We start from the raw sequence: 280489 nt of genomic DNA on the forward strand, positions 1-280489 counted from the left end.
ATTAAATTCCGTACAGACTTCTTGGTGATAAGTTTTGACACTTTTTTCTAATCATTTTCGAACTGTTGAATGGTTTCGGCTGCCGAGACATGTGCCTTCGTTAATGCCCAAAATTCCTGGATTGGTCGAAGTTGTGGGCAATTTGGTGGATTCATGTCTTTTGGGACGAAAGTGACATTTTTGCTAGTATACCATTCTACCGTTGTTTTCGAGTAGTGGCAAGAAGCATGATCTGGCCAGAAGACAACAGGATCCTTGTGGCTTCGAATCATGGGTAGAAGTCGTTTTTGTAAACATTCCTTGATGTATATTTCGCTGTTCATTGAAGCAGTGGTGAAGAAGGGTTTCAAAATCTTACCGCAGCTACAAATTGCTGGTATTTCTTTTTAATTGTGTAAATTTAATCAAAGTAAACAAAATAAAACGCTTTGCTTGATCGAGTTCTCTCTGACAGCTGCCTTAAGTACGATTCAGATGGTCCGTCATCGTCACTGTCAAAATTAGTTGAACGCATTTTTATGAAGACAAAAGACGTTCCGGTAAAGAGAGTATTAAACTATTTTTGACGGACGCTAACGTTCCGGTGACGGCGACGGAAGGAGCCGGGCCATCTGAATCGTACATTAGTCTTATTAAATGAGAAATTCCTGATTGACGGAATCTAATGCAACAAACGAAATTGGATTTCTCTATGTCTCGTGTCATATTCTGAATAGCGTCAATGATTTCTCGTATGTAAATGCGGGATCACACGTGATTTCATTTGCCGTCATGCGGTACTTATGCAAATGGTCCATAAATTTGCATATCAAAAATTGAATACGATGAAAACGATTTTACCTGTCACCTGGGTTTGTTCTCCATAAGTTTCCCCATCTTGCTCGGCTAACCGGGTTCAGCAGAATATGCATTATTAATGATAAAGTTACAACAAAACTGGAATAAAATCCTGCCAAGTACATTTTCTTCGCTTGCTTACCTCGGTGAAGCGGGTGTTAACGTTTGCACAACCATAAATAGGGGAGACCGGTGGTGACATGGTAAGCATAAACAAACTTTATCAAGAGCTGTCAAGAAACTGTTAATGCGAAAAAACAGACTACTAGATTATTTCATGAATCAATGCATTTTGCATTTGTTTAAACTGCTTGAAATCTTGTGAAAATACACACTATCGCCCATGGTAACCACAGTTCCCCTAGCCTGTAACCTGTAGAGTACACTCCAACAGAACCATTTTCAATCTCCACTGTTCACAGTTTACTGCTTTCTACAACAAAGTAGTCTCAAGATGCCGGCCAGAACTTTTCCAATTTATATGACAATTTATGTTTGTCGTTGTGCGCACAGAACCGTCAAGCATGTGATTATTACTGTCATGTCATCGGTGGAGCTTCGCATTGCTAGAATGTTACTTGTGCATTGTTGAACCAGCTGATTGGTTTTCACAGGACGAGTTTTGAATCGGATTGAGACCGGACGGTTGTGAGGACTCTCGGGACTACGAGTTAAAATGAATAATATCAAATTCTAATGCCAGTTGAAATAATGATTTGTGTCTGTTTAGCCTACTTCAGTTGTATTTCACGAATTAAAAAAAATGCTAGAGAGAAATGGCATTTGTTCGTTTCCACACGTTTCCGCGAAACCGAAAAACACGAGTCTAAAATCCGTCGAAGTAATTTAATATTCCCGTCAAGAGCAGCTAAATTTCTATCGAAACAAAGCTACTTTCATTTCCCAACCAACGGCCACGGGAATTTCGTCAGCTGGGTAGAAACATTTTCGTTCATTTTGGGTAAAACTCAACAGCACTTGACGTTTCCGATGAATCCCAGTCACCATCGCCGGGATGCTTCTGCAGGAAGATAACTCAGTAGTCTGGGAGGTTCGTTTGGGTTTTTCCCCATCCAACTGCCGTCGACGGTTGTCCTTTCCGGGGCAGACATCAAAACCCGGACAGATAATTATTGTTGCATACTTCTCCTTCTTCTTCTTCTGTACAGCGTTTTGACGTTTGAATGTTTTCACTCGCCACCAAATTGCGATTGTTTTTGACATGGCATTGCGATTCTACGTTTGCTCTGCGTCGTTCCAGTTGTTTCCGTTCGATTGTGTCTGGAGTGAGATGTTCGTTGAGTGGAAAATCCTCCGTCAGTTTCACATTCAAACAAGACTCTAGCTCATTTCCATGACAAATAGTCACGGCTGAAAAGAAACATGAAAAATACTACAGCGATTTTTTACTATTCGAAAGGAAAAGTTTATCGCTTTATCTGTACAGGATCACAGCCTTATTATACTACGGTTTCATTCATGAAATCCGCCGTAAATGAGAGAAAGAAATGAAAAGCGAGAGAAAGAGAGCCCTATAACGTCTGCTGAGTTCAGATGATAGTGATATAAAAGATGACGATGATGATGATACTAATGACCGATGGCATGAAGCAGAGAAAATCTCTCTGCTGTTAACACGAAGGTTAGATGATGGGCTGGAAAGTTTGACATCGGACTGCGTTTTTCCTAATCAAACTAACAAAGGTTGATTTTCAGACGATGGTTCTTAATGGTTTACTGTCGAATATTATTGTCAATAAAATGTTAATTACGTAAGTACTAACAACGTAAGTATATTACACTTATTTTTAGCTTATTCAGCCTATAAATTCAATCATTGGCCGTTGGATCCTCGGAGATAGCTGAACCGATTTCACAAGTTCTGATTCGTATGAAAGTAAAGACGGGTATTGGTTCTTCTAAATTTCGTTATTCTAAACTGACTCAATTTGCACTATTTATATTTAATTGTGCATTATTTACTTATTTAGGCAGCATAATTAAACTACGAGCGTTTTAGTTTACACCAGCTGTTAGGGTCTGTGCAGACTTCTCTGTAACCTACCTGGTCCGAGATTTTCGAAATTTTTCTCTAGCCGTAGGTTGATGTTTATATTGAGATGGATTCGCCTCTTTCGATAGAACATTGACACCATTCGTATTATACAATTCCAAAACATCTTTGGTGGAGTGGCAAGATGCCAAATTAGACCAGAATAGCGAGGGAGTGACATGGCTGCGTAGGAATGGTAACAATCGCCTCTATAGGCATCTTTTATGAAATATTTCCTTGCTTACTGTTCTGGTAGTGATGAAGCTTTGGCTTGTTCGATCACAGCTGCATATTGCCTGCCAAACCAAATATGGTTTGGGAAACTTTGCCTTTTTATTCTTGGCAGTATGGAAAGACAATCCGGGAAGCTGCCTAAAGTCACGTGGATCAGTGTATAACGCAGGAAAACTTCGTCAAGTATTCGCGATACAACTTGCGAGTCCGGGTTTACCTTTATAGTTTTTACCTTGAAAGACTTCATACTTTGCCGGTGCTGGAAAGTATGCACGAAAATTGTAGATATTTTAATTTGATTAGCCCCAATACGTACCGAACAATTAGGTCTCTTCTGCAATATTTGCTTCACCTTCGCGTTCTTCTGGTGGTTCCTGTAATCCATTTTTGATCCGTTCCCAGCTTTCCTGGCTGTTATCAAACGTGTATCGAAAGATTTAAAAATGTAATGGACAGTGCTAGCAAGAAAATCAAGTTTTCTTACTTACAGATTTGGATTTTCATGGCGACCGCACACACTCACTTTTCGCCCTTGCTCTGCTTTCGACGCCTACGATCTAAAAGCTTGTAGTAACACCAAAAATTGATTTAACGTTCATCAGTCTGCGATTTACGCGATTTATGCGAAGTATTTGCGCTTTGATGAAGTATTTCCAGAGATATACGTATTTAGGGGTGTCCAGATTTTGTCGCGAACAAGCCTTACGAGCACATACCGCACTCAAAAGTCACCAGATACGAGTTTATGTACTGATTTCTTTTTTTTCAGAGAAGTTTTCGATGTCCACAATCGTCACAAGATTCAAAGAAACTAAGCAATTCAGTAATTTGTATTTCATGTATATGTGTAAATAAAAAATTTATCGCTTCGCGTTTTTTTTTAAAAGAAGGTAAAAAAGTCGCGTAAATTAAGGTTTTAGTGTACCAGAAATAGTGGTCAAAACTCTGAAATGAAACTCACTTTATTTTCTCAGGGATGCCCGAACCGATTTTCACTAGCTTTGGCTCAAATGACAGGTCTTACGGTCTCATAGGCTACCATTGAATTTCATCCGGATACGACTTCCGGTGCCAAAGCTACAGGGTGATGTGTGTTTAAAAATTAAACTGTACCTAGAGCGACGATGTCAAAAAAAAAAAAACGTTGAAATTTTTCTAAATTCGGCTCAAATATGGTTACAAATTGAAAAAGTCATGCTAGTTTCTGCCCAAACAAAACTCATCGAACTCAGCATAGCAAACTACAATTTTCAGTTTAGGTGGTGCAGGATTTTAGCTGCTAATTTATTTCATTTAATATAATGTTTCAACAGGTTCATTTATAACTTACAATTTCCAGTTACCTTATTGTTTGGATCAATAATAGTAGTTATGAGCTACTAAGTTATGCTAAGATATATTTAATTGTGTTTTTGCCATATTTAAGGAAAAATAAGTATCTATGTGTCATCTTCATAACACAACTTTGAACTGAATCCATTTGACGTATCACTTGTAATGCCGTTTTTCATTGATAAACACTGGTGGCGTGGATTGCTCTGGTTTTGCACTTTCGAGCAGAAATGCAACATTCTGACGGTGTTTCATTGCCATTTCTGCTCGAAAGTGCTAAACCAGAGCAATCCACGCCACCAGTGTTTATCAATGAAAAACGCCATTTGCCATTTCTGCTCGAAAGTGCAAAACCAGAGCAATCCACGCCACCGGTGTTTTTCAATGAAAAACACCATAAGTGAAGATTCACACAGAGTGCACACGACCTCGTCGACTAATGAATCCATTTTTAAGCGTACAATATGGAAGTAACGTTTTCGAAGCAAGTTGAATGTGGAAAATTCATAAATTCATCACCGATATACAAGCGCTCCGAATTCGGCCCAAAAAATCTATCGCCGAAAGTTTTAAATTGATATGTTAGTCACCGGAACATCAGAATTTATTGAATAATCCAGTCAACTCTTCTGCGATCGCACGTTCTGTAGTTTGATAACGGGGAGGAATTAATGATTCAATGTGAGGTACCAAAAATATTGTTTGCTCACTTTTTGAGAAAAAAATTTCAACGCGTTTTTCTGAAAACCAATTTTGTGAAGTCCGTGAATACGATCCTGTATAATCTAGTGAACCGATTCCTTTTAAACTTGGAACACAAAAAAAATTTGATGTATTCGAAATGACCCTTTCGGCGAAATGACTCTTTCGACGAAACGACTTTCGGCGAAATGACCTATTCTGCGAAACAATCTTCGGCGAAATGGCATTCGGCGAAACGACTTTCGGCGAAATGACCCGCTGTCGGCTGGACGAGCTATCTGCTTTGTTCACATGTAAGCACTTAATGAGCAAAAAAATGTTACACATCATGTATTAATAGATTTCTCTTTGTGCAAAAATTCATACTGTGCAAAACGATGCGATATTTTTTATGTATAACACGAAGCCTACCTACGCCGACCGAAAAATAACAGCTGCTGAACGAAATATGTGGTGTGAAGCTACGTCAAAATTGTCGGCCGTGCGAGAGAAATCAAACGGATGACATCATGACATGCTGTGATTGAAATAATGAAGCGACGTTGCTATACACATTATTCAAACCAATTCTCAAGCTCGGTGAAGTAAAATCGACGACACGACCTGCCATTCGCTCTTTAAAACTGTATCACAAATCTAACTACCCCTCAGTAACTCGTAATGTCAAAATGAAATAATTTCAAAAATATTTAAAACTAGCAACGCAATTTTTTTGGAAGTGTCAGGTCGTGTTTTCGGTAAAATTCCGAGACAGATCGGTAACACACAATTTTGCTGATTGCTCAGTAATCAATATTGTGTTTTCTGAGATTCGTTTAGTAAATGTATTGATTTTTCAGCAAAGTGCATCTTTTTGCCGAAATTTATCAAAATCTTGTGCTGAACGCATCGGTGATTAACAATTATCCCGAAATCAGCAAATGCGTTTGCCGCAATTTGGATAGACAACTGTCATTTACGTTCTACATTTTCGCTTGGCACTACGCAGTTATTTTCTGACGAAATATTTCGGAGAAAATTTCCAATGGTCATTAGAAAAAATGGAATTAGTCCAAAAGGAAGCCGTAAGTATAATAACTACAGATTATTGTTGATTATTTAACGAAATCTCCTTTCAGATCTTGTTTTCACTGTCGGGAAGTTATCATAGATTATCTCGTAGAACTTCAAGGACATATTAACCAATTTGCATATCTTGCAATCAGAGATGGCATTTCACCAGAGTTATACACGCTGGAGTCAGATTCTTGTCCACACCGAGGATGCAAAAAACGAAGCACCGCACAAAGAGGAAAGCGCACTTCTTCTCAGTGTCGAATAGACAGCATTTGAGTGTGTGCTTGTGGTTGAAGCAGCTGGCGCGAGTGAAACACATTCTCTTCGCATGAATCGCTCACACGCGCTCTCGTCTAAATACACCCAAGTGACCACTGGCGTGTGATGGTGAGCGAACACTTCTGTGAACTTCAATTAATAGAGAGTAGATCTGGCCTTGCTATGAAAAATTTGCAAGGAAAACCGAAAATTTTACGATAAATTGTTTTATTTTGCTGATTTTGCGTGTCCACGCTACGAAAACCATACAACAGAGTGCTCACCGGCGTGTACACCTCTGTGAAAGTATCTGCATCCTCCTCAGAGAATTTATTAGCTAATGCTCTAGCACTTTGGTGCGATTCAGTGGAAGAGGTAAAAGGAAATAAACAAACGCACTCATGATGCGTGCACACTTACACAACAGTGGTGTATAAATGTGAAAGAGAAGAGCTCTCGTTGAAGTTGTTAGTGCGAGGGGAGAAATTTTGCTTGCTCTTCGTCACACAGAGGAGATAGACATCTCTGCTTGCAATTGTAAGTCCCCGAAACATAAGTAATGTAATGTATACTTTTTGTGTATATATGTAAATAAAATGAAATCTTGATTTGAATATGTAGAATTAAAAAAAAAATAATTACTTAAGGCTCAGTAATTCATTGTTGCTTTTGCCGAAAATTCAGTAAAGGTTAGGTCGAACAGACAGTAAACTGTATGGTGACAATTTCGGTAATAAACACTGTCCCAGAAAGTATGGATGCACTTTGATTTCACTGTAAATAATACACAAGTGTTAGATATTCAAATTTTATTCGATATACTGATATTAATAGACTACAACAACAGAATATTATTCTAAACATTTGCTACTTAGCCATTGTAGACTAGTTGGCGCACCTTCTTGCGAACGTTTCTCATTGAATTCCGTACAGACTTCTTGGCGACAAGTTTTGACACTTTTTGCCTTTCTCATATAGAAAGGTTATGCAATCACTGTGAAAACCGACTTTTGAACCGAGGCCCGGAGGGCCGAGAGTCATATACAATTCGACTCAGTTCGTCGAATACGCAAAATGTCTGTGTGTGTATGTGCGTATGTGTGTATGTAACGTTTTTTTGCACTAACTTTTCTCGGAGATGGCTGAACCGATTTTCACAAACTTAGATTCAAATGAAAGGTCTTGTGGTCCCATACAAAATTCCTGAATTTCATTTGGATCCGACTTCCGGTTCCGGAGTTATGGGGTAAAATGTGCAAAAAAATTTGAAAATAAGTACACTAACCGAATTTCACAAACTTAGATTCAAATTAAAGGTCTTGTAGTCCCATACAAAATTCCTGAATATTATTTGGATCCGACTACCGGTTCTGGAGTTATGGGGTAAAATGTGCAACAAAATGAAAATATGTGTTCCAACTTTTCTCGTAGATTTTCACAAATTTAGGTTCAAATGAAAGGTCTTGTGGTCTCATACGTAATTCCTGAATTTCATCCGGATCCGACTTCCGGTTTCAGAAATATAGGGTAAAGTGTGTTAAAAATTGTATACCATCACTGAAATGGGCGAAAAACCATAAAAAATTTTCTACATCGACGACCTCAAAACTTCCCCAATTGATAGTTTTTATCAGTAGACGGTCAAACAACCCGATTTCGGTTATTGTTTTAATAATCGAAGAAATGTATTTTGAAGAATACCACAGTATTATATAGGATAGTATGATTGATATGAGAAAGGCATCATTACACCACTAGATGGATTAAAACAGGTTTTGCCAATCTTTTTCGAACTGTTGAATGGTTTCGGCTGCCGAGACATGTTTCCTAAGGTGTGCTTCCGTTAATGCCCAAAATTCCTCAATTGGTCGAAGTTGTGGGCAATTTAGTGGATTCATGTCTTTTGGGACGAAAGTGACATTTTTGGTAGTATACCATTCTACCGTTGATTTCGAGTAGTGGCAAGAAGCAAGATCTAGTCAGAAGACAACAGGATCCCTGTGGCTTCGAATCATGGGTAGAAGTCGTTTTTGTTTCCTTGATGTATATTTCGCTGCTTCAATAGTGGTGATGACGGGTTTCGAAATCTTACCGCAGCTACAAATTGCTTGCCAGACCATAGCTTTCTTACCAAAATTTTCGACTTCAATCGATGTCTCGGACTTGCCCTTTTCGCATCGTATAATATTGTGGTCCCGGCAAGGGTTTGTAATCGAGTTTCACGTAGGTTTCGTCGTCCATGATTATGCAGTTCAAATTTCCAGCAAGAATCGTATTGTGCAGCTTTCGAACCCTCGGCCTGATCGATGCTTCTTGTTCCGGACTACGTTTTGGTTGTTTCTGCTTCTTATAGGTTCGAAGATTCAAACGTTCTTTAGCATGAAGAACATTTGACTTCGAAGTGCCCACTTTTCTGGCCACATTCCAAATTGAATCCTCCTTCATTAGCTCGAACGCCTCCAGTATACGTATATTCAACTGAGGGTTAGCAGGACCTTTTTTTCGACCCGTTTTCGGTTTATCCTCAAAGGTTATACTCACCGAACTTCCTAATTGTATTTCGCACGGCTTTTTCACTTACTCCTTCCATTTTTGCTATCTTTTTCATTAACAGTCCGCGTTCTGTGCACCATTTGTACACAATCTTCGACGTAGTTCTGCTGAAAGTTCACGCATTTCGAAACAAACTAATGAAAACGAATAAACAAATGCACAAGTGGTTAGAGAAGAGTTTAAACAACAGGACGCAGCCATAAAAATTGACAGATTCTGAACCATTGTGTAATGGCAGCGGTTTTTGGTTGCGTACATACTTTCTGGGACAGTCTTCAACTGACGTTTGTTAAATTTGAGATTGCCGAAACCCCGAAGTTTTATCTTTTTCCGAGATGGTTACTGAGTATTTGGCGGTGCAAATTTCGACAATTTTTTTGCCGATATTCAGCGAAAAATAAAGTGCCCATGTTTAAGTTAAAAATTTCCGAATCGATTGTTTGTCAGTTATATAAATCCTTCAACAAGTGATTGAGTTATTACATTTCAAATTATGACAAGAAAAGGTTACGCGGCTAGTTTTGACACTTTTTATTGACACCCAGCCACGTATAGTGAAGAATAGGACAATTTTAAACACCCCCTCCCCCTCTCACAGTTTTGACTACGGCTTGTCCCACTCTCCCACTTCCCGCCATGACCGACTGATGTTCTTGTTTCCTCATCATCTCCCCAAACCACTTAAATCTTTTGGTCAGGGTTAGCAAATATTCTAGAATCCACCTCTCGTTATTGAAATCACCGAATAGATCGGTAAAAAATTCTGCGAAATTTTCTAAGTGTGTATTGGTAGAATATTCGCCAGCTATCAAATATCAATTCCCTAGAGGTGTTTGAGTGAATTCCTGTTAGAAAGTTGAACAGTGGATACCATCCCGAATTACTCTCATTTTTTCTCCCTCCCAAAATCGCTCCATCATTTTTCCCGCCGAAAGATTTTCCTCTCCGTAGAAAACTCAACTTTTTCCCGCGCAGACCCGTCCGAATGATGATGCCGATGACTGTTGATGGTAGGGTGTCATGCAGCCGATGATTGCCTTTGACATCCAAACAGAACAGAACTCACCGATCATCGTCTCGGTTGGCGCGCGTTCGTTGGTTCGTCCGGTCGTTCGCTCGCTCGCTCGTTTTGGGCGGTTGGTCCGTCAGCAGGCCGGCATGTGCATTTACTGTGAATGTGGTCCGTATCACCACATTCAAGCGTCACGGTCTGTGCAAGAGGATGAAATCCTACCTCAACAGCACTCTGGCAGAGATACTACACGGAAACGTCCTCCGCGTAGTGGCAGGCAGCTGTCGTCGTCGGTTGACGCCAGTTCTTGCAGTCGATTGCCGACGTTCGTGGTAAGCGGTTTGCAAACTGTCGATTGTCTCGGCGCGGGTTTCGATCTCTACCACGGGTTGAACAACGGCTGAGCTTTCCGTCGAATCGGATTCGGGCAAGGATTAGCTCCGATAAACTAGTGGCACTTGTGGTGGTTTTTCACGCGTGTGGATTATTTTCCGGCTTGTTGCTGCGGCAACGGCGACGGCGACGACAAGCTGTCGTATCAGTGCGCTAATTAGTACGTGGTTAGATTTCTGCGTTTCGGAAAATTGGTTTTGGTTTTGCAATCTCGGCAAGAATGCGGCGTAATGAAGTGTGACAATCTGCATCTGCGGTTGGTTGATTGAGGCCTGCTCCGTTGGCTAGAAACGTGAGTTTCGTGTGTTTCGTAGCGGAAATCGCTGCCTACTGCGTCAGTAGTTAAATTTTCCGGTTGCGAAAGTGAAAGTGTGAAGTGGATTTAAACGGTTTAGAATATTTGAGTTCCAGTTAGTAGGGTAGATTCGGGTGATTGTCTGAATAGTCGGTGTCATCCGAAGAGAGCTCTGCTGTACGTGACACTTCGGAAGAAACGGAATTTGTCAAAGTAATGACAGGAAATCCTGGCTGATGATAGCGAGAAGTTACACGGAACTTATTTTAAGTGCTGCAATCCGGATTAAGCGACGGGTAAAAAGTGTAATCAAATCTGGTGCTGTAGGATGTGATATAAAGTGTTTTATCGCTCAAGTTTGTTAGCTGACAGGAACGCAAAGTATTACTGACTGCACGGAGGTTGAGTTGAGCTGTGTGAGGTAAGCTAGTTTTGCATATCTAGCGCTGTGTTTGATTACATCTTAAATGGAAACTTTCGCGATTTGCATTCCTAATTGAAAAACTTTGATATGAGAGTTCTGTTTTAGACCAGGTTCGTGTAGCTTTCATAATTTTGGAGTTATTTTCAGCTTAATAGTTTTTTAAAAGTCTAAAATATTGTCTAAGTTGCAGAATTCTTCGAATTATAGCTAAAAATCTGCAGTAGTTATTTTATTCAATTTGTATTAAATCCTGAATGTCACTCTTCGAACCGACCTACAGTAGCATGTTTTTCGGTCTCTGAATTATATTATACTGAACACTCCGAAGATACTGTACCCAACGGTGATGAACAAAAGCTACTTTAACGAGTTCAAATATAATTTATTTTCCAAGGTTTAAATTTATCCTTATGTGAGACAGGTCTTTTCTTCGATACACGCGCCAAGGTTGGTTCCCAAAAGCATATGGTAAATAATAAGACAAGCATGTCGAAAGTAATTACTGCAGTACACAAAAGCAAATATTAGCATTTTCGATTTTTATTGTTGCAGCAGGACATTGAGTGCTTTTGTTTTTTTTTCGAATAATGGTAGTTTGGTTGGTATAGTAAAATTACATCACCTCTGATGGAGGCTTGTTCCAAATAGATGACTCGGTTTTGTTGAATGAAAAATATAATCAATGATTCAGGTGATACTTTTGAGATGTCGTAAATTTTTAACTAAATTATGGCTGAAAATCTGTTATAGTACTCCTAGTGGTGTGTTGATGTCTTTCTCATACTACTTATGTTCTTTTATATTAAAAACGTGATTAATCCACCTAGCAGTGAGATGATACCTTTTTTTATCAATCCGCATGTGTTTTTTTGCATGGATATTCTTAGGTGTTTTAGTTCTCATGACATTATTTTAATTATCGTCGTTTCAAACGGCAAATTGAGATTTTAATCACTCATTACCCTGTAATTTTGTTTTTGAAGTTCGATTTGGCCTTTTTGAAAAAATGATTAAACTTTGAGAAACGATTCGAAACTGGATCCGAAGTTCTAAGATCGGTGTAGCCGAAATCAGATAAATTCACCTGAGGAGTGTGTAGACATCTTTGAGAAATTGTAGTGCGAATTAAAATTTGGGGGTACATTCCGAATCCAAAAAAGAATACCGCTTAAACTGAAATAAATTTATTTGGTAATCGACTATCCAAATTTGCAAACCCGATAAACCTGATTAATTTATGTGAAATGGACATTTTTATACTAATCACCCTGTATCTCCTAAACCAGAAATCAGATCTGACTAATTTTTATAGGATTTTAAGACCTCTCATTTGAATCATAGATGATTCTTAGATTTCATTTGAATCTTAGATCGGTTAAGCCATCTACGAGAAAAATGAATTGCATTATTTTAATTTCGTTTCACATGTCATCCTGTGGTTCCGAAATCAGAAGTCGGATCCAAATTTGGAAGTATATTATTTTTCATATGAATCTGAGTTTGTAGAAAACGGTTTAGCCATCTCCGAAAAAATTGAGTAAAATTATTTGTCACACACGCATTTGCTGATCTCGACGAACTGAGTCGTATGGTATATGGAAATTATGTTCATCCAGCTTTTATTGCTGTAAGTAGTTTAAATCAATATAATTATGGAATTACTTTCAACTCGAAAATGCTGATATCATCTGGTTTATAAATGCCATATTCGAACGATTATGTTGCCAAAAACGAACCGTGCTAAAATCGGTCCAAGGCAAATTGTCATGAAAAAGGATGCTGTACACAGTCTTTTGGGCACTTAGAAACAATTGTATGTCACAGAATAAAAATCGTGTTTTCCGTTGCTCCCAAGCATTTCTTTGTCATACAGTGCTCAAAACTTCTACTGCTGGAATAAGGGGAAAAGTCGTTTACACAAAAATATTGATATCTTCATTAAAAATGGACGGATTTTAACAAACTATGGCTTGTTGGATAGCTATTACCGTGCGGAATCTAAGTCTAAAAACATATTCTGTTTTGAAGGTCAATTGTGACAGATACTGTCAAAAAACTGAAAATTTTGACATAAAACTCCGTATAACTCAAAAAGTAAACATCCGATCTCAAAACCATTCAATAGCGTTTTGGGTGACGGGGAGACCTTTCATTTGCGACTAGTTTGATCAAAATCGGTCCAGCCATCTCTGAGATCTCGACCTCTTAGTTGACAACACACATACATACACACACACACAGACAGACATTTGCTCAGTTCGTCGAGCTGAATCGATTGGTATATGACATTCGGCATTCCGGGTCTCGGAAAAATTTTCTAAAGTTTGAGCGAATTCTATACCTATTTTTTATATATATGAAAAAAGGTAAAAAATAAATTCATTAAAAAATAAATAAAAACAAAAACTAACACCGTCTAAATGACGGTTGGGTTCATGAAATTTTCGAAATCGAATTTTTTTTCGATGTCAAATGTCTTAGAATTGCGTGAAACGTCGCGATCTAGTGTGTTTGGAATATTTCTTCTTCAAATCAAAAAAAAAAAATTGTTGAAACTATCGACCTGGGAATATTTAAAAAAGAAACGAATCTGGAAGTTGAAATCTGAGATTTTCGAAATCGAATTGTTTTGTTCCCAAACGTTTTTGAATTACGTGATACATCGAGATTTATTTTTCTTAAACTTTAACAAATTTTGAGACTTCCGAAATCGAAAACTTTTGTATGTGAAAAATGTCTTAGAATTTCATAAAATGTCGATATCTAGTGTCATCTCGATTTTTTTAATGAACTCTGGGATTTTTTTTGAAAAAAAATAGATTCTGGGGGACTTAAATTTTAGATTTCCAAAATCGATTTTTTTTTATAACAAATATCTTAGAATTACATGAAACGTCGAGATTTGGTGTTAACACGAAAAAAATTTTTTATTCAACTCGACTCTGGGACTTGAAATTTGAGATTTACTAAAACGAAAGTTTTTTTTGATGCCAAGTGTTTATTTTTGTTGAACAAAAATCGACCCTGGGATGTTTTTTGCCTTTCTCATATAGAAAGGTTATGCAATCACTTGAAAAACCGACTAGTGAAAATTGGCCCGGAGGGCCAAGTGTCATATACCATTCGACTCAGTTCATCGAGCTGAGCAATGTCTGTGTGTGTGTGTGTATGTATGTGTGTGTGTATGTGTCAAATAATCTCACTAGGTTTTCTCGGAGATGGCTGAACCGATTTTGACAAACTAAGATTCAAATGAAAGGTCTCGTGGTCCCATACGGAATTCCTGAATTTCATCCGGATCCGACTTCCGGTTCCGGAGTTATAGGGTAAAGTGTGTTACATATTGTACACCGTCACTTAAACAGGCGAAACAAAAAACGTAAAAAATTTTCTAAACTGGTCTCAAAACTACACAAATCGATAGTAATTATCAGTAGGCAACTAAACAAACCGATTTCGGCTATCCTGGTTCCCGGTATTCGGTTCCGGAAGTACCGGAAATAGTGGTCATATATACCAGAATGGATCTCACTCACTTTTCTCAGCGATGGTTTAACCGATTTCCACAAACTTAGATTCAAATGAAAGGACTCGTAGTCCCATGCGGAATTCCTGAATTTAATCCAGATTCGACTCCCGGTTCCGGAGTCATAGGGTAAAGTGTGTTACATATTGTACACCGTCACTTAAACAGGCGAAACAAAAAACGTAAAAAATTTTCTAAACTGGTCTCAAAACTACACAAATCGATAGTAATTATCAGTAGGCAACTAAACAAACCGATTTCGGCTATCCTGGTTCCCGGTATCCGGTTCCGGAAGTACCGGAAATAGTGGTCATATATTCCAAAATGGATCTCACTCACTTTTCTCAGCGATGGTTTGACCGATTTCCACAAACTTAGATTAAAATGAAAGGTCTCGTGGTCCCATACGGAATTCCTGAATTTCACCCGGATCCGACTTTCGGTTCCCTAATTATAGGGTAAACTGTGTTCAATATAGTACACCGTCACCTAAAATATTTTCGGATGCAACAAACATTTAAATCGTAATCTAGAGTGCGTACTAGAAGAGTTTGTACGTCATTTTAGTTGGTGGCCGTACGAACCGACTTTGTTAAAACCGGTTCTCGGGTTCCAGTGCCGGAGGTGCATATAATAGTGAACCCATTTCGTTTTCTTAAGGATGACTTACTCAATCAAAGCACTGTTCTATTCTGTATGAGAAATTCTGAATAGAATGCCACAATATTATATACATGAGAAAGGCATCATTACACCACTAGGTGGATTAAAACAGGTTTTTTCAAAATATCGACTCTGGGACTTGAAAAATTTTGAGATTTCTAAAATCGAGAATTTGTTTTTGAAGCCGCATGTCTTAGAATTACATAGAACGTCGAGATTTGATGTTATCTCGAAACAATTTTTTTTTGAAAATATCAACCCTGGGAGTTTTTTTTAAGAAAAAATCGATTCTGAGAATTAAATTTTAGACTACCGAAATATTTTTTTTTCCGTAATCGAAATTTTTTTTATGCCGCATTTTGATGATGATACGTCGAGATTTTGTGTTATCTCGAAATAATTTTGTTTTGTAAATCGACCCTGAGATTTTTTTTTTAATTATGGGCTCTCTGGGACTTGAAATTTGAGATTCCCGAAATCGGGTTTATCTCGAGTCGATATCGGTTGGGATTTCTTTTTTTGAAAAAATCGACTCTCTGGAACTTGAAATTTGACTATCTTTATCCGACGTCGAAAAATATTTTTTGATGCCAAACGTCTTTAAATTACTTGAAACGTCAAGATTTGATGTTATCTCGACAATTTTTTTAAATATATCGACTCTGGGACTTGAGATTTCTGAAATCGAAAAAAATTTTTTTTGGTGCCCAGAGTCTCAGAGTCGATTTTTTTTTCAAAATTTTTATTCTTCGAGATGAAACTAGATCTCGACATTTAATGAAATTCCGTGACATTTGGCACTAAACTTTTTTTTCGATTTAGGAAATTTCATGTGCGAAGCGAGCCAAGAGTAGATCCATTGGGTTCCTGCTTCCATGTCGTAAAAGGCCACAATTTCAGAAGTTTTTATTTTCCTACTTTCAGTTACCAGAACACATTTTTACTTCACTATCACTTCGTTAAACAAAGTGCTTTGGTTTCTTTTATATTTCTATTCCTTCGAGCTTTTAACAATAGTCCAATTCTTTCGTTTTTACCTTTTTTTATATATATAAAAAATAGGTATAGAATTCGCTCAAACTTTCGAAAAATTGTCCGAGGCCCGGAGGGCCGAATTTCATATACCAATCGATTCAGCTCGACGAACTGAGCAAATGTCTGTCTGTGTGTGTGTATGTGTGTGTGTCTGTATGTGTGTTGTCAACTAAGAGGTCGAGATCTCAGAGATGGCTGGACCGATTTTGATCAAACTAGTCGCAAATGAAAGGTCTCCCCGTCACCCAAAACGCTATTGAATGGTTTTGAGATAGGATGTATACTTTTTGAGTTATACGGAGTTTTATGTCAAAATTTTCAGTTTTTTGACAGTATCTGTCACAATTGGCCTTGAAAACAGAATATGTTTTTAGACTTAGATTCCGCACGGTAATAGCTATCCAACAAGCCATAGTTTGTTAAAATCCGTCCATTTTTAACGGAGATATCAATATTTTTGTGTAAACGACTTTTCCCCTTATTCCAGCAGTAGAAGTTTTGAGCACTGTAAGACAAAGAAATGCTTGGGAGCTACGGAAAACACGATTTTTATACTGTGACATACAATTGTTTCTAATTGCCCAAAAGACTGTGTACAGCATCCTTTTTCATGACAATTTGCTTTGGACCGATTTTAGCACGGTTCGTTTTTGGCAACATAATCGTTCGAATATGGCATTTATAAACCAGATGATATCAGCATTTTCGAGTTGAAAGTAATTCCATAATTATATTGATTCAAACTACTTACAGCAATAAAAGCTGGAAGAACATAATTTCCATATACCATACGACTCAGTTCGTCGAGATCAGCAAATGCGTGTGTGACAAATAATTTTACTCAATTTTTTCGGAGATGGCTAAACCGTTTTCTACAAACTCAGATTCATATGAAAAATAATATACTTCCAAATTTGGATCCGACTTCTGATTTCGGAACCACAGGATGACATGTGAAACGAAATTAAAATAATGCAATTCATTTTTCTCGTAGATGGCTGAACCGATCTAAGATTCAAATGAAATCTAAGAATCATCTATGATTCAAATGAGAGGTCTTAAAATCCTATAAAAATTAGTCAGATCCGATTTCTGGTTTAGGAGATACAGGGTGATTAGTTCGAAAATGTCCATTTCACATAAATTAATCAGGTTTATCGGGTTTGCAAATTTGGATAGTCGATTACCAAATAAATTTATTTCAGTTTAAGCGGTATTCTTTTTTGGATTCGGAATGAACCCCCAAATTTTAATTCGCACTACAATTTCTCAAAGATGTCTACACACTCCTCAGGTGAATTTATCTGATTTAGACTACACCGATCTTTGAACTCCGGATCCAGTTTCGAATCGTTTCTCAAAGTTTAATCATTTTTTCAAAAAGGCCAAATCGAACTTCAAAAACAAAAATTCAAATTAAAGGACTTAAGGTCCCATACAAAATTGGTGAATTTTATCCGATTCTGGAATTACAGATGATTACAGATGATGATTTTTAAAATTCATACCGATATAGAAGATGTAAATTGTTTGGCGTATTAATTTATGGCCATTCGAATCATTTTGGGTTATGCTAGTTCCTGAATACCAGCTCTGGAAGTACCATAAATAATGACGAAAAACTCTAAAGTGGAACTTACTTCGACATCTCATGGAATGTTCAATCGAATGTCACACGTTAGGATTGAAATTCGATACGATTTGCAGATTCGAAATTACAGGGTAATGAGTGATTAAAATCTCAAATTGTCGCTTAAAACGACGGTCATTAGAATAATGTCATGAAAACTTAAACACCGAAGAATATCCATGCAAAAAAACACATGCGGATTGATAAAAAAAAGGTATCATCTCACTGCTAGGTGGATTAATCACATTTTTTTTCTATAGGTTGTGGTGAGCTCAATTCATACGTGTTCCTCATCGCTTATTCTGATTTGGTGATTCGTTGGCGAAACTTTCATTGAAAGTGTTTCGCTTATTTTGCTTGTAGTTTTCTTTATTTCACACGCTCCTCTTACTAACTTAAATTTCAATACTAAGCCGTTGTAAGCCGTCGAGATAGTGGTGTGCCAAAATTGTTCGCGTCCTTTGTCTCTTTGTCTTCGAATATAGCGATTCGTCAGCAATAAAATTGTTCCACTAGAACAATTTTATTGATCTAGCACACATACCTTCTTACTAAACATGCTGTTTTAATTCTTCGTTTGACCAACTAAGAATCAATCCAGGAGAAAGACGAATTATATAGTCTTGGATCCTTCGAGTCAAGTCAAGTCAAGTCTGAATTCTTCTTGATTCAGACGTCTTGATAGTTTTAGTTGAACTGTCAAGGTATCTATTGTGATGAGATAGGAAATTAGGACATGACAAGGGTTCAGGGCATAATTAAATGTGAAAATAATCAAGTGTAAATTCAAATAAGCTAACTATAGTTTTATTTTATCATTATCATTGCACCTCAGCTTAGGGCTAATTGATTTTCAATTGAATTAACTACATATTTCTCTCGGTAGCCGGCTGCCTAGCTATTGAGGAAATACAACTATAAGTTTAAGAATTAACATTTTGTAAGAAATTTTCTAATGCATTTCGATTATTTCAAATCAGATGCTGTTTCCATTTCCATTTTTGTACATTGTTCTCATAAAATAATTGTCCTTGGTATCGCGGGATTCGGTTGATTTCAAATCGATTGACTACCGTCCTGAGAATTTAAACTGTATCTGACGTATATCACTTCTACATAGAAAGATTACAGCATAAAAATATTGTGGAGTTAGGCGTCGTCGTGAGTCGGTATTTTCATGATTGCAGTGTTTTTATGAATTTAAATCTCAAATATTTGTATTAAATCTGTATTCTGTACGAAATCTGTATGTGTGAATACAAAACTGTACGTTACGGATAAATCTGAGTAAATGATAGCTCTGTTGATAAATAAAAAAAGCGCTTGAGTAATGTCACAGACATAACTGGAGGACGTGAATACGAATAAATATGATAATCGTTCGTATTAGTTGAATGTGTGAATTTCACAACTTTTACTGCTTCGCTTCCAGAATTGTAACGTTGTATTTATACTAAAAATTGACTTATCGGCGACAAATATTTTCTACCACACAATTAAATAACGTGGAACAAATAAGAGTAAAAATAAAAGCAACGTTCCGAATTTTGATGTCGATTGTTTCATTTCGGATTTGCATTTTTAAGTGAGAGAAATTATCAAAATGCTGTACGGAGTTAATTTTTGGCTTCAGATGGGCAAAACTGTGGAATTCTTTACGATATTAAACACTGCTCGGAGCATTCCTCTCGAACGCGAAGCAGTCAAATGCTGGCTTTATTCGCACTCGATTGGCACGAATTTTGCACTGCGAATCAAGCTATTCTAACTATTCAAACAGACGAACTTATTTTGATTTCTTTTAAATAAGAACTGCATAACATAACGCTTATTATTATAAAAGTCTTCCAGGTTAAAGGTCATACATTATAATCGCCTTATAGAGTAATTCAATTTTGACACAGTTAAATTCGCAGTAAACTAGAGTATTATGTAAAGAAGAGAAAATAAATTACCACAGTAAGCACTGTGAAGATTGTGAAAGAACAATTCTTATCGAACTCAAATTTTAAACGCTATTGATGCGGCTACTGAGCTTCTTTTGCGTGCGTTTGAACTACTCTTGTTACAAAAAGAGTCCCATATTTTTCAAGCTGGATTCTTATACAAATGAAAAAGAACAAGTAAACGAATAAATATGTTATATTTATAATAAAGTCGATTTTTGAAAAAATAGTTTGATTTAAGCATTTTGTCATTGTTTTTCATTTTTCAAAATATTTTTATCAACAAACTGAGACATTTTTACATAGACATATGTATGTAGCAAGATTATTGCATTCCATTTCATAATCGAAAAAAATCGAAATTAAAGAGTTATTTTTCTTTGGATCAAAATTTTTATCGCGGGTCAAAAATCAGTGCAGTTACTCTACCCAATAAAAAGTAAACCAATCATCTTATTTTGTTTAGGATTATCATTTTCTGAAGATTCATCGAATTCGAAGATGCACGGGTACAAAAGTATGTTGGCAAATGATGGAATGACCAATATTACGTCGTTTTTGTTTGAAGGCAAAACCGATCCAATTTCAACCCCAACTGCTATCAAATCCATACACATTTGACAGCTGTTAAAGTCTAGTGCCGTTTTCCATTGAAAAACACTGGCGTGGATTGCTCTGATTTGCACTTTCGAGCAGAAATGCAACATTCTGATTCGAAAATCTGATGCAATCTGATTCGAAAATCATTTTGCCTTTCTCATATAGAAAGGCTATGCAATCACTGCAAAAACCGACTTTTGAACCGAGGCCAGGAGGGCCGAATGTCAAATACCATTCGACTCAGCACGACAAACTGAGCAGAATTACAGGGTGATATGCACCAAAAATGTTGAAATAATGCATTAATTAAAATTAATTATTAAAATCTCACTCACTTTTCTCGGAGATGGCAAAACCGATATTCACAAACTTAGATTCAAATTAAAGGTCTTATGATCCCATACAAAGTTACACAATTTCATTTGGATCCAACTTCCGGTTTCGGAATTACAGGTTGATATGCACCAAAAATGTGGAAATTATGCATTAACAATGTGAAAAATTCATCACTCACTTTTCTCGGAGAAATCGATTTTCACAAACTTAGATTCAAATAAAAGGCTTTATGATCTCATACAAAATTCCGGAATTTCGTTTGGATCCAACTTCCAGGTCCGGAATTACAGGGTGTTATGCACCGAAAATGTGAAAATAATGTCACTCACTTTTCTCGGAGATGGCTGAACCGATTTTCACAAATTTATATTCAAATGAAGGGCCTTACTTACCTACATAAAGTTACGGACTTTTATTTTAATCCGATTTCTGGTTCCAGAATTACAGGGTGATATGCAACAAAAATGTGAAAATAGTGCACCGAAACTGTGAAAATAATTTTATTCATTTTTCTCAGAGAAGGCATTACCGAATTTCACTAACGTCCAATGATCCTATACAAAGTTCCTGAATTTCACATGGATCCGACTCCCGGTTCCGGAATTACAGGGTGTTATGCATCAAATATGTGAAAATAATATCATTCACTTTTTTGGAAATGACTGAACCGATTTTGACTCACTTAGATTCAAATGAAAGGTCCTAAGATATCATAAGAATATTCCAATTTTCATTCGGCTTAAACCCCTGCTTCTGGAGGTAGAGTGCTTAGTGTAAAAATGTCAGTTTCAAGAATTTTTTTTATAAGCTACCGCTTTATATTTGCTAGGGTAAGGGCTCCCTATTTCATCTGAGCTCCTATTTCCATCTCATCCCTTCACCTCATTACTTTGAACATGAATAATATTTTAAAACCTACCTGAACCAAACTGGGAAATGTTTTAAAATGATTATAAAAGCTATTGTCACACTTTCCCATTGAAAGAAATGGTTTTAATTTCTTCGGTTATCGTTTTTTTCATTTCAAATAAACTCACTTTTCAATTTAGGACACATTTTCGTCTCAAGATTTACAGTTCGTCATGTTTCTGATTATCTACTAATCGATTCGTCTCAAAACATGATCACTTTTTCGCACAATTACACTACCATTGAATGCTGGATGACTTCATAATTAATAATGTTCACTTGCTACTTGTTTAATTAACGATTTAATACTTCAAAAACTACCCGACAAACAATAAAAGTCTTTAAAAATATGAGATGAAAGTTTTTCACTTAGTTCACTTGATTGCGCTTTGTTTTCATCTCATTTGGTTTCGCAAAGTTGCCAAGTTATCTCATAATGTTACAAAACAAAAATTGTTTTTCTTCTTCAAAATCTCATCAAAAAGTATGTTTTTTGGTATCCGTGACATTAGTTTAATTATATTATTGATATTAATATTTTAATAAAACTGTTTTGGCTTCGAATTTTACCAGGAAGAGCATGTTAAAAACTAATGAAATAACCATTGTGGCAAATCTAGTAGCACTGGTTTCATTCCGCTATACGTCAACATAACGCTGTGAAGTGTGTGTGTTTCATCGGCTGTGCACAGAGATGCCAGATATTTTCATAGAAAATATGTATTACGTTGCATAGAAACTCTATATCTGGTCTATCTATTTTCACTAATAAAATGATGTTAAATCTGTTTTCACTAATAAAATCTGTTAACATCATTTTATTAGTGAAAACAGATAGACCAGATATAGACTTTCTATGCAACGTAATACATATTCTATGAAAATATCTGGCTTCAAATAGTTCAAATTGGTTCCAAATTTTAATATAAATGTTTGTCAGTGTTCATAATCAATTATCTACATAAAAGATTTCCACTTTAACATGTGATTTGTCCGTTGATTAATAAACTTTTAAAGAATCACTGCAATCAAATACTAATAGATACTCAGAGAGCAAAGTCTAATTTTTTACTTCTTTCTTTCTATGAATCTGTACAAATCTGTATTAAATTTAGGAAATCTTTACACAATCGGTACTTTGATTTAAACCAGTATGCGAACGCAAAAATCTATACAATACATATAAATCTGTATAAATGGCATCTCTGGCTCTACACTTTGTTTTAAGAAGGGCTAATGAATAAATAATAACAATCACAGTTTTGTTTTTATTTAAAGTTCACCAAATTAACTTTTCAGTAAAATTTTAAATTTAAAGCGAAAGGTAACGGAAACGACTGAAAAATTTTTAAACGTTGAAATGATTTCAAACTGGTTCTAAAAATATCGTATATTGTCTCATAGTTGACATTAGGCCGTTTTTAAGAAGAATTCTGACATTTTGAACCTGAGAGTGTGATAGTGGAATATTTCGTTTTGATTGCTGTCGCCATTGCTAATTTATAGGATGAATAAAGGATCAACGATAGGATGGATAAAAATCCATTGAGATGAAATTAGGAGCAGAGTAGTGAACATTTCATAAGTGTTTTTTGCTGTTTTATGAACATTATTTTAATTTCCAAGGAATGTGAATCAAATCTCAATGTGGAGCAAGGCGAATGAAGCAGTAATATGAAATAGTTATAGTGATTTTAGTGGCTAGATCGAGGTTTGAAGGCGACGTCCTTACAAATGAGATGAAATAGGGAGCCCTTACCCTAGTTAATTTTTCTAGTTTGCCGATCATGAGAGTCTGTAACCAAATAAACCAACCATTGATAATCACATAAAAGATCTGTTGAATTTCATTCAAGTCAGACTACTGGTACATTTATTTTCCAAAATTCAAATATTCATAGAGAATCGTAAATAAATTTGTAGGTCATATTAGTGTATGGTTGAATTTAATCGATGTTAAGTAACCCATGCTGCATCAGTTTGAAGTTATTCACATTAAATTACCTATTGCGGAAGAGTTTTTCGAAGGTATTACAACCTTTGATGTATATTTTTACAAAGTGGGACAAAATAAAATTAATCCTAAAGTGGGCCAAAATACCTCTGTTACCCTAAAATGTAGCTCACCTCACTTTCTCAAATATGATTGAATAGTTTTTCACTAACTTGAATTCAAATGTAGTATATGAATGTAGCAGTATTATGCAACAGAAATCTTCAAAACTATTTTCTAAACTTTTTTTAAATTGTAGTATTCCGCTGTAATATACAGGAGAAAATGAAAATGAGAAAGGCATTATTACACCACTAGAAGCATTAAAACAGGTTTTCTGTTTTATCTTCGTGAATGATTATTACCACATGGTAAAATGAGAAAAAAAACCCTGTACTATAACTTACACACTTTATGTAATCAAGACGTGTGGCGCTGACAGATGAAAAAAAATGTCTGCAGTGTTACCAGAAGTACTGCATGATTCAAATCCACAAAAAAAACAGTTCAATAGTCGAGTCGTTTCAGTTGAATAGGTGAAATAATTCAACCAAGGCGACAAATCCCAACCCAGTTAGTCAATGTGGTATGCCACCGTGTCCGGCAACTGACCGGAAAAACGAAAATATTTCAATTGCAAACCAAGTGTGTTTTTGCACACACTGAGTAGAGGAATAACGAACGAGCCAATGTAGTTGACGTTTTTCTTGTGCGAAGCATGGAATTCAAACGGTGGAAACATTTTACAGGAGACTACAGATGTCCAGATAAGTTCTACAGTCTTCAGCTGCTCTGCCAAAAGTTTTGTCAATGAAAAAGCAGTACTATGATCAATGATGCTGTTTATTTTCATACATCGATTGAGAAATTATCTTGTCGGATGCATCGCCGTGAAATGATTTGTGCATGCAAATTATCACAGAAAGAAAACATTTTCTTGTAAAAGAATTTTAGAAGCGTTCGTTTCGTTATATTACTAGAATCATTCGCATACTATTTGGATTTCTCTTAACAACAGAAATGATATTGATCTTTGACACAGCTTTAAACAACTCAGTTGGTTAGGTTGCATCGGATAGTCAACGGCGTAATGTAAAAACAACATTTCACCTTCATAAATCCGAAAGATAAATTTCCTGTCTCACCTGGCGGATTGAATAATTAATCGTTTTACTTCAAGAGATAGTGCCGTTTTGGGATCTACCAATCTTCCTAAAATAGCATTCCACCGAAATCCGGACTTATTCAACAAAACTCTCACGTTTCGCGGGTTTTAGTCCAGTAGTCAGCATTCTGGTAAGCGGCAACCGAATTTGATCGAGTCCGTTTTCTGTTCAAAGGTTCGAACGGCATCAGTAACGGGTTGTGGACGTTCATTTGCATGGAACACACGGCACACGGTCTGATAGCGGACCATGCAGACCATGTGTCATGTCTTTTAATGGCGGGTTCCGTTGCCAAACAGTATGCAACAGATTCAGAGGCCGGAAGGCTTGAACTTCCCCTTCGGTGTTCTTCGTTTTATGGGACATGTGATAAATGATCCTTTAAATGTGGCTTTTTCGAAGATTTTCACTGCTTTGAGCATGCAGTGGAGCACTTACTTATGCTCACAACATTGAGAAATTCAAGTGTTTTTCGAGGCTTCATGTTATTTAGTAATTCCGAACGATTTTCTCGATAACGTTGTAGTTATTTAATAAAATTTGGTTCTCAATAGTTTTATCTTGTATTTTTTTTCCTATATGATCAGAAATACAAGTTAAAATTGTCAAATATCTTCGGACAGGATTCAAAAAGTCTGTGAATAAAATAAATTCAGTGAGCAAAAGAAAAAGACTACTCCAATCTGAAAAATACCCACTTCACCGAAGTCACCTTCATTTAAATGGACATTCAAAAGGATTCGAGTCTGCAACTTATACCTTACCGTGCAGATGCTCTATCATCGTAATATTTTTCAAGTAATTATAGACATTTTTGCAATGACTGAGTGGAAACATATATTGGAGAAGCCAAATAAATGAAAAACTTAACAGAATAGATGATTTTTGCCTTTCTCATATAGAAAGACTATGCAATCACTGTGAAAACCGACTTTTTAATCGAGGCCCGGAGGGCCGAATGTCATATACCATTCGACTCAGCTCGACGAACTGAGTAAATGTCTGTGTGTGTATGTGTGTTTGTCCGAACCTATTCGGACCACGCGCACCTCTCATTCAATATCTTGGCCCACGCACACGAAAGCAGTCAGCTAGGGTACAGACGAGAGTGACAGTTTAACCGACGACACGACCTGACACTCTGAAGAGAAGTCGGCATTAAAAGTGTTCGTAAACGATTTACCACCGGTTACCATAAATTGAGTGACCCCTTACTAATGTAAAAAAATGATCTTTTGAGCAACACTGTTCTAGTTGCTACGAACTAGTTACCAACAGGGATGCCAGGTTCACAGATTAATCTGTGTTTCACAGATTTTGAATTTTCTGCACAGATTTTGAAAATGATCACAGATTTTCACAGATTCTTGAATAAATCACAGATTTTGGAAATCGAGCAGAGTTTAGCACCAAAAAGTACAGATAGGTTGAGGAAAAAGGTTCAGAGCGTGTTGGTAGTGAGACCTTTTTTTGCTCACTAAACTGAATTCGATCTGCTATAATAGTACAGAAAATGGGTAGTTTTTTTTTTGCTCACCAAATTGATTTTGAACTGCTATTGTGGTACGGAAAACGGTCACAGATTTTCACAGACAGGTTTTGGGTTTGATCACAGATTTTTGAAAAAATGACCTGGCATCCCTGGTTACCAAGTGACCAGTGTTAAAATAAACAAACAGTCTTTAAATGTATCGGAATCGTGATTTTGAATGTCTGACCTTTTCACAATTTCAGAGTTAAGAAAAAGAAGTAAATCCAGAGAACATTGTGAGAGTTCCTAATGAAAAGACTGTTATTTCTAATCAGGAATATGTCATCACTGTAAAGCACACCCAGGCATCAATAATGACGTACTTTCAATAATGTATTGAGTAAGGTGGGTCATCCTAAAACCCCATTTATTGAGTTGTAGTATCAAGCCAATTTCAGAGTCTGTGAAGCAACAGGCTAGACTTCAAGAGCACTCATTGACTCTTAGCGTGAAATCGGATTGTCTACGAACATTTACAGCTTAAGGACAATTTGATGCTATAAAATCATTTGCGAATATGTTTATTTTGTACAGTATATTTTAATTATACATAGGAATAACTCATTTCAAATTTTTGTACTCAAATTAGTCTCTTGTTAGTTGGTGGCCAACTCGGTTTCCGGTTCCGAAAGCATTGGAAGTATTGTTCGAAGCAAGAAATCGGTGTAATGGATATGATTTGTTTAGTTTTTGTTTTTTTTATATAATTAACTCATTTTACTGTGCTAATATTTGTCTGGTAATAACATTCGATAGTAGGCTTTCTGTTTTTATTCTCTCAGAGAATTTTCGGAATCTTCCATCATGGATAGGAGAGCTTTATTCCAGATGTTTAAATCGCTCGGGCTTGCTCTTTGCTAGTCATGAACTGTTGTAGAGTTAATTCAACACTCTAGCTATAGTGAAATAGATCGGATTTTTATATCGACATATATATTGTTTTTTTTTGTTTTTCTTTAGACTTAATTGACTAAGACCAGAATTCATCCATCTCAGTTCGGTTTATACGACAGCTGATAAAAATTGTGCTGGTAGGAAAATTCCAAGACACGGTGACACAAGATTTTCCACTACAATTGAAACAAGCCTCTGGCAGCGGCCAAAATCGTCCTCGATCAAATGTTCGGCTTGTGGAATGGCATCAACATTTGTTTTGTTTATATTCTAAATTCTGTTTAAAACCAGTAACCAATGTTATGGTAACTGTTATTCAAAATCAATAATTTATCAACTTGTGCTGCCAGGTCGTGTCGTAGGAATTAAACAAATAAAACACAGTTTCACCGACGACACGACCAGACACTTCGAAGAAAAATTGCAATAAAAAGTGTTCGTGAGTGATTCACTACCAGTTACCACAGTATTGAGCGTCCCCTTGTTTATTATAAAAATAGTCTTCTCAAGCAACACTGTTCTGGTTGCTACGGACTGGTTACCAAGAAATTCCAGCGAAGTAAATAAACAAAAAAATTGACTTTCCTTTGCAGAGAAAATCAGAATTCATTCCTTTAGCGATTTCACAGTGAAAATGAAGTTCCAGTGCATAAATGTGACATGCGGGCGATGCATACGAGGAGCTCTTGAAGTAAACTACCTACTTAAGCGAAAGTATGAGCAAAATAAATAGCATTCATTTCAGGTTTGTTGAAAACAAATAGGTTATAACACCTACAACGACCGTTGTAATAACAAATCTTCGTGTTAAATGGGGCATAACCTTGGGATTACCTTTCTTTTTATTTATTATTAAAATTCACAATTGTTGGTACGGTTCTACAAATAAAATGTCAGTTGTGTGTTTGTATTAATGATAGAACGATTTCATTTGTACACTAAAATATATCACAGATTTTCTAATAGTTAATATATTTATCTAGTCTGGATTAGTTCTGATAAATAAACTGAATGTAATCCGAAATTATTATTATTCTGCATGTAGATCAAATTAGAATATTTCGGCTGAATGTAAAAATTTTCATTCTGCATTTCGATTGAGTGATGTTTTTTTATGGAAAATTCGAACTCGATAGAGAATACAAAATTTGGACCGAATAGGATTGTTACACAATCTTTAGTCCAGTTTGATTTCTAATAATCGAACCTAGTTTTGGTATATCTGCTTTTGGCATATAAACATATGTCATTAGAGAGCTAACGCAGGCTAGGAGATTGAGCCTGGAACTTAGTTGGAACCAAATTGTGGAAGCCAATCCAATGCGCAGTGGAAATAAGATGATGTATTCTTCCATTGCGACATTTTCCATCAATGATTGGAAATTCAGTATTTTTTCGCTGTTCACCGGTCTTCATAACTTTACATTATTGTGTATTAAACCAGAGAGCTGGGTGCCAATTATCACATTTATAAGATTTTTGAGTACTGGCTGTATGCGTTCCTACATGTTAATTTGATAGACATACACAAAATCAAATATAGGTCGAGTTTAACACGTTGACTGCCAAACTACGAGATAACTCGTATATTCCGTTCGGAAACGAATGGTCGTGGCAGTCAACGTGTTAAAGCACGGAAACTGATAAAAGGAATCAAACTCCAACTCTTCTACAATGATCACACTTCCGTATACTCTTAATGTAGCTATCAAAAACAAGGTTCAGCAGCTATCGAGAAGGATTTGCGCTCAATCCGACGGTACAAGACATGTAAACAACACGTTAATCGAATCGTTGCTAGGATATTGGTAACTATTAGTCCAAAATAACAATTTATCGACCAAGGTTGCCAGTTTAAAAAAAAATCATGCGAACTCATTTTGACATTACGAGTTACTGAGGGGTAGTTAAATTTACGATACAGTTTTGATAGACGAGTGGCAGGTCGTGTCGTCGGTTTCACAGTGCGTATCAAATAAACATTATCAAAACTATACCCTTTAAATAGCTGCCATAAAACGAACTATTCTAGTGCTCATTATCTTATAAATATCTACCTTAGATTGGTACGAAGGTAACTAGAGTTTAATAATAGAATGTATCTTAAAAACAACTTTCAATACTAGGTCAGTAATCAGCTCACCCGCAAGCGGGAATCCTTTACTAGAGCCGATATCGCCTACAGGAACCCGAACCCCACTATATCGCAATAGAATTGTGCATTTTAAGCGTAAATCGAAAACAGAATAAGAACTAAACGTACGTAAACACGGAATTGAACCTAAAACATATATTTCAATATTAATGATTATGAGAGCTAAAGTACACGTCGTTCAAGTAGAAGTAACTGGAATTGAATTGAATTGTGAATGTAATATTGTATCATTTTTCTCATTAGGAAGGTTATAATCTCCCGTTAAGGAACACCTGCGTTTTATTGGAGATTAAATTTCCGGAAACATCCTGTCAAACCGTTGACCCATTGCTGTCACCAACCGTTGACCAAAGGCAACAATGTGTGTATGTATGTAACAAAAATATGCACTCACTTTTCTTAGACATGGCTGAACCGATTTTCACAAACTAAGATTCAAATGAAAGGTCTCGTAGTCCCATAGACTGCTATTGAATTTCATTCCGATCCGATTTCCGGATCCGAAGTTACATGGTACTATGTGAAAATTATAGAAAAAATGGGCACTCGATTTTCTGAAACGGCTAAAATGAAAGGTCTTATAGTTTCCTACAAATTTGTGGAATATTTTATCCGGATCCGACTTCCGGTTTCGGAACTAAAGCGTGATAAGTGGAAAATTGCCAATTTCATTAGTATTTTTTCACGAATGATGGTCAAAAATAGGTACAAATCCCATGAAACTGTCTGGTAAATTCTTCTAGCTTGCAGAGCTTGTTAGTTTGAGGGCATAATAATTTAATTCGGCACTACTGGTCCCCCTTTTTCCTGTTCCGGAAGCACCGAAAGTGGTGGAGAAAGACTCCAAAAATGGAATTCACTTCGATTTCTCTGCGATGCTCTTAAATTTTGATTTGAATTAAAGCTCTTATTATCTTTAAAGCTACTGTGAAATTTCATCCGGATTCGACTTCCAGTTCCGCAGTTACAGGGCGATGAGTGTCAAAGTTTTCAAATCGCCATATAGAATGACAATATGTACCACATTGAAAGAAGAAGAAAACACTAAACGAACGATGCGTGCTTTGGTCTATTTTGTACACGCTATTGAGAAAACGAAACGGTTACGGATGTCTGCTACTAGTGTGTGATAGTGGTAAAAAACGGTGCTGTGGTAGATAAAAAATGTAGCTATTTAATTCAATTTTTAGGTCATATTTGTTGCTGGAAACAAACCAACTTCGGCTATACCGGTCATCTGAATACGGTTTCGGAAGAATTGGAAATGGTGATTAAAAACTGCAAAAGGGTCTCACTCACTTTCCATCAAGATGGTTCAAAGGAAAAGTCTTACAGTTTCATACGGAATTCCTAAATTTGTTGTGGATACTACTTCCGGTTCCAGAGCTACAGTGTAAAAAGAGTTTTTAGAGTTTGTGTGTTTGTGTGTGTGTGTGTGTGTAGGTAACAAAAATATGCACTCACTTTTCTCAGAGGTGGCTGAACCGATTTTCACACACTAAGATTCAAATGAAAGGTCTCATGGTCCCATAGCCTGCTATTGAATTTCATTTGAATCGGACTTCCGGTTCCGGAGTTATATGGTAATTCGTGAAAAAGTTTGCACTCAATTATTTCTGAAACAGCTAAACCGATTTTCGGAAACTAAGATTCAAATGAAAGGTCTTATAGTTTTCTAAAACTTTAAAAAATATTTCATCTGAATCCGAATTCCGGTTCCGGAACTAAAGAGTGATAAGTGGAAAATTACCAATTACATGAGTATGTTTTTACGAACGATGGTTGAAAACAGGTACAAATCCCATAAAACTATCTGATAATTTTTTCTAGTTTACAAAGCTTGTTAGTTTGTTTGCATAAAAGCTTAATTCGTTACTACTGGTCCCTCCTTTTCCAGTTCCGGAAGCACCGAAAGATGTGATGAAAAAACTTCAAAAATAGAACTCACTTCGATTTCTCTGCGACGCTTGAACCGATTTTCACCAATCTGGATTTGAATATCAAGCTCATATTAACAGTTCGGCTGAAAAGTTCGTATCGTTTAATAGAAACACACATTTTTTTTTGCCAAAATTCGTTTTTATTATTCAACATAATTGCCATCAGAGGCGATACAGCGATTATAGCGATCTTCCAACTTTTCGATACAATTTTTGTAGTACGATTTGCCCTTTGCCTCAAATAGGCCTCAGTTTCAGCGATTACCTCTTCATTGCTTCTAAATTTTTTACCAGCGAGCATTCTCTTGAGGTCTGCGAACAGGAAAAAGTCACTGGGGGCCAAATCTGGAGAATACGGTGGATGAGGGAGCAATTCGAAGCCCAATTCTTCTTCAAATGAGGCCGTTTTTTTAAATTTCGTCCTTAAACGCTCTAATAACGCTATATAATAGTCACTGTTGATGGGTTTTTCCTTTTCAAGGTAGTCGATGAAAATTATACCATGCGAATCCCAAAGTACAGACGCCATAACCTTACCGGCCGATTGTTGAGTCTTTCTATGCTTTGGGTTCGGTTCATCGCGTGCAGTCCACTCAGCTGACTGTCGATTGGACTCCGGAGTGAAGTGATGGAGCCATGTTTCGTCCATTGTTATATATCGACGAAAAAAATCGGTTTTATTTCGATATAACAGCTCCAAACACTGCTCAGAAACATCAATTCGTTGTTGTTTTTGATCGATTGTGAGCTCACGCTGCACCCATTTTGCACAAAGCTCTCTCATATCCAAATATTCGTGAATAATATGTCCAACACGTTCCTTCGATATATTTAGGGTGTGAGCTATCTCGATCAACTTCACTTTACGGTCATTGAAAATCATTTTGTGGATTTTTTTCACGTTTTCATCGGTAACAGCCTCTTTTGGACGTCCACTGCGTTCATCGTCTTCGGTGCTCATATGACCAGTACGAAATTTTGCAAACCACTTACGATTTGTTGCTTCGCCCGGTGCAGAGTCTGGATAACACTCATCAAGCCATTTTTTGGTGTCGGCGGCACTTTTTTTCATCAAAAAGTAGTGTTTCATCAACACAAGAAATTCCTTTTTTTCCATTTTTTTCACAATAACAAAAGTAGCTACACTCAAAATGCAATATTTCACAAACTAATAATCAGACAGCTGTCAAATTTATACACGTATCTTTTGAAGGTTGGTACTAACTGAAAATGGTATGGATTTAATTCTAGTGGCGGCTACTCATAGAAACGATACGAACTTTTCAGCCGATCTGTTATCTTTGAAACTAATGTGAACTTTCATCCGGATCCGACTACCGGTTTCGGAGTTATAGGGTAAAGTGTGTTCAATATTGTACACCGTCACTTAAACCGGCGAAACAAAACACGTAAAAAAATAATCTAAACTGATCTCAAAACTACACAAATCGATAGCCATTATCAGTAGGCAACTAAACAAACCGATTCCGGCTATCCTGGCTCCCGGTCTCCGGTTCCGGAATCACCGGAAATAGTGGTCATATATTCCAAAAAGGATCTCACTCACCTTTCTCAGCGATGGTTTGACCGATCTCCACAAACCGGCGAAACAAAAACCGTAAAAAATTTTTAAACTGGACTCAAAACCTTTATTCCCAATCTTAGGGTCAAATGAAAGGTCTTGAGGTCCTACCAAAAATTATTGCATTCGAATACAAAAAAAAAATTAAATTGTCGTTTAAAGTACGATGACGAAATCGTATAGAAACTTTAAAATTTGAATATAAACTAATAGAGTTTGTAAGTCATGTTAGCCGTACGAACCGACTTCGATTATACCGGTTCTCGGGTTCCGGTGCTGGAAGTACATTTTGAATAGAATACCACAATATTATATATGAGAAAGGCATCATTACACCACTAGGTGAATTGAAACAGGTTTTTATTTTGAAGACCCCTCCCTAAACGGAATCCGCTTAATATCTGGCAAGCTATTCTCAGCTACGATCAAAGCAACCAAGTTTTCATAACAGCATCAGTTCTATCCAGAGACATCTCTTGAAATAAAAGACCCCGCATTGTTAAGGGAGGGGTAGGGTCTAAACGATGAAAAAAATAATCATTTTTGCGATTTTTTTTTCAGAATTGTTGTTCAACAAAATAAATTCAAATAATTTGCCTGATAAAACGCATCATCCGAACAAAATTTTGTAATTTTTTCGTTGGAAATTATTGAAAAATAAGTCGGTAAAGAGGTTTTTTTTGAGGACGCTTCATAAAAATCATGATTTGCGGTGTCCACTGTATCTCAGCGCAGACTAATCAGAAGTGAACAAATCAAAGCAGCATAGTGAGAGTAGAAGTTTTTCTAGATCGCAACGTTTCTGTTTGATTTTTTTTTAATTTCTGATGGTTTTTCAAAGTGAAAACTACGATTCTTCACGAAAAAATCCACCATTTTGCAGCTGTGAAACCTTCCCAAAGTAACAAACAACGAAAAGGAAAACGTTGGGGTCTGGTTTTTTATATGTAGAAAGTGTGTGCAAAATTTGAAAAAAATTGGTGCAGTAGTTTTTGAATGACGATGGACACGGACTTTCAAAACCTGCTTTCGAGAAAAACGCGTTTAAAGTTTTTTGTTTATAAATTCAATGGAAAAAATTTATTACTTTATGGAGCCCGTAGGGTCTAACATTTTCAAAAAATAGTATTTTTTCTTTTATTATTTGTTATAATCAGGCCCGTACCCAGGATTTCTTTTCGGGAGGGGCCCAAAGATGAAAAAATAATGTTACTGAAGATTGCTTATGTACCTAATTTTCGGTGTGCCTTTTACGGGTCACTTTAAACTTTTCCACTGGAACTGTTACTGTATTACATTTCTATACGTTTACTGTCTTATTATTTCAGTAACACATGTCTGAGATCTTCTATATAATTATATATCTGTATTTGATTTCGGAAGGGGCCATGGCCCCTCAGGCCCCCCCTCTGGGTACGTGACTGGTTATAATGAAAGATTTCAAGAATGTTTTGTAAAGTTTTTAAGTCAATAGAAGCAGAAATCTTGGGCCTGTGCGCCGAGCTCTTACTTCTTCGCAGCAAAGATAAAAACCCATAACTTACTGAGTTATGTTTCGTTAGGCTTGAAAATTTCACAGAATATTTTAGAAATGTTTAACTATAAGAAAATACAAAGAAATAAATAAATGGTTTTTCAAAAGTGTTAGACTCTACCCGCCCCTTAACTGGCACATCTAGTAGGCTGAGGAAAACTTCACGAAATACCATGCGTTTCCGCTGAAAATCTCAACAATGGAACTACCTATTTATTTGTGACGAAAATTCCTTCCGGTCAAACAGCAAATAACCATTACTCATTCTCTCTGTTCTACTCACAAAGTACTATATTTGTCCGGTAATTCGTTCATCACTTGCGACGAAAAGTTGTGACATTAAGAGCGGACATGTTCAAAACCCCTGAACAAAATGTACATTTCAACTCTGCAAGGACCGTTCAAATAAGCAGTCAGTTTATTATGTGCGACTCGGTTGAACACAAAGGCTAGCTACCTTATATTTATGATGAAGCTATTTGTCATGCTGAAATTTTATATTCAAGTAGGACATCATGTGCAAACTCAACGTTCGCATTTTGAGTAGACACGAATTCGAGAAGTGCATGACGGTGTTAACTTTTTCGAGTCCAGTCCAGTCTAGTCTAGTCTAGTTTAGTGCCCCGAGCAGAAGTTGATTTGAAAGATAAACAACCGCTTGAATACCGATGCGGACATGACATGCAAATTGAATACTCGCTAAATGTCCGAAATTAATTATACATAAAGATATGTTCTTCTTGGTGTCAAGTCCGGAACGGCGTCCTGCACCTCCACTGGACATTGTGTGCAGGCGCCAGGACGGAATGAAAAATATTATTATGGTCATGAAAATTCTAGGGCGGATTTCGGACCGAAGAAATGTCTGGTATGTAGAGACAAGTAAATTGGTTCTGCTGACACCAACGTCGAAAAGTTTTCCCTTGAACCGACCCACACGCCTCCCACCGGCATAGCACCAAACGTAACAACGCGCCACTCTGACGGGGAACTTTTTTCTGCACATTCCTGGTCCTTGTTTGCATACGAAGTATGTAGTAGTACAGCAGCAAGCGGTGGTCTGCCGAAACAACAAGCTCCCTGTCATATTGGTGAAAGTTGACAAGTCTTTTCGTAAAATGTAAAACACCTAACAAACATTCGTTTACAAGCGTTGCTATGGAAACGTTGTTGTTGCGGTGTTGGCTTTCAATGTTTAGCACCATTGAAAACCCCAAAAACCGAGTGAGCAATTATAAATTTCATTACGTCGTCTCTATCCGAACACTGGAATCTTATCAAAACATTCACACTCAGTTCATCATGCTGCCGCCTAAGCCGTAATAAAACAATCCTTATAGCCTCAGGAGCTGCCAGCACAGACAAACAGATGTAGTTCTAGAATCCTATTCAACTTCATGTCCCTCACCGCATTACAAACGTTAATTCTGTTACGAAACCTCCAAAAAAACGAGTTTCACATCCGGTTTATCAGTGGCACCATTCCAATCGTTTCTTCGCCGACTTTAATCCGATTATTTTACACCTACCGGATGCCACATGAGCACACTCTCCGACTCGACATTTGCCTGCTGTGGATCTATCCCACATTGTACGTACATATTTATTCAGTAACATCCAAAGGTCAATTAGAAGAAAACACCGGAGAAATAAGATCTATTGTTTATAAGATTGCCGTGACGAGCGTGTAGACTAGCTACATAGCAACCCACGGCTGTCACGGTCGTTTCCGTGTAATTGATATACCATGGATACGCTCCAAAGCGGCCGTTGGCACGCGTTGCATAGCTAAACTTTCGGGTGTTATTGCAGCTTCACGAGAACCCTTTCCAGGTGGGTAAAAATTTCATACCGTGATAATTATCGCAATGATCCTTAGACAGTGATCAATGGCATCCATGTTAGTAGGACTAGGACACGCAAAACGCAGTTGATGCGTTGTGGGTTCCTGGAACGCGATTCAAGGTTAAATTTCTTTGCCAAGTTTAGCACATGCGAAAGGCAAGCAAGTACTAGTTTGACGTTGCTATGGAAATGTGTTTGTTATTAATTTTCGTTACTGACGATGGACGAATGAAAAAAAAGATATATGATTGTAAGTTTTGAAGAATCATTTCAAATCAATTTCCTGTGTAAATAGAACTAAGAGGCTAAGGCTTTGAAAGGTAGCTAAAATTTCGTAGCCCGAAAACACGCACAAAATGTGCTCTTACAAGTCGTTGACATTTCCTTCTGCTTTGTAAATCCATGAAACATGCAAGTGTTGAATGAAGCACACTTTTGAGTGCTTGTAGGGAGAATCCCGCACTAAACACACAGGAATTTGATTCGGAATTCGATATGATGTTCAAATGCAGTTTTTGCACGAAAAATTTCAAAATCATATTCAAGCGAAGCGTTTACAAAACTATTGACGTGAAAACGTTTTACTTCACTAAGGACCGCCTTTACAAAATTCGTCATTTGGAAGAATGGGTTGAAATTAATCGTGGATATCTCGAGTTGTACCAAACGCAACGACATAATTCTCTCTTCATACTCTCAGGAATATAGTCAGCAATTTTTTCTTTTTTTTTTTCCTTTATAGGCTGCTCTGGCCGAGGGGGGTGGTTACAACGATCCACACTTTCCATACCAGACGAACTAGGCTATGGTGCCCAAATGAACACTAGTAACGAAGGAGGAAATCCTCCAGCATGTAACCCATGCGACAGATTCCTTTACGGCTATCAATTTGCATCAAAAGATACGAATATCTTCTATTGCAAGTTCGCCAGAGAATTTGTCACTTGAGCAGGAAGTGTGTGCCTCACCCTGTAACCAGTCAATCATTGAGTCGTGCGTCTGTATCGTATTGGTATTTTGTCATCCTACCAGCTGCTTCTGTGTCTTAAATGTTCTCGTCGATGAAACTTTAGAAAATTTCGCATTGTATCCGCTTCGGTCTTGGCCCTGCTTTCCTATATAGTCTTTTATGTCTGAAGCGGTACTTACGATTATTACTTTAAAGATCCTAAATCAATGTAGATATGTTTGGTCTACTAACACTATCCAATCTAATATATTCTGATTGTTTCTAACTTTGTCGATGTTACGTTACGTTTCCTTTTGCCCCATTGCATTGCTTTTTACTATACCGGAAGAACCTGTTAATATCATAAGCTAATAGATTATCAAGAATAAAGGAATAATAATAAGATTGACAATAATAATAATAATAATAATAATAATAATAATAATAATAATAATAATAATAATAATAATAATAATAATAAAAGTGATTTAAAAAAATAGTGTTGCACTCACCTTTCTCCTTCAGCACACCACAACTTACCGAAAGTTAGGTTGTTACCTAACATATTCATCCTTTATCACTATCGTGGTACATTCTATGGGTCTTCCTTCTCACATCTTCTTGGCCTTGATTCCTCGATGACAATCCTCTGCTTCAGCAGTCTCATTTAATTTAGTTTTCATGATGCACATAAAATAAAATAAAATCAGATGTTAGTGATTTTGTTAAATTATATAATGTAAGGGTGCGCATTTAACACTAGATTGCCCAAGAAAGTCACACTATGTACACAATGGACGGATTGCTTAAAATTCTGTGATCTTTATTTAACTCTTAATTTAACGCTATAAGCACTAAGACGCTCTGCACTAGCTTTTAGTTAGTCTGTCAATGACTTTCTTTCTTTCAATCATTTTGACTGCTTTTGAGCAATTTAGGTCTATACTAAGTTTTGGGCTTTCTAGCACGCATCCAGGGAACAAGAACTACACGCTATTTCGCAAAGAAATACTAGGTGTGTCCGTATGAAATGGTCCACGTGAACCGCTCTCCACCAGAAACACACATCTCACACTCTCAGTTAGAAGGTGACATCTGTGTCCAAGTTGGAGAAATTTAGGTACATTCAAACCTTTCCCGATTTGAGCGTGTATTTACACCTGATCAAACAGTTTCGCCGTCATTGCAACTTGTAAACATTAGTACCGATACCGAAACGGATCAGAAAGGTTTGAGAGTTCCTTAACGGTTCATAAGATGTCAATTTACTCCTATTCCTGATAACACTAGTCCTCCTTTTTGAATAAAATTCACCAAGTTCAGGACGAATATGATATATTAATATTCATCCCAACTGGATCAAAATAATTCAAATTAGTGACCAATTCCAGGCATAAGAATGCTCGAAACCACCTAATGACCTATTGTCAATTTCAAGCACTATTAGTCCTGTCCACTCCGTGATCGATCCAGACTACATAATAATTTTCATTTTTTTTACATTTATAAGCGAACGATCGATCTCGGTATGGTCCGACTTTGTCAATACGCGAAGTGTAAATTGACTCCCACCCCCATCTGCCAAGCGGGGGTACGCGCCCTGTAGCTCATCAACCAAAGCCCAGGGATAATTCTCTCTTCATACTATCAGGAATATAGTCTGCAATTTATGATTAAATTTTCAATAGTCTGAGATAGCCACACGCTTAGAAAAAAACGTGTTTAATCCACCTAACAGTGAGATGATACCTTTTTTTAAACAATTCGTATATTATTTTTACGTTTCGTCTTTGACTCATCAGTGCAGAGCAGTTCAAATTGAACTGCTTAGTGCTAAACTCGACAGTTCAATTTGAACCGCTAAGCAGACGTAAAGTTTCTGTTACTTAAAGAACACTTTTTGTTTTGCAACGAAGTGCAATGTCTTTTCTGACGTGCCGAACGAAAACGTGTTTTCGACTATTTCTGGCCGATGCAGGTTTGGTCATTGAGGAGTTAGCCAAAATTTTGTGCTAGGGCACATAACCGTTTTTATTATTTTAACGTTAAGTTAAGAACTAAGACGCGCAATATTCAAGCGAAGCGTTTACAAAACTATTGACGTGAAAACGTTTTACTTCACTAAGAACCGCTCTTACAAAATTCGCCATTTGGAAGAATGGGCAGAAATTAATCGTGAATATCTCGAGTTGTACAAAACGCAACGACATAATTCTTTCTCCATACCATCAGAAATATAGTCAGCAATTTATGATTAAATTTTCATTAGTGTGAGAAAACCACACGCTTAGAAAAAAACGTGTTTAATCCACCTAACAGTGAGATGATACCTTTTTTTAAACAATTCGTATATGTTTTTTGCATGAATATTCTTCGGTGTTTTAGTTCTCATGACATTATTTTAACTATCGTGTTGTTTTAAACGGCAAATTGAGATTTTAATCGCTCATTACCCTGTAATATCGAAACTGCAAATCGTATTGATTTTAAACTTAAAGTGTGACCATCAATTAAACATTCCATGAGATGTCGAAGTAAGTTCCACTTTAGAGTTTTTCGTCATTATATATGGTACTTTCAGAGCCGGTATTCAGGAACTAGCACAACCCAAAATGATTCGTATGGCCATGAATTAATACTCCAAACGATTTACATCTTCTATATCGGTATGAATTTTAATAACTCATCATCCTGTAATTCCAGAATCGGACAAAATTCACCAATTTTGAATGGGATTATAAGTCTTTAAATTTGAAGTTTTATTTTTGAATTTCGATTTGGATTTTTTCAGGAACTGATTGAGTTATGAGAAACGATTCGATACTGGAACCGGAATTCTAAAATCGGTGTAGCCGAAATCAGTTAAATTCTCCTGAGGAGTGTATAGACATCTTTGAGAAATTGCAGTGCGAATTAAATTTTTGGCTACCTTCCGAATCAAAAACCGAATACCGCTTAAACTGAAATAAACTTATTTGGTAATCGACTATCCAAATCTTAAGTTTACGTTTCGTCTTCGACTCATCAGTGCGTCAGCAGATTATGCTGACGCAAACCCCCGGATCAACATAATCCGCTGAGCAGACGTAAAGTTAATGCTATTTGCAAGACACTTTTTTTTTTGTACACATGAAGTGTAACGTCTAACCTGACGTCTCGAACGAAAAAATCTGCCAGCCCGATAAACCTGATTAATTTATGTGAAATGGACATTTTTGAACTAATCACCCTGTATGTCCTAAGCCGGAGGTCGGATCTGACTAAAAAGAAAAATATTTTATAGGATTTTAAGACCTTTCATTTGAATCTTGTATGGTTCTTAAATCGAATTTTAGATCGGTTCAGCCTTCGTCGAGAAAAAATGAGTTACATTATTTTAATTTCGTTTAACATATCATCCCTGTAGTTCAGGAACCAGAAGTCGAATCCAAATGTAATTCAGGAACCTTGTTTGGAAGCATATATATATACTTTTCATATGAATCTGAATTAGTAGAACACGGTTGAGTCATCTCCGAGAAAATTCAGTGAAATTATTTGTCACACACGCATTTGCTGATCTCGACGAACTGATTCGAATGGTGTATGGGTGTTATGTTCTTCCAGCATTTATTGCTGTAAGTAGTTTAAATCAATATAATTATGGAATTACTTTAAACTTGAAAATGCTGCCATCATCTGGATTACGTATGTCGTATTCGAACGATTATGTTGCCAAAAATGAACCTTGCTAAAATCGGTCCGAGGCAAAAAGTCACGAAAAAATACTGTACACAGTCTTTTTGGTACTTAGAAACAATTGTATGTTACAGTATAAAAAATCGTGTTTCACGTTGCTCCCAAGCATTGCTCTTTCATACAGCGCTCAAAACTCCTACTAGTGAAATAAGGGGAAAAGTCGCTTACACAAAAATATCGATATCTTCGTTAAAAATGGACGGATTTGAACAATCTATGGCTTGTTGGATAGCTATTACCGTGCGAAATCTAAATGAGGAAACATATTCTGTTTTCAAGGTCAAATGTGACAGAAAATTTTGACATAAAACTTCGTATAACTCAAAAAGTAAACATCCGATCTCAAAACCATTCATTAGCGTTCTGGGTGACGGAGATACCTTTCAATTGCGACTAGTTTGATTAAAATCGGTCCAGCCATCTTTGAGATCTCGACGTCTTAGTTGACAACACACATACAGACACACACACACACGGACATTTGCTCAGTTCGACGAGCTGAATCGATTGGTATATGACATTCGGCCCTCGGAAAATGTTTCTTAAGTTTTTCGTCCTAGAAAATTTTTTCTCAAGTTTGAGCGAAATCTATATCTCTTTTATATATATATATATATATATATATATATATATATATATATATATATATATATATATATATATATATATATATATATATATATATATATATATATATATTTATTATTTTAAAGCTCACATTATTTGGGAATCAGTTCGTAATAAATGTTAAATTGGAGTGTGGGTTTTTCTTCTTAAAAAAGAATGATGATGATATTTGATGAGTTTATACCGAGAAATGACATTCAAAGTCGTTTCAAAGTACAGCAAATACTCATATTGCAAATGTTTTTGAGGAATATCGATAAACTGGAAAACTTTATTTTCAGATTCTAAATTGAGTTCAAGCTTAGTTGTTCTGAAACTATTCAACAAATCTGTGATAAAAATACAAACTACTAATATTGTCATAGCCAGGGCCGGTGAAAGAGGTGGGTACGGTGGGTAGTGCTACCCACCCGAAAATTTCAAAGGTGGGTAATTACCCACCTGGAGTTTCCAGCGAAAAGCAATGGCAATAATAGTATTATTCATACCAAACAGAATATTTTTATTATACCTTGGAATAATAAATAAAATCAAAATTATAAAATACGAGTACTCAAGGTAGAGTAAGGATTTGAAGATATACGAGGTCTGTTCAAAAAGTTCCCGGAATTTTTTAATTGCGCGCGTCTGGAGAGTCCGGTGGTCAAAATTTTTTTTTATTGTGTTGGTACATATGTCTCTAATTTATGGTGAAATTTTCAGCTGTATTCATTGTTTACATTCTGTCTTGTAGCGGCTGGTGTAGACGTGTTTTTTTTTAGCTCGGCGATTTTTGTTAGTTTAAACAATGGAAGAATTGAAGAGTCAAAGAATTTGTATTAAATTTTGCGTGAAAAATGAAATAAAGTGTAACCAAGTGTGCGAAATGTTACAGAGAGCCTACGGCGAGTCTGCTATGAAAAAAACAAGTGTTTACGAGTGGTATAAGCGTTTCCAAGATGGCCGCGAAGACGTTGAAGACGACGAACGCTCCGGTCGACCCAGCACGTCAATAATCGATGAAAATGTGGGCAAAGTGGAAAAAATGATTATGGATTATCGCCGAATCACTATTAGAGAAGTTGCTGATGAAGTTGGCATATCAGTTGGCTCATGCCATCATATTTTTTCAAATGTTTTGGGCATGAAACGAGTGGCAGCAAAATTCGTTCCAAAACTGCTGAATTTTGATCAAAAAAACAAACGCAAAACAGACTTTAATCATGCCCCAACCTCCTTATTCACCAGATATCGCTCCGTGTGATTTTTTCCTGTTCCCAAAGTTGAAGAGACCCATTAAAGGACAGCGTTTTTCATCGATTGAAGAGATAAAGGCAGAATCGCTGAGAGTGCTACAGAGCATTACAAAAAGTGACTATCAGGGGTGTTTCGAAGACTGGACATAAGTGTATTATATCTAGGGGGGATTACTTTGAAGGGGACCATATAGATGTAGACGAATAAATAAATATTTTTTTAGAAAAATGAGAATTCCGGGTACTTTTTGAACAGACCTCGTATATCAGGTGTACAACTTTGCTTCCGCGGTTTTTTTTTCCAAAATTAGAAGCTTTATTGCGAATAAGTGCTTACAGATTTATTATTCAAAGTATTGTCCGTCGCTAGCGACAACTTTCTTCCATCTTTCCGGCAATTTTCGGATCCCGGCTCGAAAAAAGGAGTCCTCTTTTGACGCTATCCATGAAGCAATCCATTTTTCTAACTCTTCGAAGGATTGAAAATGTTTATCTGCCAGGCCGTGTGCCATCGAACGGAATAGGTGGAAGTCAGAAGGGGCGACATCTGGGGAATACGGTGGGTGGGGTAAAACTTCCCATTTCAGCGTTTCCAGGTACTTTTTGACCACTTTTGCGACGTGAGGCCGAGCATTGTCGTGTTGGAGGATGACTTTGTCATGTCGCTCTTGATATTGTGGCCGCTTTTCTTTTAGCGAAACGTTTTGAAATGGCTAGATGACTCACTCCCAACGTTTCGGCAAGCTCTTCTTGGGTTTGGCACGAATATTCATCAAACAATGCTTCTAGTTGTTCATCTTTGAAGGTTTTTTCTCTTCCACCACCATGTTTGTCTTCGACATCGAAATCACCATTTCTAAAACGTTGAAATAACTCCCGACACGTTCTTTTACTCAGAGCAGCATCAACGTAAGTTTCTGAGAGCATGCGCTTCAGCTACATTTTTTTTACATTGTAACAGAAAAGTAAAACTTCCAGCAAATGGCGAGAATGGGGCTCATAAACAGACATTTTCGAGCGTGAATAATACGAAAACAAGAGCAACTGTGATTGAAACGCCGATGACAATTCGTTAGACACTGTAAACACTCACTTTAAAGGCATTATCATCTATGTATTTTGACCAGCCGTCAGCCGGTACAGCCACCTATCGGAAAACGGCGGAAGCAAAGTTGTACACCTGATAACAGTAAGGTAAGAAGTGACAAGCAAACAGAAGTCTTTTAGTAACTTAACATTCACCTTCTAGTACAGAAGTTTAGCTTAAGTATCTAATCAATGCAAATAAAACAGTACTCAACCGTCGACTTACTCTCATTCGAGCCAACCATTTTTCTTTGGAGTATCTTTTTGAGATCAGTAAAGGACAAGTAGTCGCTGGGACTAGGTTATTGAGAATATGGTGGATGAAGAAACAGATCGGAGCCCAATTCGTTCAATTTGGCCATTGTTTCCATTGACTTGTAGCACGGTGCATTGTCTTGGTTAAATACAATGGATTCTTCCTCGTGTGAGACTGTTTATTCGATTTCGCTCTTTAAACGCATCAATAATTCAATAAAATGATCACTTTTGATGGTACTTTCCATTCTAAAATAGTCGATGTTAATTATCCTCGACCATCTAAAAACTGACGCTATGATTGTTCCGGCTACCTGTTGCGTTTTTGGATGGCTTTCTCCGTCTGAATGCGGATATGACCACGGAGAAAAATGTTGGATCCATGTTTCGTCCATTGTTTCATACCAACGCAACACAACGCAAGAAATCCTTTTTATTGTGACTAAACAGTGCCAAACAGCTCTTTGGATCGTTGATCCATTGTTGCTTTTGTTTTATTGTATTTGGAAAAGACCAAATTCATGCTGAGATTTTCGCGTAAGATCGTAAAAGCATATCTAGTTGATGTGCTAACCATCTCAGCACATCTAATCTCACGAGCTTTGATTTTGCGTTAATTCAACACTGTTGCCTAATTTTTTTCCGTCTGGATAACGAAATACCAGAAATCTTTGTTTTTAATGGATCTGACTGCGAGTAACATTTCTCGACCCATTGCTGAGTGCTGAGCTAGCGCCTTTTAAGAAGCAATGTTTTATCACTTATATGTCGGTAGGTTTAGTGTGTATCACAAACACGATTGACGTGAAAACTTAACACATGACATCTGAAGGTTGGTACTTTCGAAAAATAAGGTTTGTTTGACATCATAAACGCCATCTTTGGGTCATTCCCGGAACTTTTTGAACAATGTGTTACGCACTTCAGCGGCTGAATTGTTTATGGATTACTTTTGTGTGCCGTTCGATACCCGTGCGATACACATTTGGATCGAAAATCAGCTGTTTCTTCGTATTCGAGAAAATTCTTGATGACCTCGATCATGAGTTGGCGGTTCAATGCATAGGGCGCTGGTCTTATGAGCCAGTTGTCGTACGTTCGAGTCCCGATCTGAAAGGATTCATAGTGTCAGTAGGATCGTAGCACAAGTCATGCAATGGTTCGGTTCGCTATGAGTCGGGTGCGAAGTCTGTTGAAAAAAAAACGTCAAATAGTTATTCAAAAGGAATGTAATACCAAGGCATTGGTTTCCGATTATGGAGAACTGGATGAACGAGTCCAGCACCTTCTATCAGTGATTTTAAAACTAGTTTTATGATCTATTCGTTGTTTAAATGCGCAATTTTGTTTCAAAACAACATACCGAAAATACTTTACAAAATTTTGTTTAAAAATGGACCGAAACAAAATTTTGTTAAAGAAATGAGAAATTCTACTTATACATAATTTCTTCGAAATGATGGGTCGTACTCCTCGTACGAAAAATTACCCACCTGGGCTTAACATGTTTCACCGGCCCTGGTCATAGCATATATTTTATTATGCCCAAACCTCTTTTCAACAAAGTAGGCCCGTTAAAAAAGAGTTCGTCATTTGGAATTTATGTTGTAAAAGGAATTATGTAAATTGCACGCTTCTTAAATGGAGGATTTTATTTCTAAAAATTTTCAACCTTCTACTGATACGATTTCAAATTAAAAAAATTTAAACCCCTATACCAAAAACCATCCTATCTGCTTTAAGGAACTGCGAAACAATATAGGAGCCATTTAACTTCAATTTCTCAGCCCACCCAATCATGGTGCTTCTCATCTTCGAATGCCACCCCGACCATCTCGAGCCGTTTCTTTTTACCGGGAAAAAGTGATCTGCCAAGCCGTTGTTTTTGTATACCATTACCGCTATATTTGACCCGGTGTTTAAGCCTGTTTTAAGAGAGAGAGAGAGAGACCGGCCGTTTAGAAATGAAAGCTGATATGGTTCGGGAAAACGAACGGAAAAACATTGCGGAACCCACAGTTTATTGATTCGACAAGATCCTCATCGTTGGCACGTGACGACGGTTTCGACACCTTGAGGGGTGTCAATAGACCGGGGACCGGGATGGCGAATTAATTCGATGTGCGTGTCGCACGTGCTCTATCCCAAAAAGTGTGTGTGTGTGAAGGGGGGGGAGTGGTTAAGGCTATGACAAACTGACATGAACGAAGAACCCGAGGCTGTGGAGAAGAATTTTACTGGGCGCACACTGGTTTAGCGTACGTACAGAATTTGTATTCAGACTGGGTATTGCGAAAGATTAGGTACCGCGATGAAAGATAAAAGCTCACTCAATTTTTTTTATCTGTTTTCTCGAAATTTGTATTACCGTACATCAATATGGATTTCTTCGTGTTAACATAATTTCTGCACAAAAATCATCGATCTTGTATAATCAGTATTGATGAAACATTTCGACGCGGATTATATATCATATCTGATGAATCGCACGCGATCCATGATGTAGCTGAGTTTATCCAGCATAAAGACAAAATTGTGTTGAAAACTGAAGCCGCCTCGGTTATAATTTGGCACCTCTTCCTATTTAGGAAAAAACACTTCCTTTTCCGGAGTGTAATTTTTACAAAAAGGGTTACTATCAACAATTGATGAACATTAGCTTGATGCTCTTTTTCCTTCGTATATTGAATAAACGGGTACACCGCTTATTTTGAAGATGTTTTTGTGTAGCATCTTGCCAACTGTATGTTTTCGATATTTGCTCTTCGGGTGGAAAAACGGTGTCGAAAAGGAAGAGCAGCAATTCGGCAAAATTTTGCTCGCGTACCGTGCAAATCCGAACTACTCGCATTGTTGACTGTGGTCAAATCACATTTCAATTACGTAATAAATGTTTGTCGACAGCCAGGAAGACTGGATGAGAGGAAATCCAATGCCGTAAGCGTACAAAACGACGAAAAGTGTGGCGAGTTATTTCAAACCGTGTGGCCAGTTATTTCAAACCGTTTGACCAGTTATTCGCAAACAATCTGGAAACTATGAAACGAACTGGTGCGTTGACTTCCAAGAAGATGGTAACTCAAAATCGTGACGATAAGCAATACAAGTGAGCCAGAGTACGAAGCTGTACATGAAAATGCTCGTGGAATTTGATTTCGTGGTTTAAAACCAAGGTCAAGACAGGTTACCGAAAGCTTCCTGCACAAAAAATATTTATACGACAACTCAAAGAAGACAGATGACAACGATTTATAAAAATATATTAAACTGTGGAAGATATCTGGTGAAAAATATCATCAGTTGCTGCATATTACAAAGCGACAGACAACACGCGAATCAATTGGCAAGTCTCGGGACTAACTAAGAAAAGCACATTTTTTATTGATTAACATAGTCTGCTTCAAGAGCAACACAACCAGTCCAGCGCTTCTCTAATATTTCAATACTCTTTTGTAGAACGATTTCTCTTCTGCCTCGAAATGAGTGTTCGTTTCGGCGATGACTTCCTCGTTGGAGTAGAATCTCCTTTCTTGAGGCAGTTTTTAAAGCCAGCAAACAGGTAGTAGTTGCATGGGGCCATTCCCTGTGAGTAGTGTGGATTCCACAGCAACTCGAAGCCTAATTCAACACACGACATTGTTTCGAATCTATTGTTTTGAGAATATCAAGCCAAACTAGTGTTACTTAAATCACTGTAACTCATGATGTCATTATGTGAACATCAGAATGTTGTACGTATCTATAGGAGCTTTGGTTTCGAAAGAGTTCTGAAAATGTTCTGCGGTGTACTAACTTTAAATTATGATATTTTAGACACTCTAGAGCCAAAATTCAAAGATTTCCACTATGTGAAAAGAAGATTGAAAATTGAAATTTGACTAAATTAACCTACCGATGAAATTTTGGTTTCATCTTGCCATAGGAAAACGAGTGACGTTGGCATTGATACTCTCTTTTGTTGAAGTGAAAGACAAAACTGTTTCGTCTCTTTTAGTTTGCTTTGAATGCGAGCATTTACAAATGAGATAGTAGACAAGATGGGAGGCACCGGAAGGAGTGGTCAAAACCCACAAGGAAATGAAACTACATTGCCTTGTTTTATTTCTCAGAAAAAGTTGTACTGATTTCCACAAATTTAGATACAAATGGAAGCTATGGTATGGTCTGATAGTTATAGTTACCCAATCAGGCTGCACGAAGAAACTATGAACACTTGAACTCATGTGTCGACGAGTATTTGTTAGCAAGTTCAGACGATTGTTTTGACATTATCGCTCTTACCGAAACTTGGCTCCGAGAAAACACGCTGTCTGTCCAGGGGTTTGGTGCCAGTTACGAAGTTTTTCGAACCGATCGCAGTACTCTTAACAGTCCCAAATCTACCGGAGGCGGGGTGCTCGTTGCGGTACATAGACGTTTCGAAGCGCAGTTGATCGAATCAACGCCTGGTAGTCGTGTCGAGCAATTGTGGATCAGTGTCAAGCTAGCCGAGTTCACACTCTTCCTCTGCGTGGTCTATCTTCCACCTGATCGATGTCGCGATCTTGCTCTAATCAATGCTCACTTAGAGTCCCTTCATGAAATTTTTTCAACTCACGCGCGTCCAATCGACGAAATTTTAATTGTTGGAGACTTCAATTTTCCCGGAATCAAATGGCAAGGAACTTCCGGTGGATTCTTTTTCGCTGATCCGACGCTTTCAACATTCCATGTTGGCATTACGACCTTGCTCGACGGTTATAGTGTGAACTTACTTCGCCAATCGAATCCTGTTGCCAACGAAAACGACCGAATGCTGGATCTATGCTTCTCGAGCAGAGCAGATGTTGCACCTATAATTAGTGCCTCACCGTTTCCTTTGGTCAAATCTGTTCGACATCACCCGCCACTTCATATTGTGCTCAACTCTAATCTTCCACCAGATGGCTACAACACGACCGACATCATCAGCTATAATTTTAATAAAGCTGACTACACTAAAATGACCGACTTTCTAATACATATTGACTGGGAGGAAATTCTCGACAATGATGATGTCAACGCTGCTGTACAAACGTTCTCTAACGTAATGAGCTACGCGATTGACTTCTTTGTACCAAAACGATCCAAACGGCTGTCCCTGCATCCACCATGGCAGACCACCGTAGTGAGACAACTGAAAACGACTAAAAGAGCCGTCCTAAAACGGTATTCAAAACATGGCGGATACACACTGCGTAATCAATATGTCCAGATCAATCAATTATATAAGAAAACTGTCAAGCGTTGTCATGTCAGCTACTTGAAAAATGTACAACGGAAATTGAAATCCAATCCGAAGTCTTTTTGGAAACACGTGAACGAGCAAAGGAAGGAGTCTGAGTTACCTTCTATAATGAAGTTTGGAGAGTTTACTGGTTCGTGTAAGCGGGAAATCTGCCAGCTTTTTTCGGAAAAATTATCTCGTGTCTTTACAAACGAAACTTTAAGCCCGCAACAAATTACACACGCCGCGCTCAACGTTCCAGAATCTAATAATTCTTTAAATCTCATTCATATTGACGAGGATTCGATTCGGACGGCAATCGCTTGCATGAAGTCGTCTACCTCCTCTGGCCCTGACGGTTTACCGGCAGTTATATTGAAAAATTGCTCGACTGGTGTAATTGCTCCCCTTTGTCGACTATTTCGGATGTCACTCTCTAAAGAAGTTTTTCCCAACTTATGGAAATCTTCTTTTATGTTCCCAGTGTATAAGAAAGGTGACAAAAAAGACGTGAACAATTACCGTGGCATCACATCGCTTAGTGCAGTTCCTAAACTGTTTGAAAAGGTTATTCTGGCACCGATTTTCAACCACTGCAAGCAATATATTGTTGACACTCAACATGGTTTTATGCCCAAGCGCTCCACAACCACCAACCTATTGTCATTCATGTGCTACGTGGCTGATGGTATGTCAAAAGGCTTACAAACAGACGCTATTTACACCGATCTCTCTGCTGCCTTTGATATAATAAATCACAATATAACAATTGCTAAATTGGAAAGACTTGGATTCGGCTCTAGCATCCTTCGGTGGCTGCAGTCATATCTTGTAGATCGTCGTTTAGCAGTGAAAATCGGCGATCACGTTTCCAATGAGTTTATCGCTTCGTCCGGAATTCCGCAGGGTAGTCATCTCGGGCCTTTAATATTTTTACTGTATTTCAACGACGTCAACTTTACTCTAGAGGGCCCTCGTCTATCGTTTGCCGATGACGTTAAGATCTACTATTACATTCGAAGCCCAGAAGATGCAGGTTTTCTTCAACGACAGTTGTTGAGCTTCGCCGAGTGGTGTAAAGTAAACCGTATGAAATTGAATCCTGACAAATGCTCGACCATCACATTCTCGAAGAAGAAAGAGCCATTTCATTTTGATTACTTTCTGGAAGGATCCCCGATAGTCAGAACGACGTGTGTTAAAGACCTTGGTGTCTTTCTCGATGAGCAACTGACATTCAAGCAACACATCAGCTATATCGTTTCTAAAGCTTCTCGCAACCTAGGATTTGTTATGAGGATGGCTAAACATTTTACAGACGTGCACTGTTTAAAATCTCTGTTTTGCTCGCTTGTTCGTTCATCCTTGGAGTACTGTTCTGTCGTTTGGAACCCTCACTACATAAACGGAGCTCATAGAATCGAATCGATACAACGCAGATTCATTCGCTTCGCCCTACGGCGCTTACCGTGGAACAATCCTCACCAACTACCAAGCTACGAAAGTCGCGGGTTATTAATCGGTCTCGATACACTACAAGTTCGTCGAGATGTGGCACGTGCTTCACTGATAGCGGATGTTTTGACCGATAGGATTGACTGCCCTGCTTTGCTCCGCGAAATTAATATCAACGTCCGACCCCGGGCTCTTCGCAACAGTGCATTTCTTCGACTTCCTTTACGACGAACTAACTACGGTGCTAACAATGCTATTATTGGCTTGCAGAGATCATTCAACCGCGTTTCATCAGGATTTGACTTCAATCTATCACGCAGTAGGATACTTGGAAATTTTTTATATATTACTAGAAATTATCATTAGGACCATATTGTGTCTGTTGATTATACCTAAATAAATAAATAAATAAATAAAAAACTTTTGAGTTTACTCCAGTCATTAGGGTCTGTGCAGATTTCTCTGCAATCGATTTAGTAGCTTTTGTCCAAGATTTTCGAAGTTTCTGCGTAGTTGTAGCTTGTTGTTTCTATTGAGAGAGTTCTCTCTGCATGAGAGCCAAACACCACCCGATAGGTCGCAACTCCGGTCAGTTAGGTTGATTCGTTTCGATCGGTACAACATGGACTCCATTCGCTTTATACCATTCCAAAACATTTTTAGTGTATTGACAAGAAGCCAAAGCATACCAGAATAGCGAGGAAGTTTCATGGCTACGTAAAAATGGTAGTAATCGCTTCTTTAGGCATTCTTCACAGTATATTACATTGTTTACCGTTCTGGTAGTGATGGAACTTTGATTTGTTCGACCACAGCTGCGTATTGCCTTCCGAACCAAATATTTTTTTGACAAACTTGGCCTTTTTCTTCGTCCTGAAATTCTTCTCTACGCCATTTCGTTGCATGGCAGTATAAACAGGCAATCCGGGAAGTTGCTTGAAATTTTCGAGCATATAAGTTCCAACGTCCATTATCACGCAGGAAAACTTCGCGTCAAATTTTCGCAATTCATCTTGCGAGCCAGGTTTCAATCGTCAAATTCTGTGTATCATTTCGATTCGGCACAGTTTTCACCTTGCCGGTGCTGGGAAGTATGCACGAAAGTTGGAGACATTTTAATCAGTACGTTCCGAAAGATGGTCTTTTCTGCAAGATTTTCATCATCTTCGTGCTCTCATTGTGGTTCTTGAAATGCGTTCCTGGTTGTTGTCAAACGTGCTTACAAGAAAACCAAACTTCCGCACAGTTGCTCTTCGCATTTACCTTTCTTTCGTCGCCATCTTTGATCTTATAGCTTGGAGTATGACCAAAAATTGATTCTACTCAATGAACTGATTTACGTTCATCAGTCTGCGAAATATTTCACGCGTTGATGAGGTTATTCCAGAGATATACACACTTAAAACTAATTTTGCGAACTTGGTAAAGTTTTACTTTACCGATACGCAACACACAATTTTGATGATTGCTCAGTTTTCAATATTCTGAAAACAATTTCACTATTGAAACTTCCCGCTCTAGTTCTGGAACCGGAAGTCGGATCCGGACAAAATTAAATAGTTGCTTGTAATACCATAAGAAACTTTTCTAGCCATCTCTGCGAAAATGAAGTAAGTTCCGTTTTGAAACAGATTTAGGCCTAATTCAGAAATAAATTTCCGTTGTTTGCATTGTCGCTCTGAATGTTTGCAATTTTTAACACACTTCACCCTATAGTTCCGAAACCGGAAGTGTGCGCATAATGGAATCCAATAGCAACCTATGGGACCTGTCAATTGAGCCTAAATTTGTATAAATCGGGTTTGTAATCTCAGAGAAAATCAAGTAAGTTCTATTTTGGACTTTTTGGCTACTATTTCCAGTTTCTGCCGAAACCGAGAATTGGGAACCGGAACTGTCGAAAAAAGCGTGTTCATCCACAAGCAATGCTAAAGCTTTATTTGCCACAAATAAATACCACAAAAAAGCATCAATCACGAGCCAAACACCCCGAATTAATACTAGCTGTAAATCAAACTCTTCAACAACTACAACCAAAAAAGATTCTGCTCGTATTCATTGAATAACAAAGCCACTAACTAAATATGATCTAAGCAACCCAAGAAACGGAAGCAAACTGGAGAGCAAAAAGTTCCTTTAACTTGTCATGGGTGAGTTAGAAGCTGATTAGAAGTGGAAGATACTATCAGCAGGCTTTACGGAAAACTTTGTCGTCCACTTCGTTTGACAGGGCAACTTTTATGAACTCTCCTTCCTCACCCTCTACCTGCTCCGGGTTTTCGTATGGGCTTTTTTAATGGTCTGTATGATGTCATCAGTCTACTACTACGAGGGGACTACACGATTTAAGTTTGTTTCCATAATTCTTAACAAAGAAGGCGTCGTTCCGAATCGGCATTATGAAAAGATGTATATATCTACTGTGAGATCTAATTGCCAGCTAATTTTTGTTCCGACCCAGAGACATAAAACTGGACGATAAGTTTCGGCTGGTGAAATAAGATTCAATAGTAGCAAGATTTATTTGCTCTGTCGATCGCAATATAACGATAAATGTAATTTGTTACGAGTTCGAAAGTGGGTCAGTTTGTAATTCCAGATTTCGTATCATCAGTGAATTATCGGTATTCTAGGAGCACAAATCTGTATTGCGGTATGATGTAAATACCGATAAAAATGTTGATGTGACGTACCGTGCAATTAATAATGATGAAGAACTGCAGTGAACATTACTGACTACTTTGGTAAGAATCATATCTGTCAAATTGATTTATTTTCGGAAGTGAAAAAGTGAAAACTTAATCTGGCCTAAAGAAAATTGTACGAAAAACACTCATTTCTTCATAACTCCTGTAATTTCCTGATGGTAAGCAAGATATTCAGTATATACACTTTTAATGCAACCTAAAGTCCGTATTTCAACTCTATCGTCAAACTATTATCAAACGCCCCTAAGCAGTGTGCCTTCAAACTAACTTTATTAATGATATTGAATCGCAATTATAATATTAGTGTCAATCATGATTGAATCTAGCAATAATAAAAACCTATTTTAATCCACCTAGTGGTGTAATGATGCCTTTCTCATATTACTCATAACAAAAAACATATTACTGTGGAATTCACAAAAACAACTGTTCATTGAATAGAAATATGAAAGTTTGTTTGGACTTAATCTAACAAACTCTACAAATCCTGTTTATCATGTAGTTCCGGAACCGAAAGTAGTATCCACAACAAATTAAGGAATTCCGTATGAAACTGTAAGACTTTTTTTAAGTTAGTAAAAATCGATTTGGCCATCTTGAAGGAAAGTGAGTGAGACCCTTTTGCAGTTTTTAATCACCATTTCCAATTCTTCCGAAACCGGATTCAGATGACCGAAATAGCCGAAGTTGGTTCGTTTACTACCAACAAATATGACCTACAAATTGGAACAGTTTTGAACGTAGTTAAACCTATACCTACTATCTCATGCTCTATTTCGATTAAACCAATTAAACAAAAAAACGAAACGAACCTGCGTTTTTTGTTACTTCTGCATATGTAAGTCAAGCTTAACAGCATAAAACATGTAATAGGATTATTATTATTTTTTTATTATTATTATTATTATTATTATTTATTATTATTATTATTATTATTATTATTATTATTATTATTATTATTATTATTATTATATTATTACAACGTGTACGAAATAGAACAAAGCACGCCTTGTTCGTTTTGTGTTTTCTTCTTCTTTCGGTGTTGTACATATTGTCACTCTACATGGCGATTTGAAAACTTTGACACTCATCGCCCTGCAACTGCGGAACCGGAAGTCGGATCCGGATGAAATTTCACAGTAGGTTTAAAGACAGTATGAACGTTAATTCAAATCAATATTTGTGAAAATCGGTTCAAGCATCGCAGAGAAATCGAAATGAATTTAGTTTTAGGAGTTTTTCTTCTCCACTTTCGGTGCTCTTGGAACAGGAAAAGAGGGGACCAGCAGTGCCGAATTAAGTTTTCATGCCCACAAACTAACAAGCTCTGCAAACTAGAAGAATTTATCAGACAGTTTCATGGGATATGTACTTATTTTTAACAATCGTTCGTGGAAAAATACTAATAAAATTGGTAATTTTCCACTTATCACGCTTTAGTTCCGAATCGGAAGTCGGATCCTGATAAAATTTTTAGGATATTATAAGACTTTTCATTTGAATCTTAGTTTACAAAAATCGGTTGTTCCAGAGATAATTGAGTGTAAACTTTTTCTCAAATTTTCACATATTACCATATAACTCCGGAAGTCACATTTAAATGAAATTCAATAGCAAGCTATGGGACCATAATACCTTTTATTTGAATCTTAGTTTGTGAAAATCGATTCAGCCATCTCTGAAAAAAGTGAGTGCATATTTTTTCCCTTTTTTGGTACATATCATCCTATATCTCCGGAACCGAAAGTCGGATCGGATTGAAATTCAATAGCGGGCTATGGGACTATTAGACCTTTCATTTGAATCTTTGTTTGTGAAAGTCGGTTTAGCAATCTCTGAGAAAAGTGAGTGCATATTTTTGTTACATACACACACATACACACACGGACACTCACACACACACGCACACTCACACACACACGCACACACACACACACACACACAATGGTATATAACATTCGGCCCTCCTGGCCTCGGTTAAAAAGTCGATTTTCACAGTGATTGAATAGCCTTTCTATATGAGAAAGGCAAAAATTAACATGTTGGACGAAAATTTTACATGACCTTTTTTTTAATTTAATTGATGTGTCCCTTAATTTAACGAGTCTCAGTGAAATTTACCGAAAACAGTAACAGTCTACAAAGTTCGTTTATTTATGGAAACTTAGAAAATCCGCGTAAAAAACTGCAAAACTATAGCAAAAAATTGTTGTTGCCCTTTTGTCCTAAAAAATTTATAAAACATTAAGATCTGGTGTAATTTCGACGAATTTGATTGTACAAAATGGATGTTGGGACTTAAACATTGAAAAAAAAAAATTCTTTGCCAAATGTCTTTGAAATGCATGAAACGAGATCTAGTTAGACAGCTACTATTGGGCTATTGATCAAGTTCGAAAACCAAATAGCTGTCCCTTCCGGTTCTGGAGATATAATCGTATAAGTGACGTAATCGATAAAACGCGTTGTTTTTCACCGCTCAATTGTCTCAGATATACCTTAACCGATTTTAATACGCTTAAGCTTTTTGAAAGCTACTATTGGGCCATCTATGAAGTTCGAATATCAAATGGCTGTGACTTCTGGTTCCTGAGATATGAGGGTATAAGTAACGTAATCGACAAAACGCGTTGTTTTTGCCTTGCTCTATTGAAAGATATTAGAATTTCTGGATAAGCCGACTTTCGAACGGAACCTCGAAGACTCATACCATTCGACTGAGCTCGACGGGATCAATAAACGTCTGTGTATGTATGTGTGTGCACTTTTCAAACATATTTTTACCGCTCAATTTTTTCAGAGATGGCTGAGCCGATTTCACCATGCTATTGGGCTATTGATCAAGTTCGAAAATTAAATAGCTGTCACTCCCGGTTCCGAAGATATAATGGTATAAGTGACGTAAGCGCCAAATGCGTTGTTCTTTACCCCAAAATTTTCTCAGTTGGCCGAACCGATTTCAACACACTTAATTTCGTTTGAAAGCCACTATTGAATTGTGGGTCGAGTTTGTAGATCGAATGGCTGACACTTCCGGTTCCGAAGATATAATGGTATAAATAACGTAACCGACAAAACACGTTGTTTTTTACCGCGCAATTTTCTCAGAGATATCTTAACCGATTTAACAAGCTTAAGTTTTTTGAAAGCTACTATTGGGCCATTGATCAAGTTCAAAGATCAAGTGACTGGCACTTCCGGTTCCAGACATATACTGGTATAAGTGACGTGAACGAGTTACCGCACATTTTTCATCGGCTGAATTTTCTCGAAGATGATTCAACAACATTTCCGTTTCGAGAGATGCAGTGTTATATGTGACGTTACCGACAAATCCCCGTGTTTTATCAATGCAAACAAAATTTCTTGGAGATAAAAGAGTCGATTTCGAAAGAAAAAAGAGTCGATTTCGAGTCTTATGCCGTTTTTCATTGAGAAACACTGGTGGCGTGGATTGCTCTGATTTTGCACTTTCGAGCAGAAATGCAACATTTTGACGGTGTTTCATTGCCATTTCTGCTCGAAAGTGCAAAACCAGAGCAATCCACGCCACCAGTGTTTTTCAATGAAAAACGCCATTAGACTCGTTTGATTAGCTACTAAAGACTGTCTCAGAAAGTATGGACGCAACCAAAAACCGCTGCCATTTCGCAATGGCTCAGAATCTGTCAATTTTTATGGCTGCGTCCTGTTGTTTACGCTCTTCTCTAACCACTTGTACAGTTTTTTATTCGTTTTCATTAGTTTGTTTCGAAATGAGTGGACTTTCAGCAGAACAACGTCGAAAAATTGTAGCACTTCGAAGTTAAATGATCTTCGTGCGAAAGAATGTTTGAATCTTCGAACCTATAATAATCAGAAACAACCAAAACGTAGTCCGAAACAAGAAGCATCGATCAGACCGAGGGTTCGAAAGCTGGATCAGGGCCATGTCGCCGAAAGACATTTCGCCGAAAGTCATTTCGCCGAAAGGGTCATTTCGCCGAATGTCTTTTCGCCGAATGTCATTTCGCCGAATGGGCCACTTCGCCGAATGTCATTTCGCCTCAGAACGGAGTTCCCAAAGAAACTTGTTGACTATTACCCACTAATCATCAAAGCAATTCCATAGGTATCTACCAAGCAAATGTATGTGGTATTTTCCGATCACTAAATAAAAAAATATCTAATTCGCCACATCGATTTGATTCGTGTGCTGTCCGACCTCGCTACCGCTCGTTCGGACCTAACTAAAGCAAACAAACCTAGCTTTGAGCAGACCGGGCAAACGAGGCGGTTACAGGTTTGTATGCAAAAGGCCGCCGCTTCCGACGGCGGGTCGGCGGCCAACTCAGCCGGCGTAGCCTCGGCGGCTTTATGCCGCCGAGCCATCTTGGCTTCGTTTACGTGGCTGCGCCACATCAGTTATATAGGAGGAATAATAACACAAAAAAAATATTTGATGTATTCAAAATTTCCCTTTCGGCGAAATGACCCTTTCAGCGAAATGACCCTTTCGGCGAAACGACTTTCGGCGAAATGACCTATTCGGCGAAACGACTTTCGGCGAAATGGCATTCGGCGAAACGACTTTCGGCGAAATGGCTTTCGGCGCAATGACCCGCTCCCCGAAAGCTGTACAATATGATTCTTGCTGGAAATTTGAACTGCATAAGCATGGACGACGAAACCTACGTGAAACTCGATTACAAATCCTTGCCGGGACCACAAAATTACACGGTGCGAGAAGGGCAAGTGTTAAACCAGTCCGAGACTTCGATTGAAGTCGAAAAAATTGGTAAGAAATCTATAGTCTGGCAAGCAAATTGTAGCTGCGGTAAGATTTAGAAACCCTTCATCACCACTGCTTCAATGAACAGCGAAATATATAAATCAAGGAATGTTTACAAAAACACTTCTACCCATGATTCGAAGCCACAAGGATCCTGTTGTCTTCTGGCTAGATCTTGCTTCTTGCCACTACTCGTAATCAACGGTAGAATAGTATACTACCAAAAATGTCACTTTCGTCCCAGAAGACATGAATCCACCAAATTGCCCACAACTTCGACCAATTGAGGAATTTTGGGCATTAACGAAGGCACATCTTAGGAAACATGTCTCGGCAGCCGAAACCATTCAACAGTTCGAAAAAGATTGGAAAAAAGTGTCAAAACTTGTCACCATGAAGTTTGTATGGAATGTTCGCAAGAAGGTGCGCCAGCTAGTTTTCAATGGCTAAGTAGCAAATATTGAGAATAATATTCTGTTGTTGTAGTCTAATATTATCAGTATATCGAATAAAATTTGAATATCTAACACTGGTGAATTATTTTCAGCGAAATCAAAGTGCGTCCATACTTTCTGGGACAGTTATTTATTAGGTTATTTGATAAGATCACAATATCCAATTATACTATCCTAGTTTTAAGTTAGTCATTAATAAAATTAGAAAAAGTCCTTGGCACCTTAGAGCTTAAGCAGTGTGTCTTAAAAATAATTATATTATTGAATATAAAAAAAAAGCTCACAATACTTATGGTCGAGGATAAAATTTTGTAAATGTTTTAATGAGACTATTTAATGGCAAGCGAAAAGCATTAGAAAGGTCTGCTTATGTCTATTTCCAGTACTCATGGGGTCCGGTAAAACCTAAGTCAACCAGCAGTTAAAAAGACCTACAAATTGAAATAGTTTTGAGCTCCGTTTGTTTTTGAACGCTACTTTTCGTTTATTGCAGCATCACTTTTAATGACGGTTTGAAATTTTTAACATTTATCACTCAGTATTCTCGGAAACGACAAAATCAGATCCCGATGAAGTTGAACAATTCAAGCATTCATTTGGAGCTGATGAAAATCATTTTCTAGGAAAATTGCAGAATTCAACGAAATGAGTCTAATGATGTATCACTTATCCCTTCCGGGCCAATTTTTATTAGTCGTGTTTTAAAGCTATTGCATAATCTTTTTTTATTCGATAGAGAAAAAGCGCAAAATCATCGATCATATTTGATTGGTCACTTTGTTATTCGATGAACAAGAGCAAAATCTTCTTGGGTTGTAGTTGTTGAAGAGTTCGATTTATACCAGTCATTTATTCGGGGGGCTTGGATCGTGATTGGTGGTTTTTTGTGGTTCTGATTTGCAGAAATGTTGTATTCACCCCCATTTCCGAAATTTCTCGTGTTTTTGTGCGGTAGCTGAGTAAAGAGACTTCAAAATGTTTTTGGTTCAACAGATTCAAGCAGAAAATATAGGGCAAGACGGGGTGGGTGGGTGGTAGTGTGTGTAGTTCAATTTTCTCAGAAATGGATTCGGTTTCCGGTTCCAGAATTACAAGGAAATATGTGCAAACTTATTAAAAAATGCGCACTCAATTTTCTCGGAAATTTCTTAACCGATTTTCACAAACTAAGAAGCAAGTAATAGGTCTTAAAATTATTTAAAAAGTCTCCGAAAATTTCATCCAGATCCGACCTTCGGTTCTGGTATTACAGTGCGATTAGTGAACATTTTCAATTTCATTAGTATTTTCATAAGCGATAGCGAAACGAGGTGCACATTTTTATGAAACTTACTGGTAAATTCATTTAGTTGGCAGTTCATGTTAGTTAGTGAATATATAAATCTACTTTAGGAATACTAGTACTCGGTTTCCACTTCCGAAAGCACCGAAATCTCGAAAAACGGTACTCACTTCGATTTCTCAGCAACGGTTAGGCCGATATTCACGAATCATGATTCAAATTAAAGCTCTCATTGGCTTCAAATATACTGTGCAATTTCATCTGACTTCCGGTTCCGAAATTATACAAACATGAGTGTCAAAACATTCGAAATGACGACGCAAAACTAGTACGCGACGGTACGTGCGGCTTTGCTCCGTTCGCAGCACGCTTGATTCAATTTCGTATAGCGTGCAGGGTTGCCACATTAAAATTTCTATTTTTCAGTGATTAAAAAGTTTAAACGAGACCCACTCAATTTTCTTAGAGATGATTTGATCGATTTCCACAAACAGGCTCAAATAAAAGTTGCTATAGTTTCATAGGTTGCTGTTTAATTTAATCCGAATCCGACTTCCGGTTCCAGCATTATAGGGTAAAGCGTGTTTAATCTTTTAGTGCGACAATGCAAAATAAAGTAAAATTCTTATTAACTTGACATAACTGTTTGAATTGAAAAGGTTATGTTAGTTTATAAGGAGTGTATCGAAAATAAGCTATCCACAAATATCTCTTTCCAATTATGATAAAAAACGATATTTTATTCAAACTAAAAATTGATCCTTTATTGTACGAGGTTAAACTTGAGCATAATGAAAACCGGATGAAATTTAAGTTATTCCTTCACGAATTTTCGAACTTTTGATCGAACGCTCTTCATCAAGTTCCGGACAAGTGTTGCATCGCATTTTTTGGACGCTTGACCCCAATTTTTTTAAACTCCTGCATGTTCCCAGCTGCCTTACCAGTCTTCTTGAAGTCCTTCTTCATGATTGGCCAATAACGTTCGATGGGTCTGATGGCAATTTGGTGGACTGATATTTTTCTCAACGAAATTTATACCCTATTCCGTAAGTCAATTGAGAGTGGCTTAGGCATAGTGAGCCGACGCTAAAGCTGGCCGAAACAGTGGAGGTGTACTATGCTTCTTCTATAAAGACAGCAATCTCTTCTGGAGACACTCAGATCGATATATTTCTGCATTTATAGTTCCGGTAGTGTAAAAAATGGTTAACTTCAAACCACAGGAACATATAGCTTGCCATACCAGAACCTTTCGACCGAATTTCTCCACTTGAATCGACCTGTCCGCATCGAACACAATCTCCCCAACGACGACAGTAAAATATTGTGGACCTGGTAGGGTTTTTGAGTCCTCCTTTACATAAGTCTCATCGTCCATCCAAACCCATGCATCCGGACACTGCAAAAGACACGAATACAATTTCCGGGCCTTTGTTGCTGCTCGTTTCTTCTGTTCTACATATTGTTTCGAGATTTTCTGTTTCTTGTAGGTCTTCAGGTGATTTTGCCTCATGATACGCTGGATCATTCCGACGCTCGTTCCTGCTTTTTTGGCCAAATCACGTATTGACATTGATTTGTTCTTCATGATTAGAGATACCAAACGAAAGCTGACAGCGAAACGCACAGCATGCTGTAATCTGAGCATAAAAAACCATCACAAATACATGCGTACAATACAAATGTATGTGGATAGCTTATTTTCGATACACTCCTTACGCAAGAAAATTTCTTATTTTATTCAAGATTGAAAAAAAATTCTTCGCAGAATCTTGTAGTTAAAGTTTTGAAAATATAAGAAAGGCATCATTACACCACTAGGTGGATTAAAAAAGGTTTTTTAAATTAATCTGAGTTCTCCATCCCAAATTTATTATTTTCGTAATCCTCATGAAATTTAAAATAAATTATTTTTTGACATCAAGACGATGCTAGCATTGACTTCAATACAATTATTGACTATCATCAAATATATTATATATCAATATGGATCACTTTAACGAATCCAATACAAATCGAAAAAAACATCACAGTAACACCATCTCGTGACGGAAAAGACTATTAGTTCAGTCATGTTTAGCAGTTTGCGTTTAGCGTGCATCCAGAAGTGAAATGTCAAAAATAATGGAGCATGATGCCAACATAGAGGTGTTAACATTTTCATATTCACATGTGTTTTTTTCTGATGTAGAATTACACTCTTTTGGACCTATCGTCATTACTTTCAAGAGTTATGAAGTAGTATTTAACTTTGTTCGTGAATGTTATGAATAGTGCTGAAAAGACGAAACCTATAGGCTGTGAAGGCAATGTTTGGCAGATCACTTCTGATATATAGAACAAAATTAAAATGAAATAACCGGTGTATTACAAGTTACTATGATTGCGATATTTTTTTCATTGCGTTCATGACATTGAAGTTAGAATGTAAAAGAATATGGTCATTTTTATAAATTGTTTTGCAAATATTCTAAACTTCTAGTCAAAAATTGAAATTTCGATACTTATTTTCTAAAAAGTAATTGAGTTTCATTCAACAGACGAACCATTCTAAAATTCGACAAAAAAAATAGAAAGTTTGTTTAGCACTGAACAAATGTTAATAAATAGTATGATAAGTGCAATACAGTAAGCAAAAGAACAAGTTATACTTATTACTTCTACTTCAATTGATAGTTCTCGTTGAGTCGAATTACGGTTTATTCCTATACTAAATTGTTTTGTTTTGAAGCATTTATTTATTTATGAAACAACCTGATATTGTATATTTTTATCATTGAACTTCGAATTGCTCCCACATCCACCGTATTCGTCAGATTTAGCTCCCAGCGACTACTGACTGTTCGTACACCTGGAAAAATGCTCGCCGGTAAGAAATTTCGCGTGGTATTAAAATGTTAGAGCGGCGCTGGAATGATTGCGTTACTCCGGATGGAGATAACATTGATGAATAAAGTTAATTTTGAACCAGAAAAAACGTGTTCTCTTTACAGCCTTTACAGTATTATTAAATGAAAAAACGTGATTAATCCACCTAGCAGTGAGATGATACCTTTTTTTTATCAATTCGCATGTGGTTTTTGCATGAATATTCTTCGGTGTTTAAGTTTTCATTACATTATTTTAATGACCGTCGTTTTAAGCGACAATTTGAGATTGTAATCACTCATTACTCTGTAATGTCGAAACTGCAAATACAATCGAATTTAAATCTAGAAGTGTGATAATCAATTAAACATGCCCTGATATGTAAGTTCCACTTTAGAGCTTACGGTAATTTAAGGTACTTCCAGAGCCGGTATTCAGGAACCAGCAAAACCCAAACCGATTCGTATGGCCATATGACGAATAAATTACAACAGTTTTAAGTCCAACTTTGAAGCTTAATTGAATAAAATTCATTAATTTTTGTATGTATGTATAAAACTAATTAATTTTGTATATAAGTTTAATTCAATTTGAATTTTTGTTTCTGAAATTTGATTAGGCTTTTTTGAGAAAACGATTGAGCTTTGAGAAACGATTTTATACTGGAACCGGAATTCTAAAATCGGTATGGCCGAAGTCAGATAAATTCACCTGAATAGCTGTACAGTTTACATTTGTTTCAAAATATTTGAAAATCAGTGAAGACATCTTTGAAAAATTATAGCATGAATTAAATTTTTAGGTGCCTTCTGAATCGACAACTGAATACCACTAAAACTGAAAAAAGTTAATTTTTTTTATCGACTATCTAAATCTGCTAACCCGATAAACCTGATTAATTTATGTGGAATATACATTTTTATACTAATCACCCTGTATCCCCGAAACCGGAAGTTGGATCTGACTAAAGAGTAAGATGTTTTAAAGAATCTTGAAACTTTTCATTTGCATCTTAGATGATTCTTAGATTTCATTTGAATCTTAGATCGGTTCAGCCATCTACGAGAAGAATGAGTTACACAATTTTGATTTCGTTTCATATATCATCCTGTAGTTCCGGAACCAGAGGTCGGAACCAAACATAATTCAGGAACTTTGTTTGAGAGCATACGAATTTTCGTATGAATCTGAATTTGTAGAAAAGAAATTTTCAGAGAAAATTGAGTGAAATTATTTGTCACACACGCATTTGCTGATCTCGACGAACTGATTCGAATGGAATATGGATGTTATGTTCTTTCAGCATTTATTGCTGTAAGTAGTTTAAAACAATATAATTAAAAAAAAATCTGCCATCATCTGGTTTATATATGTCATATTCGAACGATTATGTTGCCAAAAACGAACCGTGCTAAAATCGGTCCGAAGCAAAATATCATGCTGTACACAGTCTGGACGGATTTTAACAATCTATGGCTTGTTAAATAGGTATTATCGTGCGGAATCTAAGTCTGAAAACATATTCTGTTTTCAAGGTCAATTGTGACAGATACTGTCAAAAAACTGAAAATTTTGACATAAAACTTCGAATAACTCAAAAAGTAAACATTCGATCTCAAAACCATTCAATAGCGTTTTGGATGACGGGGAGACCTTTCATTTGCGACTAGTTTGATCAAATTCGGTCCAGCCATCTCTGAGATCTCGACCTCTTAGTTGACAACACACATACAGACACACACACAGACATTTGCTCAGTTCGTCGAGCTGAATCGATTGGTATATGTCATTCGGCCCTCCGGGCCTCGGAAAAATTTTCGAAAGTTTGAGCGAATTCTATACCTATTATTTATATATATAAAAAAAAGGTAAAAAAAAACAATTTATTTACAATTTTGAAAGCTTAGCTTTTGCATTTAAATTTTCTTTAATTCAATACGATTACGTGTCTGTTGAAAATAATTCCCAAGCAATCTTATGTGCAGTTACTGGAATGAAGCAATGATATAGAAAACCCGCAAAGAAATCGGGAACCTTGGAAAAGGCAACAAACAATAGTCTTTCTTATGTAAAAATCCCTTCTTAATCCACCTAGTGGTGTGATAATGCCTTTCTCCTATTTCATAACAGTCTCATGAAAATATATTTCATACTTTTATGAAATAATTTCGGACACTAATTTTGACACCAATTGATTCAGATTGATTAGAGTAGTTCACAAAAGCATGCTTCAGTGTTTATGTCACACAGTCAGCATCATTTTTCCAAACTAGTGCTTGACATTTGCGTTGCCTATTTGTATGAGAACAGTGATGCTAATCTAAAAAACGAGTGACATTATTTTCACATTTCTGGTATATATCACCCTGTAATTACTGAACCGGAAGTCGGATCCGCATGATATTTCGGAACTTTGTATGGGACCATAAGACCTTTCATTTGAATCTAAGTTTGTTAAAATCGGTTTAACCTTCCCAGAGTAATGTGAGTGACATTATTATCACATTTTTGATGTATTACTGTCATATTTTTTATGCATATCACTCTGTATTTCCGGAATCAGAATTTGGATCTAAATGATATTCAGGAACTTCGTATAGGACCGTGAGACCTTTCATTTAAATCTGAGTTTGAGAAAATCGGTTTAGCCATCTCCGAGAAAAGTGAGGGACGTTATTTTCACATTCTTAATGCATTATTTTCCCATTTTTGGTGCATATCACCCTGCAATTCCGGAAGCGAAAGTCGGATCCAAATCATATTCAGGAATTTTGTATGCGACTATGAGACCTTTCATTCAAATCTAAGATTGTGAAAATCGGTTTAATAATCTCCGAGAAAAAAAGGTTGACATTATTTTCACATATTTGGTGCATATCACCCTGTAATTCCGGAACCGGAAGTCGGATTCAAATTAAATTTAGGAACTATGTATGGGACCATGAAACCTTTAATTTGAATCTAAGTTTGTGAAACTACGAGAAAAGTGAGTGACATTATTTTTACATTTTTATTGCATTATTTTCACATTTTTTATGCACATCACCCTGTAATTCCGGAACCGGAAGCCGGATCCAAATAGAATTCAGGAACTTTGTATGGGACCGTAGGGCCTTTCATTTGAATCTAAGTTTGTGAAAATCGGTTCTGCCGAGAAAAGTGAGTGACATTTTTTTCACAATTTTTGTATATATCACACTGTAGCTCCGGAACCGGAAGTCGGATCCAGAAAAAATTCAGGAACTTTGTATGGGGCTGTGAGACCTTTTATTTGAATCTAAGTTTGTGAAAATCGATTGAGCCATCTCCGAGAAAAGTGAGTGACATTTTTTTCACATTTTTAATGCATTATTTCCCCCTTCTTGGTGCATGTCACCCTGTGATTCCGGAACCGGAAGTCGGATGCTAATGAAATTCAGGAACTTTGTATGGGACCATGAGACCTTTCATTTGAATCTAAATTTGTGAACATCGGTTCAGCCATCTCGGTGAAAAGTGAGTGAGATTTTTTTTCACAATTTTTGTACATAGCACCCTGTAGCTCCGGAACCGGAAGTCGAATCCAAATGAAATTCAGGAACTTTGATGGGGCTGTGAGACCTTTCATTTGAATCTAAGTTTGTGAAAATCGGTTAATCCATCTCCGAGAAAAGTGAGTGACAATATTCGTCACACACACACACACACACACACACACACACACACACACACACACACACACACACACACACACACATACACACAGACATTTGCTCAGTTCGTCGAGCTAAGTCGAATGGTATATGACATTCGGCCCTCCGGGCCTCGGTTCAAAAGTCGGTTTTTGCAGTGATTGTATAGCCTTTCTATATGAGAAAGGCAAAAATCCAAGCAATTCAATGGAATGGTTTTTAATAGCCGCACGAATCGCCATCCAGCTTGTTTTACCCCAAATGCCCAGCAGTTTTAGGATTTTCTGTAATATTTTTTTTGTAACTTGAAAAGAAATCGAGTGCGGTCTATTGAAATAGCTTGATTTTATGTAAAAATGTCTGATTTAGATAAATATTTCACATATTGGAGGAATTGGGGTAATATAAACTTGCAAACTGAATTTGTTCTGGAAACTATTTTTGTCTGTATTCAATTTCGATCAAGATATTATGCGGACTTAGATCTCACATTTCGAGAGCTTAATATCTTCCCTTATTAGAACATCGAATGAAAAATTGTTACAAAGACCCGAAACAGTCAACTTAGACAAAACCATGCGCATCTCCTGTGCATCGTAGTGCGAATAATATGGTGTAATGAATACTCAAGTTCGTCTCCAATATTTATATTGCATCACGATTTTTTTATGTTTGCGGCGTAGCAAGAAAAGTTGAAAAAGCAACTTCCTTCGAATGCATGCTCCGAGGTGGTAACCTTATGAAGAGAAGTACTTTACATGGATGGGGTGAAATGTAAATCGATTGAAAATTGATCAAAAGTGGGATCACGGCTGGTTCTGGACTTCAACAAAAATATACAAATCGGGGAAGGTTAGAAAGATTTTCTCTATCTTGAGAAGACGAATGATCTCAAGGTTAAAATATTCACCTCGTCTTTCATCGGTTTCGAATGCTCCAGGCCGGAGTTTCCAATAATGTCACCGAAGTTCCCAACTACAGACCGGTAACAACGGATCGTTCTGTATTCTGACGTAATTAGACGAATGATGCAATCTGGCACATATCGTTAATGAAATGAAAATTCAATCGACATTCCGTCGGAAGGCAATCCGCCACGAGGCGGAAAATTGAAGGCAAGAAAACCCCCAAAACACACAAGCCGCAAGAGTATAAATTGTCTAAAAATATCAACATATGCTGTATGTAAACAAGTTAACAAGTGGGTCTGCTCTGTTTTGGTGCTGTTGAGCGATAATCAGTAGACGAAATGAGTGATCTATTGGCTTGTGGGGCACAGTGAAAAAGAAATTATAAATATTTTAAGGCGGGTAATTTTTTTTTGTGTTTTAGTCCTTGAATAAAAATCAATGCATCCACGTGAAAAGCATTAAATTGAACAAAAAAAAAAACGATTTTAAAGAGTGCACATCACCACTTTCGGCAGTAATTTATGATGACGGCTATTTTTCCTGGCTTTCAACTTCTCAATCATCTATCGCGCCTGAAGCGTGGTTCTGGCGGAAAACCAAAATCGATGAAGATAAGTAGTTCAACAGGCAACCCCAACCCCAAATGCCGTGTGCTTCGGATGCTTCCAATTGATACTCATTTTTGTCGATTACTGGCGGGCGTGAAAAACCCGAAACCCTAGATTAACCCATTCACGGATTTTCATCCGTTATGTAGATGTACGTATTTATTTATGCAAGCATTTCCTTTTGCAAACCATTTAAATTGGTTCGGCAGGGCGCTTTGCTGATGGGGAATGGAGAGCGAAGGAGAAAAAAAAACATCGGCTCGGATTATGTCCGGGATTGAATTAAGTGAAATCATGAGGATGATTGGATTGAAAATGGAAATTTTTACGGCATGGGAGACTGGATGGAAATTTGATTCTATTTTGAAAGCGCATATTTCGAAACCATGTTGCTCTGAACGTTAATCATTATTGAATTGCGGTTAATAGATTTTTGATTTGCAACTTATTTAATGTTATTGCTAGTGATTTTAATTGACCACTTTATGCGACGGTGTCAAAAATAAAACTCATTTTGACCTAGTCCAGTTTCCTCGTTACACAATTCTGATATGGTTTTTGCGGCGTGTACAGTTTCGCAGATTCCGAGTAAACACCAACAACCCGACCCGGCAACGGTGTTGGTTTTATTTCAAAACTTCATCCGCCGGCGGAAGCTGTAACTCTAACCAATGATGTATGGAGTGAAACCAGATTTGCCGGAATAGGTTGGTCTACCATCTGTACACATAATAATTTTCCACGGACATCCATGCATGCATAAATGAAAACGGAGGACGTAAACAAAGCATTTAAATGTTTCCTCCTGTACGGTTGACCTCTTGTTTTTCCGGTCTTCTCTGCGGGAAGCGAATACTTGAGTAATTCGAAAAAAAACACGAAACTCACCTGCTATTTTTACGGTTCAGTTGTACGATGAAGTGAAAAAATACACTACAAAGATTTCTGCTATTTATTAATGAGGCACGACGCTAAATCCTACCAGTATTGCGTCGGACCATTGTGTGATCTTAGAAGTGGAAGTAGAAGCTTTTGAAGGCATTCCCGTCTGCTCGTTTATTGCACCGGTTATCACCAATTGAATGCTCCGTTGATTGCCAAATCATTTATTTTTTGGTAAACGTTGATATTTTCCATTTTCTTGTCTTCTGAGACATCAAACCTAAAGCAATGCAAAACAGGAGTCTCGGAAGTTGGTTTTCACGTACATTCTATCATCCATAATGAGACAATGCTGTTTTGTCAACATCTGTGAGAGTGTCGGTGCAGGTGATTTTCTTACTTTATTCTGTCGTTCCTTGTTATTCGGTGCCTTTTGAACTTTGTACCTAAGGAGTGTATCGAAAATAAGCTATCCACATACATTTGTGTTGTATGTATTTGTGATGGTGCTCAGATCACAGCTTAGCTGTCAGCTTTCGTTTGTTTACTTGTTTGTGCGGTTTAAATGTTGCGTTTTCAAAATATCGCGTATTGAAAAGGAAGTGAAAATTGATGTTCTGGGCACATGGCTAAGTGAGATGGGTATTACTATGCAAAGGTAGAAAATCCGGTTCTTCCAACCCGAAACTGGACCAGAAAGAGGTATCTCTAATCATGAAGAACAAACCAATGTCAATACGTGATTTGGCCAAAAAAGCAGAAACGAGTGTCGGAATGATCCAGCGTATCAAGAGCGAAACCACCTGAAGACCTACAAGAAGCAGAAAATCTCGAAACAAAGTGTAGAACAGAAGAAGCGCGCAGCAACAAGGGCCCGGAAATTGTATTCGCGTCTTTTGCAGTGTTCGGATGCATGCGTTTTGAAGGACGATGAGACTTATGTAAAGGAGGACTCAAAAACATTTCCATATCCACAATACTTAGCTGTCATCGTTAGGGAGGATGTGAGCTATGCGGACAGGTCGATTCAAGTGGAGAAATTCGGTCGAAAGGTAATGGTATGGCAAGCAATATGTTCCTGTGGTTTGAAGTAAACCATAATACACCTCCACTGTTTTGGACGGAGTTAGCGTCGGCTCACTATGCCAAAACCACTCTCAATTGGCTTGCGGAAAAGGGTATAAATTTTGTTGAGAAAAATATCAATCCACCAATCTGCCCACAGCTTCGATTCATCGATCATTACTGGGCAATCGTGAAGAGGGGCTTCAAGAAGACTTGTAATCCCAGTTGGGAACATGCAGGAGTTCAAAAAACTTAGGTTGAAGCGTCCAAAAAATGCGATGCAACACTTGTCCGGAACTTGATGAAGAGAGTTCGATTAGAAGTTCGAAAATTCGTGAAGCTTAAACTTAAATTTCATCCTGTGTTCATTATGTTCAAGTTTAACCTCGAACAATAAAGGATCAATTTTTATTTTGAATAAAATATCGTTTTTTATCATAATTTGAAAGAAAAATTTGTGGAAAGCTTATTTTCGATACACTGCTTTAAATTACATCTTCTAAACCTGAAAAGTTCGCCATAATTCGTCCGAACTTGATCAATGACATAGTAGCAATTGTAAAACAATTCTAAGTTTGATGAAATCTTCGAGGAAATTGAGCTATAAACAAAAAGGCGGATGGGTAATGTCAGAGACTTAACTGGATGTCGTGAATACGTAAACAACTGACATATTCCTTAACACTTCGGAATATCAATTATTTGATCAATTGTATGAATTATGCAAGCATTCCCCATTTTTATTACTAGAATTTGAAACAATGCACCTGAACTAAAGTACAGATTAGTTACATTAAACATTCTGAAACACAAATATTATGAAATAACCAGTATAGTTCTTTATAATAAAAATCGCCGCATACAAAATTTTAATGTCGATAATTTCATTTCGGATTTGCATAATTTATTGAAAGAAACTATCAATATGCTGCAGGGATTCGTTTCTAGCATTCAGAAGGGTCAAATTGCGTAATTCTCTACGACATTAAACTCTGGAACATTTTTCGCAAAAACAAAGAAGGCTTCATTTGATCTCGATTACTGTGAATTTCACACAGCGAAAAGTGCACAAATCTAACCAAGCTGTTCTAGATTTGCAATAAACTGAGGATATTAACCTTCGATTTACGAACAACAAATCCTAATAGTTCTTTAGAAAACCTTTAGAGCCATTAGAACGGCTGATTTTGTGTAATGCTATCCACCGTTGTTTTTTCACCAATGCAAACGACTAGCAGCTGTGACGTAATCGCTCTTGTCGGAAGCGAAACTAGTTTTGCAAACGACACAAAACACATCTGCTCGCAGTGGCGATAGAATCCAAACTGATCCAATTTTTGTTAACAGGTTTCTTTTTACGTGATTTCGTTTGTAGCTTTTTCACTAATGGGCGGTCCTAACGGCTATAAAAATAGCAGCATATAGGATTTTAATTTCGATTATATCATTTCGGATTTGCATTTCATTGAAAGAAACTATCTGGATGCTGTACGGGATTCATTCCTGCCTTTCAGAAGGACCAAATTGTGAAACTCACTACGATATTAAGCACTGTTCGGAATATTTTTCTCGAACGATTTGTTGTACAGCAGCAGATATTTTGTTCTCTTGCTCAGAACGCGTTCTGATTGTTGGTGTTGACATGGGTCAAATGAGACAGGGTTTGCAATAGTGTACTATTAAAAAACTTAAATGTTGTTGCAAAACACGTTCAAGGTGAAAAATTTCAATTCTATTGGTAGTTAGATTATATAAATCCTTCCACAAATCACTGAGCTATGAGCTTTAAAAATACGAGAAAGGCATACGCGCCTTATGAATTATCCTCTTTGATACTTTAATTTAATTTTGAATTATTTGAGATTATGTCACACAACTGAAAATTTTATCATAAAATTGTGATCATATTTCCGATTGCATGTAGCAAAAATAATGTTGATTCGTTAGATACAACAAGAGATATTCACGATCAAAAACTTGTCACTCTCTCAGAGGACAAATTTTGAAAAGGCACCACATAGTAAAGTAAATCGTATTCACGACAAAACAATTTGATAGATATCAGTGATTATATATTTATTTGAAAGGCGTGATACATGAAATTTATTTATGAAAACTGTTTGGTTTTAACAGGACGGTGCTACGTGCCACACAGCACGAAACGATCGAAGTTCTGCGATCAATCTTTGAAAATTGAATTATCAGCAGAAATGGTGATGTAAATTGGCCTCCGAGAAGCTGCTATTTGACGCCGTTGGATTATTTTCTTTGGGGAGCGGTTAAAGATAAATGTTATGTTAACCATCCAGAAACAATTGATGACCTTAACAACGAAGTTGCTATTGATGACATAAGGCTAGAAACAATTGAAAATGTATTCGAAAATTGGGTGGATCGGATTGACTACTGTCAAGCCAGCCGCGGGGATCACTTGAACGAAATTATTTTTCATGATAAATTTTATGAACCAACCTTTCAAATAAATGTATAATTATTAAAATCTATCAAATCGTTTTTGCCTTTCTCATATAGAAAGGTTATGCAATCACTGTGAAAACCGACTTTTGAACCGAGGACCGGAGGGCCGAGTGTCATATACCATTCGACTCAGTTCGTTGAGTAAGCAAAATGTCTGTGTGTGTATGTGCGTATGTGTGTATGTAATGTTTTTTTGCACTAACTTTTCTTGGAGATGGCTGATTTTCACAAACCTAGATTCAAATAAAAGGTCTTGTGGTCCCATAAAAAAATCCTGAATATTATTTGGATCCGACTTCCGGTTCCGGAGATATGGGGTAAAATGCAAAAAATAATGAAAATATGTGTTCTAACTTTTCTCATAGTTGGCGCGACCGATTTTCACAACTTAGGTTCAAATGAAAGGTCCTGTGGTCCCATACGTAATTCCTAAATTTTATCCGGATCCGGAAATATAGGGTAAAGTGTGTTAAAAATTTTATACAATCACTGAAAAAGACGAAAAACTGTGAAAAGTTTTCTAAATTGGTTGGTTTGTTTGCTTGTTACGGGCACGGTTTGCTTGTTTGTTACGGGCAACTTGATCTATGCTGCGTTCCCACAGCGGCAGTTTGTAAAGCTTTGATTGCAAAAACCGGATAAATACATTTGTTTGGGAGGAACCGGTTAAGTTTTTGTCCGGTTTTTGCATGCAAAGTTTTTCTGTTCGGTTCTTGCAAAAAAGATAACTTCAAGCGATTCTTGCATTGCAAAATCCATGTCCGGTTTTTACTCTCAATGTTTTTATCCGGTTTTTGCATTCAAAAATATTTAAACGGGTTTTCCAAACTAAATTATCGGATTTTTGCTTTCAGCCGTTCATTTGTTTTCCTTACTTGTTCCACAACAACTTACTAAAAAAATCTTTTTTAATCCACCTAGTGGTGTAGTGATGCCTTTCTCATATTACTTATTTTTTCAAAAACATCACTGGAAGATTCCGCCAAGAATTTTTTTTCAAATTTGAATAAAATCAAAAACTTTCTTTGGGTATAAACTACCATATCCTTTTCAATTTGTAAACAGTTATGTCAAGTTAATATAGATTTAAAAGTGGCAACCCTGCACGCTATACTAAATTGAACAAAGCATGCTGTGTGCTAGGCGGTTGTGTTTTCTTTTTCCGTAGCAGCTCGATTCCAATGTGTACCAGTTTCGCACCGGAAGTCGGATTTGGATGAAATCAGAGTATCTTTTGAGACAATTTGAATTATGATTTGTGAAAATCGGTTTTACCGTTACTAAGAAATCGGAGTGATTTCTGGTTCTGGAGCTTATCGTCACAATTTCCGGTGCTTTCGGAAGCGGAAACCGGGGACTAGTAGTCACAAAGTAGATTTATATATTCACTAACTAACAAGGTCTGCCAAATAGGAGAATTTAGCACTAAGTTTAAAAAAAATTGCACCTCGTTTCGCCATCACTAGTGAAAAAATACTCATGAGAGTGAAAATTTTCCACTTATCGCGGTGTAATATTGGAACCGAAAGTCGGATCTTGATAATTATTTCCGGGAGTTTTTAAAGATTTTCAAAACCATTTATTTGTATTTTAGTTTGTCAAAATCGGTGAGAAATTTCCAAGAAAATTTAGTGCACATTTTCTCATAGATTTGCACATATTACCTTGTGATTCCGGAAGCGGAAGTCGGATAAAGATAAAATTTATTAGCAAGCTATAGGACCATAAGACCTTTCATTTGAATCGCATTTTGTGATATCGATGAACTGAGTCGAATGGTATATGACACTCGGCCAAAAGTCGGTTTTCACAGTGATTGCATAGCCTTTCTAAATGAGAAAGGTGAAAATTTAACTAACAATTTTAAATATAAATTTTTATTAAAATAAATTATCTTGAAGGCAGCTAAAGAGACAAAAACAAATTTTCCAAATCAGTGGCTGGCGGTAAAGCAAAATAGCGAGGATAGACTTGTGACGCGGTGTGTGTTTATTTTCTGATCTGTTGTGTTTCCATAGATAATAATTGAATAACAGTTCGGCTGAAAAGTTCGTATCGTTTAATAGAAACACACATTTTTTTGCCAAAATTCGTTTTTATTATTCAACATAATTGCCATCAGAGGCGATACAGCGATTATAGCGATCTTCCAACTTTTCGACACCATTTTTGTAGTACGATTTGTCCTTTGCCTCAAAATAGGCCTCAGTTTCAGCGATTACCTCTTCATTGCTTCTAAATTTTTTACCAGCGAGCATTCTATTGAGGTCTGATAACAGGAAAAAGTCACTGGGGGCCAAATCTGGAGAATACGGTGGATGAGGGAGCAATTCGAAGCCCAATTCGTTCAATTTCAGCATAGTTTTCATCGTCTTGTGACACGGTGCATTGTCTTGATGAAACAAAACTTTTTTCTTCTTCAAATGAGGCCGTTTTTTGAAATTTCGTCCTTCAAACGCTCTAATAACGCTATATAATAGTCACTGTTAATGGTTTTTCCCTTTTCAAGGTAGTCGATGAAAATTATACCATGCGAATCCCAAAATACAGACGCCACAACCTTACCGGCCGATTGTTGAGTCTTTCCACGCTTTGGGTTCGGTTCATCGCGTGCAGTCCACTCAGCTGACTGTCGATTGGACTCTGGAGTGAAGTGATGGAGCCATGTTTATATATTGTTATATATCGACAAAAAAAATCGGTTTTATTTCGATATAACAGCTCCAAACACTGCTCAGAATCATCAATTCGTTGTTGTTTTTGATCGATTGTGATCTCACGCGGCACCCATTTTGCACAAAGCTTTCTCATATCCAAATATTCGTGAATAATATCTCCAACACGTTCCTTTGATATCTTTAGGGTGTCAGCTATCTCGATCAACTTCACTTTACGGTCATTGAAAATCATTTTGTGGATTTTTTTCACGTTTTCATCGGCAACAGCCTCTTTTGGACGTCCACTGCGTTCATCGTCTTCGGTGCTCATATGACCAGTACGAAATTTTGCAAACCACTTACGAATTGTTGCTTCGCCCGGTGCAGAGTCTGGATAACACTCATCAAGCCATTTTTTGGTATCGGCGGCACTTTTTTTCATCAAAAAGTAGTGTTTCATCAACACACGAAATTCCTTTTTTTTTTTTCATTTTTTCACAATAACAAAAGTAGCTTCACTCAAAATGCAATATCTCACAAACTAATAATCAGACAGCTGTCAAATTCATACACGTATCTTTTGAAGGTTGGTACTAACTGAAAATGGTATGGATTTAATTCTAGTGGCGCCCTCTCATAGAAATGATACGAACTTTTCAGCCGATCTGTTAACTGTGGCTATAATTGAATGCTGTGGTGGCCAAGAAAAGCGAAGCACGCTTGGTTCTCCTAGTCAGTTAAGCTTTCTCTTCATGTGTTTTCATAAGCATGGTGTTTAATTGGAAAACACAATTTCGCCGGTTAGGAGTTAGCTATGGGTTCGAGTCCCGTATTCATTACATAGTTGCATTCACGTGTCATTTTTCCAATCTGTTTTCCTCGTTAGATTGTGATCAAATTTAAAATTAGTTCAAGACGGCTCTACTTCTTAACAAGACTAAAATAAATCGTTGAAAGCCAAAGTAAACGTACTTTGATCGATCTAAAAAGGGCGTCTTCTAACGACGTCTTTTTCACTCTAACAACTTTTGACCGGTAGTTTGTATCTTCGGAACTAGAAATGACAGCCATTTGAACTTTACCACAATGAGGTAGCTTTCAAAAGAACATAGACACGTAGAAACCGGCTCTGCCATCTCTGAGAAAATTGAGTTGTAAAAAAAACAAAGCGTTTTTAAATGATAACGTCTAATGTAAAAGATCCTGTTTACTACGAGCCAAATCATCTACGAACAATGATCAACGATTGGAACTGACGTTTCGAACCCAATTTAGACATTATTTTCTGCTTCGCCGCAATTTATTACTCGTCCCTGTAATTCCGGTTCCGGAAGTCGGATGAATTTCAGTCATCTCCGAGGAAAGACATTTTGCGTACTTAGCGAACTGTATAAGACAAACGGGTATAAAGATCAATTCGACGAAATTTGTCTATTCTTTTGATCATTACTTACTGTAAAAAAGCTAAAGAAATTTCTTAACTGCAGCACCGAGTTTTACCAACAGCACACACCAGTAGCAGACATTCGTAGTCGCACCGGGATTCTAGTTTATTCAACTCGATTGAATACTCCTGGTCACATACTGATGGACTCAGTTGTGTTTTCAAACCCAAGCTTCGATGTTGGTGTTCGTTTTCTTCATAGCGTGTATGAAATTGAACAAAGCACGCTACGTGCATCGTTAGTAAAGGCGTGTTGTGTTTTTTTTTCTTCCGTACCAGCACGTACCGGTTTTGTGTCGTCATTTTATATGACGGTTTGAACGATTTATCGCCCTTTAATTGCGGAATCGAAAGTCGGATCCGGATGTAAATTCAAAGTAACTTTGAAGACAAGGTGAGTTTTAATTTAAACTAAGACTTGTGAAATCGATTTAAGCCTTGCTGAGAAATCGAAGTGAGTTCTACTTTAGAAGTTTTTTTCCACTGCTTTCAGTTATTCCGGAACAGGAAACGGAAAACCAGCAGTGCCAAATTAAGTTCATATAACTACAAAATTCTGCGAAGTAGAAGAATTTATCAGTCAGTGTTATGGATATTTTTTATTTAAAAGGTATTTTTATTCAGGCCTATTTGCGTACATGCTTTACGTGGCCGAATTAACCGATTTTTTAAATAGTGTATTTTTTGAAGTGGATCTCGTTGTCACTCTTTTTCTAGGAGGAGAGGAGCTTCCATTTCCCTCCTGCGAGGGTTGAGGGGCACTTTGTTCGTGACTCGTCTCGTCATCCATTGCCGCATCGGTGGTTTTGTTGTTGATTTCCGTCTTCTTTTCGTTTTCCTTGGTGATCGCAGTCTTGAGCTCGTTGCTAGTTGCTGTAGATGTAGTTGAGGAGTACTGCGCTCACTAGTTTCCATTGTTGAACGGTTGACCTTGTCTTTGGTTGAAGATGTCCTTTTCGCAGTTTCGGTGCAAGGTTTACCGTAGTGTGCAGGTTGTTCACAAAACTGGCATGTAACCAGCTGATTTTCATAGGTAATCAGCGTTTTACACGGATGTGTCCCACCTTGACCACAAATGATGTATGATGGAATTGCCTTACGTAGATGCATACGTACCACTCGCACGCCATTCCGGATACCGGGGAAAAAATTCCGCCATACTTCCCTTTCGATGGAAAGGATTTCACCGTACCGCGACATATTCTCCCGAACGTACTGATCGGTGACCTGCGTGGGGAGGTCATTCACGCGTACTTCTATGGCATTGTCCACCATGTGCACAGGGATTTTGTATTCAATGTTATCACACTCAACACTGTGCACCTCGTTGTTAACCGAAGCGAATGCAATTGCATCGCTTTCACGTTTAAACATAATGTACACACAGTTAGACGCCTTGTTGAATTGAATCTCAGTTACTTTATTAGCGTCTAGATGCATTCGTTCTTTAAGTAAGATTTCAATTTCATTTGCTGCTGGTCTAACTTTGCTACGCTTGAAATCTATACAAATTGAATTTGGTCTTGTAGGCCAAGATTCCGACTTTGTTAAATCGTATTTGACCATTCCGTACACTCAATTGTTCACTGTACTATATTGTCTTTGTTTCTGTTGTTTCGACCGTAAATGATTTGCGACTGCGTCGTGTGAGATGCGAGCACGAACTGAGGTGTGTTATGGAATTTGTACCTGTTATTGACGATCGTTTACGAAAAAATGCTCGTGAAATTGAAAATTTTGCACTTATCGTGCTTTAGTTCCGGAACCGGAAGTCGGATTTAGATTAAATGTTCTAGAAATTTTTAAAGAGAGGTTTTCATTTGAATCGTAGTTTGTGGTAATCGGTGAAGCCGGTCCCGAGAAAAATGAGTGCACATTTTTCCCTTTAATTTTACATATTACCATGTAGCAGACTATGTGATTGTAAGATCTTTCATTTTAAATCAATTATAAAATGAAAACTTTCATCCAACTACTTTATTCCAAAGAATTTCGGATTAAGGGCTGAGGCCAGTGTGTTTTAGGACAATTTTAACACTTCAAATCTGATTTTCTCAGAAACGGTGACGAATATCCAAAAACCCAACTGACAATCTTTTAGAAAATTAGTTCAGATTATTCTGTAAAAATTTCAGTATGATTCATTGACTTTAGCGGTCGGGAAAGTCTTTTTTCTGAAGGAAGAATTGCATAGCTGAAAACGTCGTCTTTCAACTTGTTCATTGAATATCTCGCCTTCAAAAGCAAAATCTATCCTGACAATGTCTAGATAATTTAATTTAGATGCGATTAGTGTATAAAAACATACATGTTGTCGCGATAAAAATGAAGTGAATGTTATTTTTTGTGAAGGTAAGTCGATTTCTATAGTGGCGCCATTTTTTTCTGCTCCAGTTTCCTGGTAACGTAACGAAACATGAGAGAGAAACAAAATCGTCTCAGCAAGGCTGCCAAACAAGCGGTAGCTTTATCGGATGCAGAGTCATTTTCCACATATACGAGAGAGTCGCGTATAACCATGTGCCTCGCTCTGCATATTACATTTCTCTCCATGCTCTCTCGCATATGTACAAAATGACTCTCGATGGGCCGGGCGACCAGAAAAGTTTCAATATTTTCGGTTACAAGTTTGCATAAAATGTGTCTATGTTTGTATGCACTAAACGCATCTAAATTAAATTATCTAGACATTGTCAAGATAGATTTTGGATCCATGTTTTTGAAGGTGAGATATTCAATGAACAAGTTGAAAGACGGCGTTTTCAACTATGCAATACTTCCTTCAGAAAAAAAGACTTTCTCGACCGCTAAAGTTAATGAACCATTATCAAATTTTCCCAGAATAATCTAAACTAATATTCTAAGAGATTGTCAGTTGGTTTTTTTTATATTTGTCACCGTTTCTGAGAAAATCAGATTTGAAGCGTGAAAATAGCCCTCTACAACACCCTAAAACACATTGGCCTCAGACCTTAATTGTATATATTTCCATAGGTATGGAAATGAATCAAGATGTTTTGAAACCCTCCCAATTTTTTTTCTTAACACGCGCCTGATTCTTATGCAACAAGCGTAAAGCTTCAGATTGAATGATGAGCGAAATTTCGTCATGCACAAGTTTGCATTCTGACGGCAGGACCAATCAGATGTCATTTTAGAACAGCTAGAATAGCATAGGCCCGAGGTTACTACCCTGGGTCATACCCTTAAAATTGAAGTAATTACCAGGTTTAACAGAATGTAAACAACCAATTGGATAATTTATGAGTTTCTTCCAATGGTATCAGGTATGCCAGTTGACTTTATATAAATTTTCGCAAAAAATGAGGAAGTATGAATTCAACAAATCAAAACCTGAGATCAATCGGGAAGAAATCATTTTTTTTCGAATAACTCTCAAGTTGTACTAAACCAGAGCCAACCCGTTACATTTGAAAGAAAATTTCACTTCCAGATCAGTTACGTGTCAAGCTGCACCATACAACTACTCTGCTGCACGATTTCATTTAAAACTAATTCAACGGGAGCGCATAGTACTTTGTTACCTCGCATTCCGTCAACTGAGATGCTTCTTTGAATCATTCTTCTACTTCGGAAAATTGGCACTTCGAGCGAGAGCGATGGCGGAAACTGATATTTCTGTACTTACATTTCATCATCGCGACAAGCTGTAAAATGGATATGTGCTACGTGTGCTGTACTGTTTGCAATGTAATATTCTCACGTCGATGTTGTGATCTGTTGTTCCATGAACTCGTGTACATAAGCAGCTATTCCTGATCATTTGGCTTGGTTTAATTAACAACAAATATGTTCTGTCGATTTGGTTTCGAGAAACATTATCTAAATTTTCGAATAAACATCAGAAGAGATGACACAATAACACGAACATCGTGATGTTCGGAATATGTTACCAATGCCGGAGGTACAATAGCATTCGGCAAAGATGAATTTAATACCCGTTAGAGAGCACATACCAGCAGGGTTGCTCACAGCGACAATACAATCTCCTTTTAGAAGCTGTGCTATCTTCGGGATGGTATCCAATTTTGCAGATGCTGTAATGGAATGGAAGTTGTTTTTGTCACGTTACAATCAAATATAATACCCTGTAAGTATCGAGATACGATTCAGCAGTATTGAACACTCACAAGCAGATTGTTGTATTGACATTAGAATAAAAACGATACGAATGCGTAGGCAATCTTCCTACAGCTTTGCACCAAGTACAGTATCAGTGTTTACAGGCCGTGAAACAAGTCTATCACGAAATAAGAGTCAAATCGCAATTATATAATGAAACGAAGAAATAGCTCCCATCATTCCAACTTACATTTGATGTTTCCTGTTATCTGATTGTTCAACGAGTTAGAAACGTCACTTCACCCTTCCCTCTAGCTGACAAACATACCGGGAATGCAGGTCGAAGAAATTCACAACACAAACAGGGTTAAATCCCTTCGACATTTTCACTCTGGAGTATACTTTGGAAAAAAACAAACATACACAACCGGGTTACTGCGTTCGGCTTCAAAGTCGTTGGCACTCGGTGAAAAGCTGAAGAGAGCTCTCCAACGTTAACGCGAGGAGCTGTCATCCGACAAGGTTTTAGGTGGCTTCCGTATGTTGCTGTTTTGATTGATCTTTCCTCCGGATGGTCCGGGGTGTAGGAGGGCAGATAACGGAATAATGTTATTGTATGAATTGTCATCGGTATTCCAGCAGTTCCCGAGCGGTTCGAATTGAATTTCGACTGGAATCGCTTGGCAGACTTGTTATAGGTACTTAGGTACCAATAATATAGTGTAGTTTGACAGACAATTAGTTGAGAACTGCTCCGCCAGAGGTGCTTTGAAAAGAGCATGAAATAATTCATAAGTTTACAATAGAAAAACGTGCTTAATCCACCTAGCAGTGAGATGATACCTTTTTTGTATCATCCGCATGTGTTTTTTGCATGAATATTCTTCGGTGTTTTAACAAATACAAATAATAATACCCCTAAGTCCCATACAAACGAACCGCCAATGTTTGGTTCACAGCTTGAACAAGTAAGCCTAGCAAATTACTCCCTATCATTGCGATAGTTTGAAAATGTGGAAGGAGATCGTTTCTGGCAACACTTTATGCTAGTTGCTACGGTGCTAAACAAACTTGTTTGTTTATGTTTATCGTTGCTGTATTAAACTGCAACAATCAGTCTAAATATCACCGGCACTAGCACAAAAGATGAAAAATGAACACAAACACCCACGAATCTACAAATATCAATACAGCTAGTAGTAGGGTAAGGGCTCCCTATTTCATCTCATTTGTAAGGACGTCGCCTTCAAACCCCGATTTAGCCACTAAAATCACTGTAACTATTTCATATTACTGCTTCATTCGACTTGCTCCACGTAGAAAATTGATTCACATTTCTTGAAAATTCAACTAATATTTATAAAACAGCTAAAAACACTAATGATGTTTTCACTACTCTGCTCCTAATTTCATCTCAATGGATTTTTATCCATCCTATCGTTGATCTTTTATTCATTCTATAAATTAGCAATGGCGACAGCAATCAAAACAAAATATTCCACTATTACACTCTAACCCGCATTCGCATGGCTGCCAGATGGCTGACTAAACGCTGCCAGCTGGAAAAATATGGCTTGCAGACATTCTGGTGACCGACTGCCTTACCGCTGCCAGATATACAACTCAAACGATACAACCGTACCCACCAGGATTTTTCCACATTATATTGGTGAAAAATTTACTCGGTGAATTATCTAATTAATGGGGCAATGACTTACGGAGATCTAAAGAACTATCTTTTAACATCATTTTATTAGTGAAAACAGATAGAACAGATATAGATATTCTATGCAAAGTAATACATATTTGCTATGAAATCATCTGGCATCTCTGTGCACAGCCGATGAAACACACACACTTCACAGCGTTATGTTGGCGTATAGCGGAATGAAACCAGTGCTACTAGATTTGCCACAATGGTTATTTCAATAGTATTTAACACGCTCTTTCTGGTAATATTCGAAGCCGAAACAGTTTTATTGAAATATTAACATCAATAATATAATTAAACTAATGTCACGGATACCAAAAACATACTTTTTGATGATAATTTGAAGAAGATAAACAATTTTTGTTTTGTAACATTATGAAATAACTTGGCAACTTTGCGAAACCAAATGAGATGAAAACAAAGCGCAATCGAGTGAACTAAGTGAAAAACTTTCATCTCATATTTTTTACTTTTATTGCTTGTCGGGTGAATTTTGAAGTTTTTAATCGTTAACTAAACAAGTGGCAAGTGAACATAATTATTTATGAAGTCATCCAGCATTCAATGGTAGTGTAATTGTGCGAAATAGTGATCATGTTTTGAGAGGAATCGATTAGTAGATACTCAGAAACATGACGAACTGTAAATCTTGAGACGAAAATGTGTCCTAAATTGAAAAGTGAGTTTATTTTATATGAAAAAACGTGATTAATCCACCTAGCAGTGAGATGATACCTTTTTTTTATCAATACGCATGTGTTTTTGCATGGATATTCTTAGGTGTTTTAGTTCTCATGACATTATTTTAATTATCGTCGTTTTAAACGGCAAATTGAGATTTTAATCACTCATTACCCTGTAATGCCGAAACTGCAAAACATATCGAATTTCAATCTTAGCGTGCGACAATCGATTGAACATTCCATGAGATGTCGAAGTAAGTTCCACTTTAGAGTTTTTCGTCATTATTTATGGTACTTCCAGAGCCGGTATTCAGGTATTAGCATAGCCCAAATTGATTCGAATGGCCATAAATTATTACGCCAAACAATTTACATGAAATTTATAAACTCATCATCTGTAATTCCAGAATCGGATAAAATTCACCAATTTTGTATGGGACCTTAAGTCCTGTAATATTTGTTTTTGAAGTTCGATTTGGTCTTTTTTGAGAAAATGATTGAGCTTTGAGAATCGATTCGATACTGGAACCGGAATTCTAAAATCGGTGTAGCCGAAATCAGTTAAATTCACCTGAGCAGTGTGTAGACATCTTTGAGAAATTGTAGTGCGAATTAAAATTTGGGGGTACATTCCGAATCCAAAAACGAATACCGCTCAAACTGAAATAAATTTATTTGGTAATCGACTATCCAAATCTGCAAACCCGATAAACCTGATTAATTTATGTGAAATGGACATTTTTATACTAATCACCCTGCATTTTCTAAACCAGAAGTCGGATCTGACTAAAAAGTAAGAGGTTTTATAGGATTTTAAGACCTCTCATTTGAATCATAGATGATTCTTAGATTTCATTTGAATCTTAGATCGGTTCAGCCATCTACGAGAAAAATTAATTGCATTATTTTAATTTCGTTTCACATATCATCCTGTGGTTCCGCAATCAGAAGTCGGATCCAAACGTAATTCAGGAACCATGTTTGGGAGTATACGACTTTTCAAATGAATCTGAGTTTGTAGAAAACGGTTTAACCATCTCCGAGAAAATTGAGTGAAATTATTTGTCACACACGCATTTGCTGATCTCGACGAACTGAGTCGTATGGTGTATGGAAGTCATGTTCTTCCAGCATTTATTGCTGTAAATAGTTTAAATCAATATAATTATGGAATTACTTCCAACTCGATAATGCTGGTATCATCTGGTTTACATATGCCATATTCGAAAGATTATGTTGCCAAAAATGAACCGTGCTAAAATTGGCCCGAGGCAAATTGTCATGAAAAAGGATGCTGTACACAGTCTTTTTTGGACTTAGAAACAATTATATGTAACAGTATAAAAAATCGTGTTTCATGTTGCTCCCAAGCATTGCTTTTTCATACAGCGCTCAAAATTCCTTCTACTGGAATAAGGCTTACACGAAAATATCTATATCTCCGTTAAAAATGGACGGATTTTAACAATCTATGGCTTGTTGGATAGGTATTACCGAGCGAAATCTAAGTCTGGAAACATATTCTGTTTTCAAGGTCAAATGCGACAGATACTGTCAAAATACTGAAAATTTTGACATAAAACTTCGTATAACTCAAAAAGTAAACATCCGATCTCAAAACCATTCAATAGCGTTTTGGGTGACGGGGAGACCTTTCATTTGCGACTAGTTTGATCAAAATCGGTCCAGCCATCTCTGAGATCTCGACCTCTTAGTTGACAACACACATACAGACACACACACATACACACACACACACACACACACAGACATTTGCTCAGTTCGTCGAGCTGAATGGATTGGTATATGACATTCGGCCCTCCGGGCCTCGGAAAATTTTTCGAAAGTTTGAGCGAATTCTATACCTATTTTTTATATATAAAAGGTGATTTTTTTGAGGTTAGGATTTTCATGCATTAGTATTTGCTCAGATTTTTTGAGGTTATGATTTTCATGCATTATTATTTGCTCAGTATGCTCTGACATTTCATCATGAATAGACTTACTAACGAGCAACGCTTGCAAATCAGTGAATGGGCCCTAGAAAAGTTGGCAGAAAATCCGCTTTTTTATCGACAAATTTTGTTCAGCGATGAGGCTCATTTCTGGTTGAATGGCTACGTAAATAAGCAAAATTGCCGCATTTGGAGTGAAGAGCAACCAGAAGCCGTTCAAGAACTGCCCATGCATCCCGAAAAATGCACTGTTTGGTGTGGTTTGTACGCTGGTGGAATCATTGGACCGTATTTTTTTAAAGATGCTGTTGGACGCAACGTTACAGTGAATGGCGATCGCTATCGTTCGATGCTAACAAACTTTTTGTTGCCAAAAATGGAAGATTTGAACTTGGTTGACATGTGGTTTCAACAAGATGGCGCTACATGCCACACAGCTCGCGATTCTATGGCCATTTTGAGGGAAAACTTCGGAGAACAATTCATCTCAAGAAATGGACCGGTAAGTTGGCCACCAAGATCATGCGATTTGACGCCTTTAGACTATTTTTTGTGGGGCTACGTCAAGTCTAAAGTCTACAGAAATAAGCCAGTAACTATTCCAGCTTTGGAAGACAACATTTCCGAAGAAATTCGGGCTATTCCGGCCGAAATGCTCGAAAAAGTTGCCCAAAATTGGACTTTCCGAATGGACCACCTAAGACGCAGCCGCGGTCAACATTTAAATGAAATTATCTTCAAAAAGTAAATGTCATGTACCAATCTAACGTTTAAAATAAAGAACCGATGAGATTTTGCAAATTTTATGCGTTTTATTGTTTAAAAAAGTTCTCAAGCTCTTAAAAAATCACCCTGTATAAAAAAAGGTAAAAACGATCACCGAAGAATTTCAAACCATTTCTTTCAATAGGAAAGTGTGACAATAGCTTTTCAAATCATTTTAAAACATTTCACAGTTTGCTTCCGGTAGGTTGTAAAATATTATTCATGTTCAAAGTTATGAGGTGAAGGGATGAGATGGAAATAGGAGCTCAGATGAAATAGGGAGCCGTTGCTCTATATTCATGGTGGCTTAATCATTCTAGATTATTGTTTAACTTACATTTCGCTTGTGATCTTGATTATCAGATAAAAACTGTTTGTTTATTTATTTTTCACTATAATAAACAGTCACTATGGTGAACTTGTTGTTACCCTTCAGTGTTGCTAGTTTTATAGAAAACTCGTTAAAGTACATTGTCACTCTGACAGTGTATCATGACAGTGTACCGCACGATGCAAAATGTGTCCTTGAAAATTTGTCGTATTCCGTATTATAATTTGTATGTGGTTTTAGTTCGCATGACATTATTTTAATGATATTCAAGCGACAATTTAAAGTAATAATCGATTGAACCTTTCATGAGATGTCGAAATAAATTCCATTTTAGAGCTTACGGTTATTCACGGTACTACCAGAACCAGTATTCAAGAACCAGCATAACCGAAAACAATTCGTATGCCATAAATTAATATGACATATAAATTGCAATAGATTTGAGTCCAACTTTGAAGCTTTTTTGGAGTGTCATCTTCTATATCGGTATGAATTTTAAAAACTCATCACCTTGTAATTCCAGAATCGGATAAAATTCATTAATTTTGTATGGGACCATAAATCCATTAATTTGAATTTTTGTAGTTGAAATTTGCTTTGGACTTTTTTGAGAATAAGTTGACAGCAGACTGTTGCTTTGAACACAAGCGTTTTTGCAACAGATAAATTTGTTCGTTATAAACAAAAGTTACGGACTCTGTCCGTTAAATTTTTTTCAAGTAAATTAAATTTCCATCAACGGAACTAGCACTTGCCGAAATGGCATCAACGATCGACAGAACTTTTGTGATAAACTTTCAAGTAGTACCCATCAAACTAAACTTCTCGGTTATCGCCGATTTCATCACAAAAAATCTTGGAATTGAAACATCTCAGATACAGCACTCACAAGTTAGCAATGGACGCGTATTCGTGGGAACCGAATCGCCACAAATAGCGCAAGACATCGTACAGGAGCACAACATGAAATACCAGCTCGAACACGACGGAAAAGCATACTACATACCATTGTCAATGGAAGACGGCTCAATTGAGGTTAGAGTACATGACCTTCGCTCAAGCACTGGAAATAGACAGCTAGCAAAACGAATGCGTGAGTATGGAGAAATCACCGCCATCCGTGAAGAAGTATGGAAGGATTTTTTTCCCGGAGTTCCCAACGGAGTGCGAGTCCTACGTATGAAACTTATCAAACCGATACCATCGTATGTGATGGTAGGTACAACAATGACCTTGGTCACCTACAAAGGTCAAGTTCCAACATGTAAACATTGCAACAAACGAGTTCATTATGCACAAAAATGCTCTGAATATGCCAAATCACTAAAAACGAGTGTCAATAATAGACTTACACTAGCAGATATTGTTAAAAACGGTGACAACCGATCAAGCACACAACAAACTTCCCGGATGCTAAATACTTTCCAAGCTTTGAGAAAAAGTGCTTCTCATCACGGATCTAACATCTCGTTATCTGAATGTGACACACCAAAAGATACAGGCGAAACATCGCAAATTACAACCGAAAACAGAAACCAGCAACAAACAGGACAAGCAGTAAGCAACGACCTGATCTCCGACGAAATCCAAATAGTAAACACCACCAATCCACTCGCCGGGCATGACAGCACCGCTATCTTCAATGATAAAAACAAAACTACATCGGCAAACTCTAAAAGACCCGCATCACCATTGGACACCGATAGAAAAAACAGTGAAAAAAGACAAACCAGATCAGACACACGTACAGAGCCGAGTACCACACGAACGTCGTCCCGCCACAAACAATAGCGAAATTTCTCTTCAGTTATCGGACCCACAAAATCGAAGATAAAGTAAATTTGATAGCGCTGTTTTAGTTTCCTAAAATGAATGAGATGACTAGCTACAAGATCGCCACAATCAACACAAACGCAGTGACCAACGAGACGAAATTATTGGCAATAACATCCTTCATCCGAGCAGCAGAACTGGATATATTTTTTTTAACAAGAAGTAGCATTCACTAAATAAATTTTCCAGGTTACAATATCGTTTACAACGTTGACGAACGCCGAAGAGGAACTGCAATAGTAATTCGAAATTATTACTCCATCAGCCACACAGAAAGGAGCATAGATTCGAGAATCGTCAGTATACGTATCAACGGCGTTACGTTGATCAATGTTTATGCACCTTCCGGCACTAATAAAAGAAATGAACGAGAACAATTCTTTAACACAGTCTTACCGTACTACTTCTACAACGCCACTAGCACCGTGATTATCGGGGGCGATTTTAATTCAGTAGTAAACCAAAACGACGCTACAGGTTCAAACGCACACAGTCCAATGCTCAAACGGTTCATGTCTGCTTCCGGTCTTGTTGACAGTTGGAAAATCTTGCATAACCAACACGTCGAGTTTTCCTTCATCAGGTCAGATTCTGCCTCAAGGATCGATCGTATACTCGTCACACCGAATGCGAGTCAGTGGTTAAGAACAGCAGATTTTGTTGCAACAGCTTTTTCGGATCACAAAGCATTCATAATAAGAACAATTCTTCCCACCCTTGGAACACCCCCTGGCAGAGGAGTATGGCGCATGCATCCAAACCTGATTGATGATCCTACAATAATACAGGAACTTCAAGTCAAATGGGGATTTTGGACGAGGCATCAACGAAATTTCCGCACTTGGATTGAATGGTGGATAGAATTTGTTAAACCAAAACTGATCTCCTTCTTAAAGTGGAAATCATCGGTACTACGGCACTCTTTTCATAACACAATGGCTCTGTACTACAATCTGCTTCGTTCAGTATATGACAGATATTATGGTGATCCCCAACAGCTACAAGCAATAAACCATATCAAAGGACAGATGCTCTCTTTGCAACGGAACTATGCACATCAAACACGATATTGGAATGAAGTTTACATTGGTGGAGAAAACACATCTATCTTTCACGTATCAAATCAGAAGAATCGACGTGCTGAAACCGCGATCAGAACATTGCAGCAAGGAACTGACACCATAACAGAGCCAAACGATATTCATCAGAATGTACATGCCTATTTCGAGACCATGTACACTTCCACACGCACACTAGACAACGATGATTTCAGGCCGATAAATCGTATTCCGAATGATAATAAAGACAATCGCAGCATAATGAATGAAATTTCATCAAATGAAATATTACAAGCCATCAAGTCAAGCCAATCACGAAAATCCCCCGGCAGCGATGGGTTACCGAAAGAGTTTTATTTAAGAGCGTGGGAAGTAATAGAAAGAGAATTTACGTTCGTGATCAATGAAGCAATGTCCTCCCAAGCGCCACAAAAGTTTTTCGATGGAGTCGTAGTGTTAGTAAAGAAGAAAAAGTGTGACAACAGTATACAAGCATACCGACCGATTTCGTTACTGAACGTGGACTACAAAATATTTGCTCGAATAATTAAAAAAAGAATGAGCCCCTTACTTCCACTGATTTTAACGAAAAATCAAAAATGTTCTAATGGGGAACGAAACATATTCGAAGCCACAGCCCGAATACTTGATCGCATATGTGAACTAAAAATGCAGCATGGAAACACACTTCTGATAGCTTTTGATTTGGATCATGCATTTGACAGAGTGGAACATGGTTTTCTTACTCGCACGATGCAGAAAATGAATTTCAATCCTGATCTGATAAATCTATGCACGTACTGTATGAACAATAGCTTTTCAAGGGTGCTGATCAATGGTAAGCTGGGAAACAGAATAAAAATTCAAAAATCCGTCCGTCAAGGGGACCCCCTATCAATGTTGCTGTTTGTTATTTACTTGCAACCTCTACTTGATAAATTACAAAGTGTCTTTCCACAAGCAATATTAAATGCTTACGCTGACGACATCTCGATGTTCGTCAACAATGAAAATGAGTTGAATGCAGTAATTCAAGTTTTTACCGATTTTTCTGCTATTTCTGGAGCAAAATTAAACATGCGAAAAACTGTTGCCCACAAGATTGGAGACATTAATCTCACACCACGCAGTAGCTGGCTACAGCTGCAAGACACCGTGAAGATCCTAGGAATCTACTTCGCTGCAGATTTTCATAATATCGTAGAGCAAAACTGGCTCACCGTCCTACAAGGCATCCAAAAATACATGTGGATTAACAACTCGAGAAGATTGAACTTAATACAAAAAATCATTTTGGTCAACACCTTCATTACTTCCAAAATGTGGTACACAGCATCAGTGATTCCTCTCTCGAACAAATATAGCGAGAAAATTATCTCGCGAATTGGTTCCTTTTCATGGCATGGAAAAACATGGACCAGGATCGCGTTTGAAACCCTAATACTACCTAAACATCTCGGAGGGCTAAACCTGCATTCGCCTCCAATTAAAGCTAAAGCCCTATTAACAAATCATATGCTGCGAATAGCTTCGGACCTTCCATATTTGTGGAGTTTTCTAGAGCACAACGCGAGTCCTCCAAACATAGCTGCCATCCCCCGTAAATACGAACACATTCGTACAGTGATAAAAGAGACTGCCTTTCTAACCAATGAAATAGTGAGAGCATCTAGTTCTAGTGAGATATACCATTGCTTTCTGCAGCAATTAAAAATCCCAAAAATAATCAGAGAAAATCCACAACGTGACTGGACACAAATATTCAAAAATTTGCACTCAAAAAAACTAAGTTCTCTTCAGAGGTCTACATGGTTTTCAGTCTTACATCGTAAAGTCGTCACTTCATTTTATGAATTTCTTCATAAAATGAACAGAAGAGCTGACTCAAAATGTGATAACTGTCCTGGTGAAATAGACACCATTGAGCACCATCTCTTCCAGTGTGGAGAAAACAAACTCATCTGGACTTTTCAACGAAGCATCTTTATAACATCAGATCGGCGGTTAAGAGATCTACAAATTGATGAGTGGATCTACCCAACCCTCAAGCGACATTCCAGACTTACCCGACTGAATATACTTAAAACTTCCTCTTGGTTCTTATGCTATGTGATAAGTGTACCAACACACGAAAAAAATATTGATAATTATAAATTTTATTTGAAATGTAACAAGTAGATATTAGGGCAACGGAAACTAGTGAATGCAGTGTTCCTGTTTCAAAAGCACCTTCACCATCTAACCAACTATCAACGGCAATCAATGTACAAAGCGCATCTACAGCAACTGCAAATGAACCCAAGACTGCGATCAACAATGAAAACAAGGAAACGGAAACCACTCACAATTCCAACGATGTAGCAATGGATGATATGAGCAACGGACAAAATGACGAACAATCTTCGCTAGAAGGAAATGAAAGCTCCTCTCCCCCTAGAAGAAGGGTGACAACGAGATCCAACAATAAAAAAATAATTTTATGTAACAAAAACATGGGTAAATCGGCCACGTAAAGCTATACGCAAATTGGCCTGAATAAAAAATTGTTATAAATAAAAAAAAAGTAGATATTAGAAAACTGGACAATAAACATATATATATAAAAAAAAAAAAAGAAAACGACTGAGCTTTGAGAAACGATTCGATCGACGACACGACCTGCCACTCCTCCATCAAAACTGTATCGCAAATTTAAGTACCCCTCAGTAACTCGTAATGTCAAAACGAAATCACTTATAAAAATGTTGAAACTGGCATCACATACTGATAAATTATTGATTTTTAATAATAGCTACCATGGTTACGATTTATGGAAGACATGTAGAATGTAAATAAATGTAGAAATGATTTGGGTAATGTTTGCATAGAATGAATTCGAAGTATTTCCGTCCGACCGAAATTAGTTTTCTATTAAGGGATGCTGTGTGTGTGTGTGCGTGCGTGCGCGTTGGGCTCGTTTGAAAGCTACTGTCGGGCCATTGATCAAGTTCGAAGATCAAATGGCTGTGACTTTTGGTTCCAGATATATGATGGTATATGTGACGTAACCGACAAAACACGTTGATTTTTACCGCTCTTATTTCTATATAATGGTGCCAAAATTTTGGGATCACCTCTATTTTCGTTAAGCTCTAGTGCTCAAAAGTTTAAGCACCTCGAAAATAGCCTTCATGCAAAATTTGAGCTAAATCGGACATGCGTAAGGGGTGCTGCCCGGTGGTAAAGGTTTGACAATTTTCGATCTTGAAAAAGCACCATAGGGGGGAGTACATGAAATTTCCAAAATCGAACATTTGTTTTGATGCCGAAACTCTTAAAACTGCATGAAACATCGAAATTTAGTGTCATCTAAAAAAAAAATTTTTTTGAATAAATCAACTTTCTGGGACTTTGATTTTTTCAAAAAAAAATGTTTTTCGAGATGACACTAAATCTCGACGTTTCTTGCAATTCTAAGCCTTTTGGCATCAAAAATTTTATTCGATTCGAAAATTTCATGTACTTCCCCCTATGGTGATTTTTCAATATACATCAAAAATTCCACTAAGTGGATTGAGACTTCCACTGTTCTCATACAAATAGGCAACGCAAATGTCAAGCACTAGTTTTTAAAAATGATGCTGGCTGTGTGACATAAACACTGAAGCATGCTTTTGTGAACTACTCGAATCAATCTGAATCATTTGGTGTCAAAATTAGTATCCGAACATAATTAATAAAAGTAATAAAATATAATAAAAGTAATAAAAATAGCACTAAAAATAGTAATAAAAATTAATAAAAGAAATATATTTTCATGAGACTGTTATGAAAGAAGAGAAAGGCATTATTACACCACTAGGTGGATTAAGAAGGGTTTTTTCTGAATTTGATTGGTTAAGATTTTGTACAACTAATCGATTGTTGTTTTGACTAAGCTGTCATTTTTTATTTATCGTGCTGGCAATTTAGCAATGACAAGCGCCACGAACGAGTAATGAAACGTTACAGTTGAGCAATGACATACACTCTAAGGGGAAAATGAAAAGTTTCGATGAGGTGTTACTCGTGCAACTGAGTAATGACATAATCCCAGCAGTTGTTTCCTGTACGAATGAAAGCAAAAAATGTCTCAGTCGTTTTAACCAATTATTCCGTTATTTGAACTTAAGACGCCTATTGCAATAAATATTTTTTACTACTAGTCTCTTCGGGGAACAGCAAATCGTTCACCGGTTGAACAACGAAATTTTGCTTAAGTAGCTGCTTATAGCTTTATTACTAAACTCACAGAAATGCAACCATTGTCGTTTTTTTGACCAGTGGAAATTTGACGCCCGGGGTAAAATAAGATTTGCCGCGTCCATCGTTGGTTTAGTTAGCAAAAAAAAAAAACTGAACTCCATCTCCGGAAAGAAGACTTGGACGAGCAAAAAAAAAATTCTCAAGGATTGGTTTGCCGCCACCTATAAACGGAACGTTGAGAATGCTTTAAGAATTTTGTTCTAAGCCGCTACAATCTGATTTTGAAAGACTATCGGCAATGTTGTTAAACCCTAACCGATGTGTTACTCCTAGTTTTTTCTCGGATTCAACTTTAACGCTGAATAACTGTGTTCGAGTCTTGATATGGATCAAAACAGAGTATGCGATGCGATACGAATTTGACAAGCCGCACGCGGATGCAGAAGCAAGGTACGAACATTCGTTTCAAGCAAGCGTTGCATTCGCTCTCGAGCGTTCGTTTGAATTAACTCTAGTTGTCAAAATCTTATCGCATTCTACAGGCTGTCTCGCTCACTCTGTTTTACCCTCTGGAATCGGAAGTGATGGATGTTGAAAGAACATCAGTAGCCGTTGTTTGTTTATGCCGAAGGCATTTATTATTTATCATAGTCTCCTCAATCAACTGGACTGAGCATTTCCCCTCCTTCGATAATCAATATTGTCGGATTGCCTTCCAGCTCAGGATCCTTACGAGGGTGAAAGAGCAATTCTCTCAATAAAGGATATTTACAAACCTATTGAAAATCCAAACGTTTTTCTGATGGCTTTCCGACAAAATTGATTGTTCAATATTATGATTAATAATTTTATTTGTTTGATCCCCTTAGAGTGTACGTTTTGCGCCTTTGTCCTTTTTTCTCACTGATTCAGTTTCCACTCCGACACGTCGGATCAAATTCACTATCATTACAGTATACAGAAAATAATTTCAATTTACGCAAAATAGAACTTGATTGCCATTGTTGGTTTTCGATTACATCCATGACAAAAGGGCAGCATTTATCTAGGATTTTCAATCGACGGTTCTGCTTTCAGTGTGGCACTCAAAAGTGTTCAATTCATTAAATTTCAAAAGGGAAAAAAAATCCGCCCATAGAAAGGCGTTTAATTTACCACGAAAACCGATCCCATGAGATGATTCGAGAGCAAAAAAAAATTTCCATATGAGCTACCATCGATCATGTTTCCTACAGGAAGCTTGATGTGCGTAGGACGAAACACAAAATTTCATCGAACAGCTTTTTTTTCGGGGGTTCTCAGAATCGGTATCGCGGAGCCCCGTAGCGGAATCAAATTAATTCTGGAGTGTTTGGAAATATTTGAATGGGCGTAGACAAAAATAGCTACATGAAATTTTGCGCTCTGTTGCGTACAGGAAAAAAAAGAAAATTCACATTTCGTTGCGGTGGGCTTCAAATTCAGTAGAAACCAGAAAGTTTTCCGGAGAAAATTGACTGCAAACTGCTGCTTCTCGACTTGCATGTCTGCGGGCACTGATGAAGTTAAGAAAGAATGTTACGCTGGAACAAGAATGATCTTTTGGAACAAATCCAGTAAAACCGACAGTTGCTTTGTTGATTGAATTAGTCCAAACTATTCCACTGTACTTGAAAATTGCTTACTGGAGAGAGGTTTAACATGGTTAAGTGAATTTCGAGTGCGGTTGGAGATGGATTTTTAACACATCAAGTTGTGTTTCGTGTGAACTGAGCGAAAGAAAGGAAAAATAGACAGATAAAGAAACAGAAAAAATATGGAAAATAACAGAAAAAAATCAGAAAAAGGCAGAAAAGAACGTAATCGAAACAGAAACAAGACAGAAAAAAAGACAGAATAAATTGGCAAAAAAAGACAGAGAAGAGGCAGATACACCCAAATAAAAACAGATGAAGACATATAAAGTCAGAAAAAGACAGCAAAATGGGCGGAAAGAAACAGAAAAAGAGATAAAGACACAAATAAAGAAAGAACAAAGACGGAAAAATTGAAGAAAAAAACACAAAATAAAAGACAACAGATGACAGAAAAATTACAAAAACGAGCCAAAAAAGACAAGACAGGAACTGAATATTAGGTTGAAAAAGACAGAAAAGGAGCAAAGCAAAGACTTAAGAATGCGAAAAAAGACAGAAATTGTTAAAAAAGGACAGAAAAAAGAGAGCAAACAGTTCAAAAAGCATAAAAAAGACAGAAAGACAGAAAAAATAGGCAGATAAATAGTCAGAAGAAAAGACAGAAAAAATGATGAAAAAATGAAAAAATGACAAGAATAAAACAGAGAAAAGACAGAAAAATGACAGAAATTAATCAGGAAAAACAACAGAAGACAGAAACTCAGAAAAAAAGCAGAAAAAAGGAATAAAGGTAGAATAAAGACAACAAAAAAGAAAAAAGTCAGAATAATCACCAACGGTAAGAAAAAAAGAGCAGACAAAAGTAGAAATTGGACAGGAAGAGAACAGAAGAAAGACAGAAACTAGACAGAATGACAGAAAAAATGACAAAATAAACTCTTTTTTCTGTTTTTGGCATTAAAAAAGACAAAAAAAAAATACAGAATCAAAGACCGGAAAATAGACATGAAAAAGTCACTCAAAAGACAGAATTAAGGAAGAAATAAATACATGAAAAAATTCTTCAAAAAATTAGAAAAATTGTATTAATAAAGAGATAAAAGAGGACACAAAAGAAAGGGAACGGACAGGAAGGACTCTGTATACCGAGTTGACCGACAGACAAAATACTGAAGGAGACAGAAAAAGGCAGGAAAAAAACCAAAAAAATGTAGAAAAATGACATAAATTAGACAGAATAAAGACAGAAAAAACTGAAGAAAGACAAAAAATAGTTGAAAGGGGCAGAAACGAAACACAAGAACAAAGAAGATGGAAAGACAAAACAGAGACATGAAAGACAAAAAATACGGAATAAAAGACAGAAAAAAGTCAGAAAAAGGCAGGACAAAAAGACGGATAAAGACAGAAGAAAAAGAACAAATAAAGACAGAAAATAACTATAAAAAACGATAGAAACAAGTAAAAAAATAGAAGAAATGAACAAAAAAAAATAGAAGAAATGACAGAAAAAGGCAGACAAAAGACAAAAAAGAAACAGAAAAAAGACGGAATAAAAATAGAAAACTGGGTATAGTCAGGGGTTAGCCAAGTTTTGTGCTAGGGCACATAACCGTTTTTATTAGTTTTACGTTTCGTCTTTGACTCATCAGTGCAGAGCAGTTCAAATTGAACTGCTTAGTGCTAAACTCGGCAGTTCAATTTGAACCGGCTAACCCCTAAATGACCATACCTGCATCGGCCAGAAATAGTCGAAAACACGTTTTCGTTCGGCACGTCAGAAAAGACATTGCACTCCGTTGCAAAACAAAAAGTGTTCTGTAAGTAGCAGAAACTTTACGTCTGCTTAGCGGTTCAAATTGAACTGCCGAGTTTAGCACTAAGCAGTTCAATTTGAACTGCTCTGCACTGATGAGTCAAAGACGAAACGTAAAACTAATAAAAACTGGGTATAGAAAATATAGAAAAAGGCACAAAGAGAAAAAAACAATACAGGAAAAGACTGATAAAGAAGAAAAAGACAGAAAAAAACAGAAAAAGAGCCAGAAAAAAGAAAGAAATATAGACAGAAAAATAGTCAGAAGGAAAGACAGTAAAATGATATAAAAAAACGGCATGAATAAAACAGAGAAATGGCAGAAAGAGTTTATGAAAAACACGAAAAGATTGAAAAAAGATAGAAAAATGACAGGGAAAAAATGGCAGAAACATGATACAAAAATAGGTGAATTAGAAAAAAGAACACAAAATAGATAGAAAAAGAACAGAAGAAAGTAGGAAAGTATACAAAAAAAAAAACAAAATAAAGACAGAAACAATGACAAACTAATACAAAAAAGACAACAAAAATAATGTAATAAAATACAGAAAAAATTGACGGAAAAAGACAAAATAAAGTAAGTAAAAAAGACAAGATGAAACACAAAATAAAAAGCAGACAGAGATTGAGAAAAAACCAGAAAAAATCAGACATTAAATGACAGAAAAAACAGAGAAAAATTAGAAAAAAGAGAGAATACACAAAAACGGACAGAAAAGACCGAGCATACCGCATGGACCGACAGGAAATCGCAGAAAAAAGACAGGAAAATGATAGAAAAATAGACAGAAAAAAAAGAAAAGACAAAACAGGTAGGAAAATGACCGAAAAAAAACAGAAAAAATGGAATAAAAAAACAGTATAATAAGAAAAAAACAGAAGGAAGACAGCAAGAAGACTAAATGAAAAAGACAGAAAAAAGACTTGAAAAAACAAAAAAGACCGAGTGGACTGAATAGCAAATGTCGTATGGGAACCTTGGATGGAAATGATGATAAAATATTCATTCTGTTATAGAATGGAGGCACCATCATAGTCAACTCGAGTTTACATTCGTACCAAAAATTGGTTAGCTGGCAAAGAATAGACAGTTCTTAATGTAATACCTAGGTTCTTATTTTCTACAAAAGATTGAACTCAATTCTGAATCATAAAGAATTCCTGATGAAAGAAAACGTTGCGTTCCACAAAAAACTGATGATCAGGCAAAGAATTTGCTGTTGTAGATTAAGAAACTTTAAAAAGATTGATTTAAAGTTTTATAAGAAAGATTGCAAGGATAAGCTCGCATCAAGTTATTATAAATACACACACTGCTTCGGTGCAGTCTGGCCATTTGATTGTAGAATATGCGATTTTGTTTTTAATTCCAAATACGTTTAGCTTGGCATGACATTCTTTAGCGAACTATTAGACCAGTTCTGCAGTTTGCTAGGTGCTACCGAAAGTCGAAAGATAACTTTCTGGATGTTGGTTTTGTTCGAATGAAAACTTTCACATGCTTTCGATAGTGTCGAGCAAAAGGCAAAAACTATAATTAATTACAAGGAGAAATTAGTTCGGCTACCGGAGGTTTGCATTCAACTGTACGTCAAAGTTTCTGGAGTTTCACAGACTGCTAAATAGTTCTCGAGCTTCTGAACATAAATAAATGCTATGTGCTACCAACTGGGTTGAAAACTGGAGTCGGCTTAAATGGAGAGCTTCAAAAAAAAATGCTACTAGATTAGAGTTTGAATACATGATGATTGCTTTTTTAACCAATCCGAAATCCCAACTTTGAAATTCTAAATTGCTTAGAAATTACAATTTTGTGCTATATTTTTTTCATACCTACCCAGTATGCTGGATTCTGGGTAAATACTGCTAGCACACGGTAGTAACAAGGGGTCTAAAAACCCCTTGCCATCAACAGCAGAAACTTGCTGGTTGCTGTGGGAAAAACTCATTATTCAGCTGTTGCTCATGCACCGGATGTTTTCTTGATACGCGAGCCGTTCAGAAATAATAATTCCACATCATTCGTTGTTCACATAATGACGGACCAACATGAGAACTAATAGTCTGAATAGTGGCAGTACACTGAACGAAATTGACCATCACGAACTGAATGAATTTTATCTTTTATTTTATTTGACTCAAAGCTTACGTCATATATGAGTATCAGCAATTATAAATTTGAGCTGTAATTGACCCTCGCCAAATCTAAAATAAATGTGCGCATTGAAAAAAAGCTATATGTCGGTTACGTCACTTATACGATTATAACTCCAGAACCGAAAATGTCAGCCTTATGAATTCCGAACTTGATCTACAACTGAATAGTAGCTTCTAAACGAGCTTAGGCGTTTAATAATCTTCGATAGAATGGAGCGTATAGAAAAAAATGAGGCCAATCGGTTACGACACTTCTACGATCATATCTCCGGAACTGAAAATGTCCACGATCCTAAGTTTTGGGTCAAAGCTTTATAAATTATTAAGGGAGTGCGGGCACAGGTCTAACCGGACAGCTTGAATATCTTATAAACCTTCAATAATTTCAATCCATGGATTGACTTTGTGAACGCGCTCTCATGTGACAGACAGATGTCAGTTAGCTGAAAGTTGAGACGTCAGTCTCACGAAAGGTTGAAATCCAGGTATCTCCAGATGTATTCGTTCTTAATTTTTGTTCGAAGCTCTACAGTGTGGTTCTGCCCCATAACGTGTCCAGTTTAGCTCCGCGGTTCCAGAAATATTGGATTTCGGATTGGTCACTTCTGCGCGACTTGGTACGAAAACCAATGCATAACTTGAGTAAAAACCTAGTTGTAATTAACGTTGTTTTCCTTCAATTTCCGAAAAGTGTTCGGTTTAGCCCCGGTTTCCCCTATATTATGAAGACTCTTTCGTTTAGATATTTAAGTCAATTATAACATGTAGACTTGACTCAAATATCTAAATTGGAAATTGGCGAATTTTTTCATAAAAAATCGGAGTTTCGACTTAAAAAAACCTCCAGAAATTCAAAAAATAAAAAAATCAAAACCGTAGGGATCTAAAAAAACATTTACTATAACTAATTTTCGACTTCTGTCAATTTTGCGCCGAGATACAGTGGACACCGCAAATAACGATTTCGAAATTTCACGTTCTTGAAAATACTTCTTCACTGACTTATTCTTCAATACTTTTTCCACAAAAAATTAAAAAATGCTGCTCGAATGATGCTTTGTATTATGCAAAACATTTGAATTTATTTTTTGAACGATAGCTTTAAACAAAAAAAATCATCGAAAGAATTGTGTTTATTTCATCCTTTTCCTGTTGAAATGAAAGAAGTAATCTTTTTTTAATAAAATTTTCAATAGAAATCGTCTTTTTATCAAATTTTCAATAGAAATGGAATGTGAAATGGCTTTCCAAAAGTATGATGTGGGACGATTTGCGTTGTGCTAGAAGGAAATACATACAATTCTATATGAAAAAGGACGGATGGGTAATATCAGAGACATAACTGGATAGCGTGAATACTAGAAAAAACGGACCCTGTACTGAAAATTCTTCATATATTGCTGACCATATTTCTGATGGTATGGATATGGTATGCCTATGTTTGCGTGTGAAATACAATTGCTATTGACGATTGAGTTCTACCAATTTTTGTACCGCAACCTTTTTGAAAAGGCGCCTCTTTTTAAAGTAAGACGTATTCACGTCAGAACGCATTAACCATCCTAAGTTAGAGCACTACGAATGTTTGAAAATATTTTTACAAAAAATATTTAATATTTAATTGCATTGATTACAAAGCGTTCTCAATATTTCGTCAATCTTTCAAAAGCTACCGAACTGACTCACAGAGCTGGCGTTTAACATGTGTTATAGCATAGCAAAAAACTATATCTTGCTTAAAAAGTCAATAAAATACTTAGTAAATACAACTTAATAAGTGCTCTGATCACCTAAGCAATCTTTACTCTCTACAACTGACTCTCTCAAATTTCACACATTACATTCAATATACAAAGTGGTCGCAGTTTAACAGTTGTTTGTCATAGGCTTGGCAATTGTGAGTTGATTATGCATTACATGTTGTATTTTTGAAAGCACTTGTATTTTTTTCAAATTTCTTTAGACTAACTTTCGGTGAAATCATATATAATTTATGTAAAACAAAAAGATTTTTTATTATGTTTACCGCAAGAACTTTTATAAGAATTCAATTTTTTTTTGTTTGATAAACCTAGGACTATCCCAGGGTAGTTTTATCGAACGACCGATTTCAGTAAACGAATTTGAGTTCATATTTAACAATGGAGGTATAACCAAACCCAACATAAGAATTAGGTTCAATACAAACACATAACATTGAAACTAGATAAAGTTTGGTATTGAAAAGGTCATCAGACTTTAGATACTTCGATTAAAATGAAACATAGTACAGGTCTTCAGTATAACAAACTAATAGTTTTCACGAACGGAACTTGAATACTCTGAAAAAAACACACTTTTTCGAGAACCTAAAAAATGAACCGAAAAATACAAATTATATAAACAAGTCCCTTTTTTCTTTAAATAAAAAATGTGGTATTAAAGTTCAACTCAAGTTCACATTTGGTGCTAGTTTGACTTGTGAGAATTTAGAAGTAGATAAGTTAAAGTTGAAAGATTTTTTTCTTTGACACTTTTTACCTTTCTCATATCGAAAGGCTATACAATCACTGTGAAAACCGACTTTTGAACCGGAGGGCCGAATGCCATATACCATTCGACTCAGCTCGACGAACTGAGCAAATGTCTGTGTGTGTGTGTGTGATATGACAAATAATGTCACTCCATTTTCTCAGAAATGGCTGAACCAATTTTCACAAATTCAGATTCAAATGAAAGGTCTTACGGTCCCATAGACCGCTATTGAATTTTATCGCGATCCGACTTCCGGTTCCGGAACTACAGCTTGATATGCACCAAAACATGAAAAAAATTGTCACTCACTTTTCTCAGTGATGGCGTGACCGATTTTCACTAACTTAGATTCAAATGAAAGTCCGTATGGTCTTATAGATCGCTAATGATTTTTTTTATTCGACTTCCGGTTCCGGAATTACTAGGAATTATGTGAAAATCTATGAGGAAATCCGCATTCAATTTTCTCGGAAATTTCTCAACCGGTTTTTACAAACTAAGATGCAAATGAAAGGTCTTGAAATTTTTTAAAAAGTCCTCGAAAAGTTGATCCAGATCTGACTTTTTGTTCCGGTATTACAGAGCGATTAGTGAAAACTTTCAATTTCATGAATACTTTTCACAAGTGAGGGCGAAACGAGGGGCACATTTTTATAAAACTTGATGCTAAATTCATCTAGTTGGCGGATTTGTTAGTTAGTGGATATATAAATCTACTTTGGGACTACTAGTCCCCGGTTTCCGCTCCCGAAAGCATCGATAATAGTGAAGAAAAGCTCTAAAACAAGAACTTACTTCGATTTCTCAGCAACGGTCAACCCAATTTTCACAAATCATGATTACTATTTAAGCTCTCTTTTCTCAAAAGATACTGTGCAATTTCATCCAGATCCGACTTTCGGTTTCGAAATTATAGGGTAATGAGTATCAAAACTTTCAAACTGCCATATAAAATATGATGCAAAATCGTGCTTGCTTCAATTTTGTATAACGTGCAGGATTAAATCAATATTACCGTAACATAACTGTTTACAAATTGAAATGGTGATGGGAGTTTGTATCAAAGAAAGTTTCTGCCTCTTTGTGGTAGCTCATCCAAAGAATAGTGTTCCCCAAACTTATTAATGATGGTTTTAACACTGACATGATGAATTCCAAACCGCTTTGCCAATTTTCGCACAGTAATACCCTTCTCACTTAGCCATGGGTCCAGAACCTTAATTTCCACTTCCTTTTCAATACGCGACATTTTGAAAACACAGAATTTCAACCGCACAAACAAGTAAACAAACGGAAGCTGACAGCCAAACGCACAGCATGCTGTGATCTGAGCATGAAAAACGTGATTAATCCACCTAGCAGTGAGATGATACCTTTTTTTATCAATCCGCATGTGTTTTTGGCATGAATATTCTTCGGTTTTTCAGTTTTCATGACATTATTTTAATGACCGTCGTTTTAAGCGACAATTTGAGATTTTAATCACTCTTTACTCAGTAATGTCGAAACTGCAAATCGGATCGAATTTGAATCTAAAAGTGTAACAATCCATGATATGTCGAAGTAAGTTCCACTTCAGAGTTTACGGTAATTTAAGGTACTTCCAGAGCCGGTATTCAGGAAGCAGCATTACCCAAACCGATTCCTATGGCCATATGACGAATAAATTACAGTTTTGAGTACAACTTTGAAGCTTGGATAAAATTCATTAATTTTTGTATGTATGTATAAAACTAATTAATTTTGTATATAAGTTTAATTCAATTTGAATTTTTGTTTCTGATTAGATTAGAGATTTTGATTAGGCTTTTTTGAGAAAACGATTGAGCTTTGAGAAACGATTTTATACTGGAACCGGAATTCTAAAATCGGTATGGCCGAAGTCAGATAAATTCACCTGAATAGCTGTATAGTTTACATTTGTTTCAAAATGTTTGAAAATCAGTGTAAATATCTTTGAGAAATCGTAGTACGAATTAAATTTTTGGGTGTCTTCCGAATCGAAAACTGAATATCACTAAAACTGAAATAAGTTTATTTGATTATCGACTATCCAAATCTGCTAATCCGATAAACCGGATTAATTTATGTGAAATAGACATTTTTATACTAATCACCCTATATCTCCAAAATCGGAAGTTGGATCTGACTGAAAAGCAAGATGTTTCATAGAATATTAAAACTTTTCATTTAAATCTTGGATGATTCTTAGATTTCATTTGAAACTTAGATCGGTAATTTCGTTTCACATATCATCCTGTAGTTCCGGAACCAGAGATTGGAACCAAACATAATTCAGGAACCTTGTTTAGAAGCATACGACTTTTCATATGGATCTGAGTTTGAAGAAAACGGTTGAATCATCTCCGAAAAAAATTGAGTGAAATTATTTATTTTGAAATTATTATCACACGCGCAGCTGATCTCGACGAACTGATTCGAATGGTATATTGGTGTTATGTTCTTCCAGCATTTATTGCTCTAAGTAGTTTAAAACAATATAATTATGGAATTGCTTTCAACTCGAAAATGCTGATATCATCTGATTTATATATGTCATATTCGAACGATTATGTTGCCAAAAACGAACCGTGCTAAAATCGGTCCGAGGTAAAATGTCATGAAAAAGGATGCTGTACACATTTTTTTGGTACTTAGAAACTATTGTATGTAACAGTATGAAAATCGTGTTTTACGTTGCTCCCAAGCATTTATTTGTCATACAGTGCTCAAAATTTCTACTGCTGGAATAAGGGGAAAAGTCGTTTACACAAAAATATTGATATCTCCGTTAAAAATGAACGGATTTTAACAATCTATGGCTTGTTGGATAAGTATTGCCGTGCGGAATCTAAGTCTGAAAACATATTCTGTTTTCAAGGTCATATGTGTCAGATACTGTCAAAAAACTGAAAATTTTGACATAAAACTTTGTATAACTCAAAAAGTAAACATCCGATCTCAAAACCATTCAATAGCGTTCTGGGTGACGGGAAGACCTTTCATTTGCGACTAGTTTGATCAAAATCGGTCCAGCCATCTCTGAGATCTCGACCTCTTAGTTGACAACACACATACAGACACACACACACACACACACACACACACACACACACACACACACAGACATTTGCTCAGTTCGTCGAGCTGAATCGATTGGTATATAACATTCGGCCCTCCGGGCCTCGGAAAATTTTTCGAAAGTTTGAGCGAATTCTATACCTATTTTTTATATTTATAAAAAAAGGTAAAACCATCACAAATACATGCGTACAACAGAAATGTATATGGATAGCTTATTTTAGATACACTCCCTTGCACCTCGATTCGCCATCACTTTTGAAAAATACTCATGAAATTGAAAATTTTTCACTTCTTGCGCTGTAGTTCCGAAACCAAAAGTCGGATCTGGATCATTTTTTGCCTTTCTCATATAGAAAGGTTATGCAATCACTGTGAAAACCGACTTTTGAATCGAGGCCCGGAGGGCCGATTGTCATATACCATTCGACTCAGTTCGTCGAGTACGCAAAATGTCTGTGTGTGTGTTTGTGTGTGTGTGTGTGCGTATGTGTATGTAACGTTTTTTGCACTAACTTTATGGGGTAAAATGTGCAAAAAAATGAAAATATGTGTTCTAACTTTTCTCATAGATGGCGCGGCCGATTTTCACCAGCTTAGGTTCAAATGAAAGGTTCTGTGGTCCCATACGTAATTCCTGAATTTCATCCGGATCCGACTTCCGGATCCGGAAATATAGGGTAAAGTGTGTTAAACATTTTATACCATCACTGAAAAGAGCGAAAAACCGTAAAAAGTTTTCTAAATCGACCTCAAATCTTTTCCAATTGATAGTTTTTATCAGTAGACGATCAAACAAATCTATTTCGATTATTCTTTTAAGAATCGAAGAAAAATAATTTTGAAGAATACCACAGTATTGTATATGATAGTTTGATTGATATGAGAAAGGCATCATTACACCACTAGGTGGATTAAAACAGGTTTTTTTGAACTTTTTTAGGAACTTCAAGACCTTTTATTTGAATCTTAGATTGTATAAATTGGTTGAGAGATTTTCCCATTGATTTGCACATATTGCCTTGTCATTCCGGAACCGGAAGTCAGATCGGGATAAATTTCAATAGCGATCTATGGAACCATAAGACCTTTCGTTTGAATCTAAGTTTGTGAAAATCGGTTCAGCCATCTCTGAGAAAATCGAGTGATATTATTTGTCACATACACACTCACACACATACATACAAACATACACACAGACAATTTGTGATCTTGACGAACTGAGTCGAATGGTATATGACACTCGGTCCTCCGGTACGTTCAAAAATCCGTTTTCACAGTGATTACATAGCCTTTCTAAATAAGAAAAGAAAAATACGAAGAGTTCCTGTAAATTTGGGTTAAAATTGATAAAAAACTGCAAAGATTATGATTAAGATAATTTATACAAATATATATTTTTGCTCAGTCATCAATTTGTACCTCAATATTTTCTCTATAAATATCGACATTTATACATCCGCACTTCTGAAAATTATGTATTGATTGTATTGGTTACCATCAATACAATCAATACATCAATTTTTTTTTCACTTATTTTCGATAAATTTGCTGAAATTGGTACAATTTACGCTGAGTTCGACAAAGTAATGACATTTAAAAGTTTACAGAACGTGTCAGTAAATGTTTCATAATATAGGACTTGCCGATAGTCAGTAGTTTGTAACCGAAAAAGTAAATGCCGAACACCAAGAAAAGCAGTTTGATGTGAAGAAAGTGTTTATTTACAATTCTTCATAGAGTATTTGCAGCGAGCAAGATGGCAGCAGGCCACGAGTGTGTCGGAGATATTTCGTCAAAAGCGCCGAGATGAGCAAAAAATACTCAGTGTTTGATATTACAATAATAGGGTAAAGTGCTATAATATGACCCCCTTAAGCAAACATTAAGATATTTCTAAGTGTATTAATATATTTTCCTGGATAATTTGAGTATTTCATTTCAATACGTCTGAGGTACATAATTTTCAAAAACTCCAAGGGAAAAGATGAGAATTGATTGATATAAACACATTTTCCAAAACGACCATCATTTTAAGTTTTTTCGCTTGCCTAAGACATGATGCCCCAGCAGCCGTAAGATATGTCTCACAACAAATCAGTGGCATGACACACAACAAGAGACAGTTTACCTCACAACAATGATGCATTATGATTCTTGAAATGTCCATAGAGTGCCTCTTTTGAGATAATCAGTATGTCAAAGAAATGGCAGATAAAACACTTAATTAGTTTTCTACGAAAAGATAGTGTTAGTGATGAAATTTTTGTTCAGAAAAGTGTTGAATGCTTAAGAAAGAAAGGGGGGCATTTTGGTTAGTAGGGACACTTTATTAGACTTTCCCCTACATGATTCTGTCCTTCTGACGCAATGACTTTCAGCGGAACAGATCTCGACCGAGTTACTTTTCTCTGAAACTTATTTCGGCGAAATGACCCTGTCCACCTAATATACCTGATATGGGACGAAACGAAAAGAAAATGAATATACAATCTCAGGAATCTTAATTTTTCCTTAAAATTGAATTAAGGTCCCATGCAGTAAGACGGGGCGGGCATTTTCGTGCAGTGTAAAAAGCTTTCCAGCGATAAATTGCACGGGGGTTGAAAAACCACTTTCAGTTAGCAGATTTACAGCAGTGGCTGCCGATATGTGGAAAAGATGGAAAGTTTCGCCCCCTGCCCCAAAGGGAAGATTTGTTCGTCTGTCCGATGATGGAAACTAGCTTATGCTGGTCGGTAGATGATGAAATTGCAAATGAAAAATTTCCCCATGCACATACTTTGAAGTGTACGATGTTGCTAACTCGGTATTTCCGTTGTTCATTCTCTCAATTCGATTCAAACATTGTTTTGAAACAATAGCTATTTGAAATGGTGCATTTTTCAACAATGAAAAATTTGCTTAACTTTTGCAATGATCAGTGGTAGTGCGCCAAGGAATGTTGTTTGTTTCTAGTTAGCTTGGATGGTGGAAAACCCAAACCGGCCTTTGCCTGAGTCAATGATGATGATGATGATACCAACAGACCGTTCAAATTTTCTAGACGGCGCAGATGTTTATGCATCATCAGTTTTGGAAATCATGATCAACACAAATTGCGGTTATTTTTATCAGTTATCTCACCAAAAGCTCCCCAATGAAAGCGTTGCTATTTGCGTTTCAGGAGAGTAAGGGAGTCTACTAGTTCACTACGGCCACTGATAACAGGGTTGGAAATTTTTTTTTTCAAAAAAACCGAATTGTAAATTTCGAATTGGCCTAACGTTGGTAAGAAGTAGCTCACTACTGCCACCTACCCGACTATTCGCCGCAAGTGTTCCAAACGTTCCGGAACGATAACCAAGCTCTATTACAAATTACAACAAATTGAACAGATCCCATCGTCACATCGTCACATGAATCGAATTCTCTCAAGCCACCCTATCGCAGCTGGTTAAACCCAAATTTCTCGACATTGCCATCAATTGTAACGTTATACTCATTATAGCTGTGAAATCGCACCTTACTCAACAAACAAAAATGAAGGCGCCACCTACCTAACAGTTCGGCTGAAAAGTTCGTATCGTTTAATAGAAACACACATTTTTTTGCCAAAATTCGTTTTTATTATTCAACATAATTGCCATCAGAGGCGATACAGCGATTATAGCGATCTTCCAACTTTTCGATACCATTTTTGTAGTACGATTTGTCCTTTGCCTCAAAATAGGCCTCAGTTTCAGCGATTACCTCTTCATTGCTTCTAAATTTTTTACCAGCGAGCATTCTCTTGAGGTCTGAGAACAGGAAAAAGTCACTGGGGGCCAAATCTGGAGAATACGGTGGATGAGGGAGCGATTCGAAGCCCAATTCGTTCAGTTTCAGCATGGTTTTCATCGACTTGTGACACGGTGCATTGTCTTGATGAAACAAAACTTTTTTCTTCTTCAAATGAGGCCGTTTTTTTTTAAATTTCGTCCTTCAAACGCTCTAATAACGCTATATAATAGTCACTGTTGATGGTTTTTCCCTTTTCAAAGTAGTCGATGAAAATTATACCGTGCGAATCCCAAAATACAGACGCCATAACCTTACCGGCCGATTGTTGAGTCTTTCCACGCTTTGGGTTCGGTTCATCGCGTGCAGTCCACTCAGCTGACTGTCGATTGGACTCCGGAGTAAAGTAATGGAGCCATGTTTCGTCCATTGTTATATATCGACGAAAAAAATCGGTTTTATTTCGATATAACAGCTCCAAACACTGCTCAGAATCTTCAATTCGTTGTTGTTTTTGATCGATTGTGAGCTCACGCGGCACCCATTTTGCACAAAGCTTTCTCATATCCAAATATTCGTGAATTGGACATATTCAACACGTTCCTTTGATATCTTTAGGGTGTCAGCTATCTCGATCAACCTAACTTTACGGTCATTGAAAATCATTTTGTGGGTTTTTTTCACGTTTTCATCGGTAACAGCCTCTTTTGGACGTCCACTGCGTTCATCGTCTTCGGTGCTCATATGACCAGTACGAAATTTTGCAAACCACTTACGAATTGTTGCTTCGCCCGGTGCAGAGTCTGGATAACACTCATCAAGCCATTTTTTGGTATCGGCGGCACTTTTTTTTCATCAAAAAGTAGTGTTTCATCAACACACGAAATTCCTTTTTTTCCATTTTTTTCACAATAACAAAAGTAGCTTCACTCAAAATGCAATATCTCACAAACTAATAATCAGACAGCTGTCAAATTTATACACGTATCTTTTGAAGGTTGGTACTAACTGAAAATGGTATGGATTTAATTCTAGTGCCGCCCTCTCATAGAAACGATACGAACTTTTCAGCCGATCTGTTACCGTGGGTGTGACAAAGTGGTTTAAGGTATTAACTAGTAATGGTCGCTTAAGAGGTAAATTGAGTGGTTCACTGCTTGGAATACACCAAAATCGCGATGATTCGAGGCCGTGTTCCTTCGCACTCACCCTAAAAGACCAAAAATGAACTATGCAGTGGCTGCTGAATGCTTTGAAAAATTGCTATCGTTTGTTAAGAAGTGGGAACACGATTTAAAGAGTAAAAGGCCGTCTATGACCTTTCAAATCGATAGGCTTGATTGGCCTTCGCAATCGCCTGATGCGAAGCCCATTTAAAAACGTCTGTGCCTGCATCTAGGGCCACCGAAAGAAGATGTAAAGGGGTAGTTTCTCCTGGGCCCGGACTTTTTCTGATGGCCCGAAAATTCAAAGATTTAAAATTGTATTTTATTCTTAGTAATTAAAAACATTAAAAATAAAAGCACATTTGCATGTGAATTATTTTGTTAAGGCTATGTATTTAAAAATTTCCTAATCCAACGATACTCGCATGCCCACAAATTGTTAAGAAACTACTCATGTATAGGGGTCTAAATGACTAACACTATGGCTGATTTCAAAATATGATAGATGGGAAGTTCTTTGTTACTGTTCAATATTGGGCACTAGATGACTGTAAACAATAAGTGCGCGAGCATTCCATAGTTAAGAGCAGTATCGTAGTGAGGGTGAGGCGAATGAGGCAATCGCCTCGGGCGTCAACATTCAGAGGGCGCCAAAACATGATGGAATCGGTAAAAATTTGTAGCACGATGGGTTTATTCAATACTAATTTCCTGCGAATTTCTCTGGGAAAGCTTTTTAAAAAAGATTAAGTTTAAGATTACTATTGTACTGTTATGTAAATCCGTTGAGATTCCACCGTAATCATAATCATGTATATACATGAAAGTGCAACTCTGCAGGCATTTAGAAAACAGAACCGTAATAATTATCTTTCATGACAGTTCTCTGTTGGATTATCGTGTTGGTGCTGGTGTCTACTGTCGTGAAATGAGACTAGAGCAGTCTCATTCACTTGGTGGATACTGTACTGTGTTCCAAGCAGAAATCTACGCGATTCTGTGTGAGGGACAATCAACATTTCAGCAGAGAACCTGTGGTAAGCGAACTTATTTTTGGTACTACAGTTTTGAAGGCAGGGATTTGTTTGAACTGTAACTGTCCCACATTGACGTAACTACGTGCCCGGGTTTTTGGTTTTCCATGCATGGTTCAATCTGTGTAGGGCGATCTTAAATTGATGAATATTGTATCGTTTCTCACCCAGTGTGGTAAGGAGCTGTAGTCAGAGGGGTTCATCGTTAGAGTGAATGAATCCTTTCTGTATTGACCCTAAATGTGTATGCTGAATTTACTTTTGCTCATACATATTGTGAATTGCTCTGCATTCTACCGGGAATGCAACCTTTTGGGAGTTGGAGATTACATTAAATGTGCATTTTGGCACCTGTAAATCGTTCAGCATCCTTTCGGGAAAGCAGAACGAATTGTTTCTTTTTTATACTGTTTTCCACCTCACCCACTTCACAACCAAGGAGCAAACATAGTTCATGTATTGTATTTTTTAACACTTCTTGGTTGAAGACAACGTTTTATTTTTCTAATTCAACTAAAAAATTAGTTGAATGGAAATGAAGTGTGCCTTAGCTAAGAAATGACAGCACGTTTAATTGGTGAATTCAACTAAAAAAATAGCCATTTCAACAAATATTTTATTATTATTAAGGGAATGAGAATTAAAAAATCTAAATTAGCAAAAGTAAGATTGCTTAGTTGTCTCAAAAAATCACTAACTAAAACCAGAAAATAAACTAATTTTTTCGCCAAAATGCTGATTTCGGTCTTTCCGTGTAAATTCAATTGGAATTGAACAAAACAAAAACTTACAATTTTGACCAACAGAAAAACAAAAATTTTGCGTGAACTGAATTTAGCATCCAAAATAGTGTCGTGATGTGAGTGCTGCACCCCAAAACGGTGTCGATCGCAGTGACATCTGCAAGAATTCGCAACACTGGATGAGCAAATTTTACACACAGTTCGTATGAGTATATTAATGTTCTGTGCTACGACTCAATTGGTATCTTGAGGGGGGAAATAAAGTTGGTTGTCTTTATTAACTTTAATTCATCTTTCGCAAGTCGTTTGGCAGAATGAGTTTAAGCAAAATGCTCGACATCTGCTAACGACAGTTCGCTTTCACATCTCATCCAAGTCAGTCGATAAAACAAAACCGCTTACGTTCGGGACAGAAGAAATCAAGTACAGTATTATGTAGTGAACAATAGAACGACCTCGAAATGAGTGAATCAAAATGGTTTGCGTTGTGAAAAAGTTGGGAACCACTGATCTACATGGTTTCAGTCATATACTTTCTAAGCGATTCACATTGCTGAGAATTATTAATATACGCTTTGATCTTTTCGAAACGCCAAACGAAGTTCCTCAAGGAAGCCACATGGAGTCGCTTATATTTGTTATGTTTATTAACGATCTCGGCTTTCTAAAAAAATGGATTCGAAAGATCAAGTTTCATAAATTTAATAGTTTGACGTTGCCGTTATTGTTTTCCCGGGAATAGCAAGGTCTGAACTAAAAAAACAGATCGACAAAACTCATGTATGAAATCGTACATGAAGGATGAGTTTACATCGGGTCCCTTCTAGGCCACGTGACTTTTCAACAAAGAAGTGAAAAACAGCTGCCATGCAGCTGAGGCACACGTGACTCAGAATAGTTCGTTTTATGTTGCTATCATCTGAACGACCATGATAACTACAGGAGCTTTAATCACGGAGCAGCATTTTTTTATTTTTAAACTATTTAAAATGCTTGAATAAATGTTAGATAAAAATTTGTTGTATTTTCAATCAGTGAAAATAGGTAATTTTCATGAAGCATGAAGCAATTATTTTTTATATTAAACCGCATAATCTCATCGACGGAAAGACGGTAATGCCCGCACATTAAAAAGTGATTATTGGAATATTTCACTAAAACTCCAACCGCAATAGAAAACAACTGGTGCTTGGTTTTTATCGATTCTGTTCGGTTGGTAAGAGAAAGCGAAACACCGGATAGAAAAAAGATCTAAGCGGGGATTTGTCCTCGGTCGTTCGTGGTAGAAATTTTCCACGTAAGAAGCCTTCCTAATGAGACAGCACTCATTCGTTAGGAACTCGACAACACAAACGGACGCGGTTGCCCCTAGATTGGTCCATTGACGTCAGTCGTTTCCCGCAATGCCGTCGAGCCCCAGTGCGACAGAGACTCATTGCTATAATGCCCAATAGCAAATCTAGCAAATGTGTCTTTTTCCATTGACAGGTAGATTAGAAATAACGATATTTTTTAATTTTACCTGATCCATAGAACGCGTTAATTAAAATTTGTATTTATCTAATTCAATGAGAAATCAAGGTCGACGTAATTAAATTGTTCAGTTTCTAAATTGGTTTGAGATGTTTTCGGAACGTTATCGCATTATTTTGTTCTGCCCTAAAAATTTACATTGAAGAATTCTATTTTAGTTTCTATTAAAAAGTTGTGTCTTAACTTTTCGAACTAATCGTTTTGGATTTTGTTGCCCGAAAAAATTGTTCTAACCATTAATATATTTTCGACACAGTACAGCTTTTGTGTCAAAACCATCCACATTTACAAATACCCTGTCTTACACTTCCTTCACCATTCAATCGTAACAAATACGATTACTGGTCGCCGCAAAACGGATAAGATTTTTTCGCTGCCTCTGAGCAAAGAAATACACCAAATAACAATTTAACAAACTCAATTGGTTTAAAAGGTCCTTAAACAAATAAAAAAAAAACTCAATTGGATTGGATTTATGGTCCTTTCTTGAATTGCTTAAAGTTATACCTGACATTATATGACGTGATATGACAGCACAAGTAAGTGACGATAAAGCTCCGTCTTTCCTTGCGAACTTACGAGTTTTCTTTTTCTACGCCTACTGCATCTGAACAATCGAATAATATGTCCACATTGAAGAGTTGAAGAGTGTTATACCTAACTAGCGGACCTCTGCACACTTCGTAGTGCAATAATATTAAATTAGATTTAGAAAATCAAAACTACTTATCAATTTTAATGATTATTGAAGAAAACTATTATTATAATGCTCTATGATAGTGGTCCCAACCTTTTTGTATCGCGAATAACAGGACAAAATATATAAAACCGATGGTTTGCCGAAACGCGTACAGGCAGCATACAATAATCCATCTGAAAAAAAAACCTCTAAATTCACGCAACAGACTTATAACGATTATTGACGGTAACAGAAAAGTTAAACGGATGAGAAAATGGCGTTTAAATTAAAATGACATATCAGTGGGCATCATTGGAATGCGTGAAATGAAAACGTTTTCTTCTTCTAATTTGCCATTCAACATTGTTGCCTCGACGATATTTGCGGTTAACTTTTGAACTTTAAATTTTTTTCTGTACTTGTTCCTCTATTTTGTGCCATTTATTTTGTACTTTGTGTGCTTTTTTCTGTAATTTGTGTGTTTGTTCCTGTACTTTCTTTGATTGTTTCAGAATTTGTTCCTGTACTTTCTGTACCTGCTCCAGTATTTTCTGTATTTGTTCCTGTAACCTCTGTATCTATATCTGTACCATCTGCACATTCTGTAGGGGAAGATATTCGGTTACCGGAAGTGTTCGGTTGTCGGCACCCCACCGTAACTGTTGACAGAAAGCAGATAGCGTCATTTCGACAAATGTCTTGTGTATGTAAAAGCAGCACGTTCTTTTTGTGCCGAATACCAAAGCAAATAGACTCTTGTACTTTTTACTGCGCTCAAAACAAATTTTAATTACGTGAAAATCAACATCAAAGTTTCTTATGACTTTTTTATAGTATCGTAAATTGAAAAGCACCAATGGTCAGTGGATTGAATATTTATGAGGTGAAATCGATGTATTTCGTGTTTTAATACCGGATGCTATCAAAATTTTCGCGACCAAAGTTTTTTTTAGTAATTTTCAAAATGTCTATCGATTTCGGTTACCGGTACCCAATTTTTTTCGACAAATAGCGAAAAATAGTCAGTGATATGAAAAAAGTTCCCAAGTCTGCAAATTTGTCTGTAAATTATCAAATTTCTTAGTTAACATGTAAACATTTTTTCGTCTAAAGACTTTTCACAGACTTTTGAAACTTTGATTGTTTGCAGACATTCGTCAGAAGTAATAGACTTTTGTAAATTGACGCGATCTTTTCGTTTTTGTTAGCTAAAATTATTGTATTACCTTGCACGATATGCAACACGTGGGTAACTTGACGGCTTCAATACATCCGTCATATAAGTAAATACTTTGGTTCTCTGGTTCTGTTAGCCATGGCGACTTAAAACAAATCGTCAAAGTCGAGAAAAATGAACTTTAATGCACTGATAAATGCCATCAATTAGTTGATCAGAAGCCAATAAATTCGACTTCTGCTACGTATTCAATCCCGCGAAACCGGTGGAAGACCGGCCTAATCAACACCAAAGGCGCCACCATCCAAATCATTGGCCAAGAGAGCCAAGGCGAAGTCACCATCAGACAATGAAGCCTGTATGCTAAATATTTGTTCATTTTTGTGGGTGTTCATATTGCAATTCGCTATTAATTTTGGTTTACTGGTGAACGATGGGGTTGCAGAATACTTACACTGCCCATACTCGCATATGAGTCCCATATCGATTTTCGCCAATATTGAGTTAGCTTGAGGAATGCAAACTATCCTCAATATACTCTCAGAAATTGCAATAAAAATTGAGGGTTTGTTCAGTAAAAGGTGAAAAAAATATCAACTCATGTCTGTCCCATATGTGAAGTACCCGCATATCAGTCCCATTCAGTGAAAATTTCAATAATTTCACTTGTTGCAATATTGGAATAGCTAAGGTGTATTACCGAAATTTCATGTAATAATACCATAATTTAGCATTAGGTAGCACAATAAATCAAAAAATTCGAAAATAAAATTTTAATCGTCTTTTTCTCAACATGTCGAATTTCAATATGGGACTGATATGCAAGTATGGGCAGTACAGAGTAGGCTCAGAATAAATGTGGTAGAAATTCAGAATTACTTGTCCAAAACACCTCCGAAAAGAATAAATTTCGTTTTTTCTTTGAATAATTGCAGTTTTAACTTATATTTTTCCATTTTTAGCGAAATTTTTTGGGGTGCCGGTAAACGAAAACCTTTTTTGAAATGGCAAAAATTTATCACTTTACTAAATTGATCCCGATCAACAGAGCATAACAGGATTCTATCAAAATTATATATGATCCTGATATTTATATCTCATTATGTTATAAATAAGATTCCAAATCAGAAGCAAATATTCAGATTTTATTAAGATTATAACAAGTCCAGATATTATATTAGGGGCCGTTATATTTCAGATAAAACTATACTAGAGAATTGAGAAAAAGAGAACTCAAACACTTTTGTCGAACATGTTTTTGACTTTCAACTCGAAAAATGCTATACTTCAACAAACAGCAGTAACAAACATTTCCAATTTCACATTCCTGAAGATGCTTTTGAAAACAATAATTTGATATTTGATTTAAAAATGACGGCCTAAATTTTAAATGTGAGAACGTTCCTAAGTAATTAATACTTAAATTGCGTAAAGTTTTTATTCAAGTATTAATTTAAAATTGAAAATAAATATTCTTCAAGGTGAGTTTTCCCTTTTTCTCTTACGAACAAAGAAAGGTAAGGCAAAAACTTTTAAACTCGACTAAAAATATTGGAAAAAGTGGATTATCGGTGACCGATTTTTGTTTCCGAAAACACAGAGTGATATGTGTCCAAAATTTCAAAACGTCTTCAAAAGTGACGCTGCAATAAACGAAAAACAAAATCTAAACTGAGCTCAAAACCAAAATCTAAACTCAGTCCCTGGTCCTCCCTAAATCAAAAACAGATATATAATTATTTAGAAGGTCTCCGACATGTGTTACATAAATTAGAAGACAGTAAACGTAATGATATGTAATGCAATATCAGTTCAAATGGAAAAGTTTAAAGTTTAACACCCGTAAAAGGCACACCGAGAATTAGGTACATAAGCAATCTTCGGTAAAATTATTTTTAATCATTGGGCCCCTCCCGAAAAGAAATCCTGGGTACGGGCCTGAATCATGAATCAGACAAAAACGATTTATCGCACCATAATACCTTCGATTTGAAAAGTTCAATCTATCCATATCTGATAAATTTATGATAGAATCATGTCATAGTAATTTGATTAGTTCCAATTTGGAACCACGAGATGGGATTCGAAATTTGCAATTAGAATTTAAAGCAACCGACCCGCATTATGAGATTTTCAATTCGAATCATTTTTCTGTGAGTCAATCTAAGTAGATATCTAACAATCGAACCGGAATGAACGTTTAATTTTGATGGTTTTTGAACATTACTTGCTGGGCTTCTGGCTGCGGATATCGCAAACTAATGTGACTAGGCAATTGGTTGATGATCAATCATAAAAACTTGTTCAAATCGATGTTATATATACTTCTTCTGATTTGTCACTGTCTTTCAAACGAATTTTTATTCTAATCTAAATTTACGAAAGTCGATTCAGCCATCTCCGCGAAAATAAAGTTCACATTTTAATCAAATATGCCCTCCAATACACACATACACATACGACACACACACACCGACAGAAAATTCACCACTTCAACTGAACGAGCGAACTGATTCGAATGTTATTGGAAAGTAGGCCCGCTTGGTACAAAGAAGAAAAAGCTGGAAAACTATCATTTATTAGTTAATTTCCTCAGATTCTATAAGGTAGTTTTGTTTCACTGAATTTAGTCATTTCCGTTCATTCACAACTTTTCTTTAGTACCAAAAAAAAGCTTGCTCATAGTTCTAAAGCCCCTTTGTCATTCGTATGCCGGTTGGAATGGAAAGACGAAAGAGGGAGCGAGAAGAGCGATAGATTATTTTTGTATCGATATGGACTTACACTAGTTATTATATGATGCCAATATAACTTTCCAACCTCAGTTAGTTCTCGTGCCCCGATGTAATCGTAGCGTATGTTGGCAACTCAAAACTTCCCGGTTCGGAACCAGTCGCTTAACCGTGCATGACTTTTTTTAATGGCAAATCAAATCGCCTAAAGGTATGCAATTTCATCTCACTTCGCGAAACCTATTTTTAGAATTGCACGGTAAAGCCTTTCCCCCAAAAAATGGGTAATAACAGCTGATAATTCGTACTAAATTTGTAACAAATTTAGATAAAATATTGATATTTACATATCAAGGTTTGTAACAATTTTGTTATCACCTAGGTTAAATTGAGTAATAATTTTTGTTATTTTAACTATTAACGAGGCCAAGATTATGACTAGCTTAGATAGAAAAAACAAAACAACCCCTGATACAATTTTGTTCTCCCTTGTTGATCGGGATAATAAAGTTTTTTCAATCGATTGAATCAACTTTGTTTCTTATTCAGTTGTTAGCTAGGGACTTAAGCTTTCCACTGATGGGTCCGCATAATGTGTACTTAGTCAGAAGTCATAAGCTTGAAAGAAAAAGGTGCCGGTAAACGAACACTCTCCTCTACTTTTTTATGGACTCTCTAGAATTGTGCCAGTACTTCCTCTACTTGTTTCTCTCATCTCTGTACTTGGTTTTATACTTTCTGCACTTGTTCCTGAACCTTCTTTATTTTTTCCTGAACTTACCTTCTGTACTTGTTCCTCTTTTTCTGTACCTGAAGCTGTCCCGGTGAACTTCTCACAGCTCAAAAACTATCTTTGGATGGAAATTTTTTCGATTACTCTAAAGTCAGAATAATCGAACGACCCTCATGATTGCTCGCGGTATTTTTCTCGCACAGTGAGAAGTATTATCCTATATTATCCATGTTCCGTAAAAATTAATCATCTGACAATTGTTATTTATTTCCCCAAAACAGGTACACACCTAAACTTCGCACTTTAAAGCCGTTTTTTCTTGCTCTTATAAGTTCCAAATGACCCAAGCAAAACACAACCAAAATCAGTTTGACAGTTTATGAGCAAGAGAATGAATCGTTCGAATAGGTAAAACATGCCGATGAGTTCCCAAATCTCGGTTCCATCGATGTAATTTAATAGGAGGCAAACGGGATGGTTCGAGTACATTGGGTGAAACTGTTGATAGTCACCCAAACGCAAATAATTTGAAATTTTGAAGTACTCTGGGTTGATATAATTCGAATCGTGTTTGGTCCACTTGAAGACGTTTGGACTCAAATAAATAACCGAACTTGCAATTTGAAGCAATTGACGAAATTTGGAGGTCGTTTCGAGAAAAACTTACACAAAATCTCGTCCAAAGCATCCTTCAAAGGTATAGCATGGGAAATGCTTATGAAAAATTTAAGCCGATAAAAAACAAAACGTCCTTCTAATTCGAATGGAATTGTTCCAAAAAGCAGAGAGCCGAACAGTTTTGGTGTTTGAGTTACCGTTGTGAATTTGAAATGGCAGCACACCTCAATCCTGTTGTCTCTGAATAAAATTTAACTGCATTGTGACACCAATAATTATATCTAACGTGAAAGTAAGATTCTTATTTCTAAAGTTTTTCGGAAACCAACAAATCATTAAAAAATGTTAATCACTTTCTTTTCTTATAGTCCTTCTATAATTTGACTTGACGGCATTGAACCCAAATTCATATATCGGAAAATGGAAACCTGTATGCTGTTCATTTGGCGCCCTCACTTAATTGAACATGTGATTCGAAATAAAGAAACACTTGAATCAAGTAGGCTCAGTGAAATTTTTGCACAAATCTGTTCATTTGTGGCTAAATGATTTAATTAATAATCTAGTATTCATATTTTGCTCTACAGTCAGCTAGCATTCCACAACTCCATACACGCCACACAATCATCGGAGATCTAGCATGCATTGAGTGCAAAATTTCCAATTCCAAACGAACCAATTTTCGACATTCCCGAAGGATTTTTTATGTACTATAGACTAAAACCTCCGCATTAACGTCACCTTTCGAACAAATAAAAAATCATTTTAAGATCGATCCACGCATACCAGAGAACATTAGCAACACACACTTTTTTCTCCTTATTATTTATATATATATATATATATATATATATATATATATATATATATATATATATATATATATATATATATATATATATATATATATATATATATATATATATATATATATATATATATATATATATATATAAATTAAGTTTTAGATTATGTTAAGAGGGTTTTTAAAAAGTCAAGCGTATTGATCCAAGTCTAAATTAGAACTGATTTATTTTATGAAATGTTCGATACATCGAAGAGCCCTGTCTTTGTCCCTAAACTGCTGATTTGACGGCTAGCAACGATGGTCCTCCGGTCACGTACGGTGTTGGGTTGCGTTCGTTGGCGTTCCACTCCGGTGTTGCTGACTTCGCTGTATTGCTTGGAGCTTCTATCGATTGTCCGGTTAAGTTTAGTTGGGGAGTATCGCGTTTAACTGCTTCCCCCATAAGTATTGCTCGTCCCGAGCAATTTCCTGTTTTTGTAAATTTCCAGTATTTGATGATGCCGATGGACAAAAGTATGAGCGTGAGAATGATGACGGTGCCGAATGGTATGGATCCGATTCGGTATTTGAACTCTATAGTTTTCATGAGTTGTCTGTTTTCTAAATGGATATTATGTAGTTCGGAAAGGTTTACGTGTCTTTCTACGTGCAACGTTTTGATTTTTGTAAGTTGCAGCAGAAGAATTGATGGTTGATCAAACCGTAGTTCGTAATTCTCAAAAAGCTCATTATTGATGAACAACGAACAGTTGTGAAACGTAACTAGATGAATTCCTTTCAACGTTTCTGGTTGAATGCCGCAGGTGCTATTAATGATTACGTCTTGGTGAACGGTTTGCACTAATAGCGTTCCTGGAGCTATCGTTTTGGTATTCATTGATGGTGGTTTTTCTGATACCGGGCATTGCCCAGGTTGGCCTCTTAGTAGTGGAGCTTCGCATGCATTGTTGCTGATGTCCATTAGTTGACTCCTTTCACAGATCGTAATTTGGTTGGCTTCTCGACATTGTGTTGTAATAGCTAGTATCTGCTGTGGGTTTATCAAAACGGTGTTATGTGTCAGCTTCACTGAGTGGTTGTTACGGGATAACGGTTCGATAATAACTTTCTCGTAGGATATCGGTTGTAGTCTGGGGATGTTTACACATATAATGATTGTTGAGCCTTTATGTAATGTAGTGGTCGTTAAGTAGTTGCTAGCGTCGTCAAAGTGTTGAATTTTCATGCCCTGCTCTATGAACTCTTGAACAATGATTTGTATTTCTTTTGGTGTAAGTAGAAATTTACTTATGATATTTAATTTTGATAACATAATTGCATATTCTATTGCTTTTAGATTCTCTAGGAATGTGTCTAATTGAAAAGCTATCGATATTTTTTGGTTTTCTGACAGAATGTAATCGTCGATTTTTAAAATTGAGTTCAACATGCTTTGGTGATTTCTGATTTCTCTGTTTACTAGGTTAAGCCTGTTTTCGAATTTGGAATTAATTTGGATTTGTCTATTGTTTTGTTTAACGATAGAATTACCAGTTTTTCGCAATTCATCTAAATTATTATTGATAATTTTCAGATCTTCTGCGTCGAGATTACCTGTTATGAACTTGATTGTACTTCCTAATAAGTCGATAGACCTCCTGTATCTGTTTGATTGCAAATTTAGTGTGCTATACATGAATTTTACTTCTCTGAGTTTCATTTCGAGAATATCTGATAAACTGCTTGATGAATTCTTAGTTTGATTAATTACATTTTCTAAAATAGATATTGAAATTTCAAGTTGTGAGAAATCGATCACATGCAATAATCTGTCGTATCCTGCAATTACTCGTCCATCCCCCCTTTTAAGAAGCAACGCTCCTGCGTTGTTCGTAATGTCATGAATCTGGATGGATTGTGCATGGGATGAAATGAGGATTATGAAGGTGGTGTATAGGAATAGAATCCATTGTTCGCAAGCCATATTTTCTTTTCCTGAAATTAGATTTATGTTAGTTTGTTCTTTTAATATTTTCTTTGTGTATTTCCCGCCCAGAGTCGTCTATCAGCAATCTACCTTGATTTTCAGCGACTATGACCGGTGAATACATAGGATATGTTTTTTTCTTTATTCCTTGCACTTTCTTGTATCTGGTTGAATTTTGTTGGAACTCAGGAATGCTTTCTTTGTTTTTATTGTGATAGCGTAAATTTTCTTGTTTTGATTTTTCATGGGCCAAAATGATCTCATCGTAAACTTTGTTTCTGCTTTCTATTAGCATTTCCGTATCTAGAGGCCTTTCTTGGGAATCTTTCAGCCCATAAAAAGCTTCTCTAGGTTTCATTTTAATAGCGGAATGGATTGTGTTGTTATATTGTGTGCAAGCAATATAGAAGGTTTCTTTTAAGTTCAGTTCTTTAAATGTTGGTTTGATACAGCGAAAGATTTCTGCAATGGTGGAGTGAAATCTCTCGACAGTACCGTTACTCTCACTGTGGTTGGCAGGGGTGAAGAATACTTCAATATTGAGGTCATGAAGTAGTCCTCTAATTTCAATTGATCTCAAGGATGGTTCGTTGTCACAAACTATTTTCCGTGGTGTACCATGTATTTTTAAAAACTTAATCAATCCTTTTCTTACGTCTATAATGTTACGGGATTTAATGTGTGTCAACGATCCGAACCTTGAAAATTTGTCAATAGCTGAAAGGAAATATGTTTTCTCTGCAGTAAAGATGTCTATGTGTACTATGTCTAGGGGTCTTTCCGGGTTAGGTGTACTGCCTATTTTTAAATTAAACGGGTGGCGATCATATTTATTTTTATTACATGTTTCGCAAAGCTTGATATATTCTCGTATCTTCGCTTTCATCTTGGGGAAGAAAAATCTATTCGAGATTTGTTCGTTGTTTTCCCAGATGCCTCTATGAGCACGTTCGTGCGTTTGCTCTATAATCAGGTTTTCTTCTTCTGGGGTTCTTAGGTCTATTAGCAACTTTTGTGTTAAATAAACTTTGAATTGATTTGCTCTATTAAAATGATTTTTATACACAGTCTGAATAAGGTTCATGAGGTTCTCTGGACAATAAATACAATTTGTCCGTTTTAAATCCATGTAATCCTTAAACATGCTAAATATTATTGGTACCCCAAAGACACATCTCGTTATGGTTCTTCGGTAGACTCTCGGAAAGATTTCTTCGTAATGATCGGGTTCGTCGGGTCCTATTTTTAGAATAATTTGGTTGCTGAAGGCATTTAGCGGTTGTTCTGTACAACTTATAAACTCGGAATCATCCGTGTCGGCTGAATGAACGGTCATATTGGATGATGCACTTTCATTATTATTAAGCTCATTTCGAATCCGGGAGAGGCTGTCAGCGACTACGTTTTGCTTACCCGGGCGGTAGCGTATTTCATAATCGAATTCGCTCAGTGAAAGACGCCAATGGACAAGTCTATTGTTGGTGTCTTTCAAGTTGAGACCATATGTGAGTGGCTTATGATCTGTGTACAGAGTGAATTTCCTTCCGTAGAGGTACGGACGGAAATATTTACAAGCCCAAACTACGGCTAAGAGCTCTTTCTCTATAGCCGAGTACTTTTCTTCTGACTTGTTAAGGGTTCGGGAGGCAAAAGCTATTGGTTTATCGCTTCCGATAGTCCCTTGAGAGAGTACAGCGCCAATTGCAAAATTGCTGGCGTCCGTAGTCAAAATGAATTGTTTAGAAAAATCGGGATACTGCAAAATGTTACTTCCTGTTAGTATTGTTTTACAGTGTTCGAAGGCGTTAACAAATTCTTCTGAGTGAGAAATTGTTTCTCCTTTTCTTAGAGCATTAGTGAGTGGTTTCGCAATTTTTGCGAAGTCTCTAATGAATTTACGATAATACCCTAGAATTCCTAGGAAACCGCGCAACTTTTTTTCATTCGAAGGTAATGGCCATTCTTGAATGATTTTGATTTTATCCGGATTCGGTTTGCAACCTTCCGGTGTGACAATGTGGCCTAAGAAAGCAACCTCTTTCTGTAAGAACTCACTCTTGTCCAATTGTACTTTGAGATTGTGCTTTTGCAAAGTTTTGAAATTTTTTGCTAAATTATCCATGTGCTCTGTAAGGCTTGTGGAAAAGACAATGATGTCATCCATATACACTAGACAGATAACACCTATATGCTCGCGAAGAACATTGTCCATCACGCGTTGAAAAGTTGATGGTGCGTTCTTTAACCCAAAGGGCATCCTTAAAAATTCATAGTGCCCATTTTCGACACTAAATGCTGTTTTTGGGATGTCTTTTTCTTCTACCTCTACCTGGTGAAACCCAGATGCGAGATCGAGTGTGGAAAAATACATACTCTTTCCTAGTTTGTCTAGGATGTCAGTGATGTTCGGTATCGGATAACGATCATCAATCGTTTTCTCGTTTAATTTGCGGTAGTCGATTACGAGCCGCCATTTTTGTTTACCGGAGGCATCTAATTTTTTTGGTACTATCCATACCGGTGAAGTCCAAGGGCTATCCGAATGACGGATAATTCCTTGATCGAGTAGTTTTGCAATTTGTCTTTGAACCTCTTCACGGTGACAGTATGGGTACCTATAGGACTTGGCGTGTACCGGTGCCTCATCCTTTGTTTTAATATTATGTTTTATTGCGCTCGTGAAAGAAAGTTTTGAGCCTTCCGTAAAGAAAATATTTTCGTGTTGAGAAATTAATTTAAGTAGTTTCCTTTTTTCATCATCATTAAGATGCTCTGTCCTAAGTTGATCGTATATAGATTTTGTTCGCTTAATATTGGATTTGTTTGACTCTAACGTAATGGTTTCAAAGTTATTAATTTCTGGTTTAAGGATATCGTTGCTAATTAAGACGCTACATGGTTCAGAAGAATGATTCATAATAGGCATTATAACATGAGAGTCTACTGCTGAGTATAATCCAGAGTGAATTGTGACGTGTGAGTTAACTTCCAAGTCATTTTCTAAAAGAAATTCGCCTTTTACCTTTGTAGGAATTTTGGTAAATTTCGTTTCGTGTGCATTCAGATGTAGAGATATTCTATCAGGGTACTTACGTTTCATTTTGATTGTTCCTCGAGGAAATTGTAGTTCGTTGTTACTAGTAATAATATTTGCCTTGAGATTTTTGAGAGATTCATATCCTATTAGCCCGTCAAAAAATGGGTGAAAATCAAAAATAAGGAATATTTGCTTTTTTGTATCAGGAATTGTATGGAAAGGGTTCAATTCTATGAATTGGTTAACTGTATGTGTGCCTCTTACATTTCTTACGGTAGTGGGTGTTGTGTACCTGCAATTTTGTAAATTTACATGTTTTTCTGAAATATAGTTACGGTTGCTCCCAGAGTCGATTAAAAATTTAAGTTCACCTTTGTTTGTTGAAACGGTGATATATGGAATAAAATTGTTCATGTCTGGCTCGATGGACCGCCGGCCAGTTGAAAATTTAAATCATCGACTGGAGCTGTTTCGTTTGGTTTTGTTTCGGAATCGTTTTCTGCTACCAGTTCGGGTGTATCAACGACGTGCTCGTTTGAATTGCTTTCTATAGGTTGGTAATTGTTGCTTAATTCAGACTCGGGATAGTGATAATAATAATAATCATAGTCGTCGTCATAGTTATGTGTATCATGCTCTATATGATAGTTGGGTCTGTTCATATAGTTCAATTTACTGGACCTGATGGAGTGGTCGACTTCCATCGGGACTTGTTTTGGTTGTGGTAAAAATCGCGGAGCAAACACATTTTGTATGGGACGTTGTTGTTATGGCATGTTAAATGAATGCGGTATTGAATAGTGCTGTCTGGGGAAATTGAACGGAGGTGGATTTGTAGGGTTCTTGGTTTGGTTATGGAAAGGGTTAAGGTTAAACGGGTTCGGTTTGTGTGTATGAATTGGATTTCCTTGAGCTGGGATTAATGGCTTATACGGAAATCGTGGAAATGGTGCGCGATTTTGCATTGGATACTTTTGAATAGGGTGTTGAACTAGTTTACTTGGAATTGGAGGTGGTATTATTAATTGGTTCTGCCTGTTTGGAATTCTTGCATGGTGATAATTTGCTTCTTCTAAACAAAGTCTTAGAGCGTCTTTTAGTGTTGAGGGTGTTTGTGCTCGTATTATCGGTCCTAGGGGCTCTTTTAATCCTCCTAAGAAAACTTTAAGGCCCATATCCTGATATAGTTTGATTTTAGCTAACTTTACCTGTTCGTTTACCGTGTTCAGGTTAAGTAAATTGATTAGAAGTGAAATAATGTGGGAGACTTTTCCGTAAAAGTCTTCTACTGTCGTTGTTTGCTCGAGGCGATATAGGTCTCGGCTCAAACATACTTCGTCGCGCCTATCGCTATAATGCGTGATTAAATTATTTTTAATTTCGTTCCAATCGAGGTTTGTTCCGTATAGCTCTAGCACGCTATCGGCCTCGCCTTGGATTTTACTTCGAATAGCCTGCAACCAGACATTGTAGATTGCAGTCCCTCTAGCGTTGTCAATGATCGGTAGCAATTGATCTATTGACTTTAAAAATGTATGTAATTTTATGGGGTTGCCATCAAACGATGGCAAATCTTTGATAATTTGAGGCGTTTGGAGGGATTTTAATATTTCCTCTACACGCGGTACTTGGTTTTGCGCAGCAGCGCTCGCTTGAGCAGCGAGTACTGCTTCTGCAGCGCCGATTGCTTCCACTTGAAGCTGTGCGATTTGCTCGTCTTTTTCGTTTAACAGACGACGCAGCTCGCCAATTTGGTTTTAGATTATGTTAAGAGGGTTTTTAAAAAGTCAAGCGTATTGATCCAAGTCTAAATTAGAACTGATTTATTTTATGAAATGTTCGATACATCGAAGAGCCCTGTCTTTGTCCCTAAACTGCTGATTTGACGGCTAGCAACGATGGTCCTCCGGTCACGTACGGTGTTGGGTTGCGTTCGTTGGCGTTCCACTCCGGTGTTGCTGACTTCGCTGTATTGCTTGGAGCTTCTATCGATTGTCCGGTTAAGTTTAGTTGGAGAGTATCGCGTTTAACTTATATATATATATATATATATATATATATATATATATATATATATATATATATATATATATATATATATATATATATATATATATATATATATATATATATATATATATATATATATATATATATATATATATATATATATATATATATATATATATAGAGATAATTACCGGTAAGCAAAATGACATCGAAATTGCCTTGAAACTCGCTGCCTGCCCGAAAATATCCATTCAACGACGGGTTTAAATTGTTTCATCTTATGAACAATGTCACAAAAAAATGTCACATTTTTCGAACTGTAGAAATATATAAAGCCTTGTAGAGTAAAATTTCGGCAACACAGGTTGATGTCTTGATGGTTTTAAGGCCAACTATTTATATCACATTAAATAAAAATGCAAGTGAGTACTTTAAATCGTTCTGATAATACTATCATAATAATAGTCATTTAGGGGTTTGGTACCTCATGTGTACCGTTTTGTGCTAAAGTGCACATGACTAGTTTTCATTTTTTTACGTTTCGCATTCAGCTCATCAGTGCGTCAGCAGTTTATGTTGAACTGCTAACGCCACCTAACGATTCAACATAAACCGCTGAGCAAACGTAAAATATTTGCTACTTACAAATCACTTATAATCATAATAATACTTTTGCACTGATTCTGTTAGAATTACATCTTCTCAGACTGGTTTGTTTTCTTAATCCTAGACAACTATATCTTGATCAACTTTGTGCAAGATACGTGTCCGGGAAGGACACTGTTTGAAAAAAAAATCATACGGGAAGGACACTGCTTAAACAAAACTCATGCTGCTTTGTTCTTCCCTTCACTGCTTACTACGTACCTATAGTTGATTATGTTTATTTTTTCTTGTCGGAGAATCCAACCTGGATTTGACCGCTCTTCAAAGAATCGCTTGGAGCACTTGAGATAGGAAAATATTTTCCGAGCGTAGTATCAAATTGGAAAACTACGTCGTATCTTGATTTTGCTGTTGGCTACGTAAATGTTACAACAGGGGTTTGAAATATATCGCTCTGATGAGCATGATTTTTCGAATAACCTAATAATTGAAAGCATTTGCATTTTTGACTTGGGAATACTTTCGCTCAGATTAGTGTGTTTTTTTTATAGTATTTAACGAACCGGCAAACTGTGAGCCAGAGGCGATTGGTTTAGCATAAATCTTCCCAGCGGTTCCCAGGAATTAAAAACGAGCAATACTTGTGTAAATAAAGCCAACAATTGTAATGAGCTTATCTATCGATAGACGAATGTTGTGACCATCAAAAATACAATTAAAGAAAATTTAATGCCGTTCATACATAATCCGTTCCATTATTAAAAAAAACAGACTACAACAAACTTCTTACCGTTGGTAATAAACGAGATCGACAAAGACGACAAGACTAAGTGAGTTCCCAAAACGCTAAAATTTTTATTGTAAAAATATGTTTTCTCAAACAACAAAATCTTAAATGAACTTTACTTCCGTAGTTTTCCCTTGAAAAAGGCCATCAAAACGGCCGAAACATCGGGTAAATTTAAAAACAAATCGTCTACCTCACGTTTTAGACCCAGCAAGCCGTTTTAGTTTTATTTTTTCGAACAGTTCTACTGTCAAATTTAAAACTGGTATACGCTGCCGTTCTATTTTTTCTATATTCGAAACACAGATAAAACGCTAGTGGGGCTGCCAGTTTATTTTGTTATAATTTCTAGATTTAAATTTTAAAACTGACATAAATTTTGCATCTAGAACTAGAACACTACTGAATATGCCCTTAGAGCAGATTCAGCAGCTAGAAGTTCTATATGGAAGAGCAGAAACAGGAACAAACGTATCCCCAGCAAGCCGTTCTAGTTTTATTTATTCGACCAGTTCTTCTGTCAAATTTAAAACTGGTCTACGATGCCGTTCTACAAACACGAGTACAACACTGCTGGGGCTGCCAGTTTTTCTTGTTATAAAATCCAGATTTAAATTTAGTAACTGACATAAATTATGCATCTAGAACTAGAACACTCCTGAACATGCCCTTATCTTGACTAGGAAACCAACACATGTGCGAAAAAAAAAAATAAAACAAATTCTGTAATATGACAAACATTATTCATGAACCCTAGAACGCTCTCGTGACTTTTTCTATTCGTAAGCGCCCTATGGGGAACACTTGTACCTCAGAATTCAAATATTTCTAAAGTTTTTCCCATCTGAAATTGATAATTTAGGTGGCATTGTAAAGATTTGTAATTGTTTATTTGATAAACGGTTAATGTTCTGCAAATCATATGGAAAACGTATTTATTTCGATGTATTTTTTTATCCCCATATATAACGTTTGCGTTTAAAAACCTGTTTTAATCCACCTAGTGGTGTAATGATGCCTTTCTCATACACACACACACACACACACACACACACACACACACACACACACACACACACAGATCGGTTAGGTCATCCATTAGCAAACGAAGTGGGTTCACTATTATATGCACTTCCAGCACCGGAACCCGAGAACCGGTATAATGACGTACAAAGTCTACTAGTTTTTATTCAAATTTTGAAGATTTTTTACGATTTTGCCATCGTACTCTATCAGGAATCAGAACAAATTGGCTCAAATGGCACGTTCCCCTTGATATTTGGAGATTTGTGCCTTGCCATCAATATGTTTTTAGCATCATTTTCCCGATATATAAGAGGGAAGGATTGAAAGGAAATGGCAAGGGTTGGACTAGGAGGATGGGAAAAATTGACGACACAAAAACACATAAAAGCAGAAGTAAAATTCTGCACCCCTAAGGGATGCTGAACAATCTGCTGAGGATCACATTTAGTGGAAGCAGAAGGAAATTCTGAACCTCTACGAGGTCCCGAACAGTCTGCTGTTAATAAAACCTCCAACCCCCGAGCGGATTTAGAGATTTTACAAAAGCGACACCATTCTGCACTCCCGGAAGAATGCAGAACGACTCGCAGTATGTACGAGCAGAAGTAAATTAAGTACCCCCCAAAGGATGCCAAACAATCTGCTAAACCCTATTAAAGGTGAATACAGAAGGGATTCATTCACTCCAGAAAGAACGATGAACCCTTCTGACTATAGCTCCTTACCACATTGGGTGAGAAACGAGAGAATATCCTTCAATTTTAGCTCCGCATACACAGACTCAACCATGTATGGAGAACCAAAAACCCGGATACGTAGCTGCGTCAATGCGGGACAGTTACATATCAGATGATATGAAGTACCATAATCGCATTTACACAAATCACACGAATAATACTCAGCACGTTGAATAGTATGTGATAATTGAGTTTGCAATGTCCAGTCAGAGCTCTGACCAGAATACTTCAATGATACTTGGAAAAATGCAGTAGACACTTTGACATTTTCAGATTTAAATCTGGTAGAAATGCTTTTGTCTGAGCGCAAGTTTGCAAGCTGCGCAAGTAGCTGGCATGTTTGGATGCACGAATCTTGTGCTTTATCCAACTAGTTGAATGTGGTAAAGCTGGTTCAGGACCAACGAAATCATTCGTTGCACCAGCTCTAGCCAACTCATCAGCCCATTCATTTCCAGTAATACCAGAATGGCCGGGTACCCATAAGAAGTAAACAGCATTTGAAATGCTGAGGTCTTCAATTTGAGTTCGACATGCGATCACTAGATTCGACCGTGAGTCATTCGAACTGAGTGCTTTTAAGGCTGCCTGACTGTCGGAACAAAAATAAATTTGTTTACCACAGATCCTCTGCTGAAGTGCCGATTGTACTCCACACAGAATCGCGTAGATTTCTGCTTGGAACACAGTACAGTATCTACCAAGTGAATGAGACTGCTCCAGCCTCATTTCACGACAGTAGACACCAGCACCAGCACGACCATTCAATAGAGAACCGTCCGTATAACAAACTATGTGTTCATCAAGTTGTCGTTCCAGACAACCAGACAACCATTCCTAACGAAGAGGATAGCTCACATTTAATGTTTTAAAAGGAAAACTGCATGTGAGAGTTAGGTCACTAGGAGCGAGTAAATACTCATCCCACGTAACCATTTGAGACCACAAGCGAGTGTGGCTGGTAGCATAATCTAATGGGTTACTGTTCCAAAGCCCTGTAACCCTAAGACGGTATGCACAAGATAATGCTTCTTGTTTTAGGAACACATGTAGTGGTTTAATACACAGTAGCGCCTCTAGAGCAGCAGTAGGAGTTGTCGTGAATGCTCCTGTCATCGCCATTAGGACCATCCTTTGGAGATGATTTAGCTTTGACTGAACTGTCGCGACTTCTCCTTTCTGCCAACATACAAGACAACCATATGCTAAAATTGGTCTAACAATAGTTGTGTAGATCCAATGAATGTATGTGGGTTTGAGTCTCCATGATTTTCCAAAAGCTCGTCTGCATTGGCCGAAAGCCATGCAAGCTCTTTCAATCCTGAAGTCAATGTGAGCAGACCAATTCAGTTTTGAGTCAAGAATAACCCCGACGTATTTAACTTGATCGACCACAGTGACCCCTGAACCAAAGAACTGCAACGGACGAGCTCCTGTAATTATCCTACGATGAGTGAAAAGCACCATTGATGTTTTGCCCGGATTCACAGATAATCCAACCTGACAACACCATTGTTCAACAGATCGCAGGGCTTGCTGCATTAAATCAAAGAGAGTGTTAATGCTTATACCGGTCATCAATATATGATAATCGTCGGCAAAACCATAAGTCGGAAATCCAAGGTTATTAAGTTTCCTTAACAAACCATCAGCGACTAGGTTCCATAAAAGTGGGGATAGTACACCACCTTGAGGACACCCACAGACACTCAGCTTTCTAATCTCTGGCTCGCCGAAGCGATGATCAAAGAAGTTGATTGCTAAGCATTGCGTGTATCCAGTAAGGGAAAAACCCAAGATATTCCGTTCACGACTGCAATGTTTAACCTCCTGCAGCCATTCAGCCATCGGCACGGAAATACACCTTGACTTAGGAGTTCCTATTTTTGTGGCCTTTTACGACATGGAACAGGAAACCAGTGGATCAATTCTTGGTAAAAAATAATTCCGCCGGATGCCACACGGCTTACCTGTTTGGTGGACTTATACCACCGGTACAGGTGGACCGTAGCGTTATTCTTAGCCAGTTGGGAAACCGCTACCGACACTACACGGCTATCTAGGCTGCTCAGAGAGGGAAGTTAACATTGATGGTCAACTTCCATGGATGGCCGAGCAGCCAGACACACACAGATCGGTTAGGTCATCCATTAGCAAACGAAGTGGGTTCACTATTATATGCACTTCCAGCACCGGAACCCGAGAACCGGTATAATGACGTACAAAGTCTACTAGTTTTTATTCAAATTTTGAAGATTTTTTACGATTTTGCCATCGTACTCTAAACGACGATTGAAATTTTCGTTGCATCCAAAAATATGCAGTAATTTTTGGACGAACCATAAGACCTTTCATTTGACCCTAAGATTAGGAATAACGGTTTTGAGTCCAGTTTAGAAATTTTTTCACGGTTTACGGTCCTTTCGCAACATTGAAATCTGTATTTTTCAGGAGAAATTTAAATAATTCTTTATGATGATCTGTGGTATTGAAAAGTGCCTCGAACAATATTTGCATTTAGATTCGAGATGGTTCTTGGCGTGTACACCGATTACTTCAGCTGACAGGCTTCTGGTGTAGTAACGCTGTGTGCTCGGCCCGATGTTACTCTCGTCTGTGTCATGTTTCTATAACCGTTGCTCACAAAATGATAGAAAAAGTAAAACATTCAGCTTTTATATCGATGGAGCAGCATATAATTTGTTCTCTTCCTCAGAACACGTTCTGATTGGCTGGTGCTAAAATGGGTCAAATCAGACAGGTTTTTCAATAATGTGCACGAAAAGTGGATAACGGTGGGGAACATTATACATAAACAGTCTATCTAATGGTTCCAAATGTTATCTTAAGAACTATTAAGATTACTTCTTTGTAAATCAGAGGTAAAAATCATCGCACCAAACGAGCGCGAAAAAAGCTAGCATTTGGCTGCTTCGTGTTCGAGAAAAATGTTTCGAAGAGTGCTTAATATCGTAGAGAATTCCACAAGTTCTTAACCCGGAAATGAATCCTGCACAGCATTTTGATAGTTTCTTTCACTCAAATATTGAGATGTATGAAATATTGAAATATATGATCGATTGTACGACCTACTTCAACTTCAATCTTCGATTGTACAACCTACTTCAATCTCGCGGCTATGTCTCTGACATTACCTACCCCAAGTTTAAAATTTCATTTGATGAAAGTCTAAATTGGTATGATCAATATCAAATGAAAATTGATACCGAGTCTCTCCAGACAACCAAAAGTTCCACAGTACATGAAAAAAAGTATGCGTGGCACTTTTTGGCAACTTGAACGTACAAAACAAGCTCTGAGCGATCTTTTTCGTTACTTAAAAGCTAAACAAGCAGCTGCTTCAAAGTTTGTTCTATTGCGTCAGGATATCATTCAACTGTGGATAATTTCTTAAAAACTGTTTAGCTGCCTAGAATGATATTTATTAGCTTTGTATGCTGCTGAAGCCAAATCTTTTTCGTTTTTTACAAACTTTTGATTACTTGGGCTGAACTAGACTTTTCAACATTGTATTAAGTTATTCAAAGCAAAACTCTGATTGGTTAGCATATTTATCGATTTTAACACCGGAATGCAAGAACCATATATAGGAGAGAAGAAACATTAAACATTCTCACATTTTTGGTGATATTTCATTTTCGGCCCAAAGCGAATCCGTTGATTATAAGTCAAGTAATAAGAAAAATAATGGAGAGAAACATTGCCGTTTGCAATTCCGACAATATAAAGTCCAACAAAGAATTTTGGGCGAGGCGAAGTTCGACGGGTTTTGCTAGTATTACTAATATTTTCAAAAATATCACTAGAGGAATCTGTCACCAAGATTTTATTTGGAACTTGAATTATTTTTTTTGAAGCTTGAAGTTTTGTTTTGGGTAAAAACTAACATAACCTTTCCAATTTGTAAATGCATGGGGCGCTTGTCTTACAAACCAGTTGTCGTATGTTCGAGCCCCGACCTGGATGAATTCGTAGTGTCAGTAGAATCGTAGCACCAGTTATGCAATGGTTCTTTACACTTTGAATAGGCTGCGAAGTCTGTTGAAACAGAAGGTCAAATTCCACTACAGGAATGTAATACCAAGGCTTTGCTTTGCTTTGTGTTGAATTAAAAATATATTTTTTCTTTTTTTGCATCGTCACTCTAAACGACAATTGCAATTTTAAAAGCACATTACCCTATAGTTTCGGAACCGGAAGTTGGAATCAGATGAAATTCAATGGCAACCTGTGGAACTACACACCAAAAAAAATTTGAATTTTACAGGTGACTTAATTCCTCATACGATGTAATTCATAAAGACCTAATTTGTCAAATGACGGAAAATTTCATTTGTAATGAATTAATGTTTGATTAGCTTGAATTTTACTGTAACTTGCATTCTGCTATCAGGTGCGACAGTATGAATTTAAATACACCTTTTATCAGCCAAGCAGATGTATGCTTCTGTGGCTCAGTCTATTAACAGACGTACTTTGCGATCCAATGATTCTCGGTTCAAGTCGCGGCGGTTGCTATCAGTATTCTTTTCGTTTTATTTCAATGAATGTCATGTCATGGAGTCTTAGACACAATATTAAATGTTCTTCCACGTGAATTTGCGTGAACTGCGACGCTCCATTTATGTGCATCTAATAAGTTGTAAAATCACAGGGCTTTTTAAAAAGTGTGTATGAAACCTTTCATTTGAGCCAAAGTTCGTGAAAATTTATTCAGCCATCTGTGAGTAAAAGGAGTGACATTTCTCCCCATTGTCCAAGTTTGCCTCAATATTTGAAATCCCTTTCTCACCCTTATAGCATGAGTTTATATACCATTCGAGTCAGTTCGACGATATCGTAAAATGTATGTGTGTGTGCACAAATTATGCACTTGATTTTGTAGGAGATTGATGGCCCGATTAGTACAAATTTAGGTTCAAATAAGTGGTCTTTTAATTCCATAGGGCAGAACTACAGATGGATAAGTAGAAACATTTGTACTTCAAAAGTGTGTTTCTGTACATCTTGATATGGAAGTTATTAGAGTCATCTATATTAGCAATAAAATTCTTCATTTGCGTAGTGTCTGAATGTAGCGGAAATTACAAAATGAAAGTCATTTGATTCACTTAGAGATAGTATAACCGAACTCACCAATTTAGATTCAAATGAAAGGTTTCCTAGTTTCAAAGGTTTCTATTGAATCGTATATAAATCCAAAATCTTGTTCCGAAATTACTGAGAGAAATGTGTTAAAAGTTTCAAACTGTCATTTATGAGTAATACGAGTTAGACATCATTACACCACCAGGTGGATTGAATAATGTTTATAATATGTTATAGGTGAAGTTTGCTGCATTGAACGTAGCAAAAATTATGGAATTTAAAGAAGACGTTTATCTACATCTGACTCAAATCGTACAATTTTTTCCCAAAATGTGACGATATCGAATAGCTGTTTGAAAATATTTGGGCTGCAGGTTTTCAAAAGCTTATTTATTTCCCGCATTTTGATTTTTTCCCTGCATAAAAAACAAAAACGTAGTCCTTCGTCAAAAAATTTATGATTCTCAGTAGAACCGCTCAACTGTGATTCAATTCCTCACCCTTTTCATGGGTTTATCTTGTTAATAATGTTAGGATAATATACTCTGGAATTACAGTACAGAGTACATCCTCACATTCCGACAGTGACACTATGTCAACTCATTCCGAAACTTGAAGTGAACTTGTCTTCACTCCTCTACCCCGGGGAACTGCTTATTTAGGCAACGATAGGCGCCGTAAGGATACCGCCGTTCTCGAGCTTACGATGTATTGAATAATCCATGTAAATGTGTCATTTGTCGTTACGTTGTGAGAAAATTCACGATTGCTGTCGTGTACTTATCCGGATGGGTCCGTGGGGAGGGGGATGTGTGGACTAGCGTTGGGAATCGGGTGAAGCTGTTTCTAACGACGAACACTGAATATAATGATGAGGATAATGATTTTGTCGGCTGACCCATATTCCTCATCAGTCCTGTAGTTAGTAGACAGCTGATCTCGTCATCGTTTGCTCGTTACTCGGCGTCGCGATAGGGTAGAAAAGGGAAATAATTTACTGCGCTTTAGTTGAGTATAAAGAGATGAATCCGGGCACTTTCATGATTTTTTTAACTATGAACATAATTATTTTTATCAGTACAACTTTTTGTCATGAAGCTATTTGTTTGGTTCAATTGAATCTTTTACACTTTCTTAATCGATAATTCGATATTATATCGAGCATAACAATTTCCTTTTGCTCAATACCCTGCATTCCGATATGTTCTTGTAATGTGGTTGGGCTCGCAACACTGGGTTGGATTTTGATTCAAGCGAAAATGCCCGAACAGTCATGGCTTGCTGTGCATCAAGAATGTTCGTTTTGATTGTGATGTTTTTAACTCAAAATTGATAACCGTTCACGTTACACTGTTCCTCTCTTGACAGTGATAAGACAGAGTAGATAAATCACCACAAAAAAGTAGCTAAACAGCAACCGACTGTGCTCAGTTCTTTCCAGTATGAATAAACACGTCAATCATTTTTTATGTGAATATTATCCGGCTGTAATTTTATGGCCCAGGAGTCAACTTTGTTTCCAGTGTTTCGATGTATGCTAGAAAAACTAAGGAAAAAAGCAAGCTTTCTCCGACGATTAGTCGAACGGGAGAGTTTCATTCAACCGTATCGCCGGGTGACACAATCGATGGGGCGGAACAAATGGGATGTTTCGAAGTTTTACTTTCGGGCTTACGATTTTTTGTTTTGTTCATTGGAAAGGATTTGGGTTTATCTTTTGTGTTACACCATTTGATGATAAACCTTCTGTGTGAAAAAGCTATTCCCAGAAAGCATTTGATTGATAATATGTGATTTTTTTTCCGGTGGTTGCACGTTGATTGGAACCCTTCCCAACAGCCGCCATAAAATTTTACTCTATTAATACATATTTCCTTTGGATGTGCAAATCGTACAGATCCGGAGCCATAACCGCGTCCTTGACCAGCGTTGAACTTGGCAGTGGAACGAAAATGCAATCAACGAAAAAAAAAGATACGCTATTGGTTCAAGTGATTGGCTGCTAAATTTGAAAACATTCTCAACTCATCTGCATATTACACCCACGTCAAGCAAAAGCTCATGTCAATTTTGGAGTTCGGTAGTCGTTTGTTTTCATCTTTCCCTTCTTTCCATGGGGATCGCTTGTTTACGCCCTATCCCGAAACATTTAAATTCATTGGGTTATCGAGTTTTTCGAATCATGGTTGGAACGAGAAAACAAATAGACGTGAATTTTTTCTTCCATGACAGGAAATTATCTGCTGTGATTGTACTGGACCGAAGTCAATTTGTTTGGTGGAGAATGTTCTTTTTTCTGACGAGGTTCATAGGTTTGAAAAAAAAACATTGTTTTTTGTTATATCATGAACTTTGAGTCGTAGAAATTGAGTTTTACTTCGAAGTACACGTTTCCACATAAAAGAAGTTAACTCTATGCTATCAGCGTTTGGCAGCGGTTTTTTGGCTTCGTATTGGTTGAAAACATTCACGATTGAATTGACTCACAGTTGCTGTTTTGAGAGATCTTTACTCTTTACTCTTTACTCTTTACTCTTTACTCTTTACTCTTTACTCTTTACTCTTTACTCTTTACTCTTTACTCTTTACTCTTTACTCTTTACTCTTTAGTCTTTAGTCTTTACTCTTTACTCTTTACTCTTTACTCTTTACTCTTTACTCTTTACTCTTTACTCTTTACTCTCTACTCTTTACTCTTTACTCTTTACTCTTTACTCTTTACTCTTTACTCTTTACTCTTTACTCTTTACTCTTTACTCTTTACTCTTTACTCTTTACTCTTTACTCTTTACTCTTTACTCTTTACTCTTTACTCTTTACTCTTTACTCTTTACTCTTTACTCTTTACTCTTTACTCTTTACTCTTTACTCTTTACTCTTTACTCTTTACTCTTTACTCTTTACTCTTTACTCTTTACTCTTTACTCTTTACTCTTTACTCTTTACTCTTTACTCTTTACTCTTTACTCTTTACTCTTTACTCTTTACTCTTTACTCTTTACTCTTTACTCTTTACTCTTTACTCTTTACTCTTTACTCTTTACTCTTTACTCTTTACTCTTTACTCTTTACTCTTTACTCTTTACTCTTTACTCTTTACTCTTTACTCTTTACTCTTTACTCTTTACTCTTTACTCTTTACTCTTTACTCTTTACTCTTTACTCTTTACTCTTTACTCTTTACTCTTTACTCTTTACTCTTTACTCTTTACTCTTTACTCTTTACTCTTTACTCTTTACTCTTTACTCTTTACTCTTTACTCTTTACTCTTTACTCTTTACTCTTTACTCTTTACTCTTTACTCTTTACTCTTTACTCTTTACTCTTTACTCTTTACTCTTTACTCTTTACTCTTTACTCTTTACTCTTTACTCTTTACTCTTTACTCTTTACTCTTTACTCTTTACTCTTTACTCTTTACTCTTTACTCTTTACTCTTTACTCTTTACTCTTTACTCTTTACTCTTTACTCTTTACTCTTTACTCTTTACTCTTTACTCTTTACTCTTTACTCTTTACTCTTTACTCTTTACTCTTTACTCTTTACTCTTTACTCTTTACTCTTTACTCTTTACTCTTTACTCTTTACTCTTTACTCTTTACTCTTTACTCTTTACTCTTTACTCTTTACTCTTTACTCTTTACTCTTTACTCTTTACTCTTTACTCTTTACTCTTTACTCTTTACTCTTTACTCTTTACTCTTTACTCTTTACTCTTTACTCTTTACTCTTTACTCTTTACTCTTTACTCTTTACTCTTTACTCTTTACTCTTTACTCTTTACTCTTTACTCTTTACTCTTTACTCTTTACTCTTTACTCTTTACTCTTTACTCTTTACTCTTTACTCTTTACTCTTTACTCTTTACTCTTTACTCTTTACTCTTTACTCTTTACTCTTTACTCTTTACTCTTTACTCTTTACTCTTTACTCTTTACTCTTTACTCTTTACTCTTTACTCTTTACTCTTTACTCTTTACTCTTTACTCTTTACTCTTTACTCTTTACTCTTTACTCTTTACTCTTTACTCTTTACTCTTTACTCTTTACTCTTTACTCTTTACTCTTTACTCTTTACTCTTTACTCTTTACTCTTTACTCTTTACTCTTTACTCTTTACTCTTTACTCTTTACTCTTTACTCTTTACTCTTTACTCTTTACTCTTTACTCTTTACTCTTTACTCTTTACTCTTTACTCTTTACTCTTTACTCTTTACTCTTTACTCTTTACTCTTTACTCTTTACTCTTTACTCTTTACTCTTTACTCTTTACTCTTTACTCTTTACTCTTTACTCTTTACTCTTTACTCTTTACTCTTTACTCTTTACTCTTTACTCTTTACTCTTTACTCTTTACTCTTTACTCTTTACTCTTTACTCTTTACTCTTTACTCTTTACTCTTTACTCTTTACTCTTTACTCTTTACTCTTTACTCTTTACTCTTTACTCTTTACTCTTTACTCTTTACTCTTTACTCTTTACTCTTTACTCTTTACTCTTTACTCTTTACTCTTTACTCTTTACTCTTTACTCTTTACTCTTTACTCTTTACTCTTTACTCTTTACTCTTTACTCTTTACTCTTTACTCTTTACTCTTTACTCTTTACTCTTTACACTTTACACTTTCCACGAAACTATGTTTGATTTGCACTTAGCAACGGGGTGTGAGCAAACTCGATATAAGAGTGAGCAAACTCGATATAAGAATTAGATTCGGAACTGAATTGATTTTCAGTTCAGTGAAGTTGAAACTAGGTTCGAAACTGGCTTTAAACAAACGAATCATCAACGACATAAGAGTGTAGGAGCCTTAAACCAGAACCCTATTCCATACGGTTTCTTGAAGTATTTGTTCAGTTTATCTTCAAATAGAATACAAATATTTGATTTATATCAACACGTTTCGCTTTCGTCTAAAAATACCTGTTCCTGGAAATGCTTTTGTCGCTCTAGGGAATCTATCAACGCAATAATGCAGACAGACGTAAGTGTTTTAAACATAAATTGAGGACCCCTCGAGGCGCCCTGTTGTATCCACTTTTCCTTAGATCGATCAAAACCATATAAAGGGTGATTTTTTAAGAGCTTGAGAACTTTTTTAAACAATAAAACGCATAAAATTTGCAAAATCTCATCGGTTCTTTATTTTAAACGTTAGATTGGTACATGACATTTACTTTTTGAAGATAATTTCATTTAAATGTTGACCGCGGCTGCGTCTTAGGTGGTCCATTCGGAAAATCCGCTTTTTTATCGACAAATTTTGTTCAGCGATGAGGCTCATTTCTGGTTGAATGGCTACGTAAATAAGCAAAATTGCCGCATTTGGAGTGAAGAGCAACCAGAAGCCGTTCAAGAACTGCCCATGCATCCCGAAAAATGCACTGTTTGGTGTGGTTTGTACGCTGGTGGAATCATTGGACCGTATTTTTTCAAAGATGCTGTTGGACGCAACGTTACAGTGAATGGCGATCGCTATCGTTCGATGCTAACAAACTTTTTGTTGCCAAAAATGGAAGAACTGAACTTGGTTGACATGTGGTTTCAACAAGATGGCGCTACATGCCACACAGCTCGCGATTCTATGGCCATTTTGAGGGAAAACTTCGGAGAACAATTCATCTCAAGAAATGGACCGGTAAGTTGGCCACCAAGATCATGCGATTTGACGCCTTTAGACTATTTTTTGTGGGGCTACGTCAAGTCTAAAGTCTACAGAAATAAGCCAGTAACTATTCCAGCTTTGGAAGACAACATTTCCGAAGAAATTCGGGCTATTCCGGCCGAAATGCTCGAAAAAGTTGCCCAAAATTGGACTTTCCGAATGGACCACCTAAGACGCAGCCGCGGTCAACATTTAAATGAAATTATCTTCAAAAAGTAAATGTCATGTACCAATCTAACGTTTAAAATAAAGAACCGATGAGATTTTGCAAATTTTATGCGTTTTATTGTTTAAAAAAGTTCTCAAGCTCTTAAAAAATCACCCTTTATATGCTAAAGTGAACATTTCCATTGTTCTAGAGAAATAGCATTTCTGCTCAGAGGAAATCAAAAAAAGAACGTCACATGCTGCTCGATGTTAAGAAACGATTATTGTCTTTTTTTTCACATGAAGAAATGTTGTCACTTTTGGGCTCTGCAGTGGCTTCATTCATCGTTCTGAATACCGGGTTATATTCTCCATGCCTGAGGGATTTTAAATAGAAGTTACTTAAAAAAAACAATTTAACAGTTGAAGAAAGAGTTTCAGGTTTCCTCCCAAGCGACTTGCTACGTCCGCCAGATTTTTGTGCAGGTATTCTGACAGACTTCCTACAAGAGTCGGGCAACAATCGTTTCTGGCGGAGCGGTTAACGGTTAATGATTCTGTTCCAGCCGTATTCTTGTCAGATGTCTTGTAGACTGGCAACATTTTTAGTAAAGTCAAATGACAGCATTAGCACTAACAAACATCTTTTAAAACAACTGTTGTGCTAGCAATCGGACAAACAGAAAAATGTTCCAGTTTGGTAACTTGTTTATTTCCTGTAGAGACGGAGTTATAAAATCCCTTTGGGAGAATAATTCAATAATGTCCAATGGATTTCATGGGAAATAAATTCAGATTATCTACTAATTTAATCATTTTCATAGCGGATAAGAACAACAGATCTAACAATGCACACAAATTGAATTAATAACTGTTTACATGCTACTCACGTATAGTCTTTTTCTGCAATCAATTTGTCCGTACTAACGATTCCGTATTATTGAGAGTTTTACTTCCTACATATTAAAATCAGACCTCAACGTTTTCCTTTTCGTTGTTTGTTACTTTGGAGAGGTTTTACAGCTACAAAACGACGGATTTTTTTTCGTGAAAAATCGTAGTTTTCACTTTGAACAATCACCAAAAATTCAAAAAATTAAAAAAAAAACAAACAGAAACGTTGGGGTCTAGAAAAACTTCTACTCTAACTACACTGATTTGATTTGTTCACTTCTGATTAGTCTGCGCTGAGATACAGTGGACACCGCAAATCATGATTTTTAAGAAGCGTCCTCAAAAATACTTCTTCATCGGCTTATTTCTCAATATTTTTTCATGAAAAAATTACAAAATGTGTTTGAATGATGCTTTTTATCATGCAAAACATTTGAACTTATTTTGTTGAACGATAATTCTGAAAAAAAAAAATTAGCCATGTGTCCAGAATCTTAATTTTTTCTTCCTTTTCAACACGCGACATTTTGAAAACCGCACAAACAAGTAAACAAACGAAAGCTGACAGCCAAACGCACATCATGCTGTGATTTGAGCATAAAAAACCATCACAAATACATGCGTATAACACAAAAGTATATGGATAGCTTATTTTCAATGCACTCCTTAAAACAGAATTCTGGATCTGGATAGGTGAACTGAACCTGGGCTCCTGAATTGAGATTTGAAACTGAATTCGATGCCAGAATTCTAATTCGGCACGGAATTTTGAACTTAAATCCTAGTACTGAGATCTACACCCGAATTCTGATCTGCAGCCGACTTTTAATTATAGAGTTCTGGTCCAGGATTCAATTTCCAGCTCTGAAATTCAGTTCTAGAATCCAGAATTTAGTTAAAAAATCTTCAGAATTCGGGAATGCATCTTAGAGCTTAATTCTCAAAATACAACTGAATTTGGAAATTTTAGATCCAGAATTCAGTCTCATAATATCAATTCAAATCCAGAATTCATTTAAAAAAATAGTTCCAAAGTTCAGGTCTATAATCTAGATCCTTATCCTTGTTTCAGATTTAGGTTACAAAGTTCGGTTTTAGTTCCAGAATTCATTATTATTTAAAATAAATTTATTTTTTCTGTTACTTACACGCAAACAACCAGCAGCTGAATGATGTAATTGCGGGGTTCATTTGAGGCTTTTAGAAGTCGATATTTTCTACGATATTGAACACTGTTCGAAGAATTTTACTCCAACACTGGTTTTATTTACACTCGTTTGGTGCGAATTTCGCACTGCGAAAAGTACACGACACTAGATTTGCACTAAGCTGATGATTTTTATTTTCGATTTGCAAAAAAAAGTAATCTTAATAGTTCTTTAGATAACATTTAGAGCCATTAGAACGGCTGATTTTGTATAATGTCCCCCATCGTTGTCCACTTTTCGTTCTCTTTTCTCCAATGCAAACGACCAGCAGCTGGGATTACACTTGTCGTAAAACGAAGCATGCCATATTTATCGGAACGTTGACTTGGTATAACACCAATCAACATTAAATCTGAGTTTTCTTTATGCTTTGATGTTAATTTCCCGTTGAATTGGCTGTTAAATTGATGGCATGGCATAGTTTTACATTTTTCGGGTTGTAAATTTTTGTGCCTCTATCAAGAAGTAATTTTCTAAAGCTGTGCATGCTAAGGTAATAATCTCTAGTTTTATATTTTCACTTAAAGACGAAAAACTAAATGTTTTTGTTTCGTTCGAAACCCTGCTACTTACCAGTGTGCGATAGACATCCCGTTTTGGTACGAAAACAAATTGAATAACGCACTTGTTTCTGGATGGAATTCACATCACATGAACCGTGCCTTGTCACGAGTGCCCAGCAAGCAGCCAAACACAATAAACTTACCGAATTGTAGAACCTGTTGATCGGTCATCGGCTCTAGTGAACAGCAAAAATAAGGACCAGCAATCTGGCATCGGCAGAGTTAGTGGTCGTAAAATTTTTTATGACTATTCCGGAATATTGGAAAGTCCAATGTGCAGTTTCTCGGTTGCTGTCAGGCTCACACACACTGAAACTGTTTGAAGCCTGGATCTGGTCCACTTGAAACCCGTCAACAAACGGTACGATTCCAACGGGCGCCTACCGGACTTCCGCTTTAACGCATCGCACTGCTGAACAGCATTATATCGACATATTTATCGTTTTACTGTCGTAGGTCGGTTAGATTTTCCATCCTTCGGTCATCGTATGGCTTGAGCTCCGGTTCCGTTCCTGCTGGTTTGTCCGGGAAAATGGGTGGCGAAATTGGATCCTTCTGGTTGTGGAGGGAGAGGTCGGTAGGACAAACATAATGACATCTTATTTCCTGCACTTTGCATCACTGTGGTTAAACTAGTTCAAGGTCTTTTGAAAACATGGTAACGGACATTCAAACACGATCTGTGCCACGAGTAATGGCTGCTGAATAGATCGAATTCGATAGCAGCTGTGCAGTATGTTGAAGCGGTTGGTTCAACTATTTTCTAATCGGTTGGATATCAGACAAATTAGAATTAGTATTTCATTGCAAAAAATGCCACACTTTATTTTATGCATGGGTAAAAATTGGTAAAGTTCTAAGTAAAACTAGTTTAGAGTGTATTAGAATGTATGCGCAAAATTCAACCATAATCTGGCATTTTATAATCAATTTTCCCTCATTTCCTATTTGCAGACACCCAAAACGGACGGCTGAATTTACCGAATGGAGCTGCTGTACTATCTGAACGCAACCGAGTCTGTGGAGGTGGACTTCCGGCCTCATCTGAACAGCTACCAACCGTCGTCGTCGGTGGAGGACATATCCGGTTCCAGTCGTATTCAGAAATCGGTCCGAATGTTGGAACCGACCGAGGCCACACTGGCCTTTGATGTGACTTTCGACCAAATTGACGAGTACGAACCGTACGAGGAGCGGCTGGAAACGTACGTGGTCCCGGTGGTGTTTGCCATCATATTCATCGTGGGAATCCTCGGAAATGGGACACTGGTGATCATTTTCCTGCGACACCGGGCCATGCGGAACATTCCGAACACGTGAGCATGTTTAATTCGTTCAATTACAGGATATTGTTTGACCATCGTAAATCCACCATCGTAAATCCAAAAATATTCGGTTACTTTCTGTGTCATTTTCATCACCATTAAAAAAAATTTAATCTGCCATAATCATGCTGTCATTATCAGCAAAAACTCATTGTTCATAATTACGTGGAAGCGATTGAAAAAGCCAGAGTCTCGCCGAATTTAATCCCACCTAATGTTCGGCACTGGCACGTGCCAGAATCTGGCACAGATTTATGATACCTTCCACCTGTGGGTTGTTCAGAATACCAAAACGTTGTTTTTGCTGTAGGTGTCAGAGTACACTCTTTGACAGATGAAAAAAAAAATGCCACAAACAGGCACGTCTGCATGAGTAGTTCGGGGTATTCCGGTAGATTTTGTGCACATCTGAAAACACATAACCGCTAAGCCACGTATGCTCGTGACCAAAATGAGTGTGGGCTGGTGTTATTAATAATTCACACTAAACCTGCATTCTGCAGTAGAATAAAAGAGAATGCTAACAAAAAAATCGAACTTGAAAATTCCATGGAACAGCTCTGCGTTTAAACTATCCTAGAAATACGGGATGCAAGTTTTTGGGTGTACATTGAACCGTCGATTGCAACCCAAAGTACGTTCGGAGTGAACGATATTTATTAGGCTCAAAGAATAAAATGATTTAAAAACAGACTATTTTCAACGAATAATTGTTCTACAGTACAAGAGAACGAAAAATCAAGCGAACAAAATATCAAGAAAACAAGAGCAAAAAAAAACAAGAGAACAAAAGAACAAGATATTAAATGAACAAAAGAACAAGATAACAAAAGGACAACAGGACAAGAAAACAAGAGAACAAGAGAACAAGAGAACAAGAGAACAAGAGAACAAGAGAACAAGAGAACAAGAGAACAAGAGAACAAGAGAACAAGAGAACAAGAGAACAAGAGAACAAGAGAACAAGAGAACAAGAGAACAAGAGAACAAGAGAACAAGAGAACAAGAGAACTAGAGAACTAGAGAACTAGAGAACTAGAGAACAAAAGAACAAGAGAACAAGAGTACAAGAGAACAAGAGGACAAGAGAACAAGAGAACAAGAGAGCAAGAGAACAAGAGAACAAGAGAACAAGAGAACAAGAGAACAAGAGAACAAGAGAACAAGAGAACAAGAGAACAAGAGAACAAGAGAACAAGAGAACAAGAGAACAAGAGAACAAGAGAACAAGAGAACAAGAGAACAAGAGAACAAGAGAACAAGAGAACAAGAGAACAAGAGAACAAGAGAACAAGAGAACAAGAGAACAAGAGAACAAGAGAACAAGAGAACAAGTGAACAAGAGAACAAGAGAACAAGAGAACAAGAGAACAAGAGAACAAGAGAACAAGAGAACAAGAGAACAAGAGAACAAGAGAACAAGAGAACAAAAGAACAAGAGAACAAGAGAACAAGAGAACAAGAGAACAAGAGAACAAGAGAACAAGAGAACAAGAGAACAAGAGAACAAGAGAACAAGAGAACAAGAGAACAAGAGAACAAGAGAACAAGAGAACAAGAGAACAAGAGAACAAGAGAACAAGAGAACAAGAGAACAAGAGAACAAGAGAACAAGAGAACAAGAGAACAAGAGAACAAGAGAATAAGAGAACAAGAGAACAAAAGAATAAGAGAACAAGAGAACAAGAAAAAATTAATAGTTTACAATACAAAAATTGGAAAAGTAGACAAGCAAAACAGTAGAAAAAAAAAGAAACGTAGTTAACTAAAAAAGTTGAAAAGTAGAACAGTGCACTATTGTCCGAAACGGGAAATTAGCGTGACAAAAATATTTTCACTATTAAATATTAGTTTTTTGTAGTTGGTGTCTTCACAAAAGTTGTTTGTAATCAAATGGCGCTCCTTTTGATGAAAAAAGTTACTAGGGTGGTCCTCATTTAGATTGAAATCTGAAATCTAACTTTCTTAATTCAACTCAAACGTGATTTTGTTGTACAACAAAGTTGTAGGAAATTTTATTGCGAACAACTTTGTTGAAAAAAAAACACCTCTCTAGCTCTTCATTTGATCGAGTTACATAAATTTTCCCGAGTAAAAGTAGGGTGCCTTCCAAAAAATCACTTTTTTTGTTCTAACTTTTTTATGAAACGTTCTATTGAAAAGTTGTCTGTAGAAGAGTTGTTGAACTAATCATTGCGCACAATTTGGCTCAACCAAGCTTTTTCATATGAGCTACCAGTAAAAAGTTATGATTGGTTTTTCATCAATTAATGTAACTCGATCGAATGAAGAGCTATAGAGGTGCTTTTCATATGAGCTACCAGTAAAAAGTTATGCTTTTTCATATGAGCTACCAGTAAAAAGTTATGATTGTTTTTTCATTCAATTAATGTAACTCGATCAAATGAAGAGCGAGAGAGGTGCTTTTTTCAATAAAGTTGCTCAAAATAAAATTTTCTACAACTTTGTTGTACAACAAAGTTAGATTTCAGATTTCAAACTAAATAAGGACCACCCTAGTAACTTTTTTTCATCAAAAGGAGTGCCATTTGATTACAAACAACTTTTGTGAAGACACGACCTACGAATAACTAATATTTAATAGTGAAAATATTTTTGTCACGCTAATTCCCTGTTTCGGACCACTGTGCAGTGGAAAAGTCAAACGGTGTTTATGAAACAAAATAGAAAAGCTGAAAAGTGTTAAAGTAGAGAAGTATTCAAGCAAAATAAAAGAGCAGATGAGTAGCAAAATAGAAAAACTAGAAAATAGAAAGGCAGAAGTAAAGAAACTGGAAAAGTATCTAGTCGGAAAAGTGAAAAAGTATGCGTAGAAATGGAACAAAAGTAGATAAGCAGAATCTTAAAGTAGAAAATTAAAACAGTAGAGAAGTAGAAATGTAGAAAAATATAAATTTAGAAAAATTGAAAAAAACAAAATTTTAAAATTGAAAAAAAAACAGGAAAATTCGAACGTTTAAAAGATATAGAGTGAAAAAATTAAAAAAAATTGAATGTTCAAAAATTCAACATTTCTTAAGTTCATAACTCTAATAGTTCAAAATCCCAAAAATTCCAAAGTCTAGCCGTCTAAAAATCCAAAAGTGCCAAAGACCAAAAATTCTAAAGTCCAAAGGCCCAACATTTTTAAATTTTTCAAACCAAAAAGTCTAATAGTCCAAAACTCCAAATATCCTTAATTTGGAAAATTCAACAGTTCATAGAATCAACAGCTCCTAAATTCAATATTCTGAAAGTCTTAAAGTGCAAAAGTTCAATTTCCCAAAATGCCCAAAGTTCAAAATTCCTAAAGCATAAAATTCTTAAAGCCAAAAAATCGAAAAGCCTAAAATGCATCAAAATTCAACATTTCAAAAATCTTAAAAAGTCTAAGAACCCAAAAGTCCTAAATTCCGACGGTCCTAAATTCCATAATTCCCAAAGCCCAATAATTCCAAATGTCGAAAAGAAGAAAAGTAATTAAGTTCATAAGTCTAGCCAAAAATTCAAAAATCTAAAAGTTCAAAATTATAAAAGTGAAAGTCCTAAAGTCTAATAGTCGAAAAAATCTAAAAGTGCCAAAGTCCAGAAATTCAATAGTCTAGAAGTCCAAAAGCCCAAAATTTTAAAATTCTCTAAGCCCAAAGGTTTATTAGTTCAAAACTCCAAAATCACTTTATTTAAATAGTCCAACAGTGGAGAAGTGAAAACATTCAAAGTCCAATATTCCAAAAGTCAATATTCCAAGTTCAAATATCCAAAAGTCTAACAGTTCAAGTGCCCCAATGTTCAAAATTCCTAAAGTACAGAAGTTCAAAAGTCGAAAAATCCAATGGCCTCAAAGTTCAACATTTCAAAAGACAAAAGTACATAAATCCAAATGTTCGACTCTCAAACAGTCCGAAATTCCAGAACTCTAGAATTGCCAAAAGTCGAAAAGAAAAAAAATTAAGAAGTAGAAAAACTGAAAAGTGTTGAAATAGAAAGGTACTCATGTAGAATGGTTGGAAAATAGAAGAGTAAGGAGTGTATCGAAAATAAGCTATCCACATACATTAGTGTTGTACGCATGTATTTGTGATGGTTTTTTATGCTCAGATCCCTGCACGCTGTGCGTTTGGCTGTCAGTTTTCGTTTGTTTACTTGTTTGTGCGGTTGAAATTCTGCGTTTTCAAAATGTCGCGTATTGAAAAGGAAGTGAAAATTAATGCTCTGGATACATGGCTAAGTGAGAAGAGTATTACTATGCGAAAATCGGCGAAGCGGTTTGGAATTCATCATGTCAGTGTTAAAACCATCATTAATAAGTTTAGGGAACACTACTCTTTGGATGAGCTATAACCCAAGTAGCAATCCGCAACTAGTTCTGATACGACAAAGTCCAAACTATGTTGCAACAAGAGCACGAATATGTTTTTTTATGTTATACTGGTTAAAACATGGTGACAGCAATGTTTCATCATAACATAACTAGTTACGAAATAGTTATTTAGGTTTCCAATAATAACATCTTTGTGTCATATTGAATTAAATATAATTTACAAGCTATCGTTACTTAATCCAAACATATCTTTAATCACAACAATGCTTCTAGCTACTAGTTGAAAATAAGTTTATTTGACTTCAATAGTAGCAACCCGTAACTAGTTTTGATACCACTTAACCCAACTGTGTTGCAACAAGAGCACGAACATGTTTTTTATGTTATACTGGTTAAAACAAGGTGACAGCAGTGTTTCTTTATAACGTAAACATTGAACTAACTATCATTTGTAAGTTATCGTTACTTGATTCTAACATATCTTTAATCACAGCTATGCTTTTAGCTACTAGTTGAAAAAAGGTTCATTTTCCGTTGCGAAATCATTATAAATACGTAAGCGTATATGTAAATCGTTACTGTGAATTGATGTAGTAATAACTTAGATATTATAAGATTATAACATATAATTTCTTCATTGATTCAGATAGTTATCGGTAGGTTTTCCCAACGTTATGATAACGAAAATGCAAACAAAACAACTTTTGTTGGCTCGAATATGGCGAACACAATATGGAGTCTCAAGAAGTGTATGAAACATAAATAAAACCAGGATAATACTTGTTTCAAAACTACTTTTTGCCGAAAATAGTGAAAGGCAGAATAGTCATTTTTGTTCTATGCACTGTCATAAACACGAAGAAAATAATATAGGGATTGAACATCGATTGTGATAATATTATAATTCTTATGATATATGATTTAAAAATGATGAGAAATCACTCTACTTGGAATAATTTTGAGCATTCTGAACATAGTGTTATTTTCCTGTTTTTTTGTTATATCTTTATAAACAGATTGATTGAAGGCGCATAAAAAACAGTTAAGTAAAATTTAATTCCGCTCGACAGTTTGAAAATCGTTGTGAAATTTGTACCTTGTATCAAGTTTGTGATTTAAAGTACTCTTCTGTTTTTTTATTGATGATAGAAAAGTGTTCTGTATTCATTCAATGTTTATAATGTCGATGGTGACTAAGTTTCAACTAGTTTAATTGAAAACAAGTTATTTTCAAGTTATGAAAAAATAAGTTCTTTCAGTATGACATTACAACGTAACGACAACTTATTTTTAGCCGACCTAACAACTAATAGAAACTGCGCTTTTTGAGTCATGCAAGTGGTTAGATATTAGTAACAATCACTCAAATATCTGGTTGCAAACTAGTCACAAACAAGCTAGCGTAACAAAAATTGTTACTTGGGAAGGAAGAAGTAGAAAACCCGGTTCTTCAAACCCGAAACTGGACCAGAAAGTGGTATCTCTAATCATGAAGAACAAATCATTGTCAATACGTGATTTTGCCAACAAAGCAGGAACAAGTGCCGGAATGATCCAGCGTATCATGAAGCGAAATCACCTGAAGACCTACAAGAAGCAGAAAATCTCGAAACAAAGTGTAGAACAGAAGAAGCGAACAGCAACAAGGGCCCGGAAATTGTATTCGCGTATTTTGCAGTGTCCGGATGCATGCGTTTTGAGAGACTTATTTAAAGGAGGACTCAAAAATCCTTCCAGGTCTGCAATACTTTACTGTCGTCATTGGGAAGAATGTGAGCGATGCGGACAGGTCGTTTTAAGTGGAGAAATGCGATCGAAAGGTTCTGGTATGGTAAGCAATATGTTCCTGTGGTTTGAAGTCAACCATTTTTTACACTACCGGAACTATAAATGCAGAAATCTACCGATCTGAGTGTTTCCAGAAGAGATTGCTGCCTTTATATAAGAAGCATAGTACACCTCCACTGCTTTGGCCGGATTTAGCATCGGCTCACTATGCCAAAACCACTCTCAATTGGCTTGCGGAAAAGGGTATAAATTTCGTTGAGAAAAATATCAATCCACCAAATTGCCCTCAGCTTCGACCCATCGAACGTTACTGGGCAATCGTGAAGACTGGTAAGGCAATCAAGAAGACTGGTAAGGCAGCTGGGAACATGCAGGAGTTCAAAAAAAATTTGAACTCAAGCGTCCAAAAAATGCGATGCAACACTTGTCCGGAACTTGATGAAGAGCGTTCGATCAAAAGTTCGTATATTCGTGTAGGAATAACTTAAATTTCATCCGGTTTTCATTACGCGCAAGTTTAACCTCGTATAATAAAGGATCAATTTTTAGTTTGAATAAAATATCGTTTTTTATCATCATTTGAAAGAAAAAAATGTGTATAGCTTATTTTCGATACACTTCTTAGAAAAGCTGGAAAATAGAAGGCAGAGGAAAAGAAAATGAAAAAGTAAAAAATCAAACAAAAATGTACAAAACACGAAAAGGAAAAAGCACATCAGATGAAACGTAGCAAAACAGAAAAATTCAACAGTAGAGAAGCAGAAAGGTTGAAAGGAAGAAAAGTAGAAAGGGTAATATGTGGAACAGTCGAAAAATGAAAAAGTTGAAAAGTGAAGACAAAAATTCGAGCTTTGAAAAGTTGAAAAATTGTGGAGTGCAAAAATAAAAAAATCATTGTTAAAAAATTTGAAGGTTTAAAACTTCAAAATAGATTAAAAGATTAACAGCGAATAAAAAAATTGAAAGTTTAGCAGTTCAAAAGTTCAAAGATTTTAAAGTTCAAAAGGTTCAAAAGATTTAAAAGGTTCAGAAGGTTCAAAAGGTTCAAAAGATTCAAAAGATTCAAAAGATTCAAAAGATTCAAAAGATTCAAAAGATTCAAAAGATTCAAAAGATTCAAAAGATTCAAAAGATTCAAAAGATTCAAAAGATTCAAAAGATTCAAAAGATTCAAAAGATTCAAAAGATTCAAAAGATTCAAAAGATTCAAAAGATTCAAAAGATTCAAAAGATTCAAAAGATTCAAAAGATTCAAAAGATTCAAAAGATTCAAAAGATTCAAAAGATTCAAAAGATTCAAAAGATTCAAAAGATTCAAAAGATTCAAAAGATTCAAAAGATTCAAAAGATTCAAAAGATTCAAAAGATTCAAAAGATTCAAAAGATTCAAAAGATTCAAAAGATTCAAAAGATTCAAAAGATTCAAAAGATTCAAAAGATTCAAAAGATTCAAAAGATTCAAAAGATTCAAAAGATTCAAAAGATTCAAAAGATTCAAAAGATTCAAAAGATTCAAAAGATTCAAAAGGTTCAAAATTTTAAAATTTCCGAAGCGCCAATGATCTAAAATTCCACATTTAAGAGTCAAAGAGATTAAGGATATGATTTTATGAGCTTAAGAGTTCAAGTGCTTAAAAGGGTCGTCAAATGGTGAGATAACTAAGTCCTCACAAGTCCCTATCTCATGCCTCCCCGAGCGTCTATGATGACATTTGGTCAATAGAACGGCGTCGACTGGGTGCTATCGCCTTCTGCGTTAGTAGCAGAATGAGAGGGTGCGAAATGGCTTGTAGGTTGAAGCCCATCCTAAAATGCAGTGTTTATCATAGTATATTACAACATATAATTCTGTTGTTTATTACATCATGTATTATTATTATTATTTTTATTATTATTATTATTATTATTATTATTATTATTATTATTATTATTATTATTATTATTATTATTATTATTATTATTATTATTATTTTTATTATTATTATTATTATTATTATTATTATTATTATTATTATTATTATTATTATTATTATTATTATTATTATTATTATTATTATTATTAGAAGAGCGTAACTTACATTACGACATCAACTGTTATATTGTATCATAGCATATTATTTCATATATTATCGTCTTACACTATTTTATGTTATTATATAACATGTTGTATGGTATTATACTGCATTGCATTATATCATATCATATTGTATTATATTATATTATATTTTATTATAATATATTATATTATAGGGTTTATTATGAGTAGTACTACGTACCTCTGCGCAAAATATACATTTGTTTTCCTTATAAGTTATCATTTTTAAAGTAACTTTCAACTAAATATCAAGGTCGTCACAAGGTGAGCTTGGTCCTCACTGATTCCTGTTTCATGCCTACACGTGTATCTGTGGTGACAATTGGTCGATGGAATGCGTTGATGGCAGAATGAGAGGATGAGAAATGACATATAAATTCAAGTAATATAATATCATAGCATATCGCAACATATCATTTTATTTATTCTATTATTTATTATATAATTCATTGTACTATATTATATTGTTTTTTATTGTTATTTTCATAATTAAATTTATTGTTATTATTATTGTTATTAGAAGAGAAATATTCTACTTCCTGCAGTATTGCGAAGATAGAAGAGCATAACTGACACTCTACATTAACTGTTATTTTATATCATGTTTTATAATATATTATATTATATTGTATGACATTGTATTATATTATTTTGTAATCTATTATATCATTTTATGTTATATTAATTTCATTACACTATGTTTCATTGTATTTATCAATATAAAACATTTATCACGGGGACGTAAAGGGGAGGGAGCATCAGGGCATCGGGCGAATTGATGACTGGACGAGGGATTGTGGATAGCCAGCCCAAGTCACTTGAAGGAAACTTGTTTCCTTCTGAAGGTTTGAAATGAGTCTGACGCGCCCTTCTCAAACAAACCATCAGGCGGGTTCAAGCATGTATAGCGATATGCTTCATCCATGCACTGGATATTATGGTTGGAAGAGCATCTTTTATTCCCGCGGAATACGAGTAAGTGACTCTACTTACGTATCCGCCCAACCCTTTTTGTTCGCTTTTCGGTAACAGCTATAGTAAGAAGGTGAATGGATGAGTCATATCGGGGCTACTGTAAGTCTACCCGCATCCACTGGCAAGTCCTTGAACTGATGGTGGCTTCACTTCACATCACATCACATCACATTAAGAGTTCAAGTGCTTAAAAGTACAAATTATATACAGTTCGGTAGAGTGAAAATTGAAAAAGCTGGCAAAAGACCAAGTGTTCAAGATTTTAATAGTTTAGAAGTTTTGTCACTACTGAGTCACAGCATTTGCTCCATAGTCAATAAACGAAAAAATACAATTCTGCGAAAACAATCAGCAAGTCCCAGAAATACTGTTGAATGAAACAAGTAGCTAACTGTTCATACAATGTAAGCTGCTGTACGCACGTTTCGCTGCCGAGCAATTCCAAAGGTGGATAACAAGTAATCAGACTTCACATACTCCGATTTCTTCATTTCTGCATGGACAGAGAAGCCATTTCGATTTGAGTTTGATTGTTGAAAAGGGCGAAAATATAAGGTAAAATAAAATCACAAATATTTTTTTTCATTTTTTTATTTGAAACTTTACACTTGTCATCATATGTCCCTCTGCTCAAAGAAAATTTGATGTACTGTAGTAGTAAAAAAAATTAAATTTAGTTTTAATAATAGGTATTTTGATAGTTTTGATTTGGAAAACGTCGCCAATACTACGATTTCATGCCACAACTACTATCACTCGAAAAGTGCACCGTATCCAATTTTCTCTAGAAACTGACCAAGCAAGACGGTGCGAAAATAATCCGAGATTTATGGATTGCTTTACGAGAGTATACCGAGTTTATCGCAACACTACAACGAGATGAACGCCTCCGGAACACAATCAATTTGAGCAATTTTCTTGATATCGCTCGGTTTTCCATTGATGTCGAAGTAATATTTCATATCGAATGGGAGTTGTGGAAGGGGAAACGCTTAGTGTCAGTCTTATAAGTGGTATCGAATCGACTACGGGCAATACACGGATAGCAATATCGTAAACTGCATACAGATCCATAAAAGTTGATTGGGAAAGGGACGTCGTCTTTGTCGTGTTTCGGTCTCTCTGTAGTCAATTTCACCGTTTTCATCTACGATCTAAGCAAGCCAGACTCGAATTTATACGAATTCGATATCGGGCTGCAGAAGTACTAGCGTCCTATTGAATTCTCCAGCAGGAAACACAGGGCTCTCTAGTGGATAAGATGAAACAGAAGATATCGATACGATTACAAAGCACTTTGGCTTCGGGCATGTTTAGACAAGATGCGTTCGTGGTGGGCTCAAATTGGAAAGCATCGAATAAAAATAGACATTCCGAACGATTGGAGACATGTCGTTCGCCGAATGATTTTGCTGAGATAAATTTGCAATGCAGAACGGAACACTCAGAAATTAGAATAATGTTTCAGTAATGAGCCAAGTCCATCGTCCATCGTCTACAGTAAAAGTGAAGTTTAATGAAATGAAAATTTATTGATTTCGTCGATCAACAGGTTTTGCGTGTTCCGCGTCAGAGCCAGAGATTGAAAGCGAAATTTTTAAAGGTCACGCGTGGGAACAAATGCGTTTCAAGTTGTATCAGCAGCTTATTTACTAATTTTACGAATCATAACAGCTTATCAAAATGACAGCCGCAGATTAGATTCTGCCTACTAAAGAGGGTCTTAGCAAGCTGGTTCAAAAAGGTCGAATCAAATAGCTTTTTTTCTACGGCTGCGTGCCAGCAAAGGATACTTTGATTACACGCAAGTTTAAACGTTTGTATTGACTGACTTTTAAAAAGAGCGGAATTAGTTGTTATCAAAAAACTGTAAATTATATAATTAAAAACTATAAATTGTGTCTACGAAGAAGCTGTAGAGAATCAACAGAAACACTTGAAAAAAGTTTTTTTGAGAATTGTAAAGCTAACCAAAATTTTAAAGCTATCAACTTTTTTTAGCTAAAGTAAATTTAATATGTTTTAATTTTAAAACTGAAAAAGTTACAGTTAGAACAATTCAAAGTTCTTATGGAAAGTAGTCATTTAAATAAACACGATATGATTTTACAGCTCGAAAGCAATAAAATTTTCTCATCATGTCCTTTCGCTTAGAAGTAATTGATATTTAGATATTCAGACAAGAAATTCAAGAATCCAAGTTCATCGGTAAATTGCACCGTTTCTCCAAGTCTACACATATAAGAACAGTTATTTTAGGTGAAATACTTAAATACCTTTAGGCTGTGAACCATTTCGCGGTTAATTTTAACTTTTGGGTAAAATCTGACACTTGAGTGGTTATTTTGTGTCGACTAGTTAAATTTAACTAAAACTGTTACCCATTTCAAAATTTGACGGACGGAAAGTTATTCGGGTTTATTTTCCACTGGAAATAATTTCAACTAAAGAATTTATATTAGAATTTTCATTGCAAGATTTTTTTCAGTGTCGGAAAATAACTATCGATCTGTCAAAAATAACCATGCTCTCGAGCAAGGTTATTTTTGACAACATCGAATTAACCGCTCGAGTGTCAGATTTAAACCAAAAGGTAAAATTAACCGCGAGATGGTTCACAGCCTTAGAGCAAATTCAGCATATATATTTTTTTTCTATATTTGAAACACAGATAAAACTCTGCTGGGGCTGCCAGTTTATTTTGTTATAATTTCTAGATTTAAATTTTAAAACTGACATAAATTATGCATCTAGAAGGAGAACACTCCTGAATATGCCCTTAACTTTCGTTAAACTATTCAATCCAACAAAAATCTTAGAATCTTGAATTAATGGTAACTATTAGCAAACTTATTGATTTTCTTCTTTAGAATTACGTTCTCGTATTTAGTGGGCTATTTTTCATAAAGAAAAAGAAATTCTGCTTGGTTAGTTGATTTGAATGTTAGGTTCAAATTAAAAATATTGCAAAAACCATTAGAGATTCGTTTTTTCTTAGTACAACATTTTCGATAATTTTTTCAAATTTTAGAAAAACAAACTTTTTTTGTATTAGAGAGAGATAATTTTTTGTACAACCACAGGTTATGAACTACAAGAATTTGAATAAATTTTCAGCAAAAAATGAATCCGCTTTTGTTCAAAATAAACCTTCAGTGTGGCTTGAATTTTGCAGCAGAATTAGTTTTTAACTCCATGATTTGGCGGCAATACATCTGCAGTTTTATCTAAATGCCGCCTTCTCTGTTATTAGTTTCTAGCATTGTTTATAAGCATTCTTTATGTCCGAAATAAACAATTTTCATCTCCTGCTCACAATTTGATCTCCAACCTTAGTTTAGAAAACTTTTTTGTTTTATGTTATAGTTTTTTTTGCAGTATAGGCAAAGGTGTACCAATAATGTACAAAAAATATGACAAAAAGAGATCAATTCTTGAAATTTATTCTATAAGCTATAGGCGTTACGAAGCGTTGCATGCGTTACTGTTTTGTAAGTTATAGGCGTTACGGAGCGTTACAAGCGTTATTTTTATGCAAGTTGAAAGCGTTACGAGGCGTGGTATGTGTTACTTTAGGCGTTATAGGCGTTACGAAACGTTACATATGTTACTTTTTAGTAATTTATATGCGTTACGAAGCGATTACATGCGGCAATTATTTGTAAGTAAGAGGCGTTGCGAAGGGTTACATGCGTTACTTTTTAGTAATTTATATGCGTTACGGAACGTTGCGAAGCGTTACTTTTTTGTAATTTATAGGCGTTACGAAGTGTTACGAAGCGTTACTATTTTGTAAATTAAAGGCGTTATTTTTATGTAAGTTAAGGTGCTACGAAGTGTGGCATGCGTTACTTTTTTTTGCAAGTTATAGGCGTTATGAAGTGTTTCATGCGTTACTTTTTTGTATGTTGTAGTCGTTACGGAGCGTAACGTGCGTTATTGTTTTGTAAATTATAGGCGTTAAGAACCGCTATAAGCGTTATTTTTTGTGAATTATATGCGTTACGAAGTGTTACACGCGTTACTTTTTAGCGATTTATTCGCGTTACGGTGTGTTATGAAGCGTTACATTTTTGTAAATTAAGACCGTTACGAAACGTTATATGCGTTACTTTTTTGTAAGCTATAGGTGTTACGAATCGTTGCATGCATTACTCTTTTGTATGTTGTAGGCGTTACGGAGCGTTACATGCGTTATAGTTTTGTGAGTCATAGGTGCTATAAAATGCTAAAATGCTTTTTTGTAATTTATTAGCGTTACGAAGCGCTATGAGCGTTATTCTTTGTGAATCATAAGCGTTACGACGCATTACATGCGTTACTGATAAGTTATTTATTCGCGTTACGAAGCGTGTAAATTGCGTTACTGTTTTGTAAATGAAAGGCGTTTCGAAGCGTTACATGAGTTATTTTTTTAAGTTATAGGCGTTACATGCGTTTCTTTTTTGTAAGTTATAGGCGTTACGAAGTGTTACATGCTGTACTTTTTTGTAAATTGTATACGTTACGGAGCGTTACATGCGTTATTATTTTGTAAGTTATAGGCGTTACATGCGTTACTTTGTTTGAAGTTATAGTCGTTACGAAGCGTTACTTTTTTGTATGTCGTAGGCGTTACGAAGCTACAGTTACGAAGTTAAAAAGCTACAAGTTTTACGAAGCGTAAATGCGTTATTTTTGGTGAGTTATAAGCGTTATGAAGCGTTACATTGCGTTATAGGTGATATGAAGCGAAGCGTTACATGCGTTACTTTTTTGTAAGTTATAGGCGTTATGAAGCGTTACATGCGTTTCGATTATAGAAGTTTTAACCTTAAGGTCATTCGCCTCTTCGGATCAGAAAAATTTTCTGACCCTATGTGCGGGGTTGGGAATCGAACCCAGGCGGGCTGCGTGAAAGGCATGGACTTACCCATCACACTATACCCGTCCCCCATTCTAACTTTCTGAAATTAGCTTCAGAAACCTAGATATTGTTTCCCAACTATTTTCCTATTTTTCAAGTTTGAATCTGTTGATGAAAGAGTTATAAAATTGCAGTTTTAATGTCGTCATGATCGGTCGTGTCTCGTACACAACCCTGTATTTTTCTTTCCAACAAAAAAAGTGTGATAATTGGGTGAAAAAGAAAATGTGTAGAAGGATTGTAAATGGATGTTGTGTTTATTTATAAAATAGGTAGTTTGAAACTTCCAAAATTCTCCAGTAAAACTAGCCCAATAGGACTTCAAGTCCTCATATTGAAAATGAATCAACAATAAACCTCTGTTTGCCGAATTTGTTGAACGGGAAAAAAATGGTGCGCGGCTCAATGGTCTGTTTCAAAATCGGCAAACGAAAGTCCCGAATCGACCTCCCGATGAGCGATTTATTGAACATTCTTCGGACCAACGCACAGTGGTTCGAATCAATAAAAACGTGAACATAAATCAGTAGCTGCCAAACCGTTCTTTTAATGCATATAGTTGCTTTTAGGAAATTATTTACAAAGATATACTGCGTAATTTGATTCTATCCCTAATTCTTCATGGCCTACTTTGACAAAAATATAACCATAACTTATTTTTCTGAAGAGATAGAAAATCTTTTTATTCTACAAAGTTGTAGAACTATTGAAAATAATTTACTTTGTCAAATGTACCAAAAGTCTAGGTCGCACCGTTTCGGATATACAAAGCGTTTTTATGGCAACCCCCCAATTCATAACTTCGAGTTATTTTTTTATGCATACTTTGTTTGGAATAGAATCCCATATATTTGTTAGAGGTAGTGCATAGGTTTGTTGTTTCCTGGCAAAGTTATACATCATTTTACCTTTTTTTTTTACCTATGATAAAACCTTACACCGAAGCGAAATATGCAACTTTTTGCAGCTGATTGTTACAAAATTTATAGGAAAAGATATGCTCAATACTATAAAAAAAATCCTAGTGGAACACGATGGAACTTTTTTTTGGCCCTTTTCAAAGTTACTTTTAGTTATTGAATTATGACAACCCGCTTAAAACTAGTTTTCTAATCATAACTTGTTTCAAGTTTAGTTTTTGCCTTTCTCATATAGAAAGGCTATGCAATCACTTTGAAAACCGACTTTTTAACCGAGGCCCGGAGGCCCGAATGTTATATACCATTCGACACAGCTCGACGAACTAAACAAATGTCTGTGTGTGTGTATGTAACAAAAATATGCACTCACTTTTCTTAGAGATGGCTGAACCGATTTTCACAAACTAAAATTCAAATGAAAGGTCTCTTGATCCCATAGCCTGCTATTGAATTTCATTCCGATCCGACTTCCGGTTCCGAAGATGCACAATGATATGTACCAAAAAAATGAAAAAAATATGCACAAAAAAAATGAAAAAAACATTGATTTCGCTGTAAATAATTCACAATTGTTAGATATTCAAATTTTATTCCATATACTGATAATATTAGACTACAACAACAGAATATTATGCTCAACATTTGCTACTTAGCCATTGTAGACTAGCTTGCAAAGGTTCCTCATTAAATTCCGTACAAACTTCTTGGCGACAAGTTTTGATACTTTTTTCCAATCTTTTTCGAACTGTTGAATGGTTTCGGCTGCCGAGACATGTTTCCTAAGATGTGCCTTCGTTAATGCCCAAAATTCCTCAATTGGTCGAAGTTGTGACAATTTGGTGGATTCATGTCTTTTGGGACGAAAGTGACATTTTTGGTAGTATACCATTCTACCGTTGATTTCGAGTAGTGGCAAGAAGCAGGATCTAGCCAGAAGATAACAGGATCCTTGTGGCTTCGAATCATGGGTAGAAGTCGTTTTTGTAAACATTCCTTGATGTATATTTCGCTGTTCATTGAAGCAGTGGTGATGAAGGGTTTCGAAATCTTACCGCAGCTACAAATTGCTTGTCAGACCATAGCTTTCTTACCAAATTTTTCGACATCAATCGATGTCTCGGACTGGTTTAACACTTGCCCTACTCGCACCGTATAATATTGTGGTCCCGGCAAGGATTTTTAATCGAGTTTCACGTAGGTTGCGTCGTCCATGATTATGCAAGTCAAATACCCAGCAAGAATCGTATTGTACAGCTTTCGAACCCTCGGCCTGATCGGTGCTTCTTGTTTCGGACTATGTTTTGGTTGTTTCTGCTTCTTATAGGTTAGAAGATTCAAACGTTCTTTAGCACAAAGAATATTTGACTTCGAAGTGCCCACTTTTTTGGTCACATTCCTAACTGAAATCTCCTTCTTTTGCTCGAACGCCTTCAGTATAAGTTTATCCAACTTAGGGTTGGCAGGACCTTTTTTTCGTTTTCGGTTTATCCTCAAAGGTGTTATCCTCACCGAACTTCCTGATTGCACTTCGCACGGCTTTTTCGCTTACTCCTTCCATTTTTGCTATCTTTCTCAGTGACAGTCCGCGTTCTGTGCACCATTTGTTCACAATTTTTCGACGTTGTTCTGCTGAAAGTCCACGCATTTCGAAACAAACTAATGAAAACAAATAAACAACTGCACAAGTGGTTAGAGAAGAGTGTAAACAACAGGACGCAGCCATAAAAATTGACAGATTCTAAACCATTGTGAAATGGCAGCGGTTTTCGGTTGCGTCCATACTTTCTGGAACAGTCTTTAAGATTCCAATAAAAGGACTAACAGTCCCATAGCCTGCTATTGAATTTTATTTGAATCCGACTTCCGGTTCCGGAGTTACATGGTAATATGTGAAAATTAGAGAGAATTTGTGCACTTATTTTTCTCTAAAACGGCTCAAATGAAAGGTCTTATAGTTTTCTAAAAATTCCTGTAACATTTCATCCGGATCCGACTTCTGGTTCCGGAATTAAAGCGTGATAAGGTGAAAATTACCAATTTCTTTAGTAGTTTTTCACAAACTATGGTCAAAAACAGGTGTAAATCCCATAAAAGTGTCTGATAAATTATTCTAGCTTGCAGAGCTTGTTTTTTTTTTGTGGCATAAAAACTTAATTCGATACTACTGGTCCTCCCTTTTCCTGTTCCGGAAACACCGAAAGTGGTGAAGAAAAACTCCAAAAAGTAGAACTCACTTCGATTTCTCTGCGATGCTTGAACCGAGTTTCACATATCTTGATTTGAATTAACGCTCATATTATCTTTAAAGCTACTGTGAAATTTCATCCGGTTCCGCAGTTACAGGGCGATGAGTGTCAAAGTTTTCAAATCACCATATAGATTGACAATATGTACAATACCGAAAGAAGAAGAAAATACAAAACAAATGATGCGTGCTTTGTTATATTTCGTACAGGCTATTAAGGAATCGAAACAGTGACGGATGTCTGCTAATGGTGTGTGATATTTGTAAAAGACGGTGCTGCGGTTGATAAAATTTTTAGCTATCCTATGATAAGTGCGATTGGAAGAATAAACGAATGTCATTGAATTAAAATTTATTTGAGAAAATATGCAATTCCAAAGCCAATAGTAAAGTAATACCGTGTGGGTGGTGTAATGATGTCAATAATAATAATAAAAGTAATAATCCTACTACATGTTTTATGCTGCTAATTCATGCTGTTTAGCTTGACCTACATATGCAGAAGTAACAGAAATGCAGGTTCGTTTCGTTTGTTAGATTTTGTCTAATTGGTTTAATCGAAATAAAGCATGAGATAGCAAGTCTAGGTTTAACTAGGTTGAAAACTGTTCCGATTTGTAGGTTATATTTGTTGCTGGCAAACAAACCAACTCCGGCTATTTCGGTCATCTGAATCCGCTTTCGGAAGAATTGAAAATGGTTATTAAAAACTGCAAAAGGGTCTCACTCACTTTCCTTTAAGATGGCAAAATTGATTTTCACAAACCTAAAAAAAAGTCTTACAGTTTCATACGGAATTCCTAAATTTGTTGTAGATACTACTTCCGGTTTCGGAACTACTGGATAAACAGGATTAGTAGATTTTGTTAGATTAGGTCCGAACAAACTTTCCTATTTCTATTCAATAAACAGTTGTTTTAGAGAATTCTACAGTAATATTTATGATGTTATGAGTAATATGAGAAAGGCATCATTACACCACTAGGTGGATTGAAACAGGTTTTTATACATACTTTATTTGGAATAATTGTAGAAAATAGAAAACACCATAATTTTGTAGAAGGTAATGCATAGGCTTATTCTTTTCTGGAAATATTATACATCATTTTACCTATTTTTATCTAGGAAACTGTACTGAAGCGAAATGTAGCAAACTAAATATATTCCTATGTGTAGGAAAATATATTCCTAATTCAATTTATTTTCCAATGAGAAAATCTTAAGTACTATTCGTGTGACTCATTTTCACTATGTACTATGTACGCAGCGATGCCAGATAGTAGTAGTGTCATTTCCGTAGATTGGCATTTTTCTCGGAAGCTCTCACGGTGAAAAACTTTTTTTTTGCTCGCCAGACAAAACTAGTTTCCATTGATAAATTGTAATTTCCGTAGAAAAAATCCAATTTCCGTAGATAGTTCGAATCCGTAGATCTACGGAGATTTCCGTAGTTCTGACATCGCTGCATGTATGGTTAAGAAACGAAGGGCGTCAAGCGTCTGCTATTTCTGTAACTCACTTTTGCAGTGAGCGTAGAGATGTGCAATTCGCTCCTGAGCTATTCCAGTGAATCGAATCTTTAAAGTGAGCTGATAGCTCACAGTTCTTTTTAAAAGAACCGCAGCTCACCAGTTCACCGCACTGGTAAGCAGGGATGCCAGGTTCAAAGATTAATCTGTGTTTCACAGATTTTCAACCTTTTGCACGGATTTCAAAAATGGCACAGATTTCTGAAAATAGCACAGATTTACACAGATTCTGAAATCAATCATAGATTTTTTAAATTGATCACAGTTTAGCACCAAAAATTACAGAGCGGTAGGAAATAGTGAGAGTTTTTGGATGGTCACATATTTATGAAAAAATGACCTGGCATAAAGTTATAAATGAGAAGAAATGTGTACATGAGCTTTTGTTCGTTCTTCCAAATGTGTGTCTATCCTTCTTTAACAGATTGAATGAGCCATTGTCAATAAGAAATCTTACCTCTCACTCAGTAGGCTAAGGTACATTCCACTTTTGCAGATATTCTCAAATATGACATAATAATAAAACGCAGACAAATTAGTTCGCATAGCATTGTTCTTTGTGCATCAATGATTTTGATCATGCATATAAAAGAAAAACGGAGTAAGAAAAATGGCGCGAAAAAAAACGGCGCTCGAAACAAACCTTCAGTTCAATCTTAATGAGCTGATGAGCTGATACATTGAATCAATTCCCTTTAGTGAGCTGATCGGTTCGGAGCTGCTCACCGGTATGAGCTGCTTTGCACATCTATAAGTGAGCGTCGCACGATCATATCGTCTTAAAAAACGTGTTGCTTCGCGATAACTCAAATTTAATAAAGGTTTGTAATTTAAAACTCTTTTTCATACATTGTTTGGAAAACATTTTTCCATTTTTTTAATATGTATTGAACATTTGATAATTTTTCAGATTTTCAATATTTAAAACTAACTTTGAAAAGGCCTAAAAAATTGCATCGAGTTCCACTTAAATTTTTTCTAATATTCTTAATTGTCAAAAAGTAAACAAAATAATAAACACAACTATTTGCTTAAGTTGCGCGTGCAAGCATGAGCTTGTTTATGCGCACTTTGTAGTAGATACTTTGGTAATAGAGATAGATTCTACGTAGATAAAACCAAAAAAACTGTTTTTAAAATAAAAAGAAAGTATCTCAAAAAATAGTTTTTTACATTATTTATATCTTCAGCAAAAATACTTCAAATGTGTTTTTTTTTTTCAAAATGAGATAGAAAAAAAAATTTTTGTGCACAAAAAAAAATTTTTTTCGAAATTGGTACTACCCTCTTAACAAAAATTAAGTTCCACTATCAAAAGAAGCGTAATATAATCTTGTAAAAATTCTTTGAAGACACGTTAGCTCTTGAAAATCAGTGAAAGTCAGTACAGACTTCTGACCGTCTTTTTCCAGTTTTGGACCACTGTGCAACGGTTCACGTACTGGAACAACGGAGGACTTCCGTTTGTCGTTTTTTTTTTTCTTAGAGTGCACTACTTTTCATCCGTAGTTTTTACTGCAACGCATACTGTGATCTCTCCGAACAACTTTTTGCACTGAATGAGGAAAACTTTTCAAACAGGTTCGACTGCTAGAAGGGCTTAACAGTGTTCTTCCAGATGGAAAGTTAATCAAGCTTTGAGTTACTTGAATGAAAACTGATTTTCTGCCGAAAATCCAAAAATGGTCCTAGTTGGGAACGCAAAACCATAACTGGCAGCCCAATTACACGGTCTAACTAAACCCTAATTGAGAACAGGGAAGAAACATATCTGCGACCCGCGACCATCCTGCCAAACTTTTATACGCTAGTAAGTAATAGAATTATGCAAGCATTTCCCAGTGCGTCTGGCAAAGCCGAAAATTTGGCACAGTGTGAAAATAATAATCTCGAATTCCACGTAGTTGATTGCTAGTTTGAGGTAGCAATTCCGTTGGTTCCATCCTGGCAAAAATGAATAAATGTTTAATTTTGTCTGTTTTGTTTATTAAAAGTTTTAGATAAAGGAATTATTTCGAAAATCAGTCAGAGAGAACTCTATTGTGTTCACGTCTCAGTGTTTGTCCGTTGGTTTATGAGTGCTATCAACTAATGACAATGTCTTCATCCTAAATGAATTGAACTTCATTTCAAAGAATGATTACGCGTGATTACCGGAGGGCAGAGACTGTAAATTAACGGCCCCAAAAATTACTTTCGATTTGAGTTCGTTTTGTTTTCTACTGTGCGTACGTTCCGCATCATAGTATGCTAGCACCGCTTCTGGCAGTCGGTAAAAAGTTTGGCTTAGCAATTTGTCTTCTGACATCCCGAACAGAAATGGATACTAAAATTTACCTGGAAGGTTATAAAAGATCTATTTGGAGGAAAATTGTATGGATTTTAGAACTGTCAAGGTGCTAAATGTGATAGAAACGCTGAATTTCGCTTTACTGTAAAATCGTGACCCTGTTATAATGGATATGACGGTTCTTTTGTTGCAAATTTCTGTCCGGGAAATTCATTACTTCCAGATGCGAAGTTCTTCACCACCAATGCTGCCCACCTTCCACCCTGAAACAGAAAGGCGCCGAGTGTACTAATCGGGTGAAAATCTGAAAAGTTTCCCCAGCCAGCATGAAATATGGTTCAATGTTGACAACCTCTTGTCCGCAAAGACCCCGGCGGTCTCCGTCGGTCGCATCCGAACCTAGTAGGTCTGTCTGTGAAATGTGGATTGAATATTTGTCTTTCGTATTCGTCCCGAAGTTCAACGCAAGGACCGACGAGCTGCTGGGGTTTGCTGGAATGCTGCCTGCTGTTGGTAAGACCGTGTGGCTGCTGCTCGATTGTAACTGCTGTCAACCAACCCAATATCGAAGACGTGTTTATCTTACCGAATGCAAACAATGGAGCTATGGCGCGGAATAACAGAACCGTCAGTTCGACGACAGAATTCAATTATGGATTTTGCTGTTGGGCGATTTGTTTTCGCTTGAAATGCGTTTTCGGAGACTGAAATATGGTGCCAATAGAACTGGCAGATGTATTCAGGGTGGAATTGGGGAAACATGTTGTTCATGTCATAATCTTCATAATCGAATCGAGTCTGTAACATTTTGTAGGCAAATGAACTGACACCCTTTGCCACGGAATTTGATTGTGTTGCGAAGAGAAGGTAAAGTTCCGATTTTATTGGAAAAGATATGTTTGTGATTGTAGACAAAAATTTACAAAAAAGCGATGATCGTTGGTTTCCATTCTTCGCAAAGCTTTCTTCATCTAATAAATTCATCATATCTCGTTGGGTAGCAGCAATGGAAGAGTGCTGGAATATGGTTCATCACATACACATAAGACTATGGTAATAGTGCGGGGGGAAACGTCTTAATTTGCTTGTTTCAAAGTCAGCACGAACGATCATCGCGAATTAGGTTTGGCGTATTAATATTCGTTCCATATTCGTGCGAGTAACGAAGCAGCGTCGGCTTCGTTCGTGCCCGAATATACGGGCAAGTCCGAATATTAGAACGATTATCGAAGAAAGGCGAAGGGAAGCGAGCGATGATCATTGACATTCGTTGTATTTTTGATATTCGAGCAACATTGGCCGGATGTCAATTAAAAAAAATGCAAAACTAGCTGTGTAACCTTTTTCATAGTTCATAATTTTGAACGATACTATCTAAATCACTTGTTGATGGATTTATATAATTCAACTACTATTCAATTCGGAAACATTTAACTTGAACAGGTATGGCATACTATTGAAAAATTGGTTAGAATCGACATATGTTTTTACGAACCAATCACAGCAGACAATAATGATGACATGCTTTGGATTTCTCGAGCACGGCCGACGATCTCGATCGTTGCTTCACACCTTGAATTTTGAACAGTAGCTTCTGCTTCGGTCGGCATAGCTTCTGCTTCGGACTGCATCGTTCTGCGTAGTATGAAGTTTCGCACAAAGAGGAATCCATAAATATATGCTGTATAACATTTCTTTGTTTAGTAGCAACGGAAATCTCCGTAGATCTACGGATTTTAAAATTTTCAACGGATCTACGGATTCGTAGAAAAAAATCTAAGAAAAAAGAAATGAGGCAATGACTAGATTGCTCGCTGGATTGCCGCTTTTGCATTGTGTGTTGGTGATGATCAGCTATTGAAGAATCCAATCAGCGACAAAACCGATTGAAAAACCTGTTTCAATCCACCTAGTGATGTAATGTTGCCTTTCTCATATCAATCATACTATCATATAAAGTACTGTGGTATTCTTCAAAATAATTTTCTTCGATTCTTGAAAGAGTAACTGAAATCGGTTTGTTTGACCATCTACTGATAAAAACTATCAATTTGAGAAGATTTGAGGTCGATTTGGAAAATTTTTTACGGTTTTCAGTGATGGTATAAAATTCTTGACACATTTTACCCTATATTTCCCGATCCGGAAGTCGGAATTCAGGAATTCTGTATAGGACCGCAGGAACTTTCATTTGAACCTAAGTTTGTGAAAATCGATCACGCCATCTATGAGAAAAGTTAGAAACAAATATTCATTTTTTTGCACATTTTAGCCCATAATTCCGGAACCGAAAATCAGATCTAAATGAAATCGAGGAATTTAGTATGGAACCCAAAGACCATTCATTTGAATCTAAGTTTGTGAAAATCGGTTCAGCCATCTCTGAGAAAAGTTGGTGCACTTATTTTCACATTTTTTTGCACATTTTATCCCATAATTCCCGAACCGGAAGTCGGATCCAAATAATATTCAGGAATTTTATATGGAACCACGAGACCTTTCATGTGAATCTAAGTTTGTGAAAATCGGTTCAGCCATCTCTGAGAAAAGTGCGATAAGACGTTACATACACACATACACACGAACATTTTGCGCACTCGACGAACTGAGTGGAATGGTATATGACACTTGGCCCTCCGGGCCTCGGTTCGAAAGTTTCACAGTGATTGCATAACCTTTCCATATGAGAAAGGCAAAACAATGCAATGTTCAAATTCATTCATAATTGAAAAATCCACAACAAATCGTTTTTAGCCATCTAGTATTTCTCAATTTCAGTTAAGAATTAATATGACATTAATTTCGTTTACTTACTTATTAAAACCGTCTAACAAAACCTCTTCACTGTTCTATAAAACTATGCATATTGCTTTCATAGTTAAACGCGCAAACGACTACAATGTATCGTAGGCAAAGCATCTGCAGTTTTAGAGCAATAAATTTTAGATTTATCAGAACACTAACGGATTTCCTCGAGACTCAAGTACAAAAAATTGTAATCAAAATTTTGTAGATTGAATTCTATATTCAGAAGAAGGTGTTCAAAATTCGATAAAAAGAACTAAGAATGAAAGTAGTAGTAGCAGTAGTTTTGCTTACCCAATATGAAAGAACGAAACACGGTACGAGATCTTTCTGATATGGCGCTGTTAAATAAAATAATAAATAGTATCTATGGTAATCTTATTCTCATCTTTCAGCATTGCCAGTTGAATAGAAAGTTTGCAAAAGTATACTAATGCACAAAATGACAATGCAAAACCGGTACGCATCGGTATGTGCTGGTACGGTAGAAGAAAACATCACCGTCTAGCACACAGCGTGTTTTGTCCAGTTTCGTATAGCGTGCAGGGTTGCCACTTTAAAATCTATAGTTTTCATGAGACAAATCTGTAAATCTGTACCGGGAGATCAAAATTCTGTATTGACAATGTGTGTGAGTATGTGTCAAATAATGTAACTCATTTTTCTCAGAGATGGCTTGACTAATTTTCACTAACTTAGGCTCAAATAAAAAATCTCATAGTCTCATAGATTGTTATTGAATTTCATCATGCTTTCATAGAGTAAAGTGTGTTGCACACCGTCATTAAGGTGACACACGATGCAAAAAAGGGTAAAATTCTTCTAGATTTTACTCAAAACTGATTTAATTCAATTTTCTTAGAGATTTTTTGATCGATTTCCACAAACTTAGGCTCAAATGAAAGGTCCCATAGTCTTATAGCTGTTGATTTTCATCCGGGTCCGACTTCCGGTTCCGGAACTGTGACGTGAAGTGTGAAATTTAAAACCGTCATTTAGTGCGACAATGCTTAATAAATAAAAACTCTTATTATTAGGTGTACAACTTTGCTTCCACCGTTTTCCGATAGGTGGCTGTACCTGCTGAGGCTGGTCAAAATACATAGATGATAATGCCTTTAAAGTGCGTGTGTACAGTGCCTAACGAATTGTGATCGCCGTTTCAGTGACAGTTGTTCTTGTTTTCGTATTATTCACGCTCGAAAATGTTTGTTTATGTGGCCAATTCTCGCCATTTGCGGGAAGTTTTAATTTTCTGTTACAATTCGAAAAAAATGCACCAGAAGCGCATCGAATGCTCTCAGAATATTACGGTGATGCTGCTCTGAGTAAAAAAACGTGCCGGGAGTGGTTTCAACGTTTTAAAACTGGTGATTTCGATGTCAGAGACAAATATGGTGGTGGAACAGAAAAAACCTTCAAAGATGAACAACTGGAAGCATTGATTGATGAAGATTCGTGCCAAACCAAAGAAGAGCTTGCCGAATCGTTGGGAGTGAGTCAGCAAGCCATTTCAAAACGTCTCAAGACCCTGGGCATGGTTCCGAAAGAAGGAAACTGGGTGCCGTACGAGTTGAAACCGAGGGACATCGAGCGTCGTCTATTTGTATGTGAGCAACTGCTTCCAAGACAAAATCGTAAGGGGTTTTTACATCGAAACGTAACTGGTGGTTTGATACGATAATCCAAAACGCAGAAAATCATGGGGAAAGCCTGGGCATGCTACTTCGTCGAAGGCAAAACCGAATATTCACGGCGCTAAGGTGTTGTTTTGTATTTTGGTGGGATCAGCTCGGTGTGATTTACTACGAGCTCTTAAAACCGGGTGAAACCATCACAGGAGATCGCTACCGATCGCAACTGATGCGTCTTAGTCGGGCGCAAAAAGAAAAACGGCCACAATATCAAGAGCGACATGACAAAGTCATCCTCCAACACGACAATGCTCGGCCTCACGTCGCAAAAGTGGTCAAAAAGTACCTGGAAACGCTGAAATGGGAAGTCTTGCCCCACCCGCCGTATTCCTCAGATGTTACCCCTTGTGACTTCCGCCTATTCTGGATGTGAAGATATACCGCAGAAAGGTGAGACGTGACAAGGATCATTTGAGCAGGCAGAAATCTTTTAGTACTTTAACTTTTCCGTTCCAGCAAAGGAGCCGAGCTTAAGCATCTCATCAATGCGAATCACTCGGGTCTCTGAGATACCGGAAAATACCGGTAAAGGTCTTTTACTCTTTACATTCCGAACCGGCAAAAGAAGAATGCAGTAGCAAGTAGAAAGTAACAACTTTTGGAAGCTTTGCCGGAATAGTAAATAGTAGAAGACCTTCATCGGAATTTTCCGGCAGATGTTTAAGGTCGACTCCTCTTGTAAAAAGTGAAAGTTAAGTTACTAAAAGATTTCTGCATGATGAAATGAACCATGTCACATCTCACCTTCTATATCTTCACATGAAGAAACTCACTCAAAATCTTTTGACGTAGGAGTACGTTTTTTTTATTCAATAATATAATATAATTTTAAGGCACACTGCTTAAGCTTTAAGATGCCAAGGGTATTTTCTAATCTTAATTAACGACTAACTTAAAACTAGAATAGTATCATTAGGTAATGTCGTATCGGGGTCGTGGATACTCGAAAATTCAACTTTCTGGTGACGATCAGCAGTGGCCGGTGAATTGAATATAGCATGAGAGTCTTCCAGATGGCGTTGGTAAATATCTATGTTGGCCGCATCATTCAGTCTGTGTGGGAAAAATCATCAGGCTACAAAGACTCGGCGGGTGGCCCGCAGCCTACTCATCGACTGGAGCGGTTCTCCGTTGTCGGTGATGGTGATGTTACTGAAGAGAATGAAAGAGAAGTAAATATTGTGGAAAACGAGGTAAAAAGGGGATGTGAGAACAGCATGTCTCAATACGACAGAGATCTAATTAGTTTCCATCGAGATGGAGAAGAGACGGGGGAAAAGAGAATGAAAAAGTTAGTAACAAAAAAAAAAGATCTTGTTAGTTCCAATAAAGATGGTTTACAGGGACAAAGATCGAGAAAATCGGGCAGATGACAACGTTTTTGTTTTCTATACCGGTCTGCGAATTCAAAATACTAAGAACCGTACAAACAGTGCTCAGTTTTTGAACATCTATATCTGAATCATTTTTAATTGATTTTCCATATCATTACATAAACTGCATTAAAAATATTTCTACACTTCGATTGGAGTAGCTGAATCCATATCTATAAAATCATATTTCAGATAATTGGTGATCGAAACTTCAGTTAATAACGAAAATCTTTGTCATGGTTTCTTATAACAAATACATACAAGTTCACGGTTTCCATTAAATTTCTGCGTTTCAATGAGTGTGTTCGCTTCTAAGAAAATCACTCATACAAACCAAGATTCTGTATCGAATAAACTTGAACTCTGTGTGGTTCAGAAAAGAAGTAAAAGTTGCTAACTCATCGTTCAAACAGTTCAGGAACTAACCAGAAAAACATAATTTCGTGTGCAGGCATATTTTTTATACATCAACATTATCATCTTCAAATGACATACAATCGTTCTAGCACTTTTCATAATTTTTCAATACCATCCTTATAGAATGATTTGTCACTGGTCTAAACATCGGCTTCCTTTGCGGCGATGACTGTCTTATTCGAGCCAAATATTTTTCTTCGGCGTGTCTTTTTCTTTGTGGACAAGCAATCGCTGGGGGCTAGGTAATTGTGAACAAGGTGGATGAGGAAACAGATCGCAGCCCAATTCGTTCAATTTTGTCATTGTTTTCATTGACTTATGGCACGGTGCATTGTCTTGGTTAACGGTGAATCACTTTTGATGGTACTTTCCTGTTCAAGATAGTCGATGTTAATTATACCTCGAACATCTAAAAAACTTATGCCATTATTGTTCCAGCTACCTGTTACGTTTTCAGAAGGCTTTCCCAGTCTGAATGCTGGTATGACTCCGGATAAAAATAGTGGATCCATGTTTCGTTCACTGTTCCATACCAACGCATTCCATTTTATTGCGGCAGACTTTTGTTGATTATGAGCGGCCGTGTTCGAGATCCGTTTGGTGACGATTTTTTCATGCTCAGTTTTCGAACAAGATCGTAAAAGAACTTCCAGTTCATGTGCTAACGATCTCAGCATGTCTAATCTCACGAACTTTGATTTTGCGTCACGATTATCAAAACTTGCTTATTTTTTTTCGGTTGACTGCTTCATTTAGCCACGTTCAAAATCAGAATACCACAAACCTTCATTTTTAATGGATCCTAGTGGGGAAAACACTTCTCAAGCTATAGCGGGGCTTGCGCGTTTTTTCCCTTTAAAAAGCAATGTTTTAGTAACGCACGGCACACGGAATTCGTTATTTCCATTTTTTATAAATGAATTAGATTCAGTGTTCGTGGTGCTATTGATGTTAAAGGTTCTTTGAAGGTTGGTTCTTTAAATTGAAAACAAATATTGGCAGTGATTTGGAAACCAGATTAAACCTTAGATGCGAAATTTTGTTTTAAAATTTAGTACCGAAAACTCAATTTACTTCTAATTTACGCGTTTTTCAAACTTCTAATTTACGCGTTTGAAAAGTTTTATAGAATCAATATTCTATCAAAAAACGACTGCACTTTTTAGGGATAAATATCATTTCCATTAGAATAGAGAAACACTTCGAAATAGTGGGTCGTTCTCCGCAGTATGAAAAATTACCCACCTGGGTTTAACATGTTTCACCGGCGGTGGTGAAGAAAAACTCCAAAAATAGAATTCACTTCGATTTCTCCGTGATGCTTGAACCGATTTTCACAAATCTTGAGTCGAATTAAAGCTCATATTATCTTTAAAGCTACTGTGAAATTTCATCCGGATCCGACCTCAGGTTCCGCAGTTACAGGGCGATGAGTTTTCAAATCGCCATGTAGAATGACAATATGTATAACACCGAAAGAAAAAGAAAACACAAAACGAACGATGCATGCTTGGTTCTATTTCGTACACGCTATGAAGAAATATTGGTAAATATTGGTAATATAGGTAAAAGACAGTGCTGCGGTTAATAAAAATTATAGTTATTTTATGATCAGTACGACCGAAAGAATAAACAAATGTCAATGAATTCCATTTTTTTTTTGAAAAAATATGAAATTTTCACATCCGGTAGTGCAGTAATACCGTGTTGGTTGTGTGACATCATGCAATAATTATAATAATAAAATAATAATCATACTACATGGTTTATGCTGCTGATTCATGCTGTACAGCTTGACTTACATATGCAGAAGTAACAGAAATGCAGGTTCGCTTCGTTTGTTAGATTTCGTTCAATTGATTTAATCGAAATAGAGTATGAGATAGTAAGTCTAGGTTTAACTAGGTTCAAAATTGTTTCAATTTGGAGGTCATCCCAACTCCAAACGAAACAACTTCGGCTATTCCATTCACCACAAACTTATAGGTTCTAAGGAAAAGTCTTACAGTTTCATACGGAATTCCTACATTTGTTGTGGATACCACTTCCGGTTCCGGAACTACAGGGTAAACAGAATTCGAAGAGTTTGTTAGATTAAGTCCGAGCAAACTTTCCTATTTCTATTCAATGAATGAAAGTTGCTTTTTCGAATTCCAAAGTAATATTTATGATGTTATGAGTAATATGAGAAAGGCATCATTACACCACTTGGTGGATTGAAACAGGTTTATAAATCTAAAAACCCACGTATTTTTTGGATTCCACTTACTTCTACGATATTATCATTGAGCTCAGTTATAGCATGATCCAAGTAAACCTAGATTTTCCATTGTACGGAGACACTGACAGAGCTATATGTGACAAAAGGGTGTACTTTTTCCAATAGCTACTGAGGTGCTCACATTATCAGATCCGAATCGATTCCGAATCAATTCCGGCAAGAAATTTTCATTCGGAATTCCATGTGGAAATCTTGAGGAATTCCGAATCAATTCCAACTCCAGTGCAACAACCAATTCCGAATGTATTTCGCCTACGGTTGATTCGGAAATCTGCCGGAATTGAATGAGAAGATGGGGACTGAATTGTCAATTAGTCTTCTTCTTCTTCTTTCCCGATTTTGCACGTTGAGTTGTTCACAAATCCGCACTGAACTTAAGTTGGAAGCTTCAGTTTCGACGGTTTGGATGGCATTAAAACTTTCCCCCAACATAGTTCGAGCAAAAATGAACAGTGCTTCTCATTTACTACCTCACCACAAGAAAGCTCGACTGGAATTAGCACGTCGGAACATGCCCCAAGATTGGAAAAAGGTATGAACATGTTCTGCAATATTAAAAAAAAACAAACGCATTTAAACTATTTAATAACTATTACAGGTGATATTCTTGGATGAAAAAAGTGTAACCTAGATGGACCAGACGGATTCAACGGTTATTGGCGTGATCTACGTAAGAAACCACGATATTTCTCAAAGAGAAATTTTGGCGGTGGATCTGTAATGGTTTGGGGTGCGTTCTGTGCAACCCGCAGGCTGGAACTTCAATTTGTATCGCACAAAATGAAAAGTTCCGATTACATAAATGTCCTCAAAGCTAGTCTGCTGCCAGTAATCCAAAGAAGACGCAAATCAAAGCTCATTTTTCAGCAGGATAACACCACTATTCATAAAAGTGCTGAAACAATGAAGTGGCTAAAGTCCGAGAAAATTGATATTTTGGACTGGCCAACTTGCTCACCGGATTTAAATTCAATTGAGAATCTCTGGGGTATTATGGTACGACAAATTTATGCCGATAATCGTCAATTTTCATCATTACAAGAGCTAAAAAGTGCTATTCTTCAGTCTTGGGAAGCTATTGAACTGGCAACACTGCAGAAATTGGTGCAAAGTATTCCAAATCGTATTTTTCAGACAATCAACCGTTCCGGTGGAGCAACGGATCATTATATGCTTTATGTTGCTTATTTGAATCATCCGAACCTCAATAAACTGCAAGTGGCCTTATAATTTTGGAAAGGCATTTTTCCTTAAAAACGTTCTATCACAAAAATTTTTCAGCGAAATCAATCAACTCTTGGACTCACATTCGTGTTTTGCAATCTAATTTCATGTTCCATCGAAAAAAAAATTCTAAAACTATTCCTTTTTTTTGTATCTTGACATTTATGGGTGGCCTTACAATTTTGAAAAGGTCTGTACAGAACTAGTAAATAACCAGTTCTTCTTAGAATTCCAACATAAACTGTTGAAATTCGCTGGAAATTAATAAAATGGCCTACCTTAGTCAGCATCATCCATTCCTCTAGCTGGAGTGTAGTGAAATGGCTTAAGTCGCCTAAATTTTACACTAACACATTCATAAAATGAACGAATATTCAATGACATTTATAATGTCACTGTCAATCGGGTTGATCGAGCAGCCAATTCAGGCGAAAATTCTAGCACTGAATCGATCGAGCACTGAAAAATCATGCAGTCGAGTAGGAATTCATTGCGCATTCCGTCATTTCGATAATGTGGGTGCTTTTGGAGTCATGGACTACTCAATTGCATGTGATTTATGGAAACAGTTTACTGAATCATTTCCTGTCTTTTTTGTCCTTTACACTTCCCTGGTGAATGATGTAGATGGAAACAACCGACCATCGTGCCTAGCTTATAGTTGGAATGTTCAATTTAAGTTGGAATGTTATAAATTTCAAACATTATTTCCTTAACCACTGTTATTAGCTAATCGGTAGAAACATGATATCCATATGCATGAGCAATTTGGCCAAAACAATCATATCAAAGCAACACAAACTGGTGGGCGCTAAGTAAATTGATATTGCGAAAGCGGGTGTCAGACTAAACGAATTCGAAATCACTGAACGATGAACAGAGCCACAGACAAATTGAATTTATTCGACAGCCTCGAGTTTGCTTTAATCAGTATAAATTTACCGAATTTCCTTTTCGTTCTTATTCAAACCATGTTTAGATCTCGTTGTTCAAATTGATGGCATTCAATTCTAAATTTCCATTCACAGCTACATCTTCTCGCTGGCGCTGGCAGATCTACTGGTAATTCTGGTGTGCGTTCCGTCGGCTTCTCTCATCTACACGTTGGAATCGTGGCCCTGGGGTGTCAGTGTTTGTCGCATAACGGAGTGTTTCCGGGAAATCAGCATCGGCGTTTCGGTATTCACACTGACGGCATTGGCGGCCGATCGGTACTGTGCCATCGTAAATCCACTTCGAAAGCTACAGGTAGGCGATAAACTATCCACTAATCGGAAGGTTCATCAGCACCGTCAGGTACTTAATTAAGATTTCGTTTCCACCCCGGAACAGACCCGCCCGGTTACGGTGATTGTAGCAATCCTGATTTGGCTGCTGGCGATTGCATTCGCCATCCCGTCCGCCGTCATTTCCGATGTGGTGGCCGTGGAAATACCCAACAAAACTATTGAATACTGTTCCCCGTTTGGACAGCGGACAAACGATTCCGTCGCGTACTCGAAGTAAGTGTCTTAACGAGAGGAGGTGGACACCTAATTAGTGCCATTTTGTTGTTGACGCAGTGGAGTTTAATTACAATTATGGACGTACATATAAAATACTGTACTGTTGTTTTTCAGGTACAAAACCGTCGTCAACTCGGCTGTTTACTACTTCCTGCCACTATCGATAATTGGCATTCTGTACATCCTGATGGCGTATCGATTGCATGCCAGCGCTCGAGACATGCCCGGTGAAAATGCTGGTCCGCAGAGCCGCTCACAGGCCAGAGCCCGCCGTCATGTGGCACGGATGGTGATAACCTTCGTGGTAGTTTTCATTATATGCTTTCTGCCGCACCACGTGTTCCAGCTGTGGTTCCACCTGAACCCAAACTCCGAGTATGAGTATGACGACTTCTGGAACATTCTACGAATAACCGGATTCTGCCTGAGGTGAGTCGGTGGCCGTGTTTTTCAAGCACCATTATGTTCATTGTCCAGATATTAGCATTTTCCTTCACGTTCGACTTTTATGGGTCGACATTAGCACTGACACCGCTTCTCTTCTGCATTCTCTTCCCCCTCCCGTTAGCTTCCTAAACTCCTGCATCAACCCGGTGGCATTATACTGCGTATCCGGTGTGTTCCGGCAGCACTTTCATCGTTACCTGTGCTGCCGCCAGATGACGGTACAGCGCCGGATCGGGATGTCCTCGGCGGGGAACGCCTGTGAGACGAGCTTTGTGTCAACGATCCGACGATCGCAGCACAACCACAGCATCCGGAAGTCACTTTCGGTCCATTCGGTCCAGAGCACGAAAAGGTGAGACAGCGTCCGGCTGATGGTTTACTGTCAGGGTACCGGCAAAAACGGTACCAATGGAGGTCGGGGAGGCCGCGGTGCGGACACTTTCAGCTCCGGCCGAAAATAGCTACCGTGGAAAAGATCCGGAACCACCGGAAGTCTACCGCTCAGTACGGTGGACGAGAAAAGCTTTACCGTTGAACCGTAGTAAAGACACACGGGAATGCTTGCCCGGAGGGACATGAAGGGTTGACGGATGCTCACAGTTTCGTATTATCAAAAGCGTGTATAAATCGAAAAATTCCACACATGGGATCAAAACGATAAACCAGTATGACATAATCTTCGAAGGAGACATTTTGATACAATTTTCAAACGTGTTGTTGTAATTATATTTTGTGTTTCTGTTTGTTCATTCAATAAATACGGATCGAAAAGTGGTCTCTGGTACCGGTGGACGGAGTAACGTGGACTACTTCAAATGGAAAGCTTTTCGTGTAAACAAACAGAAAATTGAGTGAATCAGTGATGGTAGATTTTGCTATCAGATGTAAAGATTTGTTTTTTGTAAAGCGCATCAAAAGGCACGAGTCATTCAATATTTGAACGCAATAGAAACAGATTAGTCTTGGAATTATGTTCATGAAGCAAAATGAAGATTTTTTATTGAATTACAATGGAAAAATGAAGAAAAAATCTATTCCGATTGAGATTTTTTTAATCTCGCACTTCACTTCGAATATATTTGATATATTTTGTTCCGTCATTTCTTCATCATTGTCGCAGTACGAGTTTTCTTCAACTCGATAGCACTGTAGTGACAGCTTGCCAAATCAGGCCAGAACTCCACAGGTCAACTTTGATGTCTAGTAAACGGAAGAATACACTTTTTCATGTACTGCTGCTTGTGCAAACGTGCAAAGTCCATAGTCTCGTTTGTAGTGATGGGCAATACGGCTCATTCCAATCAGCGGCTCTGAACCGAACGCTCTTTCGTAAGATCCTGTTCAATTGAACGGCACATTGGTTCTTTTTCAATAAATGTCAATGTGCAGAAGCGGTTCGAGTAGAGATTCCTTTTATACAGATTTATCTGTATTATACAGATTTTTACATACGCATACAGAATACAGATTGGTACAGATTTGAATAAAGTGACAAGAAGCAAAGTCTTGGCATTACATTCCTTTTGTAGAATTTGAACTTTCTGTTCCAACAGACAGATGGAAAGAATTATTGCTCATTGAATCTACAATTCTACAGTCATAATGTGTTGGACTAACATCTTTGAACATAATTTTATTGTTGATATATATTTTATTAGAGAATACAGATAATACAGATTTTTCATACATGAGAATACAGACACTGATTTCCTATGAAAAAATCTGACATCTCTGGGTTCGAGAGAGTGAGTGTGAGAACCGCGGGAATCGTCAACGCAGAAAACCGTCGAGATGGGCACACTGCCCAAGCGAAGGTGACATACGAAGCAGCCTTTAGAAATCAGAGATGCCGAATATTTACATAGAAAATCTGTATTGCTTTGTATAAAAAATCTGTATTAATCTGTATTCACTAATAAAAAGAAATTCTTACAACAGAATGATGCTAAAAGATGTTATTCCAATAGATTGTGGTTGCAGGATGGTAGATTCAATCAGTCATTGTCGCGCTCACAAGAATATTGAACGACGAAATTTCATAGTTTTTTTTTTATCCACAATTGAATTGTAATTCCATATATTTATCTAGTTTCAAATTGTTTTCTTCATAATTTGACATGAAATTACAACACTTAATATGCAACTTTAAGTCAGGTCATACAACTCTCAGTTTGACAGTACAGTTTCATAATACCATCACTTCCTTGTATATCAGTTCAAATTGGTTTCAAATTATAAAATAAATCGATTTCACAACAGATTTCCATATTAATTTGTGATTTGTCCGTTGATTAATAGACTTTTATCTCGACACTGGAGTCAAATACTAAAAGATGGCTTCTTACTTTTTGTGAGATCTGTATTAAATTGAGGAAATCTGTATAAAATCTGTACTTTGTATTGAATCTGTATGAGCATGCAAAAAACTGTATAGTACAGATAAATCTGTATATATGGCATCTTTGGTGAGAACCACGCGAATTGTCTACGCAGAAAGCCGTCGAGATGGGCACACTGCCCAAGTGAAGGTGACACGAAGCGGTCTTTAGCAACGCACCGATCTGTCATCACAGGACGACGCCATCGACAAAACCACGTTTTTGCACCGATAATTTCTTTTTCAATCTTACGTGGAAGTGACCGGTCAAGTTTAGAGTTCTTGAAAAATAGAAGTAGTTATAGAAAATTATACTTACCTTTTTACTTACCCGAATACTTACCTGTAAATACCTGAAAAGATTCATAAGAATATCTGAAGAAATACTGAATTAAATATCAAACGAAATTCAACAACAGTTTGCAGAAAGTAGTTTCGATAGGGCGCGCGGAAGAAATATTGTCACGTCTAGAAGATCGAAATTGTAAGTTCGCATGTAATAAAAAAGTGAATTAACTAATTGTAAACCCGTTTTTTAGTCAAAGCGGTAAAATGAACAGCTATCAAAACGGTTTGTACGACTTTCTGTTTGCGTCCGACAGTTTCGACAGGAATACACGAGCGATGATTATGATTGCAGTTTATCTGTCAAATACAATTTCCACTAGTACAATCTCCTTACACGAGCTTTATTTTTGTCATTTTTAATGATGACTAAGTAATGATGTATTTCAAATGTGATAGAAATCTTGTCATTACTGCACCATTACACCTTCATTAAAATGACATTTTTTTTGTAATGACATTTTTAATGACTCGTGTAAGGGCCGCTATTTATAGATTTTTTGCAACATCATTTATTTTTGCGAAAAGTTAGTTTTCGTGTGAGAAAAATAATTTTCTAGCTCTGTTTTTAACAATTGAAATTTTCAGTTTCGATTTCAATATGGGAGAAAATGTTATGTTGATCATTTTCAAATCATTTTATTCGTTTCGTTCATTATGAAATGTTACTTGAAGGACCGTACGGATACGCAAATATGCGATATTATGATGAAAAATAGCTTTTTAAAGCCGTTTGATTTATTCTTCCTGCGTTCCAAATAACCCTAACCGAACCGAAACAAATTCTGGATCTCGACATTTAGCATATCATTTTTAAAAATCAATCATGATTACACGAAACAAAAGTAAATGAATTTTCTTGCATTTTTAAATGAGTAGTTCTAGCAGCAGATTCTAAAAATTCTACAAAATAGTTATAATTATGAGTTCCCCTTGGCAGCCTATGTAAAATTCAGGCGTCATCATTAGAATGATACAAAATATAAAACTTAGATGGCGCGTTAGGTAAACATACACACTTAGAAAATTTCGCAGAATTAGGTAATTTTTTATCGAACTTTCAACAGCTGAACGTTCGGTAATTGAATTGAATACCGATCGTTCGGTTATTGCTGAATTGTCAAACAACTACCGTAAACTGTAAACCAAATGGATCTAACGAATGGTAATGGACCACGTTACGCACTTCGTAACTTTATATTACTTGATTTAGGCTTTCCAAAAAGTATATGTATGTGCCTTTTGGTCTGCGACCCTTCTTCCTATTAGTAGTTAAAGTTAGTGTATATAAAAGTTTAAATGTTAAATAACTTTTTAGGGAAAAGGCCAAACTGTGCAGTCTTCAACAAAAATGTGTAATTTTACGTTTTTAGTAATTGTCTCGAACATAGTAGACATTGAAAATAATTGTGAAAAAAGTTATGTACAAAAAAGTGATTTTAAGTGGTTTCAAACGAAAATGATTCATATATCCGAAACTTTATGCGTTAGACCTTTAGCTTCTTCGGCAAAGTTGGAAGTTCTAAAACTTTGTAGAAGACATCATTTTTCTATCTCTTAAGGGAAAAAAGTTGTTGAAATGAACTTTTATCGTAGTAGGCTTTGCACATTTTTTATTGTGATCAAATCACGAGGTATATTTTTGTGAATGAGTTCTCCAAAGGATTTATGTATATCGGATCAACGGTTTAGCAGCTAGAGAATTAAGGCCTGAGGACAGAGGGCCATGTGTTGAGTTTTAAATCGACCACTTGGCTCGCTCAATTCCCATTGCGCATCGTATTTCTCTTGTATTCTCTCGTATATGAGCGAACTGTACCGGGTTGTCAGCATACATTTTATTATTTTGATGAGAAGTTTTATCACATAAATCTATCGTATGGGTTGGACATTACATGGATTCCAATGAACAATGAAAAAATATTCAACTTTCACAAAGATTGAATGTCTGTGTGTTTGACAGCCTTGTCGAGCCAATTTTATTTCTCTCTCCTTTTTCAGAATGCTATCAGGAAACCAAAGCGAAAAAAAATGGTGAATGCATTGAAACTGAATTTGTTTCACAGAAAAATAGAAGACTTTATTTTTTATCGCGATAACATATATGTTTTTATGTACTAATCGCATCTAAACTAAATTATCTAGACTTTGTCACGGTAGATTTATAATACAAGCCTTCAAAGCCGAGATATTGGATGAACAAGTAGAGGTATGCATTTCCGAGCGTTCCAATTTTCAGCAGTTCTTCAGTCAGAAAAAAATACAACACGACCGCTAAACTCAATGAATCATTCTGAAAATTTCACAGGATAGTACCGTAAAGTGGTAGGTTTTTAGCTATTTTCCCGCTTCAAATAAAATTTGCTTGGAAACGGTGCAGAATATAGAAAAACCCCACCTGACAATGTCTTCGAAATTAAGTTGAGAATATTCTGTGAAATTTTTCAGAATGATTCATTGAGTTTAGCGGTCGTGTTGTATTTTTTTTTTGACTGAAGAACTGCTGACTGGGCTGGTAGAAAGGTAGACGAAAACACCACAAGTAAACTAAGTAAACTACATCTACTACGCAAAGTGCACCTGTCTGAAAATGTTGTTCAATCGATACTTAAGATGCGCCTAATCACATTCCAGGGTAGTGAAATTGGTTGAACAATTCCAGGGATTAAAGAAGGTGAGCCAACTCTGAACTCTATCTCCAACAAAAAACTTTTTAATTTGTCGCTATCCATTTTTTGCCAATACTTCTTTTTTGGTCATTGATTGATAGTTGAGCTAAGTTAAGGCCATCGTCCAAGTACCATGCGCGCGGGTGGTTTTAGGAAATTTTCGATGGAAATTTCGAAAAATTTGACAAAACCAAAAACATACAGACCTTTGAAATACTTTTATCTATCTACAGGGCGAAAATAACTGGAAAATTCGGAGGATTTTACGAGTCTTATAAAAAATAGCGCTGAAAAATTGAGCTTTTTTTGTAATTTTTCACAATTATTTGAAAAAATAATTCGATGGAATGAAATTTTTTTTTCAAAAAAAACCTCATGCTGGCAACAAGGATCACATTCGAAAACATTTTTGGAAAACCTTTTCACGCTTTTCATGGAAAATCAACGAATTTCATATAACCGATCTCGTGGAAATTTTTGAAATTCGTGGATTTTCTATGAAAAGCGTGAAAAGGTTTTCCAAAAATGTGTCCGAATGTAATCTGTGTATCCATAATAAAGTTTATTTGAAAACAAAAGTTTATGTCATCGCTTTATTTTTCCAGATAATTGTGAAAGATCACAAAAACACTCATTTTTCAGAGCTATTTTTTGATAAGACTCGGAAAATCCTCCGAATTTTCCAACCATTTTCACCCTGTAGATAGATAAATGTATTTCAAAGGTCTGTATGTTTTTGGTTTTGGCAAATTTTTCGAAATTTCCATCGAAAATTTCCTAAAACCACCCGCGCGCATGGTACTTGGACGATGGCCTTAATGGTGACTTTACGCCATAACGGATGAACTAATATGAATTGTTTAAGGTCGTCGCTCGTTCTGCGGCCGGCGACTTTTTTTTTTTGTAAGTTTGGCAGCACGGCATCTATTTCTAGGGCCGGCTTCCATCAAGTATAAATTCTTTTGAATAAATTGAATCGTAACGAGACTTTCTTCTTCTTCTTCTCCTTTGATGTGACAGCTGTCACATCTGTTTATGGCACAGCTATTTGCTATAACGCCAGTCAGTGTAACGAGACTTTATGCGCTGTAAGAAAATACAATTCAAAACAAACTGCTGTCAAAACATTCCAGAACCGACCGCTAGGAGTGCCACCGTAAAATAAACAGTGTGTCCAGATATTGAATGACTCGTGCTTTAGTAAACTGACTGCGCATTACGGACAACTATCTTTTGAAAGCAAATTTTAAATACCGAAGAAAATAATCAAAACAATGAAATTTCTATAAGACGAAAAAAATGAAATAAAACGCTCATGTAAAGTAATTGTTCTACTTACGGATGTTGATGTCTCACGTTTAGTTCAAAGCGTTGCTAAATTTTACAAACAAGAAAAACCCGTAACCAATGAATCAACGATTTCGGAAATCTTCTGTAAATAAATACAAAAAAAAAAATACATCACCGTGAAATCTGTTAGTAAATTAGTAAATCGTAGTATTTTTCAAATAGTATCGCTATCAAAATTTGTTGTGACTATCAAAAAGACATAGCGAGTAATCTTGTTCATCAAAACATCGCAAACAACTCATTTGTACAAACTGTAAACCTGAGCGGGGGAAAATATTGACATTTGTGACGCTTCGTTATGACGTAGAGAAAAACAATATTTACTAGCAAATAAAAATGGATGAATATGTAATAACAGTTTAACGTGTGTTTGATAGGTTATAGAATTGAAAGAAAATAGAATATTTTTCTTTATCTGTTCATTTTGTAACATTCACGAGGTTAAGTAATTCAGTCGATTTATCATCTGGATGTTTACAACACAATTCCACCAACCGACCGACCGACGGACAGCTGGTTGCATCTGCTCTAATGATGCTGCGGTTCCATTCTACCTTTATTACATAGCTTTATGTTATCGGAACATCTTTATTTTGGTGAATTTATTCTCGTGTTTTTCGCCTTCGTCGAGGACAAGTGCGCTGCACCTGCTATCTGCTGATGGTTTTCGTAATAGTTTAAAGGTGCATAATGTACGTAAGTATAGTGTAAGCTAGCGGTATCTCGTCAGACAATTTGTTGTTGTTTTTTGGAAATACGATTCACGAACTACGAATTCTCACTCTACCTTTAAAATAATAAAACTTTTTCAATCTCATAAGGTGAAAGTTTTGTTTAGGTGAAAGAGGGGTGTCTAAAACTATAATTATGTTATGAAATCTCTTTTCTATAATTTATATTCTTTCTCTGAAGAAATTATGTTAAGAAATCTCTTCTCTATAAATTTCGTGCCAACTCGAATAAATTGGCAGCACCCTTTCTGATTTGAATGAGACTTTCTGGTCATATAGATTTTATGTCAAAAATTCACTTTGCATACCTCGTTACTCCAAAATTTATCCAGACTGTCTTTTGTCAAGGCCTCAATCAAATTTTTCAATAAAAAATTTTTTATCGAGTTCTACACTGAGAAAAATTTATTTTAAAATATAGAAATCTATATGAAAAGAAAAAACTTTTGCAGGGTACGCGAGCAATGATGCCAAGTATAAAGAAAATCAACAAGTTTATTAAAATGTATAATTTTAGCTCACCAATGAAAATGAAAATTTTTAGAGAGTGTTTCACTTTTCTCAATCTCATTTGTAATAAATGTTTGTAGTGGCAGCACTGCGTAATTAAAATCTGCATCAAGCCGTTTTTCTTTGTAGTGAATCAAAGTGTAACCAAAAATGATTTGTTAAATTAGTGTAAACTCGAAAGTGTGTTTAGTTTGACGAGAAGAATGAACTGTTGTGTTCCACACTGTGATCGCACTAAGCATTTCTATCCAAACTTGACTTTTTCCGGTTTCATAAAGATAATTCAACAATGGATTCGATTTTGCATTCAACATGAGATATTTCGTGTTTTGTCATCAAAGCTCAATTAATTTTTTTTAGCATTAATATATAATACAATAATGCATTCACCAAAACATTTTTCATGTTTATTTCAAATCAAAAACCGAGTCTAAAAATTTAAATTTAATAAATTATTTTTTCTTAGCATTAGTTATTAAAAAATCCTTAAATATGGCCGATACGTTGGTATTTATTACACAGGGCGAAAATGACGAGAAGGATGATTTGAAAGGAAGAAGCCGTTCTAGTTTTATTTACTCGGCCAGTTCTTCTGTCAAATTTAAAACTGGTCTACGATGCCGTTCTATTTTTTGTATATTTGAAACACAAGTAAAACGCTGCTGGGGCTGCCAGTTTTTCTTGTTATAAAATCCAGATTTAAATTTTGTATTTGACATAAATTATGCATCTAGAACTAGAACACTCCTGAACATGCCCTAAAGTCAACTTACGAAAAAAACACCACTTTCGAATTCAATGAAACTTTGTCCCACACATCTAGGAAAAACCGTGTAATTTTCATCTTCTGTGACCGACATATTCGCGCGTCAAAAATAGCTCATTTATACAGCTAATATAACACATATTTAAAGCATACTGACAGATTTTTAAGTACTGAGACGTGTAAATTTACACGCCTTCTTGAAAAGCTAGGTGTGTTTTACAAATATTTAAATCATTCTTGTAAAATTATGTTACGAACTACGTTCTTATGAATTGAGTCATATGTCTATTTGTGTCAGCTGTAGTTTTTCATAATTTTTTGCTGTGTAAGGCTGGTTAATAGCGGCCCTTAAACGATCATTAAGTGTCATTACTAAGTAATGACACTTCTGCTCAAACGCTCGTCATTACTGCATAACTGTACATTCATACTTTTTAGCATTACACGTTCATTATTAATGATGAGTATATGTAACTACTTCAGCAATAGCAATATTTTTATTTCCGTTTAGCTGAAAATAAATTTTATTTGCCATTGAAACGTTAATGTTAATGAAATATTAACAATTTAAACCTACACTTTGTCATTTTTTCGCGCATAGTTCTAAAGATATCCAGCACTTCCACAAAAAAAATAAGAAGAAGAAATAATGTTGGTAATGATGGAAAATCCGGAATTCCATCATTACTCGTGTCATTACTAAACTCGTAGACCTTACACGATCATTAAAAGTGTCATTACTTTTTAGTAATGACATTTTTAATGATTGTGTTGGGGCCGCTAATAAGTTCTCTTAGAGCGGACAACCTTGTTCCTTTGCAACTCTCGGTTAACTAGTATTCTGTCTATTTCTTTGCGTTTCGCCTTCGGCACATCAGTGCTTAAAACAGTTCTAATTGAACTGCCATCTCGCGCCTAGCAGTTCAATTTAAACCGCTAAGCAGACGCAGACTCTTAACCCACACTTGTGCAATATTATTTAAGGGTTGCATAAATAGTGCAAACATGGCGTATTTGAACTGCTTTAAGCACTGATGGGCCGAAGCCGAAACGTGAAGAAATAGAAACAAAATATGTGCTTTTTGCACAAACCAACAAAACCCCTAAATGTTCAGTTTTCTGTGAAATCTCCTCTCAAATTGAGATTCATTATATTTTATTTTTGATGATTATGACTTTCAGTTTAGTTTATAAAATGAAAAGACACTGTAAATTATTTATAAATATAGAATGTTTAAATTTTAATGTTCTATAGTCAATTTTTTACAGTGTAGGACTCAATATGGAAGTTTTTCAGTATTATTATTGGAAAATTTGACTAATCTTGTGAAAATTGACTGTAATTGTAATTGAAAAATTACAAAGCCTAAAAAAGTATTATTTTAGGCTTTGTAATTTTTCGTCAAACTAGTTGAATAAAAATGGTTAAAAGAGAGTCTCGATCAATTTTGGAAAAACAAAGTATGCAATTTAAGACAAATTCTACTTGTCCAGAAAGTTTCATTCGAATCAAAGAAAATTTTTGCCAACGATGAATATGATTTGGCGTGATTTAAGTCAATTATAAAATGAAAAATTTTCACCAAACAACTTTATTAAAAAAATTTTCAAGTAATTATATACATATTTTCATGCGAATGTAGATTAATCATCATGTTCTGAATCCCCATTCGAAAAAAAATTCTTGGTACGCATAAGGTTTAAACCTTTTGATTCGAAATTGTAAATGGTGGGTGGGTAATGTCAGACATAACTGGAATACGTGAATACGAATAAAACTGACATGCCACTTTCATACTTCCGAATAATGATAATCGTTCGTATTATTTCGATTGATTGTGTGAATGTTGCAGCTTTTATAGCATCGCTTCCGAATTTGTAACGGTGTACAGGGTGCTCCATCATTTATGTCAGTATGCAAACATTGAAATACTTCAAGAAAAAAACATTTCGATATCTATAAGTAATGTATTTTTATTCAGTTTAGTTCCATATACTGTTTTTGGATTAGTTTTTGAAAACAATTTCAAGTATATGCTCACCTAGCAATTATATATTATTATTGGAAATAACAAAAGGACCCTTTTTTCTGCGTTTGCATTACCTTTTCAAGCATCTCGGGTGTTATAGAGACGATTTTAGCAAGCATGTTTGTCTTGAGCTCGTCAATAGTTCGAGGCTGGTTGACGTAAACCTTGCTTTTCAGATGAATCCACAAAAAGAAGTCCGGGGGGGTTAAATCGCGAAAATGCTGAGCGCGTTTGAGCTATACTCTCTCTCACTGTTTCAACCAGTTCATTGCAACGTCTTGGTCTTTGATGAACGGCATGTTGACGATCACCTACTGTTCCGTGTTCAAAAAAAAATCGACACGAAACGACAAATAGTATTGTCGGATGGTGTCATTTCGCCGCGATATTTATTTCAATATGCACGTTGAGTTGACACAATGGAACGACTATTTTCGATGAAAAGTGCCACTATTTCATCGCGTATATCAAGCTATCAGTTGTTTGTTTACATTGATTCGCGCTGATTTTAAAAGTTTTTGAGAGTATTGTTTTCAACTTATCAATTCCGTTTTGTATCCATCGTGTTCGAGAGTGCTTTTTATAACAGCGATCAGTGGAGTTCTCATCAAATTTTTGTTTGATTCGACGCTTTGGCTGTTTTTTTTTCGATCAATTCAGACTGTTTTTGGCGCTATATCGACCGATCGTCAGCGTTGTTTTGGTGTGAAGCGATCCATGGCAAAAATTGTACTGAATTGACGTTTCTAAAACATATCTGATGCAATCGCTCGGTTGATAAATGGAAAGTTATTCAGTGTTTACATATCGACATAAAATCACCCTGTATTTATGCTAGTATGACTTATTTAGTGGCTTATCAAGAAAGGGGGGTTACGGTGGGGGTTAACGAAGATGCCTTGCCTCGTGTGCAACGTGTTTAGGGGGCGGCAAATCAAATATTGGGACCTTTTTTTTTGCTCATCAAATCGATCCCTGAGCTCTCTAGAGATAGAAACTAAAAGAAAACAGGATCCTTGTGGCTTCGAATCATGCGTAGAAGTCGTTTTTGTAAACATTCCTTGATGTATATTTCGCTGTTCACTAAAGCAGTGGTGATGAAGGGTTTCGAAATCTTACCGCAGCTACAAATTGCTTGCCAGACCATAGTTTTTTTAATCAAATTTTTCGACTTCAATCGAAGTCTCGGACTGGTTCAACACTTGCCCTTCTCGCGCCGTATAATATTGTGGTCTTGGCGAGGATTTGTAATCGAGTTTCACGTAGGTTTCGTCGTCCATGATTATGCAGTCCAAATTTCCAGCAAGAATCGTATTATACAGCTTTCAAGCCCTCGGCCTGATCGATGCTTCTTGTTTCGGACTACATTTTAGTTGTTTGTGCTTCTCATAGGTTCGAAGATTCAAACGTTCTTTAGCACGAAGAACATTTGACTTTGAAGTGCCCACTTTTTTGGCCACATCCCGAACTGAAACCTCCTTCTTTTGTTCGAACGCCTTCAGTATACGTTTATCAAACTGAGGGTTAGCAGGACCTTTTTTTCAACCCGTTTTCGGTTTATCCTCAAAGGTGTTATCCTCACCGAACTTCCTGATTGCATTTCGCACGGCTTTTTCACTTACTCCTTCCATTTTTGCTATCTTTCTCAGTGACAGTCCGCGTTCTGTGCACGTTCCGTATCTGCAATGACTTTAGCATTCGACAAAAAAAAATTTCCTCAGAGAAACCTTTTCAAGTTTGAAAATTGAAAAAAGTCGCTGAGGCCATGTCTGGAGAATACAGGGGATGTTGCACTAATCCGTACCGCAAATCATTCAAATTTACCGTTGCTTTTTATCGGGACCGGAAACTCGTGTTTTTCCATAGCTTGATGAAAACTGGAACTCGTCTGACACGAGTGGATAGATTGTCATAAAATTTGGTATTGGACAATCAAGAGTCTTGTTCTCAACATATATATACACGGTTCAAAACTATTCTCGACTTTGCTGTGAGAGGCTCGGGACTTTTCATTCCATGTAATAGTAGTAGTTATTCTTGTAGATTTACGAACTCAGTGGAGGAAAACTTGAGTTGAGTACTTTTTACCGTCATTTATTTAAAAATACATCCAGAATTCGGAACTGAATGAAAGAACTAAATTCGGAACCTAAGACTGGCTTCGAATTCATCTGAAAAAATCCCGTGGCAGAATCAAGATCAAGAATTCAGTCCTAAAATTCTGGTACAGAACTAATTTTTAGAATCCAAATTTCGAAATTAGTTCTAGAACTGAATTCTGAACTTGAATTCCAAACCTGAATAAAGTAACTGAATTCAGTTCCAAAATTTCGTTCCAGATCCCAAGTTCCTAATTCAATTCCAGCGCGTAGACTCTGATTTCTGAAAATGTCTGAAACTCTAATTTCAGGAACTGGATTGAGATTCGGCAATCTATTTATAAATTCTGTTTCGTCATTTAAAACTAAAATTTTTATTCTAGAGTTCCAAAGCTTGAATTCATATCTTGAAAATTATTTCCGGAGTTGAATTCCTGAATCAGAATTCTGGATACGAATTCTGAGCTTAAATCAAGATACTAAAGTTTGAAGAGGTATAGGATTTGATTTTCAAAATAAAAACATTTTTTAATTCACCTAGTGGTGTAATAATGTCTTTTTCATATTACATATATTTTCAAAAATATCACTAGAAGATTCTGTGCAGAATTTTTTTTCAATCTTGAATAAAATAAGAAACTTACTTTGGGTATAAATTAACATAACCTTCTCAATTTTTAAACAGTTATGTCAAGTTAATAAGAATTTTTCTTTATTTTGCATCGTCGCACTAAATGATTAAACACACTTTACCCTATAGTTCAGGAACCGGAAGTCGGACCCGGATAAAATCAAACAGCAGCCTATGAAAATATAGGAACTTTTTATGAGCTTGTTTGTGAATATCGATCAAATCATTTCTGAGAAAAGTGAGTGAGTCTTGTTTTATACTTTTTGACCACTATTTCCGGTACTTATGAAACCGGGAACTTGGAACCAGTATAGCCGAAGTCGGTGCGTTTAGTAAGTAACTAATATAACCTACAAATTGAATCAGTTTTAAGCCAAATCTAGAAGAATTTTACCCTTTCTTTTGCTTCGTCGCTCTAAATGACGGCGTGAAATTCAATAGCAACCTATGGGACTACGAGATTTTTTATTATATGAGTGACATTATTTGACACATACTCACACACATACATACACACAGACATTGCTCAGCTCGATGGACTGTGTCGAATGATATAGAACACTTAGCCCTCTGGGCCAATTTTCACAAGTCAATTTTTCAAGTGATTGCAAAAACTTTCTATATGAGAAAGGCAATAAGTGTACTTTTATAGAAAATCATCGTTATCATGATCTTTCAATAACACTAAAAAGTAGGTAATAATTAAATTGAAGAATCAGAAATTTACGTATTGTTCATCTGAAAAATATAGATTTAAATGTGGCAACCCTGCACGCTACACGAAATTGAACATAGCACGCTGCGAACGGAGCAAAGCCGCACGTTTTGCATCGTTATTTTGAATGACGATTTAAATGTTTTGATATTGATCGACCTATAACTTCGGAACCAGAATTCGGATCTGGAAGAATTTAAACAGTATATTTAAAGACCACGAGAGCTTTAATTTCAATCGTCATTCGTGAAAATCGGTTTAACCGTTGCTGAGAAATCAAAGTGAGTTCCGTTTTTGGAGATTTTCTTCACTATTATCGGTGCTGTCGGAAGCGAAAACCGGGGACTAGTAGTTCCAAAGTAGCTTTGTATATGCACTAACTAACATGATCTGCCAACTAGATTAGTTTAGCAGTGAGTTTTATACAAAATGTGCACCTCGTTTCGCCATCGCCCTTATTTCCTTGTAATTTCGGAACCGGAAGTTGGATCGGAATGAAATTAAAAAAAATTGTATGAGGTCATAAGACCAATCTAAGTTTGTGAAAAACGGTTTAGCCATCGCTGAGAAAATTGAGTGACTTCATTTGTCACGTACACACACACACACACACACACACACACACACACACATTTTGTGATCTCGAAGAGCTGAGTCGAATGGTAAATGACACTCGACCCTACGGCCTCGGTTATAGAGTCGATTTTTACAGCGATTTTATAGCGTTTCTATATAAGAAAGACAAAAAACAAAAAAAAAATGAGAAAAATTATGCATTTTTTATTGAAATCGATAGAACAATCAATATAATTTCATGTTTAAGGATGATTTCATGCAATTGTTTGCCACGGCTCCACTTTAGATGGCCCATGCTCAAGGTCCGATTTTGGCACACTCTCTCCAACAGATCGGCCGGTATTTCACGAATAATGCCACCGGCCCATAATCCCTACCAAACAGTGACTTTTTTGGGATGCATTGGTAGCAATGCTTCTGGCTGCTCTTCACTCCAAATGCGGCGGTTTTGCTTGTTAATAATTTTTCGGTTATAAAATAGATTTTCCTACAACATTGCCAGCGTCCATTTTTGATTAAATTATAGTCCAAACTAAACAAGTTTGACACGATTCACGCGTGATTTGTCAAAAACTGTGTTGCCAAAAAGATACTAGCAAATAAATCACACTTCAGTTCCGAAAACCTAGATCCAAAATCTTAAACAAGAAAAGAATCTGGAACAAAATTCTTAGCCTCAAATTAAGTTCAGAATTCAGGTGGACTAGAATCTTGAGTTCAGTTCCAAATTTTCCGTCTAACTCACAACAAGAAATCGTCAATTTTCGACCATGTCTAACCTTTTATACTCGTACAGTTGAACATCGGGACTGAGACTACTATAAGCATGGTTTGCATGTTAAACTGCTATCGATTCGTTTTCGTAACGTAATCATAACAAAAATGGAACGTGGAAAACGTTTTTTTTTCTTGCATATTGCAAACATTTTTTACGGAACGACCTAAATTAAATCTGCGTCTAATTCGTATTACTGTTTCTGATTTAGTTGATTTTAACATCAAAATTGCCAAAATAAACAATAAATTAGTAGAAATTTGGAGTTTATTTTGCTGAAAATAAAACTTGTTTTTAGAGAGTGTGTTCTAATGGTGAATATCCTGGACACAATCCAGCAAAAGTTGGAAACGAGAATTTGACTTTATTCTTTACGTTTCGTCTTCGACTCGTCAGTGCCGAGCAGTTGAAATTGAACTGCTTACTGCAAAAACTTAAACAGTTCAATTTGAACCGCTAAGAAGACGAATTTGACGCCGTCTAACTGTCACCTAAAAAACAAAAATGAAATTATTTTTATTAACAAGTCAAAGTTTATAGTGTCAAAAAAACACACTAAACTTAAAAGCAATAAAGATAGACTTGTTGAAACTGTTTGCAAATTGTTTAGTTGTTTTTACATGTAATATGATGTATACATATTGAAGTTTCTAATATGATGAATTGATTGAAATTATTGTGAATGACAATGTTTAAAGTAGCACGGTGAAGCGAGTTTCAAATCCTGCACGCTAATTGTACAGGGTTGTGCAAAAGAACCGGACATATTTTGCTCTCCGGTCGCACTGGAACCAAACAAGGAGGAAGGGAGAAACCGAACACGGCATCGGGAAGCACAATAATGAAGGTTTATTTTCGTCTAGTAGTTTTCCATAATGGAGCACTGGAATGTCGTTCAACGCGTTTTAATTTATAACTCGGTTTGTGAAGAATCAGACGCACGTTACGATTATTCGTGAGTTTAAGCAACTGGCTTAAGTTACATTCAACATTTAAAATTAAGGACGTAATCTCTGAAACCAAAGTTAAAATCATCCAATATTATTACTATAATCAACTGTAATTATCAATCGAAATCAACAAAAAAAATCATCTGTTGAATGCTTGGTTGAATATCGGTTGAAAACAACATTTTATCTTGTTAGTTCAGCTAAAAAATTAGTTGAATGAAAGTGGAGTGTGTCTTTGATAAGAAATACCAGCACGTTTCATTGGTGAATTCAACTAATATAATAGCCATTTAAATTAACATTTCAGCGTTTTTAGGAGAGCGAGAAGTAACAAATCCAAAACACTACTAAGATATTTTTAGTTGTTTTATTGCAAAATTTCGTACTGGTCATATGAGCAACGAAGACGATGAACGCAGTGGACGTCCAAAAGAGACTGTTACCGATGAGAACGTGAAAAAATCCACAAAATGATTTTCAATGACCGTAAAGTGAAGTTGGTCGAGCTAGCTGACACCCTAAAGATATCAAAGGAACGCGTTGGACATATTATTCACGAATATTTGGATATGGAAAAGCTTTGTGCAAAACGGGTGCCGCGTGAGCTCACAATCGATCAAAAACAACAACGAATTGATGATTCTGAGCAGTGTTTGGAGCTGTTATATTGAAATAAAACCGATTTTTTTTCGTCGATATATAACAATGGACGAAACATGGCTCCATCACTTCACTCCGGAGTCCAATCGACAGTCAGCTGAGTGGACTGCACGCGATGAACCGAACCCAAAGCGTGGAAAGTCTCAACAATCGGCCGGTAAGGTTATGGCGTCTGTATTTTGGGATTCGCATGGTATAATTCTCATCGACTACCTTGAAAAGGGAAAAACCATCAACAGTGACTATTATATAACGTTATTAGAGCGTTTGAAGGACGAAATTTCAAAAAAAAACAAGGCCTCATTTGAAGAAGAAAAAAGTTTTGTTTCATCAAGACAATGCAGCGTGTCACAAGTGATGGAAACCATGCTGAAATTGAACGAATTGGGCTTCGAATTGCTCCCTCATCCACCGTATTCTGCAGATTTGGCCCCCAGTGACTTTTTCCTGTTCTCAGACCTCAAGAGAATGCTCGCTGGTAAAAAATTTAGAAGCAATGAAGAGGTAATCGATGAAACTGAGGCCTATTTTGAGGCAAAGGACAAATCGTACTACAAAAATGGTATCGAAAAGTTGGAAGATCGCTGTATCGCCTCTGATGGCAATTATGTTGAATAATAAAAACGAATTTTGGCAAAAAAATGTGTGTTTCTATTAAACGATACGAACTTTTCAGCCGAACTGTTATATTCCAAATGTATCACATTTATGATTTAATAGGCTTAACACATGTCAGAAAAACACATTTAAACTGGTGAAACTTGTTAGGTTTGAGCCATTTTAGCCTTAAGTATCATGTAAAAGACATTTTCGTATTGAATACATGTTGGGATGTCGGGGGACGGGTATAGCGTGATGGGTAAGTCGATGCCTTTCACTCAGTCCGCCTGGGTTCGATTCCCAACCCCGCACATAGGGTCAGAAAGTGTTTCTGGCCCGAAGAGGCGAATGACATTAATGTTAAAGCCTCTATACAACAAAAAAAAAATGGTGGGATGTCATCAAATAAAAATCGGGCTTCAAATAACACGTTAAATATGATTTATTCCATAGAAATATTCTATACAGGTTAGTTATGTTTTTGAAGACTGACGAAAATCCTTCCCGTACAGTATGATGTTGTTTGACGATCCACGATTCCATTGCCTGAAAAAAAAAAAACAAACACATCGTATGAGTCATCAAATTAAAAATAAAACATCAATAAGTTTACCTTGTTTCCCTACTGTGTTGACACAATCACGAACATTTGTATTATTTTCACAGTAAAAACATAACGAAACATCAGCAGCAATCAATGGCACGAAGACTCTTGCAGCCATTTTGGACTTCTTATTCATATGTTTTGCATATAATATTGCCACAATTGTTAGAAAATAGAAAGATTATTGATTATCAGTATGGTGACACTTCAAACTGACATTGATCTAAGTTTCCCTATTCGTGCTTTCGGTTGTGCTGCGATAAATAGAATAAAAATTCATCATATCCAATTCAAATATCTACAAAAAAAGCAAATAGTATGAACATTTTACCCTTTGTTCCCCCGTAGTCCCCGCAACAGCTACTTCCGATAAAACAAAATGTGCTGCGCCTGCCAAGCGGATCGGAAATAAACATATGCTCACCTCCTCCCCGTATCCTTTATGCACATACACAGAATGAGAGTAAAAGAGAGAGAGACCAACATACATGCGAGCGAGCACACGTATTAAGTCCGGCACGCATCACGTAGCAACCGGTGCGCGGTGCTGGCAGACTTTTATGTATTTTGCTTTCCCCTGGCTTTCCCTTCTTCCCTGCTGATCAAAGGACAACGTGAATATAAGGCCTGCTGCCAGCCACGCTTACGATGATTTTAATTGATGCTTATGGAGATAGGGCGCATGCTACTTGGCGTTGGTTGGTGAGGTGCCGGAGGTAGGCACTGCGAAAAATAGGTGGCAGCTGCTTACCGGTTTCGGAGTTTGCTGTCGAAAATGAGGCAGTTGGTTAGAAATGGTTGCCTTACGGCAAGTGGAGAGTATTGAGATTTTGCTTTTGAACAGAATTTTCACACGAACTGTATGCTTATGCAGTTGTTAGTCTACACGTTAGATTAAAAATTTTGAATTCAACAAAGCAATAATGCGAGAAAAAAGTGATTTTTTTTTTTTTTCATAAATACGTTTATTTCATAGGCAATATACATAAGTTTTTCTTCGCCGTGGCATCCACAATACATAGTAGTTTAAACCTAATACATTTCGAATATCATATTAGTATGTTGGTACTCATTAGTTAATCTAAACACTGTTTTTATCAAGCGAGTTGCTATTTTAATTACATTAAATAAAATACATTTATTTTGTACATGATCTTATAACTATTTCAGGATTGTTTGTATCAGTTCACCACTTATATTCAATATCCTATAGTTGGCTATTGGTTGAACTCATGGAAGAGAAAACAGTTTAACATAAAATAAAATTTAAATTGGAACTCCAATGGATTTAATGAAATGATAAAGAAGTTTCATGTATGGAAGGTCACGACAAGCAAGAATGTCGCGAACTGGGACATTGGATAGTCTACCTTGGGTACGCAAGGAATTTATTAGTTGAGATCTGACATCACGAAACTCCACGCATGTCCAAACAACATGGTCAATATCGCGGTAACCTTCGCCGCAAGCACAATGATTAGTCTCGGAAAGTCCAATTCGAAGGAGATGTGCATCTAACGTGTAGTGATTGGACATGAGTCTGGACATCACACGAATGAAATCTCTACTCACATCCAGTCCCCTGAACCATGCCTTTGTCGATATTTTAGGAATAATTGAGTGCATCCACCGACCCAGATCATCTTTATCCCAAGAAGCTTGCCAGCTGGCAAGTGTTCTTTGGCGAGACGCGCTATAGAATTCGTTGAAAGCAATCGGTCTCTCATAAATTTCACCCTCAATAGCACCACGTTTGGCTAAAATATCGGCTCTTTCATTGCCTGGAATGGAGCAATGAGCCGGAACCCAAACTATTGTGATTAGATAATTATTATTCAATATGTCGTTCAGACACTGTTTTATTTTACCCAAGAAAAACGGTTCATTTTTGCCAGCAGCGTTTGAGCGAATGGCTTCAATTGCACTCAGACTATCTGTGAAGAGGAAATAATGGTTTGGAGATAATGTGACGATTACATTCAAGCTATAATGAACTGCTGCTAACTCTGCTATATAAACAGATGCAGGTTCTTGAAGCTTGAATGAGGCCGAAACATTATTGTTGAACATACCAAACCCTGTCGCTTCTTCCATTCGCGATCCGTCCGTGTAAAACATTTTCTCAGAGTTAATATGCCTGAACTTACTTGAAAATATTTTTGGGATTTCCATAGAGCGTAGGTGGTCCGGGATTCCACGCACTTCGCGCTGCATGGATGTGTCGAAAAATAAAGTTGAGTCAGGTACATTTAGGAGGCTGACACGGATAGGAATATATCTTGAAGGGTTGATTTCCTGTGACATATGGTTAAAATATACTGTCATGAATTTTGTTTGAGATCGAAGCTCGACTAGTCGTTCGAAATTATTAATTACCATGGGATTCAGCACATCACATCTTATTAGCAGGCGTGATGAAAGCTCCCAAAATCGATCTTTTAATGGAAGAACTCCCGCCAGAACTTCAAGACTCATTGTATGTGTCGAATGCATGCAGCCTAAAGCAATTCGCAAACAACGGTACTGAATTCGCTCAAGTTTGATAATATGAGAATTTGCAGCGGAACGAAAACAAACGCATCCATATTCCATCACTGAAAGTATCGTTGTCTGATACAATTTTATTAGATCTTGCGGATGAGCACCCCACCAAGACCCTGTTATTGTTCGAAGAAAATTTACTCTTTGTTGGCATTTCGTTATCAGATACCTAATGTGTCCTCCCCACGTGCATTTGGAATCAAACCACACCCCGAGGTATTTGAAAGTCAAAACCTGTTCGATTATTCTTCCCATCATATGAAGCTGAAGTTGCGCGGGATCATGCTTTTTTGAAAAGACGACCAGCTCTGTTTTCTCCGCAGAGAATTCGATACCAAGATGAACAGCCCAAACGGACAATTTATCTAAGGTATCTTGCAATGGTTTTTGCAGATCAATAGCTTTGGATCCAGTAACTGAAACCACGCCATCATCTGCCAATTGTCTTAGTGTACATGGGGTTACTAGACAGCTGTCAATGTCATTCACGTAAAAATTATAGAGGAGCGGACTGAGGCATGAGCCTTGCGGGAGACCCATGTAGCTAATTCTGATTGTTGCCAAATCGCCATGTGAAAAATGCATGCGTTTCTCTGACAAAAGGTTGTGCAAATAATTATTTATAACCGCTGGGAGTCCATGTTGGTGGAGCTTGTCTGAAAGAACATCAATGGAAACTGAATCAAATGCTCCTTTAATGTCTAAAAATACAGATGCCATTTGTTGCTTTTGAGCGAAGGCAATTTGGATGTCAGACGAAAGTAATGCAAGGCAATCATTCGTCCCTTTATTTCTACGGAAGCCAAACTGAGTATCTGACAACAAACCGTTCGTCTCGACCCAAGTGTCGAGACGTCGTAGAATAATTTTTTCGAACAATTTTCTGATGCAGGACAACATCGCAATGGGTCTATATGAGTTGTGATTGGAAGCTGGTTTCCCCGGCTTTTGAATGGCGATAACTTTCACTTGTCTCCAGTCAGGTGGAACAATATTTTGCTCAAGAAACTTGTTGAACAATTCCAACAAACGTCTTTTTGCGAGGTCGGGCAGATTCTTCACCAAGTTGAATTTAATTCTGTCCAATCCAGGAGCGTTATTGTTACAAGACATGAGTGCTATGGAAAATTCCATCATTGAAAAGGGGCTATCAATGGAATCATCATTTGAAGAAGACTCCCTAACAATGCTATGCGTAGGAACGGAATCTGGACAAACTTTCCTCGCAAAATCAAATATCCATCGATTCGAGTACTCCTCACTCTCATTTCCTACGTTACGATTCCTCATTCGTCTGGCCGTATTCCAAAGAGTGCTCATTGAGGTTTCTTTTGACAAACCTTCCACAAAATGTCTCCAATAGCTGCATTTCTTAACCCGAAGTATGTTCTTGTACTTGGTTTCTAAAACCAAGAATTTTTCAAAATTCTGAGGAGTTCCTCCTCCTCGTTTTAAAAACGTCTTGAAAGCATTTTGTTTCGCGTGTTTAGCATCTGAGCACTCTTTGTCCCACCAAGGATTTGGAGGTCTTCTGTTAGACGATGGACCAAGAAATCGTTTGGTTTGGGCTTGTTCTGCGGCCTCCAGAATCGAACAAACGAGGAAGTCATATTCTTCAAGTGGGGGAAGCTCTTCCATTGAAGTTAAGACACTTGAAATATTACTTTGGTATTTAATCCAGTCAATATTTTTTGTCAAATCATATGGAATATTAACTGAATTAGCAATGCCTTTGTTACTGCTAATTGAGATGATGATTGGTAAATGATCGCTACCATGTAAATCAGGAAATACTTTCCAGGTGCAATCTAGTCGAATTGAAGTCGAACAAAGAGATAAATCTAATGCACTTGGACGTGCAGGAGGTCTTGGGATCCGTGTCATGCTACCCATATTTAGTACCGTCATGCTAAAATTGTCGCAAATATTATATATTAGAGATGATCTGCTATCATTGTAAACGGAACCCCACATCATTCCGTGCGAATTGAAATCTCCTAAAATCAAACGTGGAGCAGGAAGGGCTTCGACAATTTCATTAAGCTGTCGTTGTCCAACTTGAGCTCTTGGAGGAATATATACCGAAGCAATGCAAATGTCCTTTCCTTTAATGTTTATTTGACAAGCAACAACTTCTATACTAGAAGTCGAAGGAATGTTTAATCTATAAAAGGAATAACATTTCTTAATTCCTAAAAGCACTCCACCATACGGGGAGTCTCTGTCGAGACGTATAATGTTAAAGTCATTAAAATTTAAGGCTATGTTTGATGTAAGCCATGTTTCGCACAAAGCAAATACATCACATTTTTGACTATGCAACAAAACTTTAAATGAATCAAGTTTTGGCATGATGCTTCGACAATTCCACTGCAGGACAGTGATTGAATCATTTGCGGCGGATGATAAATTATCCATCAAATGATACAAAACCTGAAAGAGCTGGCCATTGAGCTGATAACTGTTTCAAAAAAGTTCTAGCTATTGGAAGGAATGCTGTTATGATGGTCTTTAGAGGTTCAGAAATATTGAATGCAGCGAAAATCCATTCTACAATTTCCGAAAATTTCAGTAATCCTGTTGGTGAATGTGAAATGGAGCCCACTGGATTATTGTCTTTTCTTGAGCTAGTTCCTGGATTGGTTTGTGAATTTGACAAACCAGGAGGCACAGTTTTTGGTTTTAAATTTGGCTTTTTAGCTTTAACACGGGGATCTTTTTTTGAAGGTATAATTTTAGGTGTCTTTTTTGGTATTTTGTGGTTTGTTAATCTCCTCTTAACAGACCCTTGAGGAGTGACAAACGAGGTATCTTCACTATTTCCGTCAGAGTCAGATTCCTCTGGCTCCGCAAGATTTGAAAAACCGTTTTCGGTTTCCAAAGGGGAGACATGTATGACCGTTTTGAGCATTTCTGCATATGTGCGCTTAGACCGTGCTTTTAAAGAAAGCTTCATTTTGTCTTTACGCAGCTTAAATGCAGCGCACACTGAAAGATCATCATGAGGGCTTTCCCCACAATAAACACATTTTTCAACATCTTTATCGCAAAGATTATCCTTATGAGGCCCTTGACATTTGATACATTTGGACTTATTACTACAGTAAGTAGCTGTATGTCCGAATTTTTTACAGTTCGTGCAATTCATAACATGCGGTACGAAAAGCCGAACAGGAAGACGAATTTTATCGATATAGACATGGCTAGGCAATGCAGATCCGGCAAATGTTACGCGAAACGAATCTGAGGGACGATAAGACTTTTTTCCATCGACAATAGATGCTGAGTACAATTGTTTGCACTCGAGTATCTTAACTCCCTCAAGCATGGAGTTTTTAAAACGGCCAACTCCATTTTTAAGTAAATCATCTGCTGTCAGACTTGCTTCAGTCACAACACCGTCAATTTCTACCTCCTTCGATGGAATGTAAACTCGATATTCAATAGCAAATAATTTACAGGTTACAATATCGTTTGCCTGTTTCAAGTCGTTAACTACAACTCGAATTTTATCTCTATTAACCTTACAGATTTCTTTAACTTCAGAGAAATGTGATGTCAAATCCTTTGTAATTTGCATCAAGTTTAAAATCTTTTCTTTTTTTCGAAGATAGACTATCCATGGCCCAGTGGTACCCTGTGGATAATGTTTAGCCCTCGGAGTATTTAAACTTTTACTAGTATCCGGAATCGGATTCGGATGATCTTCCATGAGATCATCCATTACATTAAATTTTTTTTGTAAATTAATAATACCAAAATAAAAACTTATGTTTAGTAAAATTTCAGATATAAGAAATAAAAAATAAATTAAATTAAATCTACCTTGTAGCTGATGTCTCTGTTCCTTTATCGTGAAGAACGACGTGAAGCTCTTCCAACGATTTCCAATTGGCAGTCTTTTGCTGTTTCCAATTGGCAGTCTTCTGTCGTTTACTGCTATCTCAGTTGCTCTGCCGTCGTTGTGAACACCACTGCACTTGCTGTACCTGACCCCAGGTACAGTGCTTTTGCTCTTGGTGGCGATCAAATGCGATGCTTGCAGTGTAGCACCTCGCGATATATGCCGTCTCTTTTGATCCTACGCAGCGTACAAATTCTGGTACCTGGTAGATCAGCACTGGGTTGCTTTAGCACCTCTGTGCCTTTGCACCCCTTCGTCTTCGCACCTTTATGCGATGGCACCTCTGTGACTCGTCACTTCTATGCTCTCGCACCTCTGTGTCTCTACACCTCTGTGCGTATGAACGGGATGGCCTTCGTTGCTAGCTTTCCAGTCGGGAAACGCCCCGAATATTGCGTTTGCTATGGGCAGTTTAACTACCTGAAGCTTAGAATTGTCTCGGTAGCAGCCGTTAACTCACGAGCCAGTACAATCGAAACACAACCTCTTCGCTTGAATGGTTTTTACTGAATGCAGAGAAAAAAGTGATGTTTTCCATTCGATAATGCAAAAATCTTCAACCAATAAATTAAACCTGTCAAAACATATGTTGTTACTTTTACGTTTTCAATGTCAAATAGTTACTTCGAATACATATATGTGCTATGATCATTTTGCAATTCCAATACTGTCACAAATTGGGAAATGTCAGAGACGTGTCGATTTCGTCAGCAGTTGTTATCGAAACATTTTCCGTATCTTTTATGCCTAGGGTATCTGTTCTCGTGTGATTTGGTTTCGAACGAATTGCAATCAAAAGGGGAAGTCAATTTATCCACTATTCGATTTTCGAGACGCGTAATTACAACACCAATGTATGTAAAAGGTTTCAATATAAGTATGTTTTTTTATTTAAAATATATTCATTAAAATATGCATCAATTGTCAATTCGATATAGTATGTGGGGCTATACTACTCCCGAATCTAAAAAAAATGATCTTGATAAAAATGAAAATTTTAAAACCAGAATTTATTTGATTTTTATTTTATTCATGAAACACACTGTTTGGACTTCCACATTTGATGTATTGTTATGATCGCAGAACAAAACAGTTTTCTTAACTTTTTTAAATGAAAAACTTATGAACGTTTCAATATATTGGAGTCTAAAGTCAACGACCAAAAGCACATTTCTTCATTTGTTTGATAGATTTCAAGTTCCTTGAAGCTAATTTTGCTCATCTTAAACCTTTGCTTTGTTGTATTCAGGGAAATATTTCTCATTACTATCTCACAAATGTTGATTCACTGGTCCTGTTTTTGTTCAATATTTCCGTTTACATCGTCGCTGGTTGTCAAAAAAAAAGAGATAGCTAATTGCTCACAAGCCCCTACCATATGCCTCTCCGTGTGTCTGTGAAGACATTTAGTCTATAGAACAGCATTGATTCGGTTCCAGGAACAGAATGGGAGTCCCATTTTTATTCTATTTTTTATAAAAAAAAATTATATTGTTCCATTTATTTGGTTTTGTCTTATTTTGAACAAATTGAAATCGAGAATGTATCTATCAATTGTTTAGGGGAGGGTGGTCCTAAACCGCCATAGTAAGATGATGGTGATAATAATGATCAGTTTTGTCTTTCAGAAAAAACTTTGTCAGACTTTCGAACGGAGCCTCTGAGACCCATTGTGTTATATACCATTCGACTCAGTTCGACGAAATGTCTGTGTATGTATATGTGTGTGTGTGCACTTCTCGAAGATATTTTTACCGCTCAATTTTCTCAGAGATGGCTGAACCGATTTTAACAAACTTAGGCTCGTTTAAAAGCTACTGTCGGGCAATTGATCAAGTTCGAAGATCAAATGGCTGTGACTTCTGGTTCCGGAGATATGATGATATATTTAATTTCGCATCGATCATGGTTTCAAATCCAATTCCAATTCAACTGATGCCTATTTCATACACGGAAAGACCGAAGTCAGCATTTTGGCGAAAAAATTAGTTGATTTTCTGATTTTAGTTAGTTACTTTTTTGAGACAACTACAAAAATCTTACTTTTGCTAATTTAGACTTTTTAATTCTAATTCTCTTAATAATAATAATATATTTGTTGAAATGGCTATTTTTTTAGTTGAATTCGCCAATTAAACGTGCTTTCTTAGCTAAAGCACACTTCATTTCCATTCAACTAAATTATCAGTTGAATTCGAGAAATAAAACGTTGTTTTCAACCAACATATATGGTTGAATTGGTTTCTGCAATTTGCAGCTATATGGCGCACTGTCACCGAAAAAAACGTTAACACCGTAATGACTACTAGCCACTGGATGGCACACTACTGTCGAAAAAAATTTCAGTCGCGGTTGTCTTTTCTATATTGGCAGGTATAAATACGATGTTGTATTGGAGAAAAAGACATAAACGAAACAAACTTATTTTTGAAATATTGTCTCCTAAATCGCTGTTTTCTTCATTCGACTTCGCGAAATCGACTCTCTCACTGAAAGCTTTGAGCACTCGGAAAACATAAACCGAATACAAGTAGTACACCGGACGGCGGAGTCCGGAAGGTTGGAAGATACAAAAAACATCATTTGTCATATACAATTAGAGTGCAACATTTGAGACTCACTTCACTGTTCCGCGTAAAAATATGATTACGCACAATTGCTTCAAATGCACATTATTTCTGAATAAATACACTTTCCACTAAGAGTTCACAGCAGTTTTACATATCGGTTTAGAAATTTAAATATGGCAATATATCGTAACACATGCGAAAAACATCAAAACAATTTGCAAGCAGTTTCAACAAGACTGTCCTTTTTAGCTTTTGGATGAATTGTTTTGCTTTGACACTTCTCACGATTTTTTGGCTAATAAACTTGTTAATAAAATCAATTTCATTTTTGTTTTCTTTGTGCTGTCCTTCAGTAATGATGGTGATAGATAAATAGAAACAAATTTTCTGATGTTAATACCAAAATTAGTTATCAAGGAGAATTTCGTGTTGGATTGAAATATTGCTGGTTTGTTTCCAGGATATTCGCTAACTAAACACATTCTCTAAAAATAAGAGTTTTTTTTAGTTATTTTAGAAATTCTGTTGTTAAAATCAACTAATTCATAAACAGTAATACGAATTAAGCGCAGAGCTAATTTCGGTCGTTCCGTGTACTTTTGAAAAAAAAAATCTGGACGGAAAAAGAAGTCCGTCATCTAAAAAATGTATGTAAATAAAACGGAAATAAAGTTATTACAAAGTTGCGTTAACTTTGAGTATTGTTACCATCTTCAATAACTTTACTTTGTCAAAGCAGAACCATGCACGCCTCGGTGAGCGTTGTCATTGTTGAAGGTACCGCGGGCCCCCTCCCTCGGAAGATTTTTCAACATTAAGTTCCATGAACAATAGAGTACTTATATAAAAGGGCAAATAACTTGTCTACTTTGTTCTCAGAATTTTTTTTACAGTATCAATATTGTGGATGACAAACTTTTCTTTTAACTTTTTGCACCTTTTGATTCCCTCTTTCTTGAACCCCCATCCCCTTGATACCCCTTCTCTTTAAAAAGTCACTCTTCCCTCTGTTTATTTGTTTTGGAATGTCACTGTAAACTACATTCACTTTATTATTTTTTATTCATACGTCGCACAATGATGCCACCCCACATAAGAGTTGTCAAAAACCCCAAGTAGAAAGATAAGTGCCTGTTTAATACGTTTTTATCGTTAATTCCATATCGCTGAATATATTTTTCATTTTGTTATATTTAAAAATATGTTTAATATGTATGTATGTATACCTTATGATCAAAAAAGAACCGGAATTTTCATTTTAAAATTCCCGCGCTTGTCCAATCGGTAAACTTTTATTCTCTCAACGTTGGCAACACTTTTATACACATTCTGTCATTCTGTTTGCCGTCTATACAAAGAAGTTAAAAAATTTTCGTGTGGCGATTTTTATAATGGATGAAAATTTAGAACAACGTGCGAGCATCAAATTTTGTGTTGCAAATGGATATAAGTGTTCCGAAACGTTGAAAATGTTAGAAAAGGCCTTTGGTGAATCGTGTCTAGGAAAAACATAGGCATACGAGTGGTATAAACGCTTCAAAGGTGGTCGTACAAGCTTGGATCATGATGAGATCCCTGGCCGCCCAACAACATCTGTTACTGAAGAAAACATTGAATCGGCGAAGCAAATCGTGTTGCAAAATCGTTCTGTACCGATTAGAGAGATTGCTGTCTTGTTCGGCATCTCTTATGGATCAGCCGAACATTTTAACTGATGTTTTGGGTTTGAAACGCGTCGCTTCTCGGCTGGTGCCAAAAAAGCTGAATTTCATTCACAAACAGCGTTGGTTGTGGCGGCCTATAAAACTTGTATGGAAAATTGGATCAAGCGTTGGCATGCATGTATTGCCGCAGGAGGAGAGAACTTTGAAGGCGATAATAAAGAAATTTATTAAAAATTGAAATTTTGCGTTTTTAATAAAATTCCGGTTCTTTTTTATCATAAGGTATAATGAATAATGCTAAAACCTGTTTTAATCCACCTAGTGATGTAATGATATCCTTTCTCATATCAATCATACTATCATATATAATACTGTGGTATTCGATTTAGGAAACTTTTTACGGGTTTCGCCCTTTTCAGGGATGGTACACAATTTTTAACACACTTTACCCTATGAAATATATCCGGAAGTCGGATCCGGATGAAATTCATATAATATATGGGACCACAGGACCTTTCATTCGAATCTTAGTTTGTGAAAATCGGTCGCGCCATCTATGAGAAAAGTTAGAACACATATTTTCATTTTGTTGCTCATTTTACCCCATAACTCCGGAACTGGAAGTCGGATCCAAATAATATTCATGAATTTTGTATGGAAACACAAGACCTTTCATTTGAATTTAGGTTTGTGAAAATCGGTTCAGTAATCTCTGAGAAAAGTTAGTGCAAAAAACGTTACATACACACACAGACATTTTGCGTACTCGACGAACTGAGTCGAATCATATATGACACTCGGCCCTCCGGGCCTCGGTTCAAAAGTCGGTTTTCACAGTGATTGCATAACCTTTCTATATGAGAAAGGCAAAAACAACAGAATTATATGTTGAAGTAAACTATTATAAATATTGCATTTTAGGATGGTCTTATATGCAATTTTGAACCCTCTCATTCTGCTACTAACGCAGAAGGCGATGGAGCCTCGTCGACGCCGTTCTATTGACCAAATGTCATCAAAGACACATGGGAAGCATGAGATAGGAACTTGTGGGGTCTTAGTTATCTCACCATTTGACGACCTATAATTAAAAAATATATTTAATACACCCAAAAGTAAGATGTCATCTTCCTAGTATATAAGAAGATATAAGAAGTCTATCCAACTTGGTAAATATGCTTCCTTCACTTCAAAGAGAATTTTAAGGGTATTTTTGAAAGGCCAGGGGGTGTAGCAAAGGTTCCTAGCATTGGGAGTCCTATTCAATAAATTTTGTCGAATTAAAAGAGAATCGGAACAGATGTGTGGTAAACTAAGACGGAGAACAGAATTTCATGAGAAATTGATATCAGTTCCATTTATAAGGTTTGACGACAATTTCCGGTACTTTTGCAATTAAAAGCTGATGACTGTTATGACAGAAGTCTGTTCGTATGGTCATTTATTAACACAAACAATAAATTAAAATAGTTTTGAACAAAAACTAGAGGATATTTTGCATCATCCCTTTTAATAACGGTTAGAAATTATAAACTCACGTCACCCTGTAATTCCAAAACGTTTCTATGGAAGGATTGAAATATTTCTCAAATCACTCTAACTTTGAATATATTTTGAGAGTTTAACTGTTAGTCAAAAATATTCAAATTTCAAACTATTATTATTACTATTACTATAACTATTACTATTACTAATAATGGTTTTTGCCACCTTCGCATCACTGTGCGTTGTATTGAGTCAAAATGTGCATTTCCATTTCGACCGTCCCACGACCAAAGGGCCTAACTGCAAATGCAAGTTTATCTTTGTTTACTTTTTCTTTCGCGTATTACCAGGTTGATTTTATATTTGAAGCTTAGCTTTTCGCATACACAGAAAGAAAATATGAAACTTACCGATAGTACTATGAAATAGACATCAATTGAAACGAAAATCTTATTTGAAACCATGATTGATGTAAAATTACATTAAAATTCATTTAGTTTTTCGTTGAACAAGACTGTATATCTACAAACCGCTTCGTTTTGTAATGTAAATTTCCATTCATTTGCCTGCTCCAAATATGTGCATGAAAATAAATGTAAAATCACAAAATAATTTTATCTGTGTAAGTTCCAAACCAAAACAACAAACTTTTGTTGGATATTGAAAACTTTGAAGAAATTTCAATAACAGCTTCCTAATAATCGAAAGAGAAAGTAACCAAAGAGAGGCTCTCATTTGCAGTTAGGCCCTTTTGTCGTGGGACGGTCGATTTGTTCTAGCCCCTTAGCTCAATCATTGCCAATTCTATTGCGCAGCCAACTTCACTCGGAGCAATTCACGCTACCGTTCGAGCTTTTACAGTGCCGGGTGTTCTTCAGCTTCCACGCTTGCTACGATTCCCATTTCCCTTTTTTTACTGCGGCTGCGGTTACGACTCACAACGCACTACGTAGGTAAGTAGTATGTACTGCGGGACTTCCAGCTTGCTCCAGTCTATCGGTCGGCTTTGCATTTAGGTTTTCCTTGCGCTGGCGTAGCTTCTGTTTCCTCTTGTTTCTACCGATCGAATGCGTTATTGTAATCGTGAGGAACATCAGGCGGCAGTTGTTTTTGTTTCCTTGCTCTTCGCATGGTTATTCGCGTGGCAGCTGGAACCTAATATTCGAAGCACCAAACCGGGGGTGTTCCGGCTGGGCAGTGCTGCCAGTGGTTATGAGCGTGGTTGCAAATTCTTACATTTAGAAGATTCGGTATCTTTTATTTGTATATCTGTAATACGAATTCTAGAATAAGTGGTTCACTTTTTTATGAAAGAGGTAAATATATGTTTATACGTGATATTTGTTTTTGAACTCCGACAGAACATAGGAAATATTCTATCACAAGAAACTTACGAACTTCCGAACATTTGATCAAAGATTAAAAATAATGATCATTCTAAGAATTTTTACACGCTTAAATTGGATTATTGAAAACTCCTAAATTGGATTTATTGGAAACATCTTAATTAAACAAGTGTTTGTTTTGCTGTTACCAAATGGCCATAAACCATTCAATATTGTTTGGAAATTTGTTTTCATCAGAATTTGTTGCGCAAGGTTCGTTAAATAACTAAATAGCATGTTTTGGCAAAATCAGGTGATTCAACTTTACCTCGCTTGGTTTTTATTTCTGGCAGCCGTGCGCTGCATCCCTTATGCTAAATGGTACAAACGGACAAAGAAACATATGCTCACTTTTTCCCCTCTTATGCTCCGGTCTTATTTTTAATCGCGCATCATTTGTCCGCACCTTTCGTATGTATCAGCGGGCCCTTCGGAGCGAATGCGATGTGATGTGACATGGCAAAGGGAAACCGATGAGGGCACGTCCCGTCCCGTCCCGTCCCGTGCCGATTGTCCGTTGCGCTTTGTTTGATACCAACCTACAAACTCTCTAAGCCACCAGCCACCGGTGGCAGCAGGTTCGATCAACAGGGTTCATTTCAGGTAGTGCCACTCGTGAGATAGCACGTGCATTTTTCGAACTGGATCCGAGTTGTTTGCCGTGAGTCCTGAAAGTCATGTGAAACATAGTCTAGTTTTAAGGGTTCCAAAGAACAAAGTGTCATCATGCCAAAATCAGTTCCAAAGAGTTCTGCCAATGATCTCGTTAGTGATGTCCACGTCAGTAGTAGCAGCAGTAGCAGCAACAGGTCCACGTTGGGTTCCAAACGAAGACACAGTGAGCTGGAACAAAACGTCGCGGATGATTTAATCGAATCTTCACGGAAGCGACCGAATCTAGTGGAACCGGACCAATCGGGCGTTGACGCCGTGGTCCCATCCAATCCGTCACCGCCGAATTCACCCGGTACTGCTGTAAGATCGGACTTTCTGTTGCAAGCTTTGCAACGCATCCAGGAGCTTCAGGATGAGATCGATTTCCTAGAGAATGATCCTTATGCGGAGGATGCCGATTCGACGGAGGAGGATGAGGATGCGGAGTCCAGCTTCGAGCAGAGTCACCACCAAATCGTGATGGGTCACCAGGCGGAAGCAATGGGATTTGCTGTTTGTGCACGGGAAACCATGGCCTTTCTCGAGCGGGAAGGTGTTTCTCCGGATGATCCCATGCTGGTGAATCTGAGAAACCGTTTGATTGGCCGATGTGAACGAAATTTGTCCTGTTGAATTTTGACACAAGAAAAAACAGAATGCGGGCAAAACGCTGCGGGTGGAAAAATAAGTGTGTGACCGTCTAGTCAGTGAATACGAGTGAATCTGGGTGTGAAGTACTTGCACACGTCAAGGAACAATTCTAGTCAGAACTGTTAGCTTTGTAAGGAACCAAAGTTTTTGTATTGCGTACCAAAAATAAAGTTTAAGTCATCGACCAACCGTACATACCTATTTCATTCGAAATCTTTTCCACTGACTGTGTTCCATTTGTTCACGTCTGACTTATTTGCTCACTTTCAAACTAATGCAATAATTATGCTTTTTTATGCTGAATATCCCCAAGCTAAGATGCCAAGGTTCACGCCGAGGTTGAGCAAGGAATACGAAACCATCACAACAAATGTATTCAATTTGTTTGGCTCTTCTGCGAAGTGCTGCTGTTAATCAATAACTACTCTACATTCATTTATTAGTGTCAGAAACATGACCTAGCTGAAATGCTTTGGTGTTGTGCCAAGGAAGGCTGTTAGTTTATATTCAGGAAGTTTTCCACTTTTGCCAAATGGGTTCAGAGTTTTTATCTTACGGTGTATGCAGATTCTAGATTTTGTGCGGTCTGGGCTAAGACAAATTAGATCATTCACTTTTCAAGTAGTTTTTGTGAACGCTCTAAGAATTTATCATAATAGAACCAAGTACCGAGTTTAAGGCGACGAAATTGCAATCTTTGGAAGCTTGTGGAATTCTGTCATAACTGGTACTTAGAGTATTCAGCATCAATTAATAGCAATCGATCGATCTAAGCTGGATTAAATTTCACAAAACTCAATTCCGAGATTTACGTCAAGCGAAACGATATATAATCTCGTACTTTGCATAGGTAAATTAGACGATTACAATTTAAATCGTATGTGATTCTAATTGAATTTAAAGAAAATCAAATTTTGCGAAAAAATATCCTAAAAGACAGATCCCAAATCCGTAACTTTTTTCCTTTCCGGGGAAATCGTTCTGCCAATTGAACTACTGTGGATGTGACGAAACAAAACTTTGAACTCAAATGGCCTTATTTAATCCTCCCCCACCCCAAAAAATGCTTCTAGGATCATCTGAAGTGCAAATAATATCTGTACTTAGCAATAAGTATCGTATTTTGGAATAATCTATCAACTTCACATTAAACTTCCTTTTTTAGAGGCACTCATTATATCCACAAATACCCTTAAGACCATATTTCAGATTTTCAAAAAGCATGTATGGTCTTTAAAAAGTATCGACCCACACCCATGTTAAGAACACTTGCTATACACCCCTGGAAATGATCATCTCTGAAGAGCAAGAAGTATATGTGCCAAGTTTGATAGCACTCCGTTCAGTAGTTTCGAAGTTATGCTGTTACAAACTTTACACCCCTCTTACTAAAGGCACTTGCTACATGCACCTGGGGGGGTGACTGTATGGGGTATAGTCATATCTAAGGTATGCAAAATGTTTCTATTTTCTTCAAAAAGTATCGATTCTTATCAAATTAAATAAATTTTTTTAATGACCCCCTTGTTAATGACACTTGCTACACTCCTTCCTCTACAAAACTATTCCTTTGAAGAGCAAGAAATACATGTGCCAAGTTTGATAGCATTGCGTTCAGTAGTTCCGGAGTTATGCCATTACAAACATTACAACCCACTTTTTAAAGGTTCTAAAAAGTATCGATTCTCGTCAAATTAGACAAATTTTTTCATGACCCCCCTTATTAAGGACACTTGCTACACTCCCTCCCTCAATAAAATATCCTTATGATCATCTCAGAAGAGCATGAAGTATCTGTGCCAAGTTTTGTGGCAATCCGTTCAGTAGTTTCGAAATTATGCCGTTTCAAACATTACACCCCCCTTTTTAAATGCACTTGCAACTTCCACCTCCCGTATAGTCATATTGAAGGTATGCAAAATGTTTCTATGATCCTCAAAACGTATCGATTCGTGTCAAGTTATATGAATTTTTCCATGACCCCCCTTGGTTTATGACACTTGTTACGCTCCCTTCCTTATAAAAATACTTCTTGAACCATTTCTGAAATGCAAGAAGTACCTGTGCCAAGTTTGGTGGCAATCCATTCAGTAGTTCCGCAGTTATGGCGTTACAAACATACAAACTTACATCCATTTTTATATATATAGATTAGAAAAAGGCGGGTGGGTAATGTTAGAGACATAACTGGATGTCGTGAATACGAAAACAACTGGCATGTTCCTTAACACTTCTGAATATCAATTAGTTGATCAATTGTATGAATTATGCAAGCATTCCCCTTTTTAAACAACATAATTAACAGTCTTATCTTGCGATCAAGAATGAATCATTTATTTTATCGTTTTCTTAATTTATACTCTATTCTCTCCTGATCTAGCTAGTTAATTCTATTTACTTTTACAATTGGTGAGACTCTAGGTGGGAGGAGTTAGAACGCGCATTGTAAGTCAGGTTTAGCCAATGGGATCAGTTGTATCACGTCGGCCATTGGATACTTTGTGAGTAAGAGAGGAAATAAGCTTCTTGATGAGAGTGAGCGGGTGTGACACGGAGAGAAGCGGGCGATAGCATGTTGGGTTATTCTCGTGAGTGTCGGTTTGAGTTAGTGTGTGTTCTTGAGTTACTTGTCGTTCTAGTTCTCGTCGGTTGGTATTCAATTGCGGGCATGAGGGTGTCAAGGAAGGGGAAGTGTCACAGTAGATCAGGTCTGTTTATTTTCAATTCAATGGTGTGTAACTTAATGCTTCCTCATTTCGCTCGACGAAATTTATGTTTACGTAGCTCCTTTCTTTGGGTCAGCGTAAATGCCTTCATGTAGGTAATGTATTTGTTTTATGTAGGTTTTTGGGTTTTCTTGGAATGGTGTCGAGTGGAAATTTGTCGAGTACGTATTTATGGGAATTTGTCAAGTGCATGTTTATGGAAATTTGTCCAGCGCGTGTGGTCTGCGGTGTGAGAAAGATTTAGCCTTGAATATTTTACATGGTCTGGAATGTGTGAGGAGATTTAGTGTTAAATGCTCATATTACACCTTTTTTACTACTAGAATTAGAAACGATGCACCTAAACTAAAGTTCAGATTAGTTACATTAAACATTCTGAAACACAATCAAATATTATGAAATAACCAGTATAGATTTTTACAATAAAAATACAGATTAATCTGTCTACGTGGCAACCCAGTTTCGCACGGCATATTTCCAAACGCAACCCATACTAAGGAGTGTATCGAAAATAAGCTATCCACATACAATCGTGTTGTACGCATGTATTTGTGATGTATTTTTATGTTCAGATCACAGCATGCTATGTGTTTGGATGTTAGCTTTCGTATGTTTACTTGTTTGTGCGGTTGAAATTCCGCGTTTTCAAAATGTCGCGTATTGAAAAGGTAGTGAAAATTAAGGTTCTGGACACATGGCTAAGTGAGAAGGGTATTACTATGCGAAAATTGGCAAAGCGGTTTGGAATTTATCATGCCAGTGGTAAAACCATCATTAATAAGTTTGGAGAACACTATTCGTTGGATGAGCTACCAGGAAGAGGGAGAAAACCCGGTTTTTCTAACCCGAAAGTGGTATCTCTAGTCTTGAAGAAAAAATCAATGTCAATACGTGATTTGGCCAAGAAAGCAGGAACGAGTGTCGGAATGATCCAGCGTATCAAGAGGGCGAAATCACCTGAAGACCTACAAGAAGCAGAAAATCTCGAAACATAGTGTAGAACAGAAGAAGCGAGCAGAAACAAGGGCCCGGAAATTGTATTCGCGTCTTTTGCAGTGTCCGGATGCATGCGTTTTGATGGACAATGGGACTTATGTAAAGGAGGGCTTAAAAATCCTTTCAGGTCCACAATACTTTACTGTCGTCTGTGGGGAGGATGTGAGCGATGCGGACAGGTCGATTCAAGTAGATTTTACTATGAACAAAGACACATTTAAATCGAAAATATTGTTAAGTTAATGTTTTTAGACTAGATAGATAATAAGTCTGTGCGATAGTTTTTACTCTAATAGGAGACAAAAAAATAAAAAAAAATAAATAAAGTTATAACTGAAGCGTTTAATAAAGCCCAACATGCTATTTGCTTTATTGATGGTATGGTATTGTAGTTTTCCACAAAAGTGAGCTTTGCGTCTAAGATTACGCTAAAATCTCATACAATTTTACATTTTTCTATAAGTTGATTTTCTAGATGTATGTTTATAGATCTAGTTTCATTTTTCCTACTGAAAGTTATTGAGTTACACTTTTGCCTTTCTCTATAGAAAGGTATTAGAATTACTGGAAAAACCGCCTTTCGAACGGAGCCTCGGAGACCCATAGTGTTATATACCATTCGACTCGGTTCAACTAGATCGGAAAATGTCTGTGTGTGTGTATATGTGTGCACTTTTCGAAGATATTTTTACTACTCAATTTTCTCAAAGATGGCTGAACCGATTTTAACAAACTTAGGCTCGTTTGAAAACTACTATCGGGTCATTAATCAAGTTCAAAGATCAAATGGCTATGACTTTTGGTTCCGGAGATATGATGGTATAAGTGACGTAGCTGACAAAACGCGTTGTTTTTTACCGCTCTAATGTATATAAGAGTGCCAATCTTTTGGGATCACCTCTAATTTCGTAGAGCGCTATTGTTCAAAAGTTAAAGCACCTCGAAAAAAGTCCTCATGCAAAATTTGAGCTAAATCGAACATGGGTAAGGGGTGCTGCCCAGCGGTTTCAAAGTTTGAATATTTTCGATCTTCAAAAAGCACCATAGGGGGGATGAAATTTCCGAAATCAAAAAATTTTTTTGATTCCAAAAATCTTAAAATTGCATGAAACGTCGAGATTTAGTGTTATCTCAAAAACCCCTCCTCTATGGTGATTTGTCAAGATATATGAAAATTCCACTAAGAAGGGTTTTGTTAGATTAGCATCACTCTTCTCATACAAATAGGCAACAGAAATATCAATGGAAAAATGATGCCGACTGTGTGACATGAACACTGAAGAATGCTTTTGTGAACTACTCTAATCAATCTGAATCAATTGGTGTCAAAATTAGTGTCAGAAATTATTTAATAAAAGTATGAAATGTATTTTCATGAGACTGTTATGAAAGAAGAGAAAGGCATTATCACACCACTAGATGGATTTTTTGAGATGGAAAATTGCTGCTTTTTAGTTAAGTTTTTGTGTAGTTAAAAAAGTTTTAGACTTGTCGTCTTTATTTCGTTATCAATTTTGCGTTTATATTCTTCATGTGCTGTATTTATTTTGAGTTGATTGCAAAGGTCTATGCAGTTTTGGAGATGAGTGTCACTTTATTCTTGTTTGTAAATTTTGTGTGCTTTTTGTTTTCTCTTTTTCAGATGTTTCAGTTGTGAATTGAACCATACAGGTAATTTGCTATTATAAATTTTTCTTCATCTTCCCATCGGTAAAGTTTCTACTAATATATCGTTTACAATTTGATAAAATTTGTTTACTTCGTCATCGACATTACGTAGAACACTCAATACGTTTCGCCAATTAATTATATTTAGTTTACGTTTGGCTTCTTCAAAGTCAATTTTATTGTATTCAGGCCCTTCCTCATTTTCCAAGTCGTAGGGGAGGGATGACGCATTGTGTGAAAATAATGAATATTCAATTGCGGTGTAAAATGCTTAAATTTTCCATAATGGCAGGTTTGATGCATCCACACAAAAGTCTTCAAAAGCAATTTGTGAAAAGAAGGTCTAAATATGCGTTTTGTTGATTTTTACCTGAGTTTACTTGATGTAGGCCACAATTAGGAATTTTGTCGAAAAAGTAATGCAATGTTCCGTTTTCTACTACGACTGGAAGTAAGATTCATTCATTTTCAATGTCAGAAATGAAGTCCGCATTACGTTGATTGAAGTTGCCAAAAATATGAAGCTTTATTTCAGGTTCCATATTCGAAATGATTGTGTCTAAAGATTGAAAGAATAATTTTAAACAGAATTTGTTCGCATATTAAGCAGTAAACAGTAGACAGAGCAGTAAATATGTTCTCTCAATATTGAGACTTTGGCCCTTACATGCTCGACTTCTTTATATTTAGGAGTAATAATTTCTTCTAACGTAAAACAAGATTTAATGGCTATGAGGACTCCACGTCCAGATTTTTTTCTGCCAAAGAGATAAATTTTGGTCGTGCAGAACTTATTTCCAAATACTTCTTCGCTTCTGATACTTTCATTCTAGTTCCTAGAAGTAAGGAGTGTATCGATAAGTAGTTAGCAACATTGATTATTGAATAAAAAAGCGAAAAAAAACATATTTTGACATGAGTTTTCGATATATTGTAGAAAAATTACATTTTTATGCATTTCACTGAATATATTGAAGAAAATCCTAGTTTCTGTGAAACACTTTGGACTTGACATTCTTCATTAAATTCTGCACAGTTACTTTTGTGACTTTCCTGGTGGCAGCTGTCCAGTTTTTTTTTGAACTCCTGCATGTTTTGGTACACTGTACCTTCCTTCCGAAAGAGCCGCTTGACATTTGCCCAATACCTTTCAATTGGCCGAAGATCCGGGCAGTTCGGTGGGTTGATGTCCTTTTCCACGAATTGTACATTATTTTTTGACAACCACTGTAGAACGGAGTTGGCGTAGTGGGCTGAAGCCAAATCCGGCCAGAAGAGAGGAGGATCCTTATGCTTTCTGTACAGTGGCAGCATTCTCTTCTTCAAACATTCTTCCTCGTACACCTTGGCGTTAATTGTGCCTTTCGTGAAGAAATTCGACGACCGAAAACCGCAGGTACAAATTGCTTGCCAGACCAACACCTTTTGCCCAAACTCCATCGCCACCGTGGTGTCAGCGTCGTCCAGGTCGTGGTACACCGATTTCGTATGATATTGCGGTCCGGGCAGCGCTCGAGAGTCTTCCTTGGCGTAGGTTTCGTCGTCGATCTGAATGCATCCGTCTTTATTCTGTAGAATCCGGTTATACAGTTTTCGCGCTCTTGTTTTGGCCTGAACTTGCTGTACCAGGGACTTTTTCGGCACCTTCTGTTTCTTGTACCCGTTTCTGGGACCCGTTTTCCTTCATGGAAAGGGTCTTACCGAACTTCTCGATAATATTTTTGACACTGGTGTGGTGCCCTTTCAACCGTTTTGCAATTTCGTTTTCTTTCGCGTTTCCGGATCAATTCGACTCATCATTGAAACGATAAAACGTACCGAAACCAATCGACTGCGCAGCTGTTATTGACACGTAAACAAACATGCCACCGCAAAACACGCTGCAAAAAATTAGGCCATTTCAGAGTAATAACTGTTTGAATGTTGCTAACTACTTATCGATACACTCCTTATTAAATTTTGAAGAATTTTTTTCACTTTGGCCGGGCTTTTCATGCGGTTAAAATTCTGACAATAAACGAGAATTTAAACCGAATTCTGTTGGGAAAGCGAAGCAATATTTGGATTATTTATTATACTTACATTGTAAAGTTATTCCTCTACTTTTCCATCAGAGAATGTCAGTTCGTTCAAAAATGTGGTTGGCAGAATTTTCCTGTACTTTCTCTGATGCGCTGAATATATTGAACTCGTTGATTTAAAAGATGCCGTCGAAACGGTTCCAGGTCTTCCATTGCAGTTTTTTTATGCACGCCATACTCCTCGACAAAGCTTTTCATAAGTGCCTCAGTTGAGCTACCTTCACATTTGTATTCGTCATTCATTCGTAGCATACCGATGAGTCCTTATCGTATAAATAGGCCAGATAAAGACGAACGATGCGCATAATTTTGGGATCACGTAGACGAGCTAGAGACATACTGCACTTTAATTTTGGTACAATGCACTTTAATTTTGGTACTAATAAATTTATTAAAATCAAGGATGGCTTTATCGTATCAAAGAACGCTCGCTAGCAACTCTTCACACGATTTAATCAGTGCCATTAAAGAGAGACGGATATCATCGCAGCAACAAAAACCCGGCATGGCTAGAATAACATAGAATAGACAACAGTGCGAGAGTGAATTTCTCTCGATGACATTTCTGAGAATCAAAGGTTAGCACGCTGCTGTGGTCGCTTATTCTCGTTTCGTGATCCGATTCTATACAGGTAGTTGACAATTGCGATAGAATCATTTTACTATTCCTGCTTATTCTAACTATGTGCATATAACCTTTGTATAAGTTGTGTCTATGAAAATGTCTGTGAATGCTCCACACAAGGGTTTTGAAATATTGCAACCTAGTATGAGAATCATCAAGTCGAATCATCGATTCGATTTCCTGCGATAATTGTCAACTTGCGATTCTCTCTTGGGAAATTCCACACAGAACCGTTTATTATCAGAATGTACATTTTTTTTAAGGGCCGTGAAATACTCAGAGTATGAAGTGGAGCGAAGAAATGTAGAAAAATTCTCTCACGGTTCATGCATTGAGAGACACGTAGTCTCGTAGCATCTTCTACCGGATTGAAAATGTTGTATACAATATAGATAGCAATATAGCAGCTTCTGTCAAATTTTCGGCAATCACCAACACTGATTAAAATGTTCCGAAAATTTTCGATTTGGTATTCAGGATAAGAATTCTGAAACTGAGGTTCCGGAACTTCAGACCGAAATCCAGAAACAGAACTCAGATCCAAAATTGAATACAACTGAATTTAGGATCTGAGTTCTGTTTCTAGATTTCGGTCTGAATTCAGTTATAAACTAAATTCCACTGTACAGGTTCTGAGTTTTAGACCAGAATACAGGTCTAGAATTTGGTTCCAAATTTGAGTTCTCCATTTCTAGAAGTATAACTGAATTCAAGAACTAGATTTTGAAGATTTTTTAAACTAAATTCCGGATTTGGATTTCAGCACTGATTTTCTGAGCGGAATTCTTGATTCGAATTTGAAAACTAAATTTTGGACCGGAATTCTGTAGCTAAAATTGAACTGCGGTTCAGAATCAATGTCCAAAATTCGGTACCTATCAAACATTAGGGTCTCGACTTCATTGCCAATATAGTTTAGGTTCATTGATCAGTTCAACAATTCAGAATCAGAATTCAGTTCCAATATCTAGCATCAAAATTGAGTTTCAGAATTCAGTTCTAGCATTCGGCGCAAAAGTTTAAGCACCTGAATTCATATTTTTTAACACCAAACATACGGTCATCCGGTTATGTCTCTGACATTACTCACTCGCATTTTTTAAGCCTTTAAAAATAATGATTTTTTTTAATCATTGTAAGTCTGGTATAAGCAATAGTTTTGTGTTCGCACTTACTTTACTGTCCTAATAAAGCGTTTTTTGATTGGAAACTCGTCCGGTTGAAATCCGCACATTTAGAAAGGAACTTTGGATATTTGCGAATAGATTGTTTATTATCATTACATTTTTCTATGATTGTATGTTACATTCAATTGCATTATTAATTAAAAATTAAAATAATATCTTTGGCTGAATCTCATCAGTTTACGTTCTATTGATAGTAGAATACTAAATTATGTTAGTTGTGTATGATATCAAACAAAAGCTGTAGTGCTCAGATCGCAACCATCAATAATAACTGTTTTGGTTAGTTTTCATTTTGACTAGAGTAATACGAGTCCCATTCCATGATTCGATCCTGGATCCCAGGAAATGAGCTACGAATCTGGCCTGAAATATAAAAGAAAATATATTAAAACAATGATTTTAATATAGAAAAAAATTAAATGAAATAGGTTTTTCATCTTTTAGATTAATCGAAAGATATGTGCTTCTTTTCTCACACAGGAAAGTATGTAACCACTTAAAAACAAATCCGTTTAACCTTCACCAATTTTAAGTTCATCCCAAATATATTTACTAACAAATTCCGCCCCTCCATCGACCCAAGCCGTTTGCTTACCGTGCCAAGGTCCTCGTAAATTATCGTTCCTAGGTCGAAGTAGTCCATGCCAGTTGACTGCTGCCGTGTTCCCGTTTTTGGTGATTCCGTGTCTCGCCCGGTTCGACTGTCATCTGCTGGTGGCGGTACACTAAATTACTTCCCAGATAAGCACTAATTAGAATGTCCTCGGCGGAAAGGTTCAATTTGTGCTCATTGGACATACGTTGTAACCGGTCGTGCATGTAGTGTGCCAGTAGGCGCGATGAAGCGGATGTACCTCCAGCGGTCGGTGTCTGGTAGAAGATCTGGCAGCCAATTGCTGATGCCTCCGGCATCGAAGGCGGTATCATCGTTGTTTGGCGGAGGACCCGGCAAAATCAAATTACTGTCGACCGTCCGTTGGCAACGGAAATTAAGTTGGTTTTGTATTTTGTAATCAGAACCTTAAACACCCCAAAGTGAAGGAAGTATTCTAGCACCAGTACCAACCAAACACTTCCGATCAGCTGTTCGATGTCAATGGCAACCAAACAACACGGCAAACGGACGACTTTGCTATTCAATTCCTGAAATCGGACTGAAGGCCATTCTGAAGCCGTACGTGCCTGCGAACGATATGGGTTTCTCCCACTGCATTAGTTCGTGGTCCTTTTTCACCCTCTTCTGCTTTTGGAATCTTTAATTCTTTTAAAAGTCCTGCTGCAGCATAATGTTAACACATGGTCGGAGTCGACTCGGTACAATCACACAATGACGCGTTCATATGGTAAGTTCACGGGAAGGCAGAGAGGAAAGAGTGTAACTTCGAAACGGTGACTGACTAATGGCGTTTTTGTTTTTAATTTGCACTACACCGGTGCAGTGCTACACTGAGGCATGAATAAACGAACAAAAATGACGAAAACATAAACAGTAACCATTGACTACAATTAACGATTCCATTGCACAGAGCTACACCAAACTTTTGATGAGTGCTACACCAGTGGTATCGGTGCAGAAAAAGTGTAGCACTGGTGTAGTGCAATTGGTAAAAACGAACGGTTTAAGTGCAGCTTTCGCTACACCGGTGTAGTGCAATTTAAAAACGAAAACGACATAACTTACATTAGATGATGGTACCATAGTAGGCTTTGTGTTTTAAATGAGTGCGTAAAAAATTGATAGAAATATGCGTTTTGATGCTAAATACTCATCAGTATTCGATGCAACGATTTGCGAAACCCTCAACTTTATTTTTGAATTTTCCCAAACTAATTAAAAGATACCTTTTCCTAACAGCAAAAAACACAGGAAAAAATCCTTAGAATTAAAAACAATACGATCAGTCAGTTTTGCGTTTCCAACGGTCGTCTTTGTTTGTCCACTAAAACACGACATTCAAGCGAAGGAGTTTTAGCTCCGCAGATACCAGGTTAGAATAATGAACGAGCAGAAAACAAAGTGGAACCCTAATGAAATCGGAAGGGTTGAAGCAACGATACCCAGACTTTAACAGCGTAGGACGATTTATTTCCTGGTTTCCTGGTAATTTTATGGGGAAAATACAAAAAAAAAATGCCTGAAGAAAACTTCTTTATTATGCAAACAAAACAGAGTTTGCCAAAACAAACTTACTGGAATTAATTTTCGAAGCACTCACCGCTTATTACTGCCGCAGTAATTTTGATAATCTTCGTTTTTTACCTGACTAAAATGAATATTTGTGTGGAACCTTTACGGTTAAGTTATTGGGGTTGTGAATAAATTAGACCTCATACTGTTTAACTTTCTTTGGAGGATTCAGATAAGAATTTTGTTATTGATTTTTTATTCTAATAAGTACTGAAAAATTTTAACCTCGGTTCTGGAACTCATAGGTCTGACTAACCATATCGATGTTTGCAAGCTTTGCTGCTATTAGCAACCCAAGTAATGAAACACAGCTGAGACAGTTGTCATAGATTGCTAGCATTTGTAATCGAAACGGAAAAGAAAAATGGTAACTCGTAATGTCAAAATATAACAACTAAAATTGGTTAGAAACAGACAGCCTAGGCTTATGAACTGTTATTATTCGAATAACAATTTCCGTTGCCATAGCTACGCCATGAATCCATTACAAATGACTAGATTATTCGATATAAAATCGGATTATTTCTTCGTCTCTCTGATGGCACTTTCGCTTGAAGCTGAATCCAATCCAGTTGCGAGTCCAACTGCTGTCAAATGTGTATGGATTTGACTGCCGTAAGGGTAGGAATTAGGTTAGTTTTGGCTTCAAGCTAAAACGACATACGACTGATTTACCCTTGGGAATAACTCACGATTCTATAGATTCATGGCTACCTCCGATATGTTTGGTGAACGACGAAATTTTCTGCAGCCAATGGACCAGATTCAAATGATGAAATTAACCCAATCTCAACCCAAATTAACCCCAACCCCAAAATACGAAAATTTATTTTATTTCACTTACAGTAGAAAATGCCAACAGTCTTACTGGTTTTAGTTTTGCTGAATTATTGAGATTTTTTCAACTCCCTCGCATCGTATTTCAAGTGTTCATTTCTCAAAAGGGCTGAATCGATTATAATTTTCGATGAACATTGGATTAAGTCCTAAGTGCAAATGACATTCGTTGTTTTTGCTTTCTTTTTCGATTATTACGGTACTCTTAGCAATCCTTCTTTCTAACTATTTGCAGAAAACTTGAACTATCATCTTTTGATCTGTACTGCAGTAAACGAAAAGCCTGAGCTAACCGGAATAAGGTGCTTGAAATACACCAGAGCTAAGTTCCAATATCAAGAATTAAGTTCCGGAATATATTTTCAGGTTCACAACTTAGTTCCAGAAATAGAATCAAGCATTTAGTTTGAAATGGAGAAGGAATATTTTATTGTTCCTGCGTTGCATATTCGAGGGAAATAACATCAATATTATGAGGCTTCAAATTTACTTCAATAATCGATTCTTACCAGATGCTTCACCATTTTTTTCAAACCGTTGTATCACAAGAATGGTAGTATATAGTAAAAGTTTGCTTATCATCTTTTTATTGGAGATACCTTTCTCATATCAATCATACACAGAAAAAAAATAATGAAATTTACACGACATGTAATTCAATGATACTTTGAAATAGACATCAATTGAATAAAAAAACCATCATCGATGTAAAAGTAAATTAGAATGCCTTGATTTTTCAATAAATTATACAAAATATTTCAATTTACGCTTAGTTTTGCTTTTAAAGTATATTGTTTTCAAGTAAGTTCAGGCATATTGACTCTGAGAAAATGTTTTACACGGATGGATCGCGAATTGAAGAAGCGACAGGGTTTGGTATGTTCAACAATAATGTTTCGGCCTCATTTAGGCTTCAAGAACCTGCATCTGTTTATATAGCAGAGCTAGCAGCAGTTCATTATAGTTTGAGTGTAATCGTCACATTATCTCCAAACCATTATTTCCTCTTCACAGATAGTCTGAGTGCAATTGAAGCCATTCGCTCAAACATGACTGGCAAGACTGAACCGTTTTTCCTGGGCAAAATAAAACAGTGCGTGAACGACATATTGAACAATAATTATCTAATCACTATAGTCTGGGTCCCGGCTAATTGCTACATTCCTGACAATGAAAGAGCCGATATTCTAGCCAAACGTGGTGCTATTGAGGGTGAAATTTATGAGAGACCGATTGCTTTCAACGAATTCTATAGCTCGTCTCGCCAAAGAACACTTGCCAGCAGGCAAGCTTCTTGGGATAAAGATGATTTGGGTCGGTGGATGCACTCAATTATTCCGAAAATATCGAGAAAGGCATGGTTCAGGGGACTGGATGTGAGTAGGGATTTCATTCGTGTGATGTCCAGACTCATGTCCAATCACTACACGTTAGATGCACATCTCCTTCGAATTGGGCTCTCCGAGACTAATCATTGTGCTTGCGGAGAAGGTTATCGGGATATTGATCATGTCGTTTGGACATGCGTGGAGTATCGTGATGTCAGATCTCAACTAATAAATTCTTTGCGTACCCAAGGTAGACTATCCAATATCCCAGTTCGAGACATTCTTGCTTGTCGTGACCTTTCATACATGAAACTTATTTATCATTTCATAAAGAAAATTGGAGTTTCAATTTAATAAAGGCCCCTTTTAAGACTTAGTTCTGATCCCAGCTGCGTCCATGAGTTCAACCAATAGCTAAATTAGAATAAAAATTATGTAATGATAGAAACAAACTCGAAACAGTTTATGAAATTATCAACAAAATGTCTGAAAATATCAGCTTATTTTATAATTTATAGAAGTTAATCGTTTGGTTCAAATAATATTTCCGAGTAGATTTCATAATTAATGACGAGTTACCTAAGATGATGTTTAAGTAATAAGAGGAATATGTTTTAATAAATTCAAATCGTTGTGACTATGTTAGAATTAAATTAGGATAAGAATTTTATGTAAAAGTGATGCTACGACGAAGAAAAACTTATGTAAACTGCCTTAAGAAATAAACGTATTTATGGAAAAAAAAGGTATATTGAAAAGTTTAAAATTGTCACGCATTCTCAATGAAAGAAACCATTCCAATAGTCTCATTCTCAATGTTTTATTGTCTCATTCGTAAATAACCGGCACCAGAACAAACGAAGAGAGACGAAGCATTTTCGTTTCTCATAGAAAAAAAATGAGAGAGTATAATTGCCAACGTCACTCTTTCCTCTATGACAAGACGAAACCAAACTAACGTCTTCAGGGAGCATGAGCAAAATTTCAATTCTCATTCTTTCATCGACGTATTGAAAATCGGTGACGCTTGGTTATAAAAAGTGACTAAAATATGACAAATCGAAGTAATTACATCCCAGAACTTCTTTGGAAACCAAAACTACTACAATTTTTCTTTGACTACCTGAAAATCGTCGTCCTTGCGCGAAAAAGCCAAGCAAAAGTAAAGAGTTTTCCGCGTCGTTTTCAAAGTTTGAGTAAACTTAATTTTTGTTTTGTTTGTGGTTATCTCACACTGTTCAATATATTATCCTAAATTCCTGATCATCGTTTTGATGAAATGGTGAAAGAATTATGTTGCTACCGTTAATACAAGTCGAGATATTCACGATTAAGTTCTGCCCATTCTTCCATATGGCTAATTTTGAAAAGGAACCCCATAGTAAAGTAAGTCGTATTCACGACAAAACATAGGTGTTGTCGCGATAAAAATGAAGTGAATGTTATTTTTGTGAAGGCAAGTCGATTTCTATGGCGGCGCCATTTTTTCTGCTCCAGTTTCCTGGTAACGTAACGAAACATGAGGGAGAAATAAAATCCACGTGGCTCGCTCTGCGTATTACATTTCCCTCCATGCTCTCTTGCAATGTACCAAAATGACTCTCGATGTGGCCGGGTGGCCAAGAAAGTTTTAATATTTTTGGTTACAAATTTGACTACATCACGCAAAATCCAATAAAGCTTGTTTGGCAGCCTTTTTGAGCCGATTTTATTTCTCTCTCATGTTTCGTTACGTTACCAGGAAACAAGAGCAGAAAACAATGGATCAGTGTAATTTCGCCAAATAGGTAATTTCGCCGAATCATGAAATCGTCCTAAAATCGTAATTGGAATTGATTTAAAATAAAGACAAATGAAAGATGATAGCGTTAGCTCATGTGCTGTCCGACCTCGCTATCGCTCGTTCGAATCTAACTAATAAAGCAAAGAAACCTAGCTTTGAGTAGATCGGGCGATCGAGGCGGTTACAGGTTTGTATGCAAGAGGCCGCCGCTTCCGACGGCGGTTCGGCGGCTGACTTTGTGCCGCCGAGCCATCTTGGCTTCGGTTATGTGGCTGCGCCATCTCAGTTATACAAGAAACATAACATACAGGAGACATGACCCTTTCGGCGAAACGATTTTCGGCAAAATGGCATTCGACGAAACGACTTTCGGCGAAATGGCTTTCGGCGAAATGGTTTTCGATGAAATGACCCGCTCCCGAAAAAATGACGCGTCTAAAGAAATCGACTTACCTTCACAAAAATAACATTCACTTCATTTTTATCGCGACAACATATATGTTTTTATGCACTAATCGCATCTAAACTAAATTATCTAGACATTGTCCGGATAGATTTTTGATCCATACTTTTGAAGGCGAGATATTCAATGAACAAGTTGAAAGACGTCGTTTTCAGCTATGCAATTCTTCCTTCAGAAAAAAGACTTTCCCGACCGCTAAAGTCAATGAATCATTCTGAAATTTTCACAGAATAATCTAAACTAATTTTCTAAGAGATTGTCTGTTGGCTTTTTTGATATTCGTCACCGTTTCTGAGAAAATCAGATTTGAAGCGTGAAAATAGCCCTCTAAAGCGCCCTAAAACACACTGGCATTAGCCCAAGGGCTGAGGACAGTACCGTAAAGTGGTAGGTTTTTTGCTATTTTCCCGTTTCAAACTAAATTTTCTTCGAAACGATGCAGAATATAGAAAAAAACCCACCTGACAATGTCTTCGAAATTTAGTTGAGAATATTCTGTGAAATTTTCAGAAAGATTCATTGAGTTTAGCGGTCGTGTTGTAATTTTTCTGACTGAAGAACTGCAGAAAAAATTGAACGCTCGGAAATGCATACCTCTACTTGTTCATCGAATATCTCGACTTTGAAGGCTTGTATCATAAATCTACCGTGACAAAGTCTAGATAATTTAGTTTAGATTCAATTAGTACATAAAAACATGTATGTTATCGTGATAAAAAAAAGTCTTGTATTTTTCCGTGAAACAAAGTCAGTTTCAATGCATCCGCCATTTTTTTCGCTTTGGTTTCCTGATAGTATTCTGAAAAAGGAGAGAGAAATAGAATTGACTCGACAAGGCTGCCAAACACACAAACATTCTATCTTTGTGAAAGTTGAATATTTTTTCATTGTTCATTGGAATCCATGTAGTGTCAAAATAGTAAAATGTATGCTGGCAACCCGGTACAGTTTGCTCGTAAACGAGAGAGTACAAAAGAAATACGATGCGCAAAGGAAATTGAGCGAGCCACGTGGTCGATTTAAAACTCAGGAATCAGGAATCAGAACAAATTGGCTCAAATGGCACGTTCCCCTTGATATTTGGAGATTTGTGCCTTGCCATCAATTTGTTTTTAGCATCATTTTCCCGATATATAAGAGGGAAGGATTGAAAGGAAATGGTAAGGGTTGGACTAGGAGGATGGGAAAAATTGACGACACAAAAACACATAAAAGCAGAAGTAAATTCTGCACCCTTAAGGGATGCTGAACAATCTGCTGAGGATCACATTTAGTGGAAGCAGAAGGAAATTCTGAACCTCTACGAGGTCCCGAACAGTCTGCTGTTAATAAAACCTCCAACCCCCGAGATGATTCAGAGATCTTACAAAAGCGACACCATTCTGCACTCCCGGAAATATGCAGAACGACTCGCAGTATGTACGAGCAGAAGTAAATTCGGTACCCCCCAAAGGATGCCAAACAATCTGCTAAACCCTATTTAAGGTGAATACAGAAGGGATTCATTCACTCCAGGAAGAACGATGAACCCTTCTGACTATAGCTCCTTACCACATTGGGTGAGAAACGAGAGAATATCCTTCAATTTTAGCTCCGCATACACAGACTCAACCATGTATGGAGAACCAAAAACCCGGATACGTAGCTGCGTCAATGCGGGACAGTTGCATATCAGATGATATGAAGTACCGTAATCGCATTCACACAAATCACACGAATAATACTCAGCACGTTGAATAGTAGCCATGTGATAATTGAGTTTGCAATGTCCAGTCAGAGCTCTGACCAGAATACTTCAATGATACTTGGAAAAATGCAGTAGACACTTTGACATTTTCAGATTTAAATCTGGTAGAAATGCTTTTGTCTGAGCGCAAGTTTGCAAGCTGCGCCAGTAGCAGGTATGGTTTGATGCAGCGCAAGAACGAATCTTGTGCTTTATCCAATTAGTTGGAAGTGGTAAAGCTGGTTCAGGACCAACGAAATCAATCGTTGCACCAGCTCTTGCCAACTCATCAGCCCATTCATTTCCAGTAATACCAGAATGGCCGGGTACCCATAAGAAGTAAACAGCATTTGAAATGCTGAGGTCTTCAATTTGAGTTCGACAAGCGATCGCTAGATTCGACCGTGAATCATTCGAACTGGGTGCTTTTAAAGCAAAAATAAATTCGTTTACCACAGATCCTCTGCTGAAGTGCCGATTGTACTCCACACAGAATCGCGTAGATTTCTGCTTGGAACACAGTACAGTATCTACCAAGTGAATGAGACTGCTCCAGCCTCATTTCACGACAGTAGACACCAGCACCAGCACGACCATTCAACAGAGAACCGTCCGTATAACAAACTATGTGTTCATCAAGTTGTCGTTCCAGACAACCAGACAACCATTCCTCACGAAGAGGATAGCTCACATTGAATGTTTTGAAAGGAAAACTGCATGTGAGAGTTAGGTCACTAGGAGCGAGTAAATACTCATCCCATGTAACCATTTGAGACCACAAGCGAGTGTGGCTGGTAGCATAATCTAATGGGTTACTGTTCCAAAGCCCTGTAACCTTAAGACGGTATGCACAAGATAATGCTTCTTGTTTTAGGAACACATGTAGTGGTTTAATGCACAGTAGCGCCTCTAGAGCAGCAGTAGGAGTTGTCGTGGATGCTCCTGTCATCGCCATTAGGACCATCCTTTGGAGATGATTTAGCTTTGACTGAACTGTCGCGACTTCTCCTTTCTGCCACCATACAAGACATCCATATGCTAAAATTGGTCTAACAATAGTTGTGTAGATCCAATGAATATATCTGGGTTTGAGTCCCCATGATTTTCCAAAAGCTCGTCTGCATTGGCCGAAAGCCATGCAAGCTCTTTCAATCCTGAAGTCAATGTGAGCAGACCAATTCAGTTTTGAGTCAAGAATAACCCCGACGTATTTAACTTGATCGACCACAGTGACCCCTGAACCAAAGAACTGCAACGGACGAGCTCCTGTAATTATCCTACGAGTAGTGAAAAGTACCATTGATGTTTTGCCCGGATTTACAGATAATCCAACCTGACAACACCATTGTTCAACAGATCGCAGGGCTTGCTGCATTAAATCAAAGAGAGTGTTAATGCTTATACCGGTCATCAATATATGATAATCGTCGGCAAAACCATAAGTCGGAAATCCAAGGTTATTAAGTTTCCTTAACAAACCATCAGCGACTAGGTTCCATAAAAGTGGGGATAGTACACCACCTTGAGGAAGAACCTAAGATATTCCGTTCACGACTGCAATGTTTAACCTCCTGCAGTCATTCAGCCATCGGCTCGGAAATACACCTTGACTTAGGAGTTCCTATTTTTGTGGCCTTTTACGACATGGAACAGGAAACCAGTGGATCAATTCTTGGTAAAAAATAATTCCGACGGATGCCACACGGCTTACCTGTTTGGTGGACTTATACCACCGGTACAGGTGGACCGTAGCGTTATTCTTAGCCAGTTGGGAAACCGCTACCGACACTACACGGCTATCTAGGCTGCTCAGAGAGGGAAGTTAACATTGATGGTCAACTTCCATGGATGGCCGAGCAGCCGGACTCGTAAACGAGCCGGACTCGTTTGCTCGTAAACGAGAGAGTACAAGAGAAATACGATGCGCAAAGGAAATTGAGCGAGCCACGTGGTCGATTTAAAACTCAACACGCGACCCTCTGTCCTCAGACCTTAAGATCTGTCAACTTTCGCATCGCCTCACTTCGCGTCGTGTGTCGCTTTCTCTTTGGTTTCAATCTAATCGTTGCATTATTCGAGGGAAAAATTATTCGATTATTTCGATTAACTAAAATAATCAAATCGATTAAATTTCATTCTACTATCCTGGTCGATTAACGTTTACTCGATCAATCGATCGACAATCGAACATTCCATTGTTGCGAGGAGTGAGGAAAAGCATTGCTTGCTTCGATTTGTAATTCTATTGAAATTGATTTCCTAACATACTACAAAGGCAGTTCCACACATCACAACGTCGTAGAATGGTGATTTGAAAATATTGTATTGATCCCGACTTGGAATACGGAATCAGTGCAGCATATTTTATGTAGGGAGGGGGGTGGGGCAATTGGATGTTGGCATAGGACAAGTGACATTCATCCTATTTCAAGAGATTTCAGAGAAAAAACAGTCACCCTACGGTATGTCTGCTGTTCGGAGAATCAACTCGTTTCAAATCCGCTTCAGCTTTTATCGTTCGCTCTAGCTTCCGAATTGGTTTAAGCCCAAGGCTAAAATATTTCATATAGCGAAGTAATATCGTTCGAAGTGCTTTGTCTTTTTTTTTCTTTCATATCCACGAGTGAGATGAAGTTAGTCCTGCTCTGGTTTATCAGAATCCTGCTGCTGCTGCTTGACACAACCAATAAAATCGTTGTTTTTCACATCGACATTCCATTACACATAAAAGCATCACTCATCCTGGCGGTCCATTTCCTTTCCGCTGCACTTATCACATTTTATGCATATTACAGACACTACCAAGGCATTGCAGCAAATCCAAAACGAATGGAACGTACTGTGCATCGTTTTGCAGTTGTTCCAATGGTACAACTCTCTGTCATATCCGACCATCCCGAACGTACGTGGTATACGTGGTGTTGTTGTTCCACATCCGCATTCGCATCCCACGTCCTGTTGGTGACCTTGGGAACCACCCTAGCACAACCGCAAGCTGTTAGGAATTAAGCGAGCCAACGTTCTCTTGTTTCGCACTTGCTTTCTTGTGGTGTAGAAAAAGCGGTGGGTCGGATTCCACAATAGGTAGTGCACTAAAATGTTACGACTTTTATATGGAGCATGAAACGAGTGTTCCGGATCCGGAAGCTACTTCGTGAAATGTTGGATAGTGTTGCAATACGGGTTGCGGTTTTTTTTGTTGTTCGAATCCAATGGTTGGTAAATTGCAACTAGAGCTTGTTGTCATCTCGTTTCGTAGTTTTCCTGGGGTCCCTGCTGTCACCATTGACAACTTATTTGTCAGAGAACACTCGATGCCGCGGCAAGGCAGTTCGGAATTGTTTACTAACTCGAATGAAAAAAGCTCCAATCAAAGTTCATCCGCCCATCGATTCCGTTCGCTTGTTTTACAGCCAATTGTCATTATTGATTACGCTCATCAGCAAGAGCATAAAAAAAGCTAAACTTTTGTTTGCAAACATCCAACAGTGGACTTGCCAACTACTGGACTAGATAATTACAAGTTTAGAGGCTCATTTCTATTACGAACATCTCCATAAACAAAATTAATGGCTATCTCCGCTCCAGTTTGCTATAGTGGATTGCAAATCCAAACAAACAAACAGCAATAAGTTTTAAAATTACCCTCCTCTGATCCTTACATTCGACGACATGGTCCCCGGATTGAAAGCTGAACCGGAGGATCTCAATGCAATAAAAACAATTGCTTTAAAAGACAGCCATTTTTCATCATTAAATTGTGTCCTTCGGTTCCAGCCAGGCAGCGAATTGGATCTCCACGCCCGGACGAATTATTATCCTTTTGACCATCTGTCGTTCCGGTTCCGTGATTGATGTCGGCACGTTGGAATTGTGATGTGTCTTTCTGCACAGCACCTTTAAAGTAATCAATTTGTGAAAAATAAAAAAAAATATTGAAGAGAACGTGATGGAGGTGAAAATCGTTCGATTTTGTTTGTCCATAATAAACTGTGCAAATATTAAATTACGGAAAACGGGAAAAAATCCACTGCAGCTCGTACATAAAAAGTGTATTGATAATTATTCGGCACTTTCGTTTGATGGATAAATCGGCTTACAAATTTAACAGTAATTCAGAATAAAGGGTATCACGATCCAACTTTTATCTGTCGCTTTTCGTTAGAAATTATTAAACTAGCACAACCCTTTTTTTAATATTTATGTAGCAATATGTTTTCAATTTTGAGTTTTTTTATATACAAAAATTTTTTATTTAGGCCAATTCGCGTACAAGCTTTACGTGGCCGAATGAGCAATGTTTTTATTAGATAAAATAATTTTTTTACCGTTTTATCTCGCTGTCTCCCTTTTTCTAGGGGGAGAACCGAACCCAAGTAACATTTTTAATATTAATAAATACATGTAGCTATCTTCAATGCTACATAATAAATCTTGCATTAAAACTTTAAAATCCAGGAAAGCCTACTGAAAACCTCTATTAGAGCATGTTCCTGCCAAGTGGACCATTCTTCATAAGGTTTATAAAGCAAAGTGAAGAATCATCATAAAGCTGGGTTAAAACTTCAAATTCAAGAAAATTTTGAAACCAGCTTTACGATCAACATAAAATTAATTTTTTTTTTTCATAAATACGTTTATTTCTTAAGGCAGTTTACATAGGTTTTTCTTCGCCGTAGCATCACTTTTACATAATATTCTTATCCTAATTTAATTCTAACATAGTCACAACCTTTTGAATTTATTAAAACATATTCTCTTATAGCTTAAATATCATCTTAGGTAACTCGTCATTAATTATGAAATCTACTCGGAAATATTATTTGAACCAAACGATTAACTTCTATAAATTATAAAATAAGCTGTTATTTTCAGACATTTTGTTGATAATTTCATAAACTGTTTCGAGTTTGTTTGTATCATTACATAATTTTTATTCTAATTTAGCTATTGGTTGAACTCATGGACGCAGCTGGGATCAGAACTAAGTCTTAAAAGGGGCCTTTATTAAATTGAAACTCCAATTTTCTTTATGAAATGATAAATAAGTTTCATGTATGAAAGGTCACGACAAGCAAGAATGTCTCGAACTGGGATATTGGATAGTCTACCTTGGGTACGCAAAGAATTTATTAGTTGAGATCTGACATCACGATACTCCACGCATGTCCAAACGACATGATCAATATCCCGATAACCTTCTCCGCAAGCACAATGATTAGTCTCGGAGAGCCCAATTCGAAGGAGATGTGCATCTAACGTGTAGTGATTGGACATGAGTCTGGACATCACACAAATGAAATCCCTACTCACATCCAGTCCCCTGAACCATGTCTTTGTCGATATTTTCGGAATAATTGAGTGCATCCACCGACCCAGATCATCACTGTCCCAAGAAGCTTGCCAGCTGGCAAGTGTTCTTTGGCGAGACGAGCTATAGAATTCGTTGAAAGCAATCGGTCGCTCATAAATTTCACCCTCAATAGCACCACGTTTGGCTAAAATATCGGCTCTTTCATTGCCAGGAATGGAGCAATGAGCCGGGACCCAGACTATAGTGATTAGATAATTATTGTTCAATAGGTCGTTCTGGCACTGTTTTATTTTGCCCAGGAAAAACGGTTCAGTCTTGCCAGTCATGTTTGAGCGAATGGCTTCAATTGCACTCAGACTATCTGTGAAGAGGAAATAATGGTTTGGAGATAATGTGACGATTACACTCAAACTATAATGAACTGCTGCTAGCTCTGCTATATAAACAGATGCAGGTTCTTGAAGCCTAAATGAGGCCGAAACATTATTGTTGAACATACCAAACCCTGTCGCTTCTTCAATTCGCGATCCGTCCGTGTAAAACATTTTCTCAGAGTTAATATGCCTGAACTTACTTGAAAATATTTTTGGGATTTCCGTCGAGCGTAGATGATCCGGGATTCCACGCACTTCGCGCTGCATGGATGTATCGAAAAATAAAGTTGAGTCAGGGGCACTTAGGATGCTGACACGGATAGGAATATATCTTGAAGGGTTGATTTCCTGTGACATATGGTTAAAATATACTGTCATGAATTTTGTTTGAGACCGAAGCTCGACTAGTCGTTCGAAATTATTAATTACCATGGGATTCAGCACCTCACATCTTATTAGCAGGCGTGATGAAAGCTCCCAAAATCGATCTTTCAATGGAAGAACTCCCGCCAAAACTTCAAGACTCATTGTATGTGTCGAATGCATGCAGACTAAGGCAATTCGCAAGCAACGGTACTGAATTCGCTCAAGTTTGATAATATGAGAGTTTGCAGCGGAACGAAAACAAACGCATCCATATTCCATCACTGAAAGTATCGTTGTTTGATACAATTTTATTAGATCTTGCGGATGAGAACCCCACCAAGATCCTGTTATTGTTCGAAGAAAATTTACTCTTTGTTGGCATTTCGTTATCAGATACCTAATGTGTCCTCCCCACGTGCATTTGGAATCGAACCACACCCCGAGGTATTTAAAAGTTAAAACCTGTTGGATCATTCTTCCCATCATATGGAGCTGAAGCTGCGCGGGATCATGCTTTCTTGAAAAGACGACTAACTCTGTTTTCTCCGCAGAGAATTCGATACCAAGATGAACAGCCCAAACGGACAAGTTATCTAAGGTATCTTGCAATGGTTTATGCAGATCAATAGCTTTGGGCCCAGTAACTGAAACCACGCCATCATCTGCCAATTGTCTTAGTGTACATGGGGTTACAAGACAGCTGTCAATGTCATTCACGTAAAAATTATAAAGGAGCGGACTGAGGCATGAGCCTTGCGGTAGACCCATGTAGCTAATTCTGAATGTTGTCAAATCGCCACATGAAAAATGCATGCGTTTCTCTGACAAAAGGTTGTGCAAATAATTATTTATAACCGCTGGGAGTCCATGTTGGTGGAGCTTGTCTGAAAGAACATCAATGGAAACTGAATCAAATGCTCCTTTAATGTCTAAAAATACAGATGCCATTTGTTGCTTTTGAGCGAAGGCAATTTGGATGTCAGACGAAAGTAATGCAAGGCAATCATTCGTCCCTTTATTTCTACGGAAACCAAACTGAGTATCTGACAACAAACCGTTCGTCTCGACCCAAGTGTCGAGACGTCGTAGGATAATTTTTTCGAACAATTTTCTGATGCAGGACAACATGGCAATGGGTCTATATGAGTTGTGATTGGAAGCTGGTTTCCCCGGCTTTTGAATGGCGATAACTTTCACTTGTCTCCAGTCAGGTGGAACAATATTTTGCTCAAGAAACTTGTTGAACAATTCCAACAAACGTCTTTTTGCGAGGTTGGGCAGATTCTTCACCAAGTTGAATTTAATTCTGTCCAACCTAGGAGCGTTATTGTTACAAGACACGAGTGCTATGGAAAATTCCATCATTGAAAAGGGGCTATCAATGGAACCATTGTTTGGAGAAGACTCCTTAATAATGCTATGCGTAGGAACAGAATCTGGACAAACTTTCCTCGCAAAATCAAATATCCATCGGTTCGAGTATTCATCACTCTCATTGCCCACGTTACGATTCCTCATTCGTCTGGCCGTATTCCAAAGAGTGCTCATTGAGGTTTCTCTTGACAAACCTTCGACAAAATGTCTCCAATAGCTACATTTTTTGGCTCGAAGTATGCTCTTGTACTTGGTTTCTAAAACCATAAGTTTTTCAAAATTCTGAGGAGTTCCTCCTCCCCGTTTTAGAAACGTCTTGCAAGCATTTTGTTTTGCGAGTTTAGCCTCTGAGCACTCTTTGTCCCACCAGGGGTTGGGAGGCCTTCTGTTAGTCGTTGGCCCAGGAAAGCGTTTAGTTTGGGATTGTTCTGCTGCCTCCAGAATCGAACAAATGAGGAAGTCATATTCTTCAAGTGGAGGGAGCTCTTCCATTGAATTCAAAATACTAGAGATACTACTTTGGTATTTAATCCAGTCGATATTTTTTGTCAAATCATATGGAATACTAGCGGAAGTAGCAATGCAATTGCTACTGCTAATTGAGATGATGATTGGTAAATGATCGCTACCGTGTAAATCAGGCAGTATTTTCCAGGTGCAATCTAGTCGAATTGATGTTGAGCAAAGAGATAGATCTAATGCACTTGGGCGTGCAGGAGGTCTTGGGATCCGTGTCATGCTACCCATATTTAATACCGTCATGCTAAAATTGTCACAAATGTTTTGTATTAAAGATGATCTGCTATCATTGTAAACGGAACCCCACATCATTCCGTGCGAATTTAAATCCCCCAGAATCAATCGTGGAGCAGGAAGGGCTTCAACCATTTCATTAAGCTGTCGCTGTCCAACTTGTGCTTTTGGAGGAATATAAACCGAAGCTATGCAAATATCTTTGCCTTTAATGTTTATTTGGCAAGCAATAACTTCAATACTAGAAGTTGAAGGGATGTTTAATCTATAAAATGAATAGCATTTCTTAATTCCCAAGAGCACTCCACCATACGGAGAGTCTCTATCGATTCGTATAATGTTAAAATCATTAAAATTTAAAGCTATGTTTGAAGTAAGCCATGTTTCGCATAAAGCAAATACATCACATTTTTGACTATGCAATAAGATTTTAAATGAATCAAGTTTTGGTATGATGCTTCGACAATTCCACTGCAGGACAGTGATTGTATCATTTGCGGCGGGTGACAAATTATTCATCAAAAGATACAAAACCTGTGACAACCTGTGGCCATTGAGCTGATAACTGCTTCAAAAAGGTTCTAGCTATTGGAAGGAATGCCATTATGAGGGTCTTTAAGGGTTCAGATATATTGAATGCTGAGAAAATCCATTCAACAATTTCCGAAAACTTCAGTAATCCTGTTGGTGGCTGTGAAATAGAGCCCACAGGATTATTACCTTTTTCTGTGCTAGATCCTGGATTGGTTTGTGAATTTGACAAACCAGGAGGCACAGTCTTTGGTTTTGACTTTTTTTGTTTAACACGGGGATCTTTTTTTGGAGATGAAATTTTAGGTGTCTTTTTTGGTAATTTGGAAGAAGACTTCTTTCTCTTAACTGACCCTTGGGTAGTGATAAACGAAATACCTTCACTATTTTCGTCAGAGTCAGAGTCCTCTGATTCCTCTAAATTTGAAAACCCGTTTTCGGTTTCCAAAGGAGGGACATCAATGACCGTTTTAAGCATTTCTGCATATGTGCGCTTAGACCGTGCTTTTAAAGAAAGCTTAATTTTGTCTTTGTGTACTTTAAATGCAGTGCATACTGAAATATCCTCATGAGGACTATTCCCACAATAAATACATTTTTCAATTTCCTTGTTGCAATCATTATCTTTATGAGGCCCTTCACACTTAATACATTTTGGTTTATTACTACAGTAAGTAGCTGTGTGGCCGAATTTTTTGCAGTTCGTACAATTCATTACATTTGGAACAAAAAGCCGAACAGGGAGGCGAATTTTATCGACATAGACATGGGACGGCAACGCAGACCCGGCAAATGTCACTCGAAACGAGTCTGATGGGCGATAAACTTTCTTTCCCTCTTCATGAACTACTGAGTACAGTTGTTTGCACTCCAGTATTTTCACACCCTCAAGCATAGAGTTCTTGAAACGACCAACACCATGCTTGAGTAAATCATCTACCGAAAGACTCGCTTCGGTAACAACACCGTCAATTTCGACATCTTTGGAGGGTATGTAAACTTTATACTCTTTAATGAAATGTTCCGAAGAGACAATATCATTCGCGTGTTTCAAATTATTTACCACAACACGAATTTTATCGTTATTTACTTTTATGATCTCTTTGATTGAAGAGTATCGTGATGTCAAACCTTTATTAATTTGTACAATGTTTAATGGCTTTGATATACGTCTAAAAAAGACTATCCAAGGCCCAGAAGAGCTCTCCTGATATTTTTTTCGTTCGTGGGGGTATCGGATTCATGCTAGGATTTACGTCCATGGATTCATCCATCACATTAAAATTTTTAATCATTCCTTTCGTGACCGTCGTATCGATCGGATGGTAGTTTGCATTAGAGCAGCTGTGCGTTAATCCATTCTAATCCGTTTCAAGGTCATTTAATATCAGATCTTTTGTTCGTGAGCTTGTGCAGTAGATCAATACAGTATAAACAATAAATACCGTTAGACAGTGCCGGGTGCTATTGTGTTAAAACAATAAGAACAGTGAACCGACGTTTAGTGTGGTGCCGTGAACCGGTGCTGTGTGCATATTTATTCTCGGAGGTCGTTGTAACTAACGCTTGGCCTCAGCGGCCGAGTTGCTACGGATCATTAGCTAAGTATAATATTTTTTCCCTTCGTGTCCCTTTATCGTCTTATATTTTGACTCCCCCTATAATTTGCGCGGAACCTCAACCGCGCTATGGCAAGTCCATTAAATTCTCCCCTGCCCCTCGAAGATAAAATGGAAACAGATTTTAAATCTGCCCCAAATAGTAAGACTCACCGGGTTAAACAGTATCCCGAAGAGCCTTCACCCTCGGCCGGCCTTTATGTGGTTTATTTTCGGACCAAAGAGAAGAATAAACCGCTTAATATTTTGAAAATATCTAAAGACTTGGAGTCGAAATATACAACATTGAAATTTATTTCAAAAATTCGTCCCGATAAGCTCAGGGTCTCGTTGACCAGTCTGAAACATGCTAATGAGATCGCTCGAAACGATCACTTTACGCGGGACTACCGCGTTTATATACCAGCTCGCGAAGTCGAGATAGACGGAGTGATCACGGATCCAAGTCTGACATGCGAGGACATTCTCAAACATGGGGTCGGATGTTTTAAAGATCCCTTGCTTAAGAATGTCAAGATACTGGACTGCAAACGTTTGCATTCAGTATCGATCGCCGCGGATGGGACAAAGTCTTATCCCCACTCGGACTCGTATCGGGTGACCTTCTCCGGCTCGGCTTTGCCGAAATTCGTTCTCCTGGCCAGGGTTCGTCTACCTGTACGACTTTTCGTACCACGGGTAATGAATTGCACTAGTTGTCAACAACTAGGACACACAGCTTCCCATTGTGGAAATCGGCCCCGCTGCTCGAAGTGTGGAGAGAGTCATGCGGATGGCGTTTGCGACAGAGACATTGAAAAGTGTCTTTACTGTGGGGCGGCCCCGCATGACCTCACAGCATGTTCTGCGTATAAATTGCGTGGAGATCATTTGAAACGATCTCTCAAGCAACGATCAAACCGCTCGTTCGCAGAAATGCTGAAAATCGCCACACCACCTGAACAGAACCCCTACACCTGTTTGTCTGCGGACGATTGCGACTCTGACGATCCTCAAGAAGGTACATCTTCAACTGTCCCTCGTAGTTTTAGGAAGAGGAAAAATATATCATCTCCTAAACTCCCTAGAAAGGGTTCGAAGATATCTCTTGAAGGCCCTCCAAAAGTAACAGCAGAAGGAAGTGTTGGTAAAAAAAACGAAAAGAAGAAGCCAAAAGCTCCTAGTTCCGGAGACTTGAAATCGGAGAAAGAATATCCAACACTTCCGGGGACACCCAAAACCCCGAAAGTCCCCAAGGAACCAGAAAACACATCAAGTGCTGGACTTGTAAAATTCAGTGACATTGTGGACTTTATATTTTCCGTCTTCAACATTTCTGACCCCCTAAAAGGTATTTTGATGACTTTCCTGCCAAAAGTTAAAATGTTTTTTGGAACTGTAGAAGTATCATCCCGAAAATAGATCCTTTTAAATACTTAGTAAATAATCTGAAATGTGACGCATTTGCATTGTGCGAAACTTGGTTAACTTCTGATGTATCACTAAACTTCCACGATTTTAACATTATTCGCCTGGATCGAGATAATCCCTACGGAGGAGTACTTTTGGGGATCAAAAAGTGCTATTCCTTCTTTCGAATTAACCTCCCCTCGATATCAGGTATTGAAGTTGTCGCATGTCATGTCACAATTAAAGGCAAGGACCTTTGTATTGCTTCCATCTATATTCCCCCTAGAGCCTCAGTTGGGTACCACTGGCTCAGCAGTATCATGCAACTTCTTCCCGCACCGACGTTAGTTTTAGGAGACTTTAACTCTCACGGTGCGGGATGGGGTTGTCTTCATGATGATAACAGATCAGCTATGATCCATGATATTTGCGACAACTTCAATATGACAATCTTGAATACGGGAGAAATGACACGAATTCCCGCACCACCAGCAAGACCAAGTGCGCTGGACTTATCCCTCTGCTCGACATCGCTACGGTTGGATTGCACGTGGAAGGTAATCCCTGATCCCCACGGTAGCGATCATCTGCCTATCGTAATTTCAATCGCCAGCGGATTAAGACCATCGGAAACAATCAATGTTTTGTATGACCTCACACGAAATATTGATTGGAAATACTACGCAATATCGATATCTGAGAAACTAGAAACAACACAAGAACTTCCTCCGGAGGAAGAGTATACGTTTATGGCTGGCTTGATTCTCGACACTGCGATTCAAGCTCAGACGAAACGTATACCCGGCGCGAATACTAACATTCGTCCTCCCAACCCGTGGTGGGACAAAGAGTGCTCATCACTGAACGCGGAAAGATCTTTAGCATTCAAAAAGTTCAGAAAATATGGAACACCTGATAATTATAGAAATTACGCAGCGCTAGATAAGCAAATGAAGAACTTAGTTAAAGCAAAGAAACTAGGTTACTGGCGACGGTTTGTTGACGGATTAACAAAAGAAACATCGATGAGCACTCTTTGGAACACAGCCCGACGAATGCGCAACCAAAACACAACGAACGAAAGCGAGGAATATTCTAACCGCTGGATATTCGATTTCGCTAAAAAAGTATGTCCTGATTCTGTTCCGGAACAGAAGATATCCCGCGCCGCGACTTCGAATACAAACGAAACACCGTTTTCGATGGTAGAGTTCTCACTTGCGCTCTTGTCGTGTAACAATAAGGCCCCGGGGTTAGACAGAATTAAATTCAACTTGTTGAAAAAGCTTCCTGACTCTGCCAAAAGGCGCTTGCTGAATTTGTTTAACAAGTTCCTCGAGGGTAATATTGTTCCACACGACTGGAGACAAGTGAGAGTTATCGCCATTCAAAAACCTGGGAAACCAGCCTCCGATCACAATTCGTATCGGCCGATTGCTATGCTTTCCTGTATCCGGAAGTTGTTCGAAAAAATGATTCTCTTCCGTCTAGACAATTGGGTCGAGACTAATGGTTTACTTTCAGATACACAATTCGGCTTCCGCAGGGGTAAAGGAACGAACGATTGTCTTGCGTTGCTCTCAACCGAAATTCAAATGGCATTTGCTCGTAAAGAACAAATGGCATCAGTATTTCTAGATATCAAGGGGGCTTTTGATTCAGTTTCTATAAATATCCTATCTAAGAAGCTGCACCAGCATGGTCTTTCGCCGGTTTTGAATACCTTTTTACATAATCTATTGTCCGAGAAACACATGTATTTTGCACATGGTGATTTGTCGACAATACGATTCAGTTACATGGGTCTTCCTCAGGGCTCATGCTTAAGCCCCCTTTTATACAACTTTTACGTAAACAACATTGATGAATGTATCAACACATCTTGCACGCTAAGACAACTTGCCGACGACAGCGTTGTGTCCATTATAGGACCCAAAGCTGCCGATCTCCAAGGACCATTACAAGATACCCTCGACAACTTGTCGACATGGGCTCTTCAAATGGGTATCGAGTTCTCTACGGAGAAAACTGAGCTGGTCGTATTTTCAAGAAAGCGAGAACCAGCACAACTACAGCTTCAACTAGGGGGTGGAACCATAGCTCAGGTCTTCACATTTAAATATCTCGGGGTCTGGTTCGACTCCAAAGGCACCTGGGGATGTCACATTAGATATCTGAAACAAAAATGCCAGCAGAGAATCAATTTTCTTCGCACAATAACCGGAACTTGGTGGGGTGCAAACCCAGGAGACCTGATCAGGCTGTACCAAACAACGATATTGTCCGTAATGGAATATGGATGCTTCTGCTTCCGATCTGCCGCGAACACCCATTTCATTAAACTGGAAAGAATTCAGTATCGTTGTTTGCGTATTGCCTTAGGTTGCATGCAGTCGACTCATACGATGAGTCTCGAAGTGCTCGCGGGCGTCTTACCGTTGAAAAACCGATTCTGGGATCTCTCATATCGATTGCTAATCCGATGCGATATCTTAAATCCGATGGTGATTGAAAACTTCGAAAGGCTTGTCGAGCTCAATTCTCAGACCCGTTTTATGTCCTTGTATTTTGATTACATGGCTCAGAATATTAATCCTTCTTCGTTTGTTTCCAACCGTGCTCATTTCTTGGATACTACTAATTCTACTGTGTTTTTCGACACATCCATGAGAGAAGAAATTCGTGGAATTCCGGACCACGTGCGCCCTCAAGTGGCCCCAAATATTTTTTATAATAAATTTAGAACAGTCAACTGTGAAAAGATGTTTTACACTGACGGATCAAACATCAACAGGTCCACAGGCTTCGGAATCTTCAATCAGAACATCACCGCTTCGTACAAACTCAGTGATCCGGCTTCAGTCTACGTCGCAGAATTAGCTGCTATTCAGTACACCCTCGAGATCATTGAAACCTTGCCCAAAGACCATTACTTCATTGTCACGGACAGTCTAAGCTCAATAGAAACTCTCCGGGCAATGAAGTCAGGAAAGTATCCCCCATATTTCCTGGGGAAAATACGGGAACATTTGAGAACTTTATCTGAACGGTCTTATTTAATATCGTTAGTCTGGGTCCCTTCGCATTGTTCCATTCCGGGCAATGAAAAGGCAGACTCATTGGCTAAGGTGGGCGCATTAGAAGGTGATATTTATGAAAGACCAATCTGCTTCAATGAATTTTTCAGTATCTCTCGTCAGAAAACTCTCGAAAGTTGGCAAACTTCATGGAGCAATGGCGAACTGGGACGATGGCTGCATTCCATTATCCCTAGGGTATCGACGAAACCTTGGTTCAGGGGGATGAACGTGAGTCGTGACTTCATTCGTGTGATGTCTCGGCTCATGTCAAACCATTACACCTTCAACGCGCACCTCCGGCGTATTGGAATCGTGGAGAGCGGTCTCTGCGCTTGTGGTGACGGTTATCAGGACATCGAGCATGTCGTATGGACGTGTACGGAGTATCGTGACGCCAGGTCTTTATTAAAGGACTCCCTAAGGGCCCGAGGTAGACCACCTGAAGTTCCGGTCCGAGATGTGTTGGCTAGTCGGGATATCTCTTATATGCTTCTTATATACCAGTACCTCAAACACATTAATATCCAAGTGTAATCTGTTATACCTCGCTCAGAAAGTATAATCTCCACCTACAGGTTCGACACTAACATCCGCTCGATTCTCTCGATCACCGTCCCTGTCCACCATCTTCATTGGAACTAACAAGATCTTTTTTTGTCACTAACTTTTCGTTTCCCCCTTCCATGTCTCTTCACCATCTCGATGGCAACTAATTAGATCTCTGTAGTTTTCAGACATTTTGTTTCCATACCCCCTATTTACCTCGGTTTTCACAATATTTACTTTTTTTATTTTCTCATCTCTTCGTAACATCACCATCACCGCCTACGGTCCTACGCTCCAGACGATGACCAGCATGCGGGCCACCCGCCGGGCCTTCGTAGCCTGGGGGTGTTTCCCGCGGACCCACACGAACCGAAAGGAAGCGGCCATATATAGCACCATTTGGAATTCATGCAATATTCAATTCACCGACACCTGCCGAATACCAGCTAAAAGCTTTTTTCAAAAATTCTAGACGACATAATCTAATAATACTATTCTAGTTTTAAGTTAGTCGTTAATTAAGATTAGGAAATACCCTTGGCATCTTAGAGCTTAAGCAGTGTGCCTGAAAATATATATTATACTATTGAAAAAAAAAAAAAATTAAAATTTTTAATGAAACTTTAAATAAAAAATGAAACCAACACTACACAGTACTCAATCAAAAGGAAAAGAAAAAACTTCTACCTTGAAATTGCTGTCTATCTCCGTTGCACTGCCGTGTAGATCCTCGTTGCTCTAGATGTTCTTGTTGGATGTATCTGGACGTTGATACAATGCTGAAGCTCACTGTAGCGATAGAATATGATGTGATGCTACTGCTACCTGACATCCAGCACCACTCGAATTCCGATTTGCTTTCGTCTTCGCCAGCTGTAACCAGCGCAGGTCACCGGTGTATACCTGCGTGTTGTATGGCAGTGGAATGACCGAGTTGTCTTGTCTCCTTCTTCCTAGTGCTCCGCACCGATATGCTTCTGCACCGAAGTGCCTTCGCACCGGTGTGCCTTTGCACTCTCCTGCTTCTATGTGCCTTTGCACTCTTCCTCTTCGATGTGCCTTTGCACTCTCCTGCTCAGCACTTGTGGCTGTATATTGCGGCCTGGGTAGAGTTTGGGAAACGCCCTTTGTTGTTTCCTACACCAGCTTGGCCCAGCACTAGGGCTCTCTTATGCAGCACGATTTTACGTTTTAACGGCTGTTGCCAACAGGTCTCTACCTGTAGTTCAACCGTTGTCGTATTTAACGCGTGTAAACCAACCAGCGTTATTAAACTGTACGCTTCTATACACAACCTTCTCGGTTGAACGGCTATTACTGAATGTGATCAAATTTATTTGGATGGAATAAATTCTACTATGAATAAACTGTCGTTTTGGTAATATTTCTCTTGATTATATGTGTGTCAAATCTGCTTTGAATGCAATCAGTAACAATTTATTGGATTTTATTTACAAGTTTGAGACTTTTACCGAACGTAAAAACTTCATGCGCATTTATTTTTATCGTGAATGTATGGATAAAACTAAGAATTATAACTAATCGCCTTGAAATAAGTACGGTTTTTGCGAAAGTCTCTATGATTTATGAAAATTATTTTCTGTGATTTATCATCTTTTTTGTATAAAACTATTTCGTGGCGATAAAACTTGTGCATACGTTTTGAAAATGAATCATAAAAATCCATCATACTTCCTCGTTTTTGCATTTCGAAGTTTATTTGATGTCAATAAAGGCTATGGCAAAGAACATTATAATGGCGGCCATGAAATTTTCTTTAATGCAAATTACTTTCAATCTAAGAAGCAATAAATCAAATAGCCCACAACAGGAGTGTCATAAATGTTCTTTAGAACCCTCAAATTTGCTCTGAGTGAAACTGTCATCCAATGAACACGCACACACACAAAACTAGATTTATGAAAGAATTTAACTGGCAATAATGTTTTAAAGAAAATGTTTGAAAGCAATATTAAGAGTGTTTGCATGGTTTTATTCTAGTACAAATTGACTTATTTTTAGTCCAGTTGTTAGTCTAGGTAAAAGGTTTTATAGAAGCTTTAAAAACTATGATATTACTTGTCAAAAGCGACACTTATTATAGTTGTTATAAAACAAGTAGTGATTGAACAATCAATTACAAAACTCCTATAAATTATAATCAAAACCATATGGCATTCGAATTGTTACTTGGGAAGAGCTTCCATTTTTATCTTGCGGTGATTGAGTGGCATTTTGAGTTAAAATTAAATTATTAAGATTTAAATTGGGTGTTCAGTCACAAGTGGTGACTTTTCAGCCCTATTATATACACGATTTGGTTATTACCATGAGGACATCATTTGCTTCCGCAATTCTGAGATTTTTATGTAGGGAAAATTCTAAACCTACTTGTATTGTGTAATGGGGAAAAGGAACTTATATACTAACTTACTAACTAATACAGAGAGCGAATCGATTCAATTGAAGATTGCATCGATTTTTGTCGGAATTTGCGTATAATATTATGTGACATTACATCTAATGGTTCTATATTCGTGAGTCTGTGTAACTCATTTGTACTAAACCAGGGAGGACGCTTCAAAATCATTTTCAGAATTTTATTCTGAGTCCTTTGAAGCATTTTCTTCCTGGTGGAACAACAACTCGACCAAATTGGTACTGCATAAAGCATGGCTGGTCTGAAAATTTGTTTATAAATTAACAATTTGTTTTTTAGACAGAGCTTAGAATTTCTGTTTATAAGAGGATATAAACATTTAATATATTTATTACACTTTGCCTGGATTCCTTCAATGTGATCCTTGAAAGTGAGTTTTTTGTCATACGTTAAACCTAAGTATTTAGCTTGATCAGACCATGTCAATTCCAAGCCATTCAATTTGAGAATGTGATTATTGTTTGGTTTAAGAAAAGAAGCTCTTGGCTTATGAGGAAAGATAATTAATTGCGTTTTTGCTGATAGAAGAAAGTAAGCTAATTGGTCGATAACTTGATGTTTCTGCTGGATTTTTATCAGGTTTGAGGATAGGAATTACTTTAGCGTTTTTCCATCTTTTTGGGAAGTAAGATGATGAAAAACACTTGTTTAAAATTTTAACCAGGAGTCTCAAGGCAACATCGGGAAGATTTTTAATAAGAATATTAAAAATTCCATCATTACCAGGAGCCTTCATGTTTTTGAGTTTCCTAATAATTGATTTAATTTCATCAAAATTCGTCTCAATAATGTCATCGTGTGATAACACTTGGGTTGAAATATGCTCATATTTCAGTGGGACTTCATTTTCAATAGGACTCACAACGTTCAAATTAAAATTGTTTACACTCTCGAACTGCTGAGCAAGTTTTTGAGCTTTTTCGCCATTTGTAAGAAGTATTTGATTTCCTTCCTTGACAGCAGGAATTGATTTCTGAGGTTTCTTAAGAACCTTAGAAAGTTTCCAGAAAGGTTTAGAATATGGTTTAATTTGTTCAACTTCTTTAGCGAAATTTTCATTTCGCAAAAGAGTAAATCTATTTTTAATTTCTTTTTGTAAATCCTTAACTATGTTTTTCATAGCAGGATCACGAGAACGTTGATATTGTCGTCGACGAACATTCTTCAACCGAACGAGCAGTTGAAGATTGTCATCGATGATAGGAGAATTTAATTTAGTTTGAGCTTTGGGAACTGACAGATTTCTAGCTTCGATACTACAATGATTCAAATTATTAATTGCTGTGTCGATGTCCGCAGAATTTTCTAAAATAGTTTCATGATCCACATGATTTACAATGTGAGATCTGTAATCCAACCAATTAGCTCTATGATAGTTTAAAATAGAACTAATTGGATTAATTATAGCTTCGTTGGAAAGTCTGAATGTTACAGGAAGATGATCTGAGTCAAAATCAGTATGAGTAATCGGTTCACTACAAATGTGACTTTGATCTGTTAGAACCAGATCAATTGTAGACGGGTTTTCCACGGAAGAGAAACAAGTCGGATTACTGGGATGAAGAACTGAAAATTAACCAGCAGAGAGTTGATTATGAAGTATTTTACCATTACTGTTATTTTACCTACAATTCCAATGGACATGCTTAGCATTTAAGTCCCCTATTACGAAAAATTTCGGTCGATATCTTGTGAGTTTTTGCAAATCGCTTTTAAGAAATTTAATTGTTCGCCGGTGCATTGGAATGGCAAATATGCTCCAGCGATGAAATAAATTCCATGAATGGTTTCAACTTCGATTCCCAAGCTTTCAATAACTATAACAATAACCACATAATGTGGATTACTTTTCAATTTGACATTAAGTTTAAGAAAAGTTTCTGTCACAATGGCAATATGAATTTTGTGAATTTTGAGAAAATTATAAAAATTCATCTTCACTCGTTTTCAAAGATCGAGCATTCCAATTTAAAATATTCAGATAATAATTTAACATCACTGTTAAATTTTAAATTCATTACAATATTATTTCCGATTTGAAATGCTTCAAAAAGTGATGAAGTCGAATTCATTCGGATGATCATTTGAAAAAGTTGATCTTGTAGGTAGATCATTTTATTTTCAGTTATATCGCCTAAATCGACTTCATTTAAAGAAGCGTATGGCATTGAAGGAATATTTGTAGGTAGACTGCCATTAGAAGAAGATGATATGGCCGATCTACCTATTAATAAATTGTTTTCGTTAGAAGATGAACTGCAAGGTGGTCCTCAGTTTTGATGATTTACATTAGAAGAATCAAGTGGTAGTTTTCTACCTGTTACGAAAGCGTAACTGTCATTAGAAGAATATGATGACGAGGTCGACCTACCTGTCAATAAATTGTTTTCGTTAGAAGACGAATTGGAAGGCGTGCCTGTTTTTTGTTTTATATTCGAAGAAATCAGTGCCTTAGAAGAATTAGGCGCGGCATTTGTAACGGTTTTTTGATTTTCAGGTATGTTCTGTAAATTTAAGGTAGTTGATTTGACTTGTTGTCCAAGCGAACGAGCGTTTAAAATTTTTTCCCTGACAGGACATTTCAAATAATTTGATTTATGATTTCCATTGCAATTTAAACATGAAAATTTATCAGTGGTTTCATTCATTGGACAAACGTCTTTCGAATGCGATTTACCACAATTCAAACACCGTATATCCATATGACAATTTTTGGTTCCATGGCCGAAGCCTTGGCAACGACGACTTTGCGTTAAGTTTGCAATACGATTATGCCGTTTATTATGTTCCCAATGAATTTTAATGTGGGAAATGTAGGTAAGTATTAGTGTATTAGGTAAAGTTCATGGGAAATTCCAGAGCGTGGTTTAGAATAGAGATGGTCGGGTATAGAAATTCTTATACCCGAACCCGACCCGTACCCGAGTGATCAGCAAAAAAAATTACCCGTACCCGACCCGTACCCGATTAAAAATTTAAAAAATTACCCGTACCCGACCCGTACCCGATCAATAATACAAAAAAATTACCCGTACCCGACCCGTACCCGAAAAAAAATAAAAAAATTTACCCGTACCCGACCCGTACCCGATTAAAAATTACCTGTACCCGTACCCGACCCGAATGAGTAGTAAAAATTTTACCAAAATTCAGTATGGAAAAAATAAAGTGTTTTAGATATCGAGCCGTATCAGGCTCTAGTTGGTAAGAAAAATACATTAAAATGCTTGTTTACTTTTAAACATATAAATACAATGTGAAGCATGAATAATGTCATGTAACTTTTTTTTAAACATGCAAACCATTTTCGTTCAGCGGAAGGATACAACTAAGTTTCTGTCAAATCAGAAGTGACATTGAGGTTACCAATGTCGAAATAACCGCTAGTTCAAAAATAAATGTTAGATGGCGGACCCTGTAGATTTTCAATGTCTTTGGTACTTTATACTAATTTACAAATGTGAACAAAAGGGAGTAATATCAACTCAAATTATTCGAAAAGTATATTTACCCAAAATGTCGTAATACCCGTTGTATTCAATTTTGGGTAGGTATGGTTTTTACGAAACAGTGCGACTTTTGATCCAATTCTTTAGAACCACAAGTAAGCGTGCTCATTAGGGTGGGACAAGGTTGTATGGGAAAAATTATTTTCTCGCTCCACCAATCTTTTCGTGTTCCTTTTGGGTCCCATAGGCACCATGCAAAATTTTAGCTCGATAGGAGAAACTATATTTTCGCGCCCGCGGTTCAAAGTTTGTATGGGATTTAGTATGGGAAATCTAACTTTTAACAAAAAAATCATCTGGAGGTCACCCTATATACTCAAAAAATCAGCGGGCATGTAATTTTTGTAGGAAATTTAATGAGGAAAAAAACCTTCGAAGACTGTAACATAATCCGACATCTGTAAAAAATGTTATTAAAGAAAAACCGACACAAGGTCCGAACGATGGCTCATTCCTTAATGTATCTAGCACCACTGCTGCTAGTGGTGGTAATATGAGTTTGCTTTCTTTTATTATGCTACAACGGTTGATCTGAGTTGTTTGATGTCTTCACAATAGTAACCTAAACCATATAATGCAGATGGTTTATGTCTTCGACAAAATTATAGTATTTGAGTTTATCTACAATATTGTTGAAGACTTCAAAATTGTATTTCTTCAAAAACAAAGTTAGTTTTTTGTGTGTCTTTACAGTGAGTTTTGGAACATGGTTTTTAAGTTTAAAAAAATCTTCAAACTACACCGAGCAACTATTGTGAAGACATCAACATCAACTCAACAACTCAAATCAACCGTTGTAAAAACGCATAATAAAAGAAAGCAAACTCATATTATTACATGCCCGCTGATTTTTTGAGTATATAGGGTGACCTCCAGATGATTTTTTTGTTAAAAGTTAGTTTTCCCATACTAAATCCCATACAAACTTTGAACCGCGGGCGCGAAAATATAGTTTCTCCTATCGAGCTAAAATTTTGCATGGTGCTTATGGGACCCAAAAGGAATACGAAAAGTTTAGTGGAGCTGAAATCAATATTTTGTCCCACCCTAGTGCTCATTATCTTGACACACAAATAAAAATTCACATTCGAATCACTTGAAAAATCACGTAAAATAGTTCCAAATGTCAAATTGAATATTACACGCGACAAAAATGAATGTTATGCGAACATACCCTAAAATGAATAGTGTGTTATCAGTTCGTTTACTTGAATTGACCAAAGAATCAAACAATGTACAAGGTGAGATGAAAAAACTGCAACAAAGTAAAACGCCATAATTTTTTCATTTTTTTTTTTAAATTTTATTGAATGAAAGCAAAAAATGTCGGAAATAACATCAAATTTGAGAATCGGTTTAGATTTGTTCGAATTGGCCACCTTTGGCACGAACTATGGCCTTCAAACGGCCAATGAAACCATCACACGCTGCCCGAAAGTGGCTCTGCGGTATTTTGTCCCATTCTCGGCGAAGCGCTTGCTTGAGATGATCGACACTTTGGTATTTTTTAGTGCCAACCTTGCTTTCCAAAATACCCCAGGCACAATAGTCCAACGGATTGGCATCCGGAGATTTTGGTGGCCATTGTGCGGTGGAAATGAAGCGAGGAACCTCATTTCTTAACCATTCTTGGGTGGCGCGTGCTGAGTGCGATGGTGCTGAGTCCTGTTGGAATGTCCAAGGTCTGCGGCCGAAATGTTTGCGTGCCCAGGGCTTCAGAACTCCCTCCAAAATATTTTCGCGATAGATTTGCGCATTTATTTTGACCCCACGGTCGATGAATACGAGCGGCGAGCGACCATCGGCTGTTATGGCGGCCCACACCATCACCATGGCCGGCTTTTGAGTTCTGGTGGCCAACCGAAGTTGCAAATTTTCAGCTGACCTCTCTGGCAAGTAAACACGATCATTTTGTTTGTTTACAAACTGCTGGATAACGAATGGTTTCTCATCGGAGAAAACCAAATTCGGCAGTTCACCACTTTCGGCCAAGCGAAGCAACTCTTTAGCTTTTTCGAGTCTAACTTTTTTTTGCGCATCAGTAAGATCTTGCACTTTTTGGAACTTCAATGGCTTTAGTCCAAGCTCATTTTTCAATATTTGCCGAATGGCATATTGCGATATGTTCAGCTCACGAGCCATTTTTCGGCCACTGCGACGCGGATTTCGTTCAATTCGCTTCTTCACTTTTCGAACCATTTCTGCCGATGTTGCTGTTTTTTTTCGTCCACTTCCTTGACGTCGGGCTACGCTACTGATACTGGTAGCCGGTAACGAGCGATGGTACGAGACACAAAAGATTTATTCACTTTTAAATGCTGGAGGGCTCTAACGATAGCCACTTGTGGTTTTCCAGCCAAATGCAAAGCAATCACACTATCACACTTGAATTCCATCACAAATAACTTTTTTTCTGAAAAATTCCCACCAAAATGCTTTTGTGCGCTTGTAAATAATATAATGAGCTGTCACTAGAATAAATCTGACAGCTGTGGGACGAGCGGTTTAGAAATGACAGCAGTCTGAAGTTGGTTGCAGTTTTTTCATCTCACCTTGTACGTGTATTCCCGGTGTGAAAAATTCGATTTTGAACATGGTGAACAGTGAGTCCTTCAAGTGTAAGTAGTTTGAACAATCGTAGGAAATTTTTTTGGTTACAATTTTTTACTACAAAGCAAAATGAATTATGATTTTGATTTAAATTAATCTGTCAGCTATGCCCGTTTTGTAGCCTCACAAACCCACACCCACGATGTTATCGGTAGCTGGTGGTTTTTACAGCCATTGAACCGGTGGAACCCTCAACGAGTGAACACGGTGAAAATTTGAGTATTTCGCGAGAAAAGATTTTCACCCTTACTTTTGCGACTCCACGTTGTCACGCATCGAGATTTTCACTTGTAGTCCAGTGAAAAGAAACGAAAATTAACTAGCAATATAGCCCAGCTTGCTGTGCCATCAATCGGTGTCATTTCAAGTGAGGTGACACCACCCAGAAGTGCAGAATAAGAAGAACTTCTATGCAGATTTTCTGAATTAAATGTTCATGTTTTTATGGTAAGAATCCTAATGATTTTTATGAAAATTTTGAAAATCTCCAACCAATATTTAAAATAACAGTTTTCTGGTATCTGAATGTGATATGAGTACTAATCTACATTTGATATACTGCCCATCCTTGCATATCAGTCCCGTATGGAAAATCGGCATGTTGAGAAAAAGACGATCAAAAGTTTATTTATTGTGCTCCCTAATGCTGGTCCCGGGTTGGCGGTTCAATGCATAGGACGCTGGTCTTACAAGCCAGCTGTCGTATGTTCGAGTCCCGACCTGGAATTCTTAGTGTCAGTAGGATCCATAGTACTAGCCATGCAATGATTCTGTACGCTAAGAATCGGCTGCGAAGTCTGTTGAAACAGAAAGGCCAAATTCCACGAAAGGAATGTAATGCCAAGACTTTGCTTAGCTCCCTAATGCTAAATCTTGGTATTATTACATGAAATATCGGTAATACACCTTTGCTGTTCCAATATTGCAACAAATAAAATTATTGAAATTTTGCACTGAATGGGACTGATATGCGGGTACTTTAGCATATGGGACACAGAAATGAGTTGATATTTTTTTATATTTTACTGAACAAACCCTCAACTTTAATTGCAATTTCTGAGAGTATATTGAGGAAAGACTCCATTCCTCAAGCTAACTCAAAATTGGCGAAAATCGATATGAGACTGATATGCGAGTATGGGCAGTATATAAATCAAATAATTTTTACTGGATTGTGCATTAAACAGCTTTAAAATGGCAGTCCATCAAAACCTACGTGAAAAGTAGATTCCGACCGCAACATCATAGAGCTAAGGCAGTGTGTCTTATTAAATATGTTATAAACAAAGTAGGGCGGGAAATATTCACATACCTTTTCACGTAACTATGATTGATACTTTTTTTAAATGAAGAAAAAAATGAAAAAGATGCCAATTGACAGGTCTGGTCCTAGGCGCGAATGTCAAAACCCCTTGAATCAAATTGATTATTTTTCGGAAGAACTGTTTTGCAATGAAAAAATCTCGTCAACGTGTAAACATATTTCTGTGAAGTACAAATGGTCCGGTAATCGATCCGAAAAAACAATTTACCCGTACCCGACCCGTACCCGAGTGAGCGGTAATTTTTTTTACCCGTACCCGACCCGTACCCGAGTGAGCAGTTAAATTTTTTACCCGTACCCGACCCGTACCCGATTGAAAATAAAAATTTTTACCCGTACCCGACCAAAAACCCGTCGGGTACGGGTACGGGTCGGGTTTCGGGTAAAATACCCGATACCCGACCATCTCTAGTTTAGAAGTACCATTCGCTCTTTTTTCACAAGTATTACTTGGGAAGGGGCAAAACCAAGCAATTCTTTTAGTTCATTTTTAATTTCATCAGTACGTTGATCATTTGATAAGCCTTTCAAGACAGCCTTGAAGGGTTTGTCTGAATTTATGAAGTTTCTCGGACAAATATCGAATAAGACATTCATAATCTTCCAATCCATCAACCAAGACTCGACATTCTCCTCTTCGTCCGATTTGAAATGAGACTTTTACTTCCGGGAGAAAAGTAGAAAGTTCAATCCGGAATGCTTTGAAGTCGAAAATCATCGCCGTCACTGGTGGCATAGATTGTTGTTTCTTCCCAGAACCACCAGTAAATATTGTTAGACGGCATAGAATCAACGGAAGGGAAATCCGTCCGTTGTCTTTTGTCGTGAATACGACTTACTTTACTATGGGGCGCCTTTTCAAAATTTACCCTCTGAGAGAGAGATAAGTTTTTGATCGTGAATATCTCCTGTTGTATCTAATGAATCAACATAATTCTTGCGACATGCCATCGGAAATATGATCACAATTTTATGATAAAATTTTCAGTTGTGTGACATAATCTCAAATAGTTCAAAATTAAACTTTTCTGAAATGTTTGGTATAAACGAGTATCAAAAGAGGATAATTCATAAGGCGCGTTTGCCTTTCTCGTATTTTGAAAGTTCATAGCTCAGTGATCTGTAGAAGGATTTGCAATGATTCTGTACGCTAAGAATCGGCTGCGAAGTCTGTTGAAACAGAAAGGCCAAATTCCACGAAAGGAATGTAATGCCAAGACTTTGCTTAGCTCCCTAATGCTAAATCTTGGTATTATTACATGAAATATCGGTAATACACCTTTGCTGTTCCAATATTGCAACAAATAAAATTATTGAAATTTTGCACTGAATGGGACTGATATGCGGGTACTTTAGCATATGGGACACAGAAATGAGTTGATATTTTTTTATATTTTACTGAACAAACCCTCAACTTTAATTGCAATTTCTGAGAGTATATTGAGGAAAGACTCCATTCCTCAAGCTAACTCAAAATTGGCGAAAATCGATATGAGACTGATATGCGAGTATGGGCAGTATATAAATCAAATAATTTTTACTGGATTGTGCATTAAACAGCTTTAAAATGGCAGTCCATCAAAACCTACGTGAAAAGTAGATTCCGACCGCAACATCATAGAGCTAAGGCAGTGTGTCTTATTAAATATGTTATAAACAAAGTAGGGCGGGAAATATTCACATACCTTTTCACGTAACTATGATTGATACTTTTTTTAAATGAAGAAAAAAATGAAAAAGATGCCAATTGACAGGTCTGGTCCTAGGCGCGAATGTCAAAACCCCTTGAATCAAATTGATTATTTTTCGGAAGAACTGTTTTGCAATGAAAAAATCTCGTCAACGTGTAAACATATTTCTGTGAAGTACAAATGGTCCGGTAATCGATCCGAAAAAACAATTTACCCGTACCCGACCCGTACCCGAGTGAGCGGTAATTTTTTTTACCCGTACCCGACCCGTACCCGAGTGAGCAGTTAAATTTTTTACCCGTACCCGACCCGTACCCGATTGAAAATAAAAATTTTTACCCGTACCCGACCAAAAACCCGTCGGGTACGGGTACGGGTCGGGTTTCGGGTAAAATACCCGATACCCGACCATCTCTAGTTTAGAAGTACCATTCGCTCTTTTTTCACAAGTATTACTTGGGAAGGGGCAAAACCAAGCAATTCTTTTAGTTCATTTTTAATTTCATCAGTACGTTGATCATTTGATAAGCCTTTCAAGACAGCCTTGAAGGGTTTGTCTGAATTTATGAAGTTTCTCGGACAAATATCGAATAAGACATTCATAATCTTCCAATCCATCAACCAAGACTCGACATTCTCCTCTTCGTCCGATTTGAAATGAGACTTTTACTTCCGGGAGAAAAGTAGAAAGTTCAATCCGGAATGCTTTGAAGTCGAAAATCATCGCCGTCACTGGTGGCATAGATTGTTGTTTCTTCCCAGAACCACCAGTAAATATTGTTAGACGGCATAGAATCAACGGAAGGGAAATCCGTCCGTTGTCTTTTGTCGTGAATACGACTTACTTTACTATGGGGCGCCTTTTCAAAATTTACCCTCTGAGAGAGAGATAAGTTTTTGATCGTGAATATCTCCTGTTGTATCTAATGAATCAACATAATTCTTGCGACATGCCATCGGAAATATGATCACAATTTTATGATAAAATTTTCAGTTGTGTGACATAATCTCAAATAGTTCAAAATTAAACTTTTCTGAAATGTTTGGTATAAACGAGTATCAAAAGAGGATAATTCATAAGGCGCGTTTGCCTTTCTCGTATTTTGAAAGTTCATAGCTCAGTGATCTGTAGAAGGATTTATATAATCTAACTACCAATAGAATCGAAAATTTTCAACTTGAACGTGTATTGCAACAACATTGAAGTTTTTCAATAGTACACTATTGAGAAACCTGTTTGATTTAACCCATGACAGCACTAGCCAATCAGAACGCGAGATGTCTGCATCTATACAAGAGCATCCATATAAAAGTTGAGTGGCTTATTTTTCCTACCATTTGCTGAGCAACTGTTCCCGAAACAAGACACACGAGAGCAACATCGAGGACCTGTCGTCTCACTGTTTCCCGTTCTGCGAACAGGAAAAGGAATTTTGGCAAAGGGGCTGTCCGTACACCGCTGCCAGTAGCAGGTATAAAATGAAATGTGATGTGAGAAATAGCGTCATTTAAGTTAAAGCAGCTACTCTGAACGCACGATGACACCGAAAATCGGTAGAAAGGCAGCCAAAAAAACCAGCAAGGCCCATTCAAAGCACTTTGAAGTGCTAAAGAATGGTCCTAAAGAACTAGTTGAATTTTGTCGCTTTCCTACCATTTTCTGAGCAACTGTTGCCGAAACAAGACACGCACGAGAACCATCTCTGATCTCGATATTTCCAACCAAAAGATTCATCAAGATGTAACTTAAAATAATTTGCACCGTCACTAACATATTGAATTACGAACGGCAATGCGAAAAAGGAAGTGATGATGTTGAACACATCTTTATACTAGTTTGGGGTCGTGTGAAAATATGCCATGCGAAACAGGGTTGCCATATATACAGATTAATCTGCATTATGATTATTATTATTATTATTATTATTATTATTATTTTTATTATTATTATTATTATTATTATTATTATTATTATTATTATTATTATTATTATTATTATTATTATTATTCTTATTATTATTATTATTATTATTATTATTATTATTATTATTATTATTATTATTATTATTATTATTATTATTATTATTATTATTATTATTATTATTATTATTATTATTATTATTATTATTATTATTATTATTATTATTATTATTATCATTATTATTATTAAAATTACTCTTGCATACCGAAGATCGTCGATACGATTCAGACCAGGCCATTGCAATTGTCTCGTACTGAAATTTCGAGAAGAATCAGATATCTTCGAACTTCATAGCTTCAATAAAAATGAACTACAAATTTGTCGTCCCTAGCCTCCTATATTGGCAAATTAAAAAGGAATTGTTTCAAGTTTAGAATATATAGTTGTAGAATAGTAGCTGTTTAATGTAACTAATCTGTACTTTAATGTAGGTGCAGCGCTTCAAACTCTATTAGTGAAAAAGGGGAAAGCTTGCACAATTCATACAATCAATCAACTAACTGATATTCGGAAAAGTGATGGGAGTGTGCCAGTTTTTTCGTATTGTTGCCTTTCCGGTTGGAAGCAGGCATTTTTGAAATGAATGAAATTAAATTAACTAGGTTAAATTAGTCTTCGATTAGACTCCTAGTTTGGAAAAGTCTTGATAGAGACTGATTTTGTGATAGTCTTAATAAAGACTGATTAGTTCGAATAATAGTTCTTTGAATAGCTAGCCTTAAAAAAGGCTTATTAATTTCTTAGTCACTCTAATATCACTGTTTGTATCACTTAGTCACTCTAATATCACTCTTTGTATAGCCTTGAGAAAGGCTGACTAATTGTTAGTCTTTAAAAAGACTGTTAGTGATTCAGGTAGCCTTGAAAAAGACTGAAGTCTTGAATCAATGAAACTCTAGGTAGCCAGAAAAAATTTCCAGGAGCCAAGTGTGCGGTGCGAACGACTGTTCAACACCGACTGATGTTCAAATCAGTGATTTTCTTTTCGCCACGGCGTTGCATCGCTCTGGTGGGGGGCTTTGCTGGAGAAAAGCCAGATCCCTCAAATAAAAAAAGGCGGGTGGGTAATGTCAGAGACATAACTGGATGTAGTGAATACGAAAACAACTGACATGTTGCTAACACTTCCGAATATCAATTAGTTAATCAATTGTATGTGGAATTTGAAACGATGCACCTAAACTAAAGTACAGATTAGTTACATTTAACATTCTGAAACACAAATATTATGAAATAACCGGTATAGTACTTTATAATAAAATAATGGTGGCTCTGAAAAGCACCTTTTATAAAAGCGTTTGTGATGGAGAGTGATGAGTTGAATTCGAATTCCGATGGATGCCGCTGACTTCCGTCATCTAATTCCAGGCTGAACTGTTATACGTGGGTGCGATATTGATATGATTGGTGTAGGTGTAGCGTTCACAACCGATTATAATCTTCCAATAAAGAAAACATTAATTCCCTGGGTTGATCAATGATACAATAGGCCTAATTTATTGAACGAAACTATCAATATGCTATAGGGATTCGTTTCTAGCATTCAGAAGGGTCAAATTGCGTAATTCTTTACGACATTAAACTCTGGAACATGTTTCGCAAAAACAAAGAAGGCTTCATTTGATCTCGATTACTGTGAATTTCACACAGCGAAAAGTGCACAAATCTAACCAAGCTGTTCTAAGTTTGCACTAAACTGAGGATATTTACCTTCGATTTGCAAACAACAAATCCTAATAGTTCTTTAGAAAACTTTTGAGCCATTAGAACGGCTGATTTTGTGTAATGCTCTCCACCGTTGTTTTTTTTATCAATGCCTGCCAGCTGTGACGTAATCGCTCTTGTCGGAAGCGAAACTAGCTTTGCAAACGACACAAAATACATCTGCTCGCAGTGGCGATAGAATCCAAACTGATCCAATTTTTGTTAAGATCTTTCTTTTTATGTGATTTCGTTTGTAGCTTTTTCACTAATGGGCGGTCCTAACGGCTATAAAAATAGCCGCATACAGAATTTTAATTTCGATTTTTTGATATCGGATTTGCATAATTTTTTGAAAGAATATGCTGTAGGGATTCGTTTCTAGCATTCAGAAGGACCAAGTTGAGGTACTCACTACGATATTCAATACTTTTTGGAACATTTTTCTCGAACGATTTGTTGTACAGTAGCAGATATTTTGTTCTCTTCCTCAAAACGCGTTCTGATTGGCTGGTGTTGACATGGGTCAAATGAGACAGGTTTTTCAATGGTGTACTATTGAAATACTTCAATGCTTTTGCTATACACGTTTCTATTCTATTGGTAGTTAAATTATATAAATCCTTTAACAGATCACTGAGCTATGAGCTTTAAAAATACGAACAAGGCAAACGGGCCTTATGGATTATTCCTTTCGATAATCGTTTATACCAAACATTTCAGAAAAGTTTAATTTTGAATTATTTGAGATTATGTCACACGACTGATAATTTTATCATAAAATTGTGATCATATTTCCGATGGCGTGTAGCAAGAATTATATTAATTCGTTAGATACAACAAGAGATATTCACGATCAAAAACTTATCACTCTCTCAGAGGGTAAATTTTGAAAAGGCACCCCATAGTAAAGTAAGTCGTATTCACGACAAAAAAGGAAACCTATCGCTTCGAAGGAAATGGTACTCTTTCTCCTACAAGAATGTGGAGTAGAAATGTCAGAGGCAAATTTTAAAATAACTGAATAATATAAAATCTTGTGTGAAGGGTAATGCAGATAACAAAAAGCTACTAGAAATAAGAGAATTCACTTGAATGTAGGTGAGAGGATGCTAAAAACGTTGGCCGTTAACGTGAAATAAATATTTTAAGACCAACAAATGACCAAAAAAGCCATCTTTTAATTCAATCAACAAAAGTGTTCGTACCCGTTCACAGTATAATTTGGATGGTTGATCAAAATCAAAACTTTTCTCCACTAAATAACCTTGAACTAATTGAATGCCGTTAGAATTTAAGTGGAATTTAAATAGAACTTAAAAAGAACACGCCAAGGATCTGAGTGGAGCCACTTATTGTGCATATTGTATATTGTGAACATGCAATGCATTTTTGACCAGTCGGAATCGGAAAAACTTTACAAACGCTATTTAGAGCAGTTTACCTGCAGCACGTTTATGACATCCCGGTAGAAGAAGCTAAATTTATCTTTTCCTGATGGTTAGTCGGGATGGGTTTCTTGCTTAGAGATGGAAATCGAAGCAAAGTGTGCTCGTCAGTATCATGTTAGACGACTGTCGAAAAAAGGCGGGTAAGTAACGGGATTAATTTCTGGAATTCCGAACGGCTAAATTGTGTAATTCTCTACGATATTAAACACTGTTGCAAATATTGCACTGCGAAAAGTGCACAAAGCCAATCAAATTATTGTAGATTTGCACTAAACTGATGGTTTTAAAATCCGATTTGCAAATAAGAAATCTTTATAGTTTTTTTGTGGTAACATTTGGAGCCATTAGAAGACCTGATTTTGCATAATGTTCCCTGTCGCTGTCCATTTTTCGTTGTATTTTGCTCCAATGCAAACGGCCTGCAGCAGGATGACGCAATCGATCTGCTTTGAAGAGAAACTGGCTCTGCGAACGTTCCGCGATTGATTCAATACTGAACTGAATTTTAGATACTGGAACTGAACCGGCCGGAATGATAGATTTACACAGAAAAAAACTTCGCATTGTGGAAATATATGACTAGTTCTAAAAAGAAACCGATTTATAGTATTCAAAAAACTGGGCCAGAGTTCAAGAGCTAAACAGTCTCAAAACCTAGTTGCAATTTAGTTCTAGAACTGAATTCTGAATTCGAATTCCGAATCTGAATTTAGCTCCTAAATCCAGTTCCAGAATTCAATTCCAGCATTCAGGCTCTGAGTTCTGAAACTGAATTTCGAAACTAAATATTAAACCTGAAATCAGAGTTCAGGTGGACCAGAAGATATTCGGAATTCAGTTTTAGAAGTCATTTACAGGAATCAATCCAAAATACAGGTCAAGATCTGGATTCCGAACCTAAACTTTGCAACTGAATTCAGCTCCTGGATCCTGGTCTAGAATTTAGGTTTCGGAATAGATCAATAAAAAATGGTAAAACGGACTCAACAGTTGTAAACATCGTATAAATTCCACAAATTGGTTCTGTTTAGATTTTCGAATATTCTCAAAGAACTATGTAAAGTTTCCCTTCACTGAATATGTAAATCTACAAAGAAGAACTATTACATTGATTGTTGTATGTTTTCACTCTCATATTCGGAAATGTGAAAAAAGCATGTCAGTTTTATTCGTATTCTCGCATTCCTCTAGTTATGTCTGTGACATTAGCCACCCGCCTTCTAACGATTTCATCGTTCTGATCTCAAAATAGACTTTCAAACAATGTATCCATAGCCAACATTTAGGCGTTAAAAATTGCAAAAAGAAAATTTAATCATTATTTTGCAAATTTTCAAAACAATTTTGATAGCTAAATAAGCAATTATAAAATAGTCTATCATAATTGTATCGGTTTTCTTTTCTCTTCGGCTTGAATAGTGCTACAGTGACAATATAAAACTTCTAGTGCCGTTCGAACACGGGTCACAATTCAGGTGAAAAGTGTTTCATTATCACTCTCGATCGGATTCTTTTCGGTGAAGAGGAATTGTTTCACGTAAACTAATGCTTTTTCGTTCTTTTCGCTGATTACGGTACTGTAGAATCCATACTTAAGAAAAAAGTTGCCCAGCGCAAATTAAACTTTCTTAAAAGCATAACCCACTCCAAGTTGTGAACTTTCCTCTGTCGACGAAACTAATTTATCATGAAATTAGCTAGAAAAGTGGAAAATCACCGAAACTTTTTTACCGGATTTTATTTTCAGCCAGAAGTCGCACAGTTGCGATTTGGTCCAGCAGAACTTTGACCAATGTTCCTGCTGTTCTCAATATGCTTCAATCTCAGGTGTTTCATTTTGCATTTTGAGCCATAGATGTGCAACAGAATAGAGTTGCGTATGATTGAACAAAGTTAAATTCTTAAAGTATAAATTAATCCATCCATTGTACTAAAACGAGAAAGAGCTCCGGTTACTCCCAACACGAACCGGTTGTCGGTGTGCTGCCTAAACGCAGGCGAATTCAATCTTCAACCCGATCTAAAACAATTTGCCGGTCCGAAACTTGCACTCTCACCCACCCGATGGTTCGCCGATTATCAAAAACGGTAAAGAGATGATCCAAAGAAAAGCCTACCTTTTGGCGTTTAGCTTTGATGCGAGCAACTAGCTTCAGTCAGTGTTCCTTTGCACACGCAGGAAAATAAATTGTATAACTATAAGTTTTGTTTGCAACAATCCAGCTCTCGTTTAAAATAACCGCGTTCTAGTTTGAACATACGATATGTTGGATAGAAACGTTGAAAAAGCTGTACACTGGATTGAAATTAATTTTTTTTTGCTAGTTGCTTAACATTTTTTTTGATATTTTAAACAATTGGAAACATCATTTTGATATAATAAACAAACGGAAATTTTTCTGCGTGTAGTATTTGGAGTGTCCGGTTCCAAGTCATACGGAATTTCAAATTCAATCAAAATCTAAACGTGATTGAATGTTTCCATTTCCATTTTCACAAACTCTACAAAGGATTTCATCTACATTTCTTTGAAAGTGTTCCGAGGCTTTTTTTTTTAAAAACACTTCCGCTCTGTCGGTAGAACATTGTCTGGTGCAGGGGAATTCATGGCATGCCTTTCGATCAAATATTTATCTGTTTTCCTCAAGGGAAATTATCTACATAAACGTCAAACATGCTAAATCACATGAGCCATGGAATCTATCATTCATCTGACAGACGTACGCTTCACAAGCTAGTAGCGATTCGTTTTTCATTTGACATTGCAGTTACATGTGTCAAAACCAAAAAAAAATAAAACACTTCGAACTATTTGCTCAAGGATTGGAAAAATTCTTCGAATAAGTAATCTAATGACACCCCAGGATGGCAGCGCGAGATCATTGCAAAGCGTACGAAGACAAATGGGTTAACCGGTTGGCAGTACCTACAACTATTCTCGGTAATTGAATTGGAAAGTCTTCCGTGCCTCACGACGTTCGTTCCGGAAAACAAATTTCGTACCGGCTGGTGAACTTTCCTTTCAAGGATATATAAATAGGGTTAGCATAATGGGGGAAATTGATTTCTTTTTTATTTGCTCGAAATAGCTTAGTGGAAAGTGTTGTTTTATGCGAAGTCGGGGAAAAAAGCCCGAATCAGATTTAAAAATGCGGGTTTCTTTACTAATGTCTTCTTGTTCTCTTTGACAGAGAGTGATCGATAGAGAATAGAGGCATTCAAAAGAAGCAGGACAATTACAAGTTATAAAACTCATTTTGTATTTTATAGTTGACTACTCGAAACTACATAATTGTCAGTGACAGTCAATAGGATAATGTAAAATGAACCACATATTCCAAAATGATTCCGCTTCGTTTGGGAAATAATATGCAAATAAATCAGCATTCAAATGCATGCGAAAAAAGCAGGATGTAATTGTGATAATGTTGATCTGCTGGATAATGGCTTTTTGGTATTTTTATCACAATTGAAGGATTCATTTTAATGGTTTGTTTCCGTTATGGAACTCGGGTTTACCGGTGGATTTTTTCGTATGTCAATATATGGTAATACGCGTGCTGTTTATTTAACCATTGTGAAGTGGTTCTGAGCAAACGAAAACAAGTTTAAAAAGTACGGGTGTGTAATGTCAGAGACATAACTGGATGTCGTGAATACGAATAAAACTGAGACTCTTTCTTTATACTTTCGAATATCAATTAGTTGATCGATTGTGTGAATTGTGCAAGCTTTCCTCTTTTTCACTACTATTATTTGAAACGATACTCCTAAACTAAAGTACAGATTAGTTACATAAAAGAATCTGACACACAATTAAATATTACGAAATAACCAGTATAGTTCTTTTTGATAAAATAATGGTGGTTCTGAAAGGAACCTTTCATTAATAGCTTCTAAGTCGGTGCTATGCATTTTATATAGCAAATCAGCAGAAAGTTCTACTACAAACTACAAGTAGTTGAAAAATGGGCCGTATACAGTATAGTGAAGAAAATTTCGCATGATTCTTTGGGTATACAGTTATTGTTCTAAATAGAACTATACAGAATTTTGATGTCAATCATTTCGTTTCGGATTTAAATATTTCAGTGAAAAAAGTTATCAAAATGTCGTACGAGATGAATTTCTGGCATTCAGAAGGGCCAAATTGTGTAATTCTCTAAGATATTAAACACTGTTGCGAATTTTGCACAAAGCTAATCGAATTATCCTGAAAACTGGCTCTGTGACCTGAGCGTTTGAGGGTTTACACCACGCTAAAAGTCTACTGTCATTGCCGACTGCTTCTCCTGACGACTGAAGTCTAAATGAGAGGATGACCTGAGCGTTTCACGCTTCATACTTGGTTTGTTCTTACTGATGTTGGTGGGAGAACCTCACCTCGACATCCAGTTCCGTCTGTAGCAATAAAAGAAGTGAACAGTTTTTATTCAAAGATTACTATTTCTATTTGTTCAGTAGATCCTGATATGTGCCGTCATCCGGATGCGAAAAAGGCAAGCGTGATGAATTTTCCTCATTCAACTTCGTTTTTCAATTATTTTTAGGGTTTTTTCACGCTGTTGAAAATTCAATCACGAATTCCTGTTCATATTTCCGAAAGCTTGTAAAAAAATATGTCAAAAGATATTCGCGACAAAGTTCTGCCCATTCTTGTACAGGGTAAATTTTGAAAAGGCGCCCCATAGTAAAGTAAGTCGTATTCAGGACAAAAGAACCGATTTGAAGAATTCTGGAATTAGAAACTGGACCTGAGCTCAAGAACTAGATTCAGAACTTAGAACAGACTCAGAATTCAGTTGGATTTTAGTAGACCACAATTTCGAAACTGAAATCAGTTCCGGAATCTTATTCCAGAATACAGAGCCTGCGTGCTGCTCTGAATTCTAAACCCATATTCCGAAACTAAGCTCTGAAACTTGAAGACGATTTCTCGCCACGACTACCAAAATGGGTTGCATAGTAAAACGTCGCATAAATCTTTATTATTTATATTAATTATTTATTATGATTCTAAAACGAACCGAATAGAAGAATTCTGGAATAAGGAACTGGACCTGAGTTCAAGAACTAAGTTTAGAACTAAGAGCAGACTCAGAGTTCAGTTGCAATTCTAGAACTACCATTTCGAATCTGAAATCAGTTCCGGAATATAGTTCCAGAATCTAGTTTCAGAATGCGAATGAGAATTGCTACCTGAGCGTTTGAGATTTTAACCACACAAAAGGTGCACTCTCCGTCGCTGTTGGTTGATGATATCGCTAGCTCAACGAGCGGAAAGCAAATGATAAATCATTCTCATGACGTCTGTTTCCATCCAACGTGTTGTGACACCATTGTCGTGACTTTTTTCTGTCATCTTAAACACGCCCGTTCACCTCAAAAATCTTCATGTGAATGACGCATGCTTTGCTTTTTCTTTTGGATCAAAGCTGTTTTCTGTTGCCTAGTTTGTTTATTGTTACTATGGATAAGAGTTTGTAAGTGCTTACTCATACCAAATAAAAATCGATTTTTTTTTAATCGCGAATGATCTTTTCTCTTTCATTTACACACAAGTTCTCACTTTCGCCCTTTGATTAGGAAAGAGAGAATCATATTCGTCAAGTTTCATATAGCATTTCTGAGGGGCCAACACTAAACTGTTATACAACGAAAGTTGTTATCCCGAAATGTCAAAACTGCATGTCAGTTATAAAAAGCAATGAAGAAAAACAAGGTAAGTTTTGTATGAATTAAGAATGTTTTAATTGTTTTATAATTCCAGGTTTATTCTACTACATTCGCCTACATCTCAACTCTAATCATAAATATAATAAACAAATTTGCTATCAAATCTGGCAGGTTTTCTAACTTGTGAATGGTCTCGAAGTAATCTTTCTGACGATGGCTTTCTATAAGTTGGTGAAATTTGTACTGTTGACTTTGACTCGGGGTTTTGGTCAATTTTACTTGAAATGATGTTTTGATCTGAAATTACCGGGTTATCGAGATGAGATTCTGTTGGGTTATTGCACAAGAAGAAATGATCGATTTTCGACCACAGTTCCCCTTTTATGACGTTCAGTTAATGATATGTGCCTAACCACCTCAAAATCGTCGTCCTTGCGCGAAAAAGCCAAGCAAAAGTAAAGAATTTTCCGCGTTGTTTTCAAAATTTTTAAAAATTGAAATTTTTATGTTGTTTGTGGTTATCTCACACTGTTCAATACATTATCCTAAATTCCTGATCATATTTTTGATGAAATGGTGAAAGAATTATGTTGCTTCCGTTAATACAAGTCGAGATATTCACGATTAAGTTCTGCTCATTCTTCCATATGGCTAATTTTGAAAAGCCACCCCATAGTAAAGTCAGAATTAGAAACTGGATGTCGTGAATACGAAAAAACTGGCACGCTTCCATCACTTTTCCGAATATCAGTTAGTTGATTGATTGTGTGAATTGTGCAAGCTTTCCCCTTTTGCACTACTAGAGTTTGAAGTGATGCACTTATATTAAAGTACAGATTAGTTACATTAAACAGCTACTATTCTACAACTATATATTCCAAACTTGAAACAATTCCTTTTTAATTTGCTGTAGTTTATTTTTATCGAAGTTATGAAGTTCGAAGATATCAGATTCTCATTGAAATTTCAGTACGAGACAATTGCAATGGCCTGGTCTGAAATGTATCGACGATCTTCGGTATGCAAGAGTAATTTTAATACTAATAATGATAATAATAATAATAATCATAATGCAGATTAATCTGTATATATGGCAACCCTGTTTCGCATGGCATATTTTCACAAGACCCTATACTAGTATAAAGATGTGTTCAACATCATCACTTTCGCTTTCGCGTTGCCGTTCGTAATTGAATGTGTTAGTGACGGTACAAATTATTTTAATTTCCATCTTGATGAATCTTTCGGTAGGAAATATTGAGATCTGAAATGGTTCTCGTGTGTGTCTTGTTTCGGTAACAGTTGCTCAGAAAATGGTAGGAAAGCGACAAAATTCAACTAGTTCTTTAGGACCATTCTTTAGCACTTAAAAGTGCTTTGAATGGGCCTTGCTGGTTTTTTTGGCTGCCTTTCTACCGATTTTCGGTGTCATCGTGCGTTCAGAGTAGCTGCTTTAACTTAAATGACACTATTTCTCACATCACATTTCATTTTATACCTGCTACTGGCAGTGGTGTACGGACAGCTCCTTTGCCAAAATTCTTTTTCCTGTTCGCAGAACGGGAAACAGTGAGACGACAGGTCCTCGATGTTGCTCTCGTGTGTGTGTCTTGTTTCGGGAACAGTTGCTCACCAAATGGTAAGAAAAATGAACCACTCAACTTTTATATGAATGCTCTTGTATAGATGCAGACATCTCACGTTCTGATTGACTGGTGCTGTCATGTGTTAAATCAATCAGGTTTTTCAATAGTGTACTATTGAAAAACTTCAATGTTGTTGCAATACACGTTCAAGTTAAAAATTTTCTATTCTATTGATAGTTAGATTATATAAATCCTTCTACAGATCACTGAGCTATGAACTTTCAAAATACGAGAAAAGCAAACGAGCCTTATGAATTATCCTCTTTGATACTCGTTGATACCAAACATTTCAGAAAAGTTTAATTTTGAATTATTTGAGATTATGTCACACAACAGAAAATTTTATCATAAAATTGTGATCATATTTCCGATGGCATGTAGCAAAAATTATGTTGATTCGTTAGATACAACAAGAGATATTCACGATCAAAAACTTATCACTTTCTCAGAGGGTAAATGTTGTGAAGGCGCCCATAGTAAAGTAAGTCGTATTCACGACAAAACACCATCGCCTTTACTCCGTTCGCAGCGTGCTTTGTTCAATTTCGGATAGCGTGCAGGTTTGCCACATTTAAATTTATACTTTTTAGGTGAAATATATGTAAATTTGTGAACCTTTTATTCAATTTGTACCTACTTGTTAGTATTATCATAAAATCATGATAACGTTATAGGCTATATTAGTTACTTATTAAACTAACCGACTTCAGCCATACCGGTTACTAGTTCCCGGTTCCGGAAGTACCGGAAATTATAGTCAAGACTCAAAAGAGAAACTCACTCAATTTTCTCAGAAATGATTTGATCGATGTTCACAAACTTAGACTCAAATGATAGGTCCAATAGTTTCATAGGTTGCTGTTGAGTTTCAGCTCGACTTGCAGTTCTGGAACTATAGGGTAAAGTGTGTTTAAAATTTCAAACCGTATTTTAGTACGACGATCCAAAATAATTAAAAAAAAACTTATTACCCTGACATATCTGTTACCAATTTAAAAAGGTTATGTTAGTTTATGCCCAGAGAGTTTCTAATTTTATTCAAGTTGGAAAAAAATTTCTTGACAGAATCTTCCAGTGATATTTTTGAAAATATAAGTAATATGAGAAAGGAATCAGTACACTGCTAGGTGGATTGAAAAAGGTTTTTGTTTCGTCGCTTTGGGTGAGGGTATAACATTTTTAACACACTTTACCCTATAACTCCGGAACCGGAAGTCGGATCCGGATGAAATTCAGAAACTCCGTATGGGACCACGAGACCTTTCATTTGAATCTAAGTTTGTCAAAATCGGTTCAACTGTCTCCGAGAAATCCTAGTGAGATTATTTGACACTTACACACACACAGTCGTCCCGGGTTGGCGGTTCAACGCATAGGACGTTGGTCTTACAAGCCAGTTGTCGTATGTTCGAGCCCCGACCTGGAAGGATTCTTAGTGTCAGTAGGATCGATAGTACTAGCCATGCAATGATTCTGTACACTAAGAATCGGCTGCGAAGTCTGTTGAAACAGAAAGGCCAAATTCCACCAAAGGAATGTAATGCCAAGACTTTGCTTACACACAGCCATTGCTTAGTTCGACGAACTGGGTCGAATGATATATGATTTTTTTTTCTAATTAAATTTTCACGCGATTGATTAACCTTTCTAAAAGCGTCATTTGCAATCATTTGATAGACGACGCTTCTAAAATAAAAAAAAAACGGCATAAGAAGAGACGGCTCGTGCATATCTAAGCCTACTAATGTCGTTTTCGTTTTTAAATTGCACTACACCGGTGTAGCGAAAGCTGCACTGAAACCGTTCGTTTTTGCCAATTGCACTACATCAGTGCTACACTTTTTCTGCACCGATACCACTGGTGTAGCACTCATCAAAAGTTTGGTGTAGCTCTGTGCAATGGATTCGTTTATTGTAGTCAATGGTTACTGTTTATGTTTTCGTCATTTTTGTTCGTTTATTCATGCCTCAGTGTAGCACTGCACCGGTGTAGTGCAAATTAAAAACGAAAACGCCATAAGTTTCTGTTCCCTCGATTGTAGGCTGATTATGAAAAGACATCAGTAGGTTCTTCATTCACTTCAGAGTACACTTGTTAAACGACTGCTTTGACAGAACAGATTACAATCAGTTGAATTTACTTAATTGAGAACACTGATACTTTCGAGTGTTATGTCCACATTACAGTACCTATTGAAAACAAAATAATTACCTTTGATTGATGATAACAGTAGATAGTAATGAAGATGAATTGATAGTAATTAAGTAGATGTGTTTGAATAGATAAGATAGCTGATAGCTTCTTCCTTTTCAGGCTTTATCACATACACTAGACTAGAGATTCGAAATATAGTCAGAAACTAACTGACAGCGAAATGATTAAAGCATACCGATTTTGATCACAATCTGTTAAGTGACATCGTCGGAACAAGAATAGAAAAAATTGGCCTTCATTTAAAAAAATTCAAACGAATTACTCTAATGTCGTTTTCGCTTGATGCCAAACCTTACCTAGTTTCCACCCTAACTGCTGTCAAACCGTTTGTTTGAAGCTAGTTTCGAACCTACTTTCAACATTGTTGAACTGTAAATCGAGTCAGTTTCTAAACTGGTTTGTATATCAGGTTTGCTCATATCCCCGTTGCTAAGTGCGAAACCAACACAGTTTCGTTAAAAGTGTTTGATGAAACTATCCTGGTACGGTATCAGTTTTCTCAAGCGAAAACGACATAATAAAAGGTGTACGGGATCAAATTTTGAAACAAGGAAATGTTCTACAAAATTCACTCTTTCAATAAATTATCTCATACATTTCAGGAAATCTGAATCAAAGAAATATTACTTTTTGAAAGTTATGAGATGAAGGGAGGAGATGAAGTTTGGAGCTCAGATGAAATAAGGAGCCACGTTACCCTATTCAATTTCAATGCCATATCCAAAACCATGAGGATCCATGAGGTCTTATACAACGCTTGTACCAAGATATATTTTACGTGGGTATCCATTTTGTCGGCATATTTTTCTCCGATTTTACTTCACGGTTAAAAATCCATGGTCGGTACCATGATTAGGAAAACATAAAAATCATGCAACGTGTCTTCTTATGGGATCATGCCTATTTTGACGAGTCTACCTCATTACCCCATTCCTAAATATTTTTCGAGTAATGGCACAAGGCTAAATCCGATCACAAAAGTGGTAGTTAGGTCTTGGAAGTGGAAGTAAACGAGGTATTCCTTGATACGATATACCGCTCCACATGAGCAAATTGATTGACAAATCATATGTTTTTTTTAACAAACTTTGACAACGTTTTCTGAGACGTCGCAATAATGATGAGAAGTAATAACAGCCGACATTGCTTGAGTCTGCTTTCATTTACGATTCTTAATCCATAATGAGACAATGTGAGATTGTCAGCACTTGGATGTAGAGCTTCCACGCTCATGATTTTCCCACCGTATTCGACCTATCGTTGCGCTTCGGTGCCTTTTGAACTTTCGTAAGCAGTCTTCACATTTTTTCGCGTCCATTTCTTTGCTTGCTTAGTACTTTTTGTCGTGAATGCTTAAAGCAGTTCAAATTGAACTTCCATCTGGCGTCTATCTGTTCAATTTAAACCGCTAGCTTAGCACTGATTCTCCGAAGGCGAAACGCGAAGAAATAGAAAAAAAGTGCTTTTGCACAAATCAACAAAATCCCTAAATATTCAATAAGAATAGGCATTTAGTGTAGTATCCGTGTATTGACATAAGGGTTATGACCAGTGTTGGTGATTGCTAAAAATTTGACAGAAGCTGCTCGATTTTTATCTATATTGTATACAACGATTTCAATCCGGTAGAAGATGCTACAAGAACTCGAGTCTCTCAATGCATGAACCGCGAGAGAATTTTTCTACATTCCTTCGCTCCACTTCATACTCTGTGTATTTCTCGGCCCTTAAAAAAAATTACAGTCTGATAATGATCGTTGCTGTGTGGAATTTCCCAAGAGAGAATCGCAAGTTGACAATTATCGCAGAAAATCGAGTCGATGATTCAACTTGATGATTCTCATACTAGGTTGCAATATTTCAAAACCCTTGTGTGGAGCATTCACAGACATTTTTATAGACACAACTTATACAAATATTATATGCACATAGTTAGAATAAGCGGCAATAGTAAAATGTTGATTCGTTAGATACAACAAGAGATATTCACGATCAAAAACTTATCACTCTCTCAGAGGGAAATTTTGACAAGGCAGCCCATAGTAAAGTAAGTCGTATTCACGACAAAATCTAATCGGGTGACTGAGAGCGCCACACGGTGGTGATTCCGGGAACTTTTTGATCAAGGTGACTAATTCAGATAGAAAAACCTGTTTTAATCCACCTAGTGGTGTAATGATGCCTTTCTCATGTACATATGATATTGTGGTATTCTATTCAAAAAAATTCTCTTCGAGTTTTGAAAGAAACCAAGAGATTGTTTATGCATAACAAACAGAATAAAACAGTGCTTTGATTGCGTAAGCCATCCTTAAGAAAACGAAATGGGTTCACTATTATATGCACTTTCCGGAATCCGGAACCGGATACCGGACACCAGGATAGCAGGAAACAGTTTGTTTACTTGCCTACTGATAATGACTATCGATATGTGTAGTTTTGAGACCAGTTTAGAATTTTTTTTACGTTTTTTGGTTCGCCCGTTCAAGTGACGGTGTACAATATTGAACACACTTTACCCTATAATTCCGGAACCGGAAGTCGGATTAGGATGAAATTCAGGAATTCCGTATGGGACCGGAAGATCTTTCATTTGAATCTAAGTTTGTGGAAATCGGTCAAACCATCGCTGAGAAAAGTGAATGAGATCCATTTTGGTATGTATGACCACTATTTCCGGTACTTCCGGAACCGGATACCGGGAACCAGAATAGCCGGAATCGGTTTGTTTAGTTGCCTACTGATAATGACTATCGATTTGTGTAGTTTTGAGACCAGTTTAGAAATTTTTTTAGGTGTTTTGTTTCGCCGGTTTAAGTGACGGTGTACAATATTGAACACACTTTACCCTATAATTCCGGAACCGGAAGTCGGATTTGGATGAAATTCAGGAATTCCGTATGGGACCGGAAGATCTTTCATTTGAATCTAAGTTTGTCAAAATCGGTTCAGCCATCTCCGAGAAAACCTAGTGAGATTATTTGACACATACACACACACACACATACACACACACACACACACACACACACACACACACACACACACACAGACATTGCTCAGCTCGATGAACTGAGTCGAATGGTATATGACACTTTTCACTGGTCGGTTTTTCAAGTGATTCATCATCAGAATTTTGAAAATATGCATTTCGGGCCAGAATCAAATTTATTGCATCGGGAACAAGAAGTGTAAATAAAGAGTTGTATTTGGGTTTGAATCGCTCCCCTCCGGTACCGCAATCGAACCAATAATATATTTCATTTCATCGAAACATCACACATTATGGAAATAAAAACAAATAGCAATTTTATATTTGCACGATAATATTCGACCACAGAAAGGTTTTGTTTATTTGTGGCGTTGAATATTGCACGTTTGATTTCATTTGAAACAAAAAGACTAATTTAAATGGAAATGTGCATGCAGGAAATCATTTCCATTTCATGTTACAACTTTTACGAATTTCAACTTTTATTTCAGTACACCCTGGAAGGTGCTCTGAAATTCTCTCATAATGATTTAATCGACCTGAACATAATTTTTGTTATTGAACGCAACCGTTGAAGCCAACTTTGGATCAAAGCGAATCGTCTGTCGGCTTCGACAATGAGAGTATGAATGACGCATAGATAATTCATTCTAATTACACTTTAACTTTTTTTTTGATGCAAGACAAAGTTCCAATTGATGACCCACTAGTATGCAAAAAATCCCGTTAAAGAGTTGCGAAAACTTGACATCCATAAAACAGCGTCTTGAAACGTAATTCAAGATTCGCTTAATTTGTTCAGATGCGTTTTGATGTCAACTGTTTATTCAATTGTTCGGACGTCGATAAACACGTTACGGGCAGCAATGAGTTTGTGAATTACAAAACAAATTACAATTTTTTTTCCGAGACGATAAGAGCAGCCATAAACCAAACTGAGATAAGTCTCCGTAATGGAGATGTCAACAATTTGGATCGACGTCTAATCGGCGGCCTCCAGTTGACTTGTTGTTTTGCTTATCAAAGTATGTACTTTTAATTACAAAACTGACGAACTCCCTTCCCCAGTTTTGTTAAAGATTTCGGCGATAGCTCGGTTTGTTAAATGATTCATTGTTTTCAGATTAGTGCGCCTCCCTCATCCTTTCAAAAGAGCTTCTTCATAAATGCACGGGACCGCCTGATTAGATACAACTCTAATTTATTTAGAGGAACGGCCTCCTTGCCGAAAATATTGATCCCATTCCCAAATATTCTCATCAAAATAAATGCAATCTGTTCAAATACTCTGTTATAAATCGGTGGTTTCGGGAGCGTTGTCGTATCTAAGTTGCAATATGTTTCGTCGTCCATCATAATGCAATACTTTATCAGGCATCCATGTTGCTTGGCTTGTTCCGCGTTTCAATGTGGTATTTCTTGTATCTTGTCAATTTTGGGTCATTTTTTCGGTGTTGAACCCATCCAGCGGATACTCCCAGTGTTTTCGTAGGTTGTTGAACTTAGTTTGAAATCCAGGGCGGAACGGATAAAATCCATGATAAGGAGTGTATCGAAAATAAGCTATCCACAAATTTTTCTTTCAAATTATGATAAAAAACGATTTTTTTATTCAAACTAAAAATTGATCTTTTATTGTACGAGGTTAAACTTGAACATAATGAAAACCGGATGAAATTTAAGTTATTCCTTCACGAATTTTCGAACTTTTGATCGAACGCTATTCATCAAGATCCGGACAATTGTTGCATCGCATTTTTTTGGGCGCTTGAGACCAAATTTTTTTTAACTCCTGCATGTTCTCAGAGGTCGAGATTTCAGAGATGGCTGGACCGATTTTGATCAAAAAGCAAAGTCCTGGCATTACATTCCTTTTGTGGAATTTGGCCTTCCTGTTTCAACAGACTTCGCAGCCGATTCAGAGTCTACAGAACCATTGCATGGCTAGTACTATGGATCCTACTGACACTAAGAATCCTTCCAGATCGGGCTCGAACATACGACAACTGGCTTGTAAGACCAGCGCCCTATCCATTGAACCACCAACCCGGATTTTGATCAAACTAGTTGCAAATGAAAGGTTTCCCCGTCACCCAGAACGCTATTGAATGGTTTTGAGATCGAATGTTTACTTTTTGAGTTATACGAAGTTTTATGTCAAAATTTTTAGTTTTTTGACAGTATCTTTCACCCTTGACCTTGAAAACAGAATACGTTTCTATACTTAGATTCCACAAGGTAATAGCTATCCAACAAGCCATAGATTGTTAAAATCCGTCAATTTTCAACGGAGATATCGACATTTTTGCATAAGCGATTTTTCCCCTATTTCAGCAGTAGGAGTTTTGAGCGTTGTAAGACAAAGCAATGCGTGGGAGCAACGTGAAACACGATTTTTTATACTGTTTCATACAATTGTTTCTAAGTACCAAAAAGACTGTGTACAGCATCCTTTTTCATGACAATTTGCCTCGGACCGATTTTAGCACGGTTCGTTTTTGGCAACATAATCGTTCGAATATGCCATATATAAACCAGATGATTGAATCATTTTCGAGTTGAAAGCAATTCCATTATATTGATTTAAACTACTTACAGCAATAAATGCTGGACGAACATAACACCCATATACCATTCGAATCAGTTCGTCGAGATCAGCAAATACGTGTGTGACAAATAATTTCACTCAATTTTTTTCGGAGATGACTCAACCGTTTTCTACAAACTCAGATTCATATGAGAAGTCGTATGCTCCTAAACAAGGTTCCTGAATTATGTTTTGTTCCGACCTCTGGTTCCGGAACTACAGGATTATATGTGAAACGAAAAAAAAAACTGTGTAACTCATTTTTCTCGTAGATGGCTGAACCGATCTAAGATTCAAATGAAAAGTTTTAAGATTCTATAAAACATCTTGTTTTTTAGAGTTAGATCCAACTTCCGGTTTCGGAGATACAGGATGATTAGTATAAAAATGTCTATTTTACATAAATTAATCAGGTTTATCGGGTTAGCAGATTTGGATAGTCGATAACCAAATAAACTTATTTCATTTTTAGTTGTATTCAGTTTTCGTTTCGGAAGGCACCCAAAAAATTAATTCTCACTACGATTCCTCAAAGATGTCTACATTGATTTTCAAACATTTTGAAACAAATGTAAACTATACAGCTACTCAGGTGAATTTGTCTGACTTCAGCTACACCGAATTTCGAATTCCGGTTCCAGTATCGAATCGTTTCTCAAAGCTCAATCGTTTTCTCAAAAAAAGCCAAATCAAACTTCAGAAACAAAAGTTCAAATTAAAATAAATCCAATTTTATCCAATTCTGACTTCCGATTCTGGAATTACAAGATGATGCATTTTTAAAATTCAAAGCGATATAGAAGATGACAATCCCGAACAGCTTTAAAGTTGGACTCAAAAATATTGCAATTTATTCGTCATATGGCCATACGAATCGGTTCCCGAGTAGAGTGTGGGATCAAAAAGAAAACTCAATTTGATGTTGTGCTGTTCGTATATATCGATTACTTAATTTGCTATCGTTTTGGTCGTTTTAACGGTTGAAAGATCAAAATCGAAAGCAGAAAAAATGGTGTGTGACATCAAAATGAAAACTAGTTTTACTCTCAGTGAAAGCACATTGAAAACATAATATGATGTAGATTTTCTCCAAATGACACGTCACGAGCATAAGCTAAAAATAGAACAGCCAAAAAAGGTCCGAGATAGTATACATTTAGGTTTCCCAAGACCTCCTGCACGTCCAAGTGCATTAGATTTATCTCTTTGTTCGACTTCAATTCGACTAGATTGCACCTGGAAAGTATTTCCTGATTTACATGGTAGCGATCATTTACCAATCATCATCTCAATTAGCAGTAACAAAGGCATTGCTAATTCAGTTCATATTCCATATGATTTGACAAAAAATATTGACTGGATTAAATACCAAAGTAATATTTCAAGTGTCTTAACTTCAATGGAAGAGCTCCCCCCACTTGAAGAATATGACTTCCTCGTTTGTTCGATTCTGGAGGCCGCAGAACAAGCCCAAACCAAACGATTTCTTGGTCCATCGTCTAACAGAAGGCCTCCAAACCCTTGGTGGGACAAAGAGTGTTCAGATGCTAAGCACGCGAAACAAAATGCTTTCAAGACGTTTTTAAAACGAGGAGGAGGAACTCCTCAGAATTTTGAAAATTTCTTGACTTCAGAAACCAAGTACAAGAGCATACTTCGGGCCAAGAAATGTAGCTATTGGAGACATTTTGTCGAAGGTTTGTCAAGAGAAACCTCAATGAGCACTCTTTGGAATACGGCCAGACGAATGAGGAATCGTAACGTAGGAAATGAGAGTGATGAATACTCGAACCGATGGATATTTGACTTTGCTAGGAAAGTTTGCCCAGATTCTGTTCCTACGCAAAGCATTATACGGGAATCTCCTCCAAATAATGGTTTTATTAATAACCCATTTTCAATGATAGAATTTTCTGTAGCACTCTTGTCTTGTAACAATAACGCCCCTGGGTTGGACAGAATTAAATTCAACTTGGTGAAGAATCTGCCCGACCTCGCAAAAAGACGTTTGTTGGAATTGTTCAACAAGTTTCTTGAGCAAAATATTGTTCCACCTGACTGGAGACAAGTGAAAGTTATCGCCATTCAAAAACCGGGGATACCAGCTTCCAATCACAACTCATATAGACCCATTGCGATGTTGTCCTGCATCAGAAAATTGTTCGAAAAAATTATTCTACGACGTCTCGACACTTGGGTCGAGACGAACGGTTTGTTGTCAGATACTCAGTTTGGCTTCCGTAGAAATAAAGGGACGAATGATTGCCTTGCATTACTTTCGTCTGACATCCAAATTGCCTTCGCTCAAAAGCAACAAATGGCATCTGTATTTTTAGACATTAAAGGAGCATTTGATTCAGTTTCCATTGATGTTCTTTCAGACAAGCTCCACCAACATGGACTTCCAGCGGTTATAAATAATTATTTGCACAACTTTTTGTCAGAGAAGTGCATGTATTTTTCACATGGCGATTTGGCAACATTCAGAATTAGCTACATGGGTCTCCCGCAAGGCTCATGCCTCAGTCCGCTCCTCTATAATTTTTACGTGAATGACATTGACAGCTGTCTTGTAACCCCATGTACACAAAGACAATTGGCAGATGATGGCGTGGTTTCAGTTACTGGACCCAAAGCTATTGATCTGCAAAAACCATTGCAAGATACCTTAGATAAATTGTCCGTTTGGGCTGTTCATCTTGGTATCGAATTCTCTGCGGAGAAAACAGAGCTGGTCGTCTTTTCAAAAAAGCATGATCCCGCGCAACTTCAGCTTCATATGATGGGAAGAATAATCGAACAGGTTTTGACTTTCAAATACCTCGGGGTGTGGTTTGATTCCAAATGCACGTGGGGAGGACACATTAGGTATCTGATAACGAAATGCCAACAAAGAGTAAATTTTCTTCGAACAATAACAGGGTCTTGGTGGGGTGCTCATCCGCAAGATCTTATAAAATTGTATCAGACAACGATACTTTCAGTGATGGAATATGGATGCGTTTGTTTTCGTTCCGCTGCAAATTCTCATATTATCAAACTTGAGCGAATTCAGTACCGTTGTTTGCGAATTGCTTTAGGCTGCATGCATTCGACACATACAATGAGTCTTGAAGTTCTGGCGGGAGTTCTTCCATTAAAAGATCGATTTTGGGAGCTTTCATCACGCCTGCTAATAAGATGTGATGTGCTGAATCCCATGGTAATTAATAATTTCGAACGACTAGTCGAGCTTCGATCTCAAACAAAATTCATGACAGTATATTTTAACCATATGTCACAGGAAATCAACCCTTCAAGATATATTCCTATCCGTGTAAGCATCCTAAGTGCCCCTGACTCAACTTTATTTTTCGATACATCCATGCAGCGTGAAGTGCGTGGAATCCCGGATCATCTACGCTCGACGGAAATCCCAAAAATATTTTCAAGTAAGTTCAGGAATATTGACTCTGAGAAAATGTTTTACACGGACGGATCGCGAATTGAAGAAGCGACAGGGTTTGGTATGTTCAACAATAATGTTTCGGCCTCATTTAGGCTTCAAGAACCTGCATCTGTTTATATAGCAGAGCTAGCAGCAGTTCATTATAGTTTGAGTGTAATCGTCACATTATCTCCAAACCATTATTTCCTCTTCACAGATAGTCTGAGTGCAATTGAAGCCATTCGCTCAATCGCTGCTGGCAAAAATGAACCGTTTTTCTTGGGTAAAATAAAACAGTGTCTGAACGACATATTGAATAATAATTATCTAATCACTATAGTCTGGGTCCCGGCTCATTGCTTTATTCCAGGCAATGAAAGAGCCGATAATTTAGCCAAACGTGGTGCTATTGAGGGTGAAATTTATGAGCGACCGATTGCTTTCAACGAATTCTATAGTTCGTCTCGCCAAAGAACACTTGCCAGCTGGCAAGCATCTTGGGATAGAGATGATCTGGGTCGGTGGATGCACTCAATTATTCCGAAAATATCGACAAAGGCATGGTTCAGGGGACTGGATGTGAGTAGGGATTTCATTCGTGTGATGTCCAGACTCATGTCCAATCACTACACGTTATATGCACATCTCCTTCGAATTGGGCTCTCCGAGACTAATCATTGTGCTTGCGGAGAAGGTTATCGGGATATTGATCATGTCGTTTGGACATGCGTGGAGTATCGTGATGTCAGATCTCAACTAATAAATTCTTTGCGTACCCAAGGTAAACTATCCAATATCCCAGTTCGAGACATTCTTGCTTGTCGTGACCTTTCATACATGAAACTTATTTATCATTTCATAAAGAAAATTGGAGTTTCAATTTAATAAAGGCCCCTTTTAAGACTTAGTTCTGATCCCAGCTGCGTCCATGAGTTCAACCAATAGCTAAATTAGAATAAAAATTATGTAATGATACAAACAAACTCGAAACAGTTTATGAAATTATCAACAAAATGTCTGAAAATAACAGCTTATTTCATAATTTATAGAAGTTAATCGTTTGGTTCAAATAATATTTCCGAGTAGATTTCATAATTAATGACGAGTTACCTAAGATGATATTTAAGCTATAAGAGAATATGTTTCAATAAATTCAAAACGTTGTGACTATGTTAGAATTAAATTAGGATAAGAATATTATGTAAAAGTGATGCTACGGCGAAGAAAAACTTATGTAAACTGCCTTAAGAAATAAACGTATTTATGGAGAAAAAAAAGTATACATTTAGGCGATATTACTTGCAAGCAAGCAAAAAGATTTTTTATGCAATTCTCCACACTACAGCGGAGAGAATCCGGTTTCGAACTTAGGTGATTTGGAATGAAAACTTTTTGCGATTGCTATGGACTGTAAGTGCTAGCTACGAGGAGACGGAAAATGATCGGTTATATGACAAGCAGTGTCGTTACACAAAGTTGTATGCAGGTAGGTTCTGTCAATGCA

The 280489-nt window shown here is 36.9% G+C and overlaps 2 protein-coding genes and 1 long non-coding RNA gene across 4 annotated transcripts; 2 read left to right on the forward strand and 1 right to left on the reverse strand.

The window, feature by feature from the left end:
- Positions 1-10149: 10149 nt before the first annotated feature.
- LOC131432907 (neuropeptide CCHamide-2 receptor-like) lies at positions 10150-184621 on the forward strand. Of its 2 annotated transcripts, XM_058599486.1 has the most exons (7): positions 10150-11021; positions 11083-11146; positions 144354-144715; positions 176616-176835; positions 176920-177089; positions 177207-177521; positions 177661-184621. In XM_058599486.1, the coding sequence occupies exons 3-7, from the start codon at positions 144384-144386 to the stop codon at positions 177893-177895; spliced, it is 1272 nt and encodes a 423-aa protein (XP_058455469.1). In that variant the 5' UTR covers positions 10150-11021; positions 11083-11146; positions 144354-144383; the 3' UTR covers positions 177896-184621. The 2 variants fall into 2 exon arrangements, with proteins under 2 accessions (XP_058455469.1, XP_058455468.1); XM_058599485.1 differs by having other exon boundaries at positions 10150-11146.
- Positions 80660-81293, reverse strand: LOC131432908 (uncharacterized). The gene is made up of 3 exons (XR_009229990.1): positions 81161-81293; positions 80979-81088; positions 80660-80885 (listed from the first exon to the last, which is right to left on the reverse strand). It is a non-coding gene; the product is annotated as an uncharacterized LOC131432908 (long non-coding RNA).
- Positions 184622-210088: 25467 nt separating the features above from the next.
- Positions 210089-210965, forward strand: LOC131430672 (uncharacterized). Its single transcript, XM_058595819.1, has one exon. It carries the CDS (start codon positions 210203-210205, stop codon positions 210761-210763), a length of 561 nt encoding a protein of 186 aa, XP_058451802.1. The 5' UTR covers positions 210089-210202; the 3' UTR covers positions 210764-210965.
- The last annotated feature ends 69524 nt before the right edge of the window (positions 210966-280489 follow it).

This window comes from Malaya genurostris, chromosome 2, assembly GCF_030247185.1.
Source record: "Malaya genurostris strain Urasoe2022 chromosome 2, Malgen_1.1, whole genome shotgun sequence".
Taxonomy (NCBI): domain Eukaryota; kingdom Metazoa; phylum Arthropoda; class Insecta; order Diptera; family Culicidae; genus Malaya; species Malaya genurostris.

Bases quoted from the DNA above. Each gene is read 5' to 3' on its own strand.
- LOC131432907 (XM_058599485.1), top strand. From the start codon at position 144,384: ATGGAGCTGCTGTACTATCTGAACGCAACCGAGTCTGTGGAGGTGGAC. The intron at 177,090-177,206 runs GTAAGTGTCTTA...GTTGTTTTTCAG, and splicing joins GATTCCGTCGCGTACTCGAA to GTACAAAACCGTCGTCAACT. The intron at 177,522-177,660 runs GTGAGTCGGTGG...CCCTCCCGTTAG, and splicing joins ATAACCGGATTCTGCCTGAG to CTTCCTAAACTCCTGCATCA.
- LOC131430672 (XM_058595819.1), top strand. From the start codon at position 210,203: ATGCCAAAATCAGTTCCAAAGAGTTCTGCCAATGATCTCGTTAGTGAT.